This window comes from Pan troglodytes, chromosome 20 (genome assembly GCF_028858775.2).
Source record: "Pan troglodytes isolate AG18354 chromosome 20, NHGRI_mPanTro3-v2.0_pri, whole genome shotgun sequence".
NCBI lineage: Eukaryota > Metazoa > Chordata > Mammalia > Primates > Hominidae > Pan > Pan troglodytes.
Window position 1 is genome coordinate 52153298 of NC_072418.2, and position 225471 is coordinate 52378768.

Here is a 225471-nt window from a genome sequence, read left to right on the forward strand (position 1 = left end):
TCTGTGAATTGTACGTGGTATCCTTTATCTGGCTTCCTTCCTTTTGCGTATTAGTTTGTAAGGACTCTATGTTTTGCCTTTTATAGGTTGGACAGATATTCCGGCAGTTTTTCCAGCTTGATTCTTACAGGGACCAGCTCTTTGCTAAGGCCATCGTTCATTCAGTCATTACTTAATAGGCGCAGCCATTTTAAAAATGGGTGCCAGGGCCCTGCATGGACCAGCTTGGCACTGAATAAATTTGAGTAAACCCCGGGTGACTGGGAGGGTCCTGGTCCTGCCCGGTGGAGGCTGCAGCTTCCTCTGAAGGATGGCTTTGGGAAGACTTCCATTTTCCTTGGCGTCTTGTGACACTTGACCCTTGTGGCATCTCCCCACACCCCAGGCTGACCCCGGGTTTGTACCACCTGGGCCGCACTGTCCTCTGCATCGACTTCATGGTTTTCACGGTGCGGCTGCTTCACATCTTCACGGTCAACAAACAGCTGGGGCCCAAGATCGTCATCGTGAGCAAGATGGTGAGGCAGGGGCGGGGCCGAAGTGGACGGGGACATAGGGAAAGGGGTGGGGCCAGGGAGGGAGTGGTCCGTGGAGAAGGGGCGTGACTTTGGGGAGCAATGGGGCGTGTTTTTGGGATATAGGGGTGGGGCCAGAGTAGGAAAGGGCGGGGCCAGACGCAGCCACATCTCCCCACAGATGAAGGACGTGTTCTTCTTCCTCTTCTTCCTCGGCGTGTGGCTGGTGGCCTATGGCGTGGCCACGGAGGGGCTCCTGAGGCCACGGGACAGTGACTTCCCAAGTGTCCTGCGCCGCGTCTTCTACCGTCCCTACCTGCAGATCTTCGGGCAGATCCCCCAGGAGGACATGGACGGTAGGGGGGATGACGGCCTGACAGCCTTCCTCTGAGTCTCTGTCCCCGCTCCCTGGGTCTCTGTCCTCCTGGCTCTAAGAAAATATCTGTCTCTCTGAGTCTCTGTCTCCCTCTTTCTCTGGATCTCTGAGTGATACCCTATATTCCCCATCATCATCTCTCTGGGTCTCTGCCTACCCCACCCCGTCTGTCTTTCTGTCTGTCTTTCTTTTTTCTTTTTTCTTTTTTTTTTTTTTTGAGATGGATGTTAGAAATGTTTATTTTGTGGTGTCGTAAAGAAATAGTACTTGAACATTAATTTAATTTTTTTAGTAAAGCCATTTTTATTTTTTGTAGAAAGGGTACACTCGCCAGCAGTTTTGTCATGAGAGTACACGGAACAAAGGAGATAGGGTCATTTATAACCTGACGCGTCTATTTTACTGCTGTGTCTGGTTTTTATTGGCTGGAACCGGACTTTACATTTTGTATTTGTCTTGATTGGCGAGTAACTTAGAAGTTTTTAAAAGAAGCGAAGGCAGAGGAGAACAAAGGAAGGGGGAAGTGACTTGTGGAATGCTGAGAAAGGTAAAAACACTTTTAAATAAGGAAGAGGAACAGGCTATGACCTAATGCTTGCTTGAACCAGTATAAGTATGTCAGGGCAAATATTTAGGCTAAATTGTGGGAGCTAAGAACATAAAGTACATTGATTTATTTTTTATGGCTAGTAGATATTTAAGAATGTTAGCACAGGTGTTTGAATAAATTTTGTTTCTAAGAGAAGTTACTATTTATTGTTAATTAGATGGGGAGGAAAGTCTTTGAAGAGGAACCTGTACTTTACTTTTTACATGGAGTTTTGCTCTTGTTGCCCAGGCTGGAGTGCAATGGCACGATCTCAGCTCACTGCAACCTCCACCTCCCAGATCAAAGCGATTCTCCTATCTCAGCCTCCCGAGTAGCTGGGACTACAGGCGCGTGCCACCACGCCTGGCTAACAGTTTTGTGTTTTTAGTAGAGATGGGGTTTCATCACATTGGTCAGGCTGGTCTCAAACTCCCGACCTCAGGTGATCCGGCCATCTCAGCCTCCCAAAGTGCTGGGATTACAGGCGTGAGCCACCGCGCCCGGCAGTCTTCCTGTCTTTCTTAGGTCTCTGTCCCCCTCACCCCATCTCTGAATGTCTCTCTTCACAGTGGCCCTCATGGAGCACAGCAACTGCTCGTCGGAGCCCGGCTTCTGGGCACACCCTCCTGGGGCCCAGGCGGGCACCTGCGTCTCCCAGTATGCCAACTGGCTGGTGGTGCTGCTCCTCGTCATCTTCCTGCTCGTGGCCAACATCCTGCTGGTCAACTTGCTCATTGCCATGTTCAGGTGAGGCCTGACTGCTCTCTGATCTGACCCCACCCAGCATGACCCGTGGCCCTCTCATGACTCTTGAACCCCGTCTAATGAATTCTGTTTTTAGTCCCTGAACTCTGATCCAATCTAATGCTGCCTTCTCCCCAAACCCAACCGGACCCTGCTTGTAACTTGGACTTTGGACTGATCCTCTCCCTGAGCCCAGGTTGAACTTCCTTATTTGTATTTTTTTGAGACAGGGTCTCACTCTGTCGCCAAGGCTAGAGTGTGGTGATGTGATCGTAGCTTACTGCAGCCTCGACCTCCTGGACTCAAGCAATCCTCCTGCCTTAGCCCCATAAGTAGCTGGGACTACTTAAAATTAGCCAGGCCAGCAGGACTGCCTAATTTAAAAAATTTTTTGGAGAGAGGGGTCTCACTATGTTGTCCATGCTAGTCTCGAGCTCCTGGACTCAAGTGATCCTCCCTCCTCAGCCTCCCAAAGTGCTGGGATAATCTGTCACCTAGGCTGGAGTGTAGTGGCAAGTTCTCAGCTCACCGCAACCTCCACTTCCCACTCCCCCACACCCAGTTAATTTTTTGTATTTGTAGTAGAGACAGGGTTTCAACATGTTGGTCTTGAACTCTTGACCTCAAGTGATTGGCCCACCTCAGCCTCCCAAAGTGTTGGGATTACAGGTGTGAGCCATCGCGCCCAGCCAACTTTGTTTTTTATTGTGGTAAAATTATATAAAATTTTCCATTTTTATTTCTTTTTTTTTTTTGACGGAGTCTCGCTGTGTCACCCAGGCTAGAGTGCAGTGGCACGATCTCACAATCTCAGCTCACTGCAAGCTCCGCCACCCGGGTTCACGCCATTCGCCTACCTCAGCCTCCTGAGTAGCTGGGACTACAGGTGCCCACCACCACGCCCAGCTAATTTTTTTGTATTTTTAGTAGAGACGGAGTTTCACCATGTTAACCCGGATGGTCTCAATCTCCTGACCTCGTGATCCACCCGCCTTGGCCTCCCAAAGTGCTAGGATTACAGGCGTGAGCCACCGCGCCCAGCCTTTTTTTGAGATGGAGTCTCGCTCTGTCGCCCAGGCTGGAGTGCAATGGTGCAATCTCAGCTTACTGCAACCTCCACCTCCCAGGTTCAAGCGATTCTCCTGCCTCAGCCTCCCAAGTACCTAGGAGTACAGGCGTGCGCCACCACACCTGGCTAATTTTTTGTATTTTTAGTAGAGATGGGGTTTCACCGTGTTAGCCAGGATGGTTTCGATCTTCTGACCTTGTGATCCGCCCGCCTTGGCCTCCCAGAGTGCTGGAATTACAGACATGAGCCACCGCAGCCGGAGGTGATTTTTACCATTTTTAAGTGTACAAGTCAGTGACATTAATTACATTTACAGTACTCTCCAACCATCACCACTATCTATTTTCAATACGTTCTATCACCCAGAACAGAAAGTGTGTCCCCATGAAACAGCAACTCCCCACTTCCCCTCCCCACAGGTCTTAGTAACCTCCAGTGTATTTTCTGTCTCTATGGATTTAGTCTAGATGTTTCATGTAAGTGGAATTATGCGATATTTGTCTTTTGGTGTCTGGCTGATTTTACTGAGCATGTTTTCAAGGCTCATCCATGTTGTAGTGTGCATCAGAACTTCATTCATTCCGTTTTATGAATGAGTAATATTCTATTGTACAAATAGACCACATTTGGGCCCAGCGTGGTGGCTCATGCCTGTAATCCCAGCACTTTGGGAGGCCTAGGTGGGTGGATCACCTGAGGTCAGGAGTTCGAGACCAGCCTGGCCAACATGGCAAGACCCCCTTTTTACTAAAAATACAAAAATTAGCCGGGCTCATGTCTGTAATTCCAGCTACTTGGGAGGCCCAGGCACGAGAGTCGCTTGAACCCAGGAGGCGGAGGCTACAGTGAGCCAAGATCGTGCCACTGCACTCCAGCCTGGGCAACAGAGCGAGACTCCATCTCAAAAAAAGTAGACCACATTTGATGTACCCGCTCATCTGTTGATGAACACTTGGGTTCTTTCTGCCTTTTGGCTATTGTGACTAATGTTTGTTGGAACATTGGCATGGAAGTATCTATTTGAATCCTTGTTTTTATTTCCTTTGGGTGTGTATCTCAAAGTGGAATTCCTCGGTCATGTGGTAATTCTATGTATAGCTTTTTGAGAAACCACCAAACTGGTTTCCACAGCAGCTGCACCATTTTCCATTCTCACCAGCAGTGTATGAGGGTTTTAATTTCTCCACATCCTAGCCAACACTTGTTATTTTCCTTTTGTAAAAATTATAGTCATCCAGCTGGGTGTAGTGGCTCATGCCTGTAATCCCAGCACTTTGCGGGGCTGAGGTGGGAGGATTGCTTGAGCACAAGAGTTCGAGACCAGCCTGGGCAACATAGCGAGGCTGCTGTCTCTACCAAAACGCCAGAAATGAGATACCACTTCACACCTGCAGCCTCAACCTCCTGGGCTCAAGTGATCCTCCCACCTCAGCCTCCCAAGTAGCTGGGACTACAGTTACGTGCCACCATACCTGGCTTGTTTTTTTTTTTGTTTTTTTTTTTTACTTTTATTTTATTTATTTATTTTTAGTAGAAACGGGGTTTCACCATGTTATCCAGGATGGTCTCGATCCCCTGACCTTGTGATCCACCCATCTCGGCTGGATCCCAAAGTGCTGGGATTACAGGCATGAGCCACCGTGCCCAGCGGCTATTTTTTTTTTTTAATGAAACTCCTTTTTCATCCTATGTTAGGTCTCTCTGTTTGCTTCCTTTCTTGTTGGCATGATTTTTGCTGAGAAAATATAAAATTTCATTGGCTTTGGTTGTTTTTTTTTTTCAGAGATGGGGTCTTACTATATTGCCCAGGCTGATCTTGAACCCCTGGGCTCAAGCAGTCCTCTTGCCTTGGCCTTCCAAAGTGCTGGGATTATAGGCACGAGCCCCTGTGCTGGACCTATTGTATTAGTTTCCTAGGGCTGCCAGAGTACCAAAAACTGTGTGGCTTTAAATCACAGAAATTGTCTCACAATTCTGGATGCTAGAGGTCCAAAATCAAGGCATCCACCAAGCTGTTTTCTTCTAAGGGATGTCGGGGAGAGTCTGTTCCATGCCCCTCCTGTCACGTCTAGTGCTTTGCTGGCCATCTTTGGCTTCTAGTTGCATCATTGAAACTTCTGCTTTCATCTTCCAAATTTCCCCTTTTAATAAAATGTTACTTAAATTGGATTAGGGACCATGCTAATAACTTCATTTTAACTTGATCACATGTGTAAACTCTATTTCCAAATAAAGCCACATATTTCATAAATAAAAAATTTAAAAAGGTCTCATTCTGAGGCACTATGGGTTATGACTTCAAATTTTTTTTTTTTTTTTTTTTTTTGAGACAGAGTCTTGCTCTGTCACCCAGGCTGGAGTGCAATGGCGTGATCTCGGCCCACTGCAACCTCCACCTCCTGGGTTCAAGGGATTCTCCTGCCTCAGCCTCCCAAGTAGCTGGGATTACAGGTGCCCGCCACTATACACAGCTAATTTTTGTATTTTTAGTAGGGACGGGGTTTCACCATGTTGCCCAGGCTGATCTCAAACTCCTGACCTCAGGTGATGCACCTGCCTCGGCCTCCCAAAGTGCTGGGATTACAGCCGTGAGCCACTGGACCCGGCCAGACTTCAACATATCTTTAGTGGGATACAATTCAATGCATGACACTCATAGATTTATGAGTTTATTTCTGGACTTTCAATTCTATTCCACTGGATTGTGTCTATCCTTATGCCAGTACCACACAGTTTTTTGGGTTTTTTTTGAGACGGAGTCTCGCTCTTGTCACCCAGGCGGGATTGCAGTGGCACGATCTCTGCTCACTGCAACATCCGCATCCTGGATTCAAACGATTCTCCTAACTCAGCCTCCTGAGTAGCTGGGATTACAGGCACCTGCTACCACGCCCGGCTAATTTTTTTGTATTTTTGGTAGAGACAGGGTTTCACCATGTTGGCCAGGCTAGTCTTGAACTCCTGACCTCAGGTGATCTGCCTCGGCTTTCCAAGGTGCTGGGATTACAGGCGTGAGCCACCATGTCTAGCCCACACAGTGTTGATTACTGTAGGTTTGTAGCAAATTTTGACATTGGAAGTATGAGTCTCCTTTGTTATTTTTCAAGATTGTTTTGGCTATTCTGGGCCTCCTGCAATTCTATATGAACTTAAAGATCAGAGTTTCCATGTCTATCAAAATGGTTGTTGGAATTTTCTTTTTTTTTCCTTTTTTTTTTTTTTCTTTTTTTTGAGACAGAGTTTCACTCTTGTTGCCCAGGCTGGAGTGCAATGGCGTGATCTCAGCTCACCACAACCTCTGCCTCCCGGGCTCAAGCGATTCTCCTGCCTCAGCCTCCTGAGTAGCTGGGTTATAGGTATGTGCCACCACGCCCGGCTAATTTTGTATTTTTAGTAGAGACGGGGTTTCTCCATGTTGGTCAGGCTGGTCTTGAACTCCCGACCTCAGGTGATCCGCCCACCTTGGCCTCCCAAAGTGCTGGGATTACAGGTGTGAGCCACCGCGCCCGGCCAGTTGTTGGAATTTTCATAGGGATTGCGTTGAATCTGTAGACTGCTTCAGGTAGTATTGATATTTCATCTAGGTGTTCTTTTTAATGCTTTTCCAGCAGTATTTGGTAGTTTTCAGGCTACAAATTGTTTACCCTTTTGGTTAACTTTATTCCTAGGTGCTTAACGTTTAGATACTGTTGTAAGTGGAATTGCTTTCTTAATTTCCTTTTTGGATTGTTCATTGCGGGTGTGTAGAAACACAACTGATTTTTGTGTGATCTTGTACCCTGCAACTTTGCTGAATCTGCAGCCCTAGAAGCTTTCTTGTGATTCTCTGGCATTTCCTATATATAGGATCATGTCATCTGTGAATAGAGATATTTTTACTTCTTCCTTTCCAATTTGGATGCCTTTTATTTTTTTTCTTGTTTAATTGTTCTAGCCAGAACTTCCAGCACAATGTGGAATAGCAGTGGTAAAAGTGGACATCCTTGTCTTGTCCCTGATCTTAGGCAGAAAGCTTTCACTCTTTCACCATTGGGTATGACAGTAGCTGTGGGTTTTTCAGAAGTACCTTTTCTCATGTTGAGAAAGTTTATTTCTATTCCTAGTTTATGATTTTTAAAAATTATGATGCATGGTGGCTTATGCCTGCAATCACAATACTTTAGGGAGCCAAAGTGGGAGGATCACTTGAGGCCAGGAGTTCAAGACCGACCTGGGCAACATAGTGAGACCCTATCTCAATAAAAAAATTAAAAATTTGCCAGGCATGGTGGTGCATGCCTGTAGTCCCAGCTACTCAAGAGGCTGAGGTGGGAGGAAGGCTTGAGCCCAGGAGGTCAAGGCTGTGGCTTCAGTGAGCCATGATTTCACCACCGCCATGATTGTGCCACCAACAGAGTGAAACCTTGTCTCAAAAAAAAAAAAAAAAAAAAAAAGCCATGCATGGTGGCTCACGCCTGCAATCCCAGCACTTTGGGAGGCTGAGGTGGGCAGATCATGAGGTCAGGAGATCGAGACGATCCTGGCTAACACGGTTGTAGGGGCCAGCCCTACAAGGTCTGTGGGTTTTTCTCCCCGTGTGCGGAGACAAGAGATTGTAGAAATGAAGACACAAGACAAAGAGATCAAAGAAAAGACAGCTGGGCCTGGGGGACCACTACCACCAAGACGTGGAGACCGATAGTGGCCCCGAATGCCTGGCTGCGCTGTTATTTATTGGATACAAAGCAAAAGGGGCAGGGTAAAGAGTGTGAGTCATCTCCAATGATTGATAAGGTCACGTGAGTCACATGTCCACTGGACGGGGGCCCTTCCCTGTTAGGTAGCCAAGGCGGAGAGAGAGAGGACAGCTTACATCATTATTTCTTCTATGCTCTTTAAAGAAAGATCAAAGACTTTAATACTTTAATACTTTCACTAATTTTGCTACTGCTATCTAGAGGGCAGAGCCAGCTGTACAGAGTGGAACATGAAAGTGAAACAGGAGTGTGACCGCTGAAGCACAGCATCACAGGGAGACGGTTAGGCCTCCGGATAACTGCGGGCGGGCCTGACTGATGTCAGGCCCTCCTCAAGAGGTGGTGGAGCAGAGTCTTCTCTAAACTCCCCCGGGGAAAGGGAGACTCCCTTTCCCGGTCTGCTAAGTAGTGGGTGCTTTTCCTTGGCACTGACGCTACCTCTAGACCACGGTCCGCTTGGTAACGGGAATCTTCCCAGATGCTGGCATTACCGCTAGACCAAGGAGCCCTCTGGTGGCCCTGTCCAGGAATAACAGAAGGCTCACATTCTTGTCTTCTGGTCACTTCTCACCGTGCCCCTTCAGCTCCTATCTCTGTATGGCTTGGTTTTTCCTAGGTTATGATTGTAAAGCAAGGATTATTATACTATTGAAATAAAGAGTAATTGCTACAAACTAATGATTGATATTCATATATAATCATATCTATGATCTATATCTAGTATAACTCTTGTTATTTTATATGTTTTATTACACTGGAACAGCTCGTGCCCTCGGTCTCTTGCCTTGGCACCTGGGTGGCTTGCCGCCCACACATGGTGAAACCCCATCTTTACTAAAAATACAAAAAATTAGCTGAGCGTGGTGGTGGGTGCCTGTAGTCCCAGCTACTCGGGAGGCTGAGGCAAGAGAATGGCATGAACCTAGGAGGCGGAGCTTGCAGTGAGCCGAGATTGTGCCACTGCACTCCAGCCTGTGGGACAGAGCAAGACTCCATCAAAAAAAAAAAAAAATCGTGAAGTGTTGTTGAATTTTGTCAAATGCCTTTTCTGTGTTGGTTGAGAAGATCATATGGCTTCCCCCACACCTTGTTCTATTAATTTGGTGTTTGCATTAATTTTTGTATGTTTAACTACCCTTACTTTCCTAGGATAAATCCCATTTCGTTATGGTATAAAATCCACTTAATATGCTGCTGAATTAGATTTGCTTGTATTTTTTCAGGATGTTTACATGTATATTCATAAGGGCTACTGCTCTGTAATTTTCTTGTGATATCTTTATCTGGCTTTGGTATTACAGTAATGCTGGCCTCATAGAATGAGTTAGGAAATGTTCTCTCCTTTTCAATCTTTTGGACGAATTTGAGAAACATCCTTGTTATTATAATTCTTCTTTAAATATTTGATAGAATTCACCAGCACAGCCATCTGGTTTTGGCCTTTTCTTTATTGAAAGGTTTTTTATTCAATCTCTTATGATAATTCTACTGAGATTTTCTGTTTTTTCTTGAGTCAGCTTAGGTAATTTGTGTGTTCCTAGGAATTTGTCCATTTCATTTATCTAGTTTGTTGACATATAATTGTTGATAGTATTCTCATACAATCCTTTTTATTTCGGTAAGGTCAGTAGTAATGTCTCCATTTTCATTTCTGATGTTAGTTATTTGTGTCCAGGCTAACTTTTGAGCCCAACTTTAACCTGACTTCAACCTCTACCTTATACTGTGATACCATCCCAACTTGACCTCTGACATCTGACCCTTGGCCCTTCTAAACTGACTTTTTTTTTTTTTTTTTTTTTGAGATGGAGTCTTACTCTGTCTCCCAGGCTGGAGTGCAGTGGCACGATCTCAGCTCACTGCAACCTCCACCTCCTGGGTTCAAGCGATTCTCCTGCCTCAGCCTCCCCAGTAGCTGGGATTACAGGTGCCCGCCACCATGCCTGGCTAATTTTTGTATTTTTAGTAGAGATGGGGCTTCACCATGTTAGCCAGGCTGGTCTCGAACTCCTGACCTGAGGTGATCTGCCCGCTCCGGTCTCCCAAAGTGCTGGGACTACAGGCGTGACCAAACGCCCTTGGCTCTAACCTGACTTCTAATCGCATCCTGTAACCTCTGACTTTAGTGATCTTGACTTCTGTCTGCTGCTATAGACTTTGAACAATTATTGCCTGGCATCTAACCTTCGTCCTTGCCCCTGGCTGGGCCCTGACCTCAAGTGACCTTTGACCTCTGGCCTTTGCAGTTACACATTCGGCAAAGTACAGGGCAACAGCGATCTCTACTGGAAGGCGCAGCGTTACCGCCTCATCCGGGAATTCCACTCTCGGCCCGCGCTGGCCCCGCCCTTTATCGTCATCTCCCACTTGCGCCTCTTGCTCAGGCAATTGTGCAGGCGACCCCGGAGCCCCCAGCCGTCCTCCCCGGCCCTCGAGCATTTCCGTAAGAACAGAGCTTGGCTTAAAAAGGAGAAATATAGGGGACCGGGAGCCTGGAAGGCGAGGGGAAGGGGGCATGCCCCAAATGACTAACGGGCGTGGCTTAGGTAGCGAGGGGCGGGGTTTAAGCAACACGGGGCGGAGCTTAAGCACTGAGGGGCAGTGCTTACGGGTGAGGGGCGGGGCATGTTCTCGAATCACCAGGGGCTGGGTCTGGGATAGCATGCGTGTTCTGAGGGTGTCGGAAGGGGCAGCTGGGATTGGGAAGGGGCGTGGCCTGAGCCCTTTGACTCCGCCCGCCCCTACAGGGGTTTACCTTTCTAAGGAAGCCGAGCGGAAGCTGCTAACGTGGGAATCGGTGCATAAGGAGAACTTTCTGCTGGCACGCGCTAGGGACAAGCGGGAGAGCGACTCCGAGCGTCTGAAGCGCACGTCCCAGAAGTGAGAGCGGGGCCTGGTCGGGGATGGGGCTTCTGGCCTGGGGCGGATCCTGACTTCGGCTGAAGGCAGGGTCCTGGGAGGGAGGGAGAGAGGGAGGAGGCCCGGGAAGCAGGCGGAGCCCCGGGGGTGGGTGGGCTGCGGGTGCCCCCGGTAAGAGGCCCTCCCTCCTCAGGGTGGACTTGGCACTGAAACAGCTGGGACACATCCGCGAGTACGAACAGCGCCTGAAAGTGCTGGAGCGGGAGGTGAGGGCTTGGGGCCTGGCTGGGGGACTGTGGCAGGGGTCGGGCAGGGGTCCCATCTCCTGCTCTGACATTCCTCCCATTCCGCAGGTCCAGCAGTGTAGCCGCGTCCTGGGGTGGGTGGCCGAGGCCCTGAGCCGCTCTGCCTTGCTGCCCCCAGGTGGGCCGCCACCCCCTGACCTGCCTGGGTCCAAAGGTCAGTGTGTAGCATCAGCCTGTGCATCTCCAGCCTCTGTTCCTGTATTTTTGCGTGTTTTTCTCTCTCGGCGCCTTTCCAGTGTCCCTGGGTCACTCTCTTGGTCTCCTTTGAGCCTTTTGTACTCTCGCCTTCGTCTTTCTTCTTTTTTGCCAGTCTCCCAGTTTTTCTGTCTCTCCCCTTCCCTGCCAATCACCTGCTCTCTCTTTTCTCTCTTCCCCCAGACTGAGCCCTGCTGGCGGACTTCAAGGAGAAGCCCCCACAGGGGATTTTGCTCCTAGAGTAAGGCTCATCTGGGCCTCGGCCCCCGCACCTGGTGGCCTTGTCCTTGAGGTGAGCCCCATGTCCATCTGGGCCACTGTCAGGACCACCTTTGGGAGTGTCATCCTTACAAACCACAGCATGCCCGGCTCCTCCCAGAACCAGCCCCAGCCTGGGAGGATCAAGGCCTGGAGCCTGGGCCGTTATCCATCTGGAGGCTGCAGGGTCCTTGGGGCAACAGGGACCACAGACCCCTCACCACTCACAGATTCCTCACACTGGGGAAATAAAGCCATTTCAGAGGAATCGTGTCTGGAGGCTTGATTCTTGGGGGAGCTGGTGGGTGTCTAGATCCAGGATGGGAGCTGGAGCTGGGGTGTTGGGTTTGGGGTTCTTGGTGGATTTGCTGCTGTAATTCAGATATTTTGGAGTCCGTTTCCTCCCCTGAGCCCCATTGTTCTTGCCTGAGACCCAGCACTTCTGTCTGCACTGTTCTGACGGCTCTCGCTTCAGTAGGACAAGACCCCATCTGTACCCCCTCCCACCCAGTTTCAGCTTTCCAGTGGAAAAATAACTCAGTGATAATAAGCAAATTATTTCCTGGAATGGAGGTGGGTGGGTGTTGTGTACATCTGCTTTGGCAATAGGGAAACGGATGATGCAAATTTGAGTAGATAAATGCATACGTGTCTTTAAAAAGTCTAATTAGTGGGAAATTGCAGGCCAGGCACACACAGGGTTGAGGCAAATATGCGTGATTATACATGCAGCTTAACTAAATAACCCATAACAAGCTAAACTGGTAATGACAAGGTTGAACTGACAGCAATTATTAGTTAAATAGCAAGAAAGCCACCAACAACCAACACATCCAAAAATCAAAACCAAACATCCTTCCTCCAAATTGGAGGAGATCCAAGTATCTGTCACCGTGGGTGCAGAGTAGCGTTGAAACATTGCCAAGTGTTGTGTGGCAACTGCGACTTCTCTGGAAGATGCTGAGTTAGTTCTCACCAACCCAAGTAGTAATAATCACTGTAATGTAACCTACTTCCTTCCTTCCTTCCTTCCTCCTTCCCTCCTTTCCTCCCTTCCTCCCTCCTTCCCTCCCTTCTTCCTTCCTTCCTTTCTTTTCTTCTTTTTTTTTTTTTTTTTTTTTGAGACAGAGTCTCTCTCTGTCACCCAGGCTGGAGTGCAGTGGCACCATCTCAGGTCACTGCAACCTCCGCCTCCTGGGTTCAAGCAGTTCTCCTACCTCAGCCTCTGGAGTAGCTAGGATTACAGGTGCCCGCCACCATGCCCGGCTAATTTTTGTATTTTTGGTAGAGACGGGGTTTCACCATGTTGGCCAGGCTGGTCTCAAACTCCTCATCTCAGGTGATCGGCCTGCCTCGGCCTTCCAAAGTGCTGGAATTACAGGTGTGAGCCACCACACCCGGCCACTTTTTCTTCTTTTCTTTCAATAAGGTCTCACTCTGTCACCCAGGCAGAAATGCAGTGACTCAATTACAGCTCACTGCAACCTCCACCTCCTGGGCTCAAGCAATTCTCCCACTCAGCCTCCTGAGTAGCTGGTTCTACAGGCTCACACCACCATGCCCGGCTAATTTTTTGGATTTTTGGTAGAGATGGGGTCTCACCATATTGCCCTGGCTGGTCGCAAACTCCTGGGGTCAAGTGATCCACTCACCTCGGCCTCTCAGAGTGCTGGGATTACAGGCGTGAGCCACCATACCCGGCCTCCAGTACTTTCTATATATGTGTGTCCAGCATTGTTTTAAGTGCTTCACGTGCACTACATCAGTGAACCCTATGATAACCATACAAGGTAGGTTCTATTATTGTCTCCATTTTGCAGATGAGAAAAGTGAGACACAGAAAAGTAGCTCAAATAAAGTCACACATAGAAAGTGGCTGAGTTGGGGGTTGGGCATGGTGGCTCATGCCTGTAAAACAGCACTTTGGGAAGCCAAGCAAGTGGATCACTTGAGGCCAGGAGTTTGAGACCAGCCTGGCCAATATAGCAAAACCCCATCACTACTAAAAATACAAAAATTAGCCGGGTGTGGTAGCGGACACCTGTAGTCCCAGCTACTCGGGAGGCTGAGGCAGGAGAATCACTTGAACCCAGGAGGCGGAGGTTGCAGTGAACCGAAATTGTGCCACTGCACTCCAGCCTGGGTGACAGAGCAAGACTCTGTTTCAAAAGAATAATAAAAAATAAAAATGGAAAGTGGCTGAGTTGGAACAGAAATCTGGGCAATCCAGAGAGCATCTGTAATGCACGATTTTATATTTGGAAATGTCAACTGCCGTGAAGTCACAGGAACTCACTCAGTCCATGTGCAAGTTTGAGCTTTTGTCTCTCAGCTGCAAATCCACCCTTGCCTCCGCTCTGTGATGTTGGGGCGGAGCCTCTGCAAGCCACGTTTTTGCTTTCCCAGCTGGGTTGCTATAAGCCCCGGCCTAAAGAGGGCGCTAGACGGAGACCGGCGATTGGAGGAGGAAGCAGGGATTTGCTCCACCTATTTGCTTCAGGCTTCCGAGCAAGCGTCGCCCCAGAACAACGCTCCCTCTGACAGCAGCAGTTGCTTCCAGGTTTTTTGTTTGTTTGTTTGTTTGTTTGTTGTTGTTGTTGTTGTTAAGACGGAGTCTTGCTCTGTCGCCCAGGCTGGAGTGCAATGGCGCGATCTCAGCTCACTGCAACCTCCGCCTCCTGGGTTCAAGCAATTCTCCTGCCTCAGCCTCCTGAGTAGCTGGGATTACAGGCATCCGCCACCACGCCCAGCTAATTTTTGTATTTTTAGTGGAGACAGGATTTCACCATGTTGGTCAGACTGGTCTCGAACTCCTGACTTCAGGTGATCCAGCCACCTTGGCCTCTCAAAGTGCTGGGATTACAGGTGTGAGCCACCACGCCCGGCCCTCTTCCAGGTTTCAAGTTTTATTTTTTTGGCACCTCCCTAACCTGTTTCTTTTTCTATTTCTGTCACCCAGGCTGGAGTGCAGTGGTCGAGGCTCACTGTAGCCTTGACCTCCCAGGCTCAAGCCATACTCCCGCCTCAGCCTCCAGAATAGCTGGGACCACAGGTGCACGCCACCACACCCAGCTAATTTTTTGTTTTCAAATTGTTTCGTAGAGATGGGGGTCTCGCCATGTTGCCCAGGTGGGTCTCAAACTCATGGGATCAAGGGATCCTCCAACCTCTGCCTCCCAAAGTGCTGTGATTACAGGCATGAGCCACCATGCCGGATGCCATAACCAGCATCATTGTCAGCCTTCTGTCACACCAGCGCCACCCCGGTAGCCCCTGGCTCTAGTCTGGGTTTCAGTTCTGCAGGGCTGCTGCCTCAACATTTTAGGTTCTGATAGCTGTATTCTCAGTCCTGGAGTGACAGGTGTAGCCTGCAGTTACTATTTTTATACGGTGCGGTTACTATTTCTGCGCTGTTTCTTCTCATTCCTTTCACGGTTTCCTGAGACCTGTTTAATTTATCTGAGACCTGTGTATTAATTCATCTCTGTTGAAGTATCTATATAACAGGAAAACTCCAGGTCGTGTGTGTAGAAATCTGACGTGAGTCATCAAGATGGAGAATTTGCACGAATTCCACATGTAAAGCGATTTGGAGACCAAAAATTCCTTAATTGAAGAGGAGGCTGGTACTCTTGAGGAATTACCCTAAAATAACTGCTGCAAGCTTATATTTTGCGTCTTCCATTCAAATAGGACTTGTCTCCATTTGTGCAGTAACTGTGTATTGGGGAAAGGAAAATACTCAGACCTTTTAGGGATTAGCAGACACTGGCCCGGCCTATTTATTCATTTTTGAGATGCAGTCTCACTCTCTTGCCCAAGTTCTAGTGCAGTGGTGTGATCACAGCTCACTGCGGCCTGGCTCAAGTGATCCTCCTGCCTCGGCCTCCTGAGTAGCTGGGATAACAGGTGTGTGCCACCACGTCTGACTAATTTTTGTATTTTTAGTAGAGACAGGGTTTCACCATGTTGGCCAGGCTAATAAAGTTTTAAAATAAAAAAAAAAAGAAAAGAGAAAAATACACCACATTTGAGGTATTTTCCAACCCATTTAGTGAGTAACCTACAAAAATGCCAACTCGGAGTGTGGTCCAAGTGCTTGAGAAGGCTCTGCATCCGGCCGATGCTGAGCTTAAGCTCAGTCTTGTGACTCAGCAGCTCACATGATACTCAGAAAAGAATGTGGCAAATCGAGATGCTGTATGACCTCCAGAAAGTGCCAATAGGAGCATTTTCCAGCATAAACTCGTAGGGTTTTGGCACAAAGCCATGTCATCTTCTGCACACAACTCATCTCTGTGAAGAAACAATTCCTTGTCTCGGTTAGAGATGGATACCTGGCCATGGAGCACCGAGCAATGATAAAACCTGAGCTGACCATCAGGAACTCGGTGTAATCCGACCCACAAATCCAGAAGATTGAGCACAGGCAATGGCAGTGCATCAGGTGGAAATAAGAAATAAAGTGTTGGCCGGGCGCCATGGCTCACTCCTGTAATCCCAGCACTTTGGGAGGCCGAGACAGGTGGATCACCTGAGGTCAGGAGTTCGAGACCAGCCTGGCCAACATGGAGAAACCCCCATCTCTACTAAAAATACAAAATTAGACAGGCATGGTGGCGCATGCCTGTAATCTCAGCTACTCCGGAGGCTGAGGCAGGAGAATTGCTTGAGCCAGGGAGGCAGAGGTTGCGGTGAGCTGAGATTGCACCATTGCACTCCAGCCTGGGCAACAAGAGCGAAACTCCATCTTAAAAAAAAAAAAAAAAGAACTAAGGTGTTGGCATAAGCAATGACACAAGCAAATTGCTTGAGTGGACAGCACAGACCGTTCTGCCATCTATACCCACTGTTTTGTCTTCTCTCCATTTATACCCATGGCTTCATGGACAGCTCCTCATGATTCTTTTTCTTTTCTTTCTTTCTTTTTTTTTGAGATGGAGTCTTGCTCTGTTGCTCAGGCTGGAGTGCAGTGGTGCGATCCTGGCTCACCACCTCTGCCTCCCAGGTTCAAGTGATTCTCCTGCCTCAGCCTCCCGAGTAGCTGGGACTACAGGTGTGCACCATCATGCCCAGCTAATTTTTGTACTTTTAGTAGAGATGGGGTTTCCCCATGTTGGCCAGGCTGGTCTCAAACTCCGGACCTCAGGTGATCTGCCCTCCTCGGCTTCCCAAAGTGCTGGGATTACAGGTGTGAGCCACCGCGCCAGGCAGCTCCTCGTGATTAATTGAACTGGGGAGGACACAACTTTGGGCTGGTTTTTAGATGGCTCAGCATGATATACTAGGATTCTCAGAGTCAGCCGCATTGCAGCCCTCAGAGGAACCAGCACCAGCCTGGCAGTCTCTCTTCCCAGAAATCTGAGCCCCAGCTCAGCAATGCCCACTTCTGAGCTGGGCAGCAACCCTGAGCAACCAATCTCAAGAGCCCTGAGGTTCATCTGATCCTCTCTTTGATAACATAGCAGGATTGGCTCAGCAAGCCTGCACTGACGCCACGGATACAGAAGAACAGAATGATACCAGCTGCTGAGCCCCAGAGGCTGCCCTTTTCTAGCCAGAACATTTTTCCTGACCAGGAAGCTGTCATTGCCACATAGATGTTTCTCCTCTTCCCCGATTCTATAAATACAAAAACACAGTCCTTCTTTACTGGGTTGCTGCTGGCCACGGTGCAGGCAGACCGTTCATGTCTAGCTGGAGTCACGGGCTGGAGGGACGCTCCCTCCTCTACCTGTGCATCTTCCCTCAGTGACTCTATTCCCATCTCTATCGCACAGGCCTAGTGGTGTGTGTGACAGTTGGTGACCACAAAGGAAAATTATCCATCTGTCCTGGTGCCATGTTCTTTTTGTTTGTTTGTTTTTAGACGAAGTCTTGTTCTGTTGCCCAGGCTGGAGTGCAGTGGCGCGATCTTGGCTCACTGCAACCTCCACCTCCCCAGTTCAAGCGATTCTCCTGCCTCAGCCTCCTGAGTAGCTGGGATTACAAGTGCCCACCACCATGCCTGGCTAATTTTTGTACATATATATGTGTGTGTGTGTGTGTGTATATAGGTATATACATATATATATGTATATATACATATATATTCGTATGTATGTATATATACATATATATTCGTATGTGTGTATATATACATATATATTCGTATGTGTGTATATACATATATATTCGTATGTGTGTATATACATATACGTATGTGTGTATATACATATACGTATGTGTGTATATACATATACGTATGTGTGTATATACATATACGTATGTGTGTATATACATATATGTGTGTATATACATATATGTGTGTATATACATATATGTATATACATACATACATACGTATGTATATACATATATGTATGTATGTATATACATATAGATGTATTTTTTTTTTTCTGAGACTGAGTCTTGGTCTATCACCCAGGCTGGGGTGCAGTGGCACGATCTTGGCTCACTGCAACCTCTGCCTCCCCAGTTCAAGCCATTCTCCAGCCTCAGTCTCCCGAGTAGCTGGGACTACAGGCGCCTGCCATCACGCCTGGCTAATTTTTGTATTTTTAGTAGACACAGGGTTTCACCACGTTGGCCAGGCTTGTCTCGAACTCCTGGCCTCAAGTGATCCGCCTGCCTCAGGCTCCGAAAGTGCTAGGATTACAGATGTGAGCCTGTGAGCCACCACACCCAGCCTGGTGTTGTGTTTGCAAGCAACATGGAGTTTGGCCCACTATGGAGGTGGAAGACATTCCCTCCTAATGGTGGTGGCAGGTCACATGTAAGGCCAGTGAGTAAACTGGATGTCCAAGAAGCCAGGGTGGGCAGCAGAGGCATGGTCAGCTAGTGCAGTGTCCTCTAGAGAGGCTGCTGAGGGGGTGGGATGGCTGTGGTGTCCCCTCACCCGGGACCTGGTGAGGCCCCCTAAGATGCTGTCTGTTCCAGGTCTCAGGTGCAGGTAAAGAAAGATGACTGTAAACAGAATGTGTAAGACACCAGAGGCCCCCAGACAAGCAGGTCATTTGAAAAACATGGTTCATTGTATACAAAAAGAAATCTCTAGGTAGCGGGGCTGCAGGTTTTCAGAGGAAAGGAGGCAGGAGGCTGGGATGAGGGCTAAAGAGTGCAAACGCAAATTACAAAATTAACCGAGTGTGGTGGTGGGCGCCTGTGGTCCCAGCTACTCAGGAGGCTGAGGTGGGAAGATCACTTGAGCTTGGGAGGTCGAGGCTATGGTGAGCCATCATCACGCCACTGTACTCCAGCCTGGGTGACAGAGGGAGACCCTGTTTCAGAAAAGAAAAAGACGGAGGCCAAGGAACTGGTAATATCAAAAGGACGACGAGTGTAACTAGAGGGAACGGAGCTGTAAGGTTGGCTCAAAGCTGCAACCAAGCAAATGGGCTGCGGCCAAAACTGGGATGGATTTGCCTTTTTATTTATTTTTTATTTTTATTTTATTTTTTTGAGATGGAGTCTCACTTTGTCACCCAGGCTGGAGTGCAGTGGTGCAGTCTCGGCTCACAGCAAATTCCACCTCCCGGGTTCAAGCGATTCTCCTGCCTCAGCCCCCCAAGTAGCTGGGACTATAGGCACGCGCCACTACTCCTGGCTAATTTTTGTTTGTTTGTTTGTTTGTTTGTATTTTTAGTAGAGACGGGGTTTCACCATGTTAGCCAGGATGGTCTCGATCTCCTGACCTCATGATCCACCTGCCTTGGCCTCACAGAGTGCTGGGATTACAGGTGTAAGCCACTGCACCCAGCCGGATTTGCCTTTTTAGAACAAAGACGTAGGCAAGCCAAGGGGCTGATACACAAACCCAGATTAAGTTTGGAAAAACTGTGGGCATTGGACACACATTTTTGCTTCTCTTGAATATCTAGGATTGGGATGGCTGGATGGTATAGGAAGTGTATGTATGACTTTATAAGAAATTGCCAAAATCTTTTCCTAAGTAGTTGCACCGTTTGAATTTTGAATTTCCACCAGCAATGCATGAGAGCGTTCTAGTGGCCCTGATCCTTACCAGGACCTGCTATTATCAGTGCTTATGATTTTTTGTGTTTTTTTTGAGACAGAGTCTCGCTCTGTCACCCAGGCTGGAGTTAGTGGCGTGATCTCGGCTCACTGCAACCTTCACCTCCCAGATTCAAGCAATTCTCCTGCCTCAGCATCCTGAGTAGCCAATATTACAGGTGTGCACCACCACACCCAGCTAATTTGTTGTATTTTTAGTAGAGATGGGGTTTCACCATGTTGGTCAAGCTGGTCTCGAACTCCTGACCCCAAATGATCAACTCACCTCGGCCTCCCAAAGTGCTAGGATTACAGGCGTGAGCCACCATGCCCAGCAAGTTGTGTTTGTTTGTTTGTTTGTTTTTAGCACAAAGTATTGGCTGGGCACGGTGGCTCACACCTGTAATCCCAGCACTTTGGGAGGCTGAGGTGGGAGGATCACTTGAGGCCAGGAGTTTGAGACCAGGCTTGGGCAACATAGTGGGACTTTATGCCTACAAAAAATTTTTAAAAATTAGCTAGGTGGGGTGGTGTGTGCACCTGTAATCCCAGCTACACGGGAGGCTGAGGTGGGAGGATCATTTGAGCCTGCGAGTTTGAGGCTACAGTGAACTATGATTGCACCATTGCACTCCAGCCTAGGTGACAGAGCAAGACTCTGTCTCCCCGCCCCACCCCCCCAAAAAAAGGATCAGGTAATGTGTACAAGTTTTTGTTTGAAGACCTGTCTTCAGTTCTTTTGGGTAGGTACCTAGGGGTGGAATGACTGGGTCATATATATGCTAATTCTGTGCTTAATTTTTTGAGGAACTGCCAAACTGTTTTACACAGTGGCTGGACCATTGTACATTCTCACCAGCAATGTACGGGGGTTCCGATTTCTTCACATCCATGCCAAACACTTTTTATTCGCAGTTTGTTTTCTTTTCTTTTTCTTTTTCTTTTGAGATGGAGTTTAGCTCTTGTTGTCCGGGCTGGAGTGCAGTGGCACAATCTTGGCTCACCGCAACCTCTGCCTCCCGGATTCAAGCGATTCTCCTGCCTCAGGCTCCTGAGTAGCTGGAATTATAGGTGCCTGCCACCATGCCCGGCTAATTTTTGTATTTTTAGTAGAGATGGGGTTTCACCATGTTGGCCATGGTGGTCTCCAACTCCTGACCTCAGGTGATCCACCTGCCTTGACCTCCCAAAGTGCTGGGATTACAGGCGTGAACCACTGCGCCCAGCCCAGTTTATTTTCTTGATCGTAGCCATCCTAGTGGCTGTGGAGTGGTGTCCCATTGTGGTTTTGGTTTGCATTTCCCTAAGGACTAGTGATGCTGAGCGTCTTTTCATGTGTTTTGACCATTCTCACATTCTTTTTTTTTTTTTTTTTTTGAGACAGGGCTGGAATGCAGTGGCATGATCGTAGCTCACTGCATCCTTGAACTCCTGGGCTCAGGAGATTCTCCCACCTCAGTCTCCTGAGTAGCTGGGACTACAGTTGTATGCCACCGTGCCCACATAATTTATAAAAAAATTTTAGTAGAGACGGGATCTTACTATGTTGCCCAGGCTGGTCTCAAACTCCTGAGCACAAGTGATCCTCCTGCCTCAGCCTCCTGAGTAGCTGGGATTACAGATGCACGCCACTATACCCAGCTAAGTTTTTATTATTATTTTTTTTAATAGAGATGGGTTTCATTATGTTGTTCAAGCTGGTCTGGAACTCCTGGGTTCAAGCGATTCTCCTGCCTTGGCCTCCCAAAGTGCTGGGATTACAGGTGTGAGCCACTGCGCCCAGCCTTATGCGTTCTTTGGAAGAAACGGCTTTTGGGTAATGGCTTGCACTGTTGTGTTGTATCAGCTGCCGTCCAGTCGAAGCTAACTAAGGGCAGGTGGGTGTTGAATGAGGACAAAGCCCACCTGCCCTTAGTTAGCTGTGACTGCAAGAACAAAGACCCTGTTATCCCAATCATCATCATGAGGACTAGCTGGGCCGCAGCTTAAAGGGACATTTCATAGCTTAAAAAAGACAAACTGTTGGCCCTGCCACCTCCAACTACAAAGGTGTCGCAACTGATAAGCCTTTTGGGATCTTGAAGAGGCCACATCTCACGTGTGGAAATTTCACTAATGCGGCTGCAGCAAGTGACCAGACAGATGGCCGCATTTGAGTGGGAGCCTCTTTAGCAAGAGCTTTTTAAAATCAAGCTCCACCCAGGAGCTCTTTATCTTCTTCAGAACCCACGGGATTACAGACGTCTGCACCAGCCCTTGTGGGACCTTGGAGTCCAGGAGAATGAATACGAAGGCACTGATGCTCATGCTCCCTGCTGGCTGGTGAGTAATAAAGTCCCTTGTCTCTGGCCCAGGAGTCTTGTGTCTTCTGGCAACATTTGTGAAACAGTAATGGGCTAGCTTGTTTTATTTTTATTTTTATTTTTTATTTTATTGATTGATTCATTGAATTAGGGACAGGGTCTCACTCTGTTACCCAGGCTGGAGTGCAAGGTGCACTCCAACCTGGGCTCAAGTGATCCTCCCACCTCAGCCTCCCGAGTAGCTGGGACTACAGGTGCGTGCCACTATGCCCAACTAATTTTTTACATTTTGTAGAGACAGGGTCTGGCTACATTGCCCAGAGTGGTCTCGATCTCCTAGGCTCAAGGGATCCTCCTGCTTCAGCCTCCCAAGGTGCTGGGATTACAGGCATGAGCCACTGCACCCAGCCCAGGCTGGCTTGTAAGTAGGACAAAATGAAAGTCCGGACCTGGTAGTGTTGAAAAGGATGGGATGTTGACAAAGGCGTGGCTTTCTGGAATTGGAAGGACAGGGCCTCCATGGGCCTGGTTCAAAAATATGAGAAGAATCCCTGGGATCCAGTAGGGAATTCTCTCATCCAAGTAGAGGAGGATGGCCAGGAATAGAGGTCTTCACTGTCCTACTTGTATTTTTTTTTTTTTTTTTTAGATGGAGTTTCACTGTTGTTGCCCAGGCTGGAGTGCAGTGGTGCAACCTCGGCTCACTGCAACCTCCGCCTCCTGGGTTCAAGCGATTCTCCTGCCTCAGCCTCCCGAGTAGCTGGGATTACAGGCATGCGCCACCACGCCCGGCTAATTTTGTATTTTTAGTAGAGACGGGGTTTCTCCATGTTGGTCAGGCTGGTCTCGAACTCCCGACCTCAGGTGATCCACCTGCTTCGGCCTCCCAAAGTGCTGGGATTGCAAGCATGAGCCACCGCGCCCGGCCTGTCCTACTTGTTAATGAGGCTCAGTGGCTACAGATAGGATCAAAATCAGTGGGCAAAACAGTGGGCAAATGGTGCCTGGCTGCACCTGGGTTCTTACCCTTCTCCAGGCAGGTGGAGGAAGAAATGGGATCATGAAAATGAGGCAACAAGCCCCAGGGACCCAACCAAGAGGCAGCATGGCTGTGGCCGCTGGGTCAAAGGGTCTCTGAAACTGAAGTGGTATCAGCAACAAGGACCTTGTTATTTGTTTCTTTGTTTTGAGACAGGGTCTTGCTCTGTCACCCAGGCTGAAGTACAGTGGCGCAAACATGGCTCACTGTAGCCTCAAACTCCCAGGGCCAAGGGGTCCTCCCCACTCAGCCTCCCGAGTAGCTGGGACCACACGTATGCACCACTACACCCAGCTAATTTAAAATTTTTTTGTAGAGATGAGGTCTCGCTATGTTTCCCAGGCTGGTCGTGAGCTCCTGAGCACAAGTGATGCAATCACCTTGGCCTCCGAAAGCCCTGAGATTACAGGCATGAGCCACTATGCCCTGCCTTGCTATTTGATATTGAGCCTTCAGTGGGCTGAAAACATTAGTGAAGATCCCACCCTGCGAGTGTTTCTGGCCCCACCACGGTCCAATTTGGATCCAGTCCACAGCTGGGTGCAGGGCTGGTCAAAGATGCTGAGGACTGGGAGGGCTGAGCCTGGCCATCTGTGGAAGAGCAGAAAGAGAGGGGCCTCTGTTCCCAAGAACTTGCTGGGTCCTGGGAGGTACCTGGGTTGCAGCTCTGGCACTGATCCTGGAGGGAGGAGCCAAGTGAGCCGATAGAGAGGTCAGTAATGAAGTTTTTTTGTTGTTTGTTTTTTGAGATGGAGTCTTGCTGTGTCGCCCAAGCTGGAGTGCAGTGGCATGATCTTGGCTCACGGCAAGCTCTGCCTCCTGGGTTCATGCCATTCTCCTGCCTCAGCCTCCCCAGTAACTGGGACTACAGGTGCCCGCCACCATGCCTGGCTAATTTTTTGTATTTTTTATAGAGACGAGGTTTCACCGTGTTAGCCAGGATGGTCTCGATCTCCTGATCTCATGATCCACCCGCCTCTGCCTCCCAAAGTGCTGGGATTACAAGCGTGAGCCACCATGCCTGGCCTTTTTTTTTTTTTTTTGAGATGGAGTTTCACTCTTGTTGCCCAGACTGGAGTGCAATGACGCGATCTCTGCTCACTGCAAGCTCCGCCTCCCAGGTTCAAGCAATTCTCCTGCCTCAGCCTCCTGAGTAGCTGGGACTACAGGTGTGCACCACCACGCCTGGCTAATTTTGTATTTTTGGTAGAGACGGAGTTTCTCCATGTTGGTCAGTCTGGTCTTGGACTCCTGACCTCAAGTGATCCACCCGCCTCGGCCTCCCAAAGTGCTGGAACTACAGGTGTGAGCCACCGCGCCCGACCAACAGTGAGTTTTTTTCCCCTGCCTTTGCTGTCCCCCTGGGATGCCCCCCAGCCCCAAGCTGCTCCAGGGCTGAGGCTGCAGTCCCTGACCCACAGACTTCTTGGTCCAAGTACCTGAATTCAACGAATCAGGCTCCCAGTGGGAAGGGAAGCTGAAGAGATCTCATTGGGTGTGGCACCTAGAGCCAATTCAATATCCCGCTGTGTGGTTTCCACGACTAAGCGGGTATAGTTGGTACTGATGCTTTACATGCTCGAACTACACATGCCTTGTTATCAGAGGATTCTACCAGTCGGAGGCTGTGGCATATGCTGCCCTCTTCACCTCTACCAGAAACAATGTGGGATCCCAGTAGAAAAGGAAACACAACTGTAATGACTAAATGGCTGCTAGAGTGCTCCGGGAAGCCGTTTCCCAGTGCCACAGTGCCACCTGCCTGACACGGCCACCAAGTACACTCCTTTTAAAAAGAAAGGGCAGCTGGGCTGGGTGCGGTGGCTCACACCAAGAGGTGGGTGGATCGCTTGAGTCCAGGAGTTCAAGACCAGCCTGGGCGACATAGTGAAAACCCATCTCTTTTTTTTAAATTAAAATTTTATTTATTTATTTTGAGACAGAGTCTTGCTCTGTGACCAGGCTGGAGTGCAGTGGTATGATCTCAGTTCACTGCAACCTCCACCTCTGGGGTTCAAGCGATTCTCCTGCCTCAGCCTCCCCAGTAGCTGGGATTACAGGCACCTGCCACCATGCCCAGCTAACTTTTGTATTGTTAGTAGAGACCGGGTTTCACCATGTTGGTCAGGATGGTCTCGATCTCTTGACCTTGGGATCTACCCACCTCTGCCTCACAAAGTGCTGGGATTACAGGCGTGAGCCACCGTGCCCGGCCCTGTCTCTCTTCTAATAAATAATAAAAAAAGAAAAGAAGGCCGCTATGAATCACTATTAAGCTCTCCTTGAAAGCAAACGCCTGGCTTGTGGTGGCCTTTGACTCCCCAGCCTCACACCCTCGTTCTCAGGTAGGTTAACTGCAGCTTCACTAGCAATACCGGAAATGGCCAAAGGTAAAGGGTACGTCTAAGAGCACAGCTGGTCTGGTCCTCAGGTCTGAGTTTTACATACAAAAGTCACAGCTACCCCTGTTTCTTCTGTTTTCTGTTTCGAGACGGTCTTGCTGTGTTGCCCAGGCTGGAGTGCAGTGGCATGATCGTGGCTCACTGCAGCCTGGAACTCCTGGGCTCAAGCGATCCTCCCACCTCAACCTCCTGAGTAGCTGGGACTATAGGCATGCGCCAGCATACCCGGTTAATTTTTTAATTTTTTTTTTTTCCCAGAGACATAGTCTCGCTGTGTTGCCCATGCTGGTCTTGAACTCCTGGGCTCAAGCAATCCTCCTGCCACGGCCCCAAAGTGCTGGAATTACAAGTGTGAGCCGCCGCACCCGGCAGCAGCTACCCCATTTGGAGAAAACTCTCTTCCACTCCCCTGCCTGAGGCAATTCCTCTGGCTCAATGGGGCCCTCAATTCAAAAGGGTTCCCTTAAACGGCTGGGCGCATTCCACTATGTTAAACCTAAAGATGTCCACTAGGGGGCAGCAACCACCTAACCCCAACACCAACTCCGGAAGACATTGATTGCAGTTTGGTTGACATTTAAGGTATTCAATGGGACTTTGTAACTTCCTCACTATCTGCGGGTGTCTGGTATTATTGATTGTTGGATCATCTTCCTCAAGAATCAGCTCAAAAAGGTTTCTGGTTTCCCCTTCCCACCTCTTCCTGATCCACACACTTTATTTATTTATTTTTTGAGACAGATGCTCTGTTGCTCAGGCTGGAGTGCAGTGGTGCCATCTCGGCTCACTGTAACCTCTGCCTCCTGGGTTCAAGCGATTCTCCTGCCTCAGCCTCCCAAGTAGCTGGGATTATAGGCACCACCATGCCTAGCTGATTTTTGTATTTTTAGTAGAGATGGGTTTCATCATGTTGGCCAGGCTGGTCTCGAACCGCTGACCTCAACTGATCCACCCATCTTGGCCTCCCAAAGTGCGGGGATCACAGGCATGAGCCACCACACCCGGCCGCACACACTTTACTCAGGCCGTTTGGTCACTGAATGTGGCAGTCCCAGAAGAGGCTTCATCTCTTCTTGGCTGCATCTTGGATAGTCCCTGAGACAGAAGTGTTGGAGGAGTTACAGAGACCCGAGGTCAGGAGATGGAGAGCATCCTGGCTAACATGGTGAAACCCTGTCTCTACTAAAAATACAAAAAATTAGCCAGGCATGGTGGCGGGCACCTGTAGTCCCAGCTACTCGGGAGGCTGAGGCAGGAGAATGGCGTGAACCCGGGAGGCGGAGCTTGCAGTGAGCCGAGATCGCACCACTGCACTCCAGCCTGGGTGACAGAGCAATACTCCGTCTCAAAAAAAAGAAAAAAAAAAAAAGTACAATTCTGCCCGCTGACCATTGTTGGGAATGATGCATCTTTCTTTCCGCTGGACAGCCTGGTGGTCATGCCCTCCAGATGGCAGTTTAGTCCTGAGGGGGCCAAGTAGGGGATTCAAACTAATGCTGGTTTAGGCACCAGAATCCCCTTGTTGGACCGACACGGTGCTAGATCAGGAGTTGGCACACTATAGCCTGTGGGATACATCTGGCCTGTGACCTGTTTCTGTGTGGTCTATAAGCTAACAAAGGTTTTCATATATTTTAAAGAATGTGGTGTTGTTGGTGGTGGTGTTTTTGAGATGGAATCTCGCTTTGTTGCCCAGGCTGGAGAGCAGTGGTATGATCTTGGCTCACTGCAAGCTCTGCCTCCTGGGTTCACGCCATTCTCTTGCCTCAGCTCCCCGAGTAGCTGGGATTAAAGGCACCCGCCACCACGCCCGGCTAATTTTTGTATTTTTAGTAGAGACGTGGTTTCTCCATGTTGGCCGTCCTGGTCTTGAACTCCTGACCTCAAGTGATCCACCTGCCTCAGCCTCCCAAAGTGCTGGAATTACAGGCGTGAGCCACCGCCCAGCCAAGAATTGTTTAAAAAAAAAAAAAAAAAAAAAAGCCAGGTGTGGTGGCTCACCTCTGTAATCCTAGCACTTGGGGAGGCTGAAGCAGAAGGATCACTTGAGCCCAGGAGTTCAAGACTAGCCTGGGCTATGTGGTGAAAGCCTGTCTCTACAAAAAATTAAAAATTAGCTGGGTGTGCTGGTGCACGCCTGTAGTCCCAGCTACTCGGGAGGCTGAGGTGGGAGGATCGCTTGAGCCTGGGAAGTCGAAGCTGCAGTGAGCTATTATTGTACCACAGCTCTCCAGCCTCAGTGACAGAGCAAGATCTTGTTTCAAAAAGAAAAAAGAAAAAGATGACTGTGCCACAGAAAACAAATGCCCTACAAAACCCAAAATACTATTACCTGGTTCTTTCCAGAAAAAGTTGGCTCACTCCCGTGTTAGTTGAAACAACCTGCTGATATTACTCATGTGGCTTAACTGAGACACTGTAACGGTAATTCCAGTCAAGCTTAACAACAAAATCCAATGACTGTCTCTTCTCAGGTTGGGGAGGTAAGCTGTGGCATGCCCATTGTGGATGGGGGTTGCTTTTAGGCTCATCTGTTGTCACCCTGTAATTGTTTGTAAAGACATCAAAGATCAGATCAGTTTTTTTATTTTTAAATTTCTTTTTTTGGTATTTTAGCAGATCAGCCTAAAGTTCTCTGCTCTGCTTATAATGGACAATAGAGTCGCCTTAGACTATATCCTGGTTGTCCAAAATAAGATGTACTGGTCCTCTGGGACCAGTTTTTACTTTTTTTTTTTTTTTTTTTTGAGATGGAGTTTCACTCTTGTTGCCCAGGCTAGAGTGTAATGGCATGATCTCAGCTCGCTGCAACCTCTGCCTCCCGAGTTCAAGCAATTCTTCTGCCTCAGCCTCCCAAGTAGCTGCGATTACAGGCATGTGGCACCATGCCCGGCTAATTTTGTATTTTTAGTAGAGACGTGGTTTCTCCATGTTGATCAGGCTGGTCTTGAACTCCTGACCTGAGGTGATCTGCCCTCCTCGGCCTCCCAAAGTACTGGGATTACAGACGTGAGCCACCACACCTGGACTTTTAAAATTTTTTAATTTTAATTTTATTGTGTTAGAGACAGGGTCTTGCTCTGTCACCTAGGCTGGAGTACAGTGGCGTGATCTTGGCTCACTGCAACCTCAACCTTCTGGGTTCAGGGGATCCTCCTGCCTCGGCCTCCCAAGTAGCTAGGATTACAGGTGTGCCACCACTTCTGGCTAATATTGTTTTTGTATTTTTTGTAGAGATGGGCCTTCACCACATTGCCCAGGCTGATCTTGAACTCCTAAGATTAAATGATCTGCCGGTCTCAGCCTCCCAAACTGCAAGGATTACAGGCATGAGCCACCTTGAGACTTATTCACAGTTGGCTGAGTCTAGGACCCTGGGGGACATAGTTGAGAGTTGAGGTCAATACTCAAGGTTGGCCTGATCTTGCTGTTGGGAGTCCCATCAAAAGTAGCCTTAATTAAAGGCCGAATGAGACAAATAGAAGTGATTTTTTTTTTTTTTTGAGACGGAGTCTCTGTGGCCCAGGCTGGAGTGCAATGGCAGGATCTTGGCTCATTGCAACCTCTGCCTCCCAGGTTTAAGCGATTCTTCTGCCTCAGCCTCCCAAGTAGCTGGGATTACAGGCACCTACCATGACGCCTGGCTGTTTTTTTGTATTTTTAGTAGAGACAGGGTTGCCCCATGTTGTCCAGGCTAGTTTCAAACTCCTGACCTCAAGTGATTTCAGCCTCCCAAAGTGTTGGGATTACAGGCTTGAGCCACCATGCCTGGCCTGAAGTGATTTTATTCCAGCCTGTTAGTCAGATGAATCAGAGTGGCTAATGGGTGTCAGAGTCATTTGAAAACTTGCCAGAAGCTAAGATGATGCGGGTCTGGGGGTGGGTATTGCTGTGTTGGGAGACTGTCCTCCACAGTTGTCTTGTGTTTCCTGCATGTTGTGTGGGGTGTGCATGGCTGCAAGGCCCTGGTCACTGTTTCTTCAGGGTTGTTTACGCAGCTGGCAAACTTGAGCAATGAGGCAACCCCTCCCTTCTCACAAAGAGAGGCTTGCTTGTTGATTGCTATAAAGAAGAGGGGGTTCCCTAAGCTCAGTGCTCCTCTCCTGTAATACAACCCTCTGTACGTGCAGGCATCCACCTGGGCCCTGGCATTGCCCTTACAGAGTTTGGAGAGAAAGGAGAACCAATGAAAACATGCTGTGTTTATGCTGCTGGCTGTACTGGGAGGAATATGGTCCTTTGTCTCTGACCCAGGAGTTTCATGTCTTCTGCCAAGATACATTACATGGATAGATACATTAGGTAGATAGATACATTAGGTAGATAGATACATTAGATATAGATAGATATATTAGATATAGATACATTAGATATAGATGGATACACAGATAGATACACAGATACATAGATACATAGATAGATAGATAGATAGATAGATAGATAGATAGATAGATAGATTCATTTATTTATTGAGACAGAGTCTTGCTCTGTCACCCAAGCTGGAGGGTAGTGGCTTGTTCTTGGCTCACTGCAACCTCCACCTCCTGGGTTCAGGTGATTCTCCTGCCTCAGCCTCCCTAGCAGCTGGGATTACATGCCCACCTAATTTTTGTATTTTTAGTACAGACAGGGTTTCACCATATTGCCCAGGCTGGTCTCGAACTCCTGACCTCAGGTGATCCTCCTGCCTTGGCCTCTCAAAAGTGCTGGGATTACAGGCATGCACTACCGCGCCCAGCCAGATGCCGCCGTTAAGTGCTTTTTTGGGAAGAGGTTGCTCACACCTCCATTTGTACAAGGGATACTTGCATTCTATTAGATGGAAGCACAATGATGTTTTCTTGTTGTATAAAAGTTTAAATAAGGGTAGATTGGTGTGAACAGATACTGAGTAGCCAAAATGTTGGCCTGTGTTGGACACTGTTGCCTCTCAGTTCCATATTCTTCTTTCTTCTCTTTTCTATCGATGGCCAGGCTAGGAAGCCTGCAAAACGTATTCCCCAGGCCCCTGTGGTGTTGTCAGTGAGGCATGTTGCTTTCTGCTGCTTTAAATGCTTTACTCACAGCCCTAACCTCTTTGCACTCAATTCCAGCACTTATGTCATCTCTGCGTCTACTGCTTGTCTTTTTCTCTTGGTGAGTTGCAATTTTGATTCTTTGTATGCTGAGCAATTTTGGGTTGTATTCTGGACATCTTAAATATTATGTGATAAGGTGCTGGGTCTTGTTTAAATTCTATGTAGATTGTGGATACTTTTTGTGCGGGGGGTTTGTTTTGTTTCGTTTTTGACACAAGGTCTCCCCCTGTCTCCCAGGCTGGAGTGCAGTGGCGTGATCTTGGCCCACTGCAACCTCCGTCTCCCAGGTTCAAGAGATTCTCCCACCTCAGCCTCTTGAGTAGCTAAGATTACAGGCATGTGCCACCACAGCCCGGCTAATTTTTGTATTTTTATTAGAGATGGGGTTTCATCATATTGCTCAAGCTGGTCTTGAACTTCTGACCTCAGGTGATCCACCTGCCTTGGCCTCCCAAAGTACTGGGATTACACGCATAAGCCACCACGCCTGGCCTGTTTTAGTTTTGTTGAGACAGGGTCTCGCTCTGTTGCTCAGGCTGGAGTGCAGTGGCATGACCTCGGCTCACTGCAGCCTCCACCTCCCAGGCTCAAGCGATCCTCTCACCTCAGCCTCCCAAGTATCTGGGATTACAGGCACGTGCCACCATGCCTGGCTAATTTTTGTATTTTTTGGTATAGATGGGGTTTCACCATATTGGCCAGGCTGGTCTTGAACGCCTGACTGCAAGTGGTCCTCCTGCCTCGGCCTCCCAAAGTGCCGTGATTACAGGCGTGAGCCACCACACCCGGCGATACTTTTGTTTTGACAGGTCACTGACCTAGTTTGGTTCAGCTCAGGGCTTCTGAGCAGCCTGCTGTGGGTTGTGGTTTCAGGTGAGTTCTGACTTCAAAGTCGTTACAATGACTTTCTAATCTGTCTTCCCCATGGACCACCCACTGGCCAGACTGGAACCCAGATGGTGTTGAATCCCTTCATTGTGTCTTCAACATCTTTGGAATGTTGTTTAGGCTCAGATCCACATGCATCTTAGGGGCAAACAGAGAAATTCATAAAAGCAACTTCATTAGGTCACTTTCCCAATCTCCTCCCTCTCCGCGGTACTTTCTGGTTTCTCTCCCCTTTGTTGGTCCTCCAGCCAGAAAGCTGGGGCCTCAGCTACCCCACTTGCCTCACACTTCCTGCAATTGAACCTGCATCTAGGGCGAAGTGGGCAGGAGGATGCAGGGGGAAAGAAAGCAATGGGGATGGGTGCTGTCCCCGGGGGACCACAGAGCCTTGATCAGGGAGGAGAGAACAGAGAAAGAAACAGAAAAAGGGGAAACAGGGGATTCCCCCACCCTCTGATCATTAAAAGGCATTCATTCATTCATTCATTCATTCATTCATTCATTCGAGATGGAGTCTCACTCTGTCGCCCAGGTTGGAGTGCAGTGGTGCAATCTCGGCTCACTGCAACCCCTGCCTCCTGGGTTCAAGTGATTCTCCCACCTCAGCCTCCCGAGTAGCTGGGATTAAAGGCATCGACCACCACGCCTGGCTAATTTTTGTATTTTTTGGTAGAGATGGGGTTTCACCATGTTGGCCAGGCTGGTCTTAAACTCCTGACCTCAAGTGGTCCACCAACCTTGGCGTCCCAAAGTGCTGGGATTACAGGTGTGAGCAACCGCGCCTGGCTGGCCCTTATTATTATTATAAAGATGATAATATATTCGTTGAACTTAGGGCCTTAGGACATTTTTTTTTAGTCTTACAATCTTGCTCTGTCGCCCAGGCTGGAGTGCAGTGGTGTGATCATAGCTCACTGCAGCCTTGACCTCCCAGGCTCAGGCGACACTCCCACCTCAGCCTCCCAAGTAGCTGGGACCACAGGCACATGCCACCACACAGGGTTAATTTTTAATTATTTTTTTTCCAGAGACGGAGGATCTTGCTATGTTACCCAGGCTGGTCTCCAATTCCTGGGCTCAAGCAATCCTCCCACCTTGGCCTCCCAAAGAGCTGGGATTACAGATGTGAGCCACGACACCTGGCCCTGAAAATTTTGTTTACAATGAACAATTTTAAGAGATTGGGTATTGTTTTCAAAGTGGAATAGCAGCAAATAGTCCTTTCTTTGCTCAAGAGCCCTATTTGGGTATTCAGAAGTTCTTATTAATGTTTCCCTTCCTCCTGCTTCTCTGCACAACCCTACCTCCTCTGCTTCTTCTACACCAATGTACCTGGACTTGGATGGCTCGGGGCATTGGGCTGAGCCCATCGCTGGAAGGACCTGAGGCTAGGAACGGTGGGCTGTGGGCAGGTTAAGAGGGAAGAAGAGGCTGGAAAGTGTCTGGGCCGTCTGTGGGAGGGAAGACTCCCTGGGACTCACTCACCACGGGGTTGCTGAACGTCACTGAGGCTGCTTTGGTGTGGCCTTTCTGCCTTTGACAGCGGGAGGAACTGGGGTGAGAACAAAGCTATTGGCAAAGGAGAAAGGGGAGAGGTTAGGGATCCAGGAATCAGGCCTCTGCCCCTTCTCCTTCAGCGTCTCCCTCTTTCTTTCTTTCCTTCTTTCTTTCTTTTCTTTCTCTTTCTTTTTCTTTTTCTTTCTTTCCTTCCCTCCTTTCTTTCCTTCCTTCCTTCTCTCTTTCTCTCTTTCTTTCTTTTTCTTGGAGATTCCACTTTTGTTGCCCAGGCTGAAGTGCAATGGTACAATCTCACCTCACTGCAACCTCCACCTCATGGATTCAAGTGATTCTCCTGCCTCAGTCTCCCGAGTAGCTGGGATTACAGGCACGTGCCACCATGCCCGGCTAATTTTTGTATTTTTAGTAGAAAAGAGATTTCGCCATGTTGGCCAGGCTGGTCTCAAACTCCTGATCTCAGGTGATCTGCCTGCCTCGGCCTCCCAAAGTGCTGGGATTACAAGCGTGATCCACCACGCCTGGCCTCCATTGCTTTCTGTTCCCAGTCCCCGACACACACATCTAAAAAGGCAAGTTCGACAGAGCCAGGATTTTTATCTGTCCCGTTTCTGGTTGTATCCCTGACACCTAGAACAGATGAGAGTTCTTGACACAGAATATGAACTCCATAAATATTTTTAGGCCGAGCATGGTGGTTCACGCCTGTAGTCCCAGCACTTTGGGAGGCCAAGGAGGGAGGATTGCTTGACCCCAGGAGTTTAAGACCTGCCTGGGCAACATAGGAGATGCTGACTCTACAAAATAAAAAATAACAAAATAGCTGTGCATGGTGGTGTACCCCTGTCATCCCAGCTACTCGGGAGGCTGAGGTGGGAGAATCGTTTGAGCCCAGGTGTTGGAGGCTGCAGTGAGACATCATTGCACCACTGTACTTCAGGCTACGCAACAGAATTAGACCGTCTCTAAAAGAAAAAAAAAAAAAAAACTTAAAAATTAGATCAATGAATGAATGAATGAAAAGCTGTTTGGGGCCAGGTGCAGTGACTCATACCTGTAATCCCAGCACTTTGGGAGGCCAAGTTAGGTGGATCACTTGAGGTCAGGAGTTTGAGACCAGCCTGCCCAACATGGTGAAACCCTGTCTCTACCAAAAATACAAAACTTAGCCAGGCATATTGGTGGGCACTTGTAATCCCAGCTATTCAGGAGGCTGAGGCAGGAGAATCGCTTGAACCTGGGAGGCAGAGGTTGCGGTGAGCCGAGATTGTGCCACTGCACTCCAGCCTGGGCGACAGAGTGAGATTCTGTCCAAAAAAAAAAAAAGGCAGCTCTGGGAAGGAAGAGGTTAACTGCCTTCTGGCAGACCCTAGAAGGGATGACTTTTACTTTTTATCTACCGCTAAGGATGAGTTGGGAATTGAGCAGATGGAGAAAGGTGGGAAGATTATCCCAGGCAGAGGGAACTGCGTGTGTGGAGGACCGAGGCAGGGAGCTGCAGGTGGAGCCTGGCTCGTAAGTCCCTGTGGCTTCGGTGCAGAGAGTGATTGGCAAGTAATGCAGGATGAAGCTGGACAGACTTGATGAGGTCATCAAAGTAGAGAAGCTGGGGGTTTTTCCTGGTACACTGGGGAGCTGTGGGAGTCCTATGAGCAAAGAAGCAGCAAGCTCCTCTCTGGGGCCATTTGGGGAGTGGGCTGGAGGGAACAAGTGAAGGCTGGGAGGCCAGGAGGGAGGCTGGGTTGATGGTCTAGGCAGGAGAGGGTGAGGTATGAATAAGCTGGGGTCCGGGTGTGGAGACGAAGAAGGTGGAATTGGGCAGAGAGAGTCAGGGGGCAGCAGGGATGGGGCTGGGGGCTGATGGGCTGTGGGGAGGTGAAGGGGAGGAAAGGAGAGAGGAAGGTGCCTGGGGTGTGGCCTGGTGACTGGGCAGACAGTGGCTCCACTCCTGAGAGGTACAGAATCTGGGAGAATGGGGTCTGGGAGGCAGATGCTGAGTGTGAGAGACTGTGGGGAGAGGAGGTGGGCCAAGAGGCATTTCAACTTAATTAAAAAATTCTGCACATAACATTTTATGATGAGGCCAGGCGTGATGGCTCACGCCTGTAATCCCAGCACTTTGGGAGGCTGAGGCAGGTGGATCACTTGAGGGTAGGGAGTTCAAGACCAGCCTGGGCAGCATGGAGAAACCACATCTCTACTAAAAAATACAAAAATCAGCCAGGCGTGGTGGCAGGTGCCTGTAATCCCAGCTACTTGGGAGACTGAGGCAGGAGAATTGCTTGAATCCGGGAGGCGGAGGTTGCAGTGAGTCGGGATCTGTGTCACTGCACTCCAGCCTGGACGACAGCACAAGACTTCGTCTCAAAACAAAACAAAACAAAAAAATACCCCCAAACAACAACAACAAAACATTTTATTATGGAAACAGTTATAACCTACAGAAAAGTAGAGAAAATCATATAACGAAACCCCACATACTCATCATTCAGCTCATTCCGCTTCCGTGTGAAACATTTTTGCCTGTTCCTCTTTTGTTTACGACTCCATCCGCACTTAGTTATATTTTGCTACAGTGTTTAATAGTACATCTGGTGCTTCTTAAAAATGGAAATGATTTTTTTTTTTGGCTGCAGTAATGGTATCATATGTTCTCTATAGAATTGATACTGTGCTGAAAATACAAAAAAAAAAAACAACATAAATGGGTCAGGTGCAGTGGCTCATACCTGTAATCTCAGTACTTTGGGAGGCTGAGGCAGGAGGATTGCTTGAGCCCAGGAGTTTGAGACCAGCCTGGGCAGCGTGGGAAAAATCCCATCTCTACAAAAAATAAAATACAAAAAATTAGCCAGGTATGGTGATGTGTGCCTGAGGTTCCAGTTACTGGAGGGGCTCAGGCAGGACGATCGCTTGAACCCCGGAGTTGGAGGCTGCAGTGAGCTATAATTGTACCACCGCACTCCAGCCTGGACAACAGGGCAAGAACTCCATCTCAAACAACATAAATGTCATTCATCATTGCAATTCTCATGCAACTGATGTTAAAGTTTGGTTCTATATCCTCCTAGACACTTTACACAGATACTTTTGCAAAAGTAGGAGTATACCATTGTAACAGGAATGCCACACCAAAGGTTGCTGCCTAGCCATGAGAACACCTCTCCTGAGTGGTCCAAGCTGGTGGTCAGAGATGAGCACCTAGAGGCATCTTTGTCACCCAGCAGACTAGGCTCTCCACTTTCCTGCTGCTTCCTTTAAATGGACCATTCAGACATTTGCCTGTGAATTTAAAGTGATTCACACCCTTTTCCTCTGTACACCTATTCCGCTAGCTGTGATGCATTCTCTCTCTCTCTGACTCTTCTTCTTCCCTGCCTTGCAGGACCCAGGGATGGAGCAGTGTCCTCACTCATTGCACTCACCCTACCCAGGATCTGTAAGTAATAAATCTTGGACCTTATATATATATATTTATTTTAATTTGATTTCCATTGGTTATTGGGAAATAGGTGGTGTTTGGTTACATGAGTAAGGTCTTTAGTGGTGATTTGTGAGATTTTGGTGTGATTATCTCATGAGCAGTATACACTGAGCCCAATTTGTAGTCTTTTATTCCTCACCCCTTTCCCACCCTTCCCACCCTGAGTCCCAAAAGTCCATTGTGTCATTCTTATACCTTTGCATCTTCATAGCTTAGCTCCCACTTTGAGTAAGAACATATAATATTTGGTTTTCCATTCCTGAGTTACTTCACTTAGAACAATAGTCTCTAATCCCATCTAGGTTGCTGCAAATGCCATTAATTCATTCATTTTTATGGCTAGGTAGTATTCCATCGTGTATATATATATACACATATATATGCATATATATGTGTATATATGTATATACACATATATATGCATATACACGTGTATATATGTATATATACATATATGTGTATATGTATATATACACGTGTATATATACATATATGTATATATGTGTATATGTATATATACACGTGTATATATACATATATGTATATATGTATATATACACGTGTATATATACATATATGTATATATGTATATATACACGTGTATATATGTGTGTGTATATATACATGTATATATGTGTATATACGTATATATATGTGTGTGTATATATATACGTGTATGTATATGTGTATATATATGTGTGTATATATATATATATGTGTGTGTGTGTGTATATATATATATACCACAGTTTCCTTATCCACTTGTTGATTGATGGTGGGCATTTGTGTTGGTTCCACATTTTTGCAATTGCAAATTGTGCTGCTATAAACGTGTGTGCAAGTATCTTTTTCATACAACTTCTTTTCTTCTGGGTACATACCCAGGAGTGGGTGTTGCTTTTTGTGTTTTTTTTGTTTTTTCTGTTTTTTTGTTTTTTATGAAGTCTCGCTTTGTCACCAGGCTGGAGTGCAGTGATGTGATCTCGGCTCACTGCAACCTCCGCCTTCCGGGTTCATGCAATTCTCCTGCCTCAGCCTCCTGAGTAGCTGGGATTACAGGTGCACGCCACCACGCCTAGCTAATTTTTGTATTTTTAGTAGAGACGGGGTTTCACCGTGTTGGCCAGGATGGTCTTGATCTCTTGACCTCGTGATCCTCCCACCTCAGACTCCCAAAGTGCTGGGATCACAGGCGTGAGCCACCGCGACCGGCATCCAGGAGTGGTTTTGCTGGATCAAATGGTAGCTCTACTTTTAGTCCTTTAAGGAATCTCCACACTGTTTTCCATAGTGGCTGTACTAGTTTACATTCCCACCAGCAGTGCAGAAGTGTCACACCGCATCCATGGCAACATCTATTATGTCTTGACTTTTTGATTATGACCTTTCTTGCAGGATTAAGGTGGTATCTCATGGTGGTTTTGATTTGCATTTCCCTGACCATTAGTGATGTTGAGCATTTTTTCATATGTTTCTTGGCCATTTGCATATCTTCTTCTGAGAATTGTCTATTCGTGTCCTTAGCCCACTTTTTGATGGGATTGTTTTTGTTCTTGCTAATTTGAGTTTGTTGTAGTTTCTGGATATTGATATTAGTCCTTTGTCAGATGTGTAGATTGTGAAGATTTTCTCCCACTCTGTGGGTTGTCGGTTTACCCTGCTGACTGTTCCTTCTACCGTGCAAAAGCTCTTTAGTTTGATTAAGACCCAGCTATTTATCTTTGTTTTTATTGCATTTGCTTTTGGGCTCTTGGTCAGGAAATCCTCGCTTAAGTCAATGTCTAAAAGGGTTTCCCCAATGATATCTTTTAGATTTTTTATGGTTTCAGGGCTTAGATTTAAGTCCTTGATCCATCTTAGTTGATTTTTGTATAAGGTGAGAGAGGAGGATCCAGTTTCATTCTACATGTGGCTGCCAATGATCCCAGCACCATTTGTTGAATAGTGTGGCCTTTCCCCACTTTGTTTTTGTTTGCTTTGCTTTGACCTTCTTTTCTATTCTTTTCTTCTTCTTTTTCTTATTTTTTTTGACATGGAGTCTCGCTCTGTCGCCCAGGCTGGAGTGCAGTGGCGCGATCTCAGCTCACTGCAAGCTCCACCTCCCGGGTTCATGCCATTCTCCTGCCTCAGCCTCCCAAGTAGCTGGGACTACAGGTGTCCACCACCACGCCCAACTAATATTTTGTATTTTTAGTAGAGACGGTGTTCCACTGTGTTAGCCAGGATGGTCTTAATCTCCTGACCTCGTGATCCGCCCGCCTCAGCCTCCCAAAGTGCTGGGATTACAGGCGTGAGCTACCGCGCCTGGCTTGCTTTGACCTTATTTTCTATTGTGGTGATGTATCAAATTTGCGTCCCTCATCTGAAGATGTAGGGGCTACCCCAGGCTGGGTTTTTCCCAAGAAGCCAGGGAGAACACGGGCGGGATCCCAGTGCCGCAGTGATGGTTAGGCATAAACTGGACACAGGTCAGACGAGAGCCATAAGGGTGTCTGGGTAGATCAAGTGTTCTGTGGGAGGGATCCCTGGTCGTGTCAGACAACTAGGCATTAGGTCATCCGCCAGGTAGGAGTATTCTGAGAAATGCACATCCAGGTATGGATAAATGTAGACATCACGCCCAGCTGCCCTCCTGTCCCATTAGGGAAGGGTTGCCAGCCACTCTGGCACTGGAAACTCAATTCAGCTTGGGGCTCTCAAAGCCCCATATAAGTTGTAATCTCCTGGCTGGGCGTGGTGGCTCACGCCTGTAATCCCGGCACTTTGGGAGACTGAGGTGGGCAGATCACCTGAGGTTGGGAGTTCGAGACCAGCCTGGCCAACATGGTGAAACCCTGTCTGTACTAAAAATACAAAAATTAGCCGGGTGCAGTTGCATGCACCTGTAGTCCCAGCTACTCGTGAGGCTGAGGCAGGAGATTGTGTGAGCCTGGGAGGTGGAGGTTGCAGTAAGCTGAGATCATGCCATTGCACTCCAGCCTGGGCGACAGAGCGAGACTCTGTCTCAAAAAGGATTGTAGCAATTCAGTCACATCGTCAGGCTCCATTTCTAATTCTAGTTCCCTCACTATTTCCACTACATCTGCAGTGATTTCCTCCACTGAAGTCTTGAATCCCTCAAAGTCATCCATGACAGCCAGAATCAACTTCTTCCAAACTCCTGTTAATGTTGATATTTTGACCTCCTCCCATGAATCATGAATGTTCTTAACGGCATCTGGAATGGTGACTTCTTTCCAGAAAATTTTTAATTTACTTTGCCCAGATCCATCAGATGAATCACTATCTGTGGCAGCTATCTGTAGCCTTACAAAGTGTATTTCTTAAATAATAAGACTTGAAAGTAAAAATGATGCCTTGATCCATGGGCTGCAGAACGGATGTTGTGTCAACAAGCATGTAAACAATGTTAATCTCCTTGTACATTTCCATCAGAGCTCTTGGTTGACCAAGTGCATTATCAATGACCAGTAATATTTTGAAAGGAGTCTTTCCGAACAGCAGGTCTCAACGGTGGGCTTAAAATATTCAGTAAACCATGCTATAAAAGGTAAACAGGTATGCTGTCATCCAGGGTTTGCTGTTCCATTTAGAGCACAGGCAGAGTAGATATACCATCATTTTTTTTTTTTTGAGGTGGAGTCTCGCTCTGTCACCCAGGCTGGAGTGCGGTGGTGCAATCTCGGCTCGCTGCAAGCTCCGCCTCCCAGGTTCATGCCATCCTCCTGCCTCAGCCTCCCGAGTAGCTGGGACTACAGGCGCCCGCCACCACACCTGGCTAATTTTTTGTATTTTTAGTAGAGATGGGGTTTCACCATGTTAGCCAGGATGGTCTCGATCTCCTGACCTTGTGATCCATCTGCTTCGGCCTCCCAAAGTGCTGGGATTACAGGCGTGAGCCACCGCACCCAGCCCAGGTTTGTTCCATAGGTGTACATTTGCCATGGTGGTTTGCTGTACCCATCAATCTGTCATCTACGTTAGGTATTTCTCCTAATGCTATCCCTCCCCTTGCCCCCACCCCCCACAGGCCCCAGTGTGTGGTGTTCTCCTCCTGTGTCCATGTGTTCTGATTGTTCAACTCCCACTTTTGAGCGAGAACATGCAGTGTTTGGTTTTCTGTTCCTGTGTTAGTTTGCTGAGAATGATGGTTTCCAGCTTTATCCATGTCCCTGCAAAGGACATGAAGTCATCCTTTTTTATGGTTGCATAGTATTCCATGGTGTATATGTGCTACATTTTCTTTATCCAGTCTACCATTGATGGGCATTTTGCTTGGTTCCAAGTCTTTGTTATTGTTAATACTGCTGCAATAAACACATGTGTACATGTGTCTTTATAGTAGAATGATTTATAACCCTTTGGGCATATACCCAGCAATGAAATTGCTGGGTCAAATGGATATACCATAATTCTTAAGGGCCCTAGCTTTTTTCTTTTTAAGATGGAGTCTCACTGTGTTGTCCAGGCTGGAGTGCTGTGGCGTGATCCTGGCTCACTGCAACCTCCGCCTAAGGGATTCAAGTGATTCTCCTGCCTCAGCCTCCCAAGTAGCTCGGATTACAGGTGCCCACCACCAAGCCTGGCTAATTTTTGTATTTTTAGTAGATAACGGGTTTCACCATGTTGACCAGGCTGGTCTCGAACTCCTAACCTCAAGTGATCTGCTCACCTTGGCCTCCCAAAGTGCTGGGAATACAGGTGTGCACTACTGTGCCCAGCTGCCCTAGCATTTTTGAAATTATAGATGAGTATTGCCTTTATTTATTTATTTATTTATTTATTTATTTATTTATTTATTTGAGACAGAGTCTTGCTCTGTCACCCAGGCTGGGGTGCAGTGGCTCAGTCTTGGCTCACTGCAACCTCTGCCTCCTGAGTTCAAGTGATCCTCTTGCCTCAGCCTCCTGAGTAGCTGGGATTACGGGTGTGTACCACTCGGCTAATTTTTGTATTTTTAGTAGACACAGGGTTTCACCATGTTGGCCAGGCTGGTCTCAAACTCCTGACCTCAAGTGATCTGCCCACCTTGGCCTTCCAAAGTGCTAGGATTACAGGCATGAGCCATTGCGTCCGGCCGAGCATTGCCTTTAACTTAAAGTCACCAGCTGCATTCGCCTCTAACGAGAAAGCCCACCTGTCCTTTGAAGCTTTGAAGCCAGTCATTGATTTCTCTATAGCTATGAAAGTCCTACATGGCATCTGCTTCCAGCAGAAGGCCTTTTGTCTCCATTGAAAATCTGTTGTTTAGTGCAACCACCTTCATCAATGATCTTAGCTAGGTCTCCTGGATAACTTGCTGCAGCTTCTCCATCAGGACTTGCTGCTTCACCTTGCACCTTTTTTTTTTTGAGATGGAGTCTCACTTTTGTCGCCCAGGTTGGAGTGCACTGCACCTGGCTCACTGCAACCTCTGCCTCCTGGGTTCAAGTGATTCTCCTGCCTCAGCCTCCTGAATAGCTGGGATTACAGGTTCCCGCCACCACCCATGCCTAATTTTTTTTTTTTTTTTTTGTAATTTTAATAGAGACAGGGTTTTGCAACGTTGGCCAGTCTGGCCTCGAACTCCTGATCTCAGGTGATCCTCTCGCCTCAGCCTCCCAAAGTGCTGGGATTACAGGCATGAGCCACCGTGCCCAGCCACCTTGCACTTTACTTTATGGAGATGGCTGCTTTCCTTAAACCTCATGAACCAACCTCTCCTGGCTTCAGGCTTTTCTTCTGCAGCTTCCTCCTCTCAGCCCTCATAGAACTGAAAAGTGTTAGGGCTTTGCTCTGGATTAGGCTTTGGCTTAAGGGTTTGATCTTCTATCCAGACAACTAACACTTTCTCCATATCGGTAATAAGGCTGTTTGACTTCTAATTTTTTATTGATTGAGACAGAGTCTTGCTCTGTTGCCCAGGTTGGAGTGCAGTAGCACACAATCTCAGCTTGCTGCAACCTCCACCTCCCAGGTTCAAGCAATTCTCCTTCCTCAGCCTCCTGAGTAGCTGGGACTACAAGTGTGCGCTACCACACCAGCTAATTTTTGTATTTTTCGTAGAGATGGAGTTTCACCATGTTGGTCAGGCTGGTCTTGAACTCTTGTCCTCAAGTGATCCACCCGTCTCAGCCTCCCAAAGCACTGAGATTACAGGTGTGAGCCACTGCATGCGGCCGGCCACTCCTTAGTTTTGTGTTCACTGGAGTAGCACTTTTAATATCTTTCAACTTTTCCTTTGCATTCACAACTTAGCTAACTGTTTGGTGCAAGAAGCCTAGCTTTTGGCCTATCTTATCTTTTGATGAGCCTTCCTCATAATCATTTCTAGCTTTTGATTTACAGTGAGAGATGTGTGACTCTTCCTTTCACTTGAACACTGCGAGGCCATTGTAGGGTTATTAACTGACCTAATCTCAATATTGTGTGTCTCAGGGAATAGGTAGGCCCAAGGAGAGAAAGAGATGGGGGAATGGCCGGTGGGTGGAGAAGTCAGAACACACGCAACATTTATTAAGTTTGCCATTTTATATGGGCATAGTTTGTGGTGGCCTCAATGAGAATAGTAACATCAAAGGCCACTGATCACAGATCACCATCACAGATGGAAGAATAATAATGAGGCCGGGTGCGGTGGTTCACGCCTGTAATCTCAGCACTTTGGGAGGCCAAGGCAGGTGGATCACAAGGTCAGGAGTTCAAGACCAGCCTGGCCAACATGGCGAAACCCCGTCTGTACTAAAAATACAAAAATTAGCAGAGCGTGGTGGTGGGCACCTGAAATCCCAGCTACTCGGGAGGCTGAGACAGGAGAATCGTTTGAACCCAGGAGGCGGAGGTTACAGTGAGCCAAAATCACAAAATTGCCCTGCAGCCTGGGCACAGGGCGAGACTCTGTCTCAAAAAAAAAAATAATAATGAAAAGATTTAAAATTTTATTGTGAGAATTACCAAAATGCAGCCCAGAAGACACACAGTGAGCGCATGCCGTTAGAAAAAAATGGTGCTGATAGACTTGCTCAATGCAGGGTTGCCACAAACCTTTGATTTGTTAAAAAAAAAAAAAAAATGCAGTGTCTGTGAAGCACAATAAAGCTAAGTGCAATAAAATGAAGAGTGCCCTATAAGAGCTTAGTCACCCTTCACCTCGAGTCCTTGATTGTGATATCTTACCGTGTTTCCTTTATCATCACCGCCTTTCACATTTATTATAACAATACATATTATGTAGCAGACCCATTTGAGAGTAAGCTGTAGACATGATGCCCCTTTACTCCTAAATACTGCAGTGCGTATTTCCAGAACGAGGACATTCACCTGTGTAACCACAGTGCCATTGAAATCATGAAAGTAACGTCGATCTACTTCTATTATCTACAGACCTTATTCGTTTTTCCCAATTATTGCAATATGCTTTTTTTTTTTTTTTTTTTGAGTTGGAGTCTTGCTCTGTCACCCAGGCTGGAGTGCAGTGGTGCGATCTCAGCTCACCAGAACATCTGCCTCCTGGGTTCAAGTGACCCTCGTGGCTCAGCCTCCTGAGTAGCTGGGATGACAGGCATGCGCCACCAGGCCCGTCTAATTATTGTATTTTCTGTAGAGATGAGATTTTGCCATGTTGGCCAGGCTGGTCTCGAACTCCTGACCTCAAGTAATCTGCCTGCCTCTGCCTCCCAAAGTGCTGGGATTACAGATGTGAGGCACTGCGCCTGGCCTAGTCTGTTTTTCTTTTTTCTTTTTCTTTTTTTTGAGACAGTCTCTTGCTCTTGTCACCCAGGCTGGAGTGCAATGGTGTGATCTCAGCTCACTGCAACCTCTGCCTCCTGAGTTCAAGCAATCCTCCTGCCTCAGCCTCCTGAGTAGCTGGGATTACTGGCACCCACCACCACGCCCGGCTAATTTGTGTATTTTTAGCAGAGATGCGGTTTCACCACGTTGGCCAGGCTAGTCTCAAAGTCCTGACCACGGGTGATCCCCCCACCTCGGCCTCCCAAAGTGCTGGGATTACAGGCGTGAGCCACCATGCCCGGCCCCCTGTGAAGTATTAAGAAGGGCACTGGGGCTTCCTGTAGCACTTGGAACAGTGTTCTCAGCGCCCATACGTGTCACCACCCTAATCTCACACAAAAAAGACCTCAGGTGATCCGCCTGCCTCTACCTCCCAAAGTGCTGGGATTACAGATGTGAGGCGCCGCGCCTGGCCTAGTCTGTTTTTCTTTTTTGTTTTCTTTTTTTTTTTTCACTGGAGCCGGAGCTCAAGTGACTTCGGAAGCATCTCCCACGTTGGGTTTTACCTTCCTTCCACCACAGCCCAGGTGATTTGCAGCTCCTGGTGGCTGGTGGTCTGTCCTGGCTCTGAGAGGAGACAAAAGGGGTGGGGGTGAGGGTGGGGAGGGGGTCCCAGCCTCTTCTCTCCCTGCTAGAGTTTAGCCCCACCCCTATTCCACACAGCCGTTCCCCAGGCTGGGACATCCCAGACCCAAAGTCCCTGGAGAGCGAGGGAGGAGGAGGAAGGGGCCCGGGGCGGCGGGGGGGCGGGGGGGGGGGAGGTGGGGGTGCCTTTGCCTCTGAGCTCTCAGCGCTCTCTAAATTGGGCTGTAGAATTGGTTACGTTGGGGATGCAGGAAGAAAAATTGACTTCTGCTTCTATTTTTTTAAACAAAAATAAGCAAAATAAGCTTCACTGATACCATGTGTAGAATGACAGTAGATCACAACGTAAATTTTCGATGTTTGTTTGCGACGTTTTTTCAGAAAGTTGTTATCTAATAGGGGAGTGTGACAAATGTTTAGAGACTTCTAAGGTAAATAAAAAGGTGTGAGGGGCAGGTGGAGATTTGGGAATTGGTCGGGAACCAGGGAGCTGGCATTGATTTTTTTTTTTTTCCAAGGCCATGAACTTTGTGGGGATGAAGGGGTCTTTGCCCAGGAAGTCACTGAGCAGTATGGCTTCTAGAAGACGCCTCCCCCCGCCGAGCTGCCTTAACCGCGTTTGACATTCAAAGACGCAGGTGATGTCACCCCCTCCCACTGACAACACAGTAAGGGCCGAGTTCTCTGAGGCTTCTTGGGCCGTGGCCCGGGGAAAGCAGGTGACCCGCCTCCCAGTGCCGGGTGGGCAAGGAACTGGACCCCGAGCAAGGACCGAGGGCAAGGAACTCGACCCCGAGCAAGGACCAGGCACGACGGTGAGCTAGAGAGGACCTACATGCCAGGTTCGGTTCTGGGCACATTACCCTCTGTTTATTTTCTTATTTTTATTTATTTAGAGATAGAGTCTCACTCTGTTGCCCAGGCTGGAGTGTAGTGGGGTGATCTTGGTTCACCACAACCTCCACCTCCCAGGTTCAAGCAATTCTCCTGCCTCAGCCTCCCAAGTAGCTGGGACTACAGGCGTGCACCACCACATCTGGCAAATTTTTAAATTTTTTTTAGTAGAGATGGGGTTTCGCCCTGTTGGCCAGACTGGTCTTGAACTCCTGACCTCAGGTGATCCGCCTGGCTTGGTCTCCCAAAGTGCTGGGATGATACTGTGCCTGGCCTTGCTTTATTTGTAGAGAGATGAGGTCTCACTCTGTTGCCCAGGCTGGAGTGCAGTGGCGATTCATAGGCATGGTCCTCATGGGCTACAGCCTCAGACTCAAACCTCAGCCTGAGTAGCTAGGACTCCATGCGTGCACTGCGCCGGGCTCAGCACCCCACAGTGGTGAGAGTTGTTACGGTGATTTAGTGTGGCCGTCGGTTACTCAGGTAGACTTGGTTTGTTGTCCTTGACTGCTGCGCCGTCCTCCATAGCATGCATTTAAGATCCACATTTTATATTTGATTCCCTAAATAATGAGACAGCTTCTTGTAATCACAAACATGATCCAAACATGATCACGATGAACCATCCGTTTCTAGGGTCTGTGTGAGAAGTTTCCTGTGCTTGGGAATGGAGTCACTGGCCCGTAAATCTGTGCTTAATTTTTTTTTTTTTTTTTTTTTTTTTGAGTCCGAGTCTCGCTCTCAGTCTCGCTTTGCCCAGGCTGCAGTGCAATGGCACAGTCTCAGCTCACTGCAACCTCTGTCTCCTGGGTTCAAGCAATTCTCCTGCCCCAGTCTCCTGAGTAGCTGGGATGACAGGTGTCTGCCACCACGCCCGGCTAATTTTTTGTATTTTTAGTAGAGACAGGGTTTCACCATGTGGGCCAGACTGGTCACGAACTCCTGACCTCATGATCCGCCTGCCTCAGCCTCCCAAAGTGCTGGGATTGCAGGTGTGAGCCACCGCGCCCGGCCTACTTCACTTAATTAAATGCTGCAGATTTTCAGCTGTCTTCTGTTCTGGTTGGAAGCTGTCTCAATCAAAACATGGCGAAACCCCATCTCTACTAAAAATTTAAAAATACCCTGGCTCATTTTGCATTTTTAGTAGAGACGAGGTTTCACCATGTAGGTCAGGCTGGCCTTAAACTCCTGACCTCAGGTGATCCGCCTGCCCCGGCCCTCCCAAAGTGCTGGGATTACAGGTGTGAGCCACCGCACCTGGCCCCCATTGCAGTTTGAGAGGCTTTATATAATAAAGGGCAGAGCACTCAGGAGGCTGCTCTTCTAGGGCTGCAATGGTCCAGTATGATAGCTATTAGGCACACGTGGCTTTTTTTTTTTTTTTTTTTTTTTTTTTTTTTGAGACAGAGTCTTGCTCCGTCACCCAGCCTGGAGTGCGGTGGCATGATCTCGGCTCACTGCAAGGTCCCTGGTTCACGCCATTCTCCTGCCTCAGCCTCCCGAGTAGCTGGGACTACAGGCACCCGCCACCACACCTGGCTCATTTTTTTTGTATTTTTAGTAGAGACGGGGTTTCACTGTGTTAGCCAGGATGGTCTCGATCTCCTGACCCCGTGATCCGCCTGCCTCGGCCTCCCAAAGTGCTGGGATTACAGACATGAGCCACCGCGCCTGGCCCCGGCTATTTTTTTTTTTCCTTTAGACAGTCTTGCTCCGTCACCCAGGCTGGAGTGCAGAGGCGTGATGACAGCTCACTGCAGCCTCGGCCTCCCGGGCCCAAGCGATCCTCACGCCCAGCATCTTGAGTAGCTGGGACCACAGGCATGTGCCACCATGACCAGCTAATTTAATTTTTTTTTTTTTTTTTGTAGAGACACGGTCTCCCTATGTTGCCCAGACTAGTCTCAAACCCCTGAGCTCGAGCGATCTTCCTGTCTTGGCCTCCCAACGTGTTGGGATTACAGGCGTGAGCCACCACACCTGGCCAAAACTCAGTTTTTATTGAGTTATAATTTACAGACAACAAGCACAGATACTAAATGTATACTTTAATGAGTTTTGACAAATGACCCCTGTCACCAACGCCCCAATTTCCGTCACTCCAGAGAGTTACTTTGGGTTCCTTTCTCTTCACTGCAGAAGCAATGACTGATTTCCATCACTACATATTAGTCTGGCCTGTTCTTGGGTTTCAAAGATAATAGATTCACACAATACATAGACATTTGTGGCTGGCCTGTTACATTTAATATAGAACATCTTTGCTAACCCCGAGGTCATAAAGATATTCTATGTTTTCTTCCAGAAGTTTCTAGTTTTGGCTTTTGAATTTAGGTCTTTGGTTCCTGTTAATTTGGGGTGGGGGTATGGTATGTGGCAGGAATATGTTTATATTTTTCTATATGGCTATACAGTAGTTCTAGCACTGTTTGTTAAAAAGACTTTCCCTTACCCATTGAATTGCTGTGATATCTTTATTGAACATCAATTGGTCATATGTGTATAGGTGGATTTCTGTTCTGTTCTATTGATCTTTTGGTTTATCTTTAGGCTAATATAACACTGCCCTGACTACTGTAGCTTTATAGTAAATCTTTAAATTAGATAGTATGAGTCTCCAACGTGTTCTTTCTCAAGATCGTTTGGACTACGTTAGGTCTTTTGCATTTTTTTTTTTTTTTTTTCGAGATGGAGTCTTGCTCCATTGCCCAGGCTGGAGTGCAGTGGTGTGATCTCAGGTCGTTGCAACCTCCCTGCCTACTGAGTTCCAGCAATTCTCCTGCCTCAGCCTCCTGAGTAAGTGAAATTACAGGCACCCAATACCACGCCCGGCTAACTATTTTTTAGTAGAGATGGGGTTTCCTCATGTTGGCCAGGCTGGTCTCCAACTCCTAACCTCAGGTGATCCTCCTGCCTTGGCCTCCCAAAGTGCTGGGATGACCGGCATAAGCCACTACACCTGGCCGGTCCTTTGCATTTTCATGTACATTTCAGAATCAGCTTGTCAATTCCTCAACAAAGCTAGCTGAGATCTGAATTGCCATTGTGTTGAATCTGTAGATCAATTTGGGGAGAACTGATATCTTGTTTTTTGAGACAGAGTCTTACTCTGTTACCCATGCAGGAGTGCAGTGGTGCGATCTCGGCTCACTGCAGCCTCTGCCTCGCAGGCTCAAGCGATTCTCCTACCTCAGCCTCCTGAGTAGCTGGGATTACCGGTGTGTACCACCATGCCCAGCTAATTTTTTTGTATTTTTAGTAGAGACGGGGTTTCACCATGTTGGCCAGGCTGGTCTCAAACTGCTGAGCTCAAGTAATCCACCCACCTCGGCCTCCCGAAGTGCTGGGATTACAGGCGTGAGCCACCACGCCCGGCCTACACTGATTCTTTGAATTCATAAACAAATATTTCCATTTATTTAGGTTTTTCTCTCAAAAATACCTTGTAGTTTTCAGTATAGAGATTTTTGAATATCTTTTGTTATAGTCTTAGCATTTGATTTTTGAGGCTATTGTAAATGGTTTTGGTTTTAAAATTTCATTTAACTATGGTTTGTTGCTAGTATGCAGAAATGTGATTATTTTTGTATATTGGCTTTTATTTTTGTGACTTTCCTAAGTGCACTTATTCTAGTAGCTTTTTATTTCTGTAGATTCCCTAGGATTTCCTAATTACATGCTTATGACATCTGTGAATAAAGACAGTTCTACTTCTTCCTAGCCAGTTTCTATGCTTTTTATATCTTTTTCTTGCCTTCTTTCACTGGCTAGGAACTTCACTATAGTGTTGAACAGAAGTGGTGTAAAGGGATTTCCCTTCCCTGTTTTCAGTATTGGGGAAAGTATTCAGTATTTCATCATTTACTATGATGTTCGCTGTAGCTTTTGTCATTGTTGTTAATATCCTTAACACAATGAATGATTCTCAACCGAGGGTGATTTCCCACCTCTTCCAGGGACATTTGGTAATGGCATATGACATTTTTCTTTTTTCTTTTTTTTGGGGGGACTGAGTCTCGCTCTATCACTCAGGCTGGAGTGCAGTGGCGTGATCTCGGCTCACTGCAAACTCCGCCTCCCGTGTTCACGCCATTCTCCTGCCTCAGCCTCCTGAGTAGCTGGGACTACAGGCGCCCGCCACCACGCCCGGCTAATTTTTATATTTTTAGTAGAGATGGGGTTTCATCATGTTAGCCAGGCTGGTCTCAAACTCCTGACCCTCAAGTGATCCACCCGCCTCCCAAAGTGCTGTGATTACAGGCACAAGCCACTGCGCTGGGCCAAATTCAACTTTTAAACTCAGAAATGGGGCTATTTAGATTTTCTACTTGCATCAGTCTTTGTAATTTGTACCTTGCAAGGTGTTTAAGTTGAACTTATGGGTATAATTTTGATCATAATATTCCATCATTATTTTGACGTCATCAAGATCTATGATGGTGCTCCTTTTGTTTTAGTCTCTGTGGTGCAGGCTGGGTCACTGCAGCCTCCGCCTCCTGGCTTCAAGCGATTCTCTTGCCTCAGCCTCCTGAGTAGCTGGGATTACAGGCACATGCCACCACACCTTGCTAATTTTTATATTTTTAGTAGAGATGAGATTTTGCCATGTTGGCCAGGTGGGTCTCAAACTCCTGACCTCAAGTGACCTGCCTGCCTCGTTCTCCCAAAGTGCTGGGACTACAGGTGTGCGCCACTGCGCCTGGCCAATTCCCTGTATTTTAAATGTTTTTTTTTTTCTATCTTTTCCACCAGCTACTGAGAAGAAAGTGTTATCCAACTATGATTATGAATTTATGTGTTTCTTGCTGGAGTTCTGAAAATTTTTATCTATTTTGAAACTGTTATGAGCTGCATAAACATTTATATAATTCCGGCTTCCTGCTGAATTGGCTCATTTATCATTATGAAATCCTCTTCCTAATCTCTAGTGTTACTTGCTTGACTTTGATGTTAATGTTACCACACTAGCTTTCTCATTGGTTTGCATGGTGTTTTTCCATTCCTTTTTTTTTTTTTTTTTTTTTTTTTTGAGACGGAGTTTTGCTCTTGTTGCCCAGGCTGGAGTGCAGTGGCACGATCTCGGCTGACTACAACCTCTGCCTCCCGGGTTCAAGCAATTCTCCTGCCTCAGCCTCCCAAGTGGCTGGGATTACAGGCATGTGCCACCACACCTGGCTAATTTTTTGTATTTTTAGTAGAGACAGGGTTTCACCATGTTAGCCAGGCTGGTCTCGAACTCCTGACCTCAGGTGATCCATCTGCCTTGGCCTGATAAAGTGCTGGGATTACAGGCATGAGCCACCGCACCTGGCCCCATTCTTACTTTAACCTGTGTCTTTATGAAGGGCATCTCTTGCAAACAGCCTGTGGTTGAGTCCTACATTATTTAGGTTGATAATTGCTGCCCTGCTTCTCTCCCCTCTCCCTCTGAAACTCCAATTATACATATATTAGTCTCACAGGTCGCTGATACTATGTTTAGCTTTTCTTAATTCTTTTTCTCTTTCTGCTTCACTTTAATTTCTATGTAGCTATCTTCAAGCTGATCCTCTCTTCCACTGGTTCCAGTCCATATTAAACCCATCCAGTGAAACTTTCATCTTTTTGTTTTAGAATTCCCATGAGGTTCTTTAGAGTTTCAGTATCTTTCTGAATATTGAAAACCATCGCTTTCTATTAAATTCCTTAACATATTTGTAAGTTGTTTTAAAGCTCTTGTCTGCTAATTCTAACGTCTGGATGATCTGTGGGCCATTTTTCTCTTGGTCATGGGTTACATTTTCTTGGTTTTATTATTTTAAATTTTATGCTGGATATTGTATGTAGAAGAAAAAAGGCATGTTATTTGTTTACTTTGTTTAGTTTCAATGAGTTCATGCCTTTTATCCCAAAAGTCAGCTAGGATGAGGGCTATTTAGATTTTTCTAAGAGTTGAGTTGAGCTGGGGCTGGGAACAGTCTTAATTAAATTTTTCTCCACCTTCACATGGAATTGAGAGAGCTCACTTCGCCCTTGATGCCCCAACCTTCTGCACCTGCCATCAGACTAGTTCCTTTGATGTTGTCATTGAGTTTGAGTGAGTTGGGTTGTGGCTTTAGATGTTTATGGTCTTTCTTTGTATTCAACTCCAGTGGGGCCCAGGAATCTGAGCATCATAAGACTTATACACACTTCCTCAGCAGAATTCCTGGGACTAATGTGAGGATAACTGTTGGATCAAGCAGTTGACTTATGTGTTGGGGATTCTTCAAGACTACACTACCTATTGGCAGCCCATGCTGTTATTAAATGCCTGGATGGTTTCTTCTTAGCTGTGCAAAAAGTCTGTCCACCTATGAAAACTCTTCCACTCACCTTACCCAGATTAAGCACTTACCCACAGATATAAAAACATTCATGGCCGGGTGCGGTGGCTCATGCCTGTAATCCCAGCACTTTGCGAGGCCAAGGCGGGTGGATCATGAGGTCAGGAGATCGAGACCATCCTGGCTAACACGGTGAAACACTGTCTCTACTGAAAATACACACACACGCGCGAAAAAAATTAGCCGGGCGTGGTAGCGGGCGCCTGCTGTAGTCCCAGCTACTCGGGAGGCTGAGGCAAGAGAATGGCGTGAACCCGGGAGGCAGAGCTTGCAGTGAGCCGAGATCACGCCACTGCACTCCAGCCTGGGCGACAGAGCGAGACTCCATCTCAAAAAAAACAAAAACAAAAAAACCCCACAAAACATTCATGACGTTGTGCCCACTGGTCTTCAGTAACTTTATAAGAAAGTGTGGTTTTTATTTTATTCATTTCAAAAGCTCCCGCTACCATCAAAGCTGGGAGGTTTGTATCCTTCAACATTCTGACTAGAAGAAAAATTCTGCTGTGAAGCATTTGTGAATCCCAATGCCTGGATGCACCCAAGACCAAGTAAGTCACCAAGACCAAGTAAGTCAGAATCTCTGGAGGAGGAACTCAGACGGGAGCGTTTTCTCATGTTCCCCAAATGATTCAAATATACAGCCTGGGTCTATAACCACTGATTGTGGCCCCATGAGCTGTAACAGCCTTCTTTTGTGAGTTATAGAATTGATTTTGGAATCTTCCTCCCTCCATTTGCGATTTATGGAAAGCTTAGAACAGTCGCATCTCTGAGACTATTTTCTTACCTATAAAGTCGTGGATATTATATTAGAGCATTCCTTTTTTGTTTGAGTCCGAGTCTCGCTCTGTCACGGAGGCTGGAGCGCAGTGGCATGATCTCGACTCTCTGCAGCCTCCACCTCTGCCTCCTGGGTTCAAGCGATTCTGCTGCCTCAGCCTCTAGAGTAGCTGGGACCACAGGGGCGTGCCACCATGTCTGGCTAATTTTTGTATTTTTTAATGGGGATGGGGTTTCACCATGTTGCCCAAGCTGGGCTCAAACTCCTGACTTCAGGTGATTCATCTGCCTTGGCCTCCCAAAGTGCTGGGTTACAGGCGTGAGCCACTGTGTCTGGCCGCATTCCTTTTTTTAATGGCTGCGAGAAGAAAGGATGTTATTATGAATGGAAAGGTCTTAAGTCTGAAGGGCCATGAAGCTGATGGATTGCTAAGGTAAAGGGAGGGGCCTTTCCTTGTACCTGTGAGGCTCTGATTACTTACTTCTCAACACAGGCGTGGCCACTGGTGGTGGCCCAGAATCCCTGCACTAGAAAGATGAGGGATGTTGTCCGCGTTGAGGTTATCAGGTTGACCAGGGCTGCAATGGCGGCCACCTTGACATAATCGTCACCTCCGGCCTTGTAGGAGGTGAAGGTGATGATGGTCCCCATGCCCAGGCTCAGGGAAGAGGGTACATGGCCCCTGCTTGATGCCACAGGTCCAGGGAGGATAAGGCAGAGAGCTGTGGGTGACTGAGAAGTTTTTAGGAGTGGGCTTGGAAGGGTAGGACTACCAGTAAATAAGCAGGCTAAGGGGTCGGCTAAGGTAGAGAGCAAAAGGATAAAAGGGAGGCTGGGGGCAGAAGGAAAGGAGATGTGGGGGAAGGAGACTCTGAGGTCTTGAGAGTCGAGAGAGGGAGAAGGTTTGGAGTCCCGGGCCTCACCTCTGTGGTGATCACACGTCTGAGGCTCGTGACCACACCTTCCAGGAAGAGGCAGAGGAGGATGACGGAGGGGAGGAGAGGAAGACAGAGGTGAGCATCAGCAGGGGCCTCCCGGTCAGGAGTAGAAATATGAACGGTGTCAAGATGGCCCAGAAGTAACACGATGGAATTATGGGAAGACGATTCTAAGGAGACAATATTGTGGTTTGGAGCAAACAATAAGCTGCCCAGGAGTCAGGGGCGAGACTCCAAGTAAAGATGGCTTTGAAAGGGTGGGTAGTTGGACACTTAATTCCCCGGCCTTGGATTTACGGCTTATGTGTGAGTTTAAGGAGAGGAAAAGAAACTGAGAAGAGACTTTGAGAGAGAATAACATAACTAAGAGGAATTTTAGTGATTTGCCCCGGAGGTAGTTGAGCTATGGCCCCTCTCTCTGCATATCCCTGTCAAACCTTTAGTAAAGTCTACTTTTGTAGGAGTGGTTTATTTTTGGAGGCTGTGAAGAGATGGCGAGCTAAGACTCCAGGGGTGGAGATGGATGACGTGAAAGGTGACCACCTGCATGAATGCAGGGACCAGGAGGTACAGGTAGAGTTTACCAAAATAATCTGATAAACACACTGAAATACATTTTCTTTTCTTTTTTTTTTAAGATGGGGTCTTGCTCTGTCGCCCAGGCTGGTATGCAGTGGCGCGATCTCAGCTCACTGCAACCTCTGCCTCTAGGGTTCGAGCGATTCTCCTGCCTCAGCCTCTCGAGTAGCTGGGACTACAGGCATGCACCACCACACATGGCTAATTTTTGTATTTTTAGTAGAGATGGGGTTTCACCATATTGACCAGGCTGGTCTTGAACTCCTGGGCTCAATCGATCCTCCCACCTTGGTCTCCCAGTGTACTGGGATTACAGGTGTGAGCCACTGCACCCGGCCTGAAATACATTTTCTATGTAAAGGGAGCATGATCCAGATGCCAAGGAGATGGATTGAAAGAAAATACTCCCAGGCTGGGTATGGTGGTTCACACCTATAATCCAGGCACTTTGGGAGGTGGGTAGATCACTTGAGGTCAGGAGTTCAAGACCAGCCTGGCCGACATGGTGAAACCCCATCCCTACTAAAAAATATAAAAGTTAGCTGGGTGTGGTCATGGGCACCTATAGTCGCAGCTACTCAGGAGGCTGAGGCAGGAGAATTGCTGGAACCTGGGAGGCGGAGGTTGCAGTGAGCCAAGATCATGCCATTGCACTCCACCTGGGTAACAGAGCAAGACTCCATCTTAAAAAAAAAACAAAAAACGCTGGACGTGGTGACTCATGGCTGTAATCCCAGCACTTTGGGAGGCCGAGGCGGGTGATCACGAGGTCAAGAGATCAAGACCATCCTGGCTAACATGGTGAAACCCCGTCTCTACTAAAATTAGCTGGGCATGGTGGCATGTGCCTGTAGTCCCAGCTACTCAGGAGGCTGAGGTAGGAGAATCGCTTGAATCCAGGAGGCGGAGGCTGCAGTGAGCCGAGAGCACACTGTTGCACTCCAGCCTGGCAACACAGTGAGACTCCGTCTCAAAAAAATAAAGAAATACAAAAAATTACCTGGCATGGTGGTGGGTGCCTGTAATCCCAGCTACTCAGGAGGCTGAGGCAGGAGAATCACTTGAGCCTGGGAGGCAGAGGTTGCAGTGAGTTGAGATAGCACCATTGCACTCCAGCTTAGGCAACAAGAGCAAAACTCAGTCTCAAAAAAAAAAAAAAAAAAAAGCTCCAAATGGGTACCTGGAATGGAATTGGTGCCACTCAGCTCCTTTAGGGGTTAACATGTTGTCAAAATGCAGGGAGGTGGAGGTTGCAGGACTCAGCTGGGGGGACTGTGGTCTGATCTGAAAGGTTGCCCACAGGTGTCTGCCTGCAGCGATGTGGGGATCTGGTTGATAGTGAGGCATTTCTTCACGCTGTCAATGGGAAGCAGTTCTCTGTAGAGAGACCTGGCCGACTTAGCTTGTCTGAGGAGAGTACAGAATCTTCCTCGGACCCCTGGAGGGAGACGCTGGGTGGCCACATCTGAGTCTAGCTCCATCATGCAGGCTAGAGTGCAGTGGCGCGATCTCAGCTCACTGCAACCTCCACCTCCCAGGTTCAAGTGATTCTCCTGCCTCAGCCTGAGGTCAAGAGTTCAAGACTAGCCTGGCCAACATGGCAAAACTACTAAAAATACAAAAATTAGCCGGGTGTGGTGGCAGGTGCCTGTAATCCCAGCCATTTGGGAGGCTGAGGCATATCTGAGCTTGTCCTCAGGGTGGGTGGAAGGGTCACAGGGATTGCAGAAGAGCAGTCAACAGGAAGGAGTTGGGTTGTGTTGGGGTGGAGAGTGTGGAAGTCTTCGGATTTGCAAAGGTGACAGGGTAGTGGGGCTGGCGGTCAGGGGAGCTTACCGGCGTTGAAATCCAAATCCCTGTGATCACGACTGAGAAGACAACCCAGGCTGCGGTTCAGGACGAGGGCTTCAGCCGCTTCTTCACTGTGGTCCGAGGCATGGAGGGTAGTGTGGTACAAGAAGTACTGGTGGGCCCAGTCTGAAGGCAAGAGACGTCTCGGGGAGGGGACTCAGGTACCACCTTGCTCGGTGCCTGCTTCCGTTCACTTCCTCCCCTTGGTGTCCCTGCCTCCCTTGGCCCTGCTGGCCCCTCTCCTCACCAGTGACACTGATGTTCTTCACCAGTGGGCAGTGGTCCCAGGGCAGGGGGTGAGCAAAGGAGTAGAAGAAATTCCAGGAGATGATGGTGCTGTTGTACAAGCTCACCGAGGCGCACACCTGGGGGTGGACACGGTGGGCAGAGACCTGGAGACCACAGAGGGAGATCGGGGATGGCCTGGGGCTGGGTCCCTCATTTACCAGACTGTGAGCATAGCTCATGCTGCACAGCCAGGGGACAAGCTGCTTCCAGACCCGGATGTTGTCCACATGCAGCCACTGCCCCATGATCACCTCCATGTATAAGAGCGGGATCCCGAATAAGAGAAGCATGAAGAAGTACATCAGGATGAAGCTGCCTGGGAAGGGAGCCAGGGGCTGTGCTCAGGCAGCCAGGAGTCCTGGCCCTGTCCCCATTTTCCCCTAGGAGCCCACGTGCCCAACCCCAGCTTTCTCCTCCTTCAGGGCCCAGGACTCCAAGCTCCCAGCCTTGAAACTCCTTCCTTAAGCTCAGGACCCAGGCCCCTGGCCTTACCTCCTCCGTTCTGGTGACACAGGTAAGGAGAACGCCACACGCTGCCCAGCCCGACAGAGAAGGCAATCTGGATCAAGATGCTCTCAGTGTTTTTAGGTTGAACGAAGTAGTTTTGGGTCTTGGTGGCCTGGATCTCCTCGGTCTTGAGCCTCCAGGACAGGGAGTTGGGGGTCTGGAATTTCTTAGAAGACTCTTTCTCTGTCAGATAATTCCTCAAGGGACTCCGTGGCTTTCTTCTTTCAGGCCCGGTAAATCCTGAGAAAATCTTGGGTCACCAAGAGCAGCAGAATTTAAAGGACACGTCTCAGGTACCAGGCTGTGAAATTTCATAACCAGGGCTTTGGAGAAATGAGGGCCAGAGTTTAAATCTTGGCCCTTCTCCTTATGAGTTACTAACTTATGGGCAATATACATATATATTTTTTGAGATGGGGTCTTACTCTGCCGCCCAGGCTGGAGTGCAGTGGCATGATCTCAGCTCACTGCAACCTCCGCCTCCCAGGTTCAAGGGATTCTCCTGCCTCACGAGTAGCTGGGATTACAGGTGTGTGCTACTATGTCAGATAATTTTTGTATTTCTAGTAGAGACAGGGTTTTGCCATGTTGCCCAGGCTGGTCTCAGAACTCCTGACCTCAAGTGATCTGCCTGTCTCGGCCTCCCAAAGTGCTGGGATTACAGGTGTGAGCCGCCACACCCAGTTCTGTTTTTCTCATCTTAAAAGCAGCGGTGAATTTCAAAATATTTAATAAAAGCTATGGTGTGAGCACTCACCAATCAGAATGAATGCCAGCCATAAACACTGGAGTATCAGCTGAACACCAGTCCTGTCTGAAATGATTAAAATAACACAATGGAATATTGAGTGCCAAGAGCACAGTAAACAATGGATACACTCAGGTTTCTTTCCCGTTGACTTCTGGTGTACTTGGAAACTTTTAGGCCCAACTAATGCACATAGACTTCTAGGCCAGGTTTTACAAACACAGCTGTTTATCACAGTCACTGGGGGAGCTCTAAAATGATAGAGATTCCTGCCTTCCATTCTGCTAGCCTCGCTCCTCTAGATTAAGTCTAAGGTGAGGATAGAGATGGGTAGAATTTTTTTTCTTTTGAGACACAGTCTCACTCTGTCGCCCAGGCTGGAGTGCAGTGGTGTGATCTTGGCTCACTGCACCCTCTGCCACCCAGGTTCTAGCGATTCTTCTGCCTCAGCCTCCCGAGTAGCTGGGATTACAGGCACGCACCACCACACCCGGCTAATTTTTATATTTGTAGTACAGACAGGGTTTCACCATGTTGGCCAGGCTGGTCTTGAACTCCTGACCTCATGATCCACCCACCTTGGCCTCCCAAAGTACTGGGATTACAGGTATGAGCCACTGCGCCCAGCCACGATGGGTAGACTTTAAAAGCTTCGTTGGGATTCCACCTTTGGAAAGGCAGCATGAGGAGCTCTGTGGACCCACTCCCTAGTAAAACAAGTCAACTTGTGAGAAATATAAAGAAAAACATTTACGGTCTCTAGAAATTGTCCTAAGGGCATATAGCAAGTGACAAAATATTTATTCAAGAAAATATACTAAAATTCTGGGCAGGCACGGTGGCTCACACCTGTAATCCCAGCACTTTGGAAGGCCAAGGCAGGCAGGTCACTTGAGGTCAGGAGTTTGAGATCAGCCTGGCCAACACGGCAAAACCCTATCTCTACTAAAAATACAAAAATTAGCGAGGCACGTGCTTGTAATCCTAGCTACTCGGGAGGATGAGGCAGGAGAATTGCTTGAACCCGGGAGGTGGAGGTTGCAGTGAGCCAAGATCACGCCACTGCACTCCAGCCTGGGTGACAGCAAGGCTCCGTATTAAAAAAAAAAATTTATATATATATACACACACACACACACACACACACACACACACACACACGGCTCTTTCTCTGCCTTGCTTCCAGTTGAAGGCTATAGTATCTTCCCAGGAGGGACAGGCCACCAGCATTTCTCATTCCTCTCCAGCTACCTGTTGCAAGTGTGGTAAAAAGGTCAGGAGCTCCCTTCTTCTATCCAGTACTGCTCCTCCCCTCTTTTAGGGCAGAGGCTCCACCCCAGCCATTTGAGAATGCTGGAGCCCTGATCTCCCCTGGCCCTAGCTCTTGTGTAAGGCTAAGGTTACATTCCAGGAGAGGCAAGTTGATAAGAAAGTTTAATGCCCCATCCAGCAACCTGCTGCTAAGGCAGCTGTGTCGCTCAGAGAGAAATAGGCCACTGTCCCTACCCATCTCTGGAGATTTTACTCAGGGAGAAAGCCAAGCCTTCAGAACAAAGAGCTCTGAAAGTCTCTCCCCAAAGAACTGACTTGACTTGAAACAGCGTGGGAGAGTTCAAGCCTAAGGGCATGCTCGAAAATGGTGGAGGAGGTTCTGTTGGTAAGTAATTAAGAGGAAGCTGGTAGCTTCATGAGACACAAGCTAAACCACAGGCCAACTAGTATACCAGAGAGAATCAGGGAAACAGCTAAGAAGGTCCCTCCTGGGTTCAGAACAACTCTCAAACACCAACCTCTTAAACTACTCCTTTAAGGGAGCCTAAATTTAAGCGGACCAGATGCAGAACAATTTATGCCTCAGAGCATTGTCAAAAACAATAATCAGGTGGCAATTAGCGGAGCCTAAAAGCTGAGTGTGGTGAGGGAAAGAGACAGGAGAGCCCACCTAAAACCACTGTCATCCTAGGGTGACAATGCATGTCTAAAGCTGTGCCCTTTGAGGAATATACATTATGACCAGCAGGATTTATTCCAGGAATGCAAGGTTAGCTTAATATCTGAAAATCAATGTTATATCAATAGAATAAAGAACAAAACCCAATAAAGAACAAAACCCATATGATCATCACAGTAGATATATAAAGAGCACTTGACAAAATCCAACATCTTTCATGATAAACACTCAACAAACCTAGAAATAGAAGGAAATCTTGACTTGATAAAGGGAATCTACAAAAAAAATCTATGGTTAACATCATACTTAATGGTGAAAACTGAATCCTTTCCAAGATCAGGAATAAGACATGAGTGTTTTTCTCACCACTTCTGTTCAATATTGTACTGGAGATTCTAGCCAGAGAAATTAGGCAAGACAATAAAATAAAAGACATCAAGAATGAAAAAGAAATAAACTATCTCTCTTCCCATATAACATGATCTTCTATAAAGAAAATCCTAAGGAATCCACTAAACTATTAGAACTCCAATAGGTTCAGTAAGGTTGCAGAATACAAGATCAATATACAAAAATTGTATTTCTATATACTTGCAAAAAATCCAAAATTTAAGAAAACTGTTCCATATATGATAGTATCTGATACAGTTTGGATGTTTGTCCCCTCCAAATCTCATGTTGAAATGTAATCCCTACTGTTGGAGGTGGGGCCTGGTGAGAGGTGTTTGGGTCATGGGGCCAGATCTCTGATGAATGGCTTGTTGCTGACCTCTTGAAAGTGAATGGCTTCTTGTGAGATCTGGTTAAGAGTGTGTGGCTCTTCCTCCTCTCTCTCTTGCTTCTGCTCGTGTGTAGTAGAAGTGACATGCTGGCTCTTTATGACCTTCCACCAAGATTTTAAGTGTCCTGAGGCCTTCAGCAGAAGCAGATGCTAGCACTATGCTTCCTGTATATCCTGCAGAACCGTGTGCCAAAATAAAACCTCTTTTCTTTAGAAATTAAAGCAGCATGGGACTGGTATAAGGATGCACAATAGACCAATAGGAATACCAGTCAGGTATTCCTTTATAGCAATGCAAAAGTGGCCTAATTCAGTGTCAAAAAAAATAAAATACTTAGTAATACATTTAAGAAAAGGACAAACTTTTATACTCTGAAAATTACAAAACGTGTTGAAAGAAGATTTAATGAAAAGAAATCCCATGTTTATGAATCAGAAAACTAAGTATTAAGATGGCAATATTTCCCAAGTTGATCTATAGAATTAATGCAGTCCATCTCAAAATCCCTAGCTGGCTTCTTTGCAGAAAATGACCAGCTGATGATATAATTCATCTGGAAATTAAAGGGGGCCCAGAATAGCCAAAACAAACTTGACAAAGAACAATGTCGGAGGACTCATGCCTCCTGATTTCAAAACTTATTATACTGCTACAGTAATTAAAGCTGCATGGCACTGGTACAAGAATGCATATAAACCAACAGGATACCATAGGATAGAATAGCCCAGAAATAAACCTTTATGTATATAGTCAATTTTCAACAAGAGTGCCAAGAGTACTCAATGAGAAAAAGACAGTTTCTCCAACAGATATTGGGAAAATTGGATATCCACATGCAAAAAAAATCACCTTGGATCCTTACACTATACACAATAATTAACAAAAGGGATAAAAGAGCTACATGTAAGAGCAAAAACTATAAACCTTTTAGAAGAAAATGTTGGGGGGCAAATCTCTATGACCTTGGTTTGGCAATGGTTTCTTAAATATGACACCAAAATTTGTCCTTTTGTGCATCAAAAGACATTATCAGAGAGTGAAAAGATAACCCATCAAATGGGAGAAAACATTTGCAAATCAAGTATTTGGTAAGATTCTAGTATCCAGAATATAAAAATAACTCCTACAACTGAAAAAAAACTAAACTCAGTTAAAAAAAATGGGCAAAGTATGTTAATTAGCCCTATTGCGCCATTTCACTACATATACATGTTCCAAAACATCACGTTGTACATGATAAATATATATAATTTGCATCTGTTACTTTAAAAATCAATTTTTTAAAAAGGGCAAAGGACATCAATAGACATTTCTTCCAAGAAGATAAACAGATGGCCAAAAAGCAGATGAAAAGATGCTCAACATTGCTAATCACTAGAGGAAGGCAAATCAAGACCAGAGTTACCATTTCACACTGACGAAGATGGCTACAAGAAAAAAAAAAAAAAATCAGTGGGAAATAACAACTGCTGGGGAGGATGTGGAGAAATTAGAATCATTATGCATTGAGGATAAGAATGTCCACTGGAGCAGCCATGGTAAAAACCAGTTTGGCAGTTCCTCAAAAAGTAAAACAATTACCATTGGATCCAACAATTCCACTTCCGGGTACATACACACCTGACTTGAAAGGAAGAACTCAGGACGGGCGCAGTGGCTCACCCCTGTAATCCCAGCACTTTGGGAGGCCGAGGCGGGTGGATCACAAGGTCAGGAGATTGAGACCATCCTGGCTAACACAGTGAAACCCTGTCTCTACTAAAAATACAAAAAATTAGCCAGGCATGGTGGCAGGCGCCTGTAGTCCCAGCTACTCGGGAGGCTGAGGCAGGAGAATGGTGTGAACCTGGGAGGCAGAGCTTGCAGTGAGCCAAGATCGCGCCACTGCACTCCAGCCTGGGCAACAGAGCAAGACTCCGTCTCAAAAAAAAAAAAAAAAAAAAGATTTAAAAAAGAATAAACTCTGGTATACCCTACAATGGAATATTATTCATCTATAAAAAATGAAATTCAGATACATGCTATAACATGGATGAGCCTTGAAAACATGTTAAATGAAATAAGCCAGACACAAAAAGACAAATATTATGATTCTATTTATATGAAATATCTAGAATAGGCAAATTCATAGAGACAGCATATTAGAGGTTACTAGGGGGGTGCTGGGCAGAGGGAGAGGAATTACTGCTTCCCAGGTGCAGAGTTTCTATTTGGGGTGTTGACATGTTTTGGAACTAGATAGAGATAGTGGTTGCATAACATTGTGAAAGTACCAAATGCCACTGAAGTGTTTCTTTAAAATGGCTAATTTTATGTTATGTGGATTTCACCTCAATAAAAATAATAAAAGATGATGAAATAATGCTACCAGATAGATAAAAGTTGGGAGAATTTGTCATTAGCACATCAGCACTGCAAAAAATATTAAAAATCTTTGGGCTGAAGGAATATTATTGGAGCTGGAAAGAGATGTAAGAGTAAAATAAGAGACGCAGAAACACATACTGCGTGATTTCACTCATACGTGGAATCTGAAAAAGTTGATCTAGAAGTAGAGACTAAAATGGTGGTTACCAGAGTGGGGATGATGGGGGAGTGGGGTGCTGGGGAGTTGTTGGTCAAATAATACAAAATTTCAGTTAGATAAAAGGAATAGGTTTAAGATAACTATCATTCAACATGGTGACTAAAGTTAATAACTACATTGTAACCTTGAAAAATGCTGAGATTTTAAATATTCTCACCACAAAAATAATAGATATGTAAATTAGCTACATTTAGCATTCCACAATGTATATATATTTCAAAACATCATATTGAACATAAATACATATAATTTCATCTGTCAGTTAAAAAATAATAACATAAAATTTAGAAAGGAATAAAGAAAACCTGAAAGGGTGACCCAGCTACTACCTAGGTCAAAGTAGTCCTAGCTACTCAGGAGGCTGAGGAGGGAGGATCACTTGAGCCCAGAAGTTTTGAGGCTGCAGTGAGCTGATCATGCCATTGCACTCCAGTTTGGGCAACAGAGCAAGACCCTGTAGGCAAATTTGAGACTAATGAGTGCTTAAAGTAACAATAGCAGCAATGTATTGTGGGGTTCATAATATGTAGAAGAAAAATATTGGAGAACAATTGCAAAAAAAAATGGTGGGAAAAGTAGAAATAGAAGGCAACTTCCTTAATCTACAGCTTCCTTAAGCCTATAACTAACATCACACTAAACAATGAAATATGAATGCTTTTCTCTTGAGTTTGGGGACAAGATAAGGATGTTCATTCCACATTGTATTAAAGGTCCTAGCCTGTACAATAAGGCAAGAAAAGTATAAAGATCAAAATAAATAAAACTTTCCTTATTTAAAGGTGATGTAAGTATACTGTCAAGAGATCGTGTATGTAGCTGGGCACAGTGGCTCATGCTTATAATCCTAGTACTGTGAGGCAGGAGGATCAGTTGAGGCCAGGAGCTCAAGACCAGCCTGGGCAACATAGCAAAACTCCATTTCTACAAAAATTAAAATAAAAAATTAGCCAGATGTGGTGGTACATGCCTGTAGTCCTAGCTACTCAGGAGGCTGAGGAGAGAGGATCTCTTGAGCCCAGGAGTTTGAGGCTGCAGTGAGCTGATCATGCCACTGCATTCCAGCTTGGACAAAAGAGTAAGACCCTCTCTCAGGAAAAAAAAAAAAACCCAGATATTGTATATGTAAAAAGAATCTACGAATGGATGGAATTAAGTTTGTAATCAAATTTAGCAAAGTTCCTAGATATATAAGGCGATTGTACAAAAAATTATATTTTTATATACTAGCAACAAATAATTGGAAAATACTATTTTAAAACATCAAAGACATTTAATACTTAGTAATCAATGTAGTTAAAATGTGTAAGACCTCGCTGAAAACTACAAAACAATGCAAAAGACTTAGAGAATTTTACCATGTTCATGAGTTGGCAAGTTGAACATTTTTACAACGTCAATTATCCCCAAATTGATCTACAGATTCAGGGCAATCTTAAACACAAAATCCCATATTGTTGGGGTTTTCTTTGGAAACAGACAAGCTCGTTCTAAAATTATATGGAACGCCAAAGACCTTAGAATGGCTAAGGCTATCTTGAAGAAGACCAAAGTTGGAAGACTTAACTTACCGTGGACTTATCTTACTATCTTAAGATTTGCTCTAAGGCTACATAATTAAAATGTGAGGGGAGGGGCGGGGGAGACGGGGGAGGGGCCAGAGAGAGGGGCAGGAGTGTGGTGTTGGCAAAGGATAATAAATAGATCAATGGAAAAGAGAGTCCATAAATATACTCCAGCTTATGTGGTCACTTAATTTATAATAGAATTGCCACTGCGATTGGGTGGCAATGGATGGTCTTTTCAATAAGTAGTGCCAGAATAATGATATCTATGTAGAAAATAAGCTTGAGCCCACCTCACATGACACACGAACATTAATTCAAGATGAATCATAGATATAAATGTGGAGGGTAAAACAAAAGAGATTCCAAAAAAATATGAAAATATCACTTTGACTTTGGGTAGCACATTTTCTTAAATAGTACACAAAGAAAGCACTAAGAAAATTAGAACTCAACCTCATTAAAATTAAGACGTTTTTAAAAATTCAATGACATCTTAAAGTAAATAGGTAAGCCACAGACGGAACACATTTGTAATGCACACATTTGACAAATGACTTGTATTCAGAATATAAATAATGCCTACAAAACAATAAAAAAAAAAAGCCTAAGAAAAGGTGAAAGACTTGAACAGGGACTTCACAAAAGCAGCTATTCAGATGGCCAATAGCCATATAAAAGTGCTAGATATCATTACTCATGATGAAAATGCAAATTAAAGCCACAATCAGGTACTACCGCACAGCTACCAGGACGACCAAAACTGAAAACACTGAGCTCATCAGATACTGTCCAGAATGTGCAGTGACCGCAGCGCCCTTCCATCGCTGGCGGGAGCGGAAAGTGATTTCACCATTTTGGACAGGTGTTTGGCAGACTCCCTAAAGACAAAAACGCCTGTTCTATGACCCATAAAGTCACGTCTATGTGCATAAATTATGTACGAGAATATTTGTTGCCACTTTATTCACAATAGCCTCCAAATAGTGGCGTATTCATACAATGTAATACACAATAAAAAAGATCCAGTTACTGATGCCCCCAAAACACGAAGCTCAAAAGCTTTTCAGATTTAATAAAATTAATAATTTTAATGGTTAATAAAGTATATTCTTTTTAAATTTAAAAATATTTAATTGACAAAAACTGTATATATTCAAGGCATAATATGATTTATGTATACACTGTATAATGATTACCACAATCAAATTAACACATCCATGACCACCATAATTATCGTGTGTGTGCGCGTGCGTATGTATGTGATGAGGACACTTAAAATCTGTTCTCTGGCCGGGCATGGTGGCTCACGCCTGTAATCCCAGCACTTTGGGAGGCCGAGGTGGGCAGATCACCTGAGGTCAAGAGTTCAAGACTAGCCTGGTCAACGTGGCAAAACTACTAAAAATACAAAAATTAGCCAGGTGTGGTGGTGGGTGCCTGTGTAATCCCAGCTACTCAGGAGGCTGAGGCAGGAGAATCACTTGAACCCAGGAGGCAGAGGTTGTAGTGAGCTGAGATTGCACCAGTGTACTCTAGCCTGCACGATGGAGCGAGACTCTGTCTCAAAAAAAAAAAAAAAAATCTGTTCTCTTATCAAATTCAGGTAAATAATACAGTATTATTAACTGTAGCCACCAGGTATATATTAGATCCCCAGAACTTAATAATCTTATAACTCAAAGTTTGTACCCTTTAACCAACATCTCCCCATTCCCCATAAGCCCTAGCATCTGCCAAAGCTGCACAGCAGGAAAAAAAAAAAAAAGAGGCTAGGCGCGGTGGCTCACGCCTGTAATCCCAGCACTTTGGGAGGCCGAGACAGGTAGATCACGAGGTCAGAAGATCGAGACCATCCTGGCTAACACGGTGAAACCCCGTCTCTACTAAAAATACAAAAAATTAGCTGGGTGTGGTGGTGGGTGCCTGTAGTCCCAGCTACTCGGGAGGCTGAGGCAGGAGGATGGCATGAACCCGGGAGGCGGAGCTTGCAGTGAGCGGAGATTGCGCCACTGCACTCCAGCCTGGGCGACAGAGTGAGACTCCATCTCAAAAAAAAAAAAAAAAAAAAAAGGCAATCTATGGAATCAGAAAATATTTGCAATCTACATCCGAAATATGTATGGAACTCACACAACTTAATAGCAAACAAACCAAACAACCTAATTAAAAAGTGGACAAAGGACCTGAGTAGATATTTCTCCAAAGAAGACATACAAATGGCCAACAAGTATATAAATAAATGCTCAACATCAGCCGGGTTTAGTGGCTCAGCACTTTGGGAGGCTGAGGCAGGTGGATCACCTGAGGTCAGGAGTTGGAGACCAGCCTGGCCAATATGGTGAAACCCCGTCTCCACTAAAAATACAAAAAATTAGCTGGGCATGATGGCATACGCCTTTAGTCCTAGCTACTCAGGAGCCGAGGCAGGAGAATCACTTGAACCCTGGAGGCGGAGGTTGCAGTGAGCTGAAATCATGCCACTGCACTCCAGCCTCCTGGGCAACAGAGTGAGACTCCATCTCAAAAAAAAAAATGAAATGCTTTGGCTATTCCGGGTCTTTTGTTATTCCATACTCTGGGCGGCAAGCCACCTAGGAGCCAAGGCAAGAGACCGAGGGCACAAGCTGTTCCAGTATAGTAAAATATGTAAAACAACAAGAGTTATACTAGATCTAGATCATAGACATGATTACATATGAATATCATTAATCATTAGTTTGTAGCAATTACTCTTTATCCCAATATTATAATAATCCTCGCTCTACAATCATAACCTAGGAAAAACCAGGCCATACAGAGACAGGAGCTGAGCGGACATAGTGAGAAGTGACCAGAAGACAAGAGTGAGAGCCTTCTGTTATGCCCGGACAGGGCCACTAGAGGGCTCCTTGGTCTAGCGGTAACGCCAGCGTCTGGGAAGACAACCGTTGCCAAGCAGACTGTGGTCTAGCGGTAGCGTCAGTGCCAAGGAAAAAACACCCACTACTTAGCAGACCGGGAAAGGGAGTCTGCCTTTCCCCAGGGGAGTTTAGAGAAGACTCTACTCCTCCACCTCTTGTGGAGGGCCTGACATCAGTCAGGCTCACCCGCAGTTATCCAGAGGCCTGTCTCCCTGTGATGCTGTGCTTCAGTGGTCAAGCTCCTAGTCCGCTTTCATGTTCCATCCTGTACACCTGGCTCTGCCATTTAGATAGCAGTAGCAAAATCAGTGAAAGTACTAAAAGTCCCTGATATGCAGAAATAATGGCGTAAGCTGTCTCTCTCTCCTTTCTCTCTCTGCCTCGGCTGCCAGGCAGGGAAGGGCCCCCTGTCCAGTGGACACATGACCCAGGGGACCTTACCTATCATTGGAGATGACTCACACTCTTTACCCTGCCCCTTTGTCTTGTATCCAATAAATAACAGCACAGCCAGATATTTGGGGCCACTACCAGTCTCTGCCTCTTGGTGATAGTGGTCCCCGGGGCCCAGCTGTCTTTTATCTCTTTGTTTTGTGTCTTTATTTCTACAATCTCTCATCTCCACACACAGGGAGAAAAACCCACCGACCCTGTGGGGCTAGTCCCTACACCATACAAATTTTAGGATTTTTTGTGAAAAACGTCATTGGTATTTTTGCAGGAATTGCATTGAATCTGTACATTACTTTGAGTAGTATGGACACTTTAACAATATTAATTCTCCCAATCCATGAGCATTGGATGTCTTTCCATTTATTAGTAATCTCTTCAATTTCTTCCACCAATTTTTTATAGTTTTCATTGTAGAGATCTTTCACCTCCTTGGTTAAATTTGTTCCTATGTATTTTATTTTTGGTATTATTGAAAACAGGATTGCTTTCTTGATTTCTTTTTCAGATAGTTTGGTGTTGGTATATAGAAACACTAGTGATTTTTGTATGTTAATTTTGTGTCCTACAACTTCACTGAACTTGTTTAATCTAACAGGTTTTTGGGGAGGCTGTAGGGTTTTCTATATATAAGATCATGTCTTCTGCAAACAAGGACAATTTGACTTCCTTCTTTTCAGTTGGATGCTTTTTTTTCTCTTGAGATGGAGTTTCGCTCTTGTTGCCCAGGCTGGAGTGCAATTACATGATCTTGGCTCACCACAACCTCTGCCTCCTGGGTTCAAGTGATTCTCTTGCCTCAGCTTCCCGAGTAGCTGGGATTACAGGCATGCGCCCCCAACCCCGGATGCCCTTTCTTTCTTTCCCTGGCCTAATTGCTCTGGCTAGGACTCCCAGTACTATCTGGAATAGAAGTGGTACAACCTTGTGTTTTTCTGTATTTTAGAGACAAAGCTTTCAACTTTTTCCCCATTGAGTATGATGCTAGCTGTGGGTTTGTTATATATGGCCTTTATTGTAACCAACTATGTTCCTGCTATATCTAATTTGTTTAGGGTTTTCATCATGAAGGGATATTGAATTTGAGATGATCATATGGTTTTTGTCCTTCGTTCTATTAATGTGATGGATCATGTTTATTGATTTGCATATGTAGAACCATCCTTGTATCCCTGGGATGAATCCCACTTAATCATGGCAAATGACCTTCTTGATGTGCTATTTTAAAGAAATAGCATCCGCCAGGCCCAGTGGCTCACACCTGTAATCCAACCTTTTTGGGAAGCCGAGGCAGGAGGATTGCCTGAGCTCAGGAGTTTGAGACTAGCCTGGGCAACATGGTGAAACCGTCTCTACTAAAATACAAAAAGTTAGCTGGGCGTGGTGGAGTGCACCTGTAGTCCCAGCTACGCAGGAGGCTGAGGCAGGAGAATCACTTCAACCAGGTGGAGGTTGCAATAAGCTGAGATCACGCCACTGCACTCCAGCCTGGGTGACAGAGCAAGACTCCGTCTCAAAAAAAAAAAAAAAAAAAAAAAGAAGGAAAGAAATGAGGTCTATGTTGCCCAGGCTGGACTTGAACTCCTGGACTCAACTGATGTTTCCACCTCAGCCTCCCAAGTAGCTGGGAGTACAGGCACGTGTCACCATGCCCAGCTACAGTTCTTTAAATGTTTGGTAGAATTTGTAACTGAATTCATTAGATCCAGAGCTTTTTTTTAATGGAAAACTTTTTGTTATTAATTCAAGCTTGTTGCTCATTATTGGTCTGTTCAGGTTTTCTAATTCTTCATAATATTGGCTGGTTATATGTGTCCAGGAATTTATTCATTTCTTCTAAGTTTTCCATATAGTTGTTCGTAATAGTCTCTAATGATCCTTTGTAGTTCTGTGATACCAATTGTGATGTCTCCTTTGTCTTTTTTTTTTTTTTTGAGACAGTCTCACTCTTGTTGCCCAGGCTGAAGTGCAATGGTGCGATCTCAGCTCACTGCAACCTCCGCCTCCCAGTTCAAGTGATTCTCCTGTCTCAGCCTCCCGAGTAGCTGGGATTACAGGTGCCCGCCACCATGCCCAGCCAATATTTGTATTATTAGTAGAGACAGGGTTTCACCCTATTGGCCAGGCCGGTCTTGAACTCCTGACCTCAGGTGATCCACCCACTTCAGCCTCCCAAAGTGCTGAGATTACAGGCGTGAGCCACTGCACCCGGCCTTTGATCTATTTGAATCATCTCTCTTTCATACTTAGTCTAGCTAAAGGTTTGTTGATTTTGTTTATCTTTTCAGAAACCAACTCTTTGTTTCGTTGATCTTTTGTATTTAATTCTCTAGTTTATTTCTGTTCTGATCTTTTTTTTTTTTTTCCTTTACTAACTTGGGGTTTCATTTGTTCTCATTTTTCCAGATTTTTAGAGAAAATCCCTTAATCAGAAAGGAAGACTAAGAGAAAAAGGAAGAAAAGATCTACAAAACTAGGAAAAAGTAACAAAATGGCAGTAGTAAGCCCTTACCTATCAATAATTACCATGAATATAAATGGATTAAATTCTCCAGTTAAAAGACAGACTGGCTGAACGGATTAAAAAACATGACCTAACTAAAGTTGGCCATTGAACAATATGAGTTTGAGCTGCAGGAGTCCAATGTCATGCAGATTTTCTTCCACCTCTGTCACTCTGAGTCAGCAAGACCAGCCCTTCCTCCTCCTCTCCCTCAGACTCCTCGATGTGAAGACCACGAGGATGAAGGCCTTTGTGTGATGATCACTTCCACTTGATAAACATTAAATATATTTTATCTTCCTTATGATTTTCTTGATAACATTTTTTCTCTAGGTTGCTTTATTGGAAGAATATAGTGTATAATAGATTCAACATATGAAATATGTGTTAATTGACTTTTTATATTGTTGGTAAGGCTTTGGGTCAACATTAGGCTATTAGTAGTTAAGTTTTGGGGGAGTCAAAAGTTATTCACAGATTTTCAACTACATGGGGGTTGGTGCCCCTAACCCTACATCATTCAAGGGTCAACTGAATATGTTGTCTACAAAAGACTCGCTTCACCTGAAAGGACACACACAGACTGAAAGTAAAGGGATGGGAAGATATTTCCTGCAAATGCAAAGCAAAAAAGAACAAGTAGTTATATCAGATAAAATAGATCTTAAGCCTAAAACTGTAAAAAGAGACAAAGAGGCCATTATAGAATGGTAAAATAGTCAATACAACAAGAGGATATAACAATAATAAATATATATGCACCCAATATTGGAACATCCAAATTTATAAAGCAAATCTTAAATAAACCTAAAGGGAGAGATAGACTGCAATACAGTAATAGTAGAGGATTTCAACACTCCACTTTCAGCAATGGACAGATCATCCAGACAAAAATCAACAAAGAAATATCAGAGTTAAACTACACTCCAGACCAAACAGACCTAACAAGACACTTACAGAACCTTCCATCCAGTAACCATGGAATACACATTCTTCTCAAAACCACATGGAACATTATCTAGTATAGATGATATGTTAGGCCATAATACAAGTCTTAACAAATTTTAAAAAGCTAAATCATATTATCTTTTTTGACAATAGAGTAAATCTAGAAATTAATAGGCAGAACATTGGAAACAAATATTTGGAAATTAAGCAACATGCTCCTAAACCACCAATGGGTTGATAAAGAAATCAAAAAGGAAATTCGACACAAATGAAAATGGGAATACAGCATATTAAAACCTGTGGAGGCTGGGCATGGTGGCTCATGCCTGTAATCCCAGCACTTTTGGAGGCCGAGGCGGGAGGATCACTTGAGGTCAGGATTTCGAGACCAGCCTGGCCAACATAGTGAAAATACAAAAAATACAAAAATTAGCCAGGCATGGCAATGGGTGCCTGTAGTCCCAGCTACTCAGGGGGCTGAGGCAGGAGAATCACTTGAACCTGGGAGGCAGAGGTTGTAGTGAGCCGAGATTGTGCCATTGCACTCCAGCCTGTGAGTGAGACTCCGTCTCAAAGATTAAATGAATAAAACCTACAAATACAGCAAAAGCAGTACTAAGAGGGAAACTTAAAGCAATAAATGCCTATATAAAAAATATTTGAACAATTAGTAAACCTGACTGACTGTGGCCTGTTAGGAACCAGCCAAACAGCAGGAGTTGAGTGGAGGGCAAGCAGGGATTATTGCCTGAACTCTGTCTCCTGTGAGATCAACGGCAGCATTAGGTTCTCACAGGAGCTAGAACCCTGCTGTGAACTGTGCATGTGAGGGATTTAGGTTGCACGCTCCTTATGAGAATGGAATGTGTGATGATCTGAGGTGGAACAGTTTCATCCTGAAACCACCCCCCACACTAGTGCCAAAAAGATTGGGGACCACTGAATAAATTGCTTCTGTAATTAGTAACTTTGCTCCAAAGCAAACTTCTGGTGAAGATGACTTCACTGAATCGTACCAGACATTTAAGAAGTAAATGCTGTCAGTTTGGTATAAAATCTTCCAGAATAGAAAAAGTGGCAAGACGAGTATAACTTGAGTACCTAGTCTAGCAAGGGAATTATGATAAAATCACACACCAATGTCATTCATAAACCTTGATGCAAATGTCCCAAAAAATAACCAGCAAATGAAATCCATCAATACATGAAAACTATATATCACAAATGATTTTGCTTAAAAGAAAATCAGTGATGACATAATAAGGATACAGATCATATGATCATCTCAATTTGTAGAATATTTGATGAAACCCAATAACCATTCATTTATTAACAAAAGTAGCTGGGCATGGTGGTTCGTGCTCTGATCCCAGGACAGGACTTTGGGAGGATAAGGCAGGAGGACTGCCTGAGGCCAAGAGTTTGAGATAAGCCCTTGCAACACAGCAAGATCCCTTCTCTACAAAATAAGATAAAAGCCAACCTCTTAGCAAATTAGAGTAGCAAAGAACATCTTTAATTTCATAGGAGGTATTTATAAGAAAAGCATAAAGTAAACATTATACTTGATAAAACGTTGAAGGGTTTTCCTTCAAAGTCAGGAATAAGACAAGGATGTCTGCCACCATCCCTTCTAGTCAAATTGAATTTAAAGTTTGTGTAGATTGATGGCCTTCATGGTACCAAGTCTTCAATTTTTCCTATATCCACCCCCTCTGCAATGTGATTCTACAGTTTCTCTAAGATCATATCTACTCTCCTGTTCCTTGAACCTGGGCTTGTGTGCCGATTCAGCGCCTATGCTGCAAGAGACCTTACTTGTTACTGCTTATTCTCTAACTCTTCCGCCATCACTATGAGGACATGTCTGGGCTAATCTGCTGGAAACTGAAATATATATTAGAGCTGAATCACTCCAGTGGTACCAGCTTAAGCTAGTCTAGATTAGCCAAGAGGCAGCCCATTCCCTTTTATATTAGCTGAGCCCAAAATAATAACTCATAAGCTGTAATAAAAAATTCTTGTTTTAAGTCACTGAAGTTTGAGGTGGTTTGTTATGCAGCATTATGGTGGCAATGAGTCATTGACACAAGGTACAATAAAATGAAAAAAATGGTTTAGAAAAGAAGAAATAAAACTATTATTTATGGATATGATTCTGTATATAAAAAGGAAAAAAATCACCGAGCGCAATGGCTCACGCCTGTAATCCCAGTATTTTGGGAGGCCTAGGTGGGCAGATCACCTGAGGTCAGGAGTTTGAGACCAGCCTGGCCAACATGGTGAAACCCCATCTCTACTAAAAATACAAAACTAGCCAGGCATGGTGGCGTATGCCTGTAGTCCCAGCTACTCGAGAGGCTGAGGCAGAAGAATCACTGAACCCAGAAGGTGGAGGTTGCAGTCTGCGAGATCATGCCATTGCACTCCAGCCTGGGCAACAAGAGCAAAACTCTGTCTCAAAAAAAAAAAAAATCTATAAATACATTACTAGGATTAATGAGTGAGTTTAGCAAGGTTGCTGGATACAGGGTTAATAGAAAACAATATTAATAGCATTTCTACATACCAGCAAGAAATAAATAGGTAATAAAAAAATAAAGATAACATTTATAATAAGATATTTTCTGTGCCTAGGAATAGATCTAACACAAAAGTACAAAACTTCTATACCAAAACCTATAAATTATTATTATTGTTATTATTATATTGGTGTCTTTTGATGAAAAAATGTTCTAAATTTTAATGAACTCAAATTTTTCAGTTCCCTCATGGTTAATATTTTCTAAAAGCTATTTAATACATCTTTCTTTCTTTTTTTTTTTTTTTTTTTTTTTTGAGACAGAGTTTCGCTCTTGTTGCCCAGACTGGAGTGCAATGGCACGATCTTGGCTCACCACAACCTCCACCTCCCAGGTTCAAGCCATTCTCCTGCCTCAGCCTCCCGAGTAGCTGAGATTACAGGCATGCACCACCACACCTGGCTAATTTTGTATTTTTAGTAGAGATGGGGTTTCTTCATGTTGGTCAGGCTGGTCTCAAACTCCCAACCTCAGGTGATCTGCCCGCCTCGGCCTCCCAAAGTGCTGGGATTACAGGCATGAGCCACCGCGCCCGGCCCTAATACGTCTTTCTTAACCCCCAGATCATGAAGTTATTCTTCCACATAACTTCTAAACACTTTATAAATTTGCCTTTCATGCTTAAATCTGTTAATCCTCATGGATTAACACTGTTCTTGATAATAATAATGATTATAGGCTGGGCATGGTGGCTGACCCCTGTAATCCCAGCACTTTGAAAGGCCAAGGCAGGCAGATCACCTGAGGTCAGGAGTTCAAGAGCAGCCTGGGCACGATGGTGAAACCTCATCTCTGCCAAAAATACAAAAAATTAGGTGGGCATGGTGGTGCATGCCTTTAGTCCCAGCTATTCAGGAGCCTGAGGCGCAAGAATCTCTTGAAGCTGGGAGGCGGAGGTTGCAGTGAGCCAAGATCATGCCACTGCACTCCAGCCTGGGCAACAGAGAGACCCTGTCTATAATAATAATAATGGTTATAGGTTTTGGCATAGAAGTTTTGTATTTTTTTATTAGATCTATTCCTAGGCACTTAAAATAGCTTCATGTTATTATAAATGTTATCTTTATATTTTTCATTACCTATTTATTTCTTGCTGGTATGTAGAAACGCTATTAATATTGTTCTATTAACCCTGTATCCAGCAACCTTGATAAACTCATTAATCTTAGTAATGTATTTATACATTTTTTTTTTTTTTTTTTTTTTGAGACAGAGTCTTGCTCTGTCACCCAGGCTGGAGTGCAGAGGCCCGATCTCGGCTCACTGCAATCTCCATCTCCCAGGTTCAAGCGATTCTCCTGCCTCAGCCTCCCAAGTAGCTGGGATTTCAGGCGTGCACCACCATGCCCAGCTAATTTTTGTATTTTTAGTAGAGACGGGGTTTCATCATGTTCGTCAGGCTGGTCTTGAACTCCTGACCTCGTGATCCGCCTGCCTCGGCCTCCCAAAGTGCTGGGATTACAGGCGTGAGCCACTGCGCCCGGCCAGATTTCCTTTTTTGGGCGAGTTTTGCTTTCTTCTTGCATACTAACCTATCTCCTTTTTATTATAAAATACACATATTCCAAAAAGTGAACAAAACTGAAATGTTCACCTGAATGATTTATTGTAAAGCAAATGCCCCAACCATCCTAGCCAAGATTGAAATCTGAGTATCAGGAAACAATATTTAAGATTAAAAGTACCGAACACATTAGAGACGTATAGTACATGCTCAACACGCAAAGAAAAAAATAACAGCCACAAGCCTATATGTACCAAACAACTGGAGAGCTAAATATTTAAGGCAAAACACGTATAAAACCAAAAAGAAATTGATCAAAATATAACTACGATGGCAATTATCATACAACTTTTTCAGAACTCACAGATCTAATCTAATAGAGAAAAAAAGGACATAGAGAAATTGAATAATGCAAACAAATATGATTTAATAGATACTTAGTCATATTAGAAATGAACAGTTTTAGGGAAGGGAGATGGATTTGTGAACCCTGGAGTGCGGTTCTGCCTACTCGAGGCCGCTGCTGTGTGGAGACCCCTGGGTGAAGCCACTGTCATCATGTCTGACCAGGAGGCAAAACCTTCAACTGAGGACTTGGGGGATAAGAAGGAAGGTGAATATATTAAACTCAAAGTCACTGGACAGGATAGCAGTGAGATTCACTTCAAAGTGAAAATGACAACACATCTCAAGAAACTCAAAGAATCATACTGTCAAAGACAGGGTATTCCAATGAATCCACTCGGTTTCTCTTTGAGGGTCAGAGAATTGCTGATACTCATACTCCAAAAGAACTGGGAATGGAGGAAGAAGATGTGATTGAAGTTTATCAGGAACAAACGGGGGGTGGGGGGCGGTCATTCAACAGCTTATTCTTTTTTTATTTTCCCTCGATCCTTTAATCCTTTATTTTTAAAAATAGTTCCTTTGTAATGTGGTGTTCAAAACGGAATTGAAAACTGGTACCCCATCTCTTTGAAACATCTGGTAATTTGAATTCTGGTGCTCATTATTCATTATCATTTGTTTTCATTGTGCTGATTTTTGGTGATCAAGCCTCAGTCCCCTTCATATTACCCTCTCTTTTTTTTTTTTTTTTTTTTTTTTTTTTGAGACGGAGTCTCGCTCTATCGCCCAGGATGGAGTGCAGTGGCGCGATCTTGGCTCACTGCAACCTCCACCTCCCGGGTTCATACCATTCTCCTGCCTCAGCCTCCCGAGTAGCTGGGATTACAGGCACCCGCCACCACGCCTGGCTAATTTTTTGTATTTTCAGTAGAGACGGGCTTTCACTGTGTTAGCCAGGATGGTCTCGATCTCCTGACCTTGTGATCTGCCAGCCTCGGCCTCCTAAAGTGCTGGGATTACAGGCGTGAGCCACCGCGCCCAGCCTACCCTCTCCTTTTTAAAAATTACGTGTGCACAGAGAGGCCACCTTTTTCAGGACATTGCATTTTCAGGCTTGTGGTGATAAGTAAGATCGGCCAATGCAGGTGTTCATAATGACTTTCCAACTGGCCCTGATGTTCTAGCATGTGATTGCTTCACTCCTGGACTGTGACTTTCAGTGGGAGATGGGAGTTTTTCCAGAGAACTGAACTGTGGAAAAACGACCTTTCCTTAACTTGAAGGTACTTCTAAAATTTGAGGGTCTGGACCAAAAGAAGAGGAATATCAGGTTGAAGTCAAGATGACAGATCAGGTAAGAGTGATGCCTAACTCCAAAGATGGCTTCACTGAAGAAAAGGCATTTTAAGATTTTTTTTAAATCTTGTCAGAAGATTCCAGAAAAGTTCTGATTTTCATTAGCAATTAATAAAGCGATACATGTAGAAATGAATAAGACAGAACACTGCTCTTTTTTATTTGTTCTTTTCGGCCTGGGATATGGGTTTTAAATGGACATTGTACCAGCTTCATTAAAATAAACAATATTTGTAAAAATCGTAAAAAAAAGAAATGAACAATTTTAAAAGAGAAGATAACCTTAATGACTTGGAAATTAAGAAATATGCTTCTGTGGTGAGAGGGTCATTTAAGCTCAGGCGTTCAAGACCAGCCTAGGCAACACAGCAAGACACCCATCTCATATCTATATATCTGTACACACACACACACACACACACACACACACACATACATACACACACACACTTCCAGATAATCCTTGGATTAAAAAGAAGCTAAGTAGAAAATTACAAAGTTTCCAGGTAGCATAAAAGTGTGTGTGTATATATATATATTTCCAGATAATCCTATACACACACACACACACTTCCAGATAATCCTTGGATTAAAAAGAAGCTAAGTAGAAAATTACAAAGTTTCTAGGTAGCATAAAAAGGAGATTATTTCATATCAAAACCTTTGACATACAGCAAAAATTACACTTTACTGAAGACTAAAGATGATGAATAAAGGAACTTAATACTCCCCTTAAGAAATCAGAATAGGCTGGGCGCAGTGGCTCACGCCTGTAATCCTAGCACTTTGGGAGGCTGAGACAGGTGGATCACTTGAGGTCAGGAGTTTGAGAAATCAGAAGAATAAAGACAAAACAAACTAGAAATTGTAATTAAAAAGTTGACATTAATAAGATAGAAAATAAAGTAAAAATGCTAAGTAAATCCAAATGCCACTTGTGAATCTGATTGAGAAAAAGATAAATAAAAATAACAAAATGTAAAAAATGAGAAAAGAGACACAGCCATCAAATTTAGAATTTTAAGGACATATGCTATATGAAATCCTAGGTCAACAAATCTGAAACCTTAGAGGAAACGGAAAGTGTCTAGCAAATGTAAATTACTAAAAATAATCCAAGAATTTTGGGGAAAATTAATGGAAAGGGTTGGAAAGATGAGTAGAGATTTACTGCACAAATGGGCTCTGGGACCAGATGGGTTCAGAGATGAGTTCGATTTAACCTTTAAAAAGCAGATGGTTCTAATGTCAATTACACCAGGCTGCTCAAAGTGTGGCCCACGAATCCTAAGCATCACCTGGGAGTGTGATAAATGCAAATTAATGAACCTGAATCCAGATTCACCCCATAAAAATCACTAGCGGGCGGTCGGGTGCAGTGGCTCACGCCTGTTATCCCAGCACTTTGGGAGGCCAAGGCGGGCAGATCACGAGGTCAGGAGTTCGAGAACAGCCTGGCCAACATGGCGAAACCCTGTCTCTACTAAAACTACAAAAATTAGACGGGAGTGGTGGTGCACGCCTGTAATCCCAGCTATTCGAGACGGCTGAGGCAGGAGAATCGCTTGAACCTGGGAGGCGGAGGTTGCAGTGAGCCGAGATCGCACCATTGCACTCCAGCCTGGGTGACAAGAGCAAGACTCTGTTTCAAGAAAAAATAAAATAAAATCACTAGAAGATGGGGCCCAAGGATCTGTCTAACAAGCTTTCCAGGTGACTTTCAGCATACTAAAGTTTGAGCAGCACTGGCTTAGGATCACAGAAAAAATAAAGAGCTCCTCAATTTACCTTCTGAAGCTAGCATAATTTTAATGCCAAAATTTATAGAAAGTAGAAAAAAAACCCTCATTTACAAAGACGAGATGAACAAGCCAAATATTAGCAAGTAGAATCTAGAATATATCAAAAGGATAATACATTACACCTACGTAGAATTGATCCCACAAGGAGAGTTCAATATTTAAAATTCTATCAACAAGTCCACTAAATGCTAAAAAGCCATTTGGCAAAATGCGGCAGTTCTATGAATATACTAAATATCATTGAATTGTCAACTTTTTTTTTGAGACGGAGTTTTGCTCTTGTCTCCCAGGCTGGAGTGCAATGGCATGATCTCAGCTCACTGCAACCTCTGCTTCCCAGGTTCAAGAGATTCTCCTGCCTCAGCCTCCCAGGTAGCTGAGATCACAGGCACCCAACACCATGCCCGCCTAATTTTTGTATTTTTAGTAGAGATGGGGTTTTGACATATTGACCAGGGTGGACTAGAATTCCTGACCTCAAGTGATCCACCCACCTCGGCCTCCCGAAGTGCTGTGATTACAGGAATGAGCCGCCATGCCTGGCTGAATTGTAAATTTTAAATAGGTTGATTGTATGGTATATGAATCACATTTCAATAAAGCTGTCACAGAAGACTATCTTAGGCCTCTGGACAAAAGGGAGCTTGGGAGTGTCTGGTAGACATCTCTGATAGCAATAACTTTCCTTAACCCTGCCCTTATGGCAGATACACCTGACAGCAATAACTGAAGCTGCCTCTGAGAATGAGGGTTGCCACGTAGAGGTTGCTAGGGGAGGATGCTAAGTGAAAATGCCCTATGAACTGCATTTTTTTTTTCTTTTTTTTTGAGACGGAGTCTCGCTCTGTCACCCAGGCTGGAGTGCAGTGGCGCAATCTGAGCTCACTGCAACCTCCGCCTCCCAAGTTCAAGCGATTCTCCTGCCTCAGCCTCCCAAGTAGCTGGGACTACAGGCGCCCGCCACCATGCCCAGCTAATTTTTGTATTATTAGTAGAGACGGGGTTTCACCATGTTGGCCAGGCTGGTCTCGAACTCCTGACCTCAAGTGGTCCACCTGCCTCAGCCTCCCAAAGTACTGGGATTACAGGCACGAGCCACCAAGTCTGGCCTGAACTGCATGCTTTTTGCAAATGGTTGTGGTTCTCCTGTCCAGTCCACCACCACTGGCCCAAGCTGCAAGTTCCCCCAAATAAGTCCTGTGTTTTGTGTGCTGGCTCCGGGTCTCTTCTTCAGCCTCTTGAACCTGGTGCCATGGCTACTGAAGTTAACAGGCATTTGGCACGACAACTGATGATCCCAGCAGGAGGTTGGAGAAAATCCTGTGCACGCAGAGTCGATGGGATTGGAGAGGAGAATATCAACGGGGGGCATCTCGGGCTGGCTGGCTGTCCACGTCTGTGTGGGGCTCAACAGCCACTATCCTTGATGGATGAGGCCCAAGGCATGGGTACAGAGATGCCCCCAAAACACTGAAGGGTCTGGAAGAGCTATTGCAGGAGGTGGATCTAACTAAGCAAAAGTTAGATGCCTAAGCTGTGGCAGCTGCGGTTGGCTGGCCACTCCTGACTGTGCTCTGAGCAGCCTCGGGGGCCGGGCTCATGGCGCAGGTGAAGGTGCATCCATTACAAGATGAACTGCGACGACAAAGAGATGCCTAATTAGATCAGACTGAAACATCAGAGACCGACTGTCCTGCCTGCGGGCACGGGATGACAAAATGGAGAGACCCTGGCTTGTCAGGTATGGTCCATTTGAAAAGCTGCTGGCTGCTATGTCAATGAGTCAGGGCCCTCATGACTAAATCATCCTGGGACCCTAAGTTCTGGGACCCCATGGAGAGCTCTAGTGGGGAAGAGAGTGAGGCCTGGGATGAGCTCATGAAGGTGCCCATCCTCTCTGCACGTTTGCTGGTCAACACCAAGATGAAAGCCGACCAACCACAGATGTAGGGGGTCACCCTGCAAGACTTGCCCCTGCCTGGAAGACACCGCAGTGCAGGATTCCACGGTTGTGGAGTTGGTGGAGCTGGGAACTAGGTTCAGGCAGAAGGGGGAGACAGTCGGTCATAGGGTGGCTTCTCTGTCTATGGGACATGGAACAGAGATGAGTGAAATGGCATCCATCACCAACCATCCGGCCCTGAGGTAGTGCCTCGATGGCACCAATAATGAGGATCGGGCCACCCCCTCCTTAGCCGGGTGGTTGCGAGCTGCAAGGCAGCCTGGCCAAATGAAAGGAATGTCCCGGCTGGGTGCAGTGGCTCAGGCTTGTAATCCCAGCACTTTGGGAGGCTGAGGCAGGAGGATCATGAGGTAGGGAGTTTGAGACCAGCCTGGCCAATATGGTGAAACCCCGTCTCTACTAAAAATACAAAAATTAGTCGGGTGTCGTGGCAGGTGCCTGTAATCCCAGCTACTCGGGAGGCTGAGGCAGAAGAATCGTTTGAACCCGGGAGGCGGAGGTTGCAGTGAGCTGAGATGGAGCCATTGCACTCCAGCCTGGACAACAGGGCGAGACTCCCTCTCAAAAACAAAGAAAGGAATGTCCCCACATCTCCTTTGTGACGACAGATTATGGAGGAATTGAGGGACATCCTCTGGGAATTAGGGGTGATGCTTGCTATCTACACTGAGCATTACCGAGGCCCTGACAAGGAGCTTTTCACTGCGGGCATGAGAAATGCCATCTTACAGTAGGCACACAACCAATGGTGTGGCACACTAGCGTCTATCTTGAGTCCCTTCGTAGGATAGCCAGTGTCTCAGGCGGCCCAAAGGGCTACCGCTTAGGAGAAACAGAAACTGCACAGGCGAGGGGTGCATGCTGCTGGGATAAAAACAAGGGAACCAAAGGAAAAACAGCCAAGGGGCTGTCGGGGACCCCCGACAAATGTGTGACCAGGTAGTGGCAGGAACACCTACTGTGAAAATAGATAAACAGCCTAATGCTGTTCTGGTCAGACTGTGGCAGAAGCTCAAGCCAAAACAGCACTTCACGAAGAAGCCTCAGGCTCAGCCCACTGCCCCTCCCACAGAGGGATACAGGCACCAACCCCTTTAGACTGGGACAAAGGCTAAGGCCCCAGGATCCTGGTAAGAGCAATGGCGGCTGGGTGTCTGGAGACTGGCGGCCACATATAGAGCTAGCTAACTATATATTGGTCACCTAAGAATGCACAGGCTGGCTGGGTGCACTGGCTCATGCCTGTAATCCCAGGACTTTGGGAGGCCGAGGTGGGAGGATCACCTGAGGTCAGGAGTTTGAGGCCAGCCCGGCCAACATGGTGAAACCTCCTCTCTACTAAAAATACAAAAATTAGCTGGGCGTGGTGGTGGGCACCTGTAATCCCAGCTACTCAGGAGGCTGAGGCAGGAGAATCACTTGAACCTGGGAGGCGGAGGTTGCAGTGAGCCAAGATCGTGCCACTGCACTCCAGCCTGGACCACAGAGTTAGACTCCGTCTCAGAAAAAAAAAAAAAAAAGGCAAAAAACCAAGAATGCATCCAGGAGGCAAGGTGGCTTACGCCTGTAATCCCAGCACTTTGGGAGGCTGAGGTGGGCAGATCACGAGGTGAGGAGTTCGAGACCAGCCTGACCAACATGGTGAAACCCTGTCTCTACCAAAAATACCAAAAGTTAGCTGGGCACCAGTAATCCCAGCTACTCTGGAGGCTGAGGCAGGAGAATCGCTTGAACCCGGGAGGTAGAGGTTGCAGTGAGCCGAGATCGTGCCACTGCACTCCAGCCTGGTGACAGAGTGAGACTCCATCTCAAAAACAAAACGAAACAAAAAAACAAGAATGTACAGGCTGTTCCCAGCGGATACTGGAGCTGAATGCACTCTCGTATGTGGTGACATCCGTGGTTCCAGTGGCCTATAACAATAGATGGTCGGTGGGGGCGGGGGTCGTGAAAGTCAGACAGGTTGAGCTAGTATTACAAGTTAGGAGACTGCTGCCCAAACCGTATTTAGTATACAGAGCTCCTATCCCAGAGTACATCTTGGGAATGGCTGTCTCATCAGGATTGTGACCCTCTGAATTCCGACTGAGTTAGGATGGTGAAGCGCGTGATCCAGGGGAATGCGAAATGGACACCAGCACAGCTGCCAGCCCCTCTGTGAATAGCAGTATTGAAACGACAACACCTGGCCGGGCGCGGTGGCTCACGCCTGTAATCCCAGCACTTTGGGAGGCCGAGGCGGGCGGATCACGAGATCAGAGGATCGAGACCGTCCTGGCTAACACGGTGAAACCCTGTCTCTACTAAAAGATACAAAAAATTAGCCGGGCGCGGTGGCGGGTGCCTGTAGTCCCAGCTACTCTGGAGGCTGAGGCAGGAGAATGGCGCGAACCCGGGAGGCGGAGCTTGCAGTGAGCCGAGATCGTGCCACTGCACTCCAGCCTGGGCGACAGAGCGAGACTCCGTCTCAAAAAAGAAAAAAGAAACGACAACACCTGCCAGGAGGTCATGATGAGATCGTAGGGACTGAAAAGGAAAGAAGTCTGGGTAGACATTATAAGACCAGTGAACAGCCCATACAATAGCCCTACATGGCCCATGTGGATGCCTGATGGGACACGGAGAATGACATATTACCGGGAGTTCAACAAAGCGGTCCCCCTAATGTATGCAGCTGTTCTCATATCGCCTCCTTTCTTATGAGGTTAGGAGAGGGACTGGACGAACCTCATTTTGTCATTGCATTCACCTGGTATATTAGTCCGTTTTCAAGCTGCTATAAAGAACTGCCCAAAACTGGGTAATTTATAAAGGAAAGAGGTTTAATTGACTTACAGTTCAGCATAGCTGGGGAGGCCTCAGGAAGCTTACGAGCACAGCAGAAGGCAAAGGGGTAGAAAGGCACCTTCTTCACGAGGCCGGGCGAAGGAGGAAGAGCCCCTTATAAAACCATCAGATCTCGCGAGATCTCACTCACTGCCACGAGAACAGCCTGGGGGAAACCGCCCCAATGATTCAATTACCTCCACCTGGTGTCTCTGACACGTGGGGATTATAGAGATTACAACTCAAGACGAGATTTGGATGGGGACACAAAGCCTAACCCTAGCTGGGCGTGGTGGCGGGCGCCTGTAATCCCAGCTACTCAGGAGGCTGAGGCAGGAGAATGGTGTGAATCTGGGAGGCGAAAGTTGCGGTGAGCCGAGACCACGCCATTGCACTCCAGCCTGGGCAACAGAACGAGACTCCCTCTCAAAAAAAAAAGCCTAACCTTATCACCTGGGAAGAACAATATACCTTTACTGTCTTGCCGCGGGGATATTTCCATAGCCTCACTATCTGTCAACGCCTAGTGGCCACAGACCTCAGTAGATGGACTACCCTGGAGAGGGTACATGTTTTCCTTTACATTGATGTTAAATTCTGAGTCTTTTGCCAGCTAACTTCTGAGTGTCCATAGCCCTCACCTTGCTGTCTCACTTGGTTAACAGAGGATGGGCGGTCAATGCAGACAAAGGCAGGGTCCAGGCTTATCAGTCCAATACTTGGTGTCATCTGGTTGGGTAAGACTAACGGTGTTCAATTTGCCATTCTACATATGGTGCAGGCCTACCCACATCCTACACCACCAAAGCGGCTGCAAACCTTCTTAGTTCTTCTAAGGCCGTGGTGTCCTTTTATTTCCCATTTGGCTCAACTCCTTAGGCCACTGTACCACTTAGTCAAGAAGGGGGCCAACTGGGACCGGTGGCAAAGGCAAGGACACAAACTTGTGCCTTTAGGATTCTGGTTCCAGCTATGGAAGGGGACTGAAGTTACAGTGTCAGGGAGCTATAATTCTGCACTACGTGTTATGCCTTACAGCAAGTGGAAGATGTTCCAAAGGGGTTCCCATGCTAGTACATACCCAGTACCCCATAGTAGGTTAGCTGGGATTACAGGTGCCCGCCACCACGCCCACCTAATTTTTGTATTTTTAGTAGAGACAGGGTTTTGCCATGTTGGCCAGGCTGGTCTCAAACTCCTGACCTCAGGTGATCCGCCCACCTTGGCCTCCCAAAATGTTGGGATTACAGGCGTAAGCCACCACGCCCAGCCAGCCTGTGCATTCTTAGGTGACCAATATATAGTTAGCTAGCTCTATATGTGGCCGCCAGTCTCCAGACACTCAGCCCCCATTGCTCTTATCGGGATCCTGAGGCCTTAGCCTTTATCCTAGTCTAAAGTAGGACACCTTCCAGAAACCAAAATCTGGGAATGCCCAGAAACAGATTGTGGCCAAATGGCACGCATGCCTGCAACAGAGGAGTACACGAACTAGCACAGGGTTCCGTTTGCTGCTTGGCCCTGTCACCTATGTGACAGCTGAAGGACAGTCTTTGACAGAGGCACTGAGCCTCCACATATTCCCTCCTTTATATAAGAGGGACAGGCCCCAATTCCTGACCAGGCCTGGTACACAGATGGCTTGTCACGAGGCAATCCTTCCACCTGTATCCAGCTGTCCACTGAGAGTATCTGGCTCGATACAGGCAAAGGACATGTAGCCAATGGGCTGAGCTGCCTGGATGGTTTCTTCTAGGAGCCGGACCCAACAGTCCTGTGCACTGACATCTGGGCACCATCTTTAAGGGGCCCACCATGTGCCTACTACAAGGAGAAACACAGGATTGGATGGTAGCAGGCAGCCCCCTTTGGGGGGCTGATATGGAAGAACATTCTCCACTGCACCTGGGGGATGCATGTAACAGTCTAGCGTCTGGATGCCCACACTGCATAATATCCCTATTGTCTTACTCCAGCCTCATGTGACACTTTGTAGAGAGGGGGCCAACCTATTTGGTATTGCAAACCAAGCACCAGGCCACTCTCGGGGTGATGCTGTCTCAGAAGGACACAACTTCCTGTTTCTTGTAAAATGACCATGAGGCTGGGTGCGGTGGTACATGCCTGTAATCCCAGCACTTTGGAAGGCCGAGGCGGGTGGATCACCTGAGGCCAGCAGTTTGAGACCAACCTGGCCAATATGGCAAAACGCCACCTGTACTAAAAAACAAAAAATTAGCTGGGCATGATGGCGGGCGCCTATAATCCCAGCTACTTGGAAGGCTGAGGCAGGAGAATCGCTTGAACCCAGGAGGCGGAGGTTGCAGTGAGCCGAGATCCAGCTACTGCACTCCAGCCTGGGCAACAAGAGTGAAACTCTGTCTCAAAAAGAAAAAAATGACCATGACTTGCCCCTTCTTGTACTCACTAAACATCTCACTTTTCACCCATAGATGGTATGCAGCAAACCTCTTGCCAGCTGGGCACAGACGGTGGTCTCTCTCCAGAACAAAACAGACTGTTGGGTCTGCAGAGAGCTGCCCCTCTCCTCCACTGCGGGCCCGCCATGGTGCCTCGCAGCAGTTAACCTGAGTACCTGAAGCCACTTTTATATTCATTATTTTTTTCTGTTGTAGTTTGTATTGCTGCTGTGGTGTCTGGCTGCAATGCTCCTCCGCATACCTGGCCCCAGGGAAATGGTGGAAGAATGGCACAAGAATGTGAGGGCCATTCAAAGGTATGCTAGAGTGGCCAGATCGCAGTGGCTTACGCCTGTAAACCCAGCATTTTGGGAGGCCAAGGCATGTGGATCACTTGAGGTCAGGAGTTCAAGACAAGCCTGGCCAACATGGTGAAACCCCATCTCTACTAAAAATACAAAAATTAGCCAGGTGTGGTGGCACATACCTGTAATCCCAGCTACTCGGGAGGCTGAGGCAGGAGAATCACTTGAACCCGGGAGGCAGAGGTTGCAGTGAGCCAAGATCGCACCACTGCACTCTAGCCTTGGTGACAGAGTGAGACTCCGTCTCAAAAAAATGAAAAACAAAAACAAAAAAAAAAAACACAACAAGGTGGGTATGCTGGAGTGGAGTGTATATGGTAGACACCCCTGGCAGCAATAACTTAAGCACACCCTGAGGATGAGGGCTGCTGCATGGAGGTTGCTGGGGAAGGGTGCTAAGTGAAAGTGCTATATAAACTGCATGCATTTTGCAAGTGGTTGTGGTTCTCCTGTCCAGCTCATCACCACTGGATCACCCTGTAAGTTATCTCAAATAAACCCTATTTCTCGTTTGCTAGCCCTGGGTCTCTTCTTCAGCCTCTTGAACGTGGCGCCATCCCTATTGAAGCGTCCCGCATGTCAGGGATGCAAATTAGAAAGCAGAATTAGGCCAGGTGCAGTGGCTCATGCACTTTGGGAGGCTGAGGCGGGCGGATCCCTTGAGGCCAGGAGTTCGAGACCAGCCTGGCCAACATGGCAAAACCCCATCTCTACTAGAAATACAAAAATTAGCTGGGCACGGTGGTGTGCGCCTATAATCCCAGCTACTTGGGAGGCTGAGACATAAGAATCGCGTGAGCCCGGGAGGTGGAGGTTGCAGTAAGCCAAGATCGTGCCACTGCACTCCAGCTTGGGCAACACAGCGAGACTGTCTCAAAAATAAAAAATAAAAAAGGCTGGGTGCAGTGGCTCACGCCTGTAATCCTAGCACTTTGGGAGGCCAAAATGGGCAGACCATGAGGTCAGGAGTTCGAGACCAGCCTGGGCAACATGGTGAAACCCTGTCTCTACTAAAAATACAAAAATTAGCTGGGCGTGGTGGTGCACCCCTGTAATCCCAGCTACTCAGAAGGCTGAGGCAGGAAAATTGCTTGAACCTAGGAGGCAGAGTTTGCAGTGAGCCAAGACCGAGACACTGTACTCCAGCCTGGGCAACAGAGCAAGGCTCTGTCAAAAAAGAAAGAAAGAAAGAGAGAGAGAGACAGAGAGAGAGAGAGGGCAACACACTAAGAGAGAAATAAAATATTTTTTCTTTCTTTCTTTGAGATGGTAAGCCCCTACTTTTCAATCCCCCTCTCCCAAGTTCCACCTCCAAAACTGGACCGGGGATGGTGGGGAGGTAGGTGGGAGGGGCCTTGAGGCAGAAGGGAGGATGAGTGCCCTGGGTTCCCAAAAGGGAGGAGGTTGAAGACCCAGACTATTTGATGAGAAGGAGGAGCCCACCGCCGTCTCTCTCCCTTCCCCACATTACCCGATTCAATAGCACAAGTCTTCAAGCAGATAGAGCATTTGGACTTTGGGGGGTGGATGGGCTGGCCTAATAGGGCACAGGAGCCAATGGGTGATGACACAGAGGTGCACGCCCCTGCAGCCCTCCTATCTTCAAGCTTGAAGAGCCAGACTTCAGAGGTCTGGAAACTTCGGATGCCTCTGCTCTTTCCTTTCTGCAGATCCACCTCTTGAGTCCTGCCTGCCAATGGTTGGGGGTGTCTTCTTTTCCTTTATCACTGAAACTTACCCGTGGGCTCTAAGCAATCTAAAAGCCTGAGATCTCTGAGCATTTAAGGGAAACCCATTCCCTGGATCTTTGGGAATCCCAATCACCTCTGCCCACAGCCCCCATCCCCAGCAGGTAACTGACAGGCCCCAGTCTCCTTCTGGGGAGTACTTCAGCACCCTCATGGCACTACCCTCCCACAAGTTCTTAAAGACCCACTCAGTGATCATCCACTGGGCAAGTTCAGTTGATTTGACCCTGGGATAAAAACCCGTGGTGCCCAGTACTGAGCAGCAATGGGACTCTTGGTGAGCTCAGCAAAACAGCTTGTTAGTAACTGGTTGTGGCACTGATTTACAGATGTACTCGGTCCACAACACAATGTTCAAACCTTGAGTGCAACCTCTTTTTAGAAATAATTTTAGACCTATAATAGGATTATCATGTATCAGTAGCAAGAACATTAATATCTTTCCCATCTTTGTTGAAGTCACCATTTCCCAGGTTTCCCTTGGCTAAAGGCCAGCCCGTGGATAAGGCAAGCCTGGTAATCTAGTATCTGAGTTTGCCAGAGCAAGGGGAGGGCAGGAACTCAGGGCTGGACATTTGGCTTTAGAAAGACTGTGATATGGTTTGGCTGTGTCCCCATTTAAATCTCAACTTCAGTTGTATCTTCCATAATTCCCATGTGTTGTGGGAGGAACCCAGGGGGAGGTAATTGAATCATGGGGGCTGGTCTTTTCCATGCTGTCTCATGATAATGAATAAATCTCATGAGATCTAATGGGTTTATCAGGGATTTCCACTTTTGCTTCATTTTCTTTCTTGCCGCCACCATGTAAGAAGTGCCTTTCACCTCCCACCAGGATTCTGAGGCCTCCCCAGCCATGTGGAACTGTAAGTCCAATTAAACCTTTTTGTTCCCAGTTTCAGGTATGTATTTATCAGCAGCATGAAAACAAACTAATACAGTAAACTGGTACCAGCAGAGTGGGGTGTTGCTGAAAAGATACCCGAAAATGTGGAAGCAACTTTGGAACTGGGTAACAGGCAGAGGTTGGAACAGTTTGGAGGGCTCAGAAGAAGACAGGAAAATGTGGGAAAGTTTGGAACCTCCTGAAGACCTACTGAATGGTTTTGACAAAAATGCTGATATGAACAATAAGGTCCAGGCTGAGGTGGTCTCAGATGGAGATAAGGAACTTGTTGGGTACTGGAGCAAAGATGACTCTTTATTATGTTTTAGCAAAGTGACTAGTGGCATCTTGCCCCTGCCCTAGAGATTTGTGGAACTTTGAACTTGAGAGAGATGATTTAGTGTATCTGGCAGAAGAAATTTCTAAGCAGCAAAGTATTCAGAAGGTGACTTGCGTGCTGTTAAAAGCATTCCGTTTTAAAAGAGAAACAGCATAAAAGTTCAGAAAATTTGCAGCCTGATGATGCAGTGGAAAAGAAAAATCCATTTTTGAGGAGAAATTCAAGCCAGCTGCAGAAATTTGCATGAGTAGCAAGGAGCCTAATGTTAATCCCTTAGACCATGGGGAAAATGTCTCCAGGCCATATCAGAGACATTCATGGCAGCCCCTCCCATCACAGGCCCAGAGGCCCAGGAGGAAAAAGTGGTTTTGTGGGCCAGGCCCAGGGTCCCCATGCAGTGTGCAGCCTAGGGACTTGGTGCCCTGTGTCCCAGCCACTCCAGCCATGGCTGAAAGGGGCCAATGTACAGCTCGGGCTGTGGCTTCAGAGAGTAGAAGCCCCAAGCCTTGGCAGCTTCCACATGATGTTGAGCCTGCGGGTGCACAGAAGTCAAGAATTGAGGTTTGGGAACCTCCGCCTAGATCTCAGAAGATATATGGAAATGCATGGATGTCCAGGCAAAAGTTTTCTGTAGGGGCAGAGCCCTCATGGAGAACCTCTGCCAGGGAGGGAAATGCAGAAGGGAAACGTGGGGTCAGAGCCCTCACACAGAGTCAGAGTCCCTACTGGGGCACTGCCTAGTGGAGCTGTGAGAAGAGGGCCACTGTCCTCCAGACCCCAGAATAGTAGATCCACTTACAGCTTGCACCCTGAGCTTGGAAAAGCCGCACTCAACACCAGCCCGTGAAAGCAGCTGGAAGGGGGGCTGTACCCTGCAAAGCCACGAGGTGGAGCTGCCTAAGACCATGGGAACCCACCTTTTGCATCAGCATGACCTGGATGTGAGATCTGGAGTCAAAGGAGATCATTATGGAGCTTTAAAATTTGACTCCCCTGCTAGATTTTGGACTTGCATGGGCCCTGTAACCCCTTTGTTTTGGCCAATTTCTCTCATTTAGAATGGCTGTATTTACCTGATACCAGTACCCCCACTGTATCTAGGAAGTAACTAGCTTGTTTTTGAATTTACAGGCTCATAGGTGGAAGGGACTTGCCTTGTCTCAGATGACACTTTGGACTTTTGGATTAATGCTGAAATGAGTTGAGACATTGGGGGACTGTTGGGAAGGCATGATTGCTTTTGAAATGTGAGGACATGAGATTTGGAGGGGCCAGGGGCAGAATGATATGGTTTCACTGTGTCTCCATTTAAATATCAACTTCAATTATATCTCCCAGAATTCCCACGTATTATGGGAGGGACCCAGGGGAGGTAATTGAATCATGGGGGCTGGTCTTTTCCATCCTAATCTCGTGATAGTGAATAAGTCTCATGAGACCTAATGGGTTTATCAGGGGTTTCCACTTTTGCTTCTTCCTCATTTTTTCTCTTGCTGCCATCATGTAAGAAGTGCCTTTCACCTCCTGCCATGATTGAGGCCTCCCCAACCATGTGGAACTGTAAGTCCAGTTAAACCTCTTTTTGTTCCCAGTTTCAGGTATGTCTTTATTAGCAGTGTGAAAATGAACTAATACAGACTGGAAGCCTTGTGACAGGAAAACTGAACATCTGAGACATCTATAGGAAAAAAAGATCTGCTTACATCCAGTCCTTAGAGTTCCAGTAGACTGATTTATTGACCAACAGCATTGCTCCTCCAGCTCCATTCCAGGAGACAGGCACCCCAGAAGTAGCAGGACTGGTAGACATCACTAGTATTGTATATGCGTTGTGCATGTATGTGTGTTGAGGAAGAGGATGGGGAAAACAATGATGGTGGTCACCAGTAAGATGGGACCCAGGAAGGGACTGCAAGTCCAGGCCCCATGAACCCCCCCAAAGAATGCCCCTCCTCTTGGAAATAAAAGTGGTTCTGGATCCAGGGAGATCAACAGTTGCAAGCTGATATTAAGAGTTGCCTATTGGATCTGTTCTAAGGGGTATGTTATGTGAAGCCAAATTAATGAAGTTAGGAAGTCACATTACAAGTTGATGGGTACTTTGTTTCATCAACTTGTAGAATTTCTTCCTTTTGAACCTCTTTACTGGGTGTTAGCTGGTGACTTAGTGGTAGGGATGTGGAGGCTGTCATAGGCCCGTCTCCGCTCTTGGGCCTGAAGGGAATCCTATGTATGCGGCAGTATACAAAGTATGCAGGGATGGGGAGGATGACAATGGCAAAAAGGGTGATCATCAAGAGCAGTGCCCATGGTGGGTATGGTCGAAGCACCTCTTTTGACTGTGGAGAGATGGGAAAAGGGTTCAGAATATCAAAATCCCCAAGAGAAGAGGAAGAGTTGTGGAGGGGAAGGATGGGTGGGGAACCAAAGCAGAAAACCCATGAGTCTTCGGGCAGTAAGAGAATGAGATGACTGGGTTCTTTCACCCAGAGTGAATTGAAAGGTCTGGCCCCCACTCCCAAAGGGGTTCTGGGTCCTGGGGGAGGCTCACAGTGCTTGAGTCCCAGGACATGTAGGTGATCGGCTTCATACAAAGATGAACCATCGTGGTCACAAAGATGATTAGCAGCACAACTGGACACAGATGGGGCCACAGCCAACCAAAGACGGGAGAGATGGGGTGGCCCAACAGGATCGTCAGGTCTGCAAGGAACCTGGAGAAGGGCCACCAGAGTGTGGGATGCCCAGTTAGGCCTCACCACCTTGGAGGCAGGGCCAGCCCAACCTTGGCATCTTTCAAACATTCTATTGTATCTCTAATCTCATTTCATCTCAAGTCTCAAGTCTTGTCTTCTCTCATCTTCCCCCTAGTCAGTCTGTCTTCTATCCTAACCCAAGAAACTTTTCCAAACACCCCTCTCCTGCTCAAGAACTTTCCATGGGTATCCAATGGCCTCAGGAGAAAGGCCAAGTCTCTTTCATTCATCCCATAAATATGAGAATGTCTATGATGTGCCAGGAACTCTTCTAAGTGCTGGATATCCAGCAGTGAACAACACAGATAAAAGAAAGTGGCATTTGGCCCTTGGTGAACTTATCTAGTTTATTTCAGCCACCTATCCAGTCTCCTTTAGTACATATTCTCAATCTCAATAAATATACAAGTGGGGTCTTTTGGTCTAGGGTGCCCATCACCCTATCTCCACCTATTCATCTGTCCAGGCTCTGCTCAAGCATCCTCTTCTCTAGGCCACCTTCCCTAACTCTCCAGTCTTCCTTATGCCCCCGGAGTTTCCCTGGCTACCTCTACTATAGACTTACCACCGGGTACTGGGATTTTCTGCTTATATACATCTTTCTCTTTGGACTCTGAGCTCTTTGAGAAGAGTATCTCAATGTAAGTCATTCATATCCCAGTACCACAAGGCTTTCCTGACACAAAGTCTCAAGAAAATGTTTGTTGGGTGAGTTAATAAATGAGTTCATAAGTGAGCAAACTGACTCCAAGAACCACTATCAGATGAAAATGCTGAGGCTTTCACCCCTGAATTATACCAGGAACTCTTCTAAGTGCTGGATATCCAGCACTGAACACAGATAAAAGAAAGTGGCATTTGGCCCTTGGGAAACTTATCTAGTTTATTTCAGCCAACTATCCAGTCTCCTTTAGTACATGTTCTTAATCTCAATAAATATACAAGTGGGGTCTTTTGGTCTAGGGTGCCCATCACCCTATCTCCACCTATTCATCTGTCCAGGCTCTGCTCAAGCATCCCCTCCTCTAGGCCACCTTCCCTAACTCTCCAGTCTTCCTTAACTAACCATCTGTGCCCCCGGAGTTGCCCTGGCTACCTCTGCTATAGACTTACATTCCACAGTTATATCTTCCAGGTCTCACTCCCAGATTATCTTGTTCTCTTTCCCAGGTAGCTCTACCTTCCAGAATCAGACCACTTCTCTTAATCCACAACTCTTCTACTTTTGACCAAGCCATTCTTAGCTCTCACTTGAAATATTACATAGCTTTCACCAGGCGGGGTGGCTTACGCTTGTAATCCTAGCACTTTGGGAGGCTGAGGCAGGTGATCACAAGGTCAAGAGTTTGAGACCAGCCTGGCCAACATGGTGAAACCCCGTCTCTACTAAGAATACAAAAATTAGCCGGGCGTGGTGGTGCATGCCTGTAATCCCAGCTACTCAGAAGGCTGAGGGAGGAGAATTGCTTCAACCCGGGAGGCGGAGGTTGCAGTGTGCTGAGATCGCACCACTGCACTCCAGCCTGGGCAACAGAGCAAGACTCCATCTCAAAAAGAAAAAAAAAAAAAGAAATATTACATAGCTTCCAACTCTTATCCTGGCTTCACTCTTGACTCTTCCTGGTCTGTTCTCCAGACAGCAGCCATAGATACCTTTTTAAAAAACAAATCTAATAATGGCACTCCCACCTGAAAATGTCATTCTCCTACTCAAAACCCTCCAATGCTTCATCTGCCATTCTGCATACAAAGCTGAGTCCTATCGTGGCTTACAAAACCCTACATGACTTGGCCACCATCACTTCTCTAGCCCCATCTCCTAATATCTTCTATTCCAGCCTCTCTGACTTCCTTGTTTCTCAAAAACTCTAGGCATTATGCTTCCTCTGGCCTTGGTAATTTCTGTTTCCCTGCAGGGAGCACTTTCCTCAAAATCTTGTCATGACTCCCTCCCTCCTATCATTCAGGAGTCTGCTCACATGTCACCTTATCGGAAGGGCCCTCCCTAAAGTCGTATGTGACTTGGTGCCCACACACACTCCCACTATGGGCCATCTGACCTCACCCTTTGATTCTTCCTATCGCCTGTATTTATTCTCAACGTTTTTATTCTTTATTTGCTAATTTGGTTATTGTCTCTCTAGACCACTAAAATGTAAGCTTTCTGAGAACAGGAATACTTCTTTTATTCAATGCCCCTATCCCTGATGACTAAAATAGTGCCTGGCACATATTCAGCACCCAAAATACATGTGAAAATGGATGAATGAATAAAAAGATTTCCCAGAAGACTCTGAAATTAAGGGTCCCTATGTCACACTAGGTGGGTTGACAGTAGAGGCAACAAGAAAGGGGTCACCCTTCCCTATAGTCCCATGCTTTGTGAGAACCTGGGCTTAGGACATCACCTCCTGGCCCCATAGGCCCAGGATACAGCCATGGTTTCAAATACGACAATGACGATGATGGGGAAGACTATCCAGTAGTCACTCAGCAGTCTGATGAAGTAGCTGCCTGAAGGTTGAGTGAAGAAGAGGCCGCACACGAACATGAGCAAAAAGACTCCCACTGGAGAAAACATGAGATCTGGATCAAGGTTAGAAGTCAGGGCTGGGTGACAAGGGCTAAGTAGAGGTCATAGACCAGGGCTGGTGGCAGACCCAGTGGTACCCGGGCAAGGTGGCTTACATCTGTAATCCGAGCATTTTGGGAAGCCGAAGTGGGCAGATTCCTTAAGCGCAGGAGTCTGAGACCACCCAGGCAACATGGCGAAAGCCCGTCTCTACAAAAGCTACAAAACTTAGCCGGGCGTGGTGATGCACGCCTATGGTCCCAACTACTGGGGAGGCTGAGGTGGGAGGATCCCTTGAAGCCAGGAGGCAGAAGTTGCAGCAAGCCGAGATCACACCACTGCACTCCAGCCTGGGCTACAGGGACCCTGTCCCAAAAAAAGAGTCCCAGTGGTGTCAGGGGATCAGGGTCATTGTTAGGAGTAGGGCCTAGGTCAGAGTACCTATGAGCAGCTTTGTATGTTTCCTGAAGAAAGAGAAGGTGTCCTGGAGTGGAGTAATGATGCCCTGCATAATCCCTATTGCGCTGCTCAGCCCCATGGCCAGCAACATCAGGAAGAAGATAAAAGACCAGAAGACAGACGGAGGAAGGAAGGACATGGCTTCAACAAAGGACAGGAATGCAAACTTTGGGCCCTCGCTAGCCTGCAAAGAGAACAAAGAAGTGTTAAAGTGTCATTGAACTAAACAATAACAAAAAAATATAGACAAGTATACATTCTATCTTCCCTGGAAAACTCCTGAAAATCCCTGGATCACTGAGAAAATCAGATGTCCAAGCTAACCCCCTGACATGGAAAATCAATCCACCTAGCATTATCCATGGAAGGCCATTCCGCAAACTATAGTACTTTGTATTACTGAGAGCCACAGATGATTCTGGTGCTTCCAGGATTTTTGCTGGTGCTAATAAAAGCTAAAATTTCTGTTGTGCTAAAGGCTTTCAGGAACTCTAGGCTCCCCCCTCAGCTATGTTTACTGACCTTAAGAAACTGAGTCTCTATGTTGCACTCAGTCACCTCACGGAGAACCATGCTTTTGATGTGCTGGGGAAGGCCACTGAGCCAGGCATTGTAGATGGAGGTTGGGTTGTAAAGCAGGTTGACAGGGGGCTTGGCGTCAGGAGGCAGTTTCCCTAGGTTTATCAGCTTTAAAAGTATTTCAGCATTCCTGGGGATAGAGGGTTGAATCAAATCGAACCATTTGGCCCAGTAGGAGATAGTCTCCTTTTCCCTTATCTTCAAGATAAAAAAGGCTATCACTGGCTTAGCATTACTGATCTGGGTAAGATAGAGCCTGGGATGAATCCTAGAAGGCACCCGCCTTCAGGGACGTGAATTCGTTTGCGTGATCCTGGAGAATTTATGACCATGGGAGAGCCTAGGAGAAGCATTTTCTACAGTCTTCTTGGGGACTCTGTGGTCTCTGCTCTAGTGATGGGGTTTCTTATTCACTGTCTACCTTCCCTCTCCACTGAGACTAACGGGTAAAAGCCAACTTTCTAAAGTTCCTATTACAGCATGTCCGGGAGCACACAGACTATGATCATAATGTTCCCATGGAGTCGTGCTGTGTGACAGCAACTGCTGGTTCGACTTTTTGATGTGAGCCCTGCTGACCATTTTGGCCTCATATGTCCCTATGGCCCTCTTCACATTCCATGTTCTGGCCAGATTTAACTACTTACCGTGTCAGGGCCCATCATACCCCCTCACACACAATACCAACTCCACCCCCACCACCATTCTTCACTTGGCTAACTCCTACAAATCCTTAAAAATTCAGCTCATTGATCGAGACCATCCTGGCCAACATGGTGAAACCCCGTCTCTACTAAAAATACAAAAATCAGCTGGGCATGGTGGCACGTGCCTGTAGTCCCTGCTATTCGGGAGGCTGAGGCAGGAGAATTGCTTGAACCTGGGAGGCAGAGGTTGCAGTGAGCCAAGATCGCGCCACTGCCCTCCAGCCTGGGCGACAGCGAGACTCCATCTCAAAAAAAAGAAAAAATTCAGCTCATTGCTCTGTAAGAACTGCAATGGACAGCTTGCCAAGGTTCACTGATAAAAGCAAAAGGCAAGCAAGTAGAGTTTGATCACATTTTAGAAAATAAAATACTATATGCTATTCCAGTAATAAGCTAGAGATTTGAACCAATTTTCTCATTGGAAATAATTTAAAAGGCTGGAAGATATTTTTAAATCTTCTAACAAAATTAAAATGTTGACAAGATAATAAGGAATTATCAGGCAAACGTTGAAGTACAGGCAAAGCAGTGGAGAAAGGGGACTTCCAAAGATACTTTGTCCCAAAGATGTATGCCAAATACAACAAACTGGACCTGCAGTTTCCAATTTTATGACTTTTCAGATACAAAAGGGGGCCATGGAGGCCAGATATAAAACACCAGAGCCTGCCCAAAATAAGGATCAGAATAGAAGTTCCCCTCTTAAATCTGACACTTCAAAGGGCTACACCTTCACAATAAAAATGAAGCAGAAGCTTGCTCCTGGCCCTTCTACACAACTGGGAATGCAAGGAAAGCTGTTTCAGAAATGATCTACAGATTTGATGCAATCCAATTAACACCACAGCAGGATTTTTATTTTCTTTTTCTTTTTTTTTTTGAGATGGAGCCTCGCTCTGTCGCCCAGGCTGGAGTGCATTGGTGCGATCTCCACTCACTGCAACCTCCGCCTCCCAAGAATTCGAGCGATTCTCCTGCCTCAGCCTCCCAAGTAGCTGGGATAAGCGTGCGCCACCATGCCCAGCTAATTTTTGTATTTTTAGTAGAGACAGGGTTTCATCATGTTGGCCAGGCTGGTCTCAAACTCCGGACCTCAGGTGATCTGCCCGCCTCGGCCTCCCCAAGTGCTGGGATTACAGGCATGAGCCACCACACTCAGTCTGGGAAGGTAATTCTAAAATTTTCTTGGAGAACAAAGATCTACAATAGTCAAAACAATTTTGGAAAAAAAATAGCACAGTTGGAGAACTCATACAATTTGATTTTAAGGTTTACTATAATACCTTAGTAATCAAAGCAGGGAGGTATTGGTTTAAAAAAAATAGACATGTTAACTAATGATACTGAGTAGAGCCCAGAAACATATTGTGGACAACTAATTGTCAACGAAGATACCAAGGCAGCTTAATAAGAAAAGGATAGTCTTATTAACAAATAGTGCTAGAACAACTGAATATCTAAATAGAAAAAAATTTAATCTTGATCCTTGCCTCATACCTTATACAGAAATTTATGTGAAATAGATATCTAAACAGAAAAAGCAAAAGCTTTAAAACACAGGAGAAAAATCTTTGCAACCTTGGCCAGGCGCAGTGGCTCATGCCTGTAATCCCAGCACTTTTGGAGGCTGAGGCAGGCAGATCACTTGACGTCAGGAATTCGAGACCAGCCTGGCCAACATGGTGAAACCCCGTCTCTACTAAAAATACAAAAATTAGCCAAGCGTGGTGGCGGGCGCCTGTAGTCCCAGCTACTTGGGAGACTGAGACGGGAGAATCACTTGAGCCTGGGAAGCAGAGGCTGCGGTGAGCCAAGATCGTGCCACTGCACTCCAGCCTGGGCAACAGAGTGAGACCCTATCTCAAAAAATATATATATATTTGCAACTTTGAGGTAAACAGAACTGTCTTAGGATGTAAAAAGCTCAAAACATGAAAGAAAATTGATAAATTGGGCATCATCAAAATTATGTCTTTTCATCAAAAGGCTTCATTAACGAAAGACAAACCCCAGAATGAGATATAATATCCACAATATGTACAACTGACAAAGAACTTGCATTTAGGATATATAAAGAATGCTTACAACTCAATAATTTCACCGCCCAAAAAAAACCCTGATTTTTAAAATGGGCAGTAGACTTGAAAAGATACTTTACAAGACAAGCTCTGTAAAAGGCCAATAAGCACTTTCCAAGGTAGCCAACATTAGTAGTCCTGAGAAACAGGCAAATTAAAATCACAATGGCGTACCACACCACACATCTGCCAGAATGGTTAAAATTAAAAAGCCTGATGTCATCAAGTATTGACAAGGATGTGGGACAACCAGAACTCTCATACCATACTAGTAAGAATGGAAAACTGATTTAAAACCACTTTGGAAACAGTTCCACAAATTCTTATGAAATTAAACATACTGTTACCACATAACCCAGTGACCCAATGATCCTTCTCTTAGGTGTTTATCCAAGAGAAATGAAAACATATGTCCATACAAGGACTTGTACATGAACTCTCAAAGCAGCTCTACTTGAGACAGCCCTAAACTGGAAACAACTCAGATGCCTATGAGTAGGAGAATGGATAAAGAAATTGTGGTATAATCATAAAATGGAATAATACTTAGGAATAAAAAGGAAAGAACCTCCAATACATCCAGTATCATAGATGAATACTAAAAACATGCTAAGTGAAAGAAGTCAGATATAAGAATGCATATAGTATGATTCTACTTACTCTGAAGAAAAAAAAAGACAAATCTAATCCATGATGATAGAAAACAGATTGGTGATTAATTGGGGCCAGGAGTGAGAGGAACATAGGTAGAAAATATGAGAGTTTCTAAGACCTAGATGATATAGTAAAAAGGTCTAACAAATGAGATGACATGGCCAGTGAGTCAGAGACAATATGTGAACAAACAATGGCTGAGAATTTTTGGAACTAATGAAAAAAGTAATCCATAGATGCAAGAAGCCAAAAGAATCCCAAGCAAAATAAAAAGAATTCCCCATTAGATATATTACAGTGAAGGTGTAGAGAAACAATGTTAAAAGGTACCTGTGCATTGGCAAATAATTTATGAATTAAAAGTCCTTAAAAGCACTTGCAACAACAAAAATTGACAGACAAGTGGGATCCAATTAAACTGAAGAGCTTCTGCACAGCAAAAGAAACTCAACATGAAGGAGAGAAAATATTTGCAAACTATGCATCCAACAATAGTCTAATATCCAGAATCTATGAGAAACTTAAGTAATTTGATAAGCAAAAAATAAATAACCCCATTTAAAAAATGGGCAAAGGACATGAACAGATACTTCTCAAAAGAAGATATACATGCAGCCAACAAATATATGAAAAAATGCTCACTGGTGTGTTTCTCGCCACACCAATCAGAATGGCTATTAAAAAGACAAAAAATAACAGATGTTGGTGAGGCTGCAGAGGAAAGGGAATGCTTACACACTGTTGCTGGGAATGTAAATTAGTTCAGCCACTGTGGGAAGCAGTTTGGAGATTTCTCAAATAACTTAAAAGGGAACTACCATTCAACCCAGCAATCGCATTACAGGGTCTATATACCCAAAGGAAAATAAATCGTTCTACCAAAAAGATACATGTACTCATATGTTTATCACAGTACTATTCACAATAGCAAAGACATGAAATCAAGCTAGATGCCCGTCAATGGTAGACTGGATAAATAAAATGTGATACATATATACTGTGGAATACTATGCTGCCATGAAAAAGAACAAAATCATGTCCTTTGCAGCAACATGGATGCAGCTGGAGGCTATTATCCTAAGTGAATTAACATAGGAATAGAAAACCGGCCGGGTGTGGTGGCTCACGCCTGTAATCCCAGCATTTGGGAGGCAGAGGCAGGCAGATCACGAGGTCAGGAGATCAAGACCATCCGGCTAACACAGTGAAACCCCGTCTCTACTAAAAATACTAAAAAATTAGCCGGGCATGGTGGTGGGCACCTGTAGTCCCAGCTACTCGGGAGGCTGAAGCAGGAGAATCATTTGAACCCAGGAGGCAGAGGTTGCAGTGAGCCGAGATCACACCACTGCACTCCAGCCTGGGCAACAGAGCGAGACTCCATCTCAAAAAAGAAAGAAAGAAAAAAAAGAAAGAAAAGAAAAGAAAGAGAGAAAGAAAGAAAGAAAGAAAAAGAAAGAAAATCAAATACCACATATTGTCACTTATAAATGGGAGCTAAACATTGAGTGCACATGGACATAAAGATGGCAGCAATAGACACTGAAGACTACTAGAAGGAGGAAGAACGGAGGGGAATGAGGATTCAAAAACTACCTATTGGGTACTATGCTCACTAGCTGGGTGATGGGATAATTCATACCCTAAACTTCAGCAACACACAATTTACCCATGTCACAAACCTGCAGATGTACCCTCTGAAACTAAAAAAAAAAAGTTGAAAAGGTAAGAAAGGTTGTTTGTGAAAAAGACAAATTACCTTCAAACTGACAACTGAATTCTCAACAGCCATAAAGAAAGCTGGGGGCCGGGCACGGTGGCTCATGCCTGTAATCCTAGCACTTTGGGAGGCCAAGGTGGGCGGATCACAAGGTCAGGAGATTGAGAACATTCTGGCTAACATGGTGAAACCCCGTCTCTACTAAAAATACAAAAAATTAGCCGGGCGTGGTGGCGGGCGCCTGTAGTCCCAGCCACTCAGGAGGCTGAGGCACAAGAATTGCTTGAACCTGGGAGGCGGAGGTTGCAGTGAGCCAAAAGCCTGGGTGACAGAGGGAGGCTTGGTGTAAAAAAAAAGAAAGAAAGAAAGAGAAAGCTGAAAGATAGTAGGCTATCTTCAATGTGCTAGGAAAAAAAAAAAAAAAAGCACTGCCAAGCTAGCAATCTATATCCAGATACAACAGATTTCAAAACACAGTGAAAGATATTTTCAGAAAAGAAAAGTAGGGAATTGGCCACTAGCAGACTATCACTAAAGAATAATTTAGGCTGGGCATGGTGGCTCACGCCTGTAATCCCAGCACTTTGGGAGGCCAAGGCAGGTGGATCACCTGAGGTCAGGAGTTCAAGACCAGCCTGGCCAACATGGTGAAACCCCGTCTCTACTAAAAATATAAAAACTAGCTGGGCGTGGTGGTGGGTACCTGTAATCCCAGCTACTTGGGAAGCTGAGGCAGGAAACTGCAGTGAGCTGACACAGTGCCGTTGCACTCTAGCCTCAGCGACAGAGTGAGACTCTGTCTCAAAAAAAAAAAAAAAAAAGAGAGTAATTTAAAGGATATTCAAATAGAAGGAAATCCCTCATGGAAGGGCCAGGATGCAAGATAGAATAAAGATCAAAGAAAGCAATAAATAGGAAGTAGTACATCTAATTGAACATTAACTATATAATAAAACAATAATATCTTTGCATTTTAGCAAAATAATATGAAATAAAAATACATGAGGTGCATGCTTGTAATCCCAGCTACTCGAGGGGCTGAGGCAGGAGAATCACTTGAACCCAGGAGGCAAAGGTTGCAGTGAGCTGAGATTGCACCACTGCTCTCCAGCCTGGGTGACAAAGTAAGACTCCGTCTCAAAACAAAACAAAACAAAACAAAACAAAAACATGATATAACATTCAAATGTAAGTTAGGAATGCATGTAAATGGATATAAAGAGTTTTGGAGCCCTTATCTTGAGAGACAGTGAAGTACTGATTACCTTTAGACATCGATAAATTAAGAATGCATATTGTGAATTCTGGGGAAATCACTAAATCACTGAAAGAACAGAAAACAGAGTGGATAACTTCCAGACTAGTGGAGGAAAAAAAAAAATGGAATGATAAATAACTACTAAGTCAATCCAAAAGAAGGCAAGAAAAGAGAAAAAACAAAATACAGACCAGGAGAAACAAATAGCAAAGTAAGATGGGAGACAGAGCCAATTATTTCCTATCATGATGGCAGAGAAAGGGATCCAGCCTCCCTTTCTCTATAAAGAGCAACAATTTGGCAACTATCCTTGAACAAAAATTACTCTGGGCCGGGTGCGGTGGCTCATGCCTGTAATCCCAGCACTTTGGGAGGTTGAGGTGGGAGGATCACTTGAGGTCAGGAGTTCGAGACCAGCCTGGCCAACCTGGGGAAACCCCCGTCTCTACAAAAAATACAAAAATTAGCTGGGCATGGTGGCGCGTTCCTGTAATCCCAGCTACTTGGGAGGCTGAGACAGGAGAATTGCTTGATTCTGGGAGGCGGAGGTTGCGTGAGCCGAGATCAGGCCACTGCACTCCAGCCTGGAAGTCAGTGAGACTCCGTCTGAAAAATAAATAAATAAAATAAAATAAAATAAAAATTACTCTGGAAGAATTGAGAAGTCGGCTTCAGCTGACTTTTAGTGGGAGAAAGAACCCTAGAAAAACCCACACAGAAAGGATGGAAAGAACAATTCCATTTTGCCCACATCACCCCATCCCCCGAGCCAGCACTGCTCAGCATGGAGAGGGAATTCCCTGGCTCGCATAACCCTCTTTCAGGGATAATGAGAGCAGGCTGTACCATCAGCTTCCCCAGTGTTTTGGGACACTGCCCAACCAGCTTCAGTTTCACTCCATTCACATTTCCGTGGGGACTGGCATTGCCGAGACATACGGAGATAATGGGGAACCAAGAAGTGGGACAGGCTGTCAGTATCAGCCATGCTGGTGGGAGCCACAGCGCCCCCTAGTGGCCTGCTCAACACGGGACTCTAGCAGACTTCTGTACTGAGGACCTCAACAGCACTCCTGGCCACTGTGCAGCTCCCCACAGTTTTCACCACCAAGAACACCTTGGTGTTACCAATGGCTGATGCCAGCACCATTTTCTGCAGAGGAACCAAGCAGCTTTCACAACTGAGGAAACCAACTGCCAGCACTGCAGCAGCAAAAGCCCTGTAGTTTTTTCCATCTTCACAGTCTCCAGGTGCCTGGCCCTCTAATTTCTCCTTCCTCTGTCCCTGAAACCACCTAAGCTGTTCAATACCATGGTCACCCAGACCAGACCCAGGGACTCACCCCAGTGGCCATCGCATTCTCTGGGTGCCTAAGCCAATACCCCTCCTCTATGGAGTCACCCCAGCTGCTGCCTCTACAAGTGCTCTGAGCCAAGGACCCAGCACAGCTACCATGCATGTGCCTGCACACAGCCATGCCTCCCCATCCCCAGGTTCTAACTCCAGCATCACGTTTGCACCCTCAGCTAGGCCCCGCGGCTGCATGTGCACACACGCCTCCAGCTCAGCCCTGCAACTGCCCACGTACATGCAGATGGCCTGACCTCTGTGGCCAGACTGCAGCAGGCCCCTGCAGTTAGGCACAAGCTGTCAGCCCCCACTGCCACATGCATGCTCTTAGTCAACCCCAGCCCCTGCCTCTGACTCCACCCCTTGCCACCATTAATGAGCCTGCAACTAGCCTCTGCTGCCATGCTTGTGCCTACAGCCAGCCTCTACAGCAGAGTGTGTGCACACCGACCCCAGCCTCCACTGCTGTGAGTCCTGGCCCCTAGATGCTAGGCAAGAGGCACAGCTGAGGTCCCAGAAAACTCTGTGGGAGGTTCACAGCCACTGTGGACCTCCCACAGCTGTTGCCCCCAAGGACCATGCAGGTGTCAACATCACAGCCCCCAGCTGCCTGTGCTAACAAGACTCTGTGTCCCTCCAACCTGGACCCACCACACGCACCCCCACCCACAGTTGGCACTCTGTGCCACTGGACCCAGTGCCAGAGAGCACCACTCTTCTCCCCAAAAAAAGCATTTGAAGTTAATGCTTCTTCAAATGCTTTTCTCAAGACTATAAAAATCATGAAGAATTGGAGAATCATGACAACACCAAAGGAAAACAATAAACTTCCATTAGCTGACTCCAAAGAATTGCAGATCCACTAGCTGCCTGACAAAGAATTCACAATAATGGTTCTAAAGAATCTCAGTTAATTATAAAAGAACACAGAAAACAATTTAACAAAATCAGGAAAACAATAGAACAACGAAAGAAGAGGCTAAACAAAGGCACTGAAAACATGAAAAAGAACCAAACAAACATTTTTGAGCTGAAGAATAACAATAAACAAAAAATACAATAGATGGCTTCAACAGCTGACTAGAAAAGCAGAAGAAAGAATAAGCAAATTCAAAGACATCATTTTAAATCATCCAGTCAGAGGAGAAAAAGAAAAAGAAATGAAGATGACCAAAGAAAGTCTACAATATCTATGGGAGGCCATCAAGAGAACATTTACATAACAAGATTTACAGAGGAGAAGAGAGAAAAGGACAAAGTTTATTTTCAAAAATAGCTGAATACTTCCCTAATCTGGAGAAAGATACAAACATCCAGGTACAAGAAGTTCAGAGGTCTCTAATAAAATTCAACCCAAAGAAGAGTTCATTGAGACATATTATAAACAAATTATTTAAAACTGAAGACAAAGAATTCTGAAAGCAGAAAGAGAAAAGCATATCACATATAAGGGAGCCCCAGTACAAGTATCGACACATTTCTCAACAGAAATCTTGCAGTCCAGGAGAGAGTAAGATGATAAATTCAAAGTGCTGAAAAAAAATCTGACAACCAAGAATACTTTAAAAAGTATGTAGGCCGGGCAGGGTGGCTCATGCCTGTAATACCAGCACTTTGAGAAGCCAAGGCAGGCGGATCATGAGGCCAGGAGTTCAAGACCAGCCTGGCCAATATAGGGTTTAGTAGAAACCCTGTCTCTACTAAGAATACAAAAATTGGCTGGGCATGGTGGCGCCTACCTGTAGTCCCAGCTACTTGGGAGGCTGAGGCAGGAGGATCGCTTGAACCCGGGAGGCGGAGGTTGCAGTGAGCTGAGATCACGCCACTGCACTCCAGCCTGAGTGACAGTGTGAGACTGTCTCAAAAAAAAAAAAGAAAAAAAGCCACACCATTAGAATAGGTCTCATCTAACGCCCTTCAGTCATTTGATTTATACAAGTGATAAGGTTTGGGGCACAAAACTATTATCATATTACTATTAATTTTACTTTATATTTGCCCTTTTTAAAACTTTGTATCTGTCACTTGTTAAATTTCTACAGAAGTACAACTCCTAACAAAATAATGCTGGCCCAGCCAAACACTTTGAGATGATAACAAAAGACTATGGAACAGACAAAACTGAACTTCATAATGAACCTCAGATAGACTTAGCCTAAGAGATACTCCCTTCAAATGTCCCTTGTTGCTCAAATGTGGCTACAAGAGTTTGACACTGACTCCAAGTCACCCATCATTCCCCTCAATGTGACATGAGACCAGCAACTGGGATAGGCCCATCATGACATTGAGGGACAGGAAAACCCAAATATGAATGATTGATCAGTGATGCTTTTGGAGAAAGATCTTGATCAAAAGAGGAAATGTGAACGTTATCAGAATAAAATGGAGTCACTAATGCTAAGAAAGCCCTAGCAAATTGAGCCAAGGAAGGCCATGAAGAGAGGGTTCTCACACTTGTATGTCTGATTAGAAAAACAACTACAAAAACTATAACCATGCATAAAGGCCATTGCAACCTTACACACACAAAATATTCCTGCAGAAACATCTGCCCAACAAACGCCTATCCAACCTTGGACTGGTGTCACCCTTGTTATTGATCTCTGTAGTCAAGGAAAATTATTTCAAAACAATTATGTTATCCTCCTCATTTTTTTCCTTTAAAAACCTTTGTCGGCTGGGCGCGGTGGCTCAAGCCTGTAATCTCAGCACTTCGGGAGGCTGAGGCGGGCGGATCACCTGAGGTCGAAAGTTCGAGACCAGCCTGACCAACATGGAGAAACCCCGTCTCTACTAAAAATACAAAATTAGCCAGGCGTGGTGGCACATGCCTGTAATCCCAGCTACTCGGGAGGCTAAGGCAGGAGAATCGCTTGAACCTGGGACGTTCAATGCACTCCACCAGGTGGGAGAAAAGAATTTTAATATATACAACTGGAAAATGACTACATATCCAGAGCATATAAAGAACTCCATAGAAAAAGACAGATCATCCAATATATTTTTTTTAATGGGCAAAAATGAACTTGACCACACATTTTGCTTTAAACTATGACAATACAAGTATTTGCATGAGTGAGGTAATGAGAACTTCCATACACACATTTCATATACATACAATTATAAATTGGCACAGATACTATGGAAAGTAATTTGGCATCATCTGTGAAGCTGTAGATATATGTGGTAGATTGAAGAAATACAGCCACAATATTTTGGAGCTCCTCCAATTAAGAGGTAAAGTCTATTTTTCACCTTTGGAATCTGGGGTAGCTTTTTTACTTCCTTCAACCAAGAAATGTAGCAGCAATGGAAGCAGTCCTATACTTCGCTTCAAGACACTTTGCTGAGTCTGCCTTTGTGCTCTGTGAGCTACCATGTGAAGAAGACCAAACTAGCCCCATGGAGAGGCCTCATGGAAGAGAGCAGCCCTTGCTGGCCAGCCAATTGACTACAAACAGGAGTGAACCCAGCCACCACCACTTAAAGAAGAGCAGTGCCGGCCGGGTGTGGTGGCTCACGCCTGTAATCCCAGCACTTTGGGAGGCCAAGGTGGGTGGATCACTTGAGGTCAGGAGTTTGAAACCATCCTGGTGAACATGGTGAAACCCCGTCTCTACTAAAAATACAAAAATCAGCTGGGTGTGGTGGCTGGTGCCTGTAATCCCAGTTACTCGGGAAGGTGAGGTGGGAGAATCGCTTGAACCCGGGAGGCGGAGGTTGCAGTGAGCCGAGATTGCACCATTACACTCCAGCCTGGGTGACAAAAGCAAAGATCTGTCTCAAAAAAAAAAAAAGAAGAAGAAGAAGAGCAGTGAGCAGCGCCATCCCTGCTGGGCTCAGCCCCCAGCCAACCCTCCAGCTAAATGCAGCCATGTCAGTGAACCCATACAAGCCCAGCAGAAGAGCTTTCCAGCCAACCCGCAGAATCATGAGATAAATCATTGTTGTTTTAATCCATTTACTTCCAGAGTGATTTGTTACCCAAGAATAGACAACTATGCCCCAACAATCTAACTCATATCCCAGAAAAATGTGCACATATGTAGTACATCAGGAACATGCATAAGAATGTTTGCAGCAACATTGTTTTAATAGCATAAAACTGGAAAGACTACAAATGTTATCAATAGTTGAATGGATTTTTTAAAACTGTGGTATATTCATATACTGAAACATTATACAGCATTTTAAAAGCACAGATTAGGCCTGGCACGGTGGCTCATGTCTGTAATCCCAGCACTTCGGGAGGCCGAGGCGGGTGGATCATGAGGTCAGAAGACCAAGACCGTCCTGGCTAACACGGTGAAACCCTGTCTCTGCTAAAAATACAAAAAATTAGCCGGGCATGGTGGTGGGCACCTGTAATCCCAGCTACTTGGGAGGCTGAGGCAAGAGAATGGTGTGAACCCAGGAGGCAGAGGTTGCAGTGAGCCGAGATCGCACCACTCAACTCCAGCCTGGGCAACAGAGCGAGAGTCTGTCTCAAAAGAAAAAAGAAAAAAAAAGAGCACAGATTAAAGTTATACACAATATGGATAAATATTACAAACATGTTGGATGAGAAAAAGAAGGCACAAAAGTAAGCAAAGAGAATGTATATATGAGGGAACAAATAACTAAACATATTGCTTTATATAAGTGGACAAATTATATTGCTTAGCTATGCATACATAGATGATAGAATATAAAGAAAAACATTAATCACTATCCTTAGTTCTTTGTTTTTTTTTTTCTTTTTTTTTTTGAGAGACAGTCTCACTCTGTTGCCCAGGTGGAATGCAGTGGCACAATCTCAGCTCACTGCAGCCTCCACCTCCCAGGTTCAAGCAATTCTCCTGCTTTGGCCTCCTGAGTAGCTGGGACTACAGGTGTGTGCCACCACGCCCGGCTAATTTTTGTACTTGTTAGTAGAGATGGGGTTTCACCATATTGGCCAGGCTGGTCTCAAACTCCTGACCTCGTGATCCATCTGCCTCAGCCTCCCAAAGTGCTGGGATTATAGGCATGAGCCACCGCACCCGGCTTGTTTTTCTTTACATTTGATCATCTATGTATGCGTATCTACTAAGCAATATAGTAACCACTATCCTGACTTTTATGATGGTTACCTCTGGGAGGCAGTAAAGAGATTATGATTAGAAAAAGATACACAGAGAGCATCTAGGGTTATTCTAGTTCTTAATACAGGTGATGTTTACTTCATGGTTCGTTACACAGTACATTGTTTTATATACTTTTTTCTTTCTTTTTTTTTTTTTTTTTTGTTAGAGGCAGGGTCTTGCCCAGCTGATTTCAAACTCCTGGGTTCAAGCAATCCTCCCACCTCAGCCTCCCTAAAAGCTGGCATTACAGGCGTGAGCCACTGCTCCCGGCCTTGTTTTATGCATTTTTCCATATGTAGGTAATAGCTCATAATAAAAGGTTTTTTTGAAAATACACAAAAAAACTACCATTACACTCCCACCAGACTGGCAACAATTTAAAAGTCCAACCAAGTTTAATCAAGTGTTGTGCAAAAAGTAGAACAAATGGAAGTCTCACACATCCCTGATGGGAGGGCAATGCATTACGCCACTTTGAAAACCAGACAATATATGATAAAATTGAAGGGGAGCACACCCTACTCAGCAATTCCTTTCCTAACTATATGCTGTCAAGAACTCTTGCACACACACACACGTATATTCCCAGGCATCTTCTAGAAGAAAATGGTGGTTATTTGTGAGGGTTAGGATTACTAGGAGAGGTCGGGCGCGGTGGCTCACGCCTGTAATCCCAGCTTTTTGGGAGGCAGAGGCAGGAGGATAGCTTGAGCCCAGGAGTTCAAGACCTGCCTGAGCAATATAGTGGGACCCTGTTCTCAAAAATTTAAATTAAAAAAAAAAAATCTGCTGGGAGACAGAGGAAGAGGAGGAGGAAGCAAAAAAAAAAAAAAAAAGAAAAAGAAAAAGAAAAAAAAAAGATTACTGGGAGAAATTCAACTCAGGGTTGCCTCCTCTGGAAGGCCCCATCTGACTAGTCCAGACAGAATTAATGGCTCTGTCTCCTGTCCTCACCCATCACTTCAGTTACCAGTTAGCACAAGTTTTTGGCTGTCTCATTCTCCTTTCCTTCCCCCTCCAAAATTGAAAACTTAATGAAACAAGGACTGTGGTCTGATTCACCTGTCCAAGTCTCTGTTGTATAGAAAGAACACTTTCTAAATGTCTGTCTGATGGATGTTTTTGGAATTAATGCCTAAAAATAAGAAAAATAAGAAACAGGGGTGATCAGACAATCAAGGTTCTAGTACAGAGAATCCTTTTGGAGTTTCTGCTAGATTGACAGAAATCCCCAATTCAGGAGTTAACAGTTAAGAATGGGGGCCTTAGGGCGCGGTGGCTCACGCCTGTAATCGCAGCACTTTGGGAGGCTGAGGCAGGCAGATTATGAGGTCGGGAGATCGAGACCATCCTGGCTAACATGGTGAAACCCTGTCTTTACTAAAAATACAAAAAAATTAGCCGGGCCTGGTGATGGGCGCCTGTAGTCCCAGCTACTCAGAAGGCTGAGGCAGGAGAATGGCTTGAACCCAGGAGGCAGAGCTTGCAGTGAGCCGAGTTCGCGCCACTGCACTCCAGCCTGGGTGAAAGAGTGAGACTCCATCTCAAAAAATAAAAATAAAATAAAATAATGGGGGCCTTCTACTTCTCCATTTTTCCAAGGATAGCCTTGGAAGTCTCTGTGTGGTATGGTCTTGGATGGTATTTTGTTGTGTATCTGGGATTAGAGAAGCCTTCAATGTTTGCCATTTTTAGTACATCCCTGTTAGCATAACCACTCTGAGGTGGATAGCTGGCAATCTCTGAGTTTGAAGATTTATTTGTAGGGTGGCAAAAGGCTCTGAGAAGGATAATATATGATAGGAGATTCTATTGTCTCCATTTTTAGCTATGGGGAAGGTAGAGGGCTTGCAAGTGCACCCAAGGTTGAAATGTGTGAACGTGGGTCTTTGCAGCACCTTTAAGGTTAGGGTCTCAGAGTTTTAAAGTTCCCTGGGGCTGGGACCCTTAGCAAAGGGGCCGGCCTTACCTCTCACAGCAGCGATGTGTGATGACTGTCGCCCAGAAGCCCAGGACACAGAAGTTGAAAGATGTGAAAATCAACAAAGTGAGCAGGTTTATCACAGACACGAGAAAGGCATCACTGAGACAGTTGTTGGACTGCGGCATGTAGGAGGCTAAGGAGGCAACGGAGCCAAGGCCTATGCCTGTGTTAGACAAAACTTGACCCCCTGCTAGAGACCACACACTCATATTGTACACATCCGATATCTAAAAGAGAGAAGACAAGCATAAGGGGGTTGTAAAAGAAGAAGCAGAGGACAACTATAATAGAAATGTTGCAGGGAGGAGAGAGGGAGATACAGAAGTAAAGAATGGGGAAAGGAAGCTCTAAGAATAGGCAGCTGTGGTGCCCTACAAGGCCTGACGGGGGAGTGAGGAGATAGATTTCACCTTGGCAACCACCAACTGTTGAAGGCCAAATTTTGCCCCTTCCAGGAGTAGAGTCCGGATGAAGAAACCGACAATGATGAAACAGGGGAGCAGTACCAAGACATAGATTACCTGAATCGAGAGTGGGACATATCAGCAACCGTGTACCAGTAGGGGTCAACCAACAGTTAGGAGGGATCAAAAGTTCTGAGTCAGAAATGAGTAGGAGTTAGAAGAAAGCCTTCAGCAAGAGTCAGGGGCTAGGGGAGTAAAAGGCCAAAGGAGTAAGAGATTAGGAGATCAACAAGTAACAAATTGAGGTAAGGGCTAAAGCATCTGAGAATTTCAAGGAATCCAATACTGGTGGCTCACCTTCCCAGTGGACTTGAGCCCATTGATCATGAAAGCACCAACAAGACACCAGCAAAGAAAGAAGGGCAGGACCAGACTGTAGACTGGTGACCCGCCATCCTCGATTCTGTCTGAGGCCTTCAAGGCCTGCTGGTACCAGAAGTATATGGAGGGTGTTGTCCGTTCACATTCAGGATCTGGGGGGACCTGGCTTTAGACATGCCTGCTAGACAAGGTACCCCCTCTTCTTCCTTATCCCCTCCCCCACCTCCCTTTTCTCTTTCCCTCTCCCATTTCTTTTTCCTTCTTCTTCCTCTTCCTTGTCCCTCCCCACTCTCTCCTCTTCCAAATTCCCTTCTACTTCTACTTCTCCATTTTTCCCTTCTCTTCTTCTTTCACTTCCTCCTCACCAAAGCCACTAGAGTTCATCGTTAAGGGACATTTCTCCCATGGAACGGGAAACTGGAAGGACTGGCTCATGTAGAAGATGATCCAGGAATTGACCACATTGAAGTACAGGCCGAGGATGAAGCACACCTGGGGGCCAAGGAGGATATGGTTGGGGAGGAAGAGCAGGGACAGGAAAAGGGAGGGGATTTGACAGAGGATTGGGGAACCAAAGGGATCTGACCCATGGAGGTATTCACAGGGCGCATTTCAGGAGGAGGGTTGGGATGGGGGTGGGGTGTAAAAGTCAGGCCTGGGCAGCCATGGGCTCCTCACCATGAAGCTAGAATACCCCACACCACCAATCCAGGGGGCAATGATCTTCCATACACCCATGCCACCCTGACGCATGCTCTGACCAGCTGCCATCTCCAGGAAGAGAAGAGGAACCCCGACCAGGAACAGCATGAAGATGTAGATGGCAGCGAAACTGCCTGTGAAGAAGATTCAGGAGGGACTCTGAGAACCATGTGGCCTTTCAGTGCCTGGACTCCAGGAGCCCAGGAAAACATTCTCCCTACCAGCGACCTCTTCCAGGGCCACAGGCATCAGGGCTCACCCATGTCTACATCCCTCACGGTCCCAAGTGTCCAGTCCTCTGGCCCCCAAATCCTGGAAGACCCAAGTACCTAGTTTCCAGCCCATCTTGGGCCCAGGCCTCCAGCTTTGCCATCCCCATGTTCAGATACCCTGAACCTCTCATGATCCTAAGTGTCCAGGGACCTGGCTCCTATCCTGCTCAGAGCACCAGGTCTTTAGTCTCTACATATCTCAGAAACATTCATGGTTAAAGCCTGGACAGGACTCTGTCCCGATTGCCCCTTGTGGACCCAGGTTTCCTGGTCCCCAGACTTACAGCCTCCACTGTTAAGCCACAGGTAGGCAAAGCGCCAGAGACAAGATGGCTTCATAGAGAAGCCCACCTGAGCCAGAATATACTCAGTTTTGCTGGACCAGAACGGTCGGGCAAGGAGGACCTCACTCTCTTTCTTCTCTGTCATCTGCACCTTCTCATGCACGGGTTTCTGGTTCAGGCCTGAGGCAGTTAACGCCTCCAATACAGAAATTTGTTTGGGCTGACTGGTCCTGGCCTGAGCCTCTGCAACCCGGGCTGCTGAAACTTGGGCCTCTGAGGTCCAAGATGTTGCAGACCAGGTCAATGAACCCTTGTCTTCCCACGTTTGACTTCCTGGGACATTGTCAGAAATCACTGTGCCAGTCCATGAGGTGTTTGCCAGCGAGGATGTCGAAGGCTGGGCCTCTGTCTTCATCTCAGACAGACTCTCTGGGGCAGCTCCCACTTCTGCAAGGGAGGGTTCATCTTCCTGAGGAGACCTGAAGGACACCAAAATCTGTAGATTTTAGATTTTAGAGTCAAGTAACTACTGAGTTACAAAACAATCCTCAACATCTCCTTAAAGCAAATTTTATACCACCACTGACATTTAAAGCACAAAAAAATCTCTTGCGTAAGTTTCACTTCTTAGAAATGTTTTCACGTGGTGGCTCACGCTTGTAATCCCAGCACTTTGGGAGGCCGAGGAAGATGGATCACCTGAGGTCAGGAGTTCGAGACCAGCCTGGCCAACATGGTGAAACCCCGTCTCTACTAAAAATACAAAAATTAGCTGTGTATAGTGGCAGGCACCTGTAATCCCAGCTACTCAGGAGGCTGAGGCAGGAGAATCGCTTGAACCCAGGAGGCGTAGGTTGCAGTGAGCCGAGATCAGGCCACTGCACTCCAGCTTGGGAGACAGAGTGAGGCTCCATCTCAAAAAAAAAAGAAAAAAAGAAAAAAAAAAGAAATGTTTTCTTGTACAGGATAGGGATAGAGACAGACATACCCAAGAGTCAGGAATCCCTGCAATCAAAGGATTTCTTTTTTTTTTTTCCACCTACTGGATTCAAGCGATTCTCCTGCCTCAGCCTCCCAAGTAGCTGGGATTACAGGCGCCCACTACCACACCTGACTAATTTTTGTATTTTTAGTAGAGCCAGGTTGGTCTTGAACTCCTGACCTCAAGTGATCCGCCCACCTCAGCCTCCCAAAGTGCTGGAATTACATGTGTGAGCCACTGCACCCAGCCTGAAATAAAAGGATTTCTAAGAACACTGAAGTACTATTTACAGAGGGCTTCTGAATTTAAAAACAAAACTAAACTAAACTAAACTAATTTAATACTAAATCTGCCTTGTAACCTTAGAAAAGTTACTTTACCTTTCTGAGCTTTCTAATCTGTAAAACACTCAGATCTCTGCTCAAATATAGCCTCACCAGAGATGTCTTCCCTGTCCACCTATCTAAAATAGCAGCTACCTACCCACAACTCTCTTTACTTCATGGCATTTCTCATCTCCTGACTTTATTATCTATTGATTGTTAATTTATTCATTGTCCATCTCTGCCTACTGCTCTATCTCCAGCAAAAGGATGGTGTTCTACCTCACATCTAGGGCTATTCTCCTCCTTAGTCTCCAAGTTCCCGCCACTCTGAACTTCTGTTGGCTCTTCAAATACAAGAGAACGGGCAAGGAGTGTGCTGAAAAAAAAAAAAGTTACATGAAAGAGAGGAAGAGAGAGGGGAAACTGGAGTTTTCTTTCAGTGGGGGAAGGAGCATGCTTTCCAAAACAGAGGCAGTAAGTGGGCCTCAAGGCAGCACTGGCACATTTGGGTGACATGGATAACTGCTTGTGAGACACAGCTTCCAAAGAGCTCTTTGTTACTCAAGAAAATGCTTATAATTCAATTACAGGTTAAAATCATAAAACTAAGATACAAATTTCTATCTTTAGTTCTATCTCTACTACATTTAAAAATGCAATGAAAGGCTGAGAGGAAATACATCAATATACAGAAGATGATCAGGCCGGGCGCAGTGGCTCACGCCTGTAATCTGAGCTACTCAGGAGGCTGAGGCAGGAGGATCGTTTGAACACAGGAGGCAGAGGTTGCAATGAGCCGAGATCGCACGACTGCACTCCAGCCTGGGCAACCCTGTCTCAAAAAAAAAAAAAAAAAAAAGACGATGATGGCTACAAATATGTTTATATCCTTATCCCTGCTTTTACATTAAATTTTTTAAAATCTTGTATTACTTTTTTTTCAGACACAGGTTCTCACTCTGTCACCCAGGCTAGAATGCAGTGGCATGATCCACAGTTCACTGCAGCCTTGAACTCCCGGGTTCAAAGGATCCTCTCACCTTATCCTCCAAAGTACCTAGGACTATAGGCATGTGCCACCATACTCAGCTAATTTTTAAAAGTTTTTTTCAAGATGGGAGTCTCACTATGTTGCTCAGGCTGGCCTCGAACTCCTGTGCTCAGGTGAGTCTCCTGCCTCAGCCTCCAGAGTAGGTGGCATTACAGGCACAAGCCACCATTCCCCACTCACCTGTATTACTTTAATAATCAAGAAAAATACGGCCAGGCATGGTGATTCATGCCTGTAATCCCAGTACTTTGGGAGGCCAAGGCAGGCGGATCACTTGAGGTCAGGAGTTTGAGACCAGCCTGGCCAACATGGCAAAACCCTATCTCTACTAAAAATACAAAAAAAAAAAAAAAAATAGCCAGACAAAGTGGCAGGCACCTGTAATCCTAGTTAATAGGGAGGCTGACTTAGGAGAATCACTTGAATCGGGAGGCAGAGGTTACAGTGAGCCAAGATCATACCACTGTACTCCAGCCTAGGTGACAGAGTAAGACTCTGTCTCAAAAAAATAATAATAATCAGCCAGGCACAGTGGCTCACGCCTGTAATCCCAACACTTTGGGAGGCCGAGGTGGGCGGATCACCTGAGGTCAGGAGATCGAGACCATCCTGGCTAACACGGTGAAACCCCATCTCTACTAAAAGTACAAAAAATTAGCCAGGCGCAGTGGCGGGCGCCTGTAGTCCCAGCTACTCAGGAGGCTGAAGCAGGAGAATGGCGTGAACCTGGGAAGCGGAGTTTGCAGTGAGCTGAGATCACGCCACTACACTCCAGCGTGGGCGACAGAGCGAGACTCCGTCTCAAAAAATAATAATAATAATAATAATAATAATCAAGAAAAAATATGTATTGATAAGTGAAAATAAAAAGATCATAATGGACAAAGAAATCCAATTGAAAAAGCTCTCATCAGCGAAATCTGGACAAATCAGAACATCAAAATAAAGAATAGTAACAGATGAGAACCAACAGACTAAAACAAGAATCCATGAATCCACAGGGATACAACTCAGGAAAAGGAAAACCTCTTCCTTATAGTAAAATACAAACTAATAAATGTACAAGGAACGATGAATTAGAAGGTCACTGCTTATCATATACTAATCAAGTTGTACACATGAAATATGTACAGTTTTTTACTTGTCAGTCATCCGTCAATAAAGATGTCTTTTTAACAAATCATTGTTTGGAAATTACCAGAGTAATAACTGACACAAGCAAGAATCATCAATGGTTGCTAAAACAAGATGATGAAAATTTGATGGGGACAGGATAATTGCATAGTATTACTGTATCTCCCCACAAGATATTCCCCCCCAAAAAACCCAAGAAAATAGTATCTTTAGAGTATTACACACTACCTAAACCAATAATAGTCACCTGATATCATATAACTCCTGATACAATGCATTAAGAGCACAACATCATTTCTGTGGGATTCCTGCCAAAAACATGCAACAAAACTCCAATCGTGAGGAAACATCAGAAAACAAATCTAAATTGAAGTACATTCTGTAAAATAGCTGGCCTGTGCTCAGTAAAAATGTCACAGTCAATGAAGACAAGGAAAGATGGAAGTGTTGTAAGTCTGAAATTATGTCAAAATTTTGTTAAATTTTTTAAACTTCCAAGCACCTGCCACTCCTACAATTCACCATCAAAACAAAAGGAAGTTTCTTCTAAGATAGCCACATGAACACCAATCTCCAAACTTACCCACAATCTCCCCCTACCCAACAAAAAAAAAACCAATGATTTTAAAATATTACAAATATGGGGATATCTGCATCATTTCCGAAAAATAGGTTCCATCCTCATGTCAAAAACAGAGAAACTTCTGCTACATAAACAAGAAACAGGACCAAACTGTAATCACTGAGGAGTCAGTTCACATCTCTTTTTCCTGATGAAGTGGTTCAGTGTTTCAGGAAGTAAGTAAATACTTTCCCAGCAACTTGTGGGAAATAAAAACAATCACTTGCCAAAGACCTTCTGCTCCAGTGAACCAATAGCTTCCAGAAGCTGTATGCCAGAGAATGCAACAGCAGGTGGGCCACTCCTCTGTTATTGGATTTATTGGAGTTATTGGTGGGTTGATGGGCGTCTCCCTGAGACAAATGATGCTTCCGCAATATTAAGAGAGAAGCAGGAAATCATGCAGGCAAGAAAAGGCTGAAGAAAAAATTAGGTACAAAAATCCAGCCTTTGGGGCTGGTCATGGTGGCTCATGCCTGTAATCCTAGCCCTTTGGGAGGCTGAGGCAGGAGATGTTTTATGTAAGCTTCGTGGTAACTACAAAGCAAAAAACTCAGTAGAGATGATTCAAAGCATACCACTAGAGAAAATCAATATAATTAGTCACATTGATATAATAAAGAAGAAAAATATTATCATCTCAAGAGATATAGGAAAAACATACAATACAATAATGATTTAAGGAGAAAAACTTTTAGCAAACCAGGAATAATTTCCCTAACCTGATAAATGGTGTCTCTCAAAAAAAAAAGATTATACTTAATAGTGAACATATGCTTAAACATAGGCACGTATTTAATAATGAAGTGAAGAAAGCTTGCCTTTTGAAATCAAGAACAATCAATGAAACCAGCTATCAGCACTTCCTTCCCATTGCATTAAATATTTTAGACAACACAGTAAAGCAAGGGGAATAAAAGACAAAGATTAAACAAAACTCACTATTCACAGATGATATATCTATGTGGAAGATCCAGAATACTACAGATAAATTATTTAAATTAATAAGATAATTTAGCAAGATTGTTGGATGCAAACAGCAATAAATGAACATTATTTATATGTCTATGCTTGCAATACATAATTAGAAAATAAAATTTTAAAATAATAATGCCACTTATAAAATAATTTTTTAAATATAGAGTAAAATCCTGGGGAGGTAATGGCAATAACAGCAACATTGTTTTAAAATCTTCCCAAATACCCACATGAAAACAAGTAGTTCTACTAGATTGCAAGCCCAAAATCCATGGATAATATTTACAATATCAAGACAAACCCCAAAAGACAAGTCTATGAGAACAAACCACAAGAGCCACAGACCTGTATAGAATCGGCATCTGTGTGGGAGGAAACAAAGGAAGCAAGAGAGCATCTGACAGACCTGGGGATGGGGGAGAGGGAAACCAGCCTCTCAAAATAATCAACAGGTACTCACCAGAAATCATGGGAAGGCTATTAGAGAACAGCAGCTAAAACTAGAAGATGTCTTGCCTAATCCAATAACAGTTGAGTGCATGGAGTCAACAATAGAAACTTAAGGGACCAGGGCAGACTAGATTCTATGAACTCTTAAAATTAACCAACCAGGGATCTTTTCCAACCCAGAGGCCACAATGAGGAGAAATTCCTGTGAGTAAAGCCAAATTGAGCAATACAAGAACAAGAATGATGAAGGATAGGCCAGACACAGTGCCTCGTGCCTGTAATCCTAGTACTTTGGGAGGCCAAGGCAGGAGGATCACTTGAGGCCAGGAGTTCAAGATAAGCCTTGACAATGCAGTGAAAACCCATCTCTACCAAAAAAAAAAAATTAAAATTAAAATTAGCCAGGCATAGTGGCACACGCCGGTGGTCCCAGCTATTTGGGAGGCTAAGTGGAGAGGATTGCTTGAGCCCAGGAGTTCAACGTTGCAGTGGGCTATGATCACACCACTGAACTCCAGCCTGAGCAACAGAGTGGGACCTCGTTCTCTAAAAAAATAAAATAAAATAGGCCAGGTGCAGTGGTTCATGCCCGTAATCCCAGCACTTTGAGAAGCCAAGGCAGGAGGATCACTTGAAGTCAGGAGTTCAAGACAAGCCTGGCCAATATGGTGAAACCCCATCTCTATCAAAAAATACAAAAATTAGCCAGGCATGGTGGGACACACCTGTAGCCCCAGCTACTTGGAAGGCTGAGGTGAGATAATTACTTGAATCCAGGAGGGGGAGGTTGCAGTGAGCCAAGATTGCACCACTGCACTCCAGCTTGGGCAACAGAGTAAGACCCTATCTCAAAAATAATAACAATAATAATAAAATAAAATTAATTAATTAAAAGATAATTTTAAGAAAACATAGAAATGAAGGATATACAGGATCCAGATAAAAATGGGGAGAAGAAATTTCCACTTTTGACCATGAAAGCAAAACAGTGTCTGGAGTTACCTCCACAAAAACACTACAAAACTGTACCAATAGGCCAGGCGCCGTGGCTCATGCCTGTAATGCTAGCACTTTAGGAGGCCGAGGTGGGCGGATCACGAGGTCAGGAGATCAAGACCATCCTGGCTAACATGGTGAAACCCCATCTCTACTAAAAATACAAAAAGTTAGCCGGGCATGGTGGCGGGCGCCTGTAGTCCCAGCTACTAGGGAGGCTGTGGCAGGAGAATGGCGTGAACCCAGGAGGTGGGGCTTGCAGTGAGCAGAGATTGCACCACTGCACTCCAGCCAGGGCAACACAGCGAGACTCCGTCTCAAAAAAAAAAAAACTGTACAGATAATTAAAACAACTATTTTCACATATTAAACAAAGGCAGTACAGCATTGCAATCTCTAAAAAAAGGCCAGAAAACAAGGTAACTAATTGCACGATTGCCCCATTTTTCTGCTACTAATTTCCAAACTTTGGCACAGGAGGAAGAATACAAACAGAGCCTGGCAGTCTCAGCACTTGAGGAGGCAAAAGTCAGTTCAGGAAGGCTTAGGTGACTAGAATTAGCTGGGCTAAGTACTCAACAGAAGGGAGCCACAGAGAAAGAGCTCTAGGAATCTGGATAAAGTACCTTCGAGCCATTAGCTAAATATCAACCTGCACATGTATAGTATGAAACCTCATAAGAACAGGCAAAGAATAAATTCCAAGGAAAGAAAAGTACTGGGGAACTACAGGTAAAACAATTCCTAGAACTTGGAGAAGAACAAGAATTACTCAAGTTTCACTCAAGTTTCCATCAGCCAGTGTGGAGAGACTTTACTGAATACTTGGAACATTTAAGGTGGCATAAACTAGCTCTAGTTCTAGTAGTAGGACTACTTTAGACCTGAAAAAAAAAAAAGTCTTAAAAGCAACCCTTAAACAGCCAAAACTGATCTTCAAGTAACTTAACTGCCTGTCACAACAAAGGCCAACATTCCTTAAGATAATACAGACAAACCTAGCACTGAACAACAAAAAATTCGTAATGTCAACCATCTAGTCAAAAATTACTAGACATGCAAAGAAGCAGGAAAAGCGACCCATAATCAGACAACAAAAATAGAAATGATAGACTAATGGAATTAACACACCATAACACTAAAATAGCTGTTACAAATATGCTTAATATGGTCAAGGACTTAAAAGGAAAACATGAACAGAATGAGGAATATAAGATAGCTAGATAGCTAGCTAGCTAGACAGACAGATAGATATTTTCTCTTTTGAGACAGAGTCTCACTCTGTTGCTCACACTGATCTCAGCTCACTGCAGCCTCTGCCTCCAAGTTTCAAGCAATTCTCCTGCCTCAGCCTCCCAAGTAGCTGGAATTACAGGTGTGCACCACCACAACTGGCTATTTTTTTTTTTATTTTTAGTAGAGACAGGGTTTTGCCATGCTGGCCAGGCTGGTCTCGAACTCCTGATCTCATGTGATCCAGCTACCATGGCCTCCCAAAGTGCTGGGATTACAGGCATGAGCCTCCATGCCTAGCCATGATATATTTTAAACATCAAATAGAACTTCTAGAGATGATACAACACCTGAAATGAAAATTTCACTGAAGATTACTGGCAGATTTTAATAAATCAGTGAACTTGAAGATATAGCAATAGAAACAATCCAAAATGAAGCACAAAGAAAAAAAAAAGACTGAAAACAATTACCAGAGCATTAGTGACTGTGAGACAATATCAAATGGCCTAAAATGTGTAACTGGAGGTCCAAAATAAAGGGAGGATGGGAAAATGAAACCAGACCAATTTTCCAACAAGCCAGATGCCCATAGAACTGAAGCTTGAGAAACTTACATTTGTACAATGAGATGAACCCGCTGTATGTTGACCAACTACTCTTCTTTACTCCTCCCTAATTCGTTCATATATGTGTGTGTATATATATACATATGTATATACATATATACATATACACATATACACATATATGTGTATATGTGTATATGTATATACATATACTTATACATATATGATATATACATATACATATATATATCAAGAAAAGACTCACATAATTGAAAGGATAAAAGGACAGTTCTACAATAATAACTGGAGACTTTAATACCCCACTATGAACAATGGACAGAAGCAGCAGACAGAAGATAAGCAAGGAAATAGAGGACTTAACACAATAAACCAACCAGATCTAACAGATGTATTCAGAACACTCTAGCCAACAGCAGCAGAATACACATTCTTCTCAAGTGCACATGGGACATTTTCCAGGATAGACCACAAATTTGTAGGCCACAAATTTCCTTTTTTTCTCAATAGAATTAGAAAGATAAATATCATACAAAATATCTTCTCCAGCCACAATAGGATGAAGTTAGAAATGAATCACAAAAGTAAAATTGAAAATTTTACAAATTTGTGGAAATTAAACAACACACTCTTAAACAACCAATGGATCAAAGAAGAAACTACAAGGGGAATTAGAAAATACTTACAGATAAATGAAAACGAAAACACACATACTAAAATTTACGGGAGGCAACAAAAGCAATGCCAAGGGGGAAATTTATAACTATCAATGGTTACATTAAAAAACAAAAAAGAGGCCGGATGCAGTGGCTCACGCCTGTAATCCCAGCACTTTGGGAGGCTGAGGTGGGTGGATCATTTGAGGTCAGGAGTTCAAGACCAGCTTGACCTACATAGTGAAACCCCATCTCTATTAAAATACAAAAATTAGCTAGGCATGGTGGTGGGTGCCTGTAATCCCAGCTACTCAGGAGGCTGAGGCAGGAGAATCGCTTGAACCTAGGAGGCGGAGGTTGCAGTGAGCCGAGATCACGCCACTGCACTCCAGCCTGGGCAACAGAGCAAGACTCCCTCTAAAAACAAACAAACAAACAAAAAAACCAGATCTTGAATCAATAACCTAACTCTAAAACTTAAGAAACTAGAAAAGCAAACTAAACCCAAAGCTAGCAGAAGAAAATAATAAAAATTAAAGCAGAAATGATAGAGAATAGAAAAACAATAGAGAAGCCAAAAGTTGTTTCTTTAAAAATATCAACAAAATTGACGAACCTTTAACTAGATGTACTAAGAAAAAAAGAGAAGATTCAAATGATTAAAATCAGAAATGAAAATGGGGACATCATTACCAATTCTACAGAAATAGAAGGATTATAAGAGAGTACTATGAACTTATGAACAACTGTACACCAATAAACTGGATAACCTAGATTAAATGGACAAATTCCTAGAAATACAAATCTACTAAGACTAAATCACAAACAGAAAATCTGAATAGATCTATAACTAGTAAGGAGATTGAATTGGTAATCAAAAATCTCTCAACAAAGAAAAGCTCTGGACCTGATGGCTTCATGAGTGAATTCTACTAAACCTTTAATGAATTAATATCAATCCTTCTCAAACTTTTCCAAAAAATTGGAGAGGAGGGAACACTTCCTCATTCATCCTATAAGGCCAACATTACCCTAATACCAGAGCCATACAAAGACATTATAAGAAAAGAACACTACAGACCTATATTCATTATGAACTTTGATGCAAAAATCCTCAAAAAAAATACTACCAAACCTAATTCAGCAGCATATTAAAAGGATTATATACCATGACCAAGTGGGATTTATTCCTGGAATGCAAGGATGGTTCTGCATACAAAAATCAATCAATATAATATACCACATTAACAAAATGAAAGAAAAATAATGATTCTCTCAACGGACGCAGAAAAAACATTTGACAAAACTCAATACCCTTTCATGATTTAAAAAAAAAAAAAACTCAGCAATCTAGGAGTTAAAGGAAAATACGGCTGGGCATGGTGACTCATGCCTGTAATCCCAACACTTTGGGAGGCCTGACAACCACTTGAACCCAGGAGTTCAAGACCAGCCTGGGGCCAGGTGCAGTGGCTCACATCTGTAATCTCAGCACTTTGGGAGGCCGAGGCGGGTGGATCACTTGAGGTCAGCAGTTCAAGACCAGCCTGGCTAACATGGTGAAACCTGATCTCTACTAAAAATACAAAAATTAGTCAGATGTGGTGGTGTGCACCTGTAGTCACAGCTACTTGGGAGGCTAAGGCTGGAGAATCGCTTGAACCTGGGAGGCAGAGGTTGCAGTGAGCCAAGATCATACCACTGCACTCCAGCCTGGGTGAAAGAGCAAGACTCCATCTCAAAAACAAACAAACAAACAAACAAACAAAAAATTTAAATTACCTGGGTGTGTTGATGTACTTCTGTAGTCCTAGCTACTCATGAGGCTGAGATGGGAGAATCACTTCAGCCCAGGAGGTCAACGCTACAGTGAGCCATGATGACACCACTACACTCCAGCCTGGGTCACAAAGTGACACCATGTCTCAGCAAAAAAAAAAAAAAAAGGAAAATATCCCAGTGTAATAGCCATATATGAAAAACTCACAGCAAATGTCATACTTAATGATAAAAGACTGCAAGCTTTTCCTCTAAGATTAGAAACAAGTGTAGAATGTCTAATTTTGCCACTTTTATTCAACATAATACTGGAAGTCCTAGCCAGAGAAATTAGGCAAAAATATAAATAAATAAAAGAAAACCAAACTAGAAAGATTATATGATCTTAAACGCAGAAAATCCTAAACTTTTCACCAAAAAATTTTTTGAGCTAATAAATGAATTCAGCAAAGTAGCAGGATACAAAGTCAACAATCAAAACTCAGCTGCATTTTTATACACTAACAATGAACAATCTGAAAAGAAAATTATGAAAACAATTCCATTTGTAATAGCATCAGAAAGAATAAAATACTTAAGAATTAACTTGGCTGGGCACGGTGGCTCAAGCCTGTAATCCCAGCACTTTGGGAGGCCAAAGTGGGCAGATCACCTGAGGTCAGGAGTTCGAGACCAGCCTGACCAACATGGAGAAACCCCATTTCCATTACCAAGTTACCCAGGCATGGTGGCACATGCCTGTAATCCCAGCTACTCAGGAGGCTGAGGCAGGAGAATCACTTGAACCTGGGAGGCAGAGGTTGCAGTGAGCCGAGATTGCACCATTGCACTCCAACCTGGGCAACAAGAGCGAAACTCCATCTCAAAAAAAAAAAAAAAAGAATTAACCAAGAAGGTGAAAGACATGTACAAAGAAAACTACAAAACATTGCTGAAAAAAATTAAAGGAGACATAAATAAATGGAAAAATATCCCATGTTCATGGGTTGGAAGACAACACTGTTAAGATGTCAGTATTACCCAAAGCAATCTACAGAATTAGTAGCTTTTTTTTTTTTTTTTTTTTTTTTTGCAGAAATAGAAAAACACATCCTAAAACTAACATGAAATCTCAAGGGACCCCGAACAGCCAAAATAATCTTGAAAAAGAAGAAAAACGCTGGTGTACTCACATTTCCTGATTTCAAAACATATTACAAAGCTATAGTAATCAAAATAGTGTGTTACTCACATAAAGAAAGATACAGACCAAGGGAACAGAATAGAGGGCCCAGAAACAACATATGGAAAAATGATTTTTTACAAGGGTGCCAAGACTACTCAATGAGTAAAGGACAGTCTTTTCAACAAATGGTGCTGGGAAAACTGGATTATGTACAGGCAAAAGAGTAAAGATGGACTCTTACCTAACACCACATACAAATACACAAAATAAATCAAAGACCTAAATGTAACACTTGAAATTATAAAATTCTTAGAATAAAACATACGACAAAAGCTTCACGATAGTGGATCTGCAATGAATTCTTGGATATGACACCAAAGGCAAAAGCAACAAAAGAAGAAACAGACAAACAGGATTTCATTAAAATGTTTTAAATTTGTGCATCAAGAGACACTATCAAAGGGGTGAAAAGATAACCCACAGAATGGGAGGAAATATCTGAAAATCATATGTATAATAAGAAATTAATATTCAGAATATATAGAGAACTCGTAAAACTCAACAACAAAGAAACAAACAACACAATTCAAAAATGGGCAAAAGACTTAAATAGACATTTCTCCAAGGAAGATATACCAATCTCCAAGAAGTACATGAAAAGATGTTAAACGTCACTAATCATTAAGGAAATGCAAATGAAAACTACAATGAGATAATACCTCACATCCAATAGGATGGCTAATATAAAAAGGCAGAAAATAAGAAGTGTTGGTGAGGATGTGGAGAAATTGGAATCCTTGAGCCTTGCTGGTCAGAATGTAAAATGGTGCAACCACCATGGAAAACACTATGGTGGTTCCTCAAAAACTTAAAAATAGAATTACCATATGATCCAGCAATTCCACTTCTGGGTATACACCCAAAATAAGTGAAAACCAAGCCTGCAGTGGCTCAGCCTGTAATCCCAGCTCTTTGAAAGGCTGAGGTGGAAGGATTGCTTGAGCCCAGAAGTTCAAGGCTGTAGTGAGAGGTGATCATGCCACTGGACTCCAGCCTGGGAGACAGAGAGAGACCCTGTCTCTTAAAAATAATAATAATAGGCTGAGCACGGGGGTTCACACCTGTAATCTCAGCACTTTAGGAAGCTGAGGCGGGTGGATCGGCTGAGGTCAGGAGCTAGAGACCAGCCAGGCCAACACAGTGAAACCCCGTCTCTACTAAAAATACAAAAAATTAGCTGGGGGTGGTGGCGCACGCCTATAGTCCCAGCTACTCGGGAGGCTGAGGCAGGAGAATCGCTTGAACCTGGGAAGCAGAGGTTGCAGTGAGCTGAGATCGTGCCACTGCACTCCAGCCTGGGTGACAGAGTGAGACTCCATCTCAAAAAAATAAATAAAAAAAAAAATAATAGATTCATGTTTCTTAAACACATTCTAGAACAGTTGCCCTTAAAAGCAAGCTTTACGGAAGGGAAAGAACTGAGTTTTGGCCAACTGGCCACTTCCAACACCCATAAAGCCCCTTGAGCCCCAGGCGGACTCCTCTTCCCATATGGGTGCAACCCTCCATGGTGCCCCTACACTGTCATCCCAAGCAACTCCTAGGCTCATGCCCTGTGGGGAGTGCTCAGGATCCCCCAGAAATGCCCATTCCCCTCACATTACCTCCTTCCCTGGAACTATAACCTCCAGAAAAGGAAAATAAGGAGCTGGTGTCCCATTTCTGCAAAAAGCAGAAAATAACTGCCCTAACAGACCAGTGATGGGGCTAGACCCAGGTTTCTGCCACTCGGGCACTTGACACTGATGGCCTTCCCCAAAGGCAGGGACTGATGGCCGAATCCTGTCAAGGAATTGGCTCAAACTCGGACTGGATGAGTGAGGAGAGCCGAAGACAGTTTCCTGTGTCCTACGTGGGGGGTAAAGGAGGGACCCCTTTGATCCCTCAGCTCCACAGAGCCCAGGGCAACCAGGAGGCTCCCAGCCAGTTACCTGTCACCCGTCAGTGGAGCCCAGTGGGCCCGGGCCTCGAAAATGGTGCCCAGCCCCACACACCCCAGATCTGGGAACATTTTAGGGCTCCCTGGGCCGTGACCCTCACCCCAGCCCCAAGGCTTCTGCCAGGTTCTTCAGTCCAGCCAGTCGGACAAAAATGAGGGTGAAGAAGCCCCAGCTGAGAAGCCTAGCAATCTCCTCAGGCCCCTTCAGGCGTCGACAGATCGGTTTGGGCGACACCCCTCGATCTGCCTGGCGCGCGGCCTTTCCCGCCGATTCTCTGCGCATGCGCCGCTGCGCTCCTCACTCTTTCCTTACAGCTGTAGCAAACACTGTAACCACTCCGCCCTCCCCAACTCCCTGCTCTCTCCCCACACGCACGCACGTGTGCACATCCTCTGACTGCTCACGCGCCACTCCCTTCCCCACCGCACCCCACCCCCACACCCACGATGCCACGCTTCAGGAGGGGCTCTTAAGACAAGGCCTTTCTCTGGCACATGCACTTTGCTTCCACTTCATGTAAGGAAGAAGAGGGTAGGAAGTGGGAGAATCGTCTCATTCATTCCTTCTAGCCTTCAAACCTTTCGCATTTACTTAAAGATCGCCTACTAGAAACCAAACCTTAAATATGCGTCCAACAAGGCAGACAGGGACGTTGCCTTAAGAGAGCTCAGAAGCCTACTAGGGCTGCAGACAAGAATTAAAAACTCAAAGATTTACTTAGGTCATCCGTTCTCATACTTTCCGGTCTCTTAAGAATTATTAAGGACTCCAATAATTTATGAGTTACATTTATATGGGTTGTATGTTTATGTGAGTGGTATCTATCAATATTAAAATAAATTTCTAAAATAGTCATTGTTTAAAAATTCATTATGTGTCAAAATAACATTTTTATTTAAAATAACTATAATTTCTACTCCAAAAGAAATTTTGGCGCTGGGCGCGGTGGCTGACGCCTGTAATCCCAGCACTTTGGGAGGCCGAGGCGGGTGGATCACGAGGTCAGGAGTTCGAGACTAGCTTGGCCAACATGATGAAACCCCGTCTCTACTAAAAGTCAAAAAAAAAAAAATTAGCCGGGCGTGGTGGCACACACCTGTAATCCCAGCTACTCGGGAGCCTGAGGCAGGAGAATCGTTGGAACCCAGGAGGCAGAGGTTGCAGTGAGCCGAGATTTTGCCACTGCACTCCAGCCTAGACAACAGAGCAAGACTCCGTCTCAAAACAAAAAAAGGAAAAAAAAGAAAAAATTTGGGGAGAAGAATGGCATCATTTTACATTTTTGCAAATCTCTCTAATGTCTGGCTTCATAGAAGACAGCTGGATTCTCATATCTGCTTCTGCACTGAGTGTGTCAAAATAGCTCATGTCTTGCAGCTTCTGGCAAACATCACTATATTCAAAGAGGAAATGAAAGTGAAAGGCAAATAATATCTTAGTAGTATTATGAAAATAATGTTCACCTCATGGACCCCCAAAAGTGTTTCAAGAGCCCCCAGGAGTCCCTGAGCCACACTTTGAGAATCAAAGGCTTAAATTGTTCTGATTGAACAAAGAGATGAAGAGGAAATTTTGGGGGTGCTGTAAGAATTCATCACAATCTTTGGGAATCATTCAATCCTTCAACACGTATTTATCGAGAGTCTACTAAATGCTAGGAACTGGGAATAGAGTAGAGAACAAAACAGACCCCATTCCTACCCTCGTTTTGCTTCACACAACAAGAAAACAGATATATGATGAATCTCAAATAATTACATGATTATAAATTGTATTAAGTGCTATGACAGGCCGGGCATGGTGGCTCACCCCTGTAATCCCAGCACTTTGGGAGGCCAAGGTGGGTGGATCACATGAGGCCAGGAGTTCAAGACCAGCCTGGCCAACATGGTGAAACCCCATCTCTACTAAAAATACAAAAATGAGCCAGGTGTGGTGGTGCACGCCTGTAATCCCAGCTACTCGGGTGGCTGAGGCACAAGAATCACTTAAAACCATGAGGCAGAAGTTGCAGTAAGCCAAGATCACACTACTACACTCCAGCCTGGGTGATGGGGTAAGACCCTGTCTCAAGGAAAAAAAAAAAAAGTGCTGCAACAGAAAAGGGCCACAGACCTATTTATTTCTATCGAAATTTTTTTTTTTTTTTTTGAGACAATCTCACTTTGTCACCCAGGCTGAAGTGCAGTGGCATAATCTCGGCTCACTGCAACCTCTGCCTCCCGGGTTCAAGCAATTCTCCCTGCCTCAGCCTTCCGAGTAGCTGGGATTGCAGGTGCCTGCCATTATGCCTGGTTAATTTTCATATTTTTAGTAGAGTCAGGGTTTAGTAGAGTCAGCCTGCCATGTTGGCCAGGCTGGTCTTGAACTCCTGACCTCAGGTGATCCGCCCGCCTCAGCCTCCCAAAGTGCTGGGATTACAGGCGTGAGCCACTGCGCCCGGCCCATAGACCTAATTTAGAAGGAGGATTTCTCTAAGGAAATAACACTGGAGCTGAGGCTTAAAGGATGATTTGCTAGGTGAAAAATGTGTGTGAACATCTCAAGCCTTGAGGCTGTGCAAAGGCCCTGAGGCAGGGCAAACTGTGTGTTCAAGGCACCAGGAAAAGTCTCAGTCGGTCAATCAATATTTATTGAATGATGTGCCCCACACTGTCCTAGACCCCTGGGATATAGTTATGAAAAAGATTTTACATTCCAGTTGCACAAAGAAAGTAAATGCCTAAATAGAAAGAATTTCAGAGAGTAAGAGTACTGATAGGGAGTTACTTTAGACAGGGTAGTCAAGAAGGACTCTTGGGGAAAGTGATATTTCAGCAGAGAGCTGAAGGAAGGGAGCCTTGTGAACAGCATAGGGAAGAACATTCCAGGCAAAGAAAATGGCAACAGCAAAAGCCTTGAGGCAAGAAGTACACTTGATGGGTTCTGGAAACGGCAAAGAGTCTGATATGAATGGATCCCAGTGATTGAGGAAAGGGTAGCAACAGATCAGATCAGAGCAGTGGCAGGGGCCAGAGTATCATTTGGAGGCCCTTATAGGTCATGGTCGGAATTTTTTTTTTTTTTTTTTTTTTCTGGGTGAGATGAAAGCTATTTGAGGGTTCTGAGTCAAGGAGTGACTTTCATTTTAACGGCAGGCTCCCCCTGGCTTCTGGGCAGAGAATAGCATGTATGGGTGTATTCCTCTGGTTTCACACTGCTGTAAAGAACTGCTCAAGACTGGGTAATTTACAAAGAAAAGAGGTTTAATTGACTCACAGTTCAGCTTGGCTGGGGAGGCCTCAGGAAACTTACAATCATGGCAGAAGGCAAAGGGGAAAAAAGGCACCTTCTTCACAAGCAAAGGAGGGAAGAGCCCCTTATAAAACCATCAGATCTCATGAGAACTCACTCACTATCACAAAAACAGCCTGGGGAAACCACCCCCATGATTCAGTTACCTCCACCTGGTCTCTCCTTTGACACATGGGGACTTTGAAGATTATAATTCAAGATGAGATTTTGGGTGGGGACACAGCCAAATCATATCAGTGGGCTAAAGATAGAAGCAGAGAGCCCAGTGAGGAGGAAATCTCTAGTCCAGGCAAGTGATGGTGTTGATTAGATCTGGGTAATAGCAATGGAGATGGTGAAAAGTGGTCAAATTCCGGATCTATTTCAAGAATAGAGCCGACATGATGTGTTGATGGATTGTGTGGTGGTTTTAAAATACGTCTGCAAATTCTTCAACACTTTGCAAGATAAAGTCTATTTCCCCAATCTCTGAGTGCAGGCTCTCCTTAGCGACTGGCTTCCAATGAACAGAAGTAATGGTGGGGAACTTCAGGACTAGGTCATAAAAAGCATTGCTGTTTCTTACTTGCCCATTCCCTTCAACTGATTTCTGTAAAGGAAGACAGTCACCATACGGTGAGGACACTCAAGCAATCCGTGAAGAGATCCATATAAGAGAAGAGCTGAAATTCCCTGCCAGCAACCAGCACCAGGTGAGTGAACCATGGTGAAGTGGATCCTCCAGCCATAGTTAAATCTCCAGATGACTACAGCCCCAGCCAACATCTTGACTGCAACCTCATAAAACACTGTGAGCAGAAATCATCCAACTAAGCTGCTCCCGGATTCCTGACCCACAAAAACTACAGTAGGTAAGAAATGTTTATTGTGTTTTTTTTTTGAGATAGAGTCCTGCTCTGTTGCCCAGGCTGCAGTGCAGTGGTGCGATCTCAGCTCACCACAACCTCCGCCTCCCGGGTTCAAGCAATTCTCCTGCCTCAGCCTCCCGAGTAGCTGGGACTACAGCTGGGACCACGTCCAGCTAATTTTTGTATTTTTAGTAGAGACGGGGTTTCACTATGTTGGTCAGGCTGGTCTCGAACTCCTGACCTCATAATCTGCCTGCCTCAGCCTCCCAAAGTGCTGGGATTACAGTGAGCCACCGCTCCTGGCCTAAGAAACGTTTATTGTTTTAAACTGCTAAATTTGGGGTAATTTGTTACAGAGCATTAGAAAACTAATGGTGATTAGGTTTGGGGGCTGAAAGAGAAGAATCAAGACTCAGCCGGGAGCGGTGGCTTGCACCTGTAGTCCCAGCACTTTGCAAGGGCGAGGTGGGAGGATTGCTTGAGGCTAGGAGTTTGATAGTAGGATACTAGCCTGGGCAACATAGCAAGGCCTTGTCTTTTTTTTTTTTTTTTTTTTTTTGAGACAGCTAGTCTCGCTCTTTCGCCCAGGCTGGAGTGCAGTGGTGCGATCTCCGCTCACTGCAAGCTCTGCCTCCCGGGTTCATGCCATTCTCCTGCCTCAGCCTCCCGAGTAGCTGGGACTACAGGCGCCCGCCACTATGCCCGGCTAATTTTTTGTATTTTTAGTAGAGACGGGGTTTCACTGTGTTAGCCAAGATGGTCTCGATCTCCTGAACTCGTGATCCACCCGCCTCGGCCTCCCAAAGTGCTGGGATTACAGGCATGAGCCACCGTGCCCAGCCTGGCCTTGTCTCTTAAAGGAAAGAAAAGTGTTTTTTAATAGCCAGGTGGGGCGGCACGCATCTGTTGTCCCAGCTACTCAGGAGGCTGAGTGGGAAGATCACTTGAGCCCAGGAGATTGAGGCTGCAATGAGTCATGACCGTGCCAGTGCACTCCCGCTTGCGTGACAGAGCAAGACCTCAAAAAAAAAAAAAAAGACTCCAAAACTTTGGGCCTGAAGAATTGGAAGATGGAGTGACAATTTACTGAAAAGGAAAGTACTGGAGTGTGCAGGAGGTGGGAGGGAATCAATAGTTTCGTTTTGGGCGTGTTAAGTTTGAGATGTCAATTATACAGCCAAAGGCAGAGGTTAAGTTGTCCTTCACTGCAAGGAGACCTGGGAAATGAATCTTCCTGAGTCCGCAGTTCAGGGGAAAGTTTGAGGCTAGGCATATAAATTGGTAAGTCGACAGTATTGTAGATTGCGATGAACACTATGGCACTGCATGATATCATCTCGTGAGTGAGTGTAGCTAGAAAGGGCTAGGACTCCCCAAATTTTAGAAGCTAGAAAAAGGACGATCCACTGAAGATTGAGGAGAACCAGCCAGTGAAGAAGGAAGGAGGAAAAGCAAGAGGGAATTTGCCAGTAAAGGAGGAGGGGATCAGGTGAATTCAATGGGTAGAATTGCTGTTCTCAAACGTTAGTGCACATCAGTCACCAGGAAGGCTTGTTAAAACACAGACTGCCAGGCCAGGTGCAGTGGCCTGCCTGTAATCCCAGGACTTTGGGAGGCCAAGGTGGGCGGATCACCTGAGGTCAGGAGTTCAAGACCAGCCTGGCCAACATGGTGAAACCCTGTCTCTACTAAAAATACAAAAATTAGCTGGGCATGATGGTGGGTGTCTGTAATCCCAGCTACTCAGGAGGCTGAGGCGGGAGAATCGCTTGAACCCGGGAGGCGGAGGTTGCAGTGAGCCAAGGTTGTGCCATTGCACTCCAGCCTGGGCAATAGCGTGAGACAAAAAAAAAAAAAAAAAAAAAAGATTGCCAGGCCCGCCCCCAGAGGTTCTGACTGAGCAGGTATATTCGCTTCCCGAGACTGCTGTATAAATTACTACAAACTTAGTGGCTTAAAGCAACAAAAATATATTATCTCACAGTTCTGGATGCCAAAAGTCCAATATTAAGGTGTCAGCACGCCACTTCCTTCAAAGGCTCAGAGGACAATCCGTCCTTGACTCCTCAGTTTCTGGTAGCTCCTGGTGTTCCACTTTTTTTTCCCCTGTAGGGTCTTGCTCTGTCATCCAGGCTGGAGTGCAGTGGTGCAATCACGGCTCACTGCAACTTCGATCTCCCAGGCTCAAGCAGTCCTCCCACCTCAGCCTCCTGAGTATCTGGGACTGTAGGTACATACCACAAAGCCCAGCTAATTTTTTTGTTAATTTTTGTAGACAGGGTCTCACTATGTTGCCCAGGCTGGTCTCAAACTCCTGGACTCATGTGATCCTCCTGCCTCAGCCTCCCAAAGTGCTGGGATTACAGGCATGAGCCACCTCACCTGGCCCATAATAATGTTTTGATATATATAGTGTATGCAGTAACAGGTATTCTATTTGTAGTTGTTAGGATGTTTAAGGTTAGCTGCTTTAACAAACAACCCTAAAATCTTAGTAGCTTAATACAACAGGTTGTTACTTACATAAAGTCCAAAATGCTTTATGTAAGTCCAAGGATAATTCTCAGCTTCCTGCAGCCAGTGAGTGAAGGGAGAAAGAGTAAGGATTATGGAGGACATTTCAGGCTGAGTCTAGAAATGGGCTGTGTCCCTTCTGCACCCATTCCATTGGCCCAAGACCAGTCACATGGCCTCAACTTCACTGCAAGGAGACCTGGGAAATGAAGTCCTCCTGTGTGCCTAGGAAAGAAGAAACCAAGTTGGTGAGCACCAAAGCTGCAGTGAGCCGTGATTGCACCACTGTACTCTGCCACCTACCCTTCGACTTCTGGTTAATCATGTACTCATCTCTGAGGAGGGATCAGTGGGTGGGAAGGAGGGATTGGTGTATTAGTCTCCTATGGCTGAAATAGCAAATTACCACAGACTTACTACTTAGAACAACAGAAATGTATTCTCACATGGTTCTGTAGGCCAGAAGTCCAAAATCAAGGTGTCACCAAGGCCACACTCCCTCCAGAGGCTCTGAGAGAAAATCAGTTCTTTGCATCTTCCATCTCCTGGTGGCTCCAGGAGTTCCTTGGCTTGTGGCTGTAGAACTCCAATTTCTGTGTCTACCATCACATGGTGCTCTCCTCTTCTGTGTCTTCTCCTCTGTGTGTTTCTTAGAAGGACACTTGTCAGCCGGGTGCGGTGGCTCACGCCTGTAATCCCAGAACTTTGGGAAGCTGAAGTGGGTGGATCACGAGGTCAGGAGTTCAAGACAGCCTGGCCAAGATGGTGAAACCCCATCTCTACTAAAAATACTAAAATCAGCTGGGTGTGCTGGCAGGCGCCTGCCTGTAATCCCATTTACTTGGGAGGCTGAGGCAGAGAATTGCTTGAACCTGGGAGGCAGAGGTTGCAGTGAGCCGAGATCGCACCACAGCACTCCAGCCTGGGTGACAGAGCGAGACTCTGTCTCAAAAACAAAAACAAAAACAAAAAACAGACACTTGTCATCAGATTTAGGGGTCACACAGATAATGCAGTATCTTGAGATCCTGAATGTAATTATACCCGCAAAACCCTTTTTTCCAAATAAGGTCACCACAAGTTCTGGGGATTAGGACATAGACATATCTTTTTGGAGAACGCCATGCAACCCACTATAATCAGCTATAATTATTTTTGTAGAAAACGATGGGAACCTGACTTAGGATGGTGGCCTTGGAAAGAAGTGGCTGGGTTTGCAATGTACTTTAGTGGTAGAGCAGAGAGGCGTTGGTGGTGATTAGAAACAGAAGCTGAGGGGCTGGGCGCAGTGGCTTACACCTGTAATGTCAGCACTTTGGGAGGCCAAGGCAGTTGGATCACTTGAGGTCAGGAGTTCAACACCAGCCTGGCCAACATGGTGAAACCCTGTCTCTACTAAAAATACAAAAATTAGTCAGGTATGGTGGTGCACGCCTGTAATCCCAACTACTCGGGAGGCTGAGACAGGAGAATTGCTTGAACGCAGGAGGCAGGGGTTGCAGTGAGCCATAATCATGCCACTGCACTACAGCCTGGGCAACAGAGTGAGACTCCATCTCAAAACAAACAAACAACAACAACAACAAAAACCTGGGTGTGGTGGCTCATGCCTGTAATCCCAGCACTTGGGGAGGCCGAGGTGAGCGGATCACTTGAGGTCAGGAGTTCGAGGTCAGCCTGGCCAACATGGTGAAACCCCGTCTCTACTAAAAATACAAAAATTAGCCGGGCGTAGTGGCTCATGCCTGTAATCCCAGCTACTTGGGAGAATGAGGCAGGAGAATCGCTTGAACCCAGGAGGCAGAGGTTGCAGTGAGCTGATTGCACCACTGTACTCCAGCCTGGGCGAAGAGTGAGACTCTGTCTCAACAACAACCAAAAAAATAAAAGCTGAGGGATGAGGCGGGTGGTGACTCAGCGTTTGGATACAGAACTGTGTGGCTCAGGCCTGGGTTTCAAAAAGACCCCTCTGGGGCTATGTTGGGGACAGACTGGAGGGAGAAACTAGAAGCCAGGGAGAAGCCTAGAGTCAGGGTCCAGGTAGGAGAGCAGGAGCCCAGAGCCTGCCTGAGCCCTCAGGACAGAGAAGAGGGGTGGAGTGGAGACTCAGCAGGCAGGAGGGATCTGGCTTAGAGACTGATGCGCTGTTGGGGAAGAGGGGACAAGATGGGGCTTTGACCTCATGACTAGATAGATGGTGGGGCTGCCTCAGATGAGGAAACCAGGTGAGAGAATTTGGGGACATCAGAGGAAACTGCAGAGGCCACTGGGTGTGCACCTGCAACCAGGCACTGCAGACCCAGATCTGACTGTCAGGATCCCAGGCTCAGTGCCTCCTCCTCTGGGGCCTCCGCTCCTCGGGCCCCACTGCAGAGGCAGGAAGTACCGCCTGATGCTCAGCTTCCGCTGGGGGTGTTGGCACGGCCCAGAGCCCTCCCCACTCCCAGGGACCTTCCCACCTTGAGCCTGTAGCACTTTCACTTCCCCCAGGTACCCAGCCCCTGCCCCCAGCACCTGGGTGCTCCCTGGTCCAGAACAGGCTGCAGACTCTGAGAGGCACAAAAACAAGTGGGGAAGAGGGAGACAGAGAAAAGAAGACAGGCTGGGCACAGTGGCTCACGCCCATAATCCCAGCACTTTAGGAGGCCAAGGCAGGAGGATCACTTGAGCCCAGAAATTTGAGACCAGCCTAGGCAACACAGTGAGACTCCCATCTCTACAAAAAATGAAGAAAATTAGCCAGGCTTGGGGGTGTGCACCTGTAGTCCCAGCTACTCGGGAGGCTGAGATGCAAAGATTGCTCGAGCCTGGGAAGGTTGGGGCTGCAGTGAGCTATGATCACACTACTGCATTCCAGCCTGGGCAACCCTGTCTGAAAAACAAAAACAAAAGAGAGATGAAGAGAGAAAGGAGGAAGGACCCAAAGAAGGGGCCAGAAACAGAGAGAGGCCAGGCACAGTGGCTCACGCCTGTAATCCCAACACTTTGGGAGGCCAAGGCAGGAGGGCCGCTTGAGTCCAGGAGTTCCAGACCAGCCTGGGCAACCTAGTGAGACCCTATCTCTGTTTTTTTTAATTAAATATAAAAAATACAACACTCCCACTCCATAGCAAGACCCCATTTCTACAAAAAATACAAAAATTAGCCAGGCATGATAGTGTGTACCTGTAATCCCAGCTACTCAGAAGGCAGAGGTGGGAGGATAGCTTGAGCCCAGGCTATAGTGAGCTGTTTTCCCCACAGTACTCCAGCCTGGGTGAAAAGTGAGACCCTGTCTCAAAAAGAAACAAATATATAAATAAAATAAAGAAACACAGAGAGAGGGAGGATAGAGACCCCAGGAGGCAGGAGGACAGAGACACAGAGGAGGGAGAGACTCTGCTGAGATAAGGGGACAGAGATGGGGAGTGGCAGGAAGGTGGGGACAAAGACCCAGAGAGGAGGAACAAGAGACCCAGGGCAGGAAATGGGAGACACAGCTGGATGCAGAGATGGGAGGGCTTAGCAGGCCATGAGGTCAGAATGTCTGTGAGGTCAGCTGCTGTCCAGGGTCAGCCCTGAGGTCCCCATGCCCAGAGGTGGGTTCCAGTAGATCAGGGGTCCCTTTAGATCCCCCAGCGCCTGAGACATGGAGACCTGGGAGGGACTGCCCCATGAGTCCTTGGTGCCCACAAATTCCAAGGCCCCTCAGGTACCAGAGCATGTGTCCCAGTGGAGCAGGTGAGGGAGACAGGGACAGAGAGAGAGACAGAAAGCCACCTTACATGAAGCGGGAGTGGGTGGAGCCCCACCCCTGGAACTTCCTCTTTTGGGGTTCTTCCTTTCTCTCTCAGCTCTCCGTCTCTCTTTCTCTCTCAGCCTCTGTCTTTCTCCCTGTCTCCCCCACTGTCAGCACCTCTTCTGCGTGGTGAGTGGACCGCTTACCCCACTAGGTGAAGATGTCAGCCCAGGAGAGCTGCCTCAGCCTCATCAAGTACTTCCTCTTCGTTTTCAACCTCTTCTTCTTTGTGAGTTGCCTTATGGCTACCCAGCCGGGGCCCAGCCCCTGCCGCTAACCCAGCCCTCATCTTCCCCCGTGGCCCACCCCCGTATCCGCATCTCCTCTCCCCAGGTCCTCGGCAGCCTGATCTTCTGCTTCGGCATCTGGATCCTCATCGACAAGACCAGCTTCGTGTCCTTTGTGGGTGAGGGGGGCTGGGGCAGGTGGGAGGGCCTCCCCCAACCCAAGCAACTTCCTGGGGTCTCCCTTGTCTCAGGGAGACCCACGGTGCCCTACTCTGCAGGCAGGCCACAGGCTCCCATCCACTGCTCACCGGAGGCTTCTCGGAGCCTGAGTCTTCTTCCGGCAAATGGGGTTGTGCATACATGAGAGCCATTTCTCAAGCACTTCCTATCTGTCGGGACTTGTGGCTGGTCAGATGCCCCCACAAACCTTCCCCTCGCTTGAGGTTCAGAGAGGGGAAGCCCCTTGATGGATGTCATGCAGCAAGGAAGTAAAAGAGCCAAAATAACAATAATAGGAAAATAATAATGAAGTATGACCCTAAATAATAATGAAATATGACCCTAAACGCTCATATTTAAGAAGTCTTTGCCCCGTGTTGAGGACTGGGTTGAACACATGTCCCCATGTGTCTCTCAAAATGACTCTAGGGGCCGGGCGCGGTGGCTCACACCTGTAATTCCAGCACTTTGGGAAGCCGAGGCAGGTGGATCACTTGAGGTCAGGAGTTCGAGAATAGCCTGGCCAACATGGTGAAACCCTGTCTCTACTCAAAAATACAAAATATTAGCCAGGCATGGTGGCACATGCCTGTAGTCGCAGCTACTAGGGAGGCTGAGGCAGGAGAATCACTTGAACCTGGGAGGCAGAGGTTGCAGTGAGCCGAGATCACATCACTGCACTCCAGCCTGGGGGACAGAGCGAGGCTCCATCTCAAAAAAAACCCCTAAAAAATAGATACCGTCTCCTAGGCCTCAGGGAGGTTTAAGGAGCCAAGCCAATGTCACAGAACAAGTGATAGGGCTGAAACTACTGGGGATGAGGAGGAGCTGAAGGAGGAAGGAGAGGGTAAGAGGAAGAGAGACAGAGATCCAGGGACGGGAAACAGAGGCCCAGAAAGAAGAGAAAGTTTCAGAAGGAAACAGGGACTCAGGGTGGGGCAGGGACAGAGTCCCAGAGAGAGGGGCACCAAGATACTGCTCCCCACTTGGGTGGCTGCCTAGGTGGGAAATGGGGCTGCCTGGAGCTGTGCCACACAGCTCATCATCGCTCCCCTCACCTCTCCCAGGCTTGGCCTTCGTGCCTCTGCAGATCTGGTCCAAAGTCCTGGCCATCTCGGGAATCTTCACCATGGGCATCGCCCTCCTGGGTTGTGTGGGGGCCCTCAAGGAGCTCCGCTGCCTCCTGGGCCTGGTGAGTGCACCATCCCTCTCCGTCCCTAGGAACACTCCTATCCCCACCCTCAAAAATGGCCTGGGCCGGGGTTGCAGGGGTGGTCAGCCTGATCTCTCCACTCTGCTCCCCAGTATTTTGGGATGCTGCTGCTCCTGTTTGCCACACAGATCACCCTGGGAATCCTCATCTCCACTCAGCGGGCCCAGGTGAGCTTCCTGCAGTGGCCACCACCCACCCCCAGCAGGAAGGAGAGGGAAGGGAGTGGTGGGAGAGGGTGGAGAGAGACCGAAACAAAGGCAGACAGGGGCTAACCTAGATAAAGAGAAATAAGAGGCTGGGCCTGGTGGCTCATGCCTGTAATCCCATAATCCCAGCACTTTGGGAGGCTGAGGTGGGAGGACTGTTTGAGTCCAGGAGTTTGAGACCAGCCTGGGCAACATAGTGAGACCCCATCTATATTAAAAAAAAAAATCCGGGTGTGATGGTGTGCACCTGGGGTCCCAGCTACTTGGGAGGTTGAGGTAGGAGGATCACTTGAGCCAGGGAGTTTGAGGCTACAGTGAGCCATGCACTCAGCCTGGGTGACAGAGTGAGACCCTGTCTCAAAAAATAAATTAATAGAAAGACACACCGACCTGGACCAAGGGAGACAGGCATAAACAGCTCCAAAGGGAAACACACGGGAAAAAGAGAGAACAAGAGAAAGAAATAGACGCCCTGAAAGAAGAGACAGAGACTTATGAGCCGTAGAAATAGTGGAAGAAACAGAAAGACAGACCTGAAGTACACAGAGCTAGCCATTCAGTAAGGATTTGAGACTGGCCCAGAGATGCACAGGGACCGCCTGAGGCTGGCACAGCCTGAGAGGGGGAGGGGTGGGGTGGGGAAGATGAGGCCCAGCCTCACTGGTGGCCTCTCAGCTGGAGCGAAGCTTGCAGGACGTCGTAGAGGAAACCATCCAAAAGTACCGCACCAACCCCGAGGAGACCGCGGCCGAGGAGAGCTGGGACTATGTGCAGTTCCAGGTAAGCCCCCCTCCTCCAGTTCCCTCCCGGACTGACCCGCCTCAGCCCTGTGCTTCGAGGAGACTCCACCCCAACGTGGGCCCGACCCCCAGCTCTACGATCCTAACACACCCCAATCCCTCCCAGGCCCGACGCCCCCCACTCCCCAGATGACACGACTGTCCCCGGCGTCGCCCGGTCTCCCAGTACCCAGACCCTGGCGTGGCTTCGCCATCTACCTCGAGAGACTCCGCCCCCGCCCCCGCCCCGACCAGAGGTTGTCAGGCCCCTAGTCCCAAGACCCTAGCGAGACACGGCTTCCTACCCTGTAGTGACTCTGGCTTCCACCGGACCCCGCCCCCGATGAGACTCACATGGTCTCGCACTCCTATTCACCTGTCGGGTATCAGAGGCTCAATTGCACCACCCACCCAATCTCTAATCCACAGCGCGACCGTGCAGCTCCTTCCCCAGCCCCAGGTCACCCCGTGACTCGTCTTTCCCAGCCCCATGTTCCCGTAATGTCCCCTGGCTCCGGCCCCATCGTGACCCCAGCCCACTGTCCCCCACTCCACACCCACCACTTAGTCCCTTGCTCCCCGACCTGACCTCATACCCATCACCTTGTCCCCTGATCCCCAACATCATATGTCTCCAGTCCCGGTCCCTCTGACTCGTATCCCTCTCCCAGCTGCGCTGCTGCGGCTGGCACTCCCCGCAGGACTGGTTCCACGCCCCCATCCTGAGAGGTAACGGGTCGGAGGCGCACCGCGTGCCCTGCTCCTGCTACAACTTGTCGGTGACCAACGACTCCACAATCCTAGATAAGGTGATCTTGCCCCAGCTCAGCAGGCTTGGACAGCTGGCGCGGTCCAGACACAGTACAGACATCTGCGCGGTCCCTGCAAAGAGCCACATCTACCGCGAGGTGGGCAGGGGTTCGGAGCATAAACCTGTCGAATGGGGCTGGGCCTGCGGGAGGGGGAGGGCTGTCAGTGAGTAGCGGGGCCTGAGAAAGGGCGGGGTCTACGAGAAAAGGAAAGGTACGGCAGGAGGGGCGGGGCCCTCTGAAGGGGGCGGGGTCTGTAGGAAGGGCAGGGCCTAAAGAAAAGGCTGGGCTGGCTCTGGAATACAGACGTCTAGGGAGGGGCCAGGCTTGGAAAAGGTGAAGCGAGGGTGCACTAGTAAGGAGACTAGAGTGCCCTGGTGACTAGGGGAGCGGGTAGATGCCTGAAGACGGTGAGGGTTGGGCTGAAAAGAACGCTGGGCCTGGGCTTGAGAGTCCCAGAAAGAATCCCTTTAACTTTTCCCTACACCCCCCAGGGCTGCGCGCAGAGCCTCCAGAAGTGGCTGCACAACAACCTTATTTCCATAGTGGGCATTTGCCTGGGCGTCGGACTACTCGAGGTGATCTGGCCCCGCCCCCACCCGCGATCGGCCCTAAATCCCTAGATGGCCCTGCCCTTCATTTCGCGTCTTTCGGTTGCCTGGGAAGGACGAGCTCAGGGCGGAGCGCAGCCCACCCCGGCCCTCCCGCCGCTCCACCCAGCACCGGAGGGTGGGGGCGGCCCAGCTTCAGGGAGCCCTGATTGGGTGTACGCAGGGAAAACCTCCTGCTATTGGCTGCGATCTCCCTCCCCTTTCCCCGCAGATGACTGTCATGGTGCTGAGCGTACAGCTACAGCGCAGGGCACTCCGCCGGAAATGCGAGCCGCACGTGCCGGGCGCTGGGGATTCGAGCCCCGGGCCCAGCCTGATCGCTGACGGCGGCGGCGGGCGCAGCGGCAGTCTGTGGGGTGGCTGGGGCATGGCGGGTGCCTGCCCCAACTGGGGAGACAAGGCACCGCAGGGCAAGCTGCCCATGGCCCTGGGGCTCTGGCCGCTGTGGGTTCAAGACGAGGACCAGCCTGACACTGGAAGTGCGGGCGCAGAATTAGAGGAGGAGGCACAATTAGAGGCTGAGGCAGAGGGGGAAGACAGATGAGCCTCCAAAATAAAGGACCCTGGGCTTGCTTCCGACCTTACTCCTTCTCAGCCTCTACCCCCACTTGTAGCAGCTATTCCCGCCTCATCAGCCAGCCCTGCGGCAGTTCCCGTCGAGCCCCGCCCTTTTCTACCTATCCCCTTCTCCAGCCCCTTCCCGCCCAATTCACGGCCCCACCCGACCTTTCTCGCCCGGGTGGGCATCACCCCCGTCTCGCCAGCACCCCTTCGACTTCTCTGACCTCATCTCCTTTCTCTATAGCTCGGGTTCATGACGCTGTCGATATTCCTGTGCAGAAACCTGGACCACGTCTACAACCGGCTCGCTCGATACCGCTAGGCCCCGCCCTCCCCAAAGTCCCGCCCCGCCCCCGTCACGTGCGCTGGGCACTTCCCTGCTGCCTGTAAATATTTGTTTAATCCCCAGTTCGCCTGGAGCCCTCCGCCTTCACATTCCCCTGGGGACCCACGTGGCTGCGTGCCCCTGCTGCTGTCACCTCTCCCACGGGACCTGGGGCTTTCGTCCACAGCTTCCTGTCCCCATCTGTCGGCCTACCACCACCCACAAGATTATTTTTCACCCAAACCTCAAATAAATCCCCTGCGTTTTTGGTAAAATAGCTTTATCCTCTGTCAGAACACAAACCAACAAACTTTGAGAGAGGAGGAAGGAAACCGTCTAGCTCAGGGCTCACTTAGGAGAGGGATGAGATTAGAAAGTTCAACACACTGCTTGTGCAGCGGAGATAAAGTCAAGACCCTAGCACCCACTTATAAATATCTCGTTATATTAAAAAAAAAAAAATATTTCCAGGGCCCACCTGGCTCTGCTCCTGCACAGAAAGGGTTCATCTTCACTTTGTGATCTCACAGGTCATGGAGTGAGGGTGGTAGAGAGGGGCAGAAATTTCAGGGGGAGGGGTGGCTGGGAAAAAGTAAAGGGGACAAGCCAATGTGTAACTAGCGCTCTCCAAGACATGCAGAGGAGTGGGGGGGGAGGGGTGGCCTGTCAGGGGCTGAAAAGAAAAGCCAGTGCTGTACCTGGGGGGTTGTCTCACTCCTGTCCCCACAATCCCTGATACTCCAGAGTGATCTGTCCTTTCAGACACCCACTGTGAGGTCCCAATATCGGGGTTTATCCTTTCCTCAGTCCCAGCCTGTTCAGCTCTCCAACCAAGTTTTGGGGGCCCCTCTAATGGGGGGGATGGCCCCAGTTGCTTAGGCCTCTGAGGTCAACCCCTTTACATCACAGCCCTCTCCCCAAATAAGAAGCATGAGGTGAGCTGGAGGACCCTCCCTGGGAGGAGGGTGTTCTGGGGGGTGAGCCAGTTTTGGGGTCCCCCTTCAGTCCCTGACCAGGCGGTAAATGTGATGCTGGGCCCCACGCTCGCTGGTGGAGACCTCGAAGACATAGGCGGTGCAGAGCAGCAGTTCCTGGGTGTCTCTGTTTGTCACCACCTGCCAGGAAGGCCAGGACAAGGGACTTATGCTTAGAAGGGAGGGCAGGGACCCCTGTGCCCCCCTGCCAAGCTATCATGGAATACCCAGCAGGCTCTTTTCCATCTCCAGGAAACAGGCCGCCACTATATCATGTTCCCCAGGAGAAAGGGATGCCCAAAAGTCAGTTCCCTGGGCAATGGGGGTTACCCCTCAGCTGAGCGTTGGCAGTTATGGTGTATCACATCTCAGGGTTAATCGGGTTCCCATCACATCACATTCCCTGGGTAAAAGGGGTCCCCATCATGTCACAAGTAAAGGGAGAACCCTCCCTGCAGGTTCCGCAGTCAAGGGGTCACTGCCTCAGCAGTCCAAAAAGTTAAAGGGGCTCCCACCATATCATGTTCCTTGACAAGCTGAGGATCTGCCTTCGAGTGCCCTCCAGTCAGCTTCACCAGGGAAGGAGGGACCCACCTTATGTGCGAGTGCTGTGGGGCTGGGCGTGGTGGCTCACGCCTGTAATCCCAGCACTTTGGGAGGCCTAGGCAGGTGGATCACTTGAGGTCGGAGTTCAAGACCAACCTGGCGAACATGGTGAAACCCCATCTCTACTAAAAATACAAAAATTAGCCAGGCGTGGTGGGGCATGCCTGTAATCCCAGCTACTCGGGAGGCTGAGGCAGGAGAATCACTTGAACCCGGGAGGCAGAGGTTGCAGTCAGCCGAGATCTTGCCACTGCACTCCAGCCTGGGCGACAGAGCGAGACTCCATCTCAAAAAAAAGAGAGAGAGAGAGTGCTGTGACATCCCCACCACATCAGTTCCCTGGGTGTAGGGTCCCCTAAACTAAGGGTCAATGGTGGGGTCCCCGCTGCATCAGTTTCCTAGTTAAAAGAGCCTCAGGCTGAGGGCTCACTTCGGAGTCCCTGCTGTTGTCAGTTCCTGGGTGAGGAGATCCCATAGACTGAGGGTCTGTTATAGGTACTGTCCCTCCACACTGGGGGCCCCCACTCCAGCCCAGCCCCAGGCATCACCTGGAGGATGGTGAAGTTTTCCAGGACGCTGTTCATCATGTATCGCTCAGGCAGCTGCCGCAACTTGTGCAAGAAATTCACCAGGTACTCGCACATGGGCGAGCGTAGCAGGCGGTACACAAATCTGCCGTCCTCCAGCTGGGCCCGTTCCGTCTGAACCAAGGGGGAGTCGGGAAAATGGTGGCTGAGAGACCCACGGGTCACCCCAGGAATTGGGCTCCACCCTGTGCCTCTAAGATGCCACCACACTCACTCTCACTGCCACCTTCCTTTCATCACCCCACCCACAGTGACTGGAGACTGGGCCTGAACCCTCGGAGATCCGAATCAGGATCTCTGAGCCTGCAAATCACAAGCCCCTCAAAGTGATTCTCTGAACCCCCAAAGACCTCTGGACTCCTCTAACCTCCCAGCCCTCAGATACCCTCCAAAGACCCCTCCATGACGTCTTCAAACTCTGACTTCTAAACTTGAGACTTCCCCAAGTCTCCAGCAACTGTAAGTGTGACTTCTGAAACTTCTTGCCCTAAGAACCTCTCCATATCCATAAGACCCTTCTCAATCTCAGTGACTCTAAATCTCTATACTACACATTACCTGTCAGCCCTCAGAATGATCCCAACCTGTGACTTCTGAACTGCCCATTAGCTCCCAACGTATGCATTAAACCCTCAAAGAGGCTGGGACCCACTCCCTCTGCACATACTCCCAAATGCCTGAGTCATCATGGCTTCTGGTCCATTCTGCACCCCCAAGTGCTGGGTGGCTGGGCGCTCACCTGCCCCAGAGCTCCATCCCTCCAGCCTCACCTCCACCTTCTCCACCACCTGCTTGCCAAAAGAGCAGACCTTGGAGGAACAGGTGAGGGTCATGTGTTCCAGGCTCTCATACTGGCTGCTCACTCCGTAGAAGCCACCACTGCTGATGCTGCCACCGGCCCCTGCCTCCTCACCACTTGGGCCCCAGTTCAGGTCCGCCTGGGAGATGGGAAGGCACAGATGAGTCAGAGGGGACATCCCTTATAAACAGTGGGGACTACCAGGTGCAGTGGTTCACACCTGTAATCCCAGCACTTTGGGAGGCCAAGGTGGGTGGATCACCTGAGGTCAGGAGTTCGAGATAAGCCTGACCAACATGGAGAAACCCCGTCTCTACTAAAAATACAAAATTAGCCGGGCGTGGTGGCGCATGCTTGTAATCCCAGCTACTGGGACACTGACGCAGGAGAATCACTTGAACCCGGGAGGCAGAGGTTGCGGTGAGCCGAGATCATGCCATTGCACTCCAGCCTGAGCAATGAGAGCGAAACTCCATCCTAAAAAAAAAAAAACACAGTGGGGACTCTGCCCCATAGCCTACCATTACCCCTGCAGTTCCCGGCTTGATTCTTCAGTGTTGTTTTGTTTTTTTTGTTTGTTTGTTTGTCTTTTTTTGGGGGGGGAGGGGGAACAGGGTCTTGCTCCGTCACCCAGGCAATGTGTGGTGGTACAATCACAGCTCACTGCAGCCTCAACCTCCTGAGCTCAAGTGATCCTCCCATCTCAGCCTCCTGAGTAGCTGGGACCACAGGTGCATGCCACCACATCCAGCTAATATTTTGTATTTTTTGTAGAAACAGGGTTTCACCATGTTGCCCAGGCTGGTCTCCAACTCCTGGGCTCAAGCGATCCTCCCACCTTGGCCTCCGAAAGTGCTGGGATTACAGGCGTGAGCCACCACATCAGGCTTTCAAAGTTCTCCAAGGGCTGGTTTCTGGAGAAGATCCACCGTCCATCAGCGTCGAAGAAGTCTGGGTCCCCAAAACAGCCTTGGCCCTGTCTCCCCAGTAACCAAAGGAGCCCTGGAATTCAAATTCAACCTTTTTTCTTTTCTTTTTTTGTTTCTGAGATGAAGTCTCGCTCTTGTTGCCCAGTGCAATGCTGCGATCTTGACTCACTGCAACCTCTGCCTCCCGGGTTCAAGCGATTCTCCTGCCTCAGCCTCCCAAGTGGCTGGGATTACAGGCACACGCCACCATGTCTGGCTAATTTTTGTATTTTTAGTAGAGACAGGGTTTTGTCATGTTGGCCAGGTTGGTCTCGAACTCCTGAACTCAGGTGATCCACCCGCCTAGGCCTCCCAAAGTGCTGAGATTACAGGCATGAGCCACTGTGTCCAGCCAATTCAACCTTTTTCTCTTGAAGCCCGCAACTCAAGAGTTCAGCCCCTTCCAAGGGCCTGGTTACTATGGCAGTTACTCCTTAGCAACCAGTTCAAGATGAATACCTCCCTCTAAGCCCCTCTCACCCTGGTTGCTAAGGCAAGTGGCTACTCCCTAGCAACGGGACCTCACGGACCCTGAGGAGGCCTGACTCCTCCTCAGAGCACTTCCCCCTCGGCCAAATCTGAGAGGTCAGACTCCCTCCATGACCCCAGTGGCCAAGTGTGTGTAGACAGCTGGCCAAGTGTCACTAGGCCAAGTGGGGCCTAACGGAAGCCTAAGAGCTCATCACACCTTTGGTCTGAGTCACCTCCTTGCGAGGCGCACCTCTTCCTCTTCCTAACTTTAGTTGCTAACACTGTGCCAGGTCCGTCTTCTCAGGGGCCCGACTCCATCTCTCACCGTGGCAAAACCAAAGACCTTACCAGCTGCTCCTCTGAACCCCTTCAGCAGCTGGGCTTCCTAAGGGGGTGGCTCTCCAGTCCTGGGACCTGATAAGGCCTGTCTTAAGCCCCAACAATGTCTAAGCCCTCAGCTGCACATCCCCAGAGCAGTTTCAGGCTTCTGCTTCACATGGCAGAAAGCTCCAGAACCATGAACAGCAAGCTCTAGAACAACAACACTCCCAGCAAGAACAGTAAAGGTCAGGCCCTCAGCAGGCCTTTCCTTCCTTTCCTTCCTTCCTTCCTTCTTTCTTTCCTTCTTTCTTTCCTTCTTTCTTTTCTTTCTTTCCTTCTTCCTTTCTTTCTTTCAGCAGGGTCTCATTCTGTCACCCAGGCTGGAGGAAAGTGGCACAATCTTGGCTCACTGCAGCCTCCACCTCCCGGGCTTAAGTGATCCTCCTGCCTCAGCCTCCACAGAAGCTAGGACCACAGGTGCACGCCACCACACCCAGCTAATTTTTTTCATTTTTTGTAGAGTTGAGGTCTCACTGTGTTGCCCAGGCTGGTCTCAAACTCTTGAACACAAGTGAAACCCTCGCCTCAGCTTCCCAAAGTGCTGGGAAGATAGGAGTGAACCACCACATCTAGCCAGGCTTTCTTCTCAGAGACTAGATCCCTCCACCACCTTTGTTACTATAAGAACTAGCACCCCCTAAACATCCAGGCAACATTTATTGAGCCCTGGCCAGGTGCTATGGCTCACACTTGTAATCCCAGCACTTTGGGAGGCCAAGGTGGGTGGATCACTTGAGGTCAGGAGTTCGAGACCAGACTGGCCAACATGGTAAAACCCTCTCTCTACTAAAAATACAAAAATTAGGCCAGGTGCAGTGGCTCATGCCTGTAATCCCAGCACTTGGGGAGGCCAAGGTGAGCGGATCACATGAGGTCAGGAGTTCAAGATCAGCCTGGCCAACATGACGAAACCCCGTCTCTACTAAAAATACAAAAATTAGCTGGGCATGGTCGTGCATGCCTGTAATCCCAGCTACTTGGGAGGCTGAGGCTGGAGAATCACTTGAACCCAGGAGGCAGAGGTTGCAGTGAGCCAAGATCGCACCATTGCACTCCAGCCTGGGCAACAAGAGCAAAATTCCATCTCAAAAAAAAAAAAAAAAACCAATAAAATAAAATAAAACACATTTATTGAACCCCTGTAGTGTTAGTCGTCATACTGGACACCAAACCAAGTAGCCCTAAGAAACACGCAAGATGGGCCCTCTTAGTCCCAATCATATAAATAGCAGCTGACACCAGGCGTCTATATAGGAAGTGCTCAATAAATGATTGCTACATAAATACAGGACTTGGACGGGTGCGGTGGCTCACACCTGTAATCCCAGCACTTTGGGAGGCCAAGGTGGGCAGATCATTTGAGGCCAGGAGTTCAAGACCAGCCTGGCCAACATGGTGAAACCCCGTCTCTACTAAATATACAAAAATTAGCCAGATGTGGTGGCGGGTGCCTGTAGTCCAATCTACTGGGGAGGCTGAGGCAGGAGAATCGCTTGAATCCAAGAGGCGGAGGTTGCCGTGAGCCAAGATACAGCCACTGCACTCCAGCCTGGGTGACAGTGAGACTATGTCTCAAAAATAAATAAATAAACAAATAAATGAATACAGGACTTGACAAAGCCACTCCATGGCTCTTTTCATCACTTCCTCAAAGCCATACATTCTCTAGCAACAAGGTCTGGTGAAACTGATGCAAAGCATCAGTCCCCTCTTTAGAAACCAGTCTCCACAAGTCCACTGGCTAAGGGGAGGGAATCTTTCCTTAGCAGCAAGGCTTGGTGCAGTCAGGTGGGGCACAGGGAAGCCTGGAACATGGCAAGCCCATGCCCAGGACCCTATTAGCTACATGGCCAGGTAACTCACCGTATTAGTTACATGTGGCAATGTCTAGTGGGATCCAGGGAGGCCCAGACACCTCCAACCCACCCTGGGGGCTGGCCTCTTCGGTGTTCCTTGTTGCAAAGGGGGCTGACACTCCAAGCCATGAGGACTGACTGGTAAGTCCCAGGCTGACCTGGTAGGGCCCGCGACAGATTCTCTCAGGGCCAGAGGCCTTTGCTGGGACACCACAGGATTTGTGAGCACTTTTGATTTTGCTGTGAGAACTCACCCAGAACTTGACCAGGAAGAAGGCATGGGGGGGGCCACGATCATATAGCTCTCGGAGGCCACCCTTTTTCTCAGGGAATTTGTCGTAGATCTGCCGGACGTCCACACTCTCGAGCGGCGGCGCTCCGGGGCTGGGGCAGTGCTGGCTGATGTGCACGAACAGGTGCCTCTGGTACTGAGGATGGTTGGCCGTGGGTGAGAAGTCGGAGGTGAGCTGGATCTCCAGCCCGTGCTGCCTGAGCCCACCAAATGCCGTCACCATCCCCACAGCTCTGGCCAGCTGTTCCACACAGTCCACCCAGCACTGGGCCTGACTGCCACCCATTGTCCCCACTCCTGCTTCTGCACCCAGTCCCCTGCAGCCCTGCAGTCCTACAGTCCCCAACTCCCTGCCACAACCCCCCCAACTCCATCCTCACTGCCTCAGCCTCACCTCAGGCCTCCCACCCTCACCCCAGCCTCCAACCTCGCCTCTCCAGTTCATCCCTCATGTGGCTCCAGACCTGCCCCTGACCCTTCCCTGGTCATGGCCCTCCCATAGCTCCCCAGCAGCCCCAGGGCAAAGCTCACACCCCCTAGGCCTGGTCCTATATAGAACAGGTGCTCATAAATGGTCAGTGGATGGAAGAGTGAATGAATGGGAATCCACAGAGGTCTTGTGGTTGATGTTTTGATTGATGTTTATATGGTGTGGCAGAGACTGCTACGTGTTCACAAATCCTGGTTCCTTTACACAGTGTGAAACTACATTTCCCAGGCCGCTTTGCAGTTAGGTGTGACCACATGACTAAGTTCTGGCCAATGGGATGTGACCAGGCCTGAGAGTCGACACATCCAAGTCAGATTCCTAAAACCTCCTGCACAATCTTGACTCTCTCCCTTCCTCCATCTGCTGGCCAGATGCAGAGACTCCATCAGCAGATTCTGAAGCCTTAGAAAATGGCAGAGCCACAAAATGGAAGGAGCCTGGATCCCCAAATCACTTGAGTCCAAGGCTCCTGCTGAACCTACATTGAAATGTTACATGCAACTTATCTGGCATTCAGTCCCTAAGAGTTAGGAGCTGTTTCTTCTAACAGTCGGCCCACTCCATCCTAGCCCAGGAGAAGCTCAAGCACAGAAATAAAATCTTTTCCAAGTTCCTAGTATGCATCACAAAGCCTAGTGAACAGTAGAAACTCAAACACGTTTGATGAATGAATGAATGATGTCCTGGGGAGCTTTTCTGACCTTCCCAACTTGTCACCCTATGACCTTCCAGTTCCTTTATGCTAGTAGTTCTCAAAGTACGGTCCCCAGACCAGCTGCATCAACGCACCTGGTAGCTTATTAGAAATGCAAATTCTCAAGCCCCACATCACATCTAGCAAATCAGAAAGCAATCTCTGTTTTAAGAAGCCCTTCAGATGATTCTGATACATGCTAAAGTTTTAAAACCATGACTTTATACATTCCCTTCCTGTCACCCTCTATATTTCAAAATCCCTCAGCGACTATACCAAAATTTCACTCACAGAATCAACTGCATCTGGCGGTTCCACGAAGGCTGAGAACTCTACCAGCTGCAACCGGGCGGTGCCCAGGGCCCGAGCCTGCCAGGCTGGGGGCGATGGGGTAGGTGGGGGCAGGGGTGAGAGGGCTTGGGGGGGCTCGTACCCTAGAGAGAGAGAAGAAAGAACAATACAAATTGCTAACATTTATTGAATATATCAGGTACTGTTGTCTCTTGCCTGCCTCCACTTAGAAGCTGAAAAAGCTAAATACTCACTTTCCCAGCCTCCCTTGCAGTTAGAAGTGGCCATGTGACACAGTCCTAGCCAATGAGACGTTAGGGGAAATCTGCTGGGGGGCTTCTGGGAAGGAGTTTCTTCCTGAATGAAAAAGACAGAACTTTGGGAGGAGAAAGCTTTTGGCCCTGGCCAAGTCCTGCTTGGGACATTGATATGGTTTGGATATTTGTCCCCTCCAAATCTCATGTTGAAATGTGATCCCCAGCTGGGCACGGTGGCTCACACCTGTAATCCCAGCACTTTGGGAGGCCAACGCAGGCGGATCACAAGGTCAGGAGATTGAGACCATCCTGGCTAACATGGTGAAACCCTGTCTCTACTAAAAATACAAAATATTAGCTGGGCATGGTGGCACGTGCCTGTAATCCCAGCTACTTAGGAGGCTCAGGCAGGAGAATGGCTTGAACCCAGGAGGCGGGGGTTGCAGTGAGCCAAGATTGCGCCACTGCACTCCAGACTGGGGGACAGAGTGAGACTCTGTCTCAAAAAAAAAAAAAAAAGTGTGATCCCCAAGGTTGGAGGTGGGGCCTGATGGGAAGTGCTTGGGTCATGGGGGTGGATCCCTCATGAATGTCTTGGTGCCTTCCCCATAGTAACAAGTGAATTCTCACTCTTTGAGTTGATATGAGCTGGCTGTTTAAAGGAGCCTGGCTTCGCTCTCTTGCTCCCTCTCACCATGTGACATAGTGGCTCCCCTTCCCCTTCCACCATGATCCTAAGCTTCCTGAGGCCCTCACCAGAAGCATAGGCTGGCAACATGCTTCCTGTACAGCCTGCAGAACTGTGAACCAAATAAACCTCTTTTCTTTATAAATCACCCAGTTTCAGGCATTCCTTTACAGCAATGCAAATGGACCAACACAGACATGATCCCTGGAGTTGCAACAGCCATCTTGGGACAATAAGACAGACATGAGAGGAACTACAGAGATTCCAGTCCTGATATTGCTAAGCCCACATGGGAACAGCCCACCTCCAGGCTTTTTGTTGCATGGATTCATAACATGAATGCTTTTACTATTTAAGGCACTTTTAATGTGGGTCTTCTGTTACTTGCAGCCAAAAGTATTCCTAATTGATAAATCTATGGAAACTAAGGGACTCCCTCTTTCACTGATGTGAGTTCTCAGGGCCATATCAGCATGGACTTCCAGAAGCCATCTTTGCTGCCAAGTAGCTGAGTCTGCCTGGGAATGAAGCCACCACAGTGGAAAGCAGATCAAAGTAATGACTGATGCCATCACTTGAGCCGCTGGATCCAGCCATGCCTGAGGCCATAATTCTGAACTGTCAGTTACTGGAACCAATAAATCAATACATTTTTCTTATTATTTTTTATTTTATTTATTTATTTATTTTGAGACAGAGTCTTGCTCTGTCGCCCAGTCTGGAGTGCAACGGTGCCACCTCGGCTCACTGCAACCTCTGCCTCCCAGGTTCAACTGATTCTCCTGCCTCAGCCTCCCGAGTAGCTGGGATTACAGGCAAGTGCTACTGCTACCACGCCTGGCTAATTTTTGTATTTTTTAGTAGAGGTGGGGGGGTGGGGGCGGGGGTTTCACCATGTTGGCCAGGTTGGTCTCGAACTCCTGACCTCAGGTGATCCACCCGCCTAGGCCTCCCAAAGTGCTGGGATTATAGCTGTGAGCCACTGCACCGGGCTCTTCTTTTTTAAAATGTTGCTTCAGCTGGCTTGATTTGGATTTCTATCACTTGCAGCTAAAAGAATCTTGACTAACATACCTCCTCCATGTCTCATAAGCTAGCAAGTGGCAGAACACAAACCCAGTGTGTGGCTGCAAAGACCAAAATCTCCTAACCATCACCAGTTCCACCACTCAGCTCTCCAGCCCCTCCCGGCTCCCCCGCCCCCAACACACACACCCTGCCTCAAAGCTGGGCTTCAGTAAGAATGTATCCCCTAATTGGCTGGGCGCGGTGGCTCACACCTGTAATCCCAGCACTTTGGAAAGCCGAGGCAGGCGGATCACAACATCAAAAGATCGAGACCATCCTGGTCAACATAGTGAAACCCGATCACTACTAAAAATACAAAAATTAGCCCAGCATGGTGGCGGGCACCTGTAAGCCCAGCCACTCGGGAGGCTAAGGCAGGAGAATCACTTGAACCCAGGAGGCGGAGGTTGCAGTGAGCCGAGATCACGCCACTGCACTCCAGCCTGGCGACAGAGGGAGACTCCATCTCAAAACAAAACAAAATAAAACAAAAAAAACAATGTATCCCTCAATTGATGGAAGGTTGAAGGAAAGGCAGTAGGGGTCGAAGAGAGAGAGGGGAGACAAGGGAGGGTGGAGCGCAGGCTCTTACCTGGGAGGTCAGTAGACGGGGGAGTCAGTGACAAGGTGAACGGTGTCTGTGAGAATGGCTTCACACTGAGGGAAAAAGGAAGCCAGGGGTTAGCCAGGTAGAAAGATGCTAATGTCACCAGCAAATGTTTACTGAGAGGCCACGACAAGCAAGACCCTGTGCATTTTGTGCACAATCTCATTGAAGCCTCACAGTGCGTGAGGTAGGTAGAATGACTGCTCTTTTCATTGCACAAATGAGGACAACTGAGGTATAGAGGGGTCAACTGACCTGCCCAAAGTCACACAGTTGAGATGCAGCAGAGCTGGGACTTGAACCCAGGTCAGTCTCAGCCCGGTATCTCAGGCTCTTGATGATGACATTTTGGTATCTCTCACAAAATGTCAGAAAGAGAAGAGAAACCAGCCTGGTGTGGTGGCTCACACCTGTAATCCCAGCACTTCAGGAGGTTGAGGCGGGCAGATCACTTGAGGTCAGGAGTTCGAGACCAGCCTGGCCAACATGGTGAAATCCCATCTCTACTAAAAATACAAAAATTAGCAGAGTGTGGTGGTGTGCGCCTGTAATCCCAGCTATTCAGGGGGCTGGGCCAGGAGAACTGCTTGAACCCGGGAGGCAGATGTTGCAGTGAGCCGAGATTACGCCATTATACTCCTGGGTGACAGAGCAAGACTCCATTTCAAAAAAAAATAAAAAGAAAGAGGAGAGAAGAGAAACCAAGTCTTGGAAGGCGGGGAGAAGGCACAGAAGACAAGGAATTTGGAGGAAGAAGAGGCTGAGGGGTTGGGAGGGTGGGAAGAAAATGACCAACAGTCAGGAGATGGGACATGAGGCCAAAGTCGGGGTGGGGAGGCAGCACTGGCCAATAGAACTTTCCAGGGATGGAAATGTTCTATTGGATGGAAATCTGTGCCATCCAATACGGTACCCAGTGCCCACATGTGGCTACTGACCACAGACCACGTGGCCACTGAGCACAAGTGTGGCTCATGGACCTGAGAAACAGAATCTTTAATTTTATTTAATTTTAATTTAAATAGCTGCATGAGGCTAGTGGCTACAGTATCAGTCACAGACCTAGTAGCCCAAGAGATAGTGGTGAAGAGACTTAGATGTCAGAGGTCAGACCAGGCGCAGTCGCTCACGCCTGTATTCCCACCACTTTGGGAGGCCAAGGCAGGAAGATCGCTTGAGCCCAGGAGTTTGAGACCAGCCTGGGCAACACAGCAAGACCCCATCTCTATTTTTTTTTTGAGACAGAGTTTTGCTCTTGTTGCCCAGGCCGGACTGCAATGGCGTGATCTTGGCTCACTGCAACCTCCGCCTCCTGCATTCAAGCAATTCTCCTGCCTCAGCCTTCCAAGTAGCTGGGATTATTACAGGCTGTGCCACCACACCCAGCTAATTTTGTATTTTTTTAGTAGAGACGGGGTTTCACTATGTTGGTCAGGCTGGTCTCGAACTCCTGACCTCAACTGATCCACCCACCTCGGTCTCCCAAAGTGCTGGGATTACAGGCATGAGCCACTATGCCTGGCCTCCTTTTCTTATTAATTCTTTGTTTATATGTTTATTGTCTGTCTCCTCCCCCGCCCACCAAATATATGAAGCTCCGTGAAGGCAGGAATTTCACCTGTCTTACTGCTGTGCCCCCAAACCAAGCACAGTATCAGGCACTTAGTAGGCACTCAACAAATACTGGACTGGCCTCCTCTAGATTCCTGGAACCCAGAAAGATCTCCTACCTGAGGACTTTGTCATGTGCTATTGTGTCTGCCTAATATATTCCCACTCCCATTCTTTTTTTTTTCCTTTGAGATAGAGTCTCGCTATGTTGCCCAGGCTGGAGTGCAGTGGCACAATCTCAGCTCCCTGCAACCTCTGCTTCCCAGGTTCAAGCGATTCTCCTGTCTCAGGCTCCGGAGTAGCTGGGATTACAGGCGCACATCACCATGCCTGGCTATTTTTTGCATTTTTAGTAGAGATGGGGTTTTACTATGCTGGACAGGCTGGTCTCGAACTCCTGACCTCAAGTGATCCGCCCTCCTTGGCCTCCCAAAGTGCTGGGATTACAGATGCAGGCCACCATGCCGGGCCTCCCACTCCCATTCTTCACCTGGCTAAGTCCTACCCAGCCTTCAATGTTATCTTCTCAGAGAAACCCCTAGAACTTTCTCCTCCACCCCAGAACCTGCTGTGGTTCTTCACAGCACCTCACACATTCTTCGATTTTCTGTTTATGCAGGTGATGATTTGATGAACGCTCATTTCCCCCATTTGACTAACAGCTCCATGAAAGCGGAAACCCCAGCGTCAGGGCAGTGCCTGCCCAGCCCCCTACCTTCCAGCTAAGCAACCCCCCTGCAAAACCCTCAGCCCCCAGGTACTTGATCTGATGCTTCCCATATCCCCATTCAGCAGCAGCTCCCCAGTGACCTTCCTTCTCTTCCAGTCTAGATCCCACACAGCCTGTCACTGCATCACTGCACTCTTTTTTTTTTTTTTGAGCTGGAGTCTCGCTGTATTGCCCAGGCTGGAGTGCAGTGGCACAATCTTGGCTCAATGCAACCTCTGCCTCCTGGGTTCAAGTGATTCTCCTGCCTCACCCTCCTGAGTAGCTGGGACTACAGGTGCCTGCCACCACGCCCAGCTAATTGTTTTGTTTTTTTTTTTTTTTTTTTGGTGTTTTTAGTAGAGACGGGGTTTCACCATGTTGGCCAGAATGGTCTTGATCTCCTGACCTCGTGATCCACCCGCCTCAGCCTCCCAAAGTGCTGGGATTACAGGCGTGAGCCACCACACTCGGCCCTCACTGCACTTTCTCTGACAATACCGTCAACACTCCTGCCTCACCGTCCTGCAGCCACACTACCCAACCAATGCCTAGCCTGGATCCATCAGTTCCTCTCTGGGCTGAGAAATACACCCCCAGCCCGCCACGGTGGCTCACGCCTGTAATCCCAGCACTTTGGGAGGTCCAGGCAGGGGGATCACTTGAGCCCAGGAGTTCAAGACCAACCTGGGCAACATAGCAAGACCCCCGTCTCTACAAAAATCAAAAAATTAGCCAGGTGTGGTGGCACATGCCTGTAGTCTCAGCTACTCAGGAGGCTGAGGCAAGAAGATTGCTTGAACCCAGGAGGCTGAGGCTGCAGTGAGCCATGATTGTGCCACCGCACCCCAGCTTAGGCAACAGAAGAATATCCTGTATAAAAAAAGAAAGAAAAAAAAAGCACTTCCCATCATCTTCTGGGGCCCATTTCTATTCTTGTAGGCTGCAAACATATCCCGTCACCTCAAGGCTCTCTCAGAACTGAAAAGGACACTCCCACTTACCTCTGGGAAACATTTTCTTCCTTCTGAACCTAAGAGAAGATTAATTATAACCTCTGTTCTACCCTCAGGTCCAAGAACCACCTAATAGAGGCTGGGCACGGTGGCTCACGCCTGTAATCCTAGCATTTGGGGAGGCTGAGGCGGGTGGATCACGAGGTCAGGAGTTCAAGACCAGCCTGGCCAACATGGTGAAACCCCATCTCTACTAAAAATACAAAAATTAGCCGTGCATAGAGGCAGGCGCCTATAGTCCCAGCTACTCGGGAGGCTGAGGCAGGAGAACTGCTTGAACTCAGGAAGCGGAGGTTGCAGTGAGCCGAGATCGCACCACTGTACTCCATCCAGCCTGGGCAACAGAGCAAGACTCCATGTCAATAAATACATACATACATACATACATACATACATACATACATACATAAATGGGGGGAGACAGGAGCTAGAAGGTGGAGTGAGAAAGGTCTCTGTGGGAGTGTGAGGGTGGGGGGCAGGTGCTGAGCCAGGACACATAGTACTCACTCTGGAACATTCCAGGGGGGCCCAGATCCTCCAGACCAAAACTGGAAAAGCTCAGAGGCCTGGATAGGACACAAAGAAAAATGGTTGGTCAGTCCCCTGTGGACAGCTGCAGCCCCATCCATCCCCCTTTGCCCCCACGTCCCACAATCCCCAACCTGGACCACCTGAGGACCAGTGGGACCCAGTTTGGCCTGCAGAGAAGGCGCGGAGATGAGCTGGGCAGAGGACATGGTTGCCATTGTCTGGAAAGCCTTGTCCTTGGAAACCTGGTCCTGGAGGAGGAGGCGGAAGTTCATGTGAGAGGGGCATCTCAGTCAACATGGCAAGAGGGGGATGGTGCCAGGGTGGGGTGAAGACGGGGAGGTGCAGAGGTGGGGAGTCAAGGCAAAGGGTTAGTGGCCGGGCATGGTGGCTCACGCCTGTAATCCCAGCACTCTGGGAGCCGGAGGCGGGCAGATCACTTGAGGTCAGGAGTTCAGTATCAGCCTGGCCAATATGGTGAAACCCTGTCTCTACTAAAAATACAAAAACTAGCCAGGTGTGGTGGTGCACACCCATAATCCCAGCTACTAGGGAAGCTAGGGCACAAAAATCACTGGAACCCAGGAGGCAGAGGTTGCAGTGAGTGGAGATCGTGCCCCTGCATTCCAGCTTAGGCGACAGAGCAAGACCCTGTCTCCAGAAAGAAAAAAAAAAGGCAAAGGCTTGGGTTGGGGGAGGGTTGAACCTCTCACCACAGCCCTCTGCCCCTCCTCAGGGACAGGGCACTAGTTTGGAGTGAGCGTGGGTGGGAGGATGGGCAGAGGAACTTACCACGTTCAGAGCCTGCCCGTGGGGGTGGGGGAGGGTGCCAAAGGAGGAAAGAAAACATGACTTAGGAAGTACGGCCCGGACTCCCCCACCTCCCTGCCCTACCCGCCCACACAGCCCCGCCACCCTGAGCTGAGCAGTGCCAAGGGATGGATGCGCAACAGGAAGTGGAGGTGGCCAGTCCTGGAGGGGAAAAGGGGCTCCCTGCCCAGAAAGACAGTGATGGGGGTTTCTAGAACAAGGAAAGCCAGAAGGTTCCCAGATGTCCAGGAGACAGGAAATGAGAATTTCAGAGCCAGCGGGAAGACAAGGTGAATGTTTCCTAATCCAGACAGAACAGACAGGGAACACAGAAGGTCGAGAACAGACCGGAAGGGAAGGGTTTCAGACCTAGAGAGAAAGAAAGGGAAAGCTGCTGGATACCAAAAAAAAAAAACAAAAACCGGAAGCGACCGTCCCCAAGTCCAGAAAAAGAGACAGAAAAACCCCCACACACCCAGAAGGGGGACAAAATGAGGGTCTCCGGCCAACAGGAACCAGGAAATCCAAAGGATGAGGAGAAGGAAATGAATGAGGAATCTCCACCAGGAAATGAAGATTTCTGGGCACAAAGAGTAGGCAGGTCATGCAAAGGTCAGGAAATGGGAAAACAAACCAGCGGAGATGAAGAGGAGGCCTTCACAGCACAAGAGGGGGAAGATATGAGACCGCCAGGAAGAGGGAAAGGAGGGACAGGAGCAGAGGGAAGGGAGGGGGACAGGAACAGTGGTCAAGGGAGGGGACCGACGGCTCATCCTTCCTGCTGTCCTGAGCAAAACCTTCAGCCTCCTCCATGCCATCGCTCCCTGCCCAGGGTCTCAGCAACCGCACCACCATCCCTATGCATCTCCCTTTGTGGGCCACTGACTCCCCACCCTGGATGACTGCACCCCCCGCCCTGACCACAGAGGTCCCTCACCTGAGGTCTCTGTCCCCCTCTGTCTCTGGGTCTCTGTCCCCCTCTGTCTATGGGTCTCTGTCCCTCTCTCTCTGGGTCTCTGTCCCCCTCTCTCTCTCTGGGTCTCTGTCCCTCTCTCTCTGGGTCTTGGTCCCCTCCCCCAAGTCTCTGTCCCTTTCTCTCTGGGTCTCAGTCCTCCCCGCTCTAAGTCTCTGTCCCCCTCTCCCTGGGTCTCTGTCCCTCTCTTTCTGGGTCTCGGTCCCCCACCCCCAGTCTCTGTCCCCCTCTCAGGATGTCTGCATTGGTCCCTACCTTCAACTTGGACTGGATTTCCCTTGATTTCCTTCGGGCCAAAACCTGGATGTGACTAGAAACCTGGAAGGATCAACGGAGAAGCAGATTCAGGCCACAGCCACCGCCCCTGTGTTCACTACCCCTTCTCTCCCTCCAGGTGCCTCACTGAGCTGCTGGACCATGAAAGGTGAAAAACACACTGAAGATGAGAGCCATCTCGGGAGCACCCGAACACAGATGTCCATAAAGGAGCTCGTGAACACCACGGACCCTCCCGGGACCCATCCCATCCAGGCCTCCTTCCCCTCCACCATGCTCTCTCTGTGGCTACTCTGGGTCTAACACAACCGCTAGAAAAACTATCCCCAAACAGGCACAGTGAGAGCACACGAACAGACATGCTGATACAGCTCGGACATTCGTCCCTTCCAAATTTCATACTGAAATGCCATCTCCAGTGTTGGAGGTGAGGCCTGGTGGGAGGTATTGGATCATGGAGGCGAACCCCTCATGAATGGCTTTGCACCATCTCCTTGATGATGAGTGACTTCTCACTCAGTTCACACAAGATCTGGTTGTTTAGGCCAGGTGTGGTGGCTCACGCCTGTAATCCCAACATTTTGGGAGGCCTAGATGGGCAGATCACTGGAGGTCTGGAGTTCGAGACCAGCCTGGCCAACATGGTGAAACCCTGTCTCTACTAAAAACACAAAAATTAGGGCTGGGCTCAGTGGCTCAGCTGTAATCCCAGCACTTTGGGAGGCCGAGGCGGGTGGATCACCTGAGGTCAGGAGTTCGAGACCGGCCTGCCCAGCATGGCGATACCCTACTTCTACTAAACATACAAAAAATTAGCCAGGTGTGGTGGTGCGCGCCTGTAGCCCCAGCTACTCAGGAGGCTGAAGCAAGAGAATCGCTTGAACCCGGGAGGCGGGGCTTCCAGTGAGCCAAGATCACGCCACCGCACTCCAGCCTGGGCAACAGAGCGAGACTCCGTCTCAAAAAAATATTTAAAAAATGAAAAAATAAAAATTTGCCAGATGTGGAGGCACATGCTTGTAATCCCAGATACTTGGAAGGCTGAGGCAGCAGAATCGCTTGAACCCGGAAGGCGGAGGCTGCAGTGAGCTGAGATCACGGCACTGCACTCCAGCTTGGGAGACACAGTGACTTTTCTCTCAAAAACAACAACAACAAAAAGATCTGGGTGTTTAAAAAGAGTCTGGGACCTCTGTCTTTCTTCTGTTGCTCCTACTTTCCATGTGCCAGGCCTGCTCCCACTACCCCCTCCGCCATGACTGGAGGCTTCCTGAGGCCTCACCAGGAGCAGATGCCAGCTCCATGCTTCCTGGACAGCCTGCAGAACTGTGAGCCAAAATAAAGCTCTTTTCTTTCTTTCTTTCTTTCTTTTTTTTTTTTTTTTTTTTGAGGCGGAGTCTCGCTCTGTCACCAGGCTGGAGTGCAGTAGCACGATCTTGGCTCACTGCAACCTCCGCCTCCCGGGTTCAAGCGATTTTCCTGCCTCAGCCTCCCGAGTAGCTGGGATTATGGGCACACACTGCCACTCCCAGCTAATTTTTGTATTTTTAGTAGAGACGGGGTTTCACCATGTTGGTCAGGATGGTCTCGATCTCCTGACCTCCTGATCCGCTCACCTAAAGTGCTGGGATCACAGGCATGAGCCACTGGCCCAGCCTAAAGCTCTTTATCAATTATCCAGCCTTGCCAGGCACAGTAGCTCACGCCTGTAATCCCAGCAATCTCAGCACTTTGGGAGGCTGAGGTGAGTGGATCACCTGAGGTCAGGAGTTCGAGACCAGCCTGGACAACATGGTGAAACCCCATCTCTACTAAAAATACAAAATTACCCAGGCATGGTAGTGCATGCCTGTAATCCCTGCTACTCGGGAGGCTGAGACAGGAGAATTGCTTGAACCCGGGAGGCAGAGGTTGCAGTGAGCCAAGATCGCGCCACTGCACTCCAGCCTGGGCAACAGAGCTAGACTCCATTTCAAAAAATAAACAAATAAATAAATAACCCAGCCTCGGGTAATTCTTTATAGCAACACAAACGGACTAACACACATGCCGAGAAGACAGATGAACGCACAGGAAGCAGCTTCTTCCTTGAACCTGAACCTGCCCATGCGAAGATGACCCTAAGAAGACCGGCCCATCCCAGACAGAAGCCCACAAGTCCATTCCGAGACCTGTTTTCGAGTTCGGGTCTTCCCCGTTCTCAGCTTGATGTAGCGGGCGATCAGTTCATTCCGACCTGAAGATTCAAAGACGGAACAGAGTTAGTTAGACTTTCAACAGAACTTCCCCACAGCATGGACACCAGGGAAGAAGAAAGCAGCATGGGTCCCCAAAGGTCTGCAGCAAGTGGGCTGCCGGTCCCCTCAGCTACATGGAAGCCAGACTGCTTGGGTTCAAATCCCAGCTCCATCACGCACTGGCTCTGTGCGACCATAAGCAAATCACTTAACCTAGCTGTGCCTCAGTTTCCTCATCTGTGCAAATGGTGATGCTAGCTCCTACTTCAGAGTGCTCCATAAACCTTGGTTACTGTCATTATTCATCAGTGGGGGCCAGGGCAAAAGACAGAAGTAGACTCACCATACATCTTGCCTTCATCAGACAAAATAATTTTCCGGCGGCCGCAGGGTGGATAGATGGCCAGGGCCTCCTGGAAGCTCTGCTCAATGTCTGGGCTCCACACCCCCTCTGCATCCGGGCCCCCGTCACCCCCAGCCCCCTCACTGCCGCCGGTACCCTCCTCACTGCCTTCCTCACTGCCCGTCCAGCCGCTGCCATCGTCCAGGGCGGCCCCAGCCCGGGGTTCCCCCATCTGGGCCTGGAGGAACACAGAACTCAGCAAGCTTCCCCCAAACCCCACCCTCAAGGGACTTGAAGCTGAGAGGGCTGGGACTCTGGACCACTGGGTCTGAGGGAGGAGGGGCTGGGGACCTGGACTCCTGGGTCTGAGGGAAGAGGAGCTGGGGGGGATTCCTGGGTCTGAGGGAGGAGGATCTGGGGCCTGAACTCCTGGGTCTGAGGGAGGAGGGGCTGGGGCCTGGACTCCTAGGACTGAGGGAGGAGGATCTGGGGCCTGGACTCCTGGGTCTGAGGGAGCGGGGGCTGGAGGACTGGACTCCTGGGTGTGAGGCAGAAGGGGCTGGGGTCTGGACTCCTGAGTCTGAGGGAGGAGAAGGAGCTGGATTTCTGGGAAAGCTGAGGATGGGAGTGTTCTCAGAGTTTCCAGAGGAACTCAATTGTGATGAAGTCACAATGATTACCCTAGAGTAATGCCGAGGGCCATGAAGGCTAAAGGTTCGGGTATGAATTACGGGTTTTAAAGAAGACAGGAGGCAAAAGTTAGTGGTGGGGAAGGAAGGTGTGGGTGAAACTTCCCCTGTCCCACCCCAAGAACAGGTGGTAGGATGTGAGCAGCAGCTGCCAGAAAAGAAGAGGGGCCAAGCAAGACTGAGGGGAGGTCTAGAGAGAGGGGGACAGAGACCCAGAGAGGGAGGGGGACAGAGACCCAGAGAGGGGATGGGGACAGAGACCAGCAAGGGGGGGGACAGAGACCCAGAGAGAGAGGGGGACAGAGACCAGAGAGAGAGGGGGACAGAGACCCAGTGATGGGGGGACAGAGACCAGTGAGGTGGGGATAGAGACCCAGAGACAGAGGGGGACAGAGACCAGAGAGAGAGGGGGACAGAGACCCAGTGAAGGGGGGGACAGAGACCAGTGACGGAGGGGACAGAGACCCAGAGAGAGAGGGGGACAGAGACCAGAGGGAGGGGGGGACAGAGACGGGGGGGGGCCAGAGACCAGAGAGGGGGACAGAGACCCAGAGAGAGGGACAGAGATCCAGAAAGAGAGGGAGACAGAGACCCAGGGAGAGGGGGAGACAGAGACCAGAAAGAGGGGGACAGAGACCAGGGAGGGGGGGACAGGGACCAGAGAGAGGGGTCCAGAGGCCCAGAGAGAGAGGGAGACAGAGACCCAGAGAAAGAGGGTAACAGAGACCCAGAGAGAGAGGGTGACAGAGACCCAGAGGGAGGGGGACAGAGACCCAGAGAGAGAGGGACAGAGACCCAGAGAGAGAGGGGACCAGAGACCCAGAGAGAGGGGGACACAGACTCAGAGAGAGGGGGACAGAGGCTCAGAGAGAGGGCAACAGAGACCCAGAGAAAGGGAGACGGAGACCTAGAAAGGGCAGGGACAGAGACTCAGGGCAGCAGCTGAGGCCGAGACCAGGAGAGACCCACAGAACCACAAGATGGGGGACAGGGGCGCCCTGCCATCAGAAGAGCCAGAACAAAGGGCCCAGGCGTCCCCTCCCCCAGCTTCCCACAACCCCCATCAGGGGAGGGGCTTGCCGGCCAGGGCGACTCCCCTCCGGCACCGGGCCCCGCCCCTCCCCTCCCCCGTGCGCCGTGGGCTCTGATCCAACTCAAGTTCCCAGTGACTTTCCGGAGGCCGGGAACAGGGAAAACTTTTTCCAATACAGTCAGATCCCGCCTCCCCGGAGGCTCCATGTCCTCCACAGCTTTCCCAGGACCCCAGAGTCCAGGCCCCTATTCCCCTCCTCCCGCCGACCATAGCAGACAAAGACCCCAGGCCAAGCCCAGTGGCGCTGCGGCGTTCAGGACCCCCGTAGGCCAAAATCCCAGCCCAGCCCTTCCCCATGTGGCCAGACAAAGGGACGGTGGAGCCGGGTAAGAAAGGTCCCCCTAATTTCCCGCCCCAGACCCTAAACCTCCAAAGAGGCAAGACTTAAGATCCAGAAAGCCCCGTAACCTCCCCTCGGCCACCCCAGAGGCCCTCCCTTCTCCGTAAGAAGTACCAAATGCCCCCCAGATTACACACGGGGTCCTTCTCACTCCAAAGTGACACCGCCGCAGACGCACGCCCCACACCCCGCCAGCGCCCTTGGCCCGCACCCGCTCCTGCGCGCACGCCCAAACTCAGACCCAGCCGCAGGCACCCTAACTCCGGCCAGAGTTCCCACTCCTCACTGAGGCTCGGTCACGGGAGCAAATTCGGGCCCCCGGGCAAAAAGAGGGCTGCGAACCATTCAGAGACGGTCCCGCAAACGCACGCCTCACCTCCTAAGAAGCAACTCCCCACCCCAACTCACACACCCCAAAGCAGGATCCCCGACTCCCGCCGGCGCCTTCCTACCTCCCGGCCTGGGGCTGGGGAGCCGCGTGCGGGCGGGGCGCTGCGAGGGAGAAAGTTGCCGGGAGCTTTGTTTGGGAAAAGTGGGAGGGACCGGAGGGGGGGGCGGGCCCGGCCGGCGGACAGCGGGAAGGGGGATCCGACGGTGACAGTTTGGGGGAGGATTTTTGCTTCGGGAGAGATTAGTCTATCTCGGGGCTGGTAGGAACTCAGGATTTGGGTGCTTGGGAAAGGAGGGGGATTGGGGGTTCGGACTCCAAGTCGGAGGGAAAAGGCTGATAGGAGCCAGAAACCCCTGATCTGAGGGAGGAGAGGCTGGGGGCTGGGACTCCTGGGTCTGGGAGAGGAAGCGGCTGGAGATATGGGCTCCTAGGTCTGAGAGGGGACGGGGCTAGGCACCTGGAATCCCGGCTACCCTCGTGTTTGTGTATTGGGGGTATGGAAGTGATACGAATACAAAGAGTCTTTACTGTTAAGCCCTGAGGTTTTTTTTCTTTTTTTCTGTTTGGTTTTTGGTTTTTGTTTTTTTTTTTTTTTTTGAGGATTGGGGTCTGGGGATGGGTTTTGACTGATTCCTATGACAACCTGGTTTCCTTGTGACCTCACCACAGTTAAGAGTCGTGGGCAGGACCACCGGGAGTTTATTGGAGGCCCACGTAGGTGCAGATTCCTCATCTACAGGCGCTAGTGGACTGGAGACGGCTGGCGGCTGTCCCAGGACGGGGAAGAGAGCTTTGGTGCCTGAGGGAAGATGGCTTAGGGCCCGGTCCCTTAAGGGTGAAAGGCTGCGTGTTCAAAATTACGGGACTAGAGGGGGCTGGAGTCCGGACCTGAGGTCCTCAGGGAAAAGGGAAGTCTGATTCTGGGTTCCTTGGAAGATGAAATATACGACTGGATTTAGGGTTTCCGGAGACAACGGGACTTTTTAGTGGAGCGGGAGCGGGAAAACCAGAAGGGACACGGAGAAAAGGTTCCGAGACAGATACACAATTAGAGTGCGAGCTAAAAGGGATGCTTGTACTCCGGTGTCTCCAGTAGGAGGAGCCTAGGACTGGAACTCGGGGTGCTGAGGGCAAGATCTGGGACGCAGGGGCGTGGTCCAGTGCAGGGGCGTGGCCCAGCGCAGGGGCGTGGCTTTCAGCCAAGGGGCGTGGCCATTGCGATTGGGCGGGACTCCGAAACGAGGGCCGCAATCAGAGAACACCGCCAGGACTTCCAGGACTTGGTCTCCAGGACTGAGGTCAACTGACGGGGGCGTGGTCTGACGGTGTGGGCGTGGCCAGGGAATGAACTCACGGCTCTGGCTTAAGGGGTGTGGTGAACGAAGGATGGGGCGTGGCTCTGTCACCAAGGGCGTGGTCATGGAGTAGAGGCCCGGGCTCCTGGGTGAGGCCGGCAAGTTTGGAGCGTGGTCAGACAATAGGGGCGTGGCTACGGCTCGCGGAGCGCAACCAACGCTCTAGACCAGACCTGGGCTCGAGACAATAACTGTTTGGCTTTAACAGTACGTGGGCGGCCGGAATCCGGGAGTCCGGTGACCCGGGCTGTGGTCTAGCATAAAGGCGGAGCCCAGAAGAAGGGGCGGGGTATGGGAGAAGGTGAGGATTGAGATCTGGTGGTGAACGTGGGCAAAAGTGAGGAAAAGACCATTGGATGAGGCCGGGTGCTGTGGCTTACGCCTGCAATCCCAACACTTTGGGAGGCCCAGGTGGGCGGATCGCTTGAGATCAGGAGTTCGAGACCAGCCTGGGCAATATGTCGAAACCCTGTCTCTACAAAAAATACAAAAATTAGCCGGGCGTGGAGGCGCGCGCCTGTGGTCCCAGCTACTTCGGGGGGCTGAGGTGGGAGAATCACCTGAGCCCGGGGAGGTCGAGGCTGCAGTGAGCCGTGATTGTGCCACTGTACTCCAGCCTGGACTACAGAGTCTCGGTCTCAAAAAAAAAAAAAAAAGCATATGAGACAGAACCCAGAAGAGCCGGACCTGGGAGAAGAGGGGGCCTGGCAAGGTGGAGAGTGTGGGAGTAGAAGAAAGAAGCAGTGGGGGAAATGAGCGCGGTGTGGGAGTTGCCTGAACTGGGGAGGCGGCCTGGGCAAGGTGCTGGAGAGGGGCGTCTTGGGTGGGGGCGTGGCCACTGTGCGGGGCTCTGACCCCGACCCTTGCCACAGCCTCCCCACCTGCCCCCGCAAGGCGGCATCTGCTGGTCCTGCTGCTGCTCCTCTCTACCCTGGTGATCCCCTCCACTGCAGCTCCTATCCATGATGCTGACGCCCAAGAGAGCTCCTTGGGTCTCACAGGCCTCCAGAGCCTACTCCAAGGCTTCAGCCGACTTTTCCTGAAAGTAAGCGATGGCGGGGGGATGGGGGAAGAAGTACTGAGAAGAGGTTCAGGGACACAGAGTGGGAGATGGTTCAGGGCCAGGCAAGGGGACAGACAGGATGAGAGGGCAACAGGGAGACCAAGAGATAGGAAGAGGGAAGGGACTGGGCCCAGGCTATAATCACAGCACTTTGGGAGGCTGAGGCAGAAGGATCATTGGAGCCCAGTACTTGGAGACCAGCCTGGGTAACATAGTGAGACCCTCATCTGTACAAAAAAATATAAAAAATAGTTGCAGGTACATGCACCTATAATCCCAGCTGCTTGGGAGGCTGAGGCAGAAGGATCCCTTGAGCCCAGGAGGTCGAGGCTGCAGTAAGCCATGATAGCACCACTGCATTCCAGCCTGGATGACAGAACAAGGAGACCCTGTCTCTAAACAAATAAATATATACGTGCATAAATAAGAGAGGAAAGGTAACAGGCAAAGAGAGAGGGAGATGGGACAGAGACAAGAGACTGGGGAAAGAGACAGGAGGAGAGGGGGATGGGGACAGAAGAGGAACAGGGATAGTAAGGCAATGGGACTGAGAATAGAGAGAGAATTCATGGGGGATGGAGGCCGGAGGTTAGGCCCTAAGTATCAGAGGGCAGAAAGTAAAGGGGATGGGAGGGACTTGGGGCAAGGCCTCGGGAGCATCCTAGCAGGGCTGCAGAAGGGGCTGTACTGAGGAGATGTGAGGTCCAGCAGCTCACCAGTCCCTCCTCCGGCCCCAGGGTAACCTGCTTCGGGGCATAGACAGCTTATTCTCTGCCCCCATGGACTTCCGGGGCCTCCCTGGGAACTACCACAAAGAGGAAAACCAGGAGCACCAGCTGGGGAACAACACCCTCTCCAGCCACCTCCAGATCGACAAGGTGCCTATGCAGGGAAGCCCTTCCTGAAGTCCCCTTGGGATCCCTCCATCCCTCCATCCCTCGTGCTGCAGTATCTGTTGGGAGGGAAGGAGGGCGGAGGAGGAAAGCAGGTTTGCTCTCACTCTCTCATCGGATCCTCACAGATGACCGACAACAAGACAGGAGAGGTGCTGATCTCCGAGAATGTGGTGGCATCCATTCAACCAGCGGAGCGGAGCTTCGAGGGTGATTTGAAGGTTAGGACGTGCCCCACCGTCAAAGTGTCCAGGCCCAAACATTTTCTTTTTTTCTTTTTTAAAGAAGAGTCTCACTCTGTCACCCAGGCTGGAGTGCAATGGCACGATCTTGGCTCACTGCAACCTCCGCCTCCGAAGTTCAGGCAATTCTCCTGCCTCAAGCTCCCTGGTAGCTGGGATTACAGGCACCCGCCACCACGCCCGGCTAATTTTTTGTATTTTTTTAGTAGAGACAGGGTTTCTCCATGTTGGTCAGGCTGGTCTTGAACTCCTGACCTCAAGTGATCTGCCCATCTTGGCCTTCCAAAGTGCTGGGATTACAGGCATGAGCCACCATGCCTGGTGAGGCCCTAACATTTTCTGTAGTTTAGGAGGACAAGAAGAGGAACTGACCCTCCTACTCCTCTGTGTGGAACTTCCTCCTTCTGAGCCTCAGTTTTGCCATCTCTCAAGTGGGGCAATCCAACTGTCAGAAATGAGACTTTTGACCTCAGAATACATCTGCAAGGGTTTAGTAGACCCTAGAGGGTTTTGTGAGTATCAAAGTGGTTTTCTTTTTCTTTTTTTTAACTACATAATAGTCAATCAAAGTGTTTCTATGAGCACCAAAATGTTTTATAAACCAAGAAGGGTTTTTAATTCTAAGTGCTTGGAAAGCTTCACCCTCATAAACCCCAAATTGTGTTTTTGTCTCAAAGTAAGTGCTCTGCAAACTTCAGAGTATTTTTCAATCTATCCCAAAGTGATTGGTAAACCTCTCCATTATAAACTCCAAAATGTTTTTGTTGTTATTGTTGTTTTGATTTTTGGGTTTTTTTTTTTTTTTTTTTTTTGAGAATGGAGTCTTGCTCTGTTATCCAGGCTGGAGTGCAGTGGCACAATCTCAGCTCACTGCAACCTCCAACTCCCAGATTCAAATGATCCTCCCACCTCAGCCTCCGGAATAGCTGGAACTACAGGCGCGGACCACCACACCCAGCTAATTTTTCTATTTTTAGTAGAGACGGGGTTTCGCCATGTTTCCCAGGCTGGTCTCGAACTCCTGAGCTCAGGCAATCCGCCCGCCTCTGCCTCCCAAAGTACTAGGATTATAGACATGAGCCACCACACCTGGCCCAAAATGTGATTTTCTTCTTCTTTTTTTTGTTTTTTTTGAGATGGAGTTTTGCTCTGTCGCCCAGGCTAGAGTGCAATGGCACAATCTCAGCTCACTGCAACCTCCGCCACTGAGGTTCAAGTGATTCTCCAGCCCTAGCCTCCCAAGTAGCTGGGACTACAAGTACGTGCCACCACGTCCAGCTAATTTTTGAATTTTTAGTGTAGACAGGGTTTCGCCATGTTGGCCAGGCTGGTCTCGAACTCCTGACCTCAGCTGATCCACCTGCCTCGGCCTCCCAAAGTGCTGGGATTGTAGGCATGAGCTACCGCGCCTGGCCCAAAATGTGATTTTTAATACCAAAGAGCTGTATGAATGCTAAATGCGTTGTGTATTTCACCTTTGGTAAACTTTTTTTTTTTTTTTTTTTGGAGACGAAGTCTCGCTCGTCCCCCAGGCTGGAGTGCGATGGTGCGATCTCAGCTCACTGCAACCTCCATCTCCCAGGTTCAAGTGATTCTCCTGCCTCAGCCTCCTGTGTAGCTGGGATTACAGGTGCCTGCCACCACACCTGACTAATTTTTCTATTTTTAGAGAGACAAGGTTTCATCATGTTGGCCAGACTGCTCTCGAACTCCTGACCTCAGGTGATCCAACTGCCTTGGCCTCCCAAGGTGCTGGGATTATAGGCGTGAGCCACCATGCCTGGCCAGGCCACCTTTGGTAAACTTCTACAAGTGATTCTAATTATGAAGTGCTTTGCAAAATCAGGGTATTTTTAATCCTGAAAAGTTTTAAGAAACCCAAAGAGCTTGATAAATCCATATGATACCCACGTACACCCATGCAATATCTTCATTTTAAAAATGTTTATTTAAAATTTTATTTTAAAAATTTCAGGACAGGCACAGTGGCTTACACCTATAATCCCAGCAATTTGGGAGGCTGAGGCAGGAGGATGACTTGAGCCCACGAGTTTGAGATCACCCTGGGCAACAGAGGGAGTCTTCATCTCTACAAAAAAATTTAAAAAGTAGGCCAGGCATGCTGGCTTACGCCTGTAATCCTAGCAATTTGGGAGGCCAAGGCAGGCAGATTGCCTGAGCTCAGGAGTTCGAGACCAGCCTGGGCAACACGGTGAAACCCTGTCTCTACTAAAATACGAAAAATTAGCCGGGCATGGCAGCCTGCATCTGTAGTCCCAGCTACTCTGGAGGCTGAGGCAGAAGAATTGCTTGAACCCGGGAGGCAGAGGTTGCAGTGAGCCAAGATCATGTCACTGCACTCCAGCCTGGGGGACAGAGTGAGACTCTGTCTCCAAAAAAAAAAAAATCAAAAAAGTAGCCAGGTGTGGTGGTGTGTGCTGTGGTTCCAGCTACCCAGAAGCCTGAGGTGGGAGGATTGCTTGAGACGAGGAGGTTGAGTCTAAAGTGGGCCCAGATCATGCCACTGCACTCTAGCCTGGGCAACAGAGTGAGACTCTGTCTCAATAAATAAATAAATAAATAAATAAATAAATAAATAAATAAATAAAATTTCAAGCCTACAGAAAAGTTTTTTTTAAAAAACATACTTTATTATTTTGGAAATGGAGTCTCCCTCTGTCACCCAGACTGGAGTGTAGTGGTGCCATCTTGGCTCACAGCAACCTCCACCTTCTAGGTTGTGGAAAGTAAAAAAGTTTCTCTTTAAAGTTTTTATTAAATAATAAATCACAAGTGTTAGAAATAATATTTTTAATTAACTTTTTTTAAGCCTCTTTGCTTTGTGTTAGTAACTCTTTTTTAAACCATATCTTATGTAGTTGTTAGATATAAGGAAATAAGTACCTTCTGTGTCCTTGTACGTTAACCAAGATATTTGGTCTCGACGTGCTCAAGCGTGTCCCAGCTCACAGCTTATGCCCTTTCCTTATTTGGAAATGTTATTACTTCTCCAAGTCTTTTGGCAAGCAACTTCCTCTTTTCCTTTGTTGTCCATTGCCTTTACCTATTAAGAAAGTTTTTTAAGTTGTTAGCCAATTGGGTTTAGCTTAGACTGTGAGGTCCAGCTCCAACCAATGGAGACAGGACACAGCAGTAAGGACCCAATGCATAAGGGATAAATATTCCTGCCTTTCTTGTTCATTGTGCTCTCCTGGCAGGATTGCTGATGGGCAGCACCCTTTCTACAGAAAGTAAAATTGCCTTGCTGAGAAAACTTTTTGTCTGAATGCTAATTTTTCCTTGCAACACCAAGAAACAAGCATTTTGATTCTAACACAGGTTCAAGTGATTCTCCTGCCTCAGCCTCCCAAAGAGCAGGGATAACAGGCACGCACTACAATATCCAGCTAATTTTTTTTGTTCGTTTTTTGTTTTTTGTATTTTTAGTAGCGATGAGGTTTTGCTATGTTGGCCAGGCTGGTCTTGAACTCCCGACTTTGGGTGATCCACCCACCTCGGCCTCCCAAAGTGCTGGGATTACAGGCAAGAGAAGTTTTTTTTTAAATAGTACAACAGATTTTAGGCTCTTCTGTATCTGCCCACCGAGCTACTCTGTTCCTGGCTTAGAGAACCAGGAGAAGGGGAAGGGGAATCACCTGCCACATGCTGGAGGTTGGAGCCTGTGGCACCATGGCTTGCCTCACTGCAGTTGGTGGTGGCAACAGAGGCTGCAGTGTGGCCAGAGTGGCTTTTCTGGCTTTGCCCGCCCAGCCACTCTGAGAAAGGCTGGAGGAGAAAGTGAAGGAGGAGTCACCTGTGGTGAGGTGGAGTTTGGAGCTTGCAGATGGCACGGCTCTGTGGCTCACCTCCTACAGTTGTGGCAGTGACAGCGAGGGAGACTTCAGCCTGACTGGAGTAGAAGGGTGCTCGTGAAGGCTAGAGTATTGCCTCCAAGATGCAGCAGTGGATACTCAGGTTTCAGGAGAATCCACTGTCCATGGCGAATCCATGGTCTGCCAGCGCAGTTTTAGAGAGAGAATGTGCCACCGCAGGTGTCATCCTCATGTGCACCCTGGCAGGTAGCCATCTGAAGATTTCAAGGACAACCTGGCGGGGGAGCAGACCAGCGACACTTCCTCTGAACAGGTTCTTGCTGTTCACTTGACAGACTCAGCAACTCAGGCAAGTGTTCACATGGAAGATATCCTGGAAGGATACCAAGCCAGTGAAAGCTCAGATGAAAATGCCCCATGGCTTTGGAAGGCCAATGAATGTGCCAAGGAAAAAGGTGCCATGGAGGATCCTCTGGAAGACCTCGCCAATGAAATTTCAGATTAGGACACCCCACTGGATTTGAAGGCCAAAGAACGTGCCAAGGAAAAAGTTCCCATGGAGGATACCCTGGTGGAAGACCTTGGAAACGAAAGCTCAGATAAGGATGCCTCACTGGACTTGAAGGTTGACAAACGCACGAAAGAAAAAGTTCCCACAGAGGATACCCTGGTGAAAGGCCTTGCCAATGAAAGCTCAGATGAGGACGCTCTACTGGATTGAAGGCCGATGAATTCACCAAGGAAAAGTTCCCACGGAGGATACCCTGGTGGAAGACCTCGCCAACAAAAGCTCAGATGGGGATGTTTTGCTAAATTTAAAGGCTGACAAATGAGCCAAGGAAAAAGTTCCCATGGAGGATACCCTGGTGGAAGACCTCACCAACGAAAGCTCACATGAGGATGCTCCACTGGATCTGAATGCCGACAAATGTGCCAAGGAAAAAGTTCCCATAGATAATCCAGTGAAAGAATTTGCCAACAACATCAAGGAAAAGGAGGCCCCGTGTAATGTGAAGGCACCCTAGGGAGTCCAGGCAAATGATTTCAAGGATGACCTGGCAGGGACGGTGATCAGTGAAAAGTCCCCAGAAGCAGCCCTATCTCTTCACAGGGCAAAATGAGATGCCAAGAAAAAAGATTGCTTCGCCATTCTTGTAGCAGAGCTTCCTGAAGAGATGTCCTCAGGGCAAGTGCTGGCCGTTGTCACCGTGAAAGGCATCAAGAAAAATGGTGGCTCTGAGGACAGCTTTTCTAAAACCAGTAATGACAAAGACTCTTCCTGTAGTGGAGACACTCAAGCTTCTGGAGCAGATATGGAAGAGTCCAATCATGCAGATGACCATCAGCATATGCCAACAAGTACTCTCCCAGCACCTGCAGAAAAAACAATAGAGACAAAGCCTGAAAAGGCAGAAGAAATGTAACCCAGTGAGTTCAAGGAGGATGAGGATGCTGCAGAGCCTGACCTGACCTGTTGTGACCTTTGTTTTTTATGCTAGAAGTCCCTACAGATTTTTTGAACACCTGGAAGGGCTGAGACACAAGACCTCACCCTGGCCCCGCAACCATCTGGACCGTGAGAGTTTTGGGGATTTTGCTACTCTCTCTGGACTTTTACATTGTCTTAATTTTTAAAAAAATATTCTTTCTTTAACCTGTTTTAAGATGCAAGCTGTCATTGCGTCATCATAGTTACATTTTATTACTCAAATAATTTTTCAATTGTTTTACTAGTTTTTTTGGATCTTTGTCCACTGGTTTTAGAGTTTTTGTAATTTTGATAAATGATCTTTTATGCTTTGTATCATTTTCTTAATGACTTACCTTAGTTTTTAACAAATCCATGGTACAGTAAGTTATATTAAGACATAGTATTTTTATGTTTTTTTAAATTATACTTTGGGTTCTGGGGTACATGTGCAGACGTGCAGTTTTGTTGCATAGGTGCATGTACCATGGTGGTTTGCTGTACCCATCAGCCCGTCACCTGCATTGGGTGTTTCTCCTGATGCTATCCCTCCCCTGACTCCCCACCCCCCACCGACAGGTCCTGGTGTGTGATGTTTCCCTTGCTGTGTCCATGTGTTCTCATTGTTCAGCTCCCACTTGAGTGATAACATGCAGTATTTTGTTTTCTACTCTTGTGTTGGTTTGCTGAGAATGATGGTTTCCAGCTTCATCCATGTCCCTGCAAAGGACATTAACTCATCCTTTTCTGTGGCCGAATAGTATTCCATGGTGTATATGTGCCACGTTTTCTTTATCTAGTCTATCACTGATGGACAATTGGGTTGGTTCCAATTCTTTGCTATTGTGAATAGTGCCATAATAAACATGCATGTGCCTGTGTCTTTATGGTAAAAAAAAATAGTATAATAAATATCCCTATAGTCTCTTTTCCATAAACCAAAATTTCTTAAGGTTGGCATCATTGGCATGTGGGGCTGGATAATCTTTATTGTGGGAGCTGCCCTGTGCACTGTAGGATATTTGATAACATCCCTGGGCTCTATCCACTAGAGAGAAGTTGCCTCCTGCCAGGCACAGTGGCTCATACCCATAGTCCCAGCACTTTGGGAGGCAGAGACGGGCGGATCATGAGGTCAGGAGTTCGAGACCAGCCTGGCTAACATAGCGAAACCCCGTCTACTAAAAATACAAAATATGGGGCCAGGCACAGTGGCTCACACCTGTAATCCTAGCACTTTGGGAGACCGAGGCAGGCAGATCATGAGATCAGGATATCAAGACCATCCTGGCTAATGCGGTGAAATCCTGTCTCTACTAAAAATACAAAAAAATTAGCCAGGCATGGTGGCAGGCGCCTGTAGTCCCAGCTACTCAGAAGGCTGAGGCAGGAGAATGGCGTGAACCCGGGAGGTGGAGCTTGCAGTGAGCCGAGATCGTGCCACTGCACTCCAGCCTGGGCGACAGAGCGAGACTCCGTCTCAAAAAAAAAAAAAAATACAAAGTATGGCCAGGAGTGGTGGCTTACACCTATAATCCCGGCACTTTGGGAGGCCGAGGCGGGCAGATCACCTGAGGTCAGGAGTTCGAGACCACCCTGACCAACATGGAGAAACCCCGTCTCTACTAAAAATACAAAATTAGCCGGGCATGGTGGCACATGCCTGTAATCCCAGCTACTCAGGAGGCTGAAGCAGGAAAATCGTTTGAACCCAGGAGGTGGAGGTCGCGGTGAGCGAGGATAGCACCATTGCACTACAGCCTGGGCAACAAGAGCGAAACTCCATCTCAAAAAATAAATAAATAAATAGGCTGGGCATGGTGGCTCACGCCTGTAATCCCAGCACTTTGGGAGGCCAAGGCAGGTGGATCACCTGAGGTCAGGAGGTTGAGACCAACCTGGCCAACATGGTGAAACCCCGTCTCTACTAAAAATGCAAAAATTAGCTGGCATGGTGGCATGCCCCTGTAATCCCAGCTACTCTGGAGGCTGTGGTGGGAGAATCGCTTGAACCCAGGAGGCAGAGGCTGCGGTGAGCCGAGATTGTGCTACTGCACTCCAGCCTGGGCTACAAAAAAAAAAAAAAAAAGAACACAGTCATGTTGGATTAGGGCCCAACCTAATGACCTCATCTTCACCAATTATATCTGCAATGACCCTAGTTCCAAATAAGGCCACATTCTGAGGTATTACAGGTTAGAATTTCAAAATATGAATTTGGGGAGGAAACAATATGGTTGTTTGTTTGTTTGTTTGTTTTTTAAGCCTGGGTCTTGCTCTGTTGCCCAGGCTAGAGTGCAATGGCACAATCTTGACTCACTGCAGCCTCTGCCTCCCAGGTTCAAGTGATTCTCCTGCCTTAGCCTCCCAAGTAGCTGGGATTACATGAGCGCGCCAGCACGCCCAGCTAATTTTCGTATTTTTAGTAGAGACAGGATTTTGTCATGCTGTCCAGGATGGTCTCAAAGTCCTGACCTCAAGTGATCTGCCCACCTCAGCCTCGCAAAGTGCTGGATTACACACGTGAGCCACCGCGTCCAGCCAGGAGGAAACAATTTAACACATAACAATCTCCTGCACGGCTTCTCAGACCTCATCTTACTAAAAGGCAGACTGATTCAGCAGGTCTGAGTGGGGTGGGACCTATTAATTTGCATACCTAACAGCAGCAGCCCACCCTTTGAATTGCAAGGACCAAACAGACACTCAGTCCATATTCAAACTTTCTCCCTCGACTCAAAGCTGTCCTTGAAAGCTTTATTTTTTTTTTTTTTTCCCTTGAGATGGAGTCTCGCTCTGTCACCCAGGCTGGAGTGCAGTGGTGCGATCTCGGCTCACTGCAAGCTCCGCCTCCTGGGTTCATGCCAGTCTCCTGCCTCAGCCTCTCGAGTAGCTGGGACTACAGGCGCCCGCAACCATGCCCGGCTAAATTTTTTTGTATTTTTAGTAGAGACAGGGTTTCACCGTGTTAGCCAGGATGGTCTCGATCTCCTGACCTCGTGATCCGCCAGCCTCGGCCTCCCACAGTGCTGGGATTACAGGCATGAGCCACTGCACCTGGCCCCTTGAAAGCTTTTGATTCAGGATCAATGAAGGATCACACATTGCATTTATGGTCATGAGTCTTCAGTAAACCCAAGAGCTTTTAGTCCTAAAGTGCTTTGTACATTTCAAACTGCTATCCTCTAAGCCTCAGAGAGGATTTAATCCTAAAGTGCTCTAGAATCCCAACAGGCATTATAATCCCTGAAGTGCTCTATTACCTCCCTTTTGAAAGCCCCCAAACAAATTTTCCAATCCCAAAGCATTCTGTAAACCTCAGAGTATTTTTAATCCTTAAGTGTAAACCCAAGTGCTTTGTAAACCTCAAACAGGGCTTTTGAACCCACAAAGCATCCTGTCATCTGCAAAGTGGGCTGAATAGGTCAGTGGGGACTGACCATCCTGGGGTGCTGTTTGGAGTATGAGAGGGTCTCCTTGTTCTTCCTCCCCAGGTACCCAGGATGGAGGAGAAGGAGGCCCTGGTACCCATCCAGAAGGCCACAGACAGCTTCCACACAGAACTCCATCCCCGGGTGGCCTTCTGGATCATTAAGCTGCCACGGCGGAGGTCCCACCAGGATGCCCTGGAGGGCGGCCACTGGCTCGGCGAGAAGCGACACCGCCTGCAGGCCATCCGGGATGGACTCCGCAAGGGGACCCACAAGGACGTCCTAGAAGAGGGGACCGAGAGCTCCTCCCACTCCAGGCTGTCCCCCCGAAAGACCCACTTACTGTACATCCTCAGGCCCTCTCGGCAGCTGTAGGGGTGGGGACCGGGGAGCACCTGCCTGTAGCCCCCATCAGACCCTGCCCCAAGCACCATATGGAAATAAAGTTCTTTCTTACATCTAACAACACCATCTCCTTTCACTATTTATCCCCAACCGCCTGCCAACCAGGCCATGGCAAAGGCCCCCAGTCCCAGCTCTGAGCATGAGAGCTGGCTGTGCTAGCTCTTGCCTAAGTCTCCCAGGCTTGGTTTCCTCATTCAGGCATTGTCTGTGCTGTAGCCCCATCTGTCCACTCAGCACCCAACCCTGTCACCTCCAGCCCTGTCTGCACTCCCAACTCTCAGTTTTTTTTTGTTTGTTTGTTTTGTTTTTTGAGAACAGGGTCCCACTCTGTTACCCAGGCTGGAGTGCAGTGGCACAATCACAGCTCACTGCAGCCTTGACCTCCCAGGCTCAGGTGATCCTCTCACCTCAGCCTCCCGAGTAGCTGGGACCACAGGTGTGCGCCACCACGCCCAGCTAATTGTTGTATTATTTAACATAGGGATCTCCCTGTGTTGCTCAGGCTGGTCTTGAACTCCTGGGCTCAAGCGATCCTCCCACCTCAGCCTCTCAAAGTGCTGGGATTAGAGGCTTGAGCCACTGTGCCTGGCCCCCAACTCTTTCACTCCAGTCCTCTCTACTTGGCCCCCGTACTGTTACTGCCATAACAAATGGGCACAAACTTGGCAACTTAAAACAACACAAATGGATTATTTCACATATCATCCTGGTCAGAAATCCAGGATGGCTCCGCCGGCCCTCAGCTCTGGGTTTCACAGGGTGTCAGCCACCGGAGCTCTCATTGGGAGGCTCTGGGAAGAAGCTGCTTTCAAGCTCATTCAGATTTTAAGCAGAATCGAGTTGCTGGGCTTGTGGGACTGAGGTCCCCACGTTCTCACTGGCTGTCAGCTGGGGGCCACCCATGCTTCCACGCTTAGCTCCAAGAGGCCTCTCTCCAGTTACTGCAGGTGGACCTGACATCCCAGAGCCACAGCCCAGTATCATGGCGGGACTCTGACTTCCCCTTGTGTCCCATCTCTGGTATGCCTTCCTCTTCTGGCAGAGACAGTCCTCTGCTTTGAAGGGCTCATGTGATTGGACTGGACCTACCAGGACAACATATTTACAGTTTTCAGGAATTATGGGGTGACCATCTTTGGGGGACCACTATCCAGCCCCACTCAGGTCCTTCCCATGTCATCTCCAGCCTCGACTCTGTGGTGTCCACACCCACCTATCCTTGTCTTCATCTTCTCATTCTCTGACTCCCCCCTGACGGAGAGACTCCATCTCCAACTTGCTATTTCTCTCTCTTTGTCCCTCTATCTGACCCTCCCTGCTCACCACCTCAAACTCCCTCACTTCCAGGCCTGATGCCACGTCCAAACTTGGAAGCTCACAGAGCTTGCCTGTGGTGGTCTGTCCACTTTGTCCTTCCTCAGAGCATTTCCTGTCCCCTCTGAGAATCCTCCGTCATGACCCATCAAGGAGAAAGCTGATCTGATCCTCCCCAGTGCTGAGTCCCATCTAGGACCCGGACACGGCATGTACTCTCTCCCTTGAAGCCCAAGCTGAGCGCTGGATCACCCCATAGACTCACACACTCAGGAACCCAACAGTGAGTACAATGAATACAAGTCAACTTTTTTTTTTTTTTTTTTTGAGACTGTCTCGCTCTGTCGTCCAGGCTGGAGTGCAGTGGCATGATCTGCCACCACCCAAGTTCAAGTGATTCTCATGCCTCAGCCTCCCAAGTAGCTGGGACTACAGGTGCTCACCACCACGCCCAGCTAATTTTTGTATTTTTAATAGAGATGGGGTTTTACCATTTTGGCCAGGCTAGTTTCAAACTCCCAACCTCGGGTGATCTGCCCACCTCAGCCTCTCAAAGTGCTGGGATTACAGGCATGAGCCACCACGCCCGGCCAAGTTTGGCTGCTTCTAAGGCCTCTCTCCTTGGCTTGAGGATGGCTGCTTTCTCACTGTATCCTCACATTGCGTCTTTTTGTTTTTTTTGTTTTTGAGACAGAGTCTCACACAATGTCGCCCAGGATGGATGGAGTGCAGTGGCGTGATCTCCACCTTCCAAGTTCAAGAGATTCTCCTGTCTCAGCCTCCCAAGTAGCTGGGACTACATGCACGCGCTGTCATGCCTGGCTAATTTTTGTATTTTTTAGTAGAGACAGGGTTTCACCATATTGGCCAGGCTGGTCTTGAACTCCTAACCTCGTGATCCACCCACCTCGGCCTCCCAAAATGCTGGGATGACAGGCGTGAGCCACTGCACCTGGCCCACATTGGCTTTTATTTGCAATTCTAGAATAGGGCAGTACCTCATTCTATAAAGTAAAATGAGTATTCCCATGAGCCGAGCAGAGAAGGGTTGTTTACGATCTCGGCTCACTGCAATCTCTACCTCCCGGGTTCAAGCGATTCTCCTGCCTCAGCCTCCCGAGTAGCTGGGATTAAAGGCTCCTGCTGCCACACCCAGCTAATTTTTGTATTTTTAGTAGAGACTGGGTTTCACCATGTTGGCCAGGTGGTCTTGAACTACTGACCTCAAGTGATCCGCCTACCTCAGCCTCCCAAAGTTCTGGGATTACAGGCGTGAGCCACCGCACCCAGCTAATTTTTGTATTTTTAGTAGAAACAGGGTTTCATCATGTTGGCCAGGCTGGTCTCAAACTCCTGACCTCAAGTGATGCACCCACCTCAGCCTCCCAAAGTGCTGGGATTACAGGCGTGAGCTACTGTGCCCGGCCAGGGATTACATTTCTTTTTTTTTTTTTTAATTTTTTATTACAGAACAATTATTATCTGTCATCAAACTATCCTTTCAGATTCATTTTGAATACCTCCTTTCTTTTTTTTTTTTCTTTGAGATGGGAGTCTCGCTCCGTCGCCCAGGTTGGAGTGCAGTGGCGCCATCTCGGCTCACTGCAATCTTTGCCTCCCGGGTTCAAGTGATTCTCCTGCCTCAGCCTCCTGAGTCGCTGGGACTACAGGTGCCTGCCACCATGCCCGGCTAATTTTTTGTATTTTTAGTAGAGACAAGGTGTCACCATGTTAGCCAGGATGGTCTCCATCTCCTGATCTCGTGATCCGCCCACCTCGGCCTCCCAAAGTGCTGGGATTACAGGCATGAACCACCATGCCTGGCCTCAATTGGTCATTTCAAAGTTACTTTACTTGTGGCCAGGTGTGGTGGCTCACGCCTGTACCCCAGCACTTCAGAAGGCTGACGCGAGTGGATCACCTGAGGTCAGGTGTTCGAGACTAGCCTGGCCAACACAGTGAAATCACGTCTCTACTAAAAATATAAAAAATTAGCCGGGCATGGCGGTGGGTGCCTGTAATCCCAGCTACTCGGGAGGCTGAGGCAGAAGAATTGCTTGAACCCAGGAAGCAAAGGTTGCAGTGAGCCGAGATCACACCACTGCACTCCAGCCTGGGCGACAGAGCAAGACTCCGTCTCTAAAAACAAACAAAAAAACAAACAAACAAAGTTACTTTACTTGTAAAGGTAAAAACAGAGGGGACTTCCTCATCATGCTAGCTAGAAGATGTGGCTATTATCTCTCTCTCCTGTCTCCCCTAAATTCTCAGAGGTCATATAACTTAGTTTCAGCTTGCTGACATGGAACTGTAACATGAGTGACTCCACTGGTCTCTTGGGCCTAGTGCAGGAGCTCGGTCCAAACCAATGGCTTCCTGTAAAATTTATTTAACAAGGCAAATCTACAGAGACAGAAAGCAGATTCATGGTTATGTGGGGCTTCACGGAAAGGAAGGTTGAGTTAGGGATAATGGCTAAGAGATGTAGGGCTTTGTTTTGGAGTGATGAAAATGTTCCAAAATTAATTGTGATGATTGTAGAACTCTGTGAGTACACTGAAAACCACTGAATTATACACTTTAAATGGGTAAATTATGTGGTGTGTGGATGATAACTCAATAAAGCTGTTAAAACAATTAGTTAATTAATAATTCTATTAAACAGTTTACCCTGAACAACTCAGGGTTTAGGGGACTAACCCCCTGTGAGGTAAAAAATCTGAAGATCAATTTTGACTCCCCAAAAACTTAATGACTAATAGCATGCTATTGACCAGAAGCTTTACATAAACAGTAGATGAACACATATATTTTATGATATATGTTTTTGGGGATTTTTTTTTTTTATACAGGATATTGCCCTGTCACCCAGGGTGGAGTGCAGTGGCACAATCATAGCTCACTCCAGGCTCGACCCCCCTGGTTCAAGCGATCCCCCCTCCTCAGCCTCCCAGGTAGGCAGGACCACAGGTAAGGCTCTCACAACCACACCTGGCTAATTTTTGTATTTTTAGTAGAGATGAGGGTTTCACCATGTTACCCAGGGGTGTCTCCAATTCCTAGGCTCAAGCGATCAGCCCACCTTGGCCTCCCAAAGTTCTGGGTTTACAGGCGTGAGCCACCATGCCTGGCTGTGTTATATGTATTATATACTATATTCAAACAATAAAGTGAGCTAGAGAAAAGAAAATGTTATTAAGGAAATCAGAGGAAGTTAGGAGAGGGTTACAAAAAATAAAATCGCCGGGCACGGTGGCCCATGCCTGTAACCCCAGCACTTTTAGAGGCTGAGGCGGGAGGACCACCTGAGGTCAGGACTTTGAGACCAGCCTGACCAACATAGTGAAACCCCATCTCCACTAAAAATACAAAAGTTAGCTGGGCGTGGTGGTGCATGCCTGTAATCCCAGCTACGTGGGATTGTTCAAGGATGAACTGTATAAGTCACAATGGATCTGCTTCTCTGAGCAAACCCTAAAGGATAAAGCATTATTCAGCCTGTTGCAGTCTGCCAATCTAAAAAGGGTAGTTTCCTGTTGCTTTAATTGGAATGTTTCTGGTTACTGATCTTTTGAGCTCCTTATCACATATTTGTTAGTTTTTTGGATTTCCCCTTCTGTAAATTGCCTGCTTTTCTGTAAATTCTTGGTCATTTTTTTCTGTTGGGTTGTTATCTTTTTCTTTTTGATTTGTAGGAGTTCCTTCAATCACCTACCTTTTAATCCCTTGTCAATTTTATTTTTTTATTTTATTTATTTATTTTTTTTGAGATGGAGTCTCACTCTGTCGCCCAGGCTGGAGTGTAGTGGTGCGATCTCAGCTCACCACAACCTCCACCTCCCAGATTCAAGCTATTCTCCTGCCTCAGCATCCCAAGTAGTTGGGATTATAGGCATGCTCCACCACATCTGGCTAATTTTTGTATTTTTAGTACAAAAATACAAAATCTCTTGGCCGGGCCGGTCTCAAACTCCTGACCTCAGGTGATCTGCCTGCCTTGGCCTCCCAAAGTGCTGGGATTACAGGCATGAGCCACCACGCCCAGCCCCTGGTCAATTTTAGACAATGCAAATATCTTCCGCTCGTCCATCATCTCATCTCTCATGATCTTGGCCCTTGGGATCCTTGATGAATAGAAACCCTTAATACTGATGTAATCAAATTAATTTTTTTGACTTATGATTCATCCTTTTGGGATCCCTAAAAGAAGTCATTAATACTTTCCTACATTTTCTTTTATTAACTTTATAGTTTTACCTCTTGCATTTAGTGCTTTACTAGCAGCTGGTCTCCACTTTACATTATTATGTTATAGAGGAGGAGGGGCCTGAAAGCCTCTCAGTGCTCAAGATCTTTGAAGACTTAACTGGGCATTAGCTCAATTAGAGAGGAAGAAAGCAGTAGAGGATGGGGATGGACCACTATCTCCTGGGCCTCGCTTCCCCCAAGAAAATCCATGGACCCACCCACAACCACTACATCTCAGACTATTTCAGCATCTTCCTCCCAGTGGCTTCACACACCGGGGTGAGACCCCCAACATCTACTCAGTTACCAGGTCTGGTATTCCCTGATATTATCCTGATTTTTTGACTGGAAAAAAAGTGTTAATTCATAAGACTTTGGGTTTTTTTGGGGGGGCAGGGGCAGGCGATGGAGTCTCACTTTGTCACCCAGGCTGGAGTGTAGTGGTGTGATCTCAGCTCACTGCAACCTCTGCCTCCTGGGCTCAGGTGATCCTCCCACCTCAGCCTCCTGAGTAGCTGGGACCACAAGCATATGCCACCATGCCCGGTTAATTTTTATAAATTTTTTTTGTAGAAAGGTGGTTTCTCCATGTTACCCAGGCTGGTCTTGAGCTCCTGGGCTCAAGCGATCTGCCTGCCTCAGCTTCCCAAAGTCCTGGGATTACAGGCATGAACCAATGTGCCCAGACCCCCAACAATATTCTAAGCAGTGGGGATTAAGCAGTGAATAAACAATGCCCCAGCATCATGGGATTTGGTGGGGGAGAGAAACAATAAATATGTATCAAGCAATGGCAAATGCTGTGAAGAATAAAGCAATATGAGGCAGAAAGGAAACTCCGAGGGGACCGAGCTCATCTTAGATAGGGTAGTCTCTCTGATATATACACAGAGGGAGGCACTCTGATATATACACAGAGACTGAACTGGGGTAATGGAGCAAATCCTGTCCATGGTAAATCTGGAGAAAGAGACTTTCAGGCTGAGGGAATAGCAAGTGCAAAGGTCCTGAGGTTGGAAATGGCTTGGCTTGATCAAAAACAAGGAGGCCAAGGTGGACAGAGCAGTTATTGATGGAGATAAATAGGGGATAAGATCACAAAAGTAGACGTAGGGTACAGGAGAGCAGACCATGCAGGGTCTTTGGAGCGTAGTGAGGAGTTTTTATGTTATTCTATTTAAAATGGGAAGTGAGCTAAGTGTTACAATTAAAGAAGTAACATATATGTATTTACTGATCAAAAAGATTATCCGGACTTTTGCTTGTCACTGTGATGGAGTAGCTAGTAGCTGACTAACTCCCCACCAAAAACTATAAAAGCTGAATACAAGCTGGGCATGATGGTTCACACCTGTAATCCCAACACTTTGGGAGGCTGAGGCAGATGGATCACCTGAGGTCAGGAGTTCAAGACCAGTCTGGCCAATATGGTGAAACCCTGTCTCTACTAAAAATACAAAAATTAGTTGGGCATGGTGGCAGGCACCTGTAATCCCAGCTACTCGGGAGACTGAGGCATAAGAGTCATTTGAACACGGGAGATGGGGTTTCACCATATTAGCAAGGCTGGTCTTGAACTCCTGACCTTGTAATCCACCCGTCTCGGCCTCCCAAAGTGCTGGGATTACAGGCATGAGCCATCGCGCCCAGCCAAAGAAATTAAATTCTTTCCAAGGGAAGATAATACCATCCAGTTTTTATATTTTAATTTAAAAATTACCAGTCTTGCCAGGAAACAAGACCAAATGACAGAAAACCAAGAGAAAAAACATACACTAGAAGTATGTACCCAAAGGTGATCCAGGTATTACAGTTCTCAGATACAGGCTTTCAAATAACTATAATTAATATGCTCCCCAAAAATAGATGAAAAGATGGATAATTTCATCAGAGAACTGGAATCTAAGGAGGAGGGAGAATCCAATATAAATTCTAGAGCTGAAAAATAAATTAATTAAAATAAAAATTCAGTAGATTAGTCCCACATCAGGTTAGACACACTGGAAAACAGATCAATAGAAAATATCTAGATTAAATTACACAGAAATAGGGTAGAAAATACATTAAAAACATATGAGACATATAGGTCATGGGTAAAAGGTCTAATACATACATACTAGAGTCCTAGAAGAGAGGAAAAAGACAATGAGGAGGAAGCAATACTAAAGAACTCCTGGGCAAGAATTTTAAAAAACTGATGAAAGACATCAACTCACAGATCCAAGGTGGGAGGATCGCTTGAGCCTGGGAGGTGGAGGTTGCAGTCAGTCAAGAATGTGCCACTGTACTCCAGCCTGCATAACAGAGTGAGACCCTGTTTCCAAAAAAAAGGCAGAACGTTGATAATTGCTAAAGCTATGTGTTAGGTATATACGGGTTCATTATGTTTACTTTATGTATGTTTGAGATTTTTTTAATACTGTATAAAGATATTTTTAAGTAACTGACACTAAATACTCCAAATAAAAGGCACAGATTTTCTGATCTACAACTACATGCAACATGGTTGAATCTTATATGACATTTAACAAAAGAACCAGAAACAAAAATGTTTCTGTATGGTTTTATTTATTCTGAATAAAAAAACAAATAAAGCTTATCTATGCCATTAGAAATTGGGGTAGGCCGGGCACAGTGGCTCATGCGTGTAATCCCAGCACTTTGGGAGGCTGAGGTGGGCAGATCACCTGAGGTCAGGAGTTCAAGAGCAGCCTGGCCAACATGGTGAAACCTCATCTCTACTAAAAATACAAAAATTAGCCAGATACGGTGGCACATGCCTGTAATCCCAGCTACTCGGAGGCTGAGGCACGAGAATCACTTGAACCCAGGAGGCAGAGTTTGCAGTAAGACAAGATTGCACCATTGCACTCCAGCCTGGGCCACAGAAGGAGACTTTGTCTCAAAAAAAAAAAAAAAAAAGAAAAAGAAAAAGAAAAGAAATTAGGGTAAAAGTTACCCCTAGGAGAGTAGGGACTGGAAGGAGCCATGAGGAAGAATCTTGGAGGCAGGTAGTATGTTGTATCTTGATCTCGGTTTAGATAACACAGATGTGTTCAATTTCTGAAAATTCATAAAGCTTATCACTTATGATCTATGGACTGTTCTATATAAATATTACACTTCACTAAGAGTTTTGGTAAAGTCAAAAATCAGCAGTCAGCATAAAACAAAACCCAACTATATGCTGTTACAAGAGACATGCCTTAAATATAAGCACACAAAAAGATGGAAAGTTACAGGATGAAAAAGATACCCTATATAAACACTAACCAAAGAAAGCTGGAGAAATCTCTACATCAAAGTAGCCATTAAGGCAAAAAGCATTGCTAGAAGTAAAAAATGACATTTCAAGGTAATAAAGGGGTCAAGTCACCAGGAGGATATAACCATTCTAAATCTGTATGCATTTAATAATACAGCTTCAACATATATAAAGCAAAAATGACAGAACTGAAAGGAGAGATGGAAAAATCCACAGTCATTCAGTACAAGAAGCAAACAGTGAAGATATTAAAGATTTGAACAGCATGATTGACAAACTTGACTTGACATAGCTGACCTGCAGGATACACACTCTGTTCTTTTCTTTTTTTTTTCTTTTTTTTTTTTTTTGAAACAGAGTTTCACTCTTGTTGCCCATGCTGGAGTCCAGTGGCACAATCTCGGCTCATTGCAACCTCTGCCTCCCAGGTTCAAGCAATCCTCCTGCCTCAGCCTCCTGAGTAGCTGGGAAGACAGGCGTGTACCACCATGCCTGACTAATTTTTTTTTATTTTTAGTAGAGATGGGGTTTCACCATGTTGGCCAAGATGGTCTCGAACTCCCAACCTCAGGTGATCCGCCTGCCTCACCCTCCCAAAGTGCTGGGATTACAGGCATGAGCCACCATGCCTGGCCTTTTTTTTTTTTCTTTTTTTTTTTGAGATGGAGTCTCGCTCTGTCTTGCCCAGGCTGTAGTGCAGTGGCGCGATCTCAGCTCACTGCAGCCTCCACCTCCTGGGTTCAAGCAATTCTCCTGCCTCAGCCTCCTGAGTAGCTGGGATTACAGGCACATGCCACCACATCTGGCTAATTTTGTACTTTTAGTATAAACGGGCTTTCACCATGTTGGCCAGGCTGGTCTTGAACTCCTGACCTCAGGTGATCCACCCAACTTGGCCTTCCAAAGTGCTGGGATTACAGGTATGAGCCACCACGCCCAGCTACTCTTTTCAAATACACATGAAGCATTTGCTAAAATAGATGAAATCGTGGACTATAAAGCAAATCTCAACAAATGTCAAAGAAATGAAATCATATAGAGTATGTTTGTATGTTTTCTGACCACAGTGAATTAAGTAGGAAGCAATAATAAAAAGATAGCAGGGGGCCGGGCGCAGTGGCTCACGCCTGTAATCTCAGCACTTTGGGAGGCTGAGGCAGAGGAATCACAAGGTCAAGAGATCGAGATCATCCTGGCCAACATGGTGAAACCCCGTCTCTACTAAAAATACAAAAAAAAAAAAAAAAAAAAAAGTTGGCTGTGGTGGCGCGTGCCTGTACTCCCAGCTACTCAGGAGGCTGAGGCAGGAGAATCACTTGAATCCAGGAGGCAGAGGTTGTAGTGAGTCCAGATCACGCCACCGCACCCAACCTGGCGACAAAGCGAGACTCCATCTCAAAAATAAATAAATAATAAAAAGATAGCAGGGAAGTCATAAAATATTTGGAAAGTAAGCAATATATCTCTAAAAATTATCACTCAGGTCAAATTAGAAAATATTTTGAATTGATAATAATGGAAACGTGGCCAGGCATGGTGGCTCATGCCGATAATCCCAGCACTCTGGGAGGCTGAGGCAGGCAGATCACTTGAGGTCGGGAGTTCGAGACCAGCCTAGCCAACATGGAGAAACCCCCATCTCTACTAAAGATACAAAAATTAGCCAGGTGTGGTGGTGCATGCCTGTAATCCCAGCTACTCGGGAGGCTGAGGCAGGAGAATCATTTGAACCCAGGAGGCAGAGATTGCAGCGAGCCAAGATCATGCCATTGCACTCCAGCCTGGGTGACAGATCGAGACTCTGTCTCAAAAAATAATAATAATAATAGAAATGTGGCATAACAAATGTGTCAAGTGTAGCTACAGAAGTTTTTAGAAGGCAAATGATGGCTCTAAACGCATGTATTAGAAGAGATCTTTAAAAATCAAATGACCTGGCTGGGCACATGACCTGGCATCAGCACGGTGGCTCACGCCTCTAATCCCAGCACTTTAGGAGGCCAAGGCAGGCGGCTCACCTGAGGTCAGGAGTTCAAGACCAGTCTGGCCAACATGGTGAAACCCCGACTCTACTAAAAATACAAAAAATTAGCCAGGCATGGCGGGGCACGCCTGTAATCCCAGCTACTCAGTAGGTTGAGGCAGGAGAATCGCTTGAACTCGGGAGGCAGAGGTTGCAGTGAGCCAAGACCGCACCACTGCACTCCAGCCTGGGTGACAGTGAAACTCCGTCTCAAAAAAAAAATCAATGGCTTAATAACCTAAAAATATCAGTGACCTAAGCATTCACCTCAAGAAGTTGGGGGGAAAAAGCTGGAAAAAGAACAGCAGATCAGGGGCTTGAGGGCACATAGCTGTAGTCCCACCTACTCAGGAGGCTGAGGTGGGAGGATTACTTGAGCCCAGGAGGTGGAGGCTGCAGTGAGCTAGGGTCACATTACTGCACTCTATCCTGGGTGAGAACCTGTCTCAGAAAGAGAGGAGGGGGGAGGGGAGGGGAGGGGAGGGGAGGGGAGGGGAGGAAGGGGAGGGAGGAGGGGAGGCAGTGGACGCGGAGGGGAAGGGAGGGGAAGGGGGAGGGGAGATAAAGGGAGGGGAAGGAAGGTGGGAGGGGAGATGAGGGGAGGAAAGTGGGGGGAGGAGAGGAGCAGAGGGGAAGAGAGGGGGAGGGGAAGGTACGGGGGAGGGGAGATGAGGGGAGGGGAGTGGGGGAAGGGGAGGACAGGAGCAGAAGGGAAGGGAGGGGGGAGGGGAGGGGAAGGTAAGGGGGAGGGGAGATGAGGGGAGGGGAGTGGGGGAAGGGGAGGAGAGGAGCAGAGGGGAAGGGAGAGGGGAAAAGAGAGATGGCACAAATTATTAATATCCGTCACCACAGATCTTACAGATATTAAAAAGATTGGGCACGGTGGCTCATGCCAGTAACCCCAGCACTTTGGGAGGCCAAGGTAAGAGGATCATTTGAGGCCAGGAGTTCGAGACCAGCCTAATATAAGACCGTGTTTCTCCCCCTCCAAAAAAAGACAATATTATGAACTTTATGCAAATTATTTGAAATTTTAGATAAAATGGAAAAATTCCTTGAAAACCACAACTTACCAAAACCACAACTTACCAGAAATAAAATAGAACATCTGAATAGTTGTATTTTTATAAAAGAAATAGAATTTGTAATTTAAAGTCTTTCCACAAAGAAAACTCTAGGTCCAGATGGCTGGTGACTTCTTCCAAACACATAAAAAATAAGTAACATCAATCCTACACTAGCACTTTCAAAGAATAGAAAAAGAGAGAACACTTCTCCACACATTATATCAGCATAGCCTTGTTAACAAAACTCAACAGGGATCTCACAGAAAAGAAAAGAAAAGAAAATATGGCAATACATAAAAAGGACAGGCCAGGCGCTGTGTCTCACGCCTGTAATCCCAGCACTTTGGGAGGCCGAGGCGGGTGGATCGCCTGAGGTTGGGAGTTCGGTACCGGCCTGGCCAACGTGGTGAAACCCCGTCTCTACTAAAAATACAAAAAATTAGCCAGGTGTGGTGGCGGGCGCATGTAATCCCAACTACTCGGGAGGCTGAGGCAGGAGAACTGCTTGAACCCGGGAGGCGGAGGTTGCAGTGAGCTAAAATTGTCCCACTGCACTCCAGCCTGGGCGACAGAGCGAGACTCCATCTCAAAAAAAAAAAAGAAAGAAAGAAATGGGGGACGGACAAGGAGTCTCTCAGTTCAATTCCCCCTTCCTCAGCCCATTTCACCAAAGCCTGAAGCGGAAGAGAAGAACACGAGCCCCAGCATGGCGGGCGCAGCCACCCCTCCTTCCACCACCAGACAAACTCTGTGGCCACAGCCCGCTCCGCCAGCGAGCATGCGTGACACGCATCGGCCGCCGCTTTGCACCTGCGTCTTAAGAGGAGTCCTGGCGGGGAGGGGCGGGGCTCAGACGCTGCGCACGCGCACTCGCGACCCCTCGCCTCCTTTTGCTTTTTCTGGCGGGAAAAGCTCACGCGCACCTCCCCCAACTCAACTGCCGTTTGTCGTTCGTGGATGTCCGTTGTGTCCTGAGACTAGGACGTGGCTCCAGGTGCGCCCTGCCGCGCGGCGAGGTTCCCAGAATGGCCCTTCCCAGCCCCTACCGAAATCCTAGCGAAGCCCCCCCATATTGTGGGAGAGATACCCCTGCGTCAGGGCCCCCCAGATCCTGACCACTTGGGAGGCCGAGGCGGGCGGATCACGAGGTCAGAAGATAGAGACCATCCCGGGGAAGTGAAACCCCGTCTCTACTAAAAATACAAAAAATTAGCCAGGCGTAGTGGCGCGCGCCTATAATCCCAGCTACTCAGGAGGCTGGGGCAGGAGAACTGCTTGAACCTGGAAGGCAGAGGTTGCAGTGAGCTGAGATCGCGCCACTGCACTCCAGCCTGGGTGACAAGAGTGAGACTCCGTCTCAAAAAAAAAAAAAAAATCCTGACCACATCCCCTCAGATATACTGAAAGGAGTCCACCAGGAAATCTTATAGTTGACCCCCGAAATCCTGTCAGAATCGTCTAGAAATTATGTCAGACTTCTCCCTCAGAGCCTGCCAGAAACTTTCCCCAAAATCCTATTACTCTCCCCAGATCAGCAGAGCCACCTAGACTCGTGTCAGAGATCCCCAGAAATCCTGGCAGGTCCCCTCCCAAACCCAGTCGGACCTCAGATTCCGTCAGAGAGCACAGAAGTCCATCAAAGACACCCCAGAAACGGAGACCCCGAAATGCACTCAGAGACCCCCGCAGAAATCAAGACCCTCCAAATCCAGCCAGAGACCCCCAGAAATCCAGTCAGACCCCTACAGAAATCAAGACTCCCAAAATCCAGTCAGAGACCCCCAGAAATCCAGTCAGAGACCCCCGCAGAAATCAAGACCCCCAAAATCCAGAGACCCCGAATAAATCAAGACCCCCAAAATCCAGTCAGAGAACCCCCAGAAATCCAATCAGACCCCCGAAATCCAGCCAGAGACCCCTGAAATCCAGTCAGAGACCCCCACAGATATCAAAATCCCCAAAATCCAGCCAGACATTCCCCAGAAATCCAGTCAGAGACCCCCCCAAAATCCTGTCAGAGCCCTTGAAAGCCCGCCAAGGCCCACACCACCCAGAGCTCCTGCCAGGGCCCCATCCTGCTTCAGTGTCCCCGTCTCAGTCCCGTCAGACCCCCGAGATCAACCAACACCCCCGGGGTCCCTCAGGACTCCATCCCGAACCCACTCCGTGCGCCAGGGCCCAGCCAAGGCCATCGACCCCCTTTGCACCCTGCAGGGTGTTCCAGACCCTGGAAGGGCCTCTCTTCAAAGACCCGTGTTTCCAGAACGGTGGCAGCGGGCTCACGTGGCTTGGGGAGAGCAGGCACTGGGGGAGCTGGGTGAGGACAGGCGAGCCCAGGCTTGACTGGTGGCCCCAAGGGGCGCCCGTGCCTGCTGTGATGATAGCAGCGCCCAGGTCTCTCTCTAGCCCCCAGAGTGCGGCCACTAAGGTGTTGGGTCGGCCTGGGTGGAATGGAGGCAGGATGGGGCCCCCCAAACTCCTGTCACTGCTGCAGGGACTGCCCAGAGCAGCTGCAAGTGGGGCTGGCAGGGATGAGGAGGTGGCCTGGGCTTGGGGGACCATGTACATCCTGAGTTGGAACCCAGGGGAGCAGCAGGTTTGGGGCCATGATGAGGAGAGACCTAGGGGTTGCCCGACGGAGAGAAAAGGGACAGGAAGAGGCAGGAGCTTCAGAGACTACTCAATGCCACTCTAGCCTGAGGGACTGGAACTTAGTCCGGGGGCATTAGGGAGCCATGGGAGGATCGGGAGCAGGGGCAAGTCAGGATCAAACTCCCATGAGAAGCCAGCCGGCCAAATCCAGGCTGATGTGGCAAGAATGGCAGCTGCCCAGGGCTGTGTGGGAGCCAGACACCGCCCCTCGCTTCCCGGAAGAGGCCACGTGAAGCCGAAGCAGGATGCAGGAGGGCGTCCCAGGCAGAGACCTGGGCATGGGAGCGGTCCGCAGCTCAGAGTGGCTGGAGCATCATGTGCGATTTGGGGTGCTGAGGTGGGCGGTCAGCCATGCAGGGCCTTGGCGTCAGGGCCAGGGTCTCACCCATCCCCAGGATTCAGGGAGCCATGGAAGGGTACTTAGCAGGGGAGGGGCAGGTCAGCTCTGGGGCCCTGTGGGGACAGACTGGAGGACAAGCCTGGGGATAGGAGGCTGGGACAAAGGCCAGGGAAGAGGACCAGGCAGCCTGGACCGGTGACAAGCCATGTGAAGAAAGGGAGGCAGTGACCTCCTCCACCCACCCACTAGCCCCTTTGATGTCAGCCACCTCGTTCTCCAGCCCACACCTCCAATCCATAAAACAGGTCAGAGCGGAGCTGCTCAGGTCACAGTGGGGGTGACAAACAGGTTGTGAGGACCCAGAGGTCCTGGGGCACAGGTGGGGCTAGGCAGGCCCCGACCCTTGGTGGCTGCTCTGAGGACACCATTCCCCTGCTTCTCCTTCCAGGAGTGCTCGGGCCAGCTGGTCCTTTTCCCATCCCTCCCCATGAAGGAGGGAGGCTGGTAGCTTTGCCAGCAGCTGCGCCGCGGCAGGGGTGGCCCATGGACCTGCCCGAGGGCCCGGTGGGTGGCCCCACTGCGGAAAGTAAGTGGCTGGGACCCTATTTGCCCCGGGGAGGGTGAGGAGGGAGCCATGGGTGAATGGGTGCCAGGCTGTGACTCGGGGACTTGGGAGAGGTGGCTGGGGGTGGCTGAGCCTTTGCATGGGTGCAGAGTGGAAGGGAGGGAAGGGACTCTGGTAGATTAAGTGCCTACTCTATGCCCGCCCACCTGTCAGTACCCCTTATCTCCTGTGGGAAGGCTGGACTGTGTGAGAGCGCAAGCAGCCGCACCCCTTACTCCATTCAGATCGTGGCCCAGATGGCACTTCTTACTTTATGTAAAGCAGCTGCCCTGTGACACTCTCTCCCCTGCCCCGCTTCACTTCTCTTCATAGTGCTCACATCTGTATGTCATGTTTTGTCTCTGTCTCCCCTGCTAGAGCATGAGCTCCACAAGGCAGCGTCTGTTTTATTCACTCTGGTATTCCCAGTCCCTACAGCAGCGCTGTCCTGTGGAAGTATAATATGAGCCACATAGGTAATTTATTATTTTTTAAAAGAAAAAAGGAACAGGTGAAATGAATGTTGATAATGGATTTTCCTTATATAGCCAGACTAATACCCTGTATATTATATATGTATACAGGATATACATACATAGAGATATATATATGTATATAGCCAATATAAAAAATGTATTCAGATAATCTGTTTTTTTCATACTAAGCCCTAAAGATCTAGCGTGTACTTTACACTAACAGAGCATTTCCATCTACACTCGCCTCAGCTGAGGTGCTCCAGAAGGAGAGACTGCCCTGTTGGCTGGGACCCCAGAGCAACTCCTGACTCACTGTGGGAGCTCACTTACTGTTGAGTGAACGGAGGGATGTAGGTTGAATGGGTGTGAAAACTGGCTTCAGAGGGTGGGGGGGTTGCCTCTCTGAAACTCATCTGCCAAGTGAGAGAGCCCAGTCTGATGGGGATGGTAGGGCCCCTTTCTTAGAGGCTCCCAGGCATCCACGGCACAGCCTGCGTCTTTTTCTACAAAGCCCCGGACCTCAGGAGGCTTTCCAGATAGGAGGGTCAGAGGTAGACACCAGGGTGTGGGAACCAGAGGACAGGCTGTCTAATGACAGCCATCTAAACTTCACCTGCACCAGCAGAGGGCGTGCAGCCACCGGGATCCCGGTGGCAAGGGCTGAGACAGCTTCGAGAGGCTCTGGAAGGAAAGGTAGGAACACACCCAGAAGGAGAGATGGAGACAGAGGAAGGCAAAGGGAAAAAGAAACAGCAGAGGAAGGAAAGAGAAGACTTAGGGAATGGAGAGTCTCTGAGATATGGGAAGGGAAGCACAGAGACAGATACAGGGAAGAAAACGGGGACAAGGGACATGGAGGCAGAGAGACAGGACGTGGGGAAGAGAGACTGGGAGAAAGATAAAGAGCCAAAGAGAAATGTAACGAAGAGGCAAGGACAGAGACATAGAGGAGATAGAGACACTGAGGAAGGAGATCTTCCTGAGGAACAGAAATGACATCTCCCTGGGGGAATCCTGGGATGCGACTTCAGACACGTGCTGATCCTCAGAGCCAGCACGACCTGATGCCAGTCCTGAGTTCTATTCCCAGCTTAGCTCTCTCTGGCAAGCAGCCCTGGGTGAACCATCTCATTGGGCCTCAGGGTCCTCGTTCATGTAACATGAGAAAGACAGTGAGAGGGCTGGGTATGGTGGCTCACACCTGTAATCCCAGCACTTTGGGAGGCCAAGGTGGGCGGATCACTTGAGGTCAGGAGTTCGAGACCAGCCTTGCCAACAGGGTGAAACCCCATCTCTACTAAAAATACAAAAATTAGCTGGGCCTGGTAGCAGGCACCTGTAATCCCAGCTACTCGGGAGGCTGACGCAGAATTGCTTGAACCTTGGAGGCAGAAGTTGCAGTGAGCGGAGATCACGCTACTGCACTCCAGCCTGGGTGACACAGCGAGACTCCATCTCAAAAAAAAAAAAAAAAAAACAGTGAGAGGAGGAAAACAGACTGGGGCTAAAGCCCTGGTCTCCCCTAACTGTGAGTTCACACGCCCCTTCCCAAGGGCCAAACCTAGGAGCATAGGTTCAAGACAGAGGGGGTGCAAATTTCACTCACTGCAAAGAATCCTGGAAGAGTTAGAGGGATGAGAAAGTTGACTCATATGTTAAACAGGGTGACCTTTGGCGAGTTCTTAGTTTCTCTATGCCTTAGTCCCCTCATTTGTAACGTAGGGATTATAATAGCATCGATTATTATTATGCTACTAGACAGTTCATGTAAAGTGCTCAGAAAAGGCCTGGCACCTACTAAATGCTCAGTAAGTGTTCAGTTCTATTCTTGAGTCCCCACCACGTTCCAGGCCTTCTGCCAAAGCCTTTCTAGATTGTATCTCATTTTCTCTCTAGGAAAGAGGTAACACCAACCCCATTTTCCAGAGGAAGAAACTGAGGCCCAAGAGAAGTTGAGTCCATTGCCCCAGGTGCCACCACGTGTCTGAGGCCAAGCCTCGGTTGCCCCCTGGATCTACCCAGTCCTGCAGCCTGTGCTCAGTGAGCTGCTGCACCCAGCTGTTCAAGGCCAGGGCAGGGAGCCTAGAAGTTCACTTCCAGCCCTGGGAGAGAGGCTGGGCCAGCCCAGTGGCTCCTGCAGTTGAGGATCTCTTCCTATGTCATGGAGCATTTGTTGAGCACCTACCATCTGCAGGTGTTGTGGCTACAACAGTAGACAAATAGACCCCAGGACGTACGTGTGTGTGTGTGTGTGTGTGTGTGTACATGCGTGTGCTTCACATACACAGAGCTAACTCAGCCCTGGTGAGGAGGATCACTCTACCCACCCCCCCAGTAGGGAAACCGAGGCTCTAAGAGAAGAGACTTGCCCAGAGATGTGCAGCTGGACTCTGCACCCAGGTCTATCTGACACACTGATCCAGCTCGTAACCATTCCCTCACTGCCCACCCTGTCTGGTTTACCCTATCCCTTCATGTCTCAGCCCCTGGCCATGGGCTCCAATGATGCCACCCTTGCCTTAGGGATGCAGGGAGGAGAGAGACCTGGTCCCCAGGGTGGGCTGGGAGACCGGAGATGCAGCAGGCGGGATCGATCTGGGCTGCCCATGCATTATTGGATTGTTCCTGGCTCCTGGGCCCCCCTTCACTCTCAGCTCCTCCCAGAATCCTCTCTTCTTTGCCTTCCCCCACCCTGTCCCTCTCTTGAGTCCAGCCTGGGAGGCTGGAGAGGAGAGGAGGAAAGGGTGATCTCAGAGCGTTCTTCTCTGGGCTCCTAAGCCAATTGGACACAAAAAGACAGCGGGGGGACTTCCTGGTCTGAAAGATGGGGGGAAGTAACTCAGAGACCCTCACATTGTTGCCCCCTCCTGAAGCTTCCTGCTGTTCCCCACCCGCCCTAACCCTCGGTGCTCTGAGTAAATTCCCTTCCCGCTGCAGAGCCCAGGAGGCTGAGGACCTGGGGTCCTCTTCCTTCCTCATTCTTCTCACTGGTGAGCTGAGCCCTCTTGTCTCCCCAGTGTACCTCCAGGAGCGGCCTGAGGAGGCAAGGCTGGGAATGCCGGTCAGCTTGGAGGAGCAAATACTCAACTCCACGTTCGAAGCTTGTGACCCTCAGAGGACAGGTGGTGGGGGCACGAGGGGTGCTGGGGACCAGTGCGGGCAGGATAGGGTGGAGGCTGGGAACTGGGGAGCCTCAGAGAGAAGACTGGGCTAAGGCCCCCTCTTGGGGGTATTGTAAGAACAAAGTGGGTGATTATGGGAAGCTTCAGGAAGAAGAAAGTGGATAATGGGGTGAAGGCCTTTTAGAATGAGGAAAACTTGGGGGACATTGATGGAAGAGGGCAGAGTTTTGGGGTTGTGGGATAGGGGAGGGAGGCAGCCACCATGGTGGCGTGGGGCATGGCTGGTGCTGTCCCTATGTCCATCCCCTTTGGTTTACCCTGTGATGGGGGGATAACTGGGCCCCATTTCCAGGTGAAAAAGTGGACTCAGAGGAGGGGAAAGGGCTTGCCCAGTGTGTCTCCACTGGGCCATGGAGCAGGAGTGCCACTAGCCTAGCCAGTGACATCCTGGTCCCAAGCTGCTGCCAGTCCATACCCATCACTCCCCACCTGCCCCAGACCCCCTCACTGCATGCTCTGTCACAGGCACTGTGGCTGTGGCCCAGGTGCTAGCCTACCTGGAGGCTGTGACAGGCCAGGGCCCCCAGGATGCACGCCTCCAAACATTGGCCAACAGCCTGGACCCCAATGGGGAGGGCCCTAAGGCCACTGTGGACTTGGACACTTTCCTGGTTGTCATGCGTGACTGGATTGCTGCCTGTCAACTACATGGGTGAGTCCCCACATCTTCATCCTCCTCTGGGAAGTCCTTCCTAAGATCTAACCTCATACCTGCTTACTGGAGCCAGCATCCTTTAGGCCCAAGGACCTACTGTGTTTGGAACAAGGCTGTGGAGAGAAAAATGAAGAGACGGGATTCAGAGGGGGTAGATAGGGAGTCTGAGGACAAAATAATTTGGATGAGGAAGCAGAGGGGGTCTGGGAGACAGAAATAAAATGGGGCTGGAGAAGGGAGGAGTTTGGGGCTGACAGAGGTCCCTCCCCATCCCTTCACCAAACCCACTCCTTGCCCCTCCTGCTTTTCCATCTGGCCACGGGCACTTGCCATCTGGCCTCACCCTCCTACCCTGTGGTGCCAGCTCTCACCTGACCCAGTCCCCTCCTCCCACCTGCAATCCCCCTGCCTGTGGCTGGTGAGGACTGAGGGGCAGCTACAGTGAGGCGCTAAGCCTCATCCCTTTGATACAGGGGATTAGAGCCGGAAGAGGAGACCGCCTTCCAGGGAGCCCTGACCTCCCGGCAACTGCCATCTGGTGAGATTGCTATATATAGAATGAAGCAGGCAGGCCCTGGGTCAGACAGTGTGGGGACTTACCACCCAGGGCAGAGCAAGGGATAGGGTAGGAACCAGGGACCTTTACTGTAGCCTAGAGCTGTGAGTGTGGCTTTCCAGGTCCTCCGTCCCTTCCTTCCCTGAGCTTTGGGTTTCTTTTCTTCAGAGGGTGGTTTCCAACTCTTCCTCCTCACACCAGCCCTATTAGAGAGGCCTACAAGGCCCCGCCTACCTCTGCTCCATCATTAACATCACCTCTCCTCACTCTAGTCCAGGCATTCACAGGCCCACTGGTCTTGCTGCCCTTCCTCGAATGTGCCCCACTTCTGCCCAGCACAGGCCCTTGCTCAGGCTGTTCCCCTCCACTCCTCGCTCCCCACCCCGCTGGACTTTTTTTTTTTTTTTTTTTTTGAGATAGAGTTTCGCTCTTGTTGCCCAGGCTGTTGTGCAATGGCGCAATCTCAGCTCACCGCCACCCCCGCCTCCTGGGTTCAAGCAATTCTTCTGCCTCAGCCTTCCGCATAGCTGGGATTACAGGCATGCACCACCACGCCCAGCTAATTTTGTATTTTTCGTAGAGACAAGGTTTCTCCATGTTGGTCAGGCTGGTCTCGAACTCCCGACCTCAGGTGATCCAACTGCCTTGGCCTCCCAAAGTGCTGGGATTACAGGCGTGAGCCACTGCGCCAAGCCGTCATCCACTCCTCTGGCAAAGGGGAAGCCCTGGTATGCCCCTGGCTAGAGTTCCTTGCTCCCCATGCTCACTCCTAGACTTGTAGGCCTTTCGATTGGAACATCCACCTGCAGAGGAAATCTGATTATCTAGTTAGCCACTGGCACCTGGGTTTAGTTGGCTGGTTTGCTCACCATTGTATCCCCAGGACCTCACACATAGGAGGTGCTCCATAAAAAAAGTGGTCATGATTACAGGCGTGAGCCTGTAATCCCAGCATTTTGGAAGGCCAAGGTGGAAAGAACATTTGAGCCCAGTAGTTTGAGACCAGCCTGGGCAACATAGTGAGACACCATCTCTACTAAAAAGAAAAAATTAGCTGAGTGCGGTGGCATGTACCTGTGGTCCCAGCCGGGACACTGAGTCAGGAGGATCGCTTGAGCCTGAAAGGTCAAAGCTGCAGTGAGCCATGATTGCACCACTGCACTCCAGCCTGGGCAATAGAGCAGGATCCTGTCTTTAAAAAAAAAAAAAAAAAATGGTGGTCATGTTCCATTTCTCTAGCCATACAAAAAACGGTGGGGAAGGAAGTTCTCTTCAACCTCCTTCATCAGGCTTGGGGGCCCAGGGAGGGCTGCAAGCAGAGGAGGGACTAGAGGCCAGAAGGCCAGAGAAGAGGCTCTGGTGAGGATCCAAGAGGAGAAAGCAAGGGCCGGGGCATGGAGACAGAGAGGAGGGGTAGAGCAGAGAGTCAGGGGCAGGAGGGAGAAGTCTGGGCTCTGCTGGACTGGGGGTGACAAGGAGCAAGGGAGCCAGGTCCGCCCAGTGGCTGGGTGGTCGGTGGGGGATCTGGGAAGGGGAAGGGGAAGTGCTGCCCAGTGTTGGGTGTAAAGAATGTGGAGAGTTAGGGTTATCTGGGAGATCCAGCCTGAGCTCAAGGTAGAAGACAAGCAAGAGGGCTTTACAATGGGTATAACTGCAGCCCCAAAAGCCCATGAGATTCTCCAGAGCACAGGTGAGGGTGGAGGCAGATGGAGTCCAACCTCAGAGCCCTGGGGCTCTTTACGTTTAAGGGTACCAGGGAGGCCAACACCCTCTTGGCTGTCTCCCTCCAGGATGCCCAGAAGCTGAGGAGCCAGCCAACCTGGAGAGCTTCGGAGGCGAAGACCCCAGACCCGAGCTGTACCTATCCTCACACCCCTCCCTGACCCTCCTGCCCACACTCTGTCCCCTCCAGCCTGCCGAGGCCTGGGTAGGGCTTGGGATCCTTCAGGGAAATGAATGAGGGACGGGGCTTTGCTGAAAGCTCAGGGAGAGCAGAGGAGTCTCTCTCCTGTTTATCTTTCCCCAAAAGAGCCACATCTCCCCACCACCAGCACCTACCTCGACCTGGGGAAATGAGTCAGGGGCTGTGGACAGTGACCTGAACCCCTTCCTTGCCCCTAGACAAGCCACAGCTGACCTGCTGAGCAGCCTGGAGGACCTGGAGCTCAGCAACCGACGTCTGGTTGGGGAGAATGCCAAACTGCAGCGGAGCATGGAGACAGCTGAGGAGGGGTCAGCACGCCTTGGGGAGGAGATCTTGGCTCTGCGTAAGCAGCTTCACAGGTGGGCTGGACGCCACACCCACCCTCCCCAGCGCCCCTGCCTCCGTCCTCCCTGCAGCACCCGGCCTCTATCTCCCATGCTCGCGTCTGCATCCTGCTCTTTGACTCTGTACCTGTCCTTTCTTTTCTGTTTTTTATCTTTTGTGTCTCTCTGATTCTTATCTCTCAGCCTCTGTTTTGGTCTTTTTATCTTTCCCTTGAGGGTTCAGACTTCTCTCTCTCTCTCTTTTTTTTTTTTTTTTTTTTTTTGAGACAGGTTCTCACTCTGTCACCCAGGCTGGAGTACAGTGGGGGTGATCACAGCTCACTGTACCCTCCGCCTCTGGGCTCTAGCGATCCTCCCACCTCAGCTTCCCACGTAGCTGGGACCACAGGCCCACCACCCTGCTTGGCTAATTTTGTTTTATTTTTTATAGAAATGAGTTCTCACTGTGTTGCCCATGCTGGTCTCAAACTCCTGGGCTCAAGCCATCCTCCCGCCTTATCCTCCCAAAGTGCTGGGAGTACAGGCCTGAGCCACTGCACCCAGCCTAGATTTCTCTCTTTATTCTTTAACTCTCTCTGATTCTTCATGTCACTCGCCCTTTCATCTCTCTGTGCTTTGTCATTCTTCATGTTTATCGTGGTCTCCCTGTTCTAGTCCCCCACTCTCTCTAGGTCTCTTTCCCACCTCCTCAGTCTTTTAGGTTAAAACTGGGTCTTTGTGCCCACACCAGGTCTCCTTCTCCTCTTTTCTCTCTGGGTCTCTGTCCTCCCCTCTCTCTGGGTCTCTGTCCCTGCCTACCACCTGGGATCTCTCTGTTGCTAGTGTCTCTCAGAATGGATCTGTCTCTGTGCTTCTCTGCCTTCCTCTCTCTCGTATGGCTCATCTGCCCCCACCCGCATTCAGCACCCAGCAGGCCCTGCAGTTTGCCAAGGCCATGGATGAGGAGCTGGAGGACCTGAAGACTCTGGCCAGGAGCCTGGAGGAACAGAATCGCAGCCTTCTGGCCCAAGCCCGGCAGGCGGTGGGTCTGGCCCAGGGGAAGGAAGGTGCCCTCTCTCTTCTTTGTTTCCTGGAGTCAGGGCGGCAGAGTGTGACTATGGAGTAGGAAGGGGCAGAGGTCACCTGGCTTTCTCCCTCTCTCCAGGCCCTGCTCACCCTAGACTTTTTCAAGCTTACCTGCCATCCTTCTCATGACAAAGGAGACAGCAGGAGCCATCAGGGCTTCCCAGACCCATTCCCCCAGGCCCTGGTTGTGTTTTCAGGGGTGGGAGAAGGGCAACATGGGGGCAAGGAGGCTAGAAATGAAACCTTTGTCCTCTCTCTGGGGTTGGTCAGGAAAAGGAGCAGCAGCATCTGGTGGCTGAGATGGAGACTCTGCAGGAGGAGGTGAGCGGAGGCCCAGCACCCACCCCTACCCCTTCCCCAGTCCTTAAGGTCTTCTTGACACCACTCCCTTCTGCCCCCAACACCCCAGCAGCCTGTCTTGGGGAGACCTCAGAATGTCAGTAGTGTGGGAATGTCCCTGAGGTTATATCACACTGTGAGAACAGCCATGGTTTACAAGAGTATGAGGCATGGGGTCAGCCTACATGGCTTCAGGCTGAGGCCACCTACATAAGAGTGGACCAGTCCCTCGCTTCTCTGTGCCTCAGTTGCCTCACCTATAAAGATGAACAAAACAATGGCATCTGCCTCAGTGGTTTGTGTGAGACTTCAACCAAAGGATACTTGCAAAGTCTTGGGCACAAGGTAGGACACATAGGATGTGCTCACTAAAAGTTATCTAGCATTGTTTCTATATTAGTATTTTTTACAGTGAATAAAACAGCCAGGCACAGTGGCTCATGCCTGGAATCCCAGCACTTTGGGAGGCCTAGGTGGGTGGACCCCTTTAGCCTAGGAGTTCGAGACCATCCCGGACAACATGGCAAAACCTTGTCTCTACAAAAAATAGAAAAATAAGCCAGGCATGATAGTGTGCACCTGTAGTCCAGCCACTCAGGAGGCTGAGGTGGAAAGACTGCACGAGCCCGGGAGACAGAGGTTGCAGTGAGCCAAGATTGCATCATGGCATTCCAGCCTGGATGACAGAGCGAGAGCCTCTCAAAAAAAAAAAAAAAAAAAAAAAAAAATTGGATTTGAAGTCAACCTTGAGTTCAAATCCCATCTCCGCCACTTACACAATAGGCAACCTTTAAGCATGTGACTTCTCAAGCCTTTACTTTTAGTTTCTTTTTTTTTTTTTTTTTTTTTTGAGACAGAGTTTCATTCTTGTTGCCCAGGCTGGAGTGGAATGGCGCGATCTTAGCTCATCTCAACCACCGTCTCCCGGTTCAAGTGATTCTTCTGCCTCAGCCTCCCAAGTAGCTGGGATTACAGGCATGTGCCACCACGCCTGGCTAATTTTGTTTTTTTGTTGGCTTGTTTGTTTGTTTTAGTAGAGACGGGGTTTTTCCATGTTGGTCAGGCTGGTCTCGAACTCCCGATCTCAGGTGATCTGCCCACCTCAGCCTCCCAAAATGCTGGGATTACAGACATGAGCCACCACGCCTGACCTACTTTTACTTTCAAAGAACTGGAAGAAGGGTATCTGTTCAGTAGGCTTGTTTTGAGGATTGACAGCATTTCACTGAGGGACTAGCAAACAATATGAAGAGACTGAGTTCAGCTTCACATTTAATTCAAGCCCCGTTCCATCCAAGACAGAAAAACATCATCTTAGTTCATTCTGGGCCCACCTAATTTTTTTTAGATTGAAACAAACTCATCAATTGACAATGAAACCTGTCACCACCCCCCACCTCAAGGTGGTATCTAAGTTGCAGGAGACTGATGCAGGAGCCTAGTGCTCTAGGAGGCTGCTGATCCTCACTCAATGTTTCTCCTCTCTGCTGTTCATGAGATTGATGGGTTTTGTCCAAGCGTTTGTCACCACTGTGTGCTGGCATCTACTGTGAGGCCCGCATTGCCTTTGGATCTCTGGACATACCATCTTCTTCATCTTCTGGTGGTGATCCCTTATCTGGGCTGGGACTCTCACTCCACCACTTCCACACCCTTCCAGAGCCAGGGAGGTGGTTTGGCTACTTTCCTGTGAAAGGGAAGAGGCTGGGGTCACTGCCCAAAGCCCCTGCCTCATTTCCCCAGGCCAGGGTGGGTGCTCATGGCGGGGAGATGTGGCTTCTCTGGGGAAAGAGAAACAGGAGAGAGATTCCTCTGTTCTCCCTGAACTGTTAGCAAAGTCCCTGTCCCTCACTCATTTCCCTGAAGGATCCCAAACCCCACCCAGGCCTTGACAGACTGGAGCACACAGGGCTGGGGTGGGCAGAGGTCTGGAGAGGACCCACCAGTGAGGCGTCTTTGCTTTCATAAGAAAGTAGCATCTCTATTATTCTCACACCGTGATGATTCTGAGAGTGCTCTGGGAAGTACACGCAAGGCCTCTCAGATCACAAGACTTCCAGGGCTCTGTGGTTCTCCATCCATACCCTCCACCCCTCATAGCTAGCCCTGGGTTAGGGGAAAACTCTGGGCTCATTTTCAGCCTATTCTCTTCTCTGTCTGTCCTGCATTCCTCCCCCAGCTCTAAGGATCTCTGCCTAGTCCAGGCAGATCATGTATTCCCAAAAAATATATTTGTCCTACATGTGCAGTGTTTTTTACACTGAAATCCAAAATCTTTCTGCTATTTTCTGGCTCTTCCATGAAAACTCACCCCCTTGGGGCAATGGGAATCTCACAGCAGGATGGCTGTACCATGTGAGACATGGAGTGCAGACAGGATATGACAGTTTCTTTCAGAACATCCCTTTTTAAGAATGAAAAACTTGCCAGGCGCAGTGGCTCACGCCTGTAATCCCAGCACTTTGGGAGGCCGAGGTGGGTGGATCACCTGAGATCAGGAGTTCGAGACCAGCCTGGCCAACACGGTGAAACCCCATCTCTACTAAAAATAAAAAAATCAGCCGGGTGTGGTGGCACACACCTGTAATCCCAGCTACTCGGGAGGCTGAGGCAGGAGAATGGCGTGAACCCAGGAGGCGGAGCTTGCAGTGAGCCGAGATTGTGCCACTGCACTCCAGCTTGGGCGACAGAGCAAGACATTGTCTCAAAAAAAAAAGGGGGGGGGGGAGCCAGGAAATGCCCCTCTCGTGGCTCCTTTCAACAGAAGCCTCTCACCCCACCCCCAGAAGCTCTTACATCTCACTGGCCAGAACTGGATGACATAACGCCCCCAGCTGCAAAGGAGCCCAGGATAATATGTGACCTTTTTCAGCCTCTAGAGTGGCAGGTGAACAAGTGAGAAGGGGTGAGAATGGTTGCTGGCTTAGCTAACCAGCTGAGCTTCCTGCATCTGCCAAGATTTCCACCTTGACTCACTCCCATGGCTGGGGCTGGGACCCATCTGCCCTCAGACAGAAAGAGTAGATCCCTCGACAAAAGCAGAAGGAGTAAGCAGGGTAAATAGCAACAAGCAGTCTCATCTCTACCTCCTCCCCACCAGGAAGGCCTGCTGCCAGGTTGAGTGCCTTGAGCAGCATCTGGGACACCCTCGGCCCTCGATAAACTGGAGCTATTCTTGGTTCCCTCCCCTCTACCTTCCCCCTCCACACAGCTGCCTACAGAGCATCTATAGATTGAGTTCTCAAGTTACAGTACAATAATGCTGGAGTAACAAGACACTCAGACACTGAAGATCCAGGCAGCCTTCCTGTGGAGAACCTACAGAGCTGGCTCAGGTTACTGCAGAAGGAGGCAGGAGCAGCTGAGTAACCAGGTTCCCTGCCGAGTGGCCCAGGATCTGGCCTGCAAATCCCTACCAGGTGGACAGATGTTGAGACAGCACTCCTTTCCCGTCCTTCCTCTGCCCTTCACCTGGCAGCCCAGGCCCACTGAGACAGAGGGAGAGCAGCTGACGGAGGACTTGGAGCTGGCTGGAGAGAGGGAGAGGCTGGCCTTGGTATATCCCCTGGAGTGCCAAGAGGAGGCGTGTGGTGAAAGGGAACTCTGGACTGCCTCCATGCCCCAAAGTGCATTTCCCCAGTGACCACCTCACTTTGAAACCCTGTGCAACTTGATAGGTTTTTGGTGCCCCTAAACTTTAGACTGGAATCTGGGCCATTTTATGCTCCGGTCCTATTTCATGGCTGGCATGGGCTGCCCTCTCCGGCCTATTGTTTTCCCAGCTAACTGCCCTCAGCCTTGAAGATTCAGCAATGCCTCCTCAGGAAGCCTGTTAGTGCTCCCATGGTACCCAGGCTGTAGGCCTCACCAGAGCCCACCTCGTGCATTGTTACCTACTTCGGCATCCATCGCCACCTCTAGAACCTAATTCCCTTTGTGTCCCATTCTCACCCAGGGCTGTGTCTGGCTCACATGAGAGTCTGAGGATTATAAACACAGGATTTGGAATCACACAGATTTAGGTTTGAGTCCATTTACCATGTGACCTTGCCAAGTCTCTTAGCCTCTCTACTCCTCTATAAAATTGGAAATGATTATACTATTAATAGGGCAACCAGACTTGGCATTACTCCTGAATGGCACAATTTGATATGTATAGCACCACCCAATCTTGCCAAGAAATTGAACAACAGTCTGGACAAGGCCCTGGATCTACCTACCAGTTTATAAGAAATAATGATAGAGGAAAGTGGTGAACATAACCACAGGGAACAAGAGCGCAATCAGCCTAATCTGAACGCACCAATCCTACAGGACAAGGGACCTGCTTTCTTCCACAGAATGAGGGCCTGAAGAGTACCAGGGTCGGGGTGGAGGGGGCAGAAATTACTGTCAGATTAAAAGAAGTAAGACATTTCAACCAAAAGCAATGATGGACCTTGTTTGGACCCTCAATCAAAGTAAATGTAAAGAAATCTCTGAGACAACCAAAATGAAAAAGGAGCACAGGCCGGGTGCAGTGGCTCACTCCTGTAATCCCAGCACTTTGGGAGACCAAGAAGGGTGGATTACCTGAGGTCAGAAGGTCAAGACCAGCCTGGCCAGCGTGGTGAAACCCCATCTCTACTAAAAATACAAAAATTAGCCAGGTGTGATGGCGCGCGCCCATAATCCCAGCTACTCTGGAGACTGAGGCAGGAGAATCGCTTGAACCTGGAAGGCGGAGGTTGCAGTGAGCCAAGATCACGCCATTGCACTCCAGCCTGGGCAATAAGAGTGAAACTCCTCTCAAAAAAAAAAAAGAAAGAAAGAAAGAAAGAAAAAGGAGCACAAACTTTCTAGTATGAGATGATACTGAGTTATTGTTAATTTTGTTAAGTATGATAGTGGTATTGTGGTTTTGCTAAAGGAAATAAGTCCTCAAGTAGGAGATAAATGCTGGAGTAACTACAGGTGAACTAATATGATGCCTGCAATTTGCTTTAAAGTAATCTACTTAAAACATCTGGAGGAGAGCCGGGTGTGGTGGCTCACACCTGTAATCCCAGCACTTTGGGAGGCGGAGGCAGGTGGATCGCCTGAGGTCGGGAGTTCAAGACCAGCCTGGCCAACATAGTGAAACCCCATCCCTACTAAAAATACAAAATTAGCTGAGCGTGGTGGCACATGCCTGTAATCCCAGCTACTTGGGAGGGTGAGGCAGGAGAATAACTTGAACCCGGGAGGCAGAGGTTGCAGTGAACCAAGATCATGCCATTGCATTCCAGCCTGGGCAACATGAGGGAAACTCCGTCTCAAAAAAAAAAAATTAGCTGGGTGTGGTGGCAGGTGGCTGTAATCCCAGCTACTAGGGAGGCTGAGGCAAGAGAATCACTTGAACCCAGAAGGCAAAGATTGCAGTGAACCAAGATGCGCGCCAGCCTGGGCAACAAAAGCAAAACTCTGGCTCAAAAAAAAAAAAAAAATCTGGAGGAGAAACATCTCAGTTTAAACAAAACCGAGAAAATGCATATAATTATTGAAGCTGGGTGATAGATAATGTGGATAACAGGCTGCTTATATTGTTCTTTTGATTTTAAAATTGGGGATAAGAAATGAGTCGACACATGCAAAATGCTCAGTAAGTGTTAGCGATTATTAACCTATCTAATCTTTACAGCAATCCCATAAAGTAGGTCCTAGTTAAGCTCCGTTTTGTTGTTGTTGTTGTTTTTTCCTGAGATAGTCTCGCTCTGTCGCCCAGGCTGGAGTGCAGTGGTGCGATCTTGGCTCACTGCAACCTCCGTCTTCCCAGTTCAAGCATTTCTCCTGCCTCAGCCTCCTGAGTAGCTGGGATTACAGGCACGCACTACCATGCCCAGCTAATTTTTGTATTTTTTAGTACGGACGGGGTTTCACCATGTTGGCCAGGCTGGTCTTGAACTCCTGACCTTGTGATCCGCCCGCCTCAGCCTCCCAAAGTGCTGGGATTACAGGCGTGAGCCACTGCGCCTGGCCTAGCTCCATTTTTATAGATGGGGGAGCCACACTCAAAGAAATTAAAGCTGTGGTCCCACTGGAATGGTTGGAGGAATTAAATGGGTTAAAACATATGAAGTGCTTAGCATGAGGCCTGATGTATATCAATCAAGTGTTTAGCAAATATCTGCTGTTAATTTTGACATTACCATTTGCTGAAATGAACGTGACCAGCCATTCCTTCTTCTAGAACGGGAAGCTGCTTGCCGAGCGGGATGGAGTGAAGAAGAGAAGTCAGGAGCTGGCCATGGAGAAGGACACTTTGAAGGTGCCACTCCTTCCTAGTGCCTGACAACTTTCCACCACCCCAGGGCCATTTTTCCCATTTCCGGTTTTAGTGACTGCAGCCTGATAAGGGCAGGGTCTTCCATCAAGCTGTCAGGCTCCCAGGACCACCCAGGCATCCCTAAAATCCCTGAAGTCCTGGAACATCTCAGGAGGCTGAGTACATGGGGGTGCGAGAGAACAGGTGGGGCCAGGTGGAAGGCAGGACCAAGGGGAGTCCTGGGAGGCTGGATGGATGGACCGGCTCCTTTCTTGGCAGCGGCAGCTCTTTGAGTGTGAACACCTCATTTGCCAACGAGACACCATCCTCTCTGAGGTAAGGGGCCCGGGGAGGGAAAGAGATTTGCCTTCCATGTGCACCAGCCACTTCCTGCCCCTGGTCTAGAAAGGGAAGTCCTACTTGGGTCTGATCCTTGGATGTGCAGCTGGAGAGACTGGAGGGTTTCCCCAGGTCCCGAGTGTGACCCCTCAGGGATCCAGAAGCCCTTCTGCCCGGTGCTCTCCCTTGCGCCCCAGCTCTTCCCTCAAGCTCACCCTGTCCCTTAACCCCCCAGCCAGTCCCCCCGCCACCACCACCCCCAGTGTCTTTGGGGAACTGGTCCCAGTCTCATTTGGCTTTCGGCTTTCCTAGCGCACTCGCCATGTGGAGAGCCTGGCCCAGACCCTGGAAGAATACAGAGTGACGACGCAGGTAACTCAGCGGCCCTCGCCACCCACCGCGGCCCTCGCCACTTCTCTTTTGCCATCTCTGGGACTTGCTGCCTCTCCTCCTCGTGCCTCTTTCTCTGTCGGTGGCCACATCTTGCTTCTTCCATCCTTAATGTATGACTGTATGACTGTATGTCTCCCCCTCTGTTTCTGTATCTGCCTTTTCACTTTTTCTCTGTTCCTTCCATTCACTTTCATTCTCTGTGGGTGTCTTCTCACACACCTCCTCTCCTTATTTTTTTTTTTGAGACGGAGTCTTGCTGTCGCTAGGCTGGAGTGCAGTGGCACAATCTCGGCTCACTGCAACCTCTGCCTCCCAGGTTCAAGCGATTGTCCTGCCTCAGCTTCCCAAATAGCTGGGACTACAGGTGCACGCCAGCATGCCCAGCTAATTTTTGTATTTTTAGTAGAGACGGGGTTTCACCATGTTGGCCAGGATGGTCTTGATCTCTTGACCTCGTGATCCACCCCCCTTGGCCTCCCAAAGTGCTGGGATTACAGGCGTTGAGCCACCACACCCAGCCTCCCCTCCTTATCTTTATGTGTCTCTGCGAGGCTCGTGTGGGTTCCTGTCTCTGCCTCTAGGTCTAGGCTGTCTGTCTCCCTAGGCAAGTCTTCTCTGTTTGGCTCTGGTCTTTACCAGTCTCTTAGCCTTCATGTTTCTCTTGCCTGTCTGTGAGTCTGTTTCCATCTATGTCTCATTTTTTCATGCATCTCTGCCTCTGCCTTCCTTCTTTTAATTTTCTTGGCTGTGCTTTTTTTTTTTTTATTTCTTTTTTGAGATGGAGTCTGGCTGTGTCACCCAGGCTGGAGTGCAGTGGTGCAATCTCGGCTCACTGCAACCTCCACCTCCTGGGTTCAAGCGATTCTCCTGCCTCAGCCTCCCAAGTAGCTGGGACTACAAGCGCGTGCCACCATGCCCGGCTAATTTTTTGTATTTTTAGTAGAGACATGGTTTCACCCTGTCAGCCAGGATGGTCTCGATCTCCTGACCTTGTGATCTGCCCGCCTCGGCCTCCTGAAGTGCTGGGATTACAGGCATGAGCCACTGCGCCTGGCCTCTTGGCCTGTGCTTTAGCTTCTGGATTCCTGTTGCTCGCTCTCTTTGGCTTCCTAACATTCTGTCATGGCTTTCTTCCCCTTGTCCCTAGGCAGTATGTGTCTGGGGAGCCCAAAGTAGTCAGGAAAGGGGAAAGAACCCTGGAAGAGGAGCCCAGAGGTGGATGGGAGGGTGGGAAAAATGCAGAGCCAAATGTGCTCCCCACTTCCTCCTTTGCAGGAACTGAGGCTGGAGATTTCACGACTGGAGGAGCAGCTGAGTCAGACCTATGAGGGGCCCGATGAGTGAGTGGAATTTCAAGGGGTAGGAGGAGGCAGGAGGGGAGCCTAAGGGCAGGGACACCCTGGCCTCCAGCCCCAAGGTGGGCAGGGAAGGGAGGCCAGCATGAGCTGACTGAGTGACCACCAGGCACAGAGGCCATCTTCCTCCCTCCTTCCTGTGTGGCCAGGCTACCTGAAGGGGCCCAGCTGAGAAGAGTGGGCTGGACCCAGCTGCTACCCCCATCGCTGGGCTTGGAGATCAAGGCCATTCGACAGGTGGGCCTAACACCCCTGGAATAAGCTGCAGGCTACCAAGGCAGAATCTCCAAACATCTCCCTACTCTGATCCTCACACCAGCCTAGCCCTAACCCACATTGCTGCCAGAGGCTCCCATCGCAACCTTAGCTTTTCTCTAACTCTCTCTACCTCGGATCCTAACCCCAAACCCACTGCCAGACCCAGGCCTGTGCCAGACCCCAGTCTGATCCAGCTTTGACTCACCCCTATCTCGTCTCCCTCCATGACCATCTCACTCCTTAACTTCATCTCGAACCTAGACCTTGGTCCTGGCACCAAATCCTCCCCTGTTCCTGCTTCTGCCCACTCCCCAACCCCAGCCCCACACCAGCCCTTTTCTATCTCTCATCCTATTTTCAGCCGCACACCTAAACCTATTTCTATCTCTGACCTTGTCTTCTACCTTAATATGGCTCTCCCTGACCTCGGAAACAACTTCTGTCCCAGAAACAGGAAGTGGCAACTGCTGATCTCTCCAACCCTCTGTGTGGGCTGTGGCAGTGGGAGGAAGTCATCCATGAGACCAGTGAGGAAACTGAGTTTCCATCTGAAGCCCCAGCTGGGGGACAGGTGAGCACAGGAAAAGCTCTGAAGTCCAGGAGCTGGAAAGGGGCCAGGAGCTCCAGGTGCCGCCCTGGCCAGCCCATTCACTCACACTTTTGCTTGTTCCCCATTTGATGAGAAAATGTTAATTGAGGGCCCAGTGTGTGCTGGACACCCAGTCACAAGCCAGACCAGACACCACCCCTACCCCAGGGACTGACCTGCCAGCGTTGTAGACAAAGGTGAACCAAGCAAACACACAAGTTGCACTGTGGCTTTTATTGTTGGTTTGTTTTTTAGAAAACACTCTCGGGAATTACATTATTTAAAATCGTACTACTGTAGGAAGGGAATAAGTAAGTTGTTTATTCCAGCATTTTAAGGATATATTAAGCATTTATGTTTCAAATATTAGCACCTTTAAGAAAAGCCAGCAAGCTCACTATGACATCTTTAACTCAGCAATAACCATTGGGGTTTTTTTTGTTTTTTGTTTTTAGAGACAGGATCTTGTCTTATTCTGTTGCCAAGGCTGGAGTGAACTTGACTAACTGCAGCCTCAATCTCCTGGATAAGCAATCCTCCCACCTCAGCCTCCCGAGTAGCTGGGACTACAGGAACACACCACCATGCCTGGCTTTTTTTTTTTTTTTTTTTTTTTTTTTTTTTTTTTGAGATGGAGTCTCACTCTGTCACCCAGGCTGGAGTGCAGTGGCACGATCTCAGCTCACTGCAACCTCCACCTCCCAGGTTCAAGCGATTCTCCTGCCTCAGCCTCCCAAGCAGCTGGGATTACAGGCACCTGCCGCCACACCTGGCTAATTTTTGTTTTTTTTTTTTTAGTAGAGACGGGGTTTCGCCATGTTGGCCAGGCTGGTCTTGAACTCCTGATCTCAGGTGATCTGCCCGCCTCGGCCTCCCAAAGTGCTGGGATTACAGGCATGAGCCACCATGCCCAGCCTTTTTAAAATTTTTTTGTAGAGTTGAGATCTCACTGTGTTGCCCAGACTGGTCTCAAACTCCTGGGCTCAAACTGTCCTCCTACCTCAGCCTCCCAAAGTGCTGGGATTACAAGCATGAGCCACTGCACCTGGCTTTTTTTTTTTTTAACTAATTAATTTATTTTGAGACAGTCTCCCTCGCTTCTCTGTTGCCCTGGCTGGGGTGCAGTGGCATTATCACAGCTCACTGCAGCCTCAGTCTCCCTGGACTCAGGTGATCCTCCCATCTCAGCCTCCCAAGTAGCTGCAACCACAGGCATGTGCCACCATGTGTAGCTAATTTTTCTATTTTTTGTAGAAATGAGGTCTCCCTGTGTTGCCCAGTCTGGCTGAACTCCTGGGGTCAAGTGATCCGCTTACCTCAGTCTCCTAGAGTGCTGGGATTACAGGCATGAGCCACTGCTCTGGGCTCTCTCTCTCTTTTTTTTTTTTTCTTTTAAAGAAAATTTGTAAATAGCTCTATAAACAAGCTGTATTGTCTTGAGAACTGCACCACTTCAAAGCTCTTTGCCATCCTTAAGGAGAGACTCATTTCTCTGATCACTTTTTCCCTGGTTTGAGAAAAGCTTCTGTTTCTCTTTGACACCAGAGCTTGTTTGGGTTCTCATTTAACTCTCCCAGTATCTCTGTAAGGCAGGCATCCTCATCTTGTTACTCATGGGAAACTGAGGCTCAGGGAGAAATCACATGCCAGTGGTCACACAGCTTGTTGGGGACAGAGCCTCATCCCTCAGAAGTGTAGGTTAGATTGGGCTTCTGCTTTGAGCTGTCAGATGCCCCTGAGAGACAGGCTTGTCAAGGGGAAGACCGAGCCAGGCCTCAGAGTGCAACCTGCGATGGGCCCAGGGATACAGAGCTGAGTCCCTTGGGGCCGGGCCTCTCAGTGCTCAAGGCCTGATAGGAGAGACCCTGCAAATGGGTTGCCGCAGTGCAGAATGATCATTGTGCTAGAGGTGGGGGATGGGCCTGTGGGAGCCCAGAGAAGGGGTATCTGTGTCAGGTCAGAGATTGGGGAAGATATTGAAGGAAAACTGATACTTGAGTGGAAGGAAGGAAGGAAGGATGGAAGGAGGGAGGGAGGGAAGGAGGGAAGGAAGGAAGGAAGGAAGCCAGCCTTCGAAGCACTAGCACAGCCTGTGCAAGGCCTTGGCATAAAATCATGATATACTTGAGGAGCAGAGGGTAGCTAGGGGTGACTAGTGAGAGATGAGGCCGGGGCCAGATCATGAAAGGAAATCTCTGACAAGCTAACAGATTGGACTTTTCTTCATAAAGCCACAAGAAGGGTGGGGTCAGCTCCGGGCTTAAAAAGATCCCTCTGGGACCATGTGAGGGACCTACTGGAGGCAGGGAGGAGGCTGGAGCAATGGAGATGAAGCCTGAGCCAGGCCAGGGCCTTAGGGATGGAGGAAAAGGGACACAGACATAATTGGGGTGGAGGGACAGAGCAGGGGTCAGACAGGATGTGGGTGATGGGGAGGGAGGAAAGGAGGCAAGAGTTGGAACTTGTGACCTTGTGAGGTGAAATCTTGACGGATGTCTGGGGGCTGCCTGGAAGAGTTGGGTGCACCAGCCTGGAGCTCGAGGATTGCGTTTAGAAAACAATGGCAAGTTGGTTGCTGAGGTCAAGGGCAATGCCGATACGTCTCTGGAGAAACCGAGAGGTACTTGGGTCCTGAGGGAGAGCAGATGGACCCAGCCCAAGTCTGGGAACCTGGGATGAGAAGGCGGTTGGACCGGGAAATGCTGATCTCCTCTGGGACCCAGATAAGTGTACGAGATCTGTGGAACATCCAGGAAGTTTAGGCGACTGGGACTCCTGGGTCCTGTCAGGGAAGGGGGCTTGGTGGCATCGAGAACAACCCTTTGGTTTTTGGCTTCTGCCCTTAGGGGGCTAATAGGGCCATCCTCATGTAGGGGAGCACAAGAGGAGGGCAGGTTGTAGAAGGTGGTGAATTCATGTGTAGGTTGTAGCCTGGAAGACCTTTTGTATATGGGGTCTGGGACCGGCGGGGGAGACAGTGGGCACTGTTAGGGTTGGAGCTTTGAGTGAGAAGAATCAGAGAAGAACTAACCTTTTTGTTTCCACAGAGAAACTTCCAGGGAGAGCCAGCGCACCCTGAAGAAGGAAGGAAGGAGCCATCCATGTGGTAAGGAGCTGAGCCATCCGTCTGCCTCAGGGTGACACCTTATTCACAGCTGTTTAGAGTAGGAGGACTGGATGCGCCCTGAGGGGGTCGGCATTCATTCATTCACTCCTTCTTCACGTCTTCCGGGAGCAGACCCTGGGCCTGTCGGCCAGGAGATGAGGCCTGGCCCTGCCCTCAGGTCTAGGAGGAGATCTGGTTCCTGACCCTGCCTTGGGGGAGGGCTCCCAGCGAGGCCGCCACGCCTGAATGGGGTGAGGGGGGGCCTCTGGAATCAGCGTGGATTCAGATTCCAGCTCAGGTACTTTGCAGTCAGGCTGGTGTAAGCATTTGGTTGTATGCCGTGAAGTCCCAGCCCTGTGATTGGGATGTGATTGTTAGGAGGCTGTGTCCAGGCCTCTGAGGATGGAGAACGCACTAGATGACTGGGCCCACCCTCCTCCGGGGCCCTGGCCTTGGGGCCTCTGGTTTCCTGTGTTGCTTCCCTCTCCCCCTCCCCTCTTTCAGGCTCCCAGCTGCGGCTACTAATGAGGCTGCCTGCCAAGGCCTTTAATTGGACTTGTCTGGGAAGAGCTGAGATTGGGCGGGATGGGAGCTCTGGAGCTATGACCTCCCTCTGCGTCACAAGAGAAAGGAGGGGAGAAGGGGCTGAGCAGTAGTGGAAGTGGGGGAGGCAGGTGCCATGCGAGTTTCCAGAGGTCAGGGGCAGTTTGATCCACAGGTTGGAAAGCTGGGAGTGAGGAAGGTGGTGAATACAACGGCCCCTAAATGTAGCCAGCTGTGAGGGCTTGGACCTTGAGAGGGGTTGGGTCCCAAGTAGAAGTTTCAGGGGATCAGATAGTGTATGTCTGACTGGGGCCTAAGAGCCTGGATCCTTTATCGCGTGGGAGCACAGCTATATTCCTGAGGGTATCTCTGAGGGTTTTGGGTCTGAAGCTGGTGATGGTGGCAACTGCAGGGCTGGATCTCTGGTCCCCAGTGAAGGCAGTGGCTGGTGGTGTGGATGGCTGGGTCTCTAAGGGGCATTCAGGCTGGGCAACTTGAGGCCTGAGTCCCCAAAGCAGCATTTCAGGGACTCAGATGGCTGTGACCCTAGGAGGGGCCTCCCTAGGAGCCTCCCGCCGAGGCAGGGTCAGGAGCCAGATCTCCTCCTAGACCGAGACTCGCTGAGGGAAGGGCCAGGTCTCATCTCCTGGCCTACAGGCCCAGGGTCTACTCCCGGAAGATGGGAATGAATGAGGGGCATGCTAACCCCTCAGGGCTCTTCCAGTCCTCCTGGAAGAGGGGCTTGCACCTAAGAGGATTAGGCATGGGGAAGAGCTCCAACAGTTGAGTTCTGTGGGCTGGGAGGTCTGAGTTGGAGTCCCAGTCCTCAGAGAGCACCCAGTGACAGTCATTGAAAAATGGCTCAACCCACTAGACAGGAAGGGGGTTTCGACACGTGCTCTGGGGTCTTACAGAGGCCTGAATCTCTGGTATTTTGGAGGGTGAGAGAGCCAGAAGCCTCAGTTCCCAGCTGGGGGATCTGCTGGGGAAGTAGTGGCTGAGAAAACCAATCTGAGATGAAGAGGCCCCCTTATTCTTTTAGTGGTTCACAGACCCTTTGGGTAATTTGGTGAAAATTCCTGTGAAAAATACATATGCAGGACACCCCCCAGGCCCATCCATGCTGCCTGGCCTGTGCTAAGACCCCCTGCTCCAAGGCTTGTCTCCCAGCCCATAGTAGGCAAAGGGAACCAGGGAGAAGAGGACGAAGCCAGCAGTGACTTTGTTGGCCCTCAGGTTGACCAGAAGAGAGGAAGAGGAGGATGCAGAGAGCCAGGTCACGGTAGGCAGTCCCCAGCACCCCTCCCCAGTCCCCATCCACTCCACACCCACAGAGGCTGAGTCGTTTCAACTCTTCCCAAGCCCCAGCCTCACACTCCAACTCCTCAGGAGCAGAGAGAAAAATCATTTGGCCAAGAGATAACAAGGCCTTTGCTGTAGCTAATGAGAGCGATGGTGAGGTGGGGGGAGGCCTGGAGGCTAGTGGGCGGCCAGGCTGCTCCCAGGGGACCCTCCCAGCAACACACACAGGGCTGCAGCCACCACACCGCAGGCCTCATAGACGTGGCTACACCCCCGGATTGCATAAATGCACACGCACATGCGCCCACACTCGGGAGAGGTTGGGCCAGCCCTCCCCAGCCAGCCTCAGAACTCCCTGGGGGCGCAGTGCCCACAGCCCCCCTGCCTGCAGCCACACAGGCCAGTTCCTCTGCTCCTCAGAGCCCAGTGCCCGGTGGGGGTTAAGATTTCCATTCTCAGGCAAGGACAGGGAAAGAAACTTGGTAAGGAGAGGTGAGAAGCCCTCAGTTGTGAGCTGAGGAATGCAGGAGCTGGGCTGGAGTCTGCCTGTTGTGGGTCAGGCACTGTCAGGGCCCCTGGGGCTCTTCAGGGTCCAAACCGGCCAAGATGGCTGCCTCCAGGACACTCAGCTCCCAGCACCCTGGCCCCGAAGCCCACCTCCTTTGACATACTACACTCCCTTGCAGAGACTGGGGCTCCACCTCAGCTTCCTCACAGCTCACATGGGCATAATCTCTTCCTTGCTCCCAGGATGGGGAGGAGGGTTAAGGACTATGTCATAAAGGGCCTGGGTCCCTGCCTGGCACAGCAGGTGGTAGAGGTGAAGATATTGACTGTGATTGGTGTTCTGTTTTTATTTACTGCCATTATCATTGTCATTCATCATCCTCATCTGTGTTAAAAAGGTGTGGGGGTAGGAAGGCCAGAGACCCATAGAGGGGAGGCCCTTCGGGGGAGACATGGGGGATGAGGCGGTGCAGTGGGTGGGGCCTGGCCCTGGAGGAACAGCTGGGGCTTTGATCTTTGAATCTTCAGATGAAGTGTTGGAATTAATCAGTGAATTTAGTGTGGTTTGCTGGGTGAAAGGTCAAAATAAAAAATCATATTTCAGTATAGCAACCATGAGCAATTAGAAAAATAAATTTGTAATTATACCATTTATAATGGCATGGTGTTTTGTTTTTGGTTTTTGTTTTGAGACGGAGTCTTGCTCTGTCGCCAGGCTGGAGTGCAGTGGTGCGATCTCGGCTCACTGCAAGCTCCGCCTCCCAGGTTCACACCATTCTCCTGCCTCAGCCTCCCAAGTAGCTGGGATTACAGGCACGTGCCACCATGCCCGGCTAATTTTTGTATTTTTAGTAGAGACGGAGTTTCGCCATGTTGGCCAGGTTGGTCTCCATGTCCTGACCTTGTGATCCGCTCGCTTCAGCCTCCCAAAGTGCCGGGATTACAGGCATGAGCCACTGCGCCTGGCCTGTAATGGCATGTTTTTAATTAGTAAAGCGCCTGCCGATTCTGGCATAGGCAGGAAGACAGGATTCTTCATGAGGCCCAGCACAGGGGTGGGCACCTGTAGAAGATGTGGTCTCTGCCCTCAGAGAGCTGAGATACTTCCAGAATCCAATGGAAAACGGAGGTGATGATATTGAATAGCTCACACAGACATTGAGCACTCACTATGTACCAGACGCTGTCCAAGCTATTGCCCCCGCCTTTTTTTTCCTACATTCACTCATTTAGTCTCCATGTTAACCCTATGAGGTGGGGACATCCCTGGCCAGCAGATGGGGAAAGAGCAGCACGGAGAGGTGTGGTGACATGCCAAGGACCCTCAGCCAGAAGCTGGCAGAAATGGGAACCCGACCTGGCAGCAGAAGTGCACTCACTTATCTCCTGAGCTCCACCACTTTCTATGTGGCCACTTGTGTCCAGTGGGCTGACCTGAGCACCTCTCAGTCCAGAACCCGGTGCCTCCAACGCATCTCTTCTGTCCTTGCAGGCTGATCTCCCTATCCCTCTAGGAGACCCTCGCCCTGGAGACATCCCAGAAAACCCTCCAGAGAGGTAATAGGACCCACAGGGTCCGGGAGGGACACTGGGGGCAAGGAAAAACCCAGTGGTGATTCCCTCCTTCACCCCAGCAGACCTGCGTGGCGGGAACTCCAGCAAGCCCTGGTGCCTGTGATGAAAGAGCTGGTCCCAATCAGGAGGAGGGCCTGGGGCCAGCTCTGCCTGCCCCCACAGCGGCTCAGGTGTGCCCCCAGGCGTCTCCAGAAGGAAGGAGGTGGTCTGACCTTGGGAAGAGCAGGGGCTGCCCAGACCCTGCCCTAAATGCTCTCCCACCTCCCCACCAGAGTCACTCGACATCCACTGATCCCAGCTCCTGTCCTGGGCCTGCTGCTGCTGCTGCTGCTCTCTGTCCTGCTGCTTGGCCCGTCCCCACCTCCCACCTGGCCCCACCTCCAGCTCTGCTACCTCCAGCCCCCTCCAGTGTGAGAGGCTCCACTTGCCCCTCAGAGCAGTGTCTAGCTCAATAAATCCCCTGGCCCTCTCTCCACTGGGATCCCCATTGTTAGTCCACTGTTGCGCAGGCTTACCCTAGATAGAGTACAGGGGATCCACATCCCTGTATTTTTATGTGAAGTCTCCTAGTTTTTTAATGTTGACATTTCTTAACAATAGCAAAACTCCCCCAGTAATGGATTAAGCACTAAGGATTATTCCCTCACAAAACAAGCCTGGCGAGGGCAGCTGTGGGCACACAGCTAAGTCTCGGTTGCCTTGGGGTCAGGGCCTCAGTGATTCTCCTGTCCCCTCCCTCATGCTCAGGAGTTGGCAGTTGTAGCTTCCTACATCACATCTGCGGGAGACGGAAATTTCTTCCTTCCTTTTTATAAAGAGAGGCAGTAGCCTCAGTGTGCAGTGGGTAGATTCAAATCATATTCATAATAAAAGAGAAGCAGTTGCCTGCCCAGAGCCACCAGCAGACTTGTGTTTGTTTCACTAGCCAGACTGTTTGGTGTGACCACCCTTAACTGTAAGGGAGGCTGGGAGACCTGGGAGGTCAAGTACCTCTGCGGGGACTGGGTACATTGAAAGTGCCTTGCCACACACCTCATTCACACTGAAAAACACTGCAGGCCATGGACCTAACAAACACTTTGGGAGTCACCTACACACCACCACCAGTGTGCAGCTGCTGAGTGGCCTTGGCATGCATCGCCAAGCTGCTTCGAAGGGCTCCAGGATACCTCTTCTCCTTGATTCCTTTCTCCTTCCTACCTTCTCTACAGCTCTGCCTTGCCCTCCCCCAATAGGATCCTGACTCTGTCCTGCCACCCTTCCATGGGTAGCAGCCTAGGTTGACCCAGTCCTAACTGCATCCTAAGTCAATAAAGAACAATCTTCTTGGGCGGGGCACGGAATCACTTGAACCCGGGAGGCGGAGGTTGCAGTGAGTGGAGATTGTGCCACTGCACTCCAGCCTGGGAGACAGAGTGAGACTGTGTCTTAAAAAAACAACCAAAAAAAAAAAATTAAAAAAACACATGCGAGACCCCAACCCCTCCCTCTTATTCACATGGACCATCTGCATGGTGCAGCTCTGAGGCATCATTATGCTGTAAGCCCCTTCCCAGCTGGAGTAAAGCTGAGGACACGAAAGGGAAGCAGATGGAGTCTGAGAAGCCTACCCTACTCCCGAAAAAAATACATGATTGGGCACCCACTCTGTGTGGCATGTGGCCCATGGTATTATGCAGGGAATGCCCCAAGCTTTGCCTGCCTCATAGCACCGCCAGCAAGATCCTTACACCATGGCTCCAACGCTCCCTGTAAACAACAAGAGTGGACACCCAGGATGGCTGGCCCCAGGGTGGGAGGGCGCTGAGCTAGGCACTTTGAGATATGTATTTAATCTTCACCTCAACACTAGGAAGTAGATGGTGCTATTATTGCTTTACAAATGAAGACACTGAAGCACAGAGAAGTTAAATGACTTGACCTAGATGTCACAGCTAAAAATTAATGAGAGTTGGGATCCAAACTCAGTCTGAGTCCAGTTCAGCAAATGAACTCACACGGTGGCTGTCTACTGTTTGTAGCAGCCTATGAGTTGAACATCCTTCCTTGCCTGGGAAAATCCCAAGATAGGAAGGAGACAGGGCCCCACCTTCAACCAGGAGAGTCAAAGGAGGGTCCCCTTCCCCAGCTCCCAGGGGGTTGGGCTGCTATGACAGGCAGTGTGTGGGGCCCATGCCCATCCCTGTGGCCAAGGAGAAGGATCACGAGATTGGCAGCCCCACCAGACCCTCCAGTCACAGCTGTCAAAGGCAGCAGCAACTCTCTACAGAAAAAGGAGGACAGGGATGTGGACCAGGCACACACCAGAGATGTCCTCTAGAGTGCAAATGGCAAACAGGAAAAGCAGCAGGGTGCCATTTATTCATTCAACAAATATTTGTTCATCATCTCTTTGCAACAGCTAGACCTTAGAAGATGAAGCTGTAGAGGAAAGCAGGACCTCCAACATCAAGCTGAGGAGCTTAGATTTTCTCCTGAGAATGATGGGGCTTTGGGAGGTTGTATTGCTTGTTTGTCTTTGGTTTTTTACATTTTAATTGAGGCGCAGCTTACATACAGATAGGCAGACAAATCTTAAGTATCAGCTGGATAAACTTTTGTGTACTTATATACCCATGAAAATCACAGCCCAGGTCAAGATAGTAGACAGTTTCAGCACCCCAGATGCTTCCTTGGAGAGTTTTGAGCAAGGGAGGGACAGAATCGGACCTATTTAAAGACAGATGGAGGTAGCTGCAGGTCCTGTGAGAGCCCAGAAAAGGCAACTGATTCGGCTTGGAGGTTACAGGATTCTTTCCAGACAAGTGACATTTGTGTTTAGTCTTGAAAGATGGGTAAGGTTTGGGTTACAGTCAGCAGGGGCCCAGGGAGGGTGTCATAGAGGTGGGAAAGAGACCAGTGTGTGTGGAGAGCCATAGGCGGCATCCTGTTGCTGGATTTAAAAAAAAAAAAAATTTTTTTTTTTAAAGATTTGGAGCCTGGGAGGGATTGAAGGCTACAGAGTGGTGGGAAATAAGAGAGGTAGGCAAGAGCCCATGAAGGGATTTGAACACCAGCTTGAACTTTATTCCCTAGTGCTGGTAAAAGGGTTGTGAGCAAGGGAAGGCAGAACTCTGGGTAGGAAGAAGAGCATTCAGGGCCTGTGGAGGAGATGAATGAATGAAGGGGATGAGAATGGAGGCCAGCAGGTGGGGAGGAGTCTGGGGCTGTGGTCCAGGTTAGAGAGAATGAGGCCTGAGGCAGGGCATGTGGGTGGAGAGGAGGGAAGAGCAGAGCCAGGGCAGGGTGGGAGGGACCGGGCTGGAGACTGACAAGCTGTGAAGGATGACGAAAGGGGCAGGACAAGGACAACCCCTGGGACCTGGCCCAGTGACTAGTAGACAGTGGAGCCATTCCCAAGATAGGGAACCCATGATAAGGAGTGAGTTCAGAGAAAGACTCAGTTCATTTAGGGGCTGGAGTCCTGAGCCCTGAGCTCCCAGGCTGGAGAAGGGGGTCTGGGTGTTGTCAGCTGTGGGTGGTGGTAGAAGCTGTGGGGACTGCTGAATTTGCTTGAGAGTAGAGTGGGGAGGGAGGAGGCTCCAGACACCATTTTGAGCAAAACCTCAAATGTTCTGATACGGATCGGGAAGAAAATAGAGTGTGGGAAGAGACCAGGCCAGTACCCAGCTACCAGGCCCGCGGGGAAACAGGAGGAGGCTCTTCATAGGGTCTTTGTGAGGTTAAAAGAGCTAATACAAGCACAGCACTTAGAAGAGCGCCTGCCATATAGCAACTGCTCATTCACATTTTCATTCCATCTCTCCATGAGAGTAGCGGAAAAGTCTAGATTTTTGAAATTGCACATACCTGGATTCCAGTTATTCTTTTGTCGCTTAGTAGCTCTAACAACTTAGGAAAATTCCTCCTGACTTTCAGTCTTATTTGTAAAATTAGGCCAACTCCAGATAGTTTTGAGGAATGCAGTCTTTCCTATGTTATTCGGAATGACAGAGAAACAGTCCCGCCCCCACAGTCCAAGGGCCAATTAGGGCTCGGTCCGCCTCCCGAAAATGCAAATTTTGGGACGCCTTGCCAAACACGCGCGGCGGCCCCGCTTCCCGCGCAGCAGACGCGGCCAGCTCCACTGTCTTCTTTAAACCAATGAGAGCGCGGTCCGCACGAACGGCGCCCCAGGCGCGCTGATCTAGCCCTCTGCGGACCACCGGGTTGCCATGGTTACCACTGAGGGGCGGAGCTGAAGGGCAGGCTGGACCTCCGGGGAGAGAGACAGATTTCGATTGGCTCTTTTCTCGCTTCACCTGCAGCCCAGGTATCTTCCCGCCCTTTCCCTGTCCTTTTTGGAGCCTGACGCCTGCTCCTTTCTCTTCTCCTGACCCAGCCTGGCGCCCCGAAGATCTCTCGAGAAGGAGACCTGAAGTCAGAAAACCCTGAAAAAAATTGCTGGACGCTGCTGTGAGAAGAGGAAACCCTTTTCAAATAAAAGCGTTTTGCTACGTAACGGGCGCTGTGCTGAAGTCTTATGAAGTATCCTCGTAACAGATGAAGAAAAGGAGACACAGAGACTGACGTCAAGAAGGCTTTCTCAGTACTACGCAGCTAGATTTGGAGGACCCTGGGTTTGGATGCTAGGGCTGCCTCACACCAGAGCCCGCGATCTTTCCACTGTGCCTGGGGAGAAGTCTGGAAGTGATGGGAGGGAGGAACAGCGAAATTCAAAGATGAGAGCTGATGGAGAGACAGATAGAAACCTAACGGAGAAAAGAAAAGGAAGATATGAAGGAGTCAGGCAAAGGAAAAAGGGAAAAAGAAAGTGATGGAGAAGGGAAGGAAGAGTTTCAGAGGCAGAAGGAGAATAGAGAGAGGAGGCAGAGATTCCCAGAAGACCAGAAAGCCAAAAGGGTGAAAGGGGAGATAACCACAAGGACCCAGGGAGACGGGGACACATACCCAGAGAGGAAAGAGACCCAGAGAAAGGGACAGAGACGGAGGAGGACAGAGACCTTGGAGATTACAGAGAACCAGAAAGAAGGGGACAGAGATGGGGGTTGGGAGGGACAGGGGCCCAGAATGAAAGGAGGGGGCAGAGGGGGGGTGGGGGGCGATAGGGAAGCAGAGATCCAGAAATAGGAAAGAAGCCAGCTTCCTGGACAAAGACAGGCAGAGAAACGGAATTGAGGAAAGAAAATAGAGTGGGGACTGAGGGGAGAGATGCCAGAGTGGCCGACACAGAGTCCTGTCTCTTTTCTACCCCCCATTTCAAGCCCCGCGCCCCCAACCCAACGCACACGCAGGTCGCTCAGGAACGAGGCGCAGTCCGGAGCGCAGGGCATGGTCTTTATTAAGATGGGGACGGGCAGCGCGCTCAGGGCGCATCCAACACCAGCAGCTTGTGCATGTACGAGTTCAGCCAGTGGCGGCGCTCGAGGGCGGCCAGCAACCGCGCGCGCTCCCGGAAGGCCGCGTCGTCCGCCAGCGCCAGGCTCCTCCGCGGCCTGGGGGTGGCGGGATCCGCCCAGGCCCGTCCTGGGGGGCGGAGGCTGTGGAGAGACGCGGTGACCGCGCGTCCAGACTCGCTCTTGCCGCCGCCTGTCCTCCCCGCGGTCTAACTCGAAGCCCTGTTACTGCCCAGTCCGTGGAGTGCCTCGGTCCGGCTCCCCCTGTCTCTCTCGTTCTCTGTGTGGGTCTCTGTCTCTCTGCTCACCAGGTTCGAAACTCCCCAGGTACTGAGACCGAGTCTGATGCACTAGTCCGCCCACAGCGCTCAGCGCATGGCCAGGCGCACACCAAGAAACCAATAAACGTTGCTCAAAGAATGAATCCGTTTCTGCAACGACTCCTTTCGAGCCTCTCCACGCCTTTCTTGGGATCTATCTTTCTGTGTCTCTTTCCCTTGCTGATTTTCTGTCCATTTCCCGCACCACCACTACCACCAAACCCTCCTCCCGCCTTCCCCCACCCCTAGTCTCTGTCTTCTCGCTGGGTCTCGGTCGCCCTCTCTTTGGGCTTCTGTTCCGCTTTCTGGATCTTCCGTACCCTTTCTCTTTGGTTCTCTTCCCACTTCTCCAAGTTCCCACCCCTCCCTGGGAGTTCTGGGCCTGGCACCTACCTGAAGACCCCGACCGGGGGCAGGGCGACTCCCGAGGCAGTGCGGACGCCCCAGGGCACCACCAGCAGCAGCAGCAGCAGCAGCAGCCGAACCCGAGGGCTCCTGGACACCTGGCGGGTCTCCATCACCTGTCGAGAACCAGAAAGGGGCTCAGTAGGGCTGCATCCCGGCCCAGAACCCCGGGCCCCACCATGCATCCACCCCCAGCTTCCCGCACAGTCCCCTACCGTGCAGTGGGCTGGGTCAGCGATGCTGGCAGCCCCCTTATATCGCCTCCGCAGCCCCCGCACCGGGCAGTGACGCAGGCCGGGGGGCCGGGGACGCGGGGTCACCCCCTCCCCAGGCTCATTAGGAGCCGCCAGCGGTAATGAGGAGCCGGGGGTGGGGGACCTGCCGCTGCCTTGGCCGCCACCAACTAATTGGGACCAGAAGCTGGACCTGAGACGAGGGAGGGGGAGAGACAGACAGACAGAGAGGTGGACACAGGGGGTGTGTCAGAGGGCTAAAAATAGAGAATGGCGGAAGGACCGTCAGAGGAACAGAGACACAAAGAGAAGGACAAAGACAGAGTGGCCGAGGAAGAAATAGAGAGAAAGAATGGGAACGACAGAAAAAGAAAGGAAAAGGAAGAAAACAAGAAAAGAGAGCGAAGGAGATGGAAACGAACAGTCAGATGGAGATGGAGGAGGGAAAGAAAAGGCTCTCAGAAAGACAGACGGAAATGGAGGGACGTCCTGGTCTGGAAGGAGCTGCCCAGAGATAAATACAGCAGGGAGAGGCCCAGAAAGATCGAGGGCGAGGTAGGGAGGGGGGAAAGGCAAGAAATGGCAAAGGGTACGTGTGGCAGGGGTGTGAGGACAGGAAAAGTGACAGACCACATCAGAAAAACCTCAGAGAGAGTGAGAAGAGGGGAAAACAGACAGGGCTCCTGAGCTGCCCTAAGGATGTGTCTAAGCCCTTATCTGGGAGGAGTTTGGGGGTGCTGTGAAGATTAAAGCCCAGTCCTCCTCACACTGACTCTTTTTTTGTGTGTATGTTTGTCTGTTTGAGATGGAGTCTTGCTCTTGTTGCCCAGGCTGGAGTGCAATGGCACTATCTCGGCTCACTGCAACCTCCACCTCCCAGGTTCAAGCCATTGTCCTGCCTCAGCCTCCTGAGTAGCTGGGATTACAGGTGCCCACCATCACGCCCAGCTAATTTTTGTATTTTTAGTAGAGATAAGGTTTCGCCAAACTGTTGGCCAGGCTGGTCTTGAACTCCTGACCTTGTGATCTGCCCTCCTTGGCCTCCCAGAGTGTTGGGATTACAGGCGTGAGCCAGCACACCCAGTCCACACTGACTCTTAAGAGGGGCCTCAGCCGGGTGCTGTGGCTCATGCCTGTAATCCCAGCACTTTGGAAGGCCGTGGTGGGTGGATCACTTGAGGTCAGGAGTTCGAGACCAGCCTGGCCAACATGGCGAAACTCCTTCTCTACAAAAATACATAAATTAGGTGTGGTGTAATCCCAGCTACTTGGGAGGCTGAGGCAGGAAAATCGCTTGAACCTGGGAGAGGGAGGTTACAGTGAGCCGAGATCGCACCACTGCACTCCAGCCTGGGCAACAGAGTGAGACTCTGTCTCAAAAAAAAAAAAAAAAAAAATTAAAAAAGAGGGGCCTTTATACACAGTGAGGAGAAGATGGGCAAAACTTGGAAGTCCTACAGAGCAGTAGCAACTTGGGATGTGGGAACTTGGGCTCCTAGTTTCCTAGGAAGGTGGTGGCAGAAGCTTGGACTCCTGAGTCTAAGAGTGGATGGGACAGGGACCCAGATTCCTATGTTCTGGGGGAGGAGGAGGCTGGGGACTTGGATTCCTGAATCTGAGGAAGGAAGGAGCTAGAGGACTGGAGTTCTGAGTCTGGGGGGAGGGAGCTGGGGGATACAACTTAGGGAACTTGAAATAGGAAGGTACCAGGGAACTAGACCCCTGGGTTTTCAGGTAGGAGAGGGTAGAGGGCCAGGACCACTGGTTTCAAAAAAATAATTTGGGCCACATCTCCACTAGATCAATCCAGTTTCTAACTCCCTTCCCCACCCCAGAGAAAATGTCCTTTACTTCTGTCCCTTTAAGAGTCTAAGTCTGTCGCTAGGCTCCCAGGATCCCCTGGGAGGGGGTCAGGTGCGTCACCTGTGTGCCCCTGAGACCCTACCTCCCACCGCCCTGC

The 225471-nt window shown here is 48.3% G+C and overlaps 7 protein-coding genes, 1 long non-coding RNA gene and 1 pseudogene across 94 annotated transcripts in view; 6 read left to right on the plus strand and 3 right to left on the minus strand.

The window, feature by feature from the left end:
- Positions 1–11914, plus strand: part of TRPM4 (transient receptor potential cation channel subfamily M member 4) — a 56166-nt gene extending 44252 nt beyond the window's left edge. For 4 of the 7 annotated variants that reach the window (XM_024351547.2, XM_063800805.1, XM_054673957.1 and 1 more), the window contains 8 exons: positions 386–518; positions 697–871; positions 2050–2227; positions 10276–10472; positions 10777–10909; positions 11082–11154; positions 11242–11347; positions 11572–11914. In XM_024351547.2, coding sequence (XP_024207315.2) covers positions 386–518; positions 697–871; positions 2050–2227; positions 10276–10472; positions 10777–10909; positions 11082–11154; positions 11242–11347; positions 11572–11576 — 1000 coding nt within the window. In that variant the 3' untranslated portion in view covers positions 11577–11914. Of the gene's footprint in view, positions 1–385; positions 519–696; positions 872–2049; positions 2228–3439; positions 3550–10275; positions 10473–10776; positions 10910–11081; positions 11155–11241; positions 11348–11571 lie in introns of those variants that run through there. The other 3 variants (XR_002940691.2, XM_054673955.2, XM_024351548.3) reach the window with 3 other exon arrangements.
- Positions 11915–17955: 6041 nt separating this feature from the next.
- On the plus strand, positions 17956–72841 carry LOC107969786 (uncharacterized). Of its 2 annotated transcripts, XR_010153595.1 has the most exons (4): positions 17956–25985; positions 36270–36323; positions 45242–56939; positions 70325–72841. It is a non-coding gene; the product is annotated as an uncharacterized LOC107969786 (long non-coding RNA). The 2 variants fall into 2 exon arrangements; XR_008541166.2 differs by lacking the exon at positions 70325–72841 and having other exon boundaries at positions 45242–64605.
- Positions 72842–75171: 2330 nt separating this feature from the next.
- Positions 75172–76538, plus strand: LOC107972484 (small ubiquitin-related modifier 1-like; annotated as a pseudogene).
- A 14683-nt stretch (positions 76539–91221) lies between these two features.
- Positions 91222–142077, minus strand: SLC6A16 (solute carrier family 6 member 16). Of its 10 annotated transcripts, none has more exons than XM_063802063.1 (13): positions 142021–142077; positions 114366–114462; positions 112779–113257; positions 112199–112356; positions 111886–112012; positions 111497–111672; positions 111146–111256; positions 110721–110962; positions 95819–96005; positions 95279–95480; positions 94674–94833; positions 92061–92223; positions 91222–91848 (listed from the first exon to the last, which is right to left on the minus strand). In XM_063802063.1, exons 3-13 carry the CDS (start codon positions 113191–113193, stop codon positions 91579–91581), a joined length of 2211 nt encoding a protein of 736 aa, XP_063658133.1. In that variant the 5' UTR covers positions 113194–113257; positions 114366–114462; positions 142021–142077; the 3' UTR covers positions 91222–91578. The 10 variants fall into 10 exon arrangements, with proteins under 10 accessions (XP_063658133.1, XP_024207320.1, XP_063658132.1 ...); XM_024351552.3 differs by lacking the exon at positions 142021–142077 and adding an exon at positions 133403–133540; XM_063802062.1 differs by lacking the exon at positions 142021–142077 and adding an exon at positions 126838–127071.
- CD37 (CD37 molecule) lies at positions 137170–142396 on the plus strand. 4 transcript variants are annotated; one of them, XM_063802074.1, is made up of 8 exons: positions 137170–137400; positions 137505–137573; positions 138685–138809; positions 138923–138997; positions 139712–139816; positions 140487–140723; positions 141119–141202; positions 142041–142396. In XM_063802074.1, exons 3-8 carry the CDS (start codon positions 138747–138749, stop codon positions 142116–142118), a joined length of 642 nt encoding a protein of 213 aa, XP_063658144.1. In that variant the 5' UTR covers positions 137170–137400; positions 137505–137573; positions 138685–138746; the 3' UTR covers positions 142119–142396. The 4 variants fall into 4 exon arrangements, with proteins under 4 accessions (XP_063658144.1, XP_016802552.1, XP_063658143.1 ...); XM_016947063.4 differs by having other exon boundaries at positions 137171–137400; positions 137505–137577; XM_063802073.1 differs by having other exon boundaries at positions 137196–137366.
- TEAD2 (TEA domain transcription factor 2) lies at positions 142381–189582 on the minus strand. Of its 26 annotated transcripts, none has more exons than XR_010153922.1 (14): positions 162331–163262; positions 161651–161888; positions 161242–161306; positions 159050–159112; positions 157804–157815; positions 157146–157262; positions 156991–157049; positions 153136–153200; positions 150531–150673; positions 149018–149191; positions 145028–145226; positions 144250–144402; positions 143690–143823; positions 142381–143236 (listed from the first exon to the last, which is right to left on the minus strand). XR_010153922.1 is itself a non-coding variant. In XM_016936525.4 (14 exons), exons 7-14 carry the CDS (start codon positions 157227–157229, stop codon positions 143123–143125), a joined length of 960 nt encoding a protein of 319 aa, XP_016792014.1. In that variant the 5' UTR covers positions 157230–157262; positions 157804–157815; positions 159050–159112; positions 161242–161306; positions 170621–170780; positions 184632–184729; positions 188793–189582; the 3' UTR covers positions 142381–143122. The 26 variants fall into 26 exon arrangements, 23 of the variants coding, with proteins under 23 accessions (XP_016792014.1, XP_063658134.1, XP_063658140.1 ...); XR_010153921.1 differs by having other exon boundaries at positions 145059–145226; positions 157155–157262; positions 162331–163260; XR_010153920.1 differs by having other exon boundaries at positions 145059–145226; positions 162331–163260.
- Positions 162309–176914, plus strand: DKKL1 (dickkopf like acrosomal protein 1). Of its 9 annotated transcripts, none has more exons than XM_054673169.1 (5): positions 162309–162408; positions 166391–166563; positions 167319–167459; positions 167603–167695; positions 176512–176914. In XM_054673169.1, the coding sequence occupies exons 3-5, from the start codon at positions 167361–167363 to the stop codon at positions 176821–176823; spliced, it is 504 nt and encodes a 167-aa protein (XP_054529144.1). In that variant the 5' UTR covers positions 162309–162408; positions 166391–166563; positions 167319–167360; the 3' UTR covers positions 176824–176914. The 9 variants fall into 9 exon arrangements, with proteins under 9 accessions (XP_054529144.1, XP_016792017.3, XP_016792018.3 ...); XM_016936528.4 differs by having other exon boundaries at positions 162316–162370; XM_016936529.4 differs by having other exon boundaries at positions 162325–162364.
- Positions 189583–189590: 8 nt separating the features above from the next.
- Positions 189591–218058, plus strand: KASH5 (KASH domain containing 5). 35 transcript variants are annotated; one of them, XM_063800273.1, is made up of 21 exons: positions 189605–189764; positions 192211–192348; positions 194739–194812; positions 195860–195964; positions 196490–196676; positions 197153–197217; positions 199026–199092; positions 199357–199518; positions 200407–200524; positions 200839–200889; positions 207116–207193; positions 207470–207526; positions 207842–207901; positions 209198–209262; positions 209427–209514; positions 209984–210106; positions 213172–213230; positions 215010–215055; positions 217075–217139; positions 217220–217327; positions 217430–218051. In XM_063800273.1, the coding sequence occupies exons 4-21, from the start codon at positions 195898–195900 to the stop codon at positions 217569–217571; spliced, it is 1608 nt and encodes a 535-aa protein (XP_063656343.1). In that variant the 5' UTR covers positions 189605–189764; positions 192211–192348; positions 194739–194812; positions 195860–195897; the 3' UTR covers positions 217572–218051.
- A 4377-nt stretch (positions 218059–222435) lies between these two features.
- On the minus strand, positions 222436–223493 carry PTH2 (parathyroid hormone 2). The gene is made up of 2 exons (XM_016934451.3): positions 223267–223493; positions 222436–222697 (listed from the first exon to the last, which is right to left on the minus strand). Exons 1-2 carry the CDS (start codon positions 223461–223463, stop codon positions 222523–222525), a joined length of 372 nt encoding a protein of 123 aa, XP_016789940.1. The 5' UTR covers positions 223464–223493; the 3' UTR covers positions 222436–222522.
- Between the last annotated feature and the right edge of the window lie 1978 nt (positions 223494–225471).

What these genes read in the sequence shown, in the direction of transcription:
- SLC6A16 (XM_016936505.4), bottom strand. Translation starts at nt 127,019, where the DNA reads ATGCGCAGAGAATCGGCGGGAAAGGCCGCGCGCCAGGCAGATCGAGGG. An exon ending in GTGGCTTAACAGTGGAGGCT is followed by an intron (nt 112,357 to 112,778) that starts GTAAGTCTGGGG and finishes TCTTCTTCACAG; the next exon opens with GCAGTTTCGCTGCCATCTAC. An exon ending in AACAGTTGGTGGTTGCCAAG is followed by an intron (nt 110,963 to 111,145) that starts GTGAAATCTATC and finishes TCTCTCTTTTAG; the next exon opens with ATATCGGATGTGTACAATAT.
- CD37 (XM_016947063.4), top strand. Translation starts at nt 137,332, where the DNA reads ATGTCAGCCCAGGAGAGCTGCCTCAGCCTCATCAAGTACTTCCTCTTC. An exon ending in TTTTCAACCTCTTCTTCTTT is followed by an intron (nt 137,401 to 137,504) that starts GTGAGTTGCCTT and finishes TCCTCTCCCCAG; the next exon opens with GTCCTCGGCAGCCTGATCTT. An exon ending in TCTCCACTCAGCGGGCCCAG is followed by an intron (nt 138,998 to 139,711) that starts GTGAGCTTCCTG and finishes GTGGCCTCTCAG; the next exon opens with CTGGAGCGAAGCTTGCAGGA.
- TEAD2 (XM_016936514.3), bottom strand. Translation starts at nt 161,882, where the DNA reads ATGGGGGAACCCCGGGCTGGGGCCGCCCTGGACGATGGCAGCGGCTGG. An exon ending in TGATGAAGGCAAGATGTATG is followed by an intron (nt 161,307 to 161,650) that starts GTGAGTCTACTT and finishes TTGAATCTTCAG; the next exon opens with GTCGGAATGAACTGATCGCC. An exon ending in CCCGTCTACTGACCTCCCAG is followed by an intron (nt 150,674 to 153,135) that starts GTAAGAGCCTGC and finishes CTCTCTCTCTAG; the next exon opens with GGTACGAGCCCCCCCAAGCC.
- DKKL1 (XM_016936528.4), top strand. Translation starts at nt 162,340, where the DNA reads ATGCCGAGGGCCATGAAGGCTAAAGGTTCGG. An exon ending in TCAGCCGACTTTTCCTGAAA is followed by an intron (nt 166,564 to 167,318) that starts GTAAGCGATGGC and finishes CTCCGGCCCCAG; the next exon opens with GGTAACCTGCTTCGGGGCAT. An exon ending in GCTTCGAGGGTGATTTGAAG is followed by an intron (nt 167,696 to 176,511) that starts GTTAGGACGTGC and finishes CTTCCTCCCCAG; the next exon opens with GTACCCAGGATGGAGGAGAA.
- KASH5 (XM_016934079.4), top strand. Translation starts at nt 192,306, where the DNA reads ATGGACCTGCCCGAGGGCCCGGTGGGTGGCCCCACTGCGGAAA. An exon ending in GGGTGGCCCCACTGCGGAAA is followed by an intron (nt 192,349 to 195,859) that starts GTAAGTGGCTGG and finishes TTGTCTCCCCAG; the next exon opens with TGTACCTCCAGGAGCGGCCT. An exon ending in AGATCAAGGCCATTCGACAG is followed by an intron (nt 209,515 to 209,983) that starts GTGGGCCTAACA and finishes CTTCTGTCCCAG; the next exon opens with AAACAGGAAGTGGCAACTGC.
- PTH2 (XM_016934451.3), bottom strand. Translation starts at nt 223,463, where the DNA reads ATGCATGGTGGGGCCCGGGGTTCTGGGCCGGGATGCAGCCCTACTGAG. An exon ending in CCCCCGGTCGGGGTCTTCAG is followed by an intron (nt 222,698 to 223,266) that starts GTAGGTGCCAGG and finishes GTCTCTCCACAG; the next exon opens with CCTCCGCCCCCCAGGACGGG.